This window comes from Brienomyrus brachyistius, unplaced genomic scaffold (assembly GCF_023856365.1).
Source record: "Brienomyrus brachyistius isolate T26 unplaced genomic scaffold, BBRACH_0.4 scaffold97, whole genome shotgun sequence".
Classification (NCBI taxonomy): domain Eukaryota; kingdom Metazoa; phylum Chordata; class Actinopteri; order Osteoglossiformes; family Mormyridae; genus Brienomyrus; species Brienomyrus brachyistius.
The window spans coordinates 229,941-518,298 of record NW_026042372.1 but is presented as its reverse complement, the minus strand read 5'-3'; the positions used below and the strand labels follow the sequence as shown (position 1 = coordinate 518,298).

At 42.8% G+C, this 288,358-nt stretch overlaps 6 protein-coding genes and 6 long non-coding RNA genes across 31 annotated transcripts in view; 6 read left to right on the top strand and 6 right to left on the bottom strand.

Moving 5' to 3' along the window:
• The window catches only part of LOC125727422 (E3 ubiquitin-protein ligase rnf213-alpha-like), a 10,288-nt gene extending 9,530 nt beyond the window's left edge, over positions 1–758 (bottom strand). The window contains exons 1-2 of the mRNA XM_049004103.1: positions 667–758; positions 153–248 (exon numbers count right to left, since the gene is read on the bottom strand). Of these exons, the coding sequence (XP_048860060.1) occupies positions 153–200 (48 nt within the window). The 5' untranslated portion in view covers positions 201–248; positions 667–758. The remainder of the gene's footprint in view (positions 1–152; positions 249–666) is intronic.
• A 2,557-nt stretch (positions 759–3,315) lies between these two features.
• LOC125727440 (uncharacterized) lies at positions 3,316–4,578 on the bottom strand. Its single transcript, XR_007388756.1, has 4 exons — positions 4,411–4,578; positions 4,071–4,251; positions 3,593–3,651; positions 3,316–3,471 (listed from the first exon to the last, which is right to left on the bottom strand). It is a non-coding gene; the product is annotated as an uncharacterized LOC125727440 (long non-coding RNA).
• A 6,365-nt stretch (positions 4,579–10,943) lies between these two features.
• Positions 10,944–13,331, bottom strand: LOC125727439 (uncharacterized). Its single transcript, XR_007388755.1, has 3 exons — positions 13,243–13,331; positions 11,123–11,241; positions 10,944–11,033 (listed from the first exon to the last, which is right to left on the bottom strand). It is a non-coding gene; the product is annotated as an uncharacterized LOC125727439 (long non-coding RNA).
• Positions 13,332–28,177: 14,846 nt separating this feature from the next.
• Positions 28,178–32,595, top strand: LOC125727421 (stonustoxin subunit beta-like). The gene is made up of 6 exons (XM_049004101.1): positions 28,178–28,183; positions 28,828–28,895; positions 30,743–30,916; positions 31,046–31,219; positions 31,334–31,380; positions 31,848–32,595. Exons 1-6 carry the CDS (start codon positions 28,178–28,180, stop codon positions 32,378–32,380), a joined length of 1,002 nt encoding a protein of 333 aa, XP_048860058.1. The 3' UTR covers positions 32,381–32,595.
• Positions 32,596–53,914: 21,319 nt separating this feature from the next.
• On the top strand, positions 53,915–206,214 carry LOC125727429 (NACHT, LRR and PYD domains-containing protein 3-like). 16 transcript variants are annotated; one of them, XM_049004131.1, is made up of 15 exons: positions 55,434–55,458; positions 56,938–57,122; positions 58,903–59,016; positions 59,546–59,659; positions 63,405–63,468; positions 63,652–63,880; positions 64,502–66,212; positions 75,081–75,254; positions 75,631–75,804; positions 76,026–76,199; positions 77,633–77,806; positions 92,707–92,880; positions 92,995–93,041; positions 94,614–94,684; positions 191,611–191,649. In XM_049004131.1, the coding sequence occupies exons 3-15, from the start codon at positions 58,943–58,945 to the stop codon at positions 191,620–191,622; spliced, it is 3,192 nt and encodes a 1,063-aa protein (XP_048860088.1). In that variant the 5' UTR covers positions 55,434–55,458; positions 56,938–57,122; positions 58,903–58,942; the 3' UTR covers positions 191,623–191,649. The 16 variants fall into 16 exon arrangements, with proteins under 16 accessions (XP_048860077.1, XP_048860078.1, XP_048860088.1 ...); XM_049004132.1 differs by lacking the exon at positions 191,611–191,649 and adding an exon at positions 181,497–181,535; XM_049004120.1 differs by lacking the exons at positions 55,434–55,458; positions 191,611–191,649 and adding an exon at positions 53,915–54,006 and having other exon boundaries at positions 94,614–95,155.
• On the bottom strand, positions 95,207–109,928 carry LOC125727443 (uncharacterized). The gene is made up of 2 exons (XR_007388759.1): positions 109,865–109,928; positions 95,207–95,325 (listed from the first exon to the last, which is right to left on the bottom strand). It is a non-coding gene; the product is annotated as an uncharacterized LOC125727443 (long non-coding RNA).
• Positions 105,860–107,885, top strand: LOC125727442 (uncharacterized). Its single transcript, XR_007388758.1, has 5 exons — positions 105,860–105,916; positions 106,968–107,020; positions 107,289–107,393; positions 107,602–107,650; positions 107,736–107,885. It is a non-coding gene; the product is annotated as an uncharacterized LOC125727442 (long non-coding RNA).
• On the bottom strand, positions 118,525–119,152 carry LOC125727438 (uncharacterized). Its single transcript, XR_007388754.1, has 3 exons — positions 119,074–119,152; positions 118,758–118,823; positions 118,525–118,601 (listed from the first exon to the last, which is right to left on the bottom strand). It is a non-coding gene; the product is annotated as an uncharacterized LOC125727438 (long non-coding RNA).
• LOC125727432 (uncharacterized protein K02A2.6-like) lies at positions 144,341–149,014 on the bottom strand. 3 transcript variants are annotated; one of them, XM_049004142.1, is made up of 3 exons: positions 148,638–148,726; positions 147,178–148,530; positions 144,341–145,321 (listed from the first exon to the last, which is right to left on the bottom strand). In XM_049004142.1, the coding sequence occupies exons 2-3, from the start codon at positions 148,325–148,327 to the stop codon at positions 145,227–145,229; spliced, it is 1,245 nt and encodes a 414-aa protein (XP_048860099.1). In that variant the 5' UTR covers positions 148,328–148,530; positions 148,638–148,726; the 3' UTR covers positions 144,341–145,226. The 3 variants fall into 3 exon arrangements, with proteins under 3 accessions (XP_048860099.1, XP_048860098.1, XP_048860100.1); XM_049004141.1 differs by having other exon boundaries at positions 147,178–149,014; XM_049004143.1 differs by having other exon boundaries at positions 148,126–149,014.
• Positions 157,822–160,360, top strand: LOC125727436 (uncharacterized). The gene is made up of 7 exons (XM_049004146.1): positions 157,822–158,035; positions 158,143–158,208; positions 158,542–158,630; positions 158,719–158,824; positions 159,047–159,152; positions 159,274–159,332; positions 160,077–160,360. The coding sequence occupies exons 1-7, from the start codon at positions 157,964–157,966 to the stop codon at positions 160,167–160,169; spliced, it is 591 nt and encodes a 196-aa protein (XP_048860103.1). The 5' UTR covers positions 157,822–157,963; the 3' UTR covers positions 160,170–160,360.
• On the top strand, positions 192,285–192,940 carry LOC125727444 (uncharacterized). The gene is made up of 3 exons (XR_007388760.1): positions 192,285–192,504; positions 192,707–192,737; positions 192,911–192,940. It is a non-coding gene; the product is annotated as an uncharacterized LOC125727444 (long non-coding RNA).
• Positions 206,215–227,815: 21,601 nt separating the features above from the next.
• On the top strand, positions 227,816–231,055 carry LOC125727433 (uncharacterized). Of its 3 annotated transcripts, none has more exons than XR_007388753.1 (3): positions 227,816–227,971; positions 229,251–230,498; positions 230,849–231,055. XR_007388753.1 is itself a non-coding variant. In XM_049004144.1 (2 exons), exons 1-2 carry the CDS (start codon positions 227,860–227,862, stop codon positions 229,994–229,996), a joined length of 858 nt encoding a protein of 285 aa, XP_048860101.1. In that variant the 5' UTR covers positions 227,816–227,859; the 3' UTR covers positions 229,997–231,055. The 3 variants fall into 3 exon arrangements, 1 of the variants encoding a protein (XP_048860101.1); XR_007388752.1 differs by having other exon boundaries at positions 229,251–230,731; XM_049004144.1 differs by having other exon boundaries at positions 229,251–231,055.
• Positions 231,056–288,358: the final 57,303 nt, after the last annotated feature.

The window sequence follows — 288,358 nt, the reverse complement described above, 5'->3', positions numbered from 1 at the left end:
TTATGGATGCATATATGATTAATATGGTCTGTCAACAAATCATTTTCACTTAAACATGACATCTGCCTTGCAATCCATGCAACAATATTCTCTACAACCCTGCATGTTGTGTTCTAGCCACATACAATATAGGAAGCATTTTCACCAGATACCTGTCGAACCCTCTTCATGAAAAGTTCCTTCAGGGTCTCCACCCACATTCGTTGCCAATGATCAGGGAGGGGAAGGTCAAAAATTTGCCTCCAGTCCTACATAAAAATAAAATAAACACAAAAAAAGAATTTTCGGTAATAGATAATTGATTAATTACGGCATTGTACTTTATGTTCTAAACATTATTTTCAACATTTTTCTTTTAATGTTGTAATACATTAAATATTACTAAACCAGCATAAAATACGTCTGACAGAATGTTAGCGTAAAGACGTTAATTTCCACATGCATGAATTATGCTATAAATAATGCATCACAAAATTATGTAATAAAACATTTCTCTTATACTTAACACAAAAGCATCTCTAGTAATTAGAAGTCTTTGGTTTGGCTATATAATATGCACCAATTAAAATCTATTTCGATATCATATGAAGCAAAGCTGTATATGTGTATAATTATATCATTATGCCATACTTCCAACTGAAAAGAGAACTAAAAGATTAAACTTACTTTAAGATGGACGTGTTTTTCTGACCATCTGCTAATGCATGCCGCCAAACCATTTTGAAGTTCTTGAAATGTGCTTTGGGTGAGATGATTAAACTCCTGGAATAGCAAAAGTAATGAGGACTTTCATGTGAAAGATGTGCATTGATTTACACTTGTGACTTTGCGGACCATTACATTTCACCCAGTTTCATGTCTCATGCCTGTGCATCACACCTTGAAGTAGAGCTGTTGCACATATTCATTGAGTAACATTCAGTGCATCGTTTTCGGTTCAGTGCACACCGTGAAATGAATGAACACATTTATTGACACGAGGACACCAGCAGATGTTCAACCTAGAAAGCATTTCTACAGGCATAACCCTAATCCCAAACATGACAACTTTAACATAACCCAGCCCTAAACTTAACCATACAAAATACATGATTTTTATTATGTTTGGTTTTTGATTGCATTCACATATTTTTATGAATTTGAGTTTCCCCTTCTGGTGACCAGAAAAATGTCCCCACAAAGTCAAAATAACAGGTTTCTATCACATTGTGGGGGAAATTTGATCCCCACCACGTGACATATACATGCCCACACTCAGCGCGGGTATTGGCTGAGGAAGACGACAAAAATGTTAACATATTTTAGGAGAGTGACATCCATGTTCATTTATAATTACACCATTCAAAGTGAAAATGTATAGAATAAATGGACCAACAACTAAAACTTTATAAGATGTCAAGTAAAATGTGGTGTAGCAGTGCACTACAGAGGCACTCCACTTGATTTTCAGATTATGTACAATATTTATCTTTAATAATCTTTAATAATAATTCCACTGTGTCCGTTCACCACCAGTTATTTAACATGAATTGCACATTCGAACATTCAAATATTACTTCAAATTTATCCAGAAAGGAATCTGGAAAACCAAGTGGTGTGTAAGTGTCACAATCACAACTCTCAATGCTGAACTAATATCTCATTACACCTCAGATTGCTTCTTTATATAAATATTAACAAGATTTAGCGTAAATAGCGAACGGGCTGGAAGTGCAAAAATGATAGCTGTGCATCTCTGCTGGTAGACATTAGTCTGTGATTAAAATCTGCCTCACTTGCTCGTTGAAAGATATTACATCTCAAGACCTGAAGATAAAAACTTTCTTAAATTTAACATTTGAGTTGAATGAAAGTCATTCAGATGGTTTAATTAGATATGAGAAAATGTAGTGAGATTGACTCAACTATGTTCTGTTCTCAGAACACAAAGTGAATGCATGAACTTAAATAGAATGTTTCATTTTTGGAATGTTCATTCTTGGTGTTTGGAATCACTGTCCATGATTCAACTGAATTCATTCAAAGAATTATGCATGATAAATAATAATTTACATTGCATCAACATAATTTATTAAGTAAAACCAATAAGTCAACTTGGTCAGACATAATATCATGTGTGCTCTGTTACTTGTCCTCAAAGTTATCTGGCCAAACAAGGAATCTGGCTTTGTGATACAGGCCACAGGACACTAGTAACATATGTACAAAAAGGTTATATATATATATATATATATATATATATATATATATATATATATATATATATATATATATATATATATATATATATATATATATATATATATATATATATAAAACACCTATAAACATTACTTATAAAAGTAAGCATTAGACCATTACAATACAATCCAAAAAATGTGATTTATATTGTATATTTTGATTATCACCAAAAATATTTTGATTTGACATTTTGGTCATCGCCAAAATAAATATGTTTACATTTCATAACCATGAAAGTTATACGAACATGTAAACCCAATTTGAAGGTGCCAGAGTCTGGCTTGTGAAGCTTAATCTACAGATGTTTGTAACAACACCCCAGATCATTTACAGTCAGGTTTTATTCATCCATCCATCTTCCAAACTGCTTAACCTTCTGGGTTGCAGGGGGTCCGGAGCCTGTCCCGGAAGCAATGGGCACGAGGCAGGGAGCAACCCAGGATGGGGGGAAAACCCCACGATGACATGGGGAGAACATGGAAACTCCACATACATGGAACCCAGACCCCAGAGGTGTGAGGCAGCAGTGCTAACCACTGCACCACCATGCTTCCCATGTTTCATTCATTATATGTATAGTCAGGGCCGTGATGGACACACAACTAATGTGCTCTGAGTGGAACAGGCAGACAGAATTTTATGCTTTTCGACAGCGTTACGTTTTAAGCCACAGATCTCCCATTACCCAGATGGATACTGTTGCATAGGTGGCTTAATGCACTCCAAGCCGTGCATTATCCCTAAATTGTGGTAAAGTTGTCAGTAACACAATTGCCTTGTGACACCCTGTACTAAATAAAAAGCAATAAATAATGTGTATTTATGGTCCCTATAATACTTACAAAAGTAATTTGACACAGCAGCCTTTAAAGGATACATCCGAATGAGGTAAAAAGCATTATAGTTCATTCCTACTGTGATCTTTGTTACAATATAGTTACATGATTAGTATAAAGAACAACATAATAATGATGCCTAATAAAGATTCCAGTTCTTTCTTGCTGAAGCAAATGTTTGGAGGTTGAATATGGAAAAAGCTACAACTTTCTTACCTCAGTTTGCTGTTGGGGCTCCATGTGTCCAGTGAAGGCATTGAGGAGAGCCAGTGATGATACAGTGTTCTGTATGTCGCTCTTAAACTCACGTTCTTTCATTGAATTGCAAATGACACTTATTGCAGAACTGAAAGCAATCATGATTTCTGGTTCTGAAGTGCCGCTCTCCTCATGCCTTAGAAATAATTGTAAAATACAAATAATTTTCATATCCTCCAAGTCATACATAAGTCATATAAATAATTATATGTCATGCTGCATATTTTATTAAATTTTATTGAAAGTAACAGCATTACCTCTTTGTCAAGCAATTCTTGGTTAAATCAGCAATAATCCGTACTGTTGAAGGAAATATCTGTTTAAAAAAGCAAGAACAAACTAAATAATGAATCACAAATGAACAAGTACTACGAAATAAACATTAGGAGCTTTAGTTGTTTTGATAATAATATGCAGTTATGTACGGAGTTATAAGATAGAAAATTATGAACCAATACTTTCATGATACATTAGCAAGGAAACATTAACTTCCTACTTCCAAGAATTGTTTGTAGTTTCTATAATGGATACCCTATTTATTTAAAAATAGATATGCATGTATGTTTACCCTCTGTATGCTTCTACAGACAGTGTTTAAGGTTTATAGAGAATCTCTCACTCATGTATTATATTGTAGTTGTGTCAATGGGGTAATGTAATTACCCAATAGCGAGAGTTCGAAACCGAATAGCAAGTAAATGAAATGTAATATTGATTCTGCAAGTCATCCCTTACCTTTAATGAGAAACGGTCTTGCCATTTCACTAGGTAAGGGAAGAGTTCAACTGGAGATATGTCTAAGCTGCTTAAGAGCCTGGGATTTCCATCTTTCACAGAGAACATGTCCAAAATGTGAAACACGAATGTTTTATGCTTAATTTTCTTGCCATAGATATCCAGAATGTTCAAGATTTCCCTGTAAAATATTTAAAACTTAATGGTGAAACAAAATCAAATTCATTTTTAACGAATGCCCTTATATACATCCATCCATCTTTCAGCAGCTTTATCACAGGGTGTATTAGATACAGTTTAAATGACATCATGACAATGTAAGAAGCAATAGTTTACTCACTTTTGTGCTTCTGGGTCGCGTGATATCCATTGTAGGCTGGGAGTTTGTTCATGCCTGGCATCCTCATCAGCTGGCAGTAATACATAAAGCATGGGCAGGAACCATATGGCTGCAGTTGCTTTCATCTTCACACAGGCAACTTGGAGCAACTTCATAACAGCACGATAAATCTCACTGGAAGTATAAAAAAACATATTAGGTAATCCCTATTGGGAAATAAATTATAGAATGATTCTTTTGTTTAGATAATACAAATTCTGATTCTGATACACTGTGACAAATAGAACACGATTTTAAATCATTTTTGTAAATATAGAAGCACTTTCAGCCACAACATTCCAAACTGGCTTTAGGCCTAAATTCATAGCAAGTTATATATAAGACAAACATTCACTAACTTTTTGACTGGGGGGTCGAGGTCTTGCAGAGCCATTACAGGATCACCAGAGTTATTACACACAATTCTGCAAAGTTTGTCCAGTGAAGCTCCATTCAGAGATACATGCCAGATTTCCACAAGCATTGCTGTTGTCAAAACACACTCAAGTGGTTCCTTTTCTCGGAAATCCTTAATTGTTTCATTTAATGCATTTTCAAAATTCATGTTAACCTAGCACGAATACACAAAACATGTTTTAATACACTGTATTTATGAATGTAATTTCTGTTGGAATAAATGCATCAGTATTTGCATATTAATGAGGTACCATTTTAATAGGCATTTAGTTTATTCATATATTTCTAAAGTAAACATATTTAAAAACTACCATGTTTTATTAAGACAACAAAATTATTCTTACATATTACATATTGATTTATGGTCATAGAAGAAATCCAGTTAACCATTTACAAAAACCGTCAGGCTATAAACAGCACTGCGTTTCAGATTTCAGTGTTTAAAGCCCGTTGATGTTACCTTTTCATTTTTTATGTTGACTTCCTCCCTCATCTTTGAGACATATATTTTTTTCATTTGAATGCTGATGAAAAGATTTTTTGCTTTCTCTGTCATGTTTCTTAGGTCCTCTTCAGTGCATTTTAATATATTAATATTAGAATGTTTTAATATTTGATGAAATACCACTTGAAGGAACTTTGGACGTATTCCGTTAATCTCAGTTTTTTTATTAAAAACCCAACGTGCATCTGATTTCATGCAGATGTCATCAAACTGCTGATGAACTGAACCTAGAGAAATGAATTATGAAGGAGGAATTGAAGTATAAAATCAATGCATTAGAACATACTTAGTGTATAAAACATTATGGATGTTTAATCCTCTTGAGAGGGAAGGAGACAGTACAAAGGGTTCTTTAAGGCTAGAGAATGAATGAATTCTTTGAGCAGAGATTTATAGTGGGAGCTGGGCAAGTTGGATTAAGTCTGTCAGTAACTGCAAAGCTCAGCATTGTCCTGTGTTGTATCTGGAATGTTCCTCCACCACCTTCAGGAAAGGAATCTAACCAACTGAATACAGCTGGAATTACTGGAGTCCGTTTGGACCAGCATCCTTAAGGAGCATGTTCAGCAGGTCCTAGGGATCCCTGATGTTTTGTTTAATGTATTTATAAAAAACTGATTATGTAGAATGCTTGAAGTACTATACCAGTATTATTTCCTATAACATTTAGCATTCTCCGGTTGTCTTTATCTTTTGTGACGCATTCTTCTTGAATTGGGTCCAAGGACTTACTACAAAGACAGTATTTGTATGTGAAACTGCTAATTTCCGATCTCGGCAAATTAAAGGTACAAGAGAACAATGATCCCATATTGTTATCCTGTGGACAACTGAAAAAGAAAAATGGAGACTGTTAATATATTTACAGTGTTCTAAATGCAGTCATACTCTATTTCACTGACAACAGCATATTCTAAAACACAAGTTATGACATTTACTTTATCTCAAATTTATAGCTGCATGTTAGTAGGGGAGTTTGAGTTATCGCATGTTTTACATTAGAGAACAATCTACAAGTAGGAAAAAGAAAGCCTGGGTGAGACAATGATGACATAGTAGCACATAATCTAAAGGGCTTAAATGGGAAGCAATTGGACTTCGTTTTTTCAATTTCTTGAAAACGTGTCACCTCTCACCCAAAAGGCTTCTTCAGTTCTAAAGGTCTGCTGGGGAGTTTTAGATATTTATCTTCCTTTTGGGTGAGAGATGAAACGTTTTCAAGAAATTGAAAAAACGAAGTCCAGTTGCCTTCGATTCAAGCCCTTAAGAATATCATGCGCTGGACGACTGAAACCTACACATACATAGTAGCACATGACTTCTTTCGCATATTACACCCGTTCATTCATCATCATCACATATTTACTGATACTACTATGTGTTACACTAAGAGAGCCTTAGAACAAAATCTCATCTTGTTGTTGGGCACAATGACAAAGCTAACTTTGGATTTTAACGAATCAAGGTGTTAGTGTGCAGTGGCATAAATCATATTTAATCGTACCAGTCCATCTCAGCCGCTTCGTATTTCTCATTACTGATTACCATCTTATATCCTTGTTTGAACTTAACATCCTTTCGAAGAACTGCGTAAAACTGAATTTCAATGGTGTCTTCATTTGCGGTTCCAGTATGTATCTCTGCAGGGGGGCTAATAACAAAAAAGCAGTTTTGCCATAGATCCATGGTCCCAAAAGTCATTAAAGTCATTCCTTAACTAAATACCCCAATTACTACATTTAACTCCCAAATAACAGCCCATGAATATGAAGTCAGGAGATTATACATACATGCATGCGCCCTGAGGTTCTGTAGGTTGGAAACCTGTGAGCACATGAACATTCCAAATACAATGAATATTACATGCTTTGAAACAGAAAAATCTGAATCAGTTTGGACCAGTCAAAACTAAGCATTTCAAACTGAAAGGTCTGATATCTAACATTAGTTTTATTAGCCTTAGCAATCATTTGGTGTTATTTCTTTACATCAAAACCACTTCACACCATCCCTGATATCACCACTCATTGGAAAGAATCCTTCCGGATTCCGTGGCTGTTACACACAAAAGTATTGCCACAGTACAAAAGGCGAAGAGCCAATTGGCCCACACCAACTTGTTCAAGAAACCCAAAGAACTCTGAAAGAAACAATGAAATGTGGTATAGACTAAGGCCCTGTTCAGACCTGCTATTAACGTGCGATTTGGGTGATCCGATCTCAAGTGGACAGCCCCAAATACAGGTGTGAACTCACCCAAAATGATGCCAGGCACACCACGATCCTTTTGCTTAAATCACATTGGGACGTGGTCTGGGACGCATATGACCACATTCTTATAGCAGTGTGAGATTACATTAGGGGCAAAACATGCATCTCACGGTCAATGCGTGAGACTTGAGAGCCCATTCGCATGGAGTCCTTGTCAAAAATGTGCATTATTAATATTCTGCGCTAATTGGGGGGAAATAAATTGTGTAAGAAGAAATTTGTTAGAGATGTTTTGGAATTTGCACAGATCATATTTAATGCGTACTTTGATGAAGCTTCCTCGTTTATGTCAAAGCTGCTCTATGCTTTATTAATATTGGTGAACCGAGCCGGTAAAACTTACATTAACGTAAAATGAAAGTGTATAGGTAAGAATGTGCCTTCAATAGCCTAGATGATGGATTTCTAAATAGAAACACATAATAATAGTATAGTTGTTTATATAGTTTTATAGTGAACTGTCCGGGGGCTTGAACTCCTGCTTAGAAATTCAGTCCCAATCCCATAAAACAATGTACCTCTTCATGGAAATTTCATTGGTAATAATTAAAAGCCAAAATATTATTATATGGAAACTAATATAATGCATTACAGACTGACCCCTTTGCCCTTGAACAGAAAAGTATTAGTCTGCCCGAGGTGTATCATACTACTGAAAGATCTTCTTAAAACGTATGTTTATACTCTGTTGACACAGTATAAAAAGGCCCTTATAATTGAAAATGAAATTGATATGGTAAATGGGTTTAATGATTATTTTTCACGGGTGTTCACAGTAGAGAACATCACTAACTTACTACCATTTAGTACAAGTACAGCATCGTCTTGACCAATATATGTATAACTGAGGATGATGTGGTACAAACTAGCTAAGCTCAAAATAAATAAATCGCAGGGCCCTGATGGCATCTTACCCATAGTTTTAAAATAGATGAGGGATATTATTAGCCAACTTCACTGTTTCCGAAACCCTTATTTGCACATGTGGTACCTTATGATTGGAAGTATGCTAATATAACGCCCATATTCAAAAAAGGGCATAGATGTAATCCAGAAAACTACAGGCCAATTACTTTAACTTGCATTACTGGACAAACAATTGAAGCTATAATCAAAGTGAAAATGGTAGATTACCTGGATACAAATAACATTCTGAGGGATAGCCAACCTGGATTTAGGAGAAGTAGATCTAAACTAATCTACTTGAGTTCTTTGAGGAAGATACAAGAGAAATTGATCATAAAAAGGCCTATGATGTATATACTTAGATTTGCAGAAGGCCTTTGATGTTGTCCCCCACAAACAGCTCTTGCTTAAGCTCAAAGCTGCAGGGATTTTAGGAACTGTAGCAACTTGGATTGAAAACTGGTTAACAGACAGGAAGCAGCAAGTAGTTATTAGAGGCACAAAGTGGGTCTGCGTTCATAGTGGGGTACCGCAGGGTTCAATTTTAGGACCACTATTGTTCCTAATTTACATTAATGATATTGACACCAATACATACAGTAAACTAGTTAAATTTGCAGATGTAGTCAGAGTATGGAATAGCCTTCCTGATAATGTAGTGCAAGCTGAATCCTTGGGTTCCTTTAAATCAGAGCTAGATAAGATTTTAACGACTCTGAGCTATTAGTTTAGTTCTCCCCAAGCGAGCTTGATGGGCCGAATGGCCTCCTCTCGTTTGTATAGTAAAAAAAAAAAATGACACCAAGGTGGATGATGTAGCAGATACTGATCTAGCAGCGGAGAGGCTACAATGGGATCTTGATTTAATTAGCGACTGGGCTGATACCTGGCAGATTAAATTTAATGTAGATAAATGTAAGGTAATCCATGCAGGGAGCAGAAATATAAAGTACAGATATTTTATGGGTTCCACTGAAATAAAGGTAGCTGATTATGAGAAAGACCTCGGTGTGTATGTTGATGCTTCCATGTCCCACTCTCACCAGTGTGGGGTAGCAATTAAAAAGGCCAATAGGATGTTAGGTTACATCTCTAGGTGTGTGGAGTTTAAGTCAAAGGAGGTGATGCTACGATTATATAATTCCTTGGTGAGACCCCACCTAGAATATTGTGTGCAGGTTTGGTCACCGTACCTTAAGAAGGACATTGCTGCCTTGGAAAAGGTGCAATGTAGGGCTTCAAGAATGATTCCTGGTCTTAGAGGAATGTCTTATGAGGAGAGGTTAGCTGAGCTGAATCTGTTTAGCCTCGAGCAAAGGAGACTAAGGGGGGACATGATCCAGGTATATAAGATTCTAATAGGTCTGGATGCTGTTCAGCCAAATGGCTGCTTCAATATTAGTTTAAATATTAGAACTCGTGGAAATTAAGTGGAAATTAGCGGGAGAACATTTTAAACTGAATTTGAGAAAACACTTCTTTACACAACGTGTAGTTAGAGTATGGAATAGTCTTCCTACTAGTGTAGCACAAGCTAAAACCCTGGGTTCCTTTAAATTAGAGCTAGATAAGATTTTAACAACTCTGAGCTATTAGTTAAGTTCTCTCCAAACGAGCTTGATGGGCTGAATGGCCTCCTCTTGTTTGTAAATTTCTTTTGTTCTTATATCTACAACGCAGAAGGTTTTTGAAATATAGGTTGAATTTTTTTTTTGCATAATTACATTTGCATTTTGGGAAATAATACTTTATACTAATGACTGTTCAATGAAAATCACAACATTATTACCAAATACAATTTAAATATTATACGTAGGAAAGAAGCATTATGAAACCTGCTAAATTATATTATGCAGTCCAACAAACTTTATAGTCTCTGTCAAAAAGCATTGCTTTGATTAGATTTTTTTTATATTTCAAATTAGTTTTTCAACTATTTTTTATGTGGCAGAAACAAGAGCTTTGATAACTTTCAGATCGATGTATCACAAAGCATTTTTACAGCTCTAGTTTTAATAATACTCTATAAGAGGTAGTGCATATAAGGTAGTTTTTCCATGAAGGCTTCTCTTGTAAAATATTAGTGCAATATTACATTATTACCAAGAGATTAAACTATCAGTTTAAATTTACTCCAAAAATGTGAGTAGAAATTCTTACCTCATTTCAATAAATTATATAATCAATTTTTATAGTGCAATATTGATTTACTATTATTTCAAAATAGGTTCTTAATGATTTTTTATCATATATTTCAAATTAGTTTTTCAACTATTTTTTTATATGGCGGAAACAGGACTTTGGTAAGTTTCAGATCGACGTATCACAGACCATTTTTTACAGCTCTAATTTTAATAATACACAACTGAAGTGTTAAAGCAGACTGAGCCGCTTTACCATATGCTGCAGTCTCCCCTTGTGCAGTGGGATCATTCTTACTCTCTGTCACGGTTTCTCTGTGTTCTTCATTAACAGCACTGGCTTCCTGCAAGGCAAACCAATTCCAAGGAGCATGGTTGTTACAATATCTTCTAGAATTCCTTGTAAAAACATTTCTCTTTGGTATTTTCTTACCAACTGAGCCTTTGGGGAAGTGGGACGTGTTTCAGGTCTGGCCTTGGCAGCTGCAGGCTGCCCTGTCAGTCCTGCGTCGCCCTCTTTACATGTCTGTGAGCTGGCTTGGATTCCATCAGCTACGAGACAACAGACATGTCAGTCTCCCTTAAGAACATAAGAACATAAGAACTATACAAACGAGAGGAGGCCATTCGGCCCATCAAGCTCGCTTGGGGAGAACTAAACTAATAGCTCAGAGTCGTTAAAATCTTATCTAGCTCTGATTTAAAGGAACCCAAGGATTCAGCTTGCACTACGTTATCAGGAAGGCTATTCCATACTCTGACTACACGCTGCGTAAAGAAGTGCTTCCTTAAATCCAGCTTGAAATGTTCTTCCGCTAATTTCCACCTATGGCCACGAGTTTGTGTATTTGAACTAATGCTGAAGTAACTACTTGGTTGAACAGCATCCAAACCTGTTAGAATCTTATATACCTGGACCATGTCCCCCCTCAGTCTCCTTTGCTTGAGACTGAACAGATTTAGTTCAAGTAACCTTTCTTTCAAGTTTCCTTTGCAGCAATAACTGACGTTAGTGTTACAACACATAAGACCCTGGCATTTGACTCTCAGCTTAGAAACAAATACATAATTTCTATCCTTGCCAGCAGAAAAAGTCACTGCCATTAATGATGAATGGTGCAGAAAACAAGTTCTATATGAGGCATGTCCAGCAAAAAATGATCTTTCTAAGATTCAGCTCCTTTCTAAGCAGAGACACACATAAAGACACAAGTATCAATCATTTACTTGCAATACCTTAAAATTGAACGTTCATGTTTGAAATCTTTAATGTAATAAATCCATTCATGAATTAGTAAGAATATCTCTAGAAAAACCATTAAAGCATAACTGGTGTCATTACAGATCACTTTTCTTGTCTATACTTTGGAACTAGAACATAATGTGGCAGCTTTCCCTGAAATGTCAGACTATGAACCACTAGATGGCAGTAATACTATGCTTCAAGATTCAAACTGCACATACAGAACAGGAAGGGGATTCATACCCAAAACCCTGGGAGTGTAAGGCGACGATACCACCCCCACACCATTGTGCTTCCCCAGGGAATTATGTATTTTATGTGATAAGCTTTATCTCTAAATGATAAAATTATTCATTAAAGTTCAGTAATATTACATAAATTGCATTTAGTTATATTTATATTCTTCGGAATAAAAATTAACTTAATTATGAAATAAACCTTCATGCGATATGACTGGCTTCATGTTTATGTTTTATGTGTCCTTTTCTTAATGCAAATGTACTTTACCACAAGATTATTACGCTGCGTCTGTGTTGTACCTGTCAGCTTGGCAGGCTGTTTGCTGTCGCCATGTGTAATTACTCAGAAATTCATGTCAAAAAGTGAATCTGTACGAAAAGACATGTTTACATGCATCTGTGTGGGTTTCCATCAGCAATTCAACGTAAAGCAGCTAAGCGAACTGGTGCCTCTAAGTTGCCAAAATGTGTGACTGTGTTGTGGATGGTTACTGATGAAGCCCCCACCCCTCCGCTCCATTCCTGCCCTTTTTACCCCCTCTGACTCATTTCTAACATCTCCTTTTGGAAAAGGTATTATTGCCTTTTTAACACTGATATCATCTTACATTACAGGTCACATCAACACAACGACAATTAGTGTACGCTTGAAAAGGCATGATTATTATTAATGTCACTAGACTGTTTTCCTCGGTACTTGTGTGCATGTGAGAGATATCTTGCTTGATTGCTTAAAGGTAGTTTTTCCATGAAGGCTTCTCTTATAAGCTAACTGGGGGGCAGTGTGTGGCTCAGTGGGCGAAGCTTGTGTGTCGGTAATGAGAAGGTCGCCAGTTGAAACCCAGCCTCAGTCTGCCTGTGGGTCCTTGGGCAAGATTTAGTATTGAAATTACACTACAAAAAATTGCTTATAGAATTTTTTTATATTTCAAATTAGTTTTTTAACTATTTTTTTATATGGCGGAAACAGGACTTTGGTAAGTTTCAGATCAATGTATCACAGACCATTTTTTACAGCTCTAATTTCAATAATACATAACTAAAGTGTTAAAGCAGACTGAGCCGCTTTACCATGTGCTGCAGTCTCCCCTTGTGCAGTGGGATCATTCTCACTCTCTGTTGTGGTTTCTCTGTGTTCTTCATTAACAGCACTGGCTTCCTGCAAGGCAAACCAATTCCAAGGAGCTTGGTTATTACAATATCTTCTAGAATTCCTTGTAAAAACATTTCTCTTTGGTATTTTCTTACCAGCTGAGCCTTTGAGGAAGTGGGACGTGTTTCAGGTCTGGTGTTGGCAGCTGCAGGCTGCCCTGTCAGTCCTGCGTCGCCCTCTTTACATGTCTGTGAGCTGGCTGGGATTCCATCAGCTACAAGACAACAGACATGTCAGTCTCCCTTGCAGCAATAACTGACGTTAGTGTTACAACACATAAGACCCTGGCATTCGACTCTCAGCTTAGAAACAAATACATAATTTCTATCTTTTCCAGCAGAAAAAGTCACTGCCATTAATGATGAATGGTGCAGTGAACAAGTTCTATATGCAGTATGTGCAGCTAAAACTGATCTTTCTAAGATTCAGCTCCTTTCTAAGCAGAGATACAGACAAAGACACAAGTATCAATCATTTACTTTGAATACCTTAAAATTGAACGTGCAAGTTTGAAATTTTTAATGTAATAAATCCATTCCTGAATTAGTAAGAATATCTCTATAAAAACAATTAAAGCGTAACTGGTGTCATAACTGGTCACTTTTCTTGTCTATACTTTGGAACTAGAACAAAATGTGGCAGCTTTCCTTGAAGTTCCAGGGAAATTTATGCTTGCGCTTAACATTTGGTATCGATGTTGACATAGTGAAATGTGCTGATGGGAAATGAAAAATCTTTCAGAAAACAATACTAAATGACATTTCAGAGGACATGCTTTAGTCTTACCGTTCTGTGTGGAATCTATGCAGGCACAATCTTTTCTCTCAAAGTCAGCAGTACAATAAGGGCGTGGCATTATGTACCCTTCGTGGAAAAAAACAGGGAATCAAAGCTTGGATCACAGACAACATTGTCAGTAACCACTTACAAGAATAGCGAAGTTCATCCATCCATCCATTTTCCAAACCGCTTATCCTACTGGGTTGCGGGGGGTCCGGAGCCTATCCCGGAAGCAATGGGCACGAGGCAGGGAACAACCCAGGATGGGGGGCCAGCCCATCGCAGGGCACACTCACACACCATTCACTCACACATGCATACCTATGGGCAATTTAGCAACTCCAATCAGCCTCAGCATGTCTTTGGACTGTGGGGGGAAACCGGAGTACCCGGAGGAAACCCCACGACGACATGGGGAAAACATGCAAACTCCGCACGCATGTGACCCAGGCGGAGACTTGAACCCGGGTCCCAGAGGTGTGAGGCGACAGCGCTAACCACTGCACCACCATGCCGCCCTAGCGAAGTTCAATTAAAAGAAAAATGCAACAATGAATACTGGTTTCTAACTCTTGACTGATCTAGATTAAGCAAGACTGGTATATTTCAACATAGCACACAAGAGACAGTTAAACCCTGGACATTACTCAGGTACTCAGCATCATCACAGAATTCAGACTGGCTACAGACAAGTACAGTGTCTCTAAGTTGCCCAAAATATGTGACTGTGTGTCTTGTAAAATATTATTGCAATAATTACACTGTATGTTAACAGAATATTAAGATTGTTACTACTGAATGTCATTCTAGTCTATAAAACAAATAACATATAAGCATTTGAGACACAGAGTTGAGAGCATAATGAATAATACCTGTGAGTACGACATCTAGCTGCTTCTCTGGTATCCGGGACGTGCTGGATTGTGGATAATTGTAAGTTTTGCATTTATACTTTTCTCAGACTGTTCCATTTGAATCCTTCATAGGGGTATTCACTGCATCTGAGAATTCATTGCTTGCACCAGGTATTTTATTTTGTTATGTCATAGTAATGCTCTCAACAGTTTATGGTGCAAGAACTAATTTTCATTATCCTATGGCTATTAATATTATAATTTTGTGCAAAATGTTGCTTTTATTCTTTACAGTTTCACTTTCACATATTTATATCCTTGGCCATTGGTTTAGACTTTGACCAACAGTCACTTTTACTGTCACTTTCTGGGAACAAATGTGATTTCCCAGAAACTAGTCACTTGTTTTGTTCACATTGTCATCATAATGTTAAATCACAGGAACACCACCTCATCCCAAATTGCAAGCCCATTAAAATCCTATATGGGTGACACACAACCCATATCTGACCCATATTAATGTGCACAGAAAAGACATAAGAGGATCATTAGAGCCGCCCCAGATTTACCCACCACCATGACAAAGACTCTCACCAAAATGGGCTTCGCAGTCTTTTCTTGTTTCACGTTGAAGCTTTGTCAGCTCAGTTCTCACTGTTCTTGAAAAACAACCAAGCCTCGTTCTTGTTGGCTTTCTTTCCTTTTACATGTGAAATTATGTTGACATTAAGTCAGACAGAGACTCTTGGAGATGTAGAAGTGAGAGGGTTTAGCCTCTATGGTTTAACTAGAGAAATGTTACAGAAGACCAACCATTTTGTTTCTCTTCCAAGCCCAGACTCTCTCTGTGAAAAACATCAGGATCAGACACACCACAATAATAATTAAATTATGTAAATTTTTTGGAGATACACATATATAAGAACCACTACACTACTCAGACCAATTAGCATACACAGGTAACCCAGAAAAACTAATAACATAACGTGGTAGAGACTAATATCAGTGCCATACCATCCTCGGTGGTGGTGAGTTTCTAAAAATGAAGCTTAATGAAAATCTGAATAATAAATAAGCAAAGTGATTTGTTATTCTATCCCAAGTTGTGGTCTGAAGGCAATAAGACCACCACCTATTATATCTGCTTTAGCTGCACTCCTTCAGCCATTAAGATAGCTTTCAACTTTTCTCAGCCCTGCTAAATAATTAAGTTATGCAGTCTAACCGTCAGGATCGCAGGTGATCGGACGGGCAAGCGGGCAGGAAGGAACAGGCAGGCAGGCGGAATACGGGGAAAACTGGGATTTAATAAGGGGAAGGATAGAACGGGGAAAAACAATAGCACTGACATCCAATAACATCAATGACGAACGAAAAACCGGGGCAAGACGTGGACTGAAATAGGAAAAACATGACAAAACAACAGGGTACAGCTGGGTACAATTAGGGAAGCACACGTGGATAATCGGGGGGGGCGTGGCACACACGAGGATCGTACGAGCCGGGCATGACACTAACACAGTCTAGCTTCATAATCTGTGTTTGGTGACTGGTGCCATGCGTTTCACTCACTTTTATACCACAGGTGGTTCTCAGGAGGGCTTGACTGGTTCTTTCTTATCCTGAGTGAAGTTCTTATTCATGCTTAAATAAATACATTTATAATGAAAGCTTTCAATGTTCTTACTCTAATTCAATCTCAATGCCCAAGCAAGTTTGTTTACATGAACTTAATTCTTTGATCATCAGACACTAAATTAATCAAAAATTTACATAAGAGAAAAAGCCATGTTTTAGATGCAGATCTTTTGGTCCACAGGTAAGGCTGAACATTTGATAACAAATGTATCATGCATAAATGCATCAAAATGTATGTTTACAGTTACCCTAACATTAAGCAATATTTTTTCTCTAACATGTTCAGCATTACCTGTGGACCAAAAGATCTGCATCTTTACCCAGGTTGCAGTATGGCTATCAAGTATTAATTTCACACAAAGACATCATAGAAACATTGTCCTTTCTCAAAGCTTCAACGTAGAACAGCCAGGCATTCTGGCAAAAAAATGGTGAAATGCATACAAGCACTGAATTAGGAATGGTGGACCCTCCCGGCAGACTTGCTGGTCATGGGTGTTTAAGCATGGCAAATATTTATCAAGTCTGAAGTTTTTCAACTTAAACATTCTTCAAATCATAGAGTTCAATAAACAAACATAAATGAGTGACATATTGAAAACTATGAAATTAAGGCAAATACTTCTTTAACATGAATAATAAAAACTTGGTGACTTCAAATACTATTAAACTGATGATTATTAATGTTAGGAATTTTAACTATGTAAGGACATAAAACTTATAGGCCCCGCAGGCCCCAACTCTGATAAGCCTGCATCAGTCTATTTCAGAGTCTAAGAAAAGGATCCGTGACCCTGACCAGACTGGACTCCACTCATCAGACCTCCCCTTTTAAGGAAGGCAAAGGCCTGCCAGCTCCTGAGGGACTGGATAGGGATAACTGGAGCAACACAGGAAAAGCAAGACCTTTCACCCCCGGAGTGACCAGAGCCCTACAGTTAATCCACAGCAACAACAGCTGTCAGCCTCCAGACACAGACACCTTTTCCACTTTAAACAGGATAACTCACCACACATAGATGTTAGGGACAAATACACGCATGTTTGGTCTCGTTTGAATGGGCATGAGATGGCGAATATTACCTCTGAGGTCAACACAAGCTGATGAAAGGTACCGGTCTACCCCCTGAGGGACGTACAAACTATGTTCCTAGGCACCGGGCATAGTCCCTGAGACATTCACAAGGTAGATACCGGGTAGCATCGGCGGAGTCCCTGAGACGAGCCCAAAGTAAGCCTCGTACAAACTACCGCTACGAAACGTGCGCCTTCACTGCCGCTGAGGTTGACACAAGTTATGATATGGGCTGCCCCCGGCTGAGCCCATGAGGTGGACGTACGTGTGGTTCGGGTAAACATCGGCTTAATCTCAGAGGCACCCACATGCTCAGTAATTGGCAGACACTGAGCCTTTGGGTAATTATATAGGTCGAGGAACCCGAATAATCAGAGGCTGACATTGTCTTAAATGGTGGCGATTTCCGTACCTCTAAGACAAACCCTGTGGAACAAGCCCGCGGATCGCCCTGTCGACCGAGGCGAATCTGGCGGACTCCTCCGTCAGGGGTAAATTAGAGTTGGTAATATAAAGGAGAGTCCCGAAGTAATACGAACAACATAAACATCATAACTACAATATACTGAAATAAGGTCTTTAATAAAATGGAGTCAGATATGTGTCTAATAGAATACTTTATATACACTGAACAAAAATATAAACGCAACACTTTTGTTTTTGCTCCCATTTTTCATGAGATGGACTTAAAGATCTACAATTCATTCCAGATACACAATATTACCATTTCTCTCAAACATTTCTCACAAATCAGTCTAAATGTGTGATAGTGAGCACTTCTGCTTTGCTGAGATAATCCATCCCACCTCACAGGTGTGCCACATCAAGATGCTGATCTGACATCATGTGTAGTGCACAGGTGTACCTTATACTGCCCACAATAAAAGGCCACCCTGGAATGTGCAGTTTTTTGCTTTATTGGGGGTCTGGGTTACTATCGATACTACTCTGCAGTAGGTCTTGGGACGTATCCCCCGCAGATACAGTACTGCTGTATTTAACATTCGACAGCTTGCTAACGTTGATATCAGCACAGGGTTGCCAGTTTTGGTCAGCTAGCTGGAGTGAAATTTTCAATTTGAGACAAGTATTCACACACATGCACACATGCACTGGAGCCCGCAGGCGACCGACAAGGAGCCAGAGAAGGGAGTGAGTCAAGGCGAGGAGGCTGTGGAGGGGGACCCGCAGGCAACAGCCAACCCGGAGGGCCAGGACCTGCAGGCGCCGACCAAGCCCCAGCGCAGGCGAGGGACGGCGAGCCAGGGGGTAGGGTGGGAGGGACTCCAGCCCTGCGTTTGTGTCCTCTCCCTTTGTGGGACATGGACATATGGACCCGTGGTGGGGTTCGAGCTTGCCGGGGCGAGAGCAGAGGAGTCACAAGGGAGGTCCCCGAGGGGTCCCACTCAAGCTCCTCCACCTCTAAGTAGGGAGGAGCGGTGGTCAGATTGTCCAGGACCTCCTCGGGGACTGGAGCTGAAGGGACAGGAGACACCGGGGATGAAGTCACTGGGGTAGGTGGAGGGAGCGCCTCAGGAGTGGGCGCGGGAGCTGCAGGCAGAGGGAGCGCCTGCTCAGGAGCTGCAGGCAGAAGGAGCGCCTGCTCGGGAGCTGCAGGCATAGCGCCTGCAGGGACTGTAGCAGGTGACGGAGGCGAAGGGAATGCCTCGGGAGGCCCTGTACCTGCTGCTGAGGAGGCCTGCCCCTTCCTCCATTGGAGCAGTCTCCTCAGACTCTCCTCAGCGACCAAGCTCTGGAGTGGAGACTCCGGGGTGACTGAGGCAAACTCCCTCTGCAATTGCTCCAGGAGCTCTGCCGCCTCGGGGGAGTCTCTGAAGGCCGGCTCCCCCCTCACATGCCAAAACAGATCCTGGAGGGCAAAGAACCTGTTAGCCAGGATCATGGCCGCGGACTGGGTCGGAGCCGATAGCGTGGCGGCTGCCGCAGACAGAGGTAAGGGGAGCGCCTCGGATTGAGCGGCAGCAGCCGGCGGCTGGAATGTCAGGTCCCGTGCTGGTGAAGCGTGTGTGGTCCCTTTAAGAACCCGGGGTACCCGCGGGATAGCGTCCCGTATTGCGCCGGCCCCCTTGTTGGCCAGATGCGCTGGTCGGTAAAAATACCGCTCGAGGGGAGGCAGTAGCTCCGGCTCACGGAGTAGGAGGAGTTCCTCTTCCTCGTCGCTCCCAGAAGGAAGCCAAAGCCTGGCGAGAGAGCACACACCTAGGCGGATCGTTGGCTCCTCGGATCTCCTCCTTCTCCTCTGCTTTCTCCCTTTGTTTTGGCCCGTCATTCTGTCACGATTCGCCGTGATCGCTGGAGAGCGGGTGATCACTCGGGCAAGAAGACGGGCAGAAAAGCAAGCAGGCAGGCAGGCAGGATCAGGAAAAAACGAGGGTTTAATTGGGAAACTAGGTGCGGGAAACATCAGACACTGACTAACATCAATGACGGACAAGGAACCAACGCAAGACACGGACTGAAATACACAAGACTGGGCAAACATAATCAGATACAGCTGGGTACGATCAGGGAAGCACATGTGGATAATCAAGGGGCGCGGCACACTAGAATCGTACGAGCTGGGCGTGACAGTGTTCAATGTACAACCTGTTAAGACAATGTGTCTCCACCTCTTCCCAGATTACAAGCCCATATGGGTGGTACACAGGTATAAAATAGGTGGCCCATATCTGCCTATTTTAATGTCTCATTTAAACTCATTTAGGCATTTAGGCACTCAGCTGCTGTGTTTTACTAACCCACCATAATAGGAAAGACTAAGACCAACATAGCCATTTCTCATTTAAGCATGAATAAGATTCTTCAATCATAGTTACAAAGAACCAGTTAAGCTCACCTGAAAACCGCCTGTCATATAAAAGTGAGTGAAATGTGTAACACCTGTTGCTAAATGCAGATTGTGAAGTTAGACTGTCGGATATAATTATTTAGCAGGGCTGAAAAAAGGTGAGAGCTGTCTTAACGGTTTAAGGAGAGCATATAGCGAACATAATGGGTGGTGGCCTTATTGCTTTTTGGGATAGAACAAAAAAGTCTAATCACTTTGTTCATTTAATATTCAGATTTTCATTCATTCATTTTTAGAAACCCACCATGATTGAGGAAGGTATGGCACTGATATTAGTTTTGATCACATTCTGTTGCTGGTTCTTCTGGGTTGCTGCATGCTAATTGGTCTGAGCAGTGTGGTTCATCCCTAATGAAATCTCTATTACAGAGGTACATACAGAATAAGCAAAATAAAATTGGTTAATCTTGCCTAGTCACTGACTAGCACACGAGACGTTTCTGAGGTTTTTGTTCTCTTGTCCTATTCATCACAATCTCGGTGGATTAAAAAAAACTTAAAAACAGTACTGTGTCACGTTATGCAAATATACATCCAACAGCATTGGTCTACAGGGCAGTGGGCGGTACCAGGAACTACAACAAAATCGGTATCACCACTGTCCTAACACCGTTCCACATATGTTAATCACCCAAGGGCAGGGCTGACACTCAAATACATCCCCAAACCATTAAAATATGTACCACTCTGGAGAGGTGTCTCATATGTCTCAGAGTTTTTCTCTGACCACATAGCAGGAAAAAAACCGTATCACACTAATTGTCAAGTTCAGTCAGAACTAACCCATCAAAACTTCGATATAAAACAAGAAAAAGCTGTAAGGTCCTTTTTGGTCAGAGTCTTTCTCATGATGGTGGGTAAATGTGGGACGGCTCTTCTGATCCTCATGACTTCTTGTGCGCATATTAAAATAGGCCAGATGTGTGGAGGTGGAGACTCAGTGACTTAACACTCTATGGTGTAAATTGAACACTATTAGAGTTAATAAAGATTAACACTGTAAAAAAAAACACCCACTGTACACTGTAAAGTGTTAAAGGTAACATTCAATGGCGTGGATCCATATAAACACCATGTAGTGTTAATTTAACACTGGTACATTTGCTGTGTAAGGTTTAAGGCAATGAACTTTCTTTAAATGAACTGAGTAGCCACAACTAGGTTAAAAGTTAGAATGTACTAATAAATCTTAAAGGAAGAAAAGTGAGTAAGTAAAACTTAAATGGTAGCATTTGCATAAGGAGGATGCATTTAAGTTATTGTTACTCAAGTCATTTAAATCAAACTAATGAATGCAGCTGATGCTCTTAACTTGTTTTAACTAAATTGCTTAAATTATGAAAACTTAAGTTACTTTTACTCAATACAAAAAGTATTTTTACTTTAACTGTTTGAGTTAAATATTAAAATATGGGTTATTCTCTCAAATTTAAGAATCATTCAAAAAATGTTATGGTGAAGTACAGTGTTTGCCTTTTGTGTTGAGCAATAGGCATCACCTTAGGTATATTAAATTTAAGTTATTTGTACCTCTGATTTCCTGATTTTTTAGCAATGTGTGTGTTTATGTGTGTGTGTGTGTGTGTGAGAGAGAGAGAGAGAGAGAGAGAGAGAGATCAATTTTTAACATGATAGATAAGAGAAGATTATAAAGAACAACACATAGATTATATCTAAAATCTTGATCCTCCTGGGATCCCAAACACAATCTTCCTCCAAGCCGCTAGGAACCATTCCGCAGTTGGGTGGCACTGGCAGGGCGCATGTCCCAGAATGCCCTGTATACAACTGTAAATCGCCCTTGATGTTGTTGTGAATGTTAATAGCTGCATTTCCCTATTGTCGTGCGTGTATTTTCCCGTGTCTTGTGTGCACCCTGTCCGATGTATTTAGCTTGTGTAAATCTCCCACTGTGTTTGCATCTTACTTCTGACAACCTTGTATTTCCCGTCTGTGTATTTAGCTTGTGTGAATCTCCCACTGTGTTTGCATCTTACAGTTCCGCGTCTGACAACCTTGTGTTTCGCGTCTGTGTATTTAGCTTGTGTGAATCTCCCACTGTGTTTGCATCTTACAGTTCCGCGTCTGACAGCCTTGTGTTTCGCGTCTGTGTATTTAGTTTAGTGCTTGTTGGATGCCTGCTATAGTTCTTCTAAAGACCAATAAAAAAGCGTGTTTCCTCGCTCTACTCAGCTCCCGTAATGCCTCAGTCCACCCGGCGCCTCAATACTTTTCTTTAATACAAATAATAATTTTTATTCCAAATACAATCCACATTATTACTTTGATTGTGGCATCACTTACTTTTCAATGATTTCACGTAAACATTATTTCTGTTATACAAATATGATGAAACCAGTTGGGGTCATTTTGACCCCAATATCAATCAATTGAAATAAACACACACGCATCCAAACTTCAACACCTTTAAATTTTATTTTGTCTTTCAGTACAAAGCTACAACACCAAATCTGGCCAATTTTGATCTGCTTGCCATTTTGCCTAAATTTGCCCACCAAATGCTGGTGTTATCAATAACTACATTATATCGTTGTATATATTTTAGATTTATTACAGCCAAAGACATCTTGGAGCTGTGAGAAACCTCCTTCTCCTTACATATCCCTCCTTCCCACCCTCCGGTTTTCAAACATGTCGCGAACATAAACATAAAACAGTATAAATAAATGCATCCATAACCCATAAATAGCTCCATACTTTATAACTTTTATACTTTTATATCCCACAGCAAACATGATCTATTTATGATAACTGCGCAGGCAGAATTGGGCACTTTTGACTGGGGTTACCTGGGACCCCAAAACATTTGTGTTTTTAAAAAGCACCAATCAAAGCAGAAATATAAAACAATGATGTGACATCATTAGGAAGAAATTGATTGACAGTCATAAAACGTAATTATTTAAAGAAAAAAATGTGAGGTATGAGAACAATATACCTCTGGGATGTGCAGGGACCCTGTCGGTAGGATGAGGGGTCACATCCCTAATTAAATTACAATGCCTCCTCTCTTCTGTTATTGACATCTTTTCATGAAGCCTTTTTGAAAGCATTGAAATGAAACGTTTTGTTGGAAATAAATTAACTGTACAAGTTTAAATTTAAACAATTTAACAAATATTAAAATATACGTCGTTCTCACTAATTTAAGAATCTTTTGAAAAAATGTTATGGTGAAATAGTTTCAGTTTTATTAAAATTATGTTATTTGTTCCTCTGATGGGGCGGCATGGTGATGCAGTGGTTAGCACTGTTGCCTCACACCTCTGGGACCCGGGTTCGAGTCTCCGCCTGGGTCACATGTGTGTGGAGTTTGCATGTTCTCCCCATTTCGTCGTGGGGTTTCCTCCAGGTACTCCGGTTTCCCCCTACAGTCCAAAAACATGCTGAGGCTAATTGGACTTGCTAAATTGCCCGTAGGAATGCATGTGAGAGTGCATGGTGTGTGAGTGTGCCCTGCGATGGGCTGGCCCCCTATCCTGGGTTGTTCCCTGCCTCGTGCCCATTGCTTCTGGGATAGGCTCCGGACCCCCCGCGACCCAGTAGGATAAGCGGTTTGGAAAATGGATGGATGGATGGATGTTCCTCTGATTTCATGATGTTTTAGCAATATATGTGTGTTTATATGTGTCTGTGTGTAAGATGAGAGATTAATTTTTAACATGATAGGTAAGAGATTATAAAAAACTACATATAGATTATATTTAGATCTTTCGATTTCTTCATTCACTTTCTGTCCTTCCCTTTTCCTTCCCTGTTTCTCTCTCTAATTATTTTTTATGGATCAAAACACAACCCTGTATAGCGCTCTGGGTAAATTATATCTACAACTTCGATCCTGCTGGGATCCCAAACACAATCTTCCTCCAAGCCGCTAGGAACCATTCCGCAGTTGGGGGGCACCCAGGCTGTGTCATATCCATTCTCATGCCAGGTTTTTTGGAGGGGGTGTCCCTGCCGGTCGATCTTCTTTACTTTTCCTACTCGAACCCTCAGCTTGAGTACAGCTCGCTGCTCGTTGACATAAAATTCCCTGTGAGAGGAAGGATAGACATGTAACTTTGTCATTTCAGGTGAGGAAAATGAGCCACATGAAACAGGATGGGATGAAGGTTGTTTTACTGGGGTTACAATGATCACAAACATTGAATTGGATGTAACTTTGTGTGGCTACTTGTCAGATATGGAAGAGCATTCTCAAGTTAGAATATAAGAATATTGTGCCTTATTACAAAGATTTGCATGAATAAATTTATTGCCACAAATCCCTAGTATTCATGCACACAAACTCATTCCCGCAGCATCTTAATTACGGAGCCCTGGTAGTGTCTCAGACAGGGTGTTTTCATACTATATCAGACGCACAATTTAGTTCAATATGCCCATAAAATACTACATTGAGCTCACAAAATCCCTAAAATATGCACACAGTTTACTTTCCCGCACTGTTCATGGCCCCTACAGGCTCTGCAGCATCTAGTTACCTGAACTGCTATTCTGTAAATGACTGATTAAATACAGAGCCCAGCCTGGGATTTACAACATTTATCTTTCGGTCACAGGTACAGAGTCCTGGCCCACTGAGTCACACAGGAGTTATTTCCAACCTTTTCTTTTTGATTATTATGAACATGCGATACAGCTTCAAAATACTATATATTATATTCCCCTAATGTTGCATAATTGTGCTTAAGTCATTAAATATCATTCTATACAACCATGTTAATTCACTTAACATTTGACAAAATATTCTAAAGCATTTACTCTATGCAACTAGTTACAGTGTTTAATTATGTTAAATGTCTAATTATGCTTAGAAGTATTAAACCCCAGTATGTGTGATAAACAGGGGTGGATTTAAGGGACGGCCACCCCACATCTAAATAATAGAAAATGCAATATGGATTATCTACTTTTAGAAGCTGAAGCATAGAACAGACTCGGCAGGGTGCGGCCGCCCCCATAAATGTAACTGAGCCCTGAGGGCAACCCAAAGCAAAATGTTTCTGCTGACGTCACAGGTTAAACATTCTCATTTTATCAGTTACATCTGTTGACTTTAGTCATGCCTTGCAATGGTAATATCTTTAAATCATTCCGGAATCTTATTTGTGTTTCTTGCTGAAATGGCGACTCTGGCTTTAAATTTCTTTCACTTTCATTTACAGACAGGGAATGATCAGCTTCCTCCCAAATGCGGAAGCGGTCTGTGGCCCGGTGTGGGATATTTGGGTACATTATCCATTATCCATCTCCTGCCGCCAAATAATTCGGTCACAGCTCCAGGACTGTGCAGAGACCTTTAGAGGGGCAGGTGCTCAGATTTAAAGAGGAACGCATGGATGAAGATCTCAGAACATCAGCTACAGCGTAACCTGCTGAACCACAGCAACCGACATTCAAAAAGAAGATAAATCCTATAACAAACCGCATCATACTTTATCGTTACACCTTAGCAGAGTTTTATCAAAGTCTCATTGTAATTATTATTTGAGCCCTTATTCTCAGAGTTGCAGATTACTGTCAGGCGGTTAGAGGACATGGTCAGCTGGTGCACCTGGACATTGCTGTTTATCAGTGTCTGCTAGGGCTGTCAGCAGACAGGAATTTATACCAGAGAGCCCTGCTGTACACAGAGCAGTCCCAGATAAGTTAGGGAAGGCTGTCAATGCCTAAGGCTGTTGACTTATGAATCAGTACCGTATATAATACTTAATGATAGAAATACGAAACAAAATGTAATTTATTACACAAAACAACAAAGTCATGCTTATAACCAATAACACCAGTTTGTAATCTACAGCACTACAATCTACAGCATCTACAGTCAGCCCTGTCCCAGTGCCTTCCTACATGGACACACAGGAAGAGACAGCATCTTATAATGACTACTGAGGGTTCAGTGCTGCTGAATAACTGCCCAGCCGAAACAGTCACACAAGCAATGTAACTGTGTGTTAACAAATGATGTTCAATAGATGCATAACAGAGCAGACAGACGTACCGATCTGTAGATCCTGGTCATATTTAAGGCAGAATCTCCTTTTCGCCACGTCCTGAAAAAGGTCTGTTGTGGTTGATTGAAACATCTTTCTCAATCAGGTCTCCGCTGACTGAACCTCACTGTTTTCCAGCTGTTACGTCTCTTGTCTTCCTGCTCCTTTAAAAGGGGCGGCAGCTGAAACAAACATGGCATCAGCACTGGGAGAATATGCCAGTCCTGGGTGTCTCTCATAGCAGTGCTTTCGAAATGACCGCCCTCCTTCATTCACTGGAAATGCCAGCACTGCTTAGCAGTGTCCAACATTATTGCACGTTTGGATGAAGCCCCATCATGCTTTATGCTGCATTTTAACAGATGAGCAGGATCAGTTGGGTATTGTAGGTTGGCTAGATTAGGGAATAACCCCAGTCTGGCTTTATTCTCAGTATCCTGAGCCTCTGTTCCCTGCACACTTTCTCTCAGTCTCCTCATTCACCATATTATCATGGCACAGGCAGGGGAATAAGGTGATTATTTACAATACAGCTCCAAGGCAATAAGTGTTTAATGTAATCAAAACAAAACATTAAGAAAAAAGCATAAAAATAAAGGACTACAAAGGGTCAGAACTAAACAGGGTTAAACACTACTTACAGAACCATAAATGACCTACAGTACAAAGGGAAACCAGTAACAAAGGGAAACCAGTAATGAAGGGAACAGAGTAACACACACATCTCACACACAAGAACATGAACAATGGCCTGCTAAAGAAATGAATAAAGGCAGGCACTTAAATACACTGATAACAATGATATATTTAAACCCTTACGTGGGCGTGAGACACCTATCAGAACTGTACGCACTAAAGGGGTGGCAGGTATCGGGAAAACAGTCTCTGTGCAGAAATTCATTCTCGACTGGGCAGAAGGAAAAGCAAACAAGGATGTTCACTTCATATTTGCTCTTCCATTCCGGGACCTGAATTTGATTAAGGATGAATACAGTCTGATTGACCTGCTTCACCACTTTGTCCCAGATCTGAAATCAGTTGAATCTGCTAAGCTGTTTAGGTACAAAGTCTTGTTCATCTTTGATGGTCTGGATGAGTGTCGCCTTCCTCTGGATTTTCAGAACAATGAGAGCTGGTTTGATGTAACAGAGAAAACGTCCCTGGATGTGCTGTTGACTAACCTCATTAAGAGGAATCTGCTCCCATCCGCTCTCCTCTGGATAACCTCCCGGCCAGCAGCAGCCAATCAGATACCTCCTGAGTGTGTCCACCAGGTGACAGAGATACAAGGGTTCAGTGATGCCCAGAAGGAGGAGTATTTCAGGTGGAGATTCAGTGATGAGAGCCTGGCCAGCAGGATTATCACACATGTGAAATCATCAAGGAGCCTCTTCATCATGTGCCACATACCTGTGTTCTGCTGGATTTCAGCCACTGTCCTTGAGAGGCTTTTTAGCGAGACTGACAGGGGAGAAATTCCAAGGACTCTGACTGAAATGTACACACACTTCCTGATCTTTCAGACAAGTTTAAAAAATGACAAATATAGGCTACCGACCTCCGCAACCCTGAGTTGGACAAGTTGGTACAGGAAAATGGTGGTGAGATGGATGAAAAACCATGAAAGTGAGTTTAATAAATCTGGAAAGGAGTTCCTTTTAAAACTTGGTAAACTGGCTTTTGACAACCTTGAGAAAAGCAATCTCATATTTTATGAGCATGATCTGTCAGAGAATGGCATTGATGTCACTGAAACTTCAGTTTACTCTGGAGTGTGCACAGAAGTCTTTAAAGAGGAGTATGGGTTGTACCAGGAGAAGGTGTACTGCTTTGTGCATCTGAGCATCCAGGAGTATCTCGCTGCTTTATACGTATTTCTGTCAAACTCATCAGCTGACCTGCTGAAGACAGTGGATCAGGCATTAGAGAGCAAGAATAGACACTTGGACCTCTTCCTCCTGGGCCTCTCAACAGACTCCAGTAAGACTCTGTTACAAAGGCTACTGGGGCCGACAAAAATCAGCTCACATACCATTAAGGAAACAGCCCAATATATCAAGGAGAAAATACAGGAGAATTTATCTCCAGAAAGGACCATCAACCTGTTCCACTGTCTGACTGAACTGGGTGACAATTCTCTAGTAGAGCAAGTACAAAGATACCTGAATTCAGGAAACATTTCAGCAGATGACCTGTCACCTGCACAGTACTCAGCTCTGGCCTTTGTGATGCTGATGTCAGATGAAGAGCTGGATGTGTTTGATCTGAAGAAATTCATTAGATCAGATAAGGAGCATTGGAGGCTGCTACCTGTGGTCAAGACATCTAGGACAGCACTGTAAGTGAAGATGTGAAAATGTATCTTGCCTGGCACTTATGCATTAAGATTTTAAACAGTTTAAAATAAGTGAAATATACAGTATATTCCTCCTCATGGGTTAAAAACCAGGCTTGATAATCTGGAACCCAGACTTTAGAATGATTGAGGGTAGTAACAAAAAGTTTCAATTTGCATTACCATCCATTATGCATCCTAACCTGTTATAGAAACAAAGAGGACTGTTTATCTGTAGGGTTTGTAAATGAAATGATCCTTTATTTGCACAAGAACAGGTGCATTGGAATGCTTCTCTTCTCATTCTCCATGAGAGACACAGTTACAGGTGAGAGCAAGCTTAGGGGTCACAGCACAGGGTCACCTGGCATCCAGCAGCCTTGGAACTGGGAGTTATGGGCCTTGCTCAAGGGCCCACAGACATGTGACTGTTCTGCTGAGCCTCAAACCAGCGATCGTCTGACCACAGGCACAGAGGCTTAGCCTATTGAGCCACACACCAGCCCCACAAACATGGTGTGTGAGTGTTACTGTCAGCAGGTGTGTCCATGTGATGGACCCCAGAGCTGAGAGCTTCCAAAAGGCTGCTGTCTCTGGCTGCTCACTGGCGCCCTCTGCTGGCCTCAGGTGCCCCTGGCTTTGGATGTGACAACAGATCTAGTCTGGCAGTAATAGATTAACACTGTTTTAACTAAATAATGAAACTATATAAATATAACATTAATTTCCACCTCTTGGATTAATAACCAGGCTGGATTTATTTGGATCCCAGATCTTATATAGACTGAAGGTATCGATGTCATTAAAAAATGCAGATTTTCCATGACCATTCTTTGTGGAATGAACCACAAAGCCAGAATGTTCTAGTTTGCCTTAATACTGGGAAAACTACTCAGAAATTGAAATCATCCTTAGGCCCTTAATGCCAGTCACTGCAGGAGCGCTGGATGCTGGCTGACCCTGTGCCGTAACCTCACACTTCCTCTCACCTGCCTTTGTCTTTTATGAAGAACGAGATGGGATAGGCAAAAAGACAATTCCATGAGAATGAATGAAGTATTACTATTTATAAATATTTCTTTTAAACAAATATGAAATCTGAAAGGATTGGTATTTCTGCGACTAGTGTTTAAACTTGGGGTATCCTGAAATCAAAGAACGGGGCCTGTGTCACACAGCTGGATTTCTTACTTAGCTGAATATCACTGATTCCATGAAGTGGCAGACCATGTAAAGTAACAGAGCAGGGTTGCTGAGTGCCGAGGCACATAGTGCATGAAAGTCACCAGTACTCTGCTGAATCAATAACTGCAGAGCTACAGACTTCCTCTGGAGCAAAGACTGTGCACCGTGAGCTTCATGCAATGGGCTTCCATGGCCGAGTAGCTGCATGCAAGCCTCACATCACTAAGCATAATGCCAAGCACTGGATGGACAGCTGTAAAGCACGCTGCCACTAGACTCTGAAGCAGTGCGAATGTGTTCTGTGGAGTGACGGCAGTCTGGTGCATGAGTCTGGGTTTGGCAGATGCCAGAAGGATGCTTCCTGTCTGACTGCACTGTGCCGGAGATTATGAGCCAGGCCTTCACATCCAGCGTCAGTGCCAGACCTCATAAATGCTCTTCTGAATGAACGGGCAAAGTCCCACAGATACTCCAGAATCTTGTGAGAAAGACTTTCCTGAAAAGTGGCAGCTGCACAGGGGGGACTAACTCCATATTGATGCCTCTGGATTTAGAAGGGGATGTCATAAAAGCTCCTGTAGGTGTAATGACCAGGTGTCCCAATACTTTTGTCCATGTAATATATTCTGGTCTGTGTGTGAATAATAACTCGGCTCCTGTTTCAGGCTGAACAGCTGTAATCTCACAGAGAAATGCTGTGAGTCACTGGCTTCAGCTCTCAGATTAAACTCCTCACCCCTGAGAGAGCTGGACCTGAGTGACAATGACCTGCAGGATTCAGGAGTGAAGCTGCTCTCTGCTGGACTGGGGGATTTGCACTGTAAACTGGAGACTCTGAGGTCAGTATTATTGGGTATTCCACACTGTAAACTGTAATTACTGGAAGAAGTTGCATTTATATTAAAACTTATACTTGTAATGGTGAGGTGATCTTATTTATCAGAGTGTTTTTGTCTGTCTCTCTGCAGGCTGTCAGGCTGTAGAGTCACAGAAGAAGGCTGTTCTTCCCTGGTTTCAGCTCTAAGGTCAAACCCCTCACACCTGAGAGAGCTGGACCTGAGCTACAATCACCCAGGAGACTCAGGAGTGAAGCTGTTCTCTGCTGTACTGGAGGATAACAGCTGTAAACTGGAGAAGCTGAAGTGAGTACAGAGTGTTTGTCTGACACGCTACAGATACTTATGCATGTATGTGAAGAAGAGGCACCAATAAATAAATGGATACAGCAGTACTATGTCATTCTGCTTCTCCTGTAGTGTGGATCACGGTGGAGAGTGCAGGACCAGACCAGGCCTACAGAAATGTAAGTGTCTTTGCATGTTTTTATTAATAATACCATGAATACTATGTTATGGTTGTATTCACACAGTTGTTGTGATGAGTGTGGCTTTTTGCACTGTGTGTAGATGGATTTCCATGTTTGTGTTTAGGTGAGTTTATGTGTGTCATTTAGAACAACATTCAAAAGATAAAAACAAAACAAACATCACCAAAAACACTTAAAAAAACAAAAAAACAAACTTCCACTCAATGTTTTCACAAGTTTCACAAAGTAGCGTATGCATTTTTGACACAAGACGCTGTACGGCAGTCTGTTGGTAAGTATGAGCTGTCCATCAGTCGGGCATTGTTAACTCTGGGGCTGTCTGGACCTGAATTCCCGTTTCCTCAGGGGAAGCTGTGCTGTTTTTGTGTTGTACAGAAAAATAAAGTACAGACTAAAACACTGCTCTGCCTGATGGTATTAGTGGCTCTTCCTCCTGCCTACAGACTCCTGCCAGCTGATACTGGACCTCAGGACAGCACACAGACGCCTGTCTCTGTCAGAGGGGAACAGGAAGGCGACATGGGGGACAAAGGAGCCATATCCTGATCATCCAGAGAGATTTGACCGCTGTTACCAAGTTCTGTGCAGAGAGAGTCTGACTGGTCGGTGCTATTGGGAGGCTGAGTGGGGTGGAGCTGGAGCCTGGATAGGAGTGACTTATAAAGGGATCAGGAGGAAAGGACAGAGTACTGACTGTGCACTTGGAGCCAATGACAAGTCATGGATTCTGATCTGTGATCCTCACAGTTACTCTGTCCTGCACAATAATAAACAGACTGTCATAACCATAGAGCCTTCAGGCTCCCACAGAGTAGGAGTGTATCTGGACTGGGAGGCTGATGCTCTGTCCTTCTACAGAGTCTCCTCTGATGGACTGACCCTCCTGCACAGATTCACCTCCTCATTCACTGAACCCCTCTGTCCAGGGTTTGGGCTTTATATAAACTGCTCAGTATCACTGTGCATGCTGGGATAGCTTACTGTGTGCTGGAGAAATCATTTTTACTGTATCACGCATGTTGCTGGTTCTTCATGGTAACTCTGCTTTTTAACTTGTATAATCCTTTTTTACTCTGAAATATATGTTAGACAAATAATAATAATAATAACGGGGTTCAGCAAGGTGAACAAACATGCAAAATGACAGGTTTTCTGTCTGACTAAAATGAACCAGTAAAGTGTAATCCTGATGCGTGGGGGGTGTTTTATGATGAGCTTTTAAATAAAACAGACGACCATGGGTTCTATACAGCCTTTACTGTGCACTGGGGTTCTTCCATTAACACGTTTTTACCGGGACTCATTTCCATACCACAATACCCTTCGACATGCGGATTAATCTAATTATTCTAATATCATGACATCCCCCTTCTTTTAGAAAAAACTAAGTCTACTAAGTCTTACTATCTTCATTAACCATCCAACAGGTATATTAAACCACTCAAAAGCAAACAACATATTCATGTTTTAAACCAACATTAGAGCATTACCAGTGTCTAATTTCTACTTTTTTTAACTTTTTTTTTTTTTTTTTTCTTTTTCCTTTCTTTGAACAGGATTAACTAGTAGTACACAACCTCCCTACACATTGTACCAAACATAAGAACGTGAAGTATGTACTGGTTACTGAGGCTACTCCTCAATAAGCCTCCTTGGTTTCACAATGACACGTCCGCTCGCTGTCTTGACTGGATGCGGTTCTGGTCCTGTTGGACTTACACTCCTTTCTGGTGTGCTGTTTTGAATGTCCTGTTCCTTGGGTGTGCAGGAACTGTCACAATCTTCCTGATGTGGCATTTGCTTACTGTCAGTAAAGTCCAGTAGAGCCATGTTTTCTTGTTGCTTGGTATTCCTCAGAAACTTTCTGTTTCTCCTGAACACATGTCCATCCGGTGTTTGTACCACATAAGATCTGGGGTGCTGATCAAGTGCTGTAACCCGTGCCTTATTCCACATGCCAGCCTGCCAAAGTCTTACGTGGTCTCCAACCTGAAGCTGTGGTAGCAATTTGGACCCTTTATCAAAGTATTGCTTCTGCTTCCTTTGCCTGGCTTCTAACAAACTTTTCACTGGACTGTATGGTATGCGAGGCTTTAGCAGTTTTTTAGAAATTGGAAGTCTGGTTCTTATCCGCCTGCCCATTAACAGCTGTGCTGGTGATGCTCCAATGTCTTCCATCGGGGTACTTCTCCAGTTTAGCAGAGCGAGGTAAGGATCTCTTCCTGCAGCCTTAGCCTTTTTCAGCATGCCTTTGACTGTTTGCACTCCTCTCTCAGCCATGCCATTAGACTGAGGATGGTGGGGGCTAGAGGTCTTGTGACAAAACTCCCACTCTTTTGCAAAGTTCTGGAACTCCTTAGAACTAAATTGTGGACCATTATCAGAAATAACAGTTTCAGGGATTCCATACCTGGAAAACTGCGACTTCAGATGGGTTATGATGTTAATACTTCTTGTGTCTCTCTTCAGCCACTCAATTTCGATGAATTTGGAGTAATAATCCACCAAAATCAAATAGTCTTGCTGGTCAAATGTGAATAAATCAACATCTATCTTTTGCCACGGCCTATCTGGTGCAGTATGTGGACACAGTGGCTCCTTGCTTTGAAACTTTTGGAATGTGAGACACACATCACAATTGCTCACCATATCAGTAATGCTCTTAGACATTCCAGGCCAGAAAAGCACATCTCTTGCTCTTCTCCTGCAACTCTCTATGCCTAGGTGACCTTCATGAATTAGTTCCAACATCTCACCTCTCATGGTTTCTGGAACAATAATCCTCTCTCCTTTGAAGAGAATGCCTTCCATGATCGAAATTTCCTCTCTGTAATTCCAGTACTCTTGTATTTCTTTAGCAACGTGACATCTTCTTTCAGGCCATCCACTATGCACAACATCAGTTAGCTTCCTCATTGTCCCATCCTTACTTGTTTCTTCTCTGAACTTGACCAATTTCTGTTTTGTCACAGGTAAGTGTGCCATAACCAGGTGAACCTGAGCTTCAATCTCTTTGTCAGTCATATCAGTCTTTGGTAAGTATGCTCTGGATAAAGCATCTGCAACATATATTTCTTTTCCCGGTTTGTATTGCACACTGATCTGATACTTCTGTAACCTCAGCAACAATCTCTGAATTCTGGCTGGTGCTGTATTCAAGGGTTTTTTCATGATTGCTTCCAGAGGCTTGTGGTCAGACCATACTTTGACATCTCTGCCATACACAAACTGATGGAAACGCTCAACTCCAAATACTATGGCTAACATCTCTTTCTCAATTTGTGCGTAGCGTTGTTCCGTCTCAGTCAGTGCACGTGAAGCATATGCCACTGGTTTGTCGTCTTGCAGCAATACAGCTCCCAATCCACTTTTGGACGCATCAACGGAGACTGTCACTGGTTCATGAACATCGAAGTATCTGAGTACAGGCGTTTTAGTAAGCAGACTTTTTAGCTTTGTGAATGCTTGCTGATGCTTTTCTTGCCATTGCCATGTACTGTCATCTCTGGTGAGTTGACGTAACTGCTCAGTGTGTCGTGACATGTTAGGAATAAACTTGGCAAGGTATGTGACCATTCCAAGGAATCGTTCCACGTCTTTTTTGCACTCTGGGCTGGGCATTTCTCTAATGGCCTCAATTTTACTGGGGTCAGGCTTCAAACCATCTCGTGAGAGAATATGACCAAGATATTTGATTTCCTCAACTCCAATTTTGCATTTTTCTTTATTCAGTCGAAAATTCTTAGCTCTGGCTCTCTCCAACACTTGTCTTAACCTTTGGTCATGCAGTTCTTTTGTCTCCGCCCAGACAAGAATGTCATCAATATACGTTTCAACACCTTCAATCCCTTCAAACAGCTGTTTCACCGTTCTGTGGAACACTTCAGGTGCTGAGTTGATCCCAAAGGGAAGACGAAGAAACCTATAGCGACCAAAAGGGGTGTTAAATGTACAAAGACGAGAGCTGGCGTCATCTAATTTAAGTTGCCAAAATCCTGAGCTGGCATCCAGAACTGAGAAGTATTGAGCTTTTGCCAGTTGACTTGTTATTTCTTCCACTGTCGGTAGCTGATAATGTTCTCTCATTACAGCTGTGTTGAGCTCCCGAGGGTCCAGACAGATCCTCAAGCTGCCATTAGGTTTTTCTACCATCACAAAAGGGTTGACCCACTGTGTTGGTTCGTCAATCCTTTTAATCACCTCCATCTTTTCCATTCTGTGCAATTCTGTTCTAAGTTTTTCCCTCAATGCAACTGGAACCTTTCTGGGTGGGTGGACTTTTGGAGCTACTCTCTCATCTATCTGGATTCTGTGTTCACCCTCAAGGCAACCTACTCCTTCAAACACATCAGAATATTCAGTGAAAATATCATTTGTGCTCAATGTCATCACCCTCTGAATAAGTTTCATTTTTTCACAAGTTTGAATTCCCAGTAAGGGTTTTGCCTCATTTTTTACCACTACAAATTCCACAATATATGTGTCATTCTTGTAGCACACTTCCAGGTTACATGTTCCCATTACAGGTATTTTTTCTCCTGTGTAAGTAGACAAGTTTACAGTGCAGGTTCTCAGTACAGGCTTCTGGTCCAGTCTGTGCAGCAGACTACAAGGAATTACATTTGCCTGTGCTCCAGAATCTAATTTGAAACTAATGTATTGACGTCCTATTTTTAAGTCAACTCTCCATTCGTCTGATGGTGGTTGTGTCTGCACAACACCCACAAACAAAGTTTTACATTCTTTAGAGTCTTCTTCATCATCAACCACATGTATTTTTTTCGATCTGCACATTTTAGCAAAATGATTCATTTTTTCACAGTTCTTGCACTGTTTACCAAAAGCTGGACAACTTTGCAGTGCATGCTTGGTACCACATCTTTTACAATGAAATGTGTATTTCGTTTCCTTTTCACTTTTATTTTTATGCATTGGAACTTTTCGGCGCATCTGCTTGTGCTTCACGGCATCAATATGCCTGCCATCACGTGGAGATGCTTGCGCTGTCCTATCCTCCTCTTGCATTTGCTGTATTTGTGCCTTAGTAGTCTCCGACGCGACACATATCTGTACAGCTTTTTCGAGAGTAATGTCCGCCTGCCTTAACAGTCGTTCCCTTAAAGCATCAGAGGAAATGCCACAGACTACACGGTCCCTAATGAGTGAGTCAAATAAATCACCGAACTCGCATGACTGTACCCTTCGTTTTAGCTCTGTAACATATTGGGTAATAGACATATCCCCTTGCAAACAGGTGAAAAACTTGTAACGTTCGTACGTTATATTTTTTTTCGGGTTGCAGTACTCTTCGAATTTATCCATGACAATTTCCAAGCTATACTTGTCATCAGCATTGTGAAACGCGAAGGTATTATACACTTCCACTGCATCTTCACCAGCCACATGAAGAAAGAGCGAGGACTGTACCTTAGCAGGTTTGTTAGCGCCTCCAGTAGCAGCTAGATACAATTCAAACCGCTGCCGAAATCTTCTCCAATTTTCGGAAACGTTGCCAGTGCGTAAATCAAGTCCTGACGGCGGCTTTAACCCTTCCATTATTTTTTTTTTTCTTCAGTAAGTTGTTTATTTTGTTCTATTATTTTAACAACCAACTTCTGACACCATGTTTTATGATGAGCTTTTAAATAAAACAGACGACCATGGGTTCTATACAGCCTTTACTGTGCACTGGGGTTCTTCCATTAACACGTTTTTACCGGGTCTCATTTCCATAACACAATACCCTTCGACATGCGGATTAATCTAATTATTCTAATATCATGACAGGGGGGCTTTTCCCTTCCCCAGTATATGCCCATTTTATATATTTATGTCTATATATTGTAATTCCTACCAGGATAAAGGCTTTTTATTGTATCTGATTGATGTCCCGGTTTAGCAGTGCCAAAAGCATAACTGAGTGACATAATTAAACTGCATTCTCTGGTAAATTAAAATAATATATTCACTTTACTACTTACAATTGAATATAATTAATGTAAACATATATAATAATCATTTAACAGGACACATAGCTGTGAAACCAAAAAACGAATATGCAGAGATGTAAACAAACCAAAGCACTTTGGTAGCACACATTAGAATGAAATGTACCTGAAATGTACTTGAAACGGACAGGCTAATTAGCCCACGGCAACCGTCTATCTTTAACTTTAACTTAACTTTACTTCATTTATAACCCAGGCCACTTGTAGCGCTGTTGTAGAGCTTCTGATATTGAAGAGAAAATAATCTGTCATTAAAGATTTAACAAAGCTAAAAATTTACAGTTAATTTATCAACAGTACACAGCTGAACTGTTTGATCTACAGTTACAAAAATCACTGTAAATACAAATTAAAACTAGTAACTGCAGGCAGTGACTGAAGGGTCCAAAGCGTAAGACGTTCGGACAGGTAGGACAATAGAGGAAGAACGGCAGAGAGCAGGAGGACTGACTGACACGAGCAGCGAGGATAGTAAAGAGTCAGACAGAACTGCATAGTCTCGTAACAGGATGGAGATTGTTAATTGTAGGTCTGACAGGTCAGTAGATGTAGGACAAAACAGGACTGGTTTGGGTGAGATAGTCTGAGTAGTAGGTAGAAATTAGGATGGAGATGGTTTTAGTGTAGGCGTAACAGGTCAGTAGATGTCGGACAGAATGCAGAACCCTCTGGTGGAGTGCCTGAGCCCAAAAGAATGTGTGGCTTCTGTCAGATGTAGTAGTATGTAGAAATTGGCACCTGCCTACCTAACGTGGTAAGTGTAGATCTTGCAGGTTTAGCTTAGTTTATAGTACCTGTGTGAATATAAGCTGTCTTAAATATTCATAACAACTGCTTATTTGAGGGAATACTGCTTACACCAGCAGTAATATCATGCTTTTCTTTTTTGTAAGCTGATCTATAAGACATGAGAAGGCCTGAAAAGGTGGAATAGCATTTATGAAACAGTGTACTGAAATCTGCAGTACACACTGCCTATGTTATAAAAGAAGTCTGATGATAATGATAATAATGATAATGAGTGAAATGGCAGGAAAGTGACAGGCAATTAAAAATCTGGATTCAGATGAAGGGAAAGGTAACAATTTTTTGAAGGTTTTATATATCTTGATTTGGGATGACTCACAGAACTTGCAGTACAAAGGATTTTGACCAGTATTATGTCACAGAAATGAGATAAATGTCAGTTTCACTGGTTTTGCAGGTTTGAGACACATGTTACATTGCTGTAGCGCCCCCGTTTGACCTATCGGCACCAAATTTGGAGGGCCCTTTCCCACTACCGTCCTACAGGACATATTGAAGTTTGGTGATGATTGGCTCAGGCAGGCCTGAGATACAGCTGTCTGATTGAAGTGGGCGTGGCACCTGTACGCTCTGGGCATGGCTGGTGGCCGTACCTTACAGAAAGTTTAGCATTTTTTGGATAATTATTTATCAGTACTGCCTAGTTTGTTATCATACAAGAGCAGGGCTGGTACTCAAAAACACCCCCAAACCACTAAAATATACACCACTTTGGAGAAGTGTCCTGTACACCTCCAAGAGTTGAATTGTTATTAAAGAGTTTATGTCATAAAACTGCATATCAAGAAAAAAACCACAGCTCCCTACTCATCAAGATCAGTCAGAACTAAGCCATCGAAACGTCAATGCAAACTACGAAAAAACTCTAAGGTCCTCTTTGGAGTCTTTCTCATGATGGTGGGTTAATGTGGGACGGCTCTTCTGATCCTCATGACTTCTTGTGCGCATATTAAAATGGGGCAGATATGTGGAGGTAGAGACTCATTGACTTACCCTTTTGTGTAAATCGAACACTATATGAGTTAATATCCATCCATCCATCCATTTTCCAAACCGCTTATCCTACTGGGTTGCGGGGGGTCCAGAGCCTATCCCGGAATCAATGGGCACGAGGCAGGGAACAACCCAGGATGGGGGGGGCAGCCCATCGCAGGGCACACTCACACACCATTCACTCATACATGCACTCCTACGGGCAATTTAGCAAGTCCAATTAGCCTCAGCATGTTTTTGGACTGTGGGGGGAAACCGGAGTACCTGGAGGAAACCCCACGACGACATGGGGAGAACATGCAAACTCCACACACGTGACCCAGGTGGAGACTCGAACCCGGGTCCCAGAGGTGTGAGGCAACACTGCTGACCACTGCACCACCATGCCACCCCCTAAGTTAATATTAACGGTGTAAAAACAACACTCACTACACACTGTAAAGTGTTACAGGTAACACTGAATGGTGTGAACCCATATAAACACCATGCAGTGTTAATTTAACACTGGCATATTTGCCATGTACAGAAAGCATATGTGCAGACTTAAATTAACACTGCAGTGTTTATATGGTCCACACCAATCAGTGTTAAATTTAACACTCTACAAAGTACAGTGATTGTTTTTGTACAGTGTTAAAATTTATTAACTCTTTTAGTGTTCAATTTACACCATAAACTGTTACATCACTGTGACTACACCTTGTTACAGGTTGCTAGCCGATATGGATGACACACAGGTACAAAATGGGTTGCCCCTATCTGTCCCATGGCACCACCCAATAAGTAAACCTTAGTGATCCACCAATCCCCACATAGGTTACCCCTCAGGAAGCCAAAGCCTCTCAACCAACCATTGACCAGGACACAGGAGCAGATGTCACCAAGATGACCCGCCAAGCTAAGGGCATTACAGCTCTCCTAACACCTTTCTGCACATATTACTCATCACCCATGGCCACAAGGCCAGGACTGGTAATCAGTTGGCCTTACATCAACAAAGGTGATGCTACAAGTTGAGTTTAATTCAAATTTAATTGAAATGAATTAGTTCATATAACATATAATTGAACTATGAACTTAGAATTTGTACCTATTCTTAGATAAATGAATTTTGTGTAACCACTTGTCTTAATAAAATTAATTACATCATTAATATTTTTTTTTGTTTAAGTAGGTAGATTAATATAAATAAATACATTTAATTACAAATAACAATATGTTTATGTAACGTAAAATTCCAGACCTTAAAAATTTAGGTTTAATTTGATTAATTAAAATTTTATTTGATACATACAACAAAGTAAATGTTATTCAAGAGCAGAGAGGATTTCTTAAATTTAGCACGTGATTTGCATACTTGAGTTTACTGTTTCATTTTTGCTTTTCTGTGTTGCCGAACCTGTCCCTATCCTCCACACTGCGACGGTTTTGCTTGTTTTATACGTCAATGCAAGAATAATGACAACACTGGAGCAAAGGATCTAAAGGAGAGAATCCCCAAGCTTTTATTTTTGTAACTAGTACCGAGCATGTAAATTGGAACAATTTTATGCCCAACACCCACGTCCCCCATTGGCTTAAAACTTGCCCCAAGGCATACAAACAACACGGCATTTCACCGACGGTAACCGTCACACCTTAAATGAAACTAACTGAAATTATCTCCTACACATTCCCCATAGCACGAAACACAAGAACTTTAACTAATTTAACCCCTAAAACAGACCCAAAACAACCCGAACAAAACTCGGCAGGGGCAGTGCATACTGGAAGTCACCCCCCGTCTCAACTCCGTTACACTGCCCCCACCTCAGCTGTGGATGTCCCCAGACACTTAATCCAACACAAAGCCTGTGAGGTGCCGAGGCCGACGTTACCACCTCCGTGGCAACAGCAACAGCAGGAGAACAAACAGGAGGCTGGGGCTGGGGCTCGTCCTCACCCCGCACCCCCACCTGAATCACACCCATAGACCGGTAAGGCGCAAGACGGTCCCGGTGTAGAACCACCAACCTCGCCCTTCTGCTCAGCCGCACCAGATAAGTCACCTATGAAAGTTTTTCCAGGACAGTGCAGGGTCCTTCCCAGTGGGACATGAGCTTAGGAGACAGCCCCCTCTTTCTCACAGGACTGTACACCCAAACCATCTCCCCAACCCCAAAGTCCCTGCCCTGGGCACGCACATCATACGCCCGCCGCTGTTTGGAACCAGCCTCTGCCAGCGCCTGGTGGGTGAGCCTATACACCACCCGCAGCCTCTCACGCAGGTGATATAGGTACTCCAAACCCGGCTTACCAGGCACCTCTGGCTCAGGCGGGGAACTGAACACCAAGTCCACAGGCGTCCTCAGCTCTCTCCCGAACATCAGTGCCGCCGGGGTAGATCGTGTTGATTCCTGGACCGCGGTACGGTACGACCACAGCACCAGCGGCAGGTGGCGATCCCAGTCCCTCTGGTGTTGGCTGGTCAACATGGTGAGCTGCGTGGCAAGGGTCCGGTTGTGCTCCACCAGGCCGTCACTCTGCGGGTGCAGAGGGGTGGTGTGGTTCTTCCACACCCTCAAACGGGCACAGACCTCTCCAAACACTTCTGCTTCAAAATCTCGGCCCTGGTCACTGTGCAATTCCTCCGGGACTCCGAAACGGGAAAACATCTCGTCCACCAGAAGGGTAGCCATAGTCACCGCGCTCTGATCAGGCACCGCATATGCCTCTGGCCACTTGGTAAAATAATCCATGGCCACCAACACATAACAGTTCCCCTTGTCCATCACGGAAAAGGGCCCTAACATGTCTACAGTGACCCACTCCATCGGAGCCCCCACCTGATAATCCTGCAACGGTGCTCTGGAACGCTTCTCCCACGAGAAAAGGGTGTTCAAGCGCAATAGTGTCTATGGTTATGCGCACCGCTTTCCTGCCTGACATGGCTACCTTCTGTCCCGTGACCGTAGTAATCCTCCACTCGGAAGTCCCTTGGTCTGAGGCACTCACAGAGTCCGCGTCAGACAGTAATCCTTCACAGATTAACGAAATTGTGGACCCGTGTCCACCAATGCACGGCACGACACACCATTCAGTGTACAGTAAACGTATAACCCATTCTGTCCCAAATGCGCACTTAGCCCAACATATGGGAAAGAAAACACCGAGGTGGGCAGCAGGTTCCCCTCCTTGCTGCCCCACCTCAGTTTAACTGCTGCTGGGGTATGTAGTCCACTGGCGTAGAAGCTGGGCCGTAGCGTGCGACGACAATCAGATTCAAGCATTCAACGGTCCCGTAGTATAATACAAAGTAATGTTTAGTACAGCAGACTGTGTGTGTGTGTGTGTGTGTGTGTGTGTGTGTGTGTGTGTGAGCGGTATATCTATCCTTATGGGGACACAATGTCCCAATAACGTGATAAATGTCAGTTTTTTTCCCCTATGGGGACCAGGAAACCGGTCCCCATAAGGGAAAACTCTATTTTATAAAAATCAGTGACTGCTATGAAACTTAAATTGTAAAAACTCTTGTATTTTGCTTGGTTACTTATGGTTATGGTTAGGGCAGGGTGGGGGTTAAGGTTGTCATAGTTAGCATTAGCATTTTTCCCATAGAAGTGAATGACCGGGCCCCATAAGGATAGGTATACTCTACATGTGTGTGTGTGTGTGTGTGTGTGTGTGTTAAAAAAAAATGGGTGGCATGGTGGCACAGTGGTTAGCACTGCTGGGTTATAAATTTGTCCAAATTTCTTGAACAAAGATTTTATGTAAATCAAATCATGACTTGAAAAAACAGTTAAATCTTAATGTCACACAGAGTGAGCTTAATGTTATTACTTTATAGTGTGGATTTTTCAGTCCATCAGAAGGCAGTTCTACTCCAGAATCATGAATTTTATTGTCACTCAGGTGCAGTTCTCTCAACTTGGGGGTGAGAAGGTGAGGTGAAAGATGAGGCCAGCGCTTCACAGCATCTCACTGTCAGTTTACAGTTGTTCAACCTTTAAAGGATATAATATTGAAACCCACTAAATCTCACTTCAAATCAGCTTCAGTCTCTGTATTATCAATATGAAAAAACAAACGTATACAGATGTAGCCACTTGAATTTTCCCCAGTTTCCATGATGGGACCTTGGCTGGTCCTTGGCTGGTCCTTGGCTGGCCCCTGCTGGGTTCTGGGTGGGACCTTGACTGTAATGAGATCCCCCACGATGATGTAATGAACAAGGGGACCGGCATGATCCATGTATTTTGTGAAGTGCACCAGTCCCTCCTACAGCATAGCAACATGATGCTGCCACCTCCATACTTCATAGTTGGGATGGTTTTATGAGGCTTGCAAGCTTCACCATTTTTTCCTCCAAATATACCATTATGGCCAAACAGTTCAATTTTCAGTTCCATGAGACCACAGGACATATCTCCAAAAATTAATATCTGTGTCCTGATGTGCAGTTACAAACTGTAGTCTGACATTTTATGGTGGTTTTGAAGCAATGGCTTCCTCCTTACCGAGTGGCCTTTCAGGTCATGTTATTGCAGGACTCATTTTACTGTGGATATTGATGCTATCTTACCAGTGTCAGCTAGCACCTTCACAAGGTCTTTTGATGTTGTCCTGAGGTTGATTTGTACATTTCACACCAAAACACGTTCATTTTTGGGACTTGGAATCCATCTCCCTCTTGATCAGTATGACGGCTGCATACTGTCATGGTTTTTTATACTTGCATATTATTGTTTGGACTTAATAAAGATTAACACTGTCAAACAACACTCACTGCACACTGTAAAGTGTTAAAGGTAACATTCAATGGTGTGGAACCATATAAACACCATGTAGTGTTAATTTAACACTGGTACATTTGCTGTGCAGGTGAACCCATCACTGTACCCTGAATTTGCAGAAAGTATTCGTCCTGGAACATCAAATATTTTTGGTAAGGACACCTGGAATAAAAGAAAACAAAAAGGCTGAATGTGGCACATTAGATTTTTGTAAATTATAATGCAGTCCATTTAAACCAGCTTGATGAGGAATATTTGTATGAAGACTAGTAACATCTATTGTACATAAAACCTCCACAGAATTCACCTCATTGAATTCATCCAATTTTTGTGAAAGATCAGACGTGTCTTTGAATAAAAAAGGGCAGGTGATAAATCTTTGATATGATAATCAAGAAACTGGGACAGTGACTCAGTCATGCACTCATTGCCAGATATAATATGACGGCCAGGTGGATTAACCAAGCTTTAGTGAATTTAGGCAGAGTATAAATAACTGGTCTGACCAGATGTTTCTGGAACAGATAGTTATACTCATTATCGTCAATGCGGCCATCTCAACAAGCTATTTTTAATTGGATTTTATCTCATCAAGAAATTTGAAGGTTGGATCAGAGGACAGGAACTTGTATGTAGTGTCATCTCCATGCTGTCTCTCTCAGTTCTGCCCTGCCCAGTTCGAGGAACTGTTGGAGAAGTGTGAGACCACCCTGCAGGTCTACAAGATGGTAAGTCAGCAGAAAAAAATGGAAAAATACCAGACACTGGATTACCAGACCGACAAGCTGGATTACTCTCTCAAGTTAAACCTTAGTTCACTTTTTAAATTTAATCACTTGCTTTTGGCATTCATTTATGCATTCATTTATGGTAGTTTGCATTCAATTATCCTTTCCCCATGTTTTAGTAGAGGTGAGAAAGATCAAAGCCATTTGCTAATTAGCTTGTCGGTTTTCAGGTATGAAAGTTCACTGGATTAGCTGGGATAGTTTTATTCCTGCTTTTTGTATTTTAGTCATTGAATGTAATGTGTGCTACTAATGTGATATTTTTCATTTGTTTCCAACTCTACAGTTTTTTTTTTTTTTGCTTTCACAACAATGTCTCCTGCTAAATGGTCATTATGTATGGTGATTTAATGTAATTAGCTGTGTTCAGTTGTAAGAAGTAAAGTGATTTTAATGTAATTCACCAGAATGCCTTTTAATTATGATACTCAGGCACTGGTAATGTCAAGCAGGACATTAATAGGATAGAACAGAAAGACTTTATTGTCATTATACAGTTAGTAAATATAATATATAGACATAAATATATATAATGTACATTACATTTTAGTCAGAGTGAAAAACAGTTATTTTGCATGTTTGTTCAACTCCCTGAACCCCGTCATTTATTTCTGTCAAACATACATTTCAGAGTAAAAAGGTTTATACAGGTTAAAAATCAGAGATTTACAGTGGAGAAGCAGTAACATAGCGCACAGTGGAACAGTAAAAATGATTCCTCTTCATGCAGTGAGCTATCCCAGCATCAGCGACACTGTGCAATCTGCATAATAAACCCCAAACCCTGGATAGAGGGACTCAGTGAATGAGGAGGTGAATCTGTGCAGGGGGGTCAGTCCATCAGAGGAGACTCTGTAGAAGGACAGAGCACCAGCCCCCCAGTCCAGATACACTCCTACTCTGCGGGAGCCTGAGGACTCTATGGGTATGAGAGTCTGTTTATTATTGTGCCAGACAGAGTATCTGTCAGTATAACAGTACAGACTCCATGACTTGTCAGTGTCTCCAAGCAGACAGTCATAATTCCCTCCTTTCCTCTCGATCCCTTTATAAGTCACTCCTATCCAGGCTACAACTCCATCCCACTCAGCCTCCCAGTAACAGCGGCCAGTCAGACTCTCTCTGCACAGAACTTGGTCCCACCAGTCAGATCTCTCTGGATGATCAGGATATGGCTGCTCCTCAGCCCCCCACTCATGTGTCACCTTCCTGTTCCCCTCTGACAGAGACAGACGTCTGTGTGCTGTGTTGGGGTCCAGCGTCAGCTGGCAGAAGTCTGTAGGCAGGAGGAAAAGCCACTAATACTGTCAGGCAGAGCAGCACTTTAGCCGGTACTTTATTCTTCTGTACAACACATATACAATGGTATGTAATAACGAAAACACGAGCTACTTTGTGACGTGGTTCGTCAGCTCGAGGTACAGTACAGTACCATATTTACTTTTATTTTTATTGCATAATAATTATTATTACTCATTATCATTATTATGTGCCGCATTTATTTTTCCGATTTACCTACAAGCTCGATCTAAAGACAGACATCGGGAATGGATCTCATCCGTAACCTGCGACCTGCCTGTATGTGAAATACCTCAGAAAATGTCGGCCGCCAGCGAGAAGAGCCGCAAAAACGCTGCACGTGCTAAACTAACGGCATGTACAGATGAAAATTACAAAATAACCTCATCATCACATGTACTCACCACAAACATATTTACAACAATTATGGGAATGCAGTCATAAAGTAATAAGAATGGTATTTTGGTGATGTCTGTTTTGAATCTTATCTAAAATAATATATATATATATATATATATATATATATATATATATATATATATATATATATATATATATATAGAAACTCACCAAAACACAAACATGGAAATGTATCTGCATACAGTGCAAAACACACACTCAGCACAATGACTGTATGAATACATTTATACTGTAGTATTATTTAGTAGTAATAATAGTAGTATAGTAGTATTAATAGTAGTAATTACTAATAAAAACATGCAAAGACACTTACATTTCTGTAAGCCTGGTCTGGTCCTGCACTCTCCACCGTGATCCACACTATAGGAGAAGCAGAATGACATAGTACTGCTGTATCCATTTATTTGTTGGTGCCTCTTCTTCACATACATGCATAAGTATCTGTAGCGTGTCAGACACACACTCTGTACTCACTTCAGCTTCTCCAGTTTACAGCTGGGATCCTCCAGTACAGCAGAGAGCAGCTTCACTCCTGAGTCTCCTGGGTGATTGTAGCTCAGATCCAGCTCTCTCAGGTGTGAGGGTGTGGAATTAAAATTGGACATCGGTAGGCCCGGGAGGTTGGCATATAGGGTCTGTGTGTGTCTTTAGGCCTTAGGCAAGAAGAGATTGTTTTGAATACTGTGTGACCTCGCTTCGAGATGCCTGCAGTAAGTTCCGCAGACCCTGAGGAAAGCTCGGGCCTTGGAGAGTCAGACAGCGGAACAAAGGGGGGGGAGAAACCACCTGCAGGGAGAGATTCGAAGCTGCCCCAACTGGTGCACAGCGAGTTATAGCTTTATAGAATAGTTGTGGCAAACAATATATAGCAAGCTATGCGGTAGTGCAAATCCATCCATCCATCCATTTTCCAAACCGCTTATCCTACTGGGTCGCGGGGGGTCCGGAGCCTATCCCGGAAGCAATGGGCACGAGGCAGGGAACGACCCAGGATGGGGGGCCAGCCCATCGCAGGGCACACTCACACACCATTCACTCACACATGCACACCTACGGGCAATTTAGCAACTCCAATTAGCCACAGCATGTTTTTGAACTGTGGGGGGAAACCAGAGTACCCGGAGGAAACCCCACGACGACATGGGGAGAACATGCAGACTATACACACATGTGACCCAGGCAGAGACTCGAACCCGGGTCCCAGAGGTGTGAGGCAACAGTGCTAACCACTGCACCACCATGCCGCCCCGGTAGTGCAAATGTATAAGTAATTGTTAATCATACTAATCATATGTTAACCATGTATTAGCAGTGATTCAATGACAATACGTCAATACGTTAATCATTAATCAAAGGACAACTGAGTATTTACAGTGATTCAATGTCATGTAATCAATATCTATATTCATATCTCCAGTAGGAGCCTAGCAGTTGAGACATGTTCTGGTAGACTGAGCAGAATGGGTGGACTTTACCTTGCCACCAAGGTGAACCAATAGAATTCGAGAATTGTGTTTGTTATACGTTTAAGCTTGGTTCATTGGTGTGTTGTGACCAATCAGGATTTAGACACCCTTACTGTGAAGTGGGAGTTATGGTATATCAACTGGTTGCTCGGAGAGCTCAAAAAGATCTTGGTACCGAATGCCAGAGTGTGATGAGAGCGCTTTGCTGAGATTGCTGAAATAAAAGAGATTTTCCTTTACCTCATCAAACTGAGAGGTCCGACTTTTATTCTAAGTGTTATATTCTAAATTTTTCTACCACAAGGGGTTTGACCTCAGAGCTGAAGCCAGGGAAGAACAGCCTTCTTCTGTGACTCTACAGCCTGCAGAGAGACGGACAAAAACACTCTGATAAATAAGATCACCTCAACAATACAAGTATTAGTTTTAAGTAAATGTGACTACTTTCGTGTACTGTGACTCCTTTCAATAATTACAGTTTACAATCTTGAATACCCAGTAATACTTACCTCAGTATCTCTAGTTTACAGTGTGAATCCCCCAGTCCAGCAGAGAGCAGCTTCACTCCTGAGTCCTGCAGGTCATTGTTACTCAGGTCCAGCTCTCTCAGGGGTCAGGAGTTTGATCTGAGAGCTGAAGACAGCATCTCACGGCATTTCTCTGTGAGTTTACAGCCGTTCAGCCTGAAAAAGGAACTGAGTTATTATTCACACACAGACAGCATCTCACAGCATTTCTCTGTGAGTTTACAGCCGTTCAGCCATTCACTGAGTTTTTAGGAATTACCATTTCTTTCACAAATGATTGTAAATTTGACTGCATGGCTAGGTGCTTGATTTTATACACCACTGGCGATGGGTATGAATGAAACACCTGAATTCAAGGATTAAGAGGTGTCTCCAAATAATTTTGTCCGGATTGTGCATATTGTCACGATCGGGGCAGAACCTTGCGGCGATCGTGCGTGCAGGCGTGCACAGATCAGGCGAGACAGGCAAAAATCGGGGAAAATAGCGGGTTTAATAAGGGACTCAAGTACGGGGAACATCTACGGCGGACAACACACCAAATCCACAGCAACAACAATGACGGACAGGGGGAACAGGTCAGACCAGGACTTAAATAAGACAGGACTAATCAAAGTAAGTAGACAAAGCTGGAGACGATCAGGGAAGCACACGTGGGTAATCAGGGGGCGTGGCACACACAAAGAGCAGATGAGCCGGGCATGACACATATTCTACACATCAGTGATTGCAGTGATACAAAATTAAAAATTTTTTCCAGCATAATTAGATGGCACAGTGCATAGTTCGAAATTAATTATTGCAAATCTACACAGCAAATTTGCCATTGTTAAGTTAACACTGCATTGTGTTTATATAATTCTCACCAAACTAGTGTTACATTTGACACTTTACAGAGTGCAATGAGTGTTGTTGTATAGTGTTAAATTGTAACACTATAAATGGGTAAGCAGGGGGCGTGGCACACATGAGGAGCCGACGAGCAGGTCATGACAGAACCCCCCCAAAGGCGCGCTTCACCGGGCGCGCCAGGGAGGAGGCGACAGACGGGACACGGGAACCGGGACCTGGAGCAAAAAAAAAAAAAAAAAAAACAGAACCATCAACGAGAGACGGAAAACAGGACCGATGCACAAAACAGGGCAAGCGACAGGACGCGAGACAGGAGCTGACAAAGGACAGGGAAGGCAGAAAGACAAAGCAGGAAAGGGGACATAGCGGGAACAGGAGGAACAAAAAGGAGCGGGAGTGACGGGAGGGAACATCGGGAAACCAGGAGCGGCTGCACTGGAGCTGGAGGCAGCGCCTCCTGCTGTGCTTGGACAGCAGGCAGCGGAGGCGGCAGCTCGGGCTCTGGAGCCGCAGGCAGGGACGGCTGTACAGGAGCTGGAGCTGGAGGCAGAGGCGGCGGCTGCGCGGGCTGCGCAGGCGGCAGCTGCGTGGGCTGCGCAGGCGGCAGTGGCGGCGGCTGCGTGGGCTCTGCAGACACAGGCATGGGCGACTGCGCAGGCTGCAGCAGCGGCTGCGCGGGGTGCGCAGGCTGCAGCGGCGGCTGTGCCGGTGCTGGATCTGCCGGCAGGGGTGACTGCTCTGGCGCGGGGTCCGCAGGCGGTAGCAGCAGGGGAAGCTCCTCGAGTGCTGCAGTCGCAGAGAGCAGCGGTGTCAGCTGCTCAAGCCGCCCCGCGGCCCGGTGTGCTCTCCGGACGAGCTGGGGAGGCAGCTTAGCAGAGCTGGGGGCCATCTGGGTGATCGGGGAGCTCTCCCGATCCTTTTCCGGGAGGGATGCAGGGATGAGGGCACATGCCCCCAATGGCGATCGTCGGTCCCCTCTTTCTCCTCCTCCGGCTCTTGGCAGCGGCGGGAGGTGGAGCCACGTCCGCAAACACGGACGGCGGAAGAATGGACCCCTGTTCGCTGGGAGCGATGGAGCGCTCGGTCCAGAGCTGGGCTATATGACGGAGACTCTTGTACAGCTCCTCGGCCAAGTGTGCGTCCAGGTCGAGGGCTAGCTCTTCGAGGGTCTCCTCACTCCAGCGGACGAGGCTCCACACGGGAAGATCCTCCGTGATGCCGGCTTGGGATCGCCAGAACACTACCTGTTCTCTGAGGCAGAAGTACTCCTCCTCGGAGATGTTTTCTGCCTTGTTTAGTGGGTCTGTCATTCTGTCACGATTCGCCTAAATCGGATCTCGCACGGACGGGTAGGCAGGCAAGGATCACGCAGGCAGGCAGAGTACAGGTCAAAACTAGGGGTTTTAATTCGGGGTAGGAGACATCTGACGACAACTAACATCAATGACAGACAAAGGACTCAGGTAAGACACGGACTGAAATACACAGGACTGATTGAAAATAATCCGACACAGCTGGGTACGATCGGGAAAGAGCACGTGGGTAAGCAGGGGGCGTGGCACACATGAGGAGCCGACGAGCAGGTCATGACACACTAGAATAAGAGAAAACCAATTGAGCCCTCTCGCAATCACCTGTGGTATGAGTAAATAAAATGTATGGTACCAATCCACTGTGTAACAGCACTGTGCAAATTCTCATGTGTTCCTCATGATAAGGCCAAAGTAATCAAACTAGCCTCTCAGCAGGAGTGTTAGTGTAAAAGCAGTGCTTATTGGCACAGATAATAAAGCTTGTTAGAATGCATAACATAATTATTAGCAGGGCTCAGAGAAGGTGAGAGCTCGCCTAGTGGCTACAGGAGTGCATTTTCCCCAAAGCAGGTATAATGGATGGTGGTCTTATTGCTTTTAGACCACAACTTGGGTTAGAAGGACAAATCATATTATTTTGCTTATTTAATATTCAGATTTTTATTGGGCTTAAATTTTAGAACACAGTGTGTTCTAGGATGGTATGTCATGGATATTAGTCTCTATCATATTTAAAAGCTCTGAAATCTGGGCTTTTTCCCCCTGCTTGAATTGATGTATGTCGGGTGGTCTGAGTAGTATTGGTGGGTGCGTGGTCCTAAAAGAATCTGCATTGATTATATCCACGTGACAAATACATACAATGCTGAGGGAAAATAGTTTCGCTCAGATTTGTTGTTCCTTAACCTTTGCCTTGCTATGGCATCTCTCTCCAGCTCTTAAAAGCTTCCACAGAAAGCATGAATCATTCATTAGCCTACAAAAGCAAATCCCAGCAAAATCCATTTCTGGGACTACAGTGATCCCCCGCTATATCACAGTTTATATACAGTGTTACGCTATAACACTGTTTAGCTATAGCAACCCTGGTATATCACAATTCAGCTATTGCGCCCCCTCTATATCACAATTCAGCTATCGCACCCCCGCTATAACACTGTTCAGCTAACGCGCCCCCTCTATATCACAGTTCAGCTATCGTGCCCCCTTTATATCACAGTTCAGCTATCGCGCCCCCGCTATAACACTGTTTAGCTATAGCAACCCTGGTATATCACAGTTCAGCTATCGCGCCCCCTCTATATCACAATTCAGCTATCGCGCCCCCTCTATATCACAATTCAGCTATCGCACCCCCGCTATAACACTGTTCAGCTAACGCGCCCCCTCTATATCACAGTTCAGCTATCGTGCCCCCTTTATATCACAGTTCAGCTATCGCGCCCCCGCTATAACACTGTTTAGCTATAGCAACCCTGGTATATCAAAGTTCAGCTATCACGCCCCCGCTATAACACTGTTTAGCTATAGCAACCCTGGTATATCACAGTTCAGCTATCGTGCCCCCTCTATATCACAATTCAGCTATCGCGCCCCCTCTATATCACAGTTCAGCTATCGTGCCCCCGCTATAACACAGTTCAGCTATCGCAACCCCGGTATATCACAATTCAGCTATTGCGCCCCCGCTATATTGCAGATTTTTCCCCGACGCCTCACAGTTCTCTGCGTATCGCGTACCTTGCTTGCGGTCTGATTGTTTTTGTTTTGTTCTAAGCCCTACGATGGCTCCCAAGCATCCTGCATGTTCTAAGCCCTCTGATAGTAGTGAGCCTAAGCACCAGCGCCATTCAGGGGAAGGTAAAGTTCCTGGATACATACACACACACACACACACACATCTCTCTCTCTCTGTACGTAATGGAATATATAAAAATATGTAGCATATATATATCCTTGCTTCCATCCTTTTTCCAAACCGCTTATCCTACTGGGTCGTGGGGGGTCCGGAGCCTATCCCGGAAGCAATGGGCACGAGGCAGGGAGCAACCCAGGATGGGGGGCCAGTCCATCGCAGGGCACACTCACACACCACTCACTCACACATGAACTCCTACGGCCAATTTAGCAAGTTCAATTAGCCTCAGCATGTCTTTGGACTGTGGGGGGAAACTGGAGTACCCAGAGGAAACCCCACGACGACATGGGGAGAATATGCACACTCCACACACATGTGACCCAAGTGGAGACTCGAACCTGGGTCCAAGAGGTGTGTGTGCTAACCACTGCACCACCATGCCGCCCTTGAAATTAGTCCTTTATCTTACATTTTCTTAGAAAGTCCGTGTTTTTCTCCATTCACTCGCGGCATGACTGGGAATCACCCCACTGATTGTTTGGTATCACCGTGAAGTGAGGCTCGCCTACTTTCTAATAATTTGCATAGAATTTCCAATGGCATCACTCTGAACCAATAGAACTTGATTTTATAAAGCCCTGTTGATGTAAACAACTTCTAACGGATGTAACTCGGTCATTTTTTGTCCGATTCCAACAAACCATGCATCATTTTGAAGGTTTTAAGAAGGAGAATATAAAAATAATAATAACTACAACTGCATGTATAATTTTAACCACAAAAATATTTGTTGATGCATTATGGGAAAATTATGGGAGTTAAAGCCTGTTAAATTTTTAGCTAAACTAAAATAAATAAACTAACACAGATTTCAAAGTACCTTTTCTTGAATATCGTTAAGTTAATGTTAAGCAAATTGTGTATTGGTAATAGTTTGGGACCTTGCCTTTTAAAGGGTATAAGGCTTGTTCATACACTATGGGAAAATTCTGAAATGTATCCTGTCAAACTTGGCTCATATAAGCAAATTCACGTAGAACCATAGTTTTCAAAGTGCAATCACTAGAAAATGGTACAATTTTGTCTGGAAATTGCCTCGGACTTTGCCTCTCTATCGCTTGTTTTTTGCATTATGGGAAAACAAGAACTTCATTTTATTTTAGTGCATCCTGCACTTCATAGATATGACAGTAAATACTGAGCCATTTTCTTCTTATTATTATTATTATTAGTATTATTTGCCATTTGATATCGTAATGTTACGTTAAGCGCGCGTGATTTGACCGTAGTCGTTAAGATGTAACTACTTGTATGCATAAATTAGGATATATAACAACAACTGCACTGTAACCCTGAAATGAGAATTGCCGCAGTATTATATATTCATGAACTAAGGTGCGGCCACCATTACCTGTGCGACTATATAAAATGCTCCTACTTTCATTTCCGCATATGACTGTAAAACTGCAGCTTTCGAGGGTCGTTCGGAAAAGGTGAGCTTGTTAAAGAAATTGACTTATACACCGTATAAACTGTAGGTTAGTAAACCCCATAACTCGTTAATTTTGTCATTCTGTAATTTTTTCTCAAATTTTTTAAGTTCTCGCGGAACTGTCAGTGATGTTCTCTAATCATTTTATATCTAAGGAACTTATGTAGATGTGTAGGATTTCAAAATCTGCATTAATAATAGAACCTATTTTAGCAATTGTATAATAATATTGTTAAATTCCAAATGTACTTATATTTTACCTTTAACCTCCGTTATCCGTGTGACTGTAAAATGCTTTTGAACTTTTACTTCCACAACTGTTTGTAAAAACTACGGCGGTCGAATGTGGTTTGGAGAGGCCGAGTTTTTTATACAGATATTTGTATATTTCAGTAGCGTGCAAAATGTAAGAAATCCAATATAACTCGTTCATTTAGTAGTTTTGTGTCCAGTTGATCCATGTTTTGTTGAAACGTCTTTGTATTTTACAGTCACACGGATAACGGAGGTTAAAGGTAAAATATAAGTACATTTGGAATTTAACAATATTATTATACAATTGCTAAAATAGGTTCTATTATTAATGCAGATTTTGAAATCCTACGCATCTACATAAGTTCCTTAGATATAAAATGATTAGAGAACATCACATTCCTGGGGAATTCATAAAGATGTGTAAAAAGATATCAACATCTGTATTAATAATAGCAGTTATTTTAGTAATTGTATAATAATATTGTTAAATTCCAGATGTACTTATATTTTACCTTTAACCTTCGTTATCCGTGTGACTATGTAAAATGCTTTTGAACTATTACTTCCTCAACTCTGTAAAAACTACGGCGGACGAATGTGGTTTGGGGAAGCCGAGTTTTTTATACAAATATTTGTATATTTCAGTAGCGTGCAAAATGTAAGAAATCCAATATAACTCGTTTATTTAGTGGTTTTGTGTCCAGCTGATCCATGTTTTGTTGAAACGTCTTTGGCTGGAATTGGTCTTTACTCTTGTTCACCGACCGCGACATTCCTGCGGAATTCATAAAGATGAGTAAAAAGATTTCAACATCTGTATTAATATATGAACTCTTTCTAGCATTTTTTCATTGTAAAGTAGGAAAACAGACGTTTGAATTACATCCATTACCCCGGAGCCCTGTTATAATTCACGCAAATCAGTTTATTTTAAAAGATCACATACAAAATAGAAGAATGTATTTGACTGTAGTTTTACTTTTAAGCGATGTAATTGTTTTATGTCTATATTAGGCTATAGCACAGCATTTTAAGTCAATAACTGTACGGTAACCCTGAAATGAGAATTGCTGCGATATTAAATATTCATGAACAGTTGTGTGGCTATCATTACCTGTGCGACTATATAAAATGCTTTGAACTCCTTTCATTTTCGCAGTTGTCTGTAAAACTAGCTTTCGAGGGTCGTTTGGAAAAGGTGAATTTCTTAAACAAATAGACCTATATACCGTGCAAACTGTAGCTAGTAAACCCCATATTTCGTATTCTTTCCTTTTTTTTTTTTAATTTTTGAGGCTTTTTTTGCGGAACTGTTTGATTCCGTTGTTGAATCACGTTATACCCACGGAACTCATTTAAAAGGATTTCGAAACCTTTAATATAAGACCTTATTACAGTAATTATACAACTAGTAAATCCCAAACGTACTTAAAATTTACGTTTTACTTCCGTGATCTGTGTAGTTATATGAAATGCTTTTTAAATTCTTTCACTTTCATAATCGTCTATAAAAATGGAGGCGGTCGAAGGTAGTTTGTCCAACAAATATATGTAAGCTACATCTCAATAGCGTGCAAAATGTAACACACCCCAATAACTGGTTAATTTATTGGTTTTGTGAGAAGTCCTACTAAACAAAGTTTTTTGACACGCATTTGGCTGGAACAGTTTCCAGCAATTTAAAGATCCGGGGATATAGGTGAAGTTTACCTGTGGTTGATTTTTTCAAGGAACATTGGCATCGGGGTGTAAATATTCGGCTTGGGGTTCTCATGTACAGTAAATGTGCAGACGGATTTCAGCATCCATATTCATATAATAACTTATAGGTCCTATTCTAGAAATGAGTTAACTATTAAATATCAACCATATTTATATTTTTCTTTGTAAATATGCAAAACTGACGTTGTGAAAATCCATTACCCCAGAGCGCAATTATAATGAACACAAATCAGTTTATTTTAATATACAATATATAAAAACAGAATAGTCCATTTTACCTGCCTTTTACTCTAAGCCAACTCCAAAGACAGTGTAAAAGATACTGCGTGTTGTAACCACAGTAATCTGCATGACTATCCGAAAGATATCTTAATTCCTACAGTCACTTTCATAATAGCCTGTAAAACTGCAGCTTACCCGGTCAGTTGGGAAAAAAGAGTTTAACAATATATTTCTTGAGCAGTGTGGGTCACGGAGCCATGCTGCTTATTAATGAGACTGAGATAATTCTGGTCTCAACCACAAGATATCCTTTATTGCACCCATGTCAGTCGTACTCACAACGCACTCATACTGCCCACTGTGCTCGTTGATGCACATACTCCTAACACGTATGGTGGGCACACACACACACACATACACACACCGATTAATATTTAACACTATACTTGACATTGCAATGCATGCGGCCATGGAGAACTATTTACAAGGCTAGCATCAGTCCAACCTGCTGCGCTGCCTGCCGGTACCTCAGCGCTACACTGCACTCCATCTCTGGGGTTAACTGTCCCAGAACCCCCACAAAGTCCCTGAAACGCAGGGTTCTCTGCTATTTTGTCTAGCTCACGTGGTGGTGAAGTTGGGGCGAATGCTGCATACCCCCCCTTGAAGCTGTGTGTACAACTGGGCAGCCTCTGGGGAGTCATTCACTGTTAAAACCTCCATCACCTTCCAGAAAAGGCCTTGGAGGGTGAAGAACGTCCCAGCCAGAGACTTAGCGGCAGGCAGCTGAGCCTCCAGCTTCCTCTAGGGGGCAGCGGCAGCAAAGCGAACTCCGGGGATACTCAGAGGTGGCTTCGGATGATCACATGAGGGGGAGTGGCTCACAAGAGGATCGTACGATCAGGTCATAACACAGAGGTTAGTAATAGTAAGCAATCACTCACGGCACCTCCACACCCGCGCACTGCACTCATTCAGTGCTAAATGATAAGCAGTCACACTCAGGATATTCAGTTCCCCCATGTTCTCTCGTCAAGTGCTGATTCGAAATCATGACGTCATCCGCTACTTTATATTTAGACGGTTTCTAACTAGACCCAGTTATCGCGAGTACTTGCTTGCTAGGACTGAATCACACTTTTTATTTTAGTCCTGAAATGGATTGTAACAAGATTGTAACAGGCACCCTACGAGCAACACCACTAAATATACAAAACGGAAACACAAGGTGGTCAGATGCCAAACTGAAAGGTGACTTACGGCGGGGGAGTTATACAAACTAAGAACATGTGAGGATCGGGCAGGGTACACACAAGATACGGGAAAACATACCACGATCGAAAAGGCAACTACTGTATAGCCATATCAACAACAGCAACAACACAAGGGCTATTTACAATTACACAGACACAGGGTTATATACACGAGTGCTTGCGAGACATGCCGGGAATTACAGATCTCACCAAAGTACATGGCATGCGTGATGATCAATGTGATATTGCTTAATCTAATTATAAATTCATTGTAGCAACTTACTTCTTACATTTATGAACTACTGCTGACAACAAAGTCTTTGTGAGCATTCAGACATAATCCAGTTCTATTAAAACATTGTGATGCATGGTTTTCTATGTTAACACACAGATACAGAAATCAATTTTTCAGTCATCAAAAATACATTTGTGCATGTATTCGAAGAGGGAACATTATCATAAGCCTAAAATATAGGTTCCCCCTGCTAAAAGACACAGAGAGACTCTGGACCTCAGTACAAATAACAGTAGTTTATTCATATGTCATTTATTTATCTGAATGGCTTTCTGCCATCTCACATACTTCTCTGACCAAATATGAGGGGGAAAAATTTCCTGAAATGCAGGATATTTGGTGCCCCTTCCTAAAACAGGGCTATCAGGTACCACGCATCGACCGTGAGACACACGCATTTCAACCAGTTCTCACGCTGAGAAGTAAGGATTAACCCCCCACCACGGCATCCCCTTATATAGGATTAACGGACTAGGCGCAGCCAATCGGAGTTTTCCGCCGAGTTCAAAGCTGTCCAGAGTTATACAGAGTTAATAGCCACCTACCAGCCAATCAGAAAATAGCATCTGTTTTTTCAGAGTAAATTTAAAAATAAGTTACACGTGATCGCTGCAAGAACATTATTACATAGATGCGCACATGGAGTGCAGACAAGGTGGGAATGGAAGAGCAGGATCCGATGTTCTGACGCGTTGTGCTCACTTGTCGATACGTGCCACTGTAACGCACACCGACGGTTGCGTGGTTCGACCGAACACTGGGAAAAATTAAATTTGGCAATGCAATGTGGAAAGTTGTTCTTTATTGAGCAGTACAGTTAGAATTATTCAAGTGGTCCCATTTGCATTATGTGACATATCATTTCATAATAATGACTAATGAGAATCTAATCGGAGGCTAATTGGAGTTGCTGAATTGCCCATAGGAGTGCGTGTGAGAATGAATGATGTATGAGTGTGCCCTGCGATGGGCTGGCCCCCCATCCTGGGTTGTTCCCTGCCTCGTGCCCATTGCCATGGGCTCCGGACCCCCCGTGACCCAGTAGGATAAGCGGTTTGGAAAATGGATGGATGGAGAATCACAATGGTATTATGAAATACAATTTAAAGATTATATGTAGGACGTATCTGTTAACCCTTCATGTTCACAGAGGCCCCAGCAGGAATCAACTGGTCTGGATCGGCACAATAATGGACAAGAAGAGAGGAAAAAGAAGAGCTGAAATGTGTCCCCCTGTGGGGTGTAACAGAAAGAGCCCTGAGAGGTAACAGTGTTACAGCCCACTAGCATGCATGTCTCTCTGGGTCTATAGTCAGACCATAACATAAAAGTAAACTGGGCTCCTAGCTAGGGCTGGTCAGTGGGCAGCACTTTAATATGTGTAGCTTAATAAAAAGACCTCGCCATCTTCTGTCTTCATCGTCTTCTTCCACAATCAGCCAGTTCTTTTATACTAGAGGCGAGCAACAGACCATCCCTCCTATACAAAATCGCCCCATAACAAAACTAAACAAACAAACAAAAACATATATAAACAGGTAAAAAGGAACATCAGTCAAGTCTAGTTGTGGAGGTTTTTAATGGTGATTGTAAAAGTTTCATATAATATCTAAATTTTAGATGAGACAATTTACTTAAAAGCTGACTGTAAATAAGTCTGTTTACATGAAGAGCTTCACAGCATATCAAAGTACATGAAGGCAGAGCAGAAGGCTAAACAGCAGTGTGATGTCGTCCCCATTGTATGAATTATATTTATACCGTGAGGGTTTGTTTCCTCTCGCTGCCCACAGTGTCCTGATGAAGAGAGCAGGCTCACCTGTACCCAGCTGTGTTTCCATGAAGAGTGACTGGTCAGTGAAGCAACGAATCAGATTCTTTGAGGGATCTTTTCCTACAGATCAAAGGTAAATGTGCATTTAAACAAACACTGTTAATGACATTCAGACTCTCAGTCAAATGGCACAGAGACACATACAAGCTATGAGGAAATAACATATTTACAATGAATACACCAATTTTTAACTTTGACAGATTCCATCACCTTGAGAATTTCAACAAAAGTTTTGTCTGTATTCTATATAAATAACATCTGAGGTAAATGGATGAGGATTACTGTAAAACCTGACTTTCTGCGAGCTGGAATTGGAAGTTATTTAATTGCAAAGTGGATTTTAAATATCGGTCTGCAGCACAGAGCTGGAAAAAACTGGTTTGCCTGTTTCCCCCTGCATGTCCATTAAAGAATAACTCAACAATAGATTGTCGTCTCATGAGACGGATGTTTCTGTTTTGATAACAAATAATTTCACTCTCATGAATTCATTAGATCGTACTCAGACGAAGGCTTCAGTTTAACATGTTTAATCAAACTGTGTGGTTTAAACAATAAACTACTATCATCAGACAAAAAAGAGAAAGACTATTGGTTTCTTTGCCAAAGGTGACGTTTAAATACTTGCTGATTCAGATCATAATTAATGTGACACTGCAGTGGTTCTCATCCCCAGAATATAAAATAAGATGATTTGTTGATCCCAGGGTTAAATTCTCTTGCGTTCAGCAGCAAAGTGCACAGATACAAACATACAATGTAAAACAAAGACAACGTGCAAAGACAGCAGATATAGAGCAAGTGAGTAAACATTTATAGAAGTAAACAAAATTTCTGCAGGATATCAAGTTTAAGAAATACACAGTGAATAATGAAAAAATCCTTGAAAATACAATATTGTTCAAGAAATAAATATAAATAGAAATGTATGTTATTTATATGATTAAAAACAGAGAGCAGCTTTTACCACATTAAAAATGGGACGTTAAGGCTGGCTGTGGGGGCTGCACATCGACAGCAGGCATTGTGGTGTCTAACGGCAGCAGGCAGGAAAGATCCCCAGTAGCGCTTCTTAGCTCACGGTGGGGGAATGAGCCGGTGGCTGAAGGTGCTCCAAGACAGCGCCCCCTGGAGCCTCAGCTGGGTTATGGACCGGGCCAGTGGGGTCAGTGCTCTGGGGGCCTCAGGACATTAGAAGCTGTGTGACACGACATTTATAGTGCAAGCCATGAAATGTACCCCCCTGTGGGGTGTAACAGAAAGAGCCCTGAGAGGTAACAGTGTTACAGCCCACTAGCATGCATGTCTCTCTGGGTCTGACCATAACATAAAAGTAAACTGGGCTCCTAGCTGGGTCTGGCTCAGTAGATGCACAAAAGCTAGGAGACCGAGTTCCCTGGTAAAACAGCCACACGCAACCGAAAAGTGCCAGAACTGAAAAGTCAGTCAGCGGCACAGCAGTCAGTTTTTACCAGCTGCATCTTCCCAGTTCCAACGGCCCCACTAAGGTGGAGAAGTACATTTATTTACACTTTTTCAATTTGGAGAATTACCTGGATTTGTCTGGATTTGCTGTGTGCATGTTAACTATGCAGAAAGGCAATGATAGAGTAAAAGAGTAATAGCTGTGGCTCCCTGTTTGAACTGGTAGATCTCGGTACATTAGTCGCTTGAAAAGTAGATCTTGAGTTAAAAAAGGTTGGGCTCCCTGCAGTAGGACATTCTAGAGGAAGTGGCGCACGCTGATTACATCAATCAGATTATGTCCACTGGGATGGAGAATAGGTGCACGATGATGACACGTTTAATGTCTCGCATTTTTAGCCAGCAGTATCGCCCCGGCTACTGGGAGCCCGGGGAACAGCTGGTACAGAAGCGGGGGGGCAGGGATGCGGGCAACAAGCTGATAGGCTGAAATTTACTCTGCTAATCAAGTGAATGACTCTAAATGTCACTGGGTACAAAGGGCTGCATAGAAAACTGTCCTTCCTGCCTGCTGTGTCTCTGTGTGCTGGAGCCTGATGTCACTGGTTCTCTTCTGCTGTCATGAGAGAATCAGGAAGCCGCCCCAGTGAATAAAGCTTAACATGGCAGATACATCTTTCCAAACTACAACCCCAATTCCAAAAATGTTGGGTCGTTCTGCAAATTGTAAATAAAAACAGAATCCAATGATATGGAAATCTCATAAACCTATATTTTATTCATAACAGAACACAGAAAACATATCAAATGTTCAAATTGAGAAAATGCATAATTTTAAGGAAAAAATATGTTAATTTTGAATGTCGCAGCAGCAACACGTCTCAAAAAAGTTGGGACAAGACCATGTTTACCACTGTGTGGCATCTCCTCTTCTTTTACCAACAGTTTGTAAATGTCTGGGGACTGAGGAGATCAGTTGTTTGAGTTTTGGGAGTGGAATGTTGTCCCATTCTTGTCTGATACAGGATTCTAGTTGCTCAACTGTCCTAGATCTTCTGTGTCATATTTTTCATTTTATGATGCACCAAATGTTCTCAGTAGCTGGAAGATCTGGACCGCTGGTAGGCCAGTTCAGTACCCGGACCCTTCTTCTACGAATCCTTCATGTTGTAATTGATGCAGTGTGTGGTTTGGCATCGTCATGTTGGAAAATGCAAGGTCTTCACTGAAAGAGACGTCGTCTGGATGGGAGCATCTGTTGCTCTAGAACCTGGATATACCTTTCAAGCACTGATGGTGCCTTTACAGATATGCTGGCTGCCCCTGCCATATGTACTAATGCACCCCCACACCATCAGAGATGCTGGCTTTTGAACTGAGTGCTGATAACACGCTGGGTGGTCCTTCTCCTCTTTAGTCCGGATGACATGGTGTCCCGGGTTTCCAAAGAGAATTTCAAATTTAGATCCGACTGACCACAGAACAGTTTTTCACTCAGCCGCAGTCCATTTTAAATGAGCTTTGGCCCAGAGACGACGTCGTGATTCTGGATCATGTTCATATACGGCTTCTTCTTTGGATGATAGAGTTTTAACTGGCATCTGTGCATGGCAGCGCGAATTGTGTTCACTGACAATGTTTTTGGGAAATATTTCTGAGCCTATTTAGTGATTCCATTACAGAATCATGCCTGTTTGTGATGCAGTGCTGCCTAAGGGCCAAAATATCACAGGCATCTAGTCTGGTTTTTCACAGAGATTTCTCCAGATTCTCAGATTCTTTTGATTACATTATGTGCTGTAAATGACGAAATATTCAACCTCTTTGCAGTTTTATACTGAGGAACTTCTTTCTGAAATTGCTCCACTATTTGTCAGTGCAGTATTAGGGGGATTGTGACCCTCTGCCCATCTTTACTTCAGAGAGACACTGCAGCTCTAAGATGCTCTTTTTATACCCAGTCATGTTATTCACCTGTTGCTAATTGACCTAATTATTTGCAAATTCTTCCTCCAGCTGTTGGGTTTTTGTACCACTAACTTTTCCAGCCTCCTATTGCCCCCATCGCAACTTTTTTGAGACGTGTTGCTGTCATGAAATTCAAAATGAGCCAATATTTTTCATGAAATAGCAAAATGTCTCAGTTTAAACATCTGATATGTTTTCTATACTTTGTTATGAATATAATACACGTTTATGAGATTTCCATATCATTACATTCTGTTTTTATTTACAATTTGCACAATGTCCCAACGTTTTGGAATTGGTGTTGTAATATACCACAGTGTTATTCTTTATCTGCAGTAACAGAAGTTTTAATGGGGAACTTTTCAGTCTTTCTGTTACATTTGTGTAGATGAATTGAGGACTTTATGTTTCTGCCTAATTCACAGAGACCAAATGGAAGATTGCAGTTCAGATCTACATGATAAATCGGGTTTATCATCCATATTGAAGGTTTGTATTTATTGCTGATATATGTTTTCTTGGCTGTTATGTCAATTAGTTTATATTTTATACAGCTGTATAATAATAAATTCATCATCTTAAAGAAAATATGTTTTAAACTATGATTCACAAGTAAAACTCTGAAAAGGTTTGGTGTAAGTAGCAATAATTAACTCTGACTGTTTATTTTAGTCACTAGAGGAAAAAGCCATGAAGTTCCTAAAGGAGGAACTGGAGACGTTTGTGAGGCACCTAGATAATAATTACCCAGAATGCTCTGAGCCTCAGCTAGAGGAGGACAATGACCTGGACTGTGATGGTCAGATGCAGAAGACCAGTGTTAGAGAGGTAGCTCTGAAGATCACACTGTACATCCTGAGGACCATGAAGCAAAATGATCTTGCTGACATGCTGGACAAGAGTAAGAACTTTATAATATTATGTACATGTACAATATTGTGTAAAATTGTGTAAAACCAAAGGAAAGGATGTTTAAATGGTCTTCATGTTGGTGTAGAACTACTATAATATGTATGTCAAAGTGTGTTTGCCAATTCAGAACCTCTCCCAAAATCACCCTAATATTTGCAGAAATCGTGCAGTATATCCACGTATTTTTTTACTTGACCACTAACACACCTGATGTGGCTGATCAATATCTCATTGAGCTTTTAAACTAATTAAATTAATTCATGAAGTGAGCTGGTGGTGAAATTTAACAAATACATGGACTGGCTGTGGTGCCCCTGAGGAGAGGTTTGGGAAATGAAAAGGGGTTTTGTGTTTTTTTGGTTCTGAGCAGATATACACTTACTACCCAGATAAATCGCTTTAAACATTTCCTTTGGCTGCCTAAGGCTTATTCACGGTCCTGTATGCGGTGTTCCAGTAAAATACACATGATAAAACTTTCAGTTTCACACTCACAGTGACAGGGAAATATCTGGATATGTATGTGTGAAGAAGTGTGTTTTTGGAAAATATTCATTACTGGTCAGGATCACGATGATAATTAGTACATTTTCCTCTCATTTCTTTTCAGGACAGCTCATGCTGCAGGAAATCAAATGTAAACTTAAGAAGCAATTTGAGTGTGTATTTGAAGGGAAAGCTAAGGAAGGACAGCCAACACTTCTCAGTGAGATTTACACAGAACTCTACATAACTGAAGGTGGGACTGGAGCAGTCAATGATGAACATGAAGTGAGACAGATTGAAACAGCATCCAAGAAAAGGCGAACAGAAGATACTACAGTCAAGTGCAATGATATATTTAAACCCTTATGTGGGCGTGAGACACCTATCAGAACTGTACTCACTAAAGGGGTGGCAGGTATTGGGAAAACAGTCTCTGTGCAGAAATTTATTCTCGACTGGGCAGAAGGAAAAGCAAACCAGGATGTTCACTTCATATTTGCTCTTCCTTTCCGGGACCTGAATTTGATTAAGGGTGAATACAGTCTGATTGAACTGCTTCACCACTTTGTCCCAGAACTGAAATCATTTCAATCCACTGACCTGTTTAGCTCCAAAGTCTTGTTCATCTTTGATGGTCTGGATGAGTGTCGCCTTCCTCTGGATTTTCAGAACAATGAGAGCTGGTTTGATGTAACAGAGAAAACGTCCCTGGATGTGCTATTGACTAACCTCATTAAGGGGAATCTGCTCCCATCCGCTCTCCTCTGGATAACCTCCCGGCCAGCAGCAGCCAATCAGATACCTGCTAAGTGTGTCCACCAGGTGACAGAGATACGAGGGTTCAGTGATGCCCAGAAGGAGGAGTATTTCAAGAAGAGATTTGATGATCAGAGCCTGGCCAGCAGGATTATCACACATGTGAAATCATCAAGGAGCCTCTTCATCATGTGCCACATACCTGTGTTCTGCTGGATTTCAGCCACTGTGCTTAAGAGGCTTTTTAGTGAGATTGACAGGGGAGAAATTCCAAGGACTCTGGCTGAAATGTACACACACTTCCTGATCTTTCAGACAAGTGTAAAAAATGACAAGTATATGAAAAACCATGAAACTAAGCTTAAAGAATACAGCAAGGAATTCCTTTTGACACTTGGTGAACTTGCTTTTGACAACCTTGAGAAAGGCAATCTCATATTTTATGAGCAAGATCTGACAGAGAATGGCATTGATGTCAGTGAAGCTTCAGTTTACTCTGGAGTGTGCACAGAAGTCTTTAAAGAGGAGTATGGGTTGTACCAGGAGAAGGTGTACTGCTTTGTGCATCTGAGCATCCAGGAGTATCTCGCTGCTTTATATGTGTTTCTGTCAAACTTATCAGCTGACCTGCTGAAGACTGCAGTGGATCAGGCATTAGAGAGCAAGAATGGACACTTGGACCTCTACCTCCGCTTCCTCCTGGGCCTCTCAACAGACTCCAGTAAGACTCTGTTACAAAGGCTACTGGGGCCGACAAGAATCACCTCACATATCATTAAGGATACAGCCCAGTACATCAAGGGGAAAATAAAGGAGAATTTATCTCCAGAAAGGACCATCAATCTGTTCCACTGTCTGACTGAATTGGGTGACAATTCTCTAGTAGAGGAAGTACAAAGATACCTGAATTCAGGAAACATTTCAGCAGATGACCTCTCACCTGCACAGTACTCAGCTCTGGCCTTTGTGATGCTGATGTCAGATGAGGAGCTGGATGTGTTTGACCTGAAGAAATACATCAGATCAGATGAAGAGCACTGCAGGCTGCTGCCTGTGGTCAAGAACTCCAGGACGGCTCTGTAAGTGACGTGGGGATGGGAAATCATGTCTGGTCTGGTAGTAATACATGAATATTGTTTGAAATGTGTAATATATATTATATATTTCTCCTCATGGATTAATATGTGAGTTTTATTTTGATAATCACAGCTATAGCTGTTTGTATAGCAGTAGCTAATCTTGACCACAGACATTATAATGACTGAAGGTAGTGATGTCACTTTTTGTTTGTTACTACGTTTCCATTCCCATCCAGTCTGCCTCCTGATCACGGCACAGCATCCTAACCTGCTATAGAAACAGTGAGGGCTCTTTATCCACAGGGTGTATAAGTGGTATGTGAGTGTTATTGTCAGCAGGCGTGTTCATGTGATGGAGCCCAGAGCTGGGAGCTTCCGGATGACTGCTGTCATTTAAAAACTGATGTTTTTAAGTCTGTTGGTTCTTGTCTTTGGGAGAAGCAACCTGTCACAGAACAGACTCCTCTGGTTGTTTATGGCCGTGTGCAGAGGATGCCCAGCATTGTCCATAATGTCCAGCAATTTTTTTTGTGTCCTTTTCTCTGCCACTGTCGCCATAGTGTCCAGCTTCGTGCCGACCACAGAGCTAGCCTTCCTGATCAGTTTTTCCAGCCTGGATGAGTCCTTCTTTGCTGTGCTGCTCCCCCAACACACCACAGCATAGAAAAGTACTCCAGCAACCACTGACTGGTAAAACATCCTCAGGAGCTTCCTGCAGAGATAAAAGACCTCAGTCTCCTGAGGAAGTACAGTCGGCTTTGGGCTTTTTTATACAGGTGCTCTGTGTTGCATTACCAGTCCAGTTTGTTGTCCACCCACAGCCCGAGATACTTGTATTTGTTAACCACCTCCACCTCCTCCCCCTCTATCTGAACCGGCAGTGGACCTTCTCTGGACCTCCCGAATCCACAACCAGTTCCTTGGTCTTTGAGGTGTTGAGTTGCAGGTGGTTTGTGTGACTCCATATAACGAAGTTCCTCAGTATCTAGCCTGGAAGTTATAAAGGTGTTAGTGTTTCCGCTTCATGAAAGGAGAGCATCTTCCGAAGCTTGGCGAGGTTCCGTACATGACAGAACACAGCTTTAGTGATGCTTTTTATGTGAGCATCGAAACATAAATCTGAATCAACCAGAACACCAAGATCTCCGACCACTGTGTCAAGTTGGGTAGGAAGACCACCAAGCTTGAGGTTGTCAAACTTATTTCGAACCGCCTTCAGACCAGTTAACAGTACTTCTGTTTTTCTGTGTTTAACATAAAGAAATTATTTGCCTTCCAGCACCAGATATCTAGTCGACAGTTTTCTAACCGAGAGCTGTGATGCATCAGATATATATAACTGTGTATCATCAGCAAAACAATGAAACCCAACACCATGATTTCTGATAATGTGACCAATATATACAGTGTACAGTAGTGGGCCCAGCACTGATCCCTGAGGGACACCATTGTAGGAATATTTAGCTCAGGTAAATTTTAATATCTCCACCAATATGTTTTGAAATTAATTACATTTGAATTAATCATTATTTAATGATGTTTATTCCTTAATTGTTATGCTGAATGGTTGGTTCCTCCAAACTCAATTGCAAATCCCCGTGAGTCAGTGAATGTGAGACTTACATGGGATTCACTAGTTACCAGTATCGCTTAGTAACCTGGGTTTGAAGGCTCGTCCAGCGAGCTGCGTCACCAGGTAATGTAAACGATCGGTAGCGAAGCTCCCCTCACGGCTGATGAGAGAGAGTCTCACAATATTTCAGTCGAGTTTGAGGTTTTAGAGCTTAGTAGCCAAATCGCACAGAGGCAGAGACTATTGTGAGCACTCAATGAACAGAGGCTGAAGTGGTGTAAAACTGGAGTGATTTTCCATCGGTTTGATACCAAACATGCCATACCAGCCTAGCGGTTCACACCGAATACCATCTGTAATGATTAATTAATGATTACTTATATTATGTTATAATGTTATATTACTCACACCAGTCCCTGGTCTAAGTGGTCTAGGTTGCACCTCAATCAGAGGTTACCCTTTATACAGACATTACATGACATATTCTCATTTCAACAGCACATCTTACCCTTACATAGGCATGGTAGAATACAAAGATCAGATAAGGGCTGCTGAGGAATGTGGAAAAGAAAAAGGGGGGAAGGTTAGTCAGCCAAAGAAAAAGAATATTTGAAAGTTAGGACACATTACAAACATAACCTATCTGTATATTGAGACTAGTAGTTATGGGTAAATAAATATACAGATATACAACAGCCAAACTTAAAAGAAACTTTCTTTAGGGTGTTCGGTGAGTGGTATGTAAGGCAGGATGTCTGGGGAGGGGGTTGTGTGCCAAGTCAAGGGACCCCTGTCCTTGGGGCCCACTCTGCTGTCTGTAGGTCGTTAAAACTTTGAGCAATTAAAGTTGGAGTGCTGGCCTCCCTTGTTGTCTGTGTGTATTTAAGTGTGTCTGTGTGTGTGGGGTCACTAACCCCCCTTTGAGGCCTAGGCCAATGTGTGCCTTCTCGTACCAGGCCACCTGGAATTTAAACTTTGTGATATGTGCATGTGTGATCCTACACAGCCAAATGGACCTCCACTTCGTATCTGGCCTCCCTTTCAGGTCATGAAAGAAAAAAGACTTAACAGCAACATGGTACAGGAGTTTCCTCCCTGCCAGGGAGAACCGGATATTCAGCAAGTACCGGAAGGAAAGTATGTGACCAGTGTCACTGTGATCAACAGCCACCAACGGGGTAACACACAGTTCTGGGAAGGAAGGGCAGGTCGCACCTCGACCCGGAACCCACTGTAAATATTCCTGAAAGGTTGGAGGGAAAAGAACCTTCAAGTGTATGTAAAGGTTCCCAAGCAGCCTCACAGACCGGAACCCCACTTGGGCAGCAAGTGAGTCAGGTGACAAAAAGTGTCCAGACTCAGCATTTAAAATATGTTTTACCCTTGTGACCCCCAACTCCACAAGTATCGACTGAATTTGTAAGTGTCAGCCGCGAGGAAACAAAGGAATTATTAAACAATGGTTCCTCAAGGCCATAGTGGTCATTCTCCATCCGTGCCACCCGGAACAAGCGCCAAGCGTTCAGCACCGCAGCATAAAAACCACTCACTCCAATAAGCTGAAGTGCATCTCCAGAAAGTAAAAACATTTGTTTATCATATGCAAGGCCTCCGCAGCTGCGGAGCAGGGCGAGGGCCACATGCATCCACGGCAGGTGTTCGGTGCTGTAAAGCAGTGTCTGTGCCCACTGGAGCCTCATCCCCCTGACCTCGCTCAGCAGATGAACCAGGCCCTGCCCTCCCTCAGACACTGGCAAATGAAGAATCCCTGAAGGAGCCAGTGGTGCCCATTCCAGAAGAAATCAATGAACCCCTTCTGGACCTGATGCAGCAGGTCCATCAGAGGATCCGGCACCATGAGTCGGTGCCACATCATGGAGGCAGCCAAACTGTTAATCACCAGCACTCTCCCTCGATATGAGCGCTGGGGCGAAATCCACCTCCAACACTGAAGTCGTCCAGTAATCCTGTCAACCAATCCGCTCCAATTCTTTTCCATGAAGCGCTCAGTTCCCAGGTAAAGACCCAGTATTCTGATGCCATCCTTGCCCCATACACATTGCTGTGGCAGCTGAGGAGGGTCCCGCCCAGACCACTGGCCCAGCAGGTACGTGGCCCTTTTGCTCCAGTTGACGCGAGCGGAAGAGGCACGCTGGAAATCGCCAAGAAGTGCTGTAAGCACCTCCATATCCGTGTTGGACCTGATAAAAACAGTGACGTCATCTGCATAAGCAGTAAGTGTAACAGTCACTCCTCCCCCAAGGCTGATGCCAGGTACCGGTGCTCCCTGGAGACGCCTTCGAAAAGCCTGAAGCAGCGGCTCCACCGCCAGTGAGTACAGCAGCCCAGACAACCCACAGCCCTGCCGTATCCCCCTGGTGACAGGAAAAGGCCTGGTGAGAGAGCCATTAATGTTCAGGAGGCTCCACACATTGGTGTACAAGAGTCTAATATAGGAAACAATCTTTGGACCAAAACCAAAAGCTTGAAGGGTCTTAAACAGAAAGGTGTGGTCCACTCTGTCAAATGCACAGTACGACCCAAATCCCAGTGAATGATCGTTGAAACACATGTTTTCAGCCGGTTAGTCAGAGCTTTGGACAAGATCTTATAATCCACACCGAGAAGCGAGACCGGCCGCCAGTTCTTCAGAAGTCCCAGATCCCCCTTCTTGGGCAGCAGCGTTAGAACAGCCCTCCGGCAGCTGGATGGAAGAAGGCCCATATCAACACTTTCTTGAAAAACACAGAACAAGTCCTCACCAATCAGGGGCCAGAAACATTTATAAAATTCCGCGGTCAGTCCGTCCAGGCCTGGCGCTTTCCCGACTGACTGCTCGTGGACAGCAGCAGTAAGTTCTGTCAGAGTCAAAGGCTCTTCCAGCTCATCTCTGTCTGCGACTGAAAGACTTGGTAAGTCCCAAAGAAACTGATCAGCCACTGTCTGATCACAGGCCTCAGCACAGAACAGGGTCTCATAAAAGGCTATTGAGTGTCGTAAAATCTCATGCTTGTCAAACGTAGTACGCCCATCGGGGAGGATCAAGTGGCGAAAGGTCTTTCTCTCTTCCCTGTGCTTCTCCAATCCAAAAATACGTGGTGGGGCGTCCATATCAGTCTCCTTCGTATAGCGGCCCGGGCCAACGCTCCAGCCCCTCTCTCCACCAGAAGGTCTTTCAACAGGAGTCGGTTCCTCTGCAGGGCCTCAGCATATCCCACCCTGCCAGGCTCTGCTCCTGTGCACAGCCGCAAGATCTCATCCTCCAGTCTTTTAAACCGGTTTTGTAGTTCAGTCTGGAAATATGCAGCATAGTTCTAGCAGAGCTTAATTTGCACTTTTCCGACATCCCACCATTGACTGAGGGACTTGAATTGTGATTTTTTCTCCCTCCACACCTCCCAGAAGGAGAAAGATCGTACAAAGTTGTGGTCCTGAACTAATTTATTACTAAAACGCCAGTAACAATGTTACGAGGAGAAATCAGTGCAAGAGAAAGTGACAGAAACAAACTGATGATCGGAGAGAGGGAAGGGAGCGATGCCACAGCTTAAAAATCGGCCCTTATTTCGATAGTTTGTATAAAAGCTGTCCAGCCGAGCAGCAGACACCATGTTAGAGTTCACCTTCACCCAGGTATACTGTCTGCACTTTGGGAAATGGTCTCTCCACACATCAGTTAGACCATGGTAGTCAATAACAGATCGCAGAACAGAAGCTGAACCAGGGTGAGGCTCCTCGTGATTCCTGTCGAGCACGTGCTCCAGAGTAGAATTAAAATCACCAGCCAGAACAACAACGCTCTCCTGTGACAGTGTCTCTAAGAACGTGTGTAAATCTGTAAAAAAGGCCACCCGTCCTGAGCCTACATTTGGTTCATACACAACAGGTCATGCAGGTAAAACTGAACACGCAGGAGCCTCCCAGGTACAACTTCTGTAACCACCGGTCGCAGGACTGGGACCCTCTCTGAGAACAGCAGAGCGACCCCAGCACTGACAGAAGAGCCATGACTAAAAACAACCTGGCCGTCCCAGTCAGCCCGCCACTGAGCCTGGGTCCCCTCATCACTGTGAGTCTCTTGTAAAAGCACAAAAATCAACGAAGCCATAAAACTGGTAAAAAAAAACTGATAAAGGACAAGAAACATAGAAGATAAACCCTCGGTACTGCTAGCGGTGGCATAACACACTCCTAACAGTGCTCATCAGCTTCTTTAATCTGCACCGCTTCTGTTTATCAAGCTCGTCCAAAGTACATTTCCTCATCGCCATCGTACATGAAGCTAAAAACAGGTTCAAATCAGGGAAATAGGACTCTATCTTAGGTTTTCTCTGACCTTTAGTGCTGTCCAGAAAGAAACAGATCTGCTCAAAAGAGTAAACCTTGGTCCTACCTACAGGGCTGCTGGAGTCCATGGAGGCTTTTGAGTCTTCCAAGTCATCAGCCAAACTTTCTACGTCCTCATGATCTTTATCAGAATCCAGTAAGTGCAGGTCCAGCTCAGGCTCGGGATGTTCCGCTGCGGTGTGTCTACAGGTGGGTCAGCGCCGGTCTCAGCGGGAGCGGAGTCACTCACCGCGCTGCCGCCAGCAGGCCCTGCTGCGTCTGGGCCGGGCTCCTCTGCCAGCCCGCCATCTCAGCGGGAGCGGAGTCACTCACCGCGCCGCCCCCAGCGGGCCCTGCTGCGTCCGGGCCGGGCTCCTCTGTCAGCCCGCTGTCTCAGCGGGAGCGGAGTCACTCACCGCGCTGCCCCCAGCAGGCCCTGCTGCGTCCGGGCCGGGCTCCTCTGTCAGCCCGCTGTCTCAGCGGGAGCGGAGTCACTCACCGCGCCGCCCCCAGCGGGCCCTGCTGCGTCCGGGCCGGGCTCCTCTGTCAGCCCGCTGTCTCAGCGGGAGCGGAGTCACTCACCGCGCTGCCCCCAGCGGGCCCTGCTGCGTCCGGGCCGGGCTCCTCTGCCAGCCCGCCGTCTCAGGGGGAGCGGAGTCACTCACCGCGCCGCCCCCAGCGGGCCCTGCTGCGTCCGGGCCGGGCTCCTCTGTCAGCCCGCCGTCTCAGCGGGAGCGGAGTCACTCACCGCGCCGCCGCCAGCAGGCCCTGCTGCGTCCGGGCCGGGCTCCTCTGTCAGCCCGCCGTCTCAGCGGGAGCGGAGTCACTCACCGCGCTGCCCCCAGCAGGCCCTGCTGCGTCCGGGCCGGGCTCCTCTGTCAGCCCGCTGTCTCAGCGGGAGCGGAGTCACTCACCGCGCCGCCGCCAGCAGGCCCTGCTGCGTCCGGGCCGGGCTCCTCTGTCAGCCCGCTGTCTCAGGGGGAGCGGAGTCACTCACCGCGCCGCCGCCAGCAGGCCCTGCTGCGTCCGGGCCGGGCTCCTCTGTCAGCCCGCTGTCTCAGGGGGAGCGGAGTCACTCACCGCCCTGCCGCCAGCAGGCCCTGCTGCGTCTGGGCCGGGCTCCTCTGCCAGCCCGCCATCTCAGCGGGAGCGGAGTCACTCACCGCGCCGCCGCCAGCAGGCCCTGCTGCGTCCGGGCCGGGCTCCTCTGTCAGCCCGCTGTCTCAGGGGGAGCGGAGTCACTCACCGCGCTGCTGCCAGCGGGCCCTGCTGCGTCCGGGCCGGGCTCCTCTGCCAACCCGCCGTCTCAGCGGGAGCGGAGTCACTCACCGCGCCGCCGCCAGCAGGCCCTGCTGCGTCCGGGCCGGGCTCCTCTGTCAGCCCGCCGTCCCAGTGCGGCTCGGGAGCGGGGGGCAGTGACTACGAGCGGGGGAGGTTCGTCCTCCCGGTCCCCACGGTCTGAGTCCAAGTCTGTTACTACAGTATCGGCGCCCCCGCGGTGCTCGGTGCCCCGCACCAGCGCCGGGGCCTCACACCCCTTCTCGCGCTCCCCCGGGGAGAGCTCCCCTCGCGGGCAGGCCTGCCGCACATGCCCAAAACCACCGCACGCAAAATACTTCACACTCTCGGAGCTGATAAAAATCATATAAACTTTCCCCTCCACTGTGATCTTAACACACGTTCAGGACCTCCTGCAGCGCATTAAGAATCATAAATGTTTGCCACCTAAAAGACAGGAATCATCCTAATCGGGCTCACCAACTTCCCGTAGTGCCCCAGAATGTTGGACAGTAGTTCATTTCTAATAAATGGGGGAACACTGGATAAAACAACTTTTTTGACGGGCTTGATAAAGGCAATATCTGTAGGAATTCATCTTTAATGTTGAGACCACTTTCTATGAGGTCATCAACCATGGAAACGTCTTTTAAAAAGATCACAATAGCTTTGTTCATTCGGGAAGCTGAAACAACATTAGCGGCTCCAACTACTTCACCGACCGCGAGCAGACAGTCCTCCACCGAGACGGCGGGTCAGGGACACACTTAAAGCCGTGCCTGAGACTCAGACACGAAAAACTGAGTTGGGAAGCTCAAAATTCCCATCAGAAAGCTGCACTTGAATGACTGACATTCTGGCTGCTGACTCAGAGATAGAAGTTGGTGATGTGACAATACTGAACTTACAAGAATGGCGAACGCATGGTTACTGCAAGGGACAATGCTTGTGAAATTCTGCGCAATGTTTCTTTTTAACTGCTTCAGAATCTGGCTAGAAAGCTGAACTGAAAGCAAATCATGAATCCTTCTGTTATCTTTCTTTGTATGTAGCCTAAGCGCGTTTCTCCAGCAAAGACGATAATCGCCGGTTAGTCACTGTCAGATATCGACACCGGGATACTTGTCTGATTACGCTCATTACCGATAATATCGTCATATCACCCAGACGTAATTGGTGATTTGACATGTTCCCAGGTATAACAATACAGGGAGAAAAAGGATTTTACTCATGGGATCAGGAATCCAAGTGCCAATTGCTGCTGCATTAGCTGCTGGGAATGTTCACATCTCCTCCTTTCAGTGATACGTGTCAAGTGTAGGGACACCTGGCAGAAAGATGGCTAAGGACTGCACTGGAAGCACTGGTCTGACTGTTATGGGAGGGTTCACGTCCATCTTGCTGTTGACGTGTTTCTATATATTCCTGTATATTCTGTGATTTTTGGCTGTAGCTTGAACTTAATGTTTTTACCTCTAGTTTTGAGGAAAGATGCACTGACTCACAATTAGTGATCATATGACTGCAGCAGATTGTCAGGACGCACAGAACACTCTGCAGACTATAATTCATTTTGAAGTGTAAGCTGTGCTGCTAATTATACTGAAAACAAATGCTTATTGTAATGCTTTGTATTTTACTAATGTGTAGGATGTGTATATGTCTGTGTCTTAAAGTGTTTTCTGTTTCAGGCTGAACAGCTGTGATCTCATAGATAAACACTGTGAAGTGCTGTCTTCAGCTCTAAGATCAAACTCTTCCCCACTGAGAGAGCTGGACCTGAGTGACAATAACCTGAAGGATTCAGGAGTGAAGCTGCTCTCTACTGCACTAGGGGATTTACACTGTAAACTGGAGCTATTGAGGTCATTATTACTGGGTATTCTACACTCTAAACTGGAGATACTGAGGCCAGTATTGCTGTGTATTCCACACTGTAAACTAGAGATACTGAGGTCAGTACTACTAGGTATTCCACACTGTAAACTGGGGATACTGAGGCCAGTATTGTGGGGTATTCCACACCGCAAACTGGAGATACTGAGGTAAGTATTACAGTGTATTCCATACTATAAAGAGGAGACAGTGAGCAATTAGCTAAGGGAAAGAGAGGAGGGGTCCTGCCTTGTCTTAGACACTAAACTGTAATTCTTGAATTATTTATTAGAGCATCACATATATTTAATAACTATAATGGTGAGGTGATATTATTTATTGGGGAGTTTCTGTCTTTCTCTGCAGGCTGTCAGGCTGTAGAGTCACAGAAGAAGGCTGTTCTTCCCTGGCTTCAGCTCTGAAGTTAAACCCCTCACACCTGAGAGTCCTGGATCTGAGCTACAATCACCCAGGAGATTCAGGAGTGAAGCTGCTCTCTGCTGTACTGGAGGATCTCAGCTGTAAACTGGAGAAGCTGCAGTGAGTACAGAATATGCATTTTGCACAAAAGTAACTGGACAGCAAGAAAACCCACAATGCCTTTCAGCAGTTACATAATAAACAAACACAAACAGCTTCTGTTTTCTTCTTCTACTTCCTTATATCCCACAATCTTATCAGCCCTCGATCCATGCATATATTTAATAACTATAATGGTGAGGTGATATTATTTATTGGGGAGTTTCTGTCTTTCTCTGCAGGCTGTCAGGCTGTAGAGTCACAGAAGAAGGCTGTTCTTCCCTGGCTTCAGCTCTGAAGTTAAACCCCTCACACCTGAGAGACCTGGATCTGAGCTACAATCACCCAGGAGATTCAGGAGTGAAGCTGCTCTCTGCTGTACTGGAGGATCTCAGCTGTAAACTGGAGAAGCTGCAGTGAGTACAGAATATGCATTTTGCACAAAAGTAACGGGACACCAAGAAAACCCACAATGCCTTTCAGCAGTTACATAATAAACAAACACAAACAGGTTCTGTTTTCTTCTCCTACTTCCTTATATCCCACAATCTTATCAGCCCTCGATCCATGTTAGAAATAATTAAGCAGTGAAGCAGGAAACATCCATTCAACCATATACTGTAATCCATGTGTAACCGGTGATCGCTAGGGATGACGTCATCCGCGGATCCCGTATCCGGCGGTATGTATGAGACGCTGATTAGGTAAATGGGGGCGGTTCATGATGGCGTCTTAATTGGGTCAAAACAGCGGTACACCCAATGAATTGGGATCAGCGTGGATAAAAGCGGTGGGAAGCCGCTAGTGGGGGAGGTTCGATTGCTGCCGCGATACTTCTGCGAGCGACGGAAATGGTGGTGAGCGGTTGGTTCCGTGTCCCGGCTGCGGCATAAGGCTGGGTTCGGGGTGACAAGTGTGTCCGGGTCCATGCTGATGCTCAGGAGCTGGTCACTGCTGTTTTGCCTGTTTTTGATTTCGTTTTGTAAGATTATGTGCGTTGTACCGGCATTGTTGTGAATAAGGGGGGGGTGTGGTTATCGGGGCTAACTGGGTGCTGGCTGGTATAGTAGGAGGTCTGGAGGGTAGTTTAGTCTCTTCCCCATTTACAGCGGAGAGCCAGTGAATGTGGTGCTGGAGTTTGGGGGTTGGAGGTTGTATTCTTGCACTGCATGGAGTGAATGTGGGGTGAGTGAGAAGTATTAACTCCAGGATGTGGTTTGCTGTGATTTTGATATTAACTCCCACTTGGATGTGTGTGCCCTTGGGGGGTATGTGTGTGGTGTCTCCCCTTCCTTCTTTTCCTTCTTCCAGGTAAGCACCTTCCCTGGCTGGCTAAGGGGTTAAGGCGTGATTATAGTATTGGACCACCAGCACCTGAGTTTTGCTCTTAACCCCGTGTGTGTGTTTTAGTGGTGTCATATGCTGGTAATTGTTTACTGATTGAGTGGGTTAATTTTTAAATTATTGTTAATAAACTGTTTTAATCCTGGGATATGCGTCTCTGTGTGTTCATGCAAAGGGAAGTCGTGGGGTTAATTTGAAGTCCTGAGGGGCAGGGCCTCTGGTGGCGTAGTCGGGGTTACGTAACCTTGCAGCCCAAGGTTACACATGCAAAACATTTGTGTTGGTTAGCAAAGTTAACAGCACTGTTACAGATAAACATGTTGACTTTAACGTGTTATGGACAAAAAAATAATGGACACCAAACAGAATCGGAATGATTGTTAAAATGATTTTTAATAATTTAATTGTTTTCTGAAAATCCATTATGTCATGGCCCTTATTCTCCTCATTTGAATACAGTGCTGCAGTGTAAAAAGTGGATTTAAAAGTGTTTAATTTTTTTAAGGGTGGGCCGGTGTGAACTCACAGAGAAATGCTGTGAGGCACTGGCTTCAGCTCTCAGATCAAACTCCTCACCCCTGAGAGAGCTGGACCTGAGTGACAATGACCTGCAGGACTCAGGAGTGAAGCTGCTCTCTGCTGGACTGGGGGACTTACACTGTAAACTGGAGATACTGAGGTCAGTCTGACTGGGTATTCCACACTGTAAACTGGAGTTACTGAGGTCAGTCTGACTGGGTATTCCACGCTGTAAACCGGAGATACTGAGGTCAGTCTGACTGGGTATTCCACACTGTAAACTGGAGATACTGAGGTCAGTCTGACTGGGTATTCCACACTGTAAACTGGAGTTACTGAGGTCAGTCTTACTGGGTATTCCACACTGTAAACTGGAGTTACTGAGGTCAGTCTTACTGGGTATTCCACACTGTAAACTGGAGTTACTGAGGTCAGTCTTACTGGGTATTCCACACTGTAAACTGTGGGTAGTGAGGTGAGTATTACTGGGTATTTCACACTGTACGCTGGACATAATAAGGTGGAACATAGCTAGTGATTTCAAAATAAAGCAGGAGTATCTAAGTCTAGGGGTTGACTTAAAAAATAACATTAGACTCGCTACAGTAAGTGGAATGTCGAAAGGAAGATTGCATTGGAGGTTAAGGATGACATTAAAAGTTTCTTCCAATATTTTAACTCCAAAAGAGCTCTAAAAGCTGAAATCACACATCTGCAGGATAGTAAGGGCCTTATAATTGAAAATGAAAACTGATATAGTAAATGAGTCTAATGATTATTTTACACGGGTGTTCACAGTAGAGGACATGATTAACTTACCACCATTTAGTACAAATACAGTGTCGTATATAAACAATATACAGTCCCTCCACAATTATTGGCCCCCTTGAAAAGATTTGAAAAAAGTGTTAGACAAAAATCCACCTTTTGGCGAAGCAGCTTCATCTTACACTGAAAAAATGAGAAAAATCCAACCTTTCATTGAAATAAATTTATTCAAAGAAAAATAAATCCTTCATCAAGAAATAATTATTTTCAACAAAAACACATGTGCCACGATTATTGGCAGCCCTGCTTTTAATACTCTGTACAACCTCCCTTTGCCAGTATAACAGCACTGAGTCTCCTATAACATTTTATAAGGTTGGAGAATACAGAGCAGGGCATCTGAGACCATTCCTCTTTACAGAATCTCTCCAGATCACCCAGGGTCCTCGGCCCTCTCTTGTGCACTCTCCTCTTCAGCTCAGCCCACAGGTTTTCAGTGGGGTTCAGGTCAGGGGATTGAGATGGCCATGGCAGAAGCTTGATTCTGCGGTCAGCTGACCATTTTAATGTTTATTTGGACATGTGCTTAGGATCACCGTCCTGCTGGAAGATCCAATGAAGGCCCAGTTTTTGTTTCCTGGCAGCAGCAGCCAAATTTTGATATAAAATGTCCTGGTATTTCATGGACCCCTTAGTGCCATGTACCCTAACAAGGTTTCCAGGGTTTTTGGAGGAAAATCAGCTCCACAACATCACAGAACCTCCACCATATCTTACAGTTGGGATAAGGTTCATTTCATTATAACCATCCTTATTTTTAAGCTAAACCCACCTTGAATGTTTATTACCAAAAAGCTCCATCTTTGTTTCATCAGTCAGTTGAATTTGATTCCAGTCAAAGTTGTATAATGTTTTGCAAACTCCTGGCTCTAACATTTTAAGTAACTGACAAAAAAAGCTTCTTTCTGTCATAACTGTCAAAATGTCTCTTAGCATGAAGGGGGCATCTGATGGTTTTTTGGAGACGTGGTAACCCCAAGATTTTACTTTGACTGTTAGTCAATTACCAGACATTCTTGGGGATTTTTTGTCTCTCTTACGATCCTCCTCACTGTATGTGGGGGCAAAATAAACTTGGGTCCTCTTTCAGGCAGATTTCTAACAGTTGCAGTTGATGTCCACTTTTTAATTATTGCCCTAACAGTAGAAATGGGCATTTTAAGGCGAGTAGCTATTTTTTAATCCCCATCCCCTGACTTATGAAGGTCAGTACACTTCTCCCTCATTTGGTCTGTGTGTCTCTTATCTTTCCCATGTTGACGGATGACTAAGGGAATTTGGCCTCTGTGTCTCCTCATGTTTGTACCCCAGTTACTCAGGAAGTCATGGATTACAGCTTGAAGGTTCCTATTCACTCCAATCAACTCAAATATGTATAATTTACATGGGAAACATGCTTCAGTTACATTGTGTTCACTATAATTTGCAGGGCTGCCAATAATCGTGGCTCATGTGTTTTTGTTAAAAATAATTATTTCTTGATGAAGAATTAGATTTTTCTTCAAATAAATTTATTTTAAGTAAAGGTTGGATTTTTCTAATTTTTTCCATGTGAGATGAAGCACCTTCACCAGAAAGTGGATTTTTTCTTACCCCTTGTACAAAGGGCTGCCAATAATTGCAGAGGGCATGTATGTATAACTGAGGCTGATGTGGTACAAAGCCTGGCTAAGATCAAAATAAATAAATCACAGGGTCCTGATGGCATCTTACCTATAGTTTTAAAATAAATGAGGGTTATTATTAGCCAACCTTTAACTTTACTGTTTCCGAAATCCTTATTTGCACATGTGGTACCTTATGATTGGAAGTATGCTAATATAACACCCATATTCAAAAAAGGGGATAAATGTAATCCAGCAAACTATAGGCCAATTACTTTAACTTGCATAACTGGAAAAGTTATGGATACAAATAACCTGGATACAAATAACATTCTGAGGGGTAGCCAACATGGATTTAGGAGAAGTAGATCCTGTTCAAGTAAGTTCTAGCCCCTAGTTTGGGGGAGTGGTTCTTTTCTCCTGTGCCTCTGGTTGGGGCAGGTCACCTAATGCACAGGGGGTGGGGTACTGTAAGACAGACACTCTCACACACACGTACCCTGCCGCAGACACTCTTCTGAGTTCTTTGAGGAAGCAAAAAGAGAAATTGATCACATAAAGTACTTAGATTTGGAGAAGGCCTTTGATGTTGTCCCCCTCAAACAGCTGTTGCTTAAGCTCAAAGCTGCAGGGATTTTAGGAACTGTGGCAACTTGGATTGAAAACTGGTTAACAGACAGGAAACAGCAGGTAGTTATTAGAGGCACAATGTCACAGTGGGCCTGCGTTCATAGTGGGGTACCGCAGGGTTCAATTTTAGGACCACTATTGTTCCTATTTTACATTAATGATACTGACACCAATACATACAGTAAACTAGTTAAATTTGCAGACGACACCAAGGTGGATGATGTAGCAAATACTGATCTAGCAGCGGAGAGGCTACAGCGGGATCTTGATTTAATTAGCGACTGGGCTGATACCTGGCAGATTAAATTTAATGTAGATAAATGTAAGGTAATCCATGCAGGGAGCAGAAATATAAAGTACAGATTTTTTTATGGGTTCCACTGAAATAAAGGTAACTAATTATGAAAAAGAACTCGGTGTGTATGTTGATGCTTCCATGTCCCACTCTCACCAGTGTGGGGAAGCAATTAAAAAGGCCAATAGGATGTTGGGTTGCATCTCTAGGTGTGTGGAGTTTAATTTAAATGAGGTGATGCTAATATTATACAATTCCTTGGTAAGACCCCACCTAGAATATTGTTTTAATGTTAGAGGGGGATATAGGGCTGTCGAAGGAACAATCAGGTTCACTTTGGTCCGTTCAGAAATATTTCTTAAAATATACACAAAATTATGAAAAATTTCATAAGCATTGATAGGTAATCGGGGGCAGCATGGTGGTGCAGTGATTAGCACTGTTACCTTACACCTCTGGGACCCGGGTTCGAGTCTCCGCCTGGGTCACATGTGTGTGGAGTTTGCATGTTCTCCCCATGTCGTCGTGGGGTTTCCTCTGGGTACTCCGGTTTCCCCCCACAGTCCAAAAACATGCTGAGGCTAATTGGACTTGCTAAATTGCCCATAGGAATGCGTGTGTGAGTGCATGATGTGTGAGTGTGCCCTGCGATGGGCTGGCCCCCCATCCTGGGTTGTTCCCTGCCTCGTGCCCATTGCTTCCAGGATAGGCTCCGGACCCCCCGCGACCCAGTAGGATAAGTGGTTTGGAAAATGGATGGATGGATGGATGGATGATAGGTAATCCCACTAATTAATAAAATGAAAAAGTAGCCACAAGCCATCTACACTCAGATGTGCTATAATCACCCACCTTCACACACGGACCGGGGAGCCCCTTTCAGTCCTGGGAGGAGACCAACACGTGATTTCTGAGAAATGCCGGGCGATGCGCGCTCTATTCCACGGCTGATCTCCGGTCAGTACTGAGCTCTCCCCCTTTCTTTATACTAAATCTGGAGTGGTACGCGTGCGGGGAGGGGGCGAGCTGGCCAGGGTCACCCTTCCCCTCAGGGACTCTCTTTATTCTCTTTATTCTCCAATTCCTGTCCAGGTGAGGCTGTTTTGCGCTTGCGGTTATGAAGCATTTTGGGCAAGGCTTTCCCTTTTCCCCTGGGAGAGAAAAGATAAGCCTCCCTTTCCGCTGGGAAAGGCAAGATAGGTGTTCTAGCTCTTTCTGTGAGAAACAAGTTATATAAGTGATCAGTGAAAAAACATGTTTGCGCAGTTCACCTGTGGCACAACAATAATGTGGGTGAATCACGGTGGAAGATGTATTTGAATCCCGGGGTGTTTAGTCCAAACACGATCAGAATCAATCCATACCTCAATCCCCTCATAGGTATGTCTGCTAGGTGGAGTTGAAGGTGCAGTATAATCCCGTTATAATGGAATATCTGCAGCAGGGTACGTGTGTGTGAGAGTGTCTGTGACAGTGTGCAGTGGCAGGACTGGGGGGCGAGTGAAGTCAGTATTTAATGTGAGTCGTAGAGGGGAGAGGAAAAGAAAAGGAGAAAAACGCAAAGAAGGAAAAAAACAAAGACAGGATTGTATTTATATATGATGGTTGTGGATGATAGGAGCCGTAATTGTCAAAAAGAAATTAGTAAATAAAAAATTATCACACATATACACTCCTCAAAAAAAATTAAAGGAACACTTTGTCACGATAACGCTAGCGATCGCGGGTAGAGCGGCGATCGTGCGAGGCGAACGGGCAAAAAGGATGCAGGCAGGCGGAAATCGGGGATTAACGAGGGTTTAATATACGAACTGGGAGCAGGAGACATGTAACGCCGACTAACATCAATGACAGACAAAGCAAACAGGGGAGACCAGGACTTAAATACACCAGACTGAATGACAGCAAACGGAAACAGCTGGGTACAATTCGGGAAACACACGTGGGTAATCAGGGGGCGTGGCACACACGAGGAGCGGACGAGCCGGGCATGACAGAACCCCCCCCCAAAGGCGCGCTACTCCGGGCGCGCCAAGGAAGGGGGCGACGGACGGGACGAGGCAAAACAGGACCTGAAAAACAAGAACAGAATCAACGCAGGACAGGGAACAGGACCGAGGCACAAAACAGAGCGAGGGACAAGACAAAAGACAAAACCTGACAGAGGGTCGGGAAGGCAGACAGGCAAACCAGGAAGGGAGACACAGAAGGAACGGGTGGAACAAAGGGGCCAGGAGTGCAAGGCGGGTACACCGGGGCACAAGGAACAGAGACGGGCGGAACGAAAGGGCGAGCAGAAAACAGAGGGGCAGAGACAGGCGGGACAAAGGCAGGGGCGTAGGGAGACAAGGAGGGGGAACTAGGGGAAGCCCGAGGGAGACCCAGCGGGCGACGGGAGGCAGCCGGAGGGGCCGCAGGCGGCCGGGAGGCCGGAGCCGGAGGGGACCCCGGAGGGGCCGAGGAGACAGGGCGAGGGACCCGCGGAGGGGCCAGGGAGGGAGCAGGAGGGAGCACCAGGGAAGGGGACGAGGGAGCTGGAAGGGGCCAGGGCGAAGGTCCGGAGGAGGGGGGAGCCGCAGCAGGCAGCGACGTCCGGAGGAGGGCCGGAGGTAGGGGCCCCGCAGGCAACCGAGGAGCCGCCGTCGGGGAACCCCCAAGCGACCGACCAGGCACCGGAGGGGGGAGCGAGGCAGGGCGACGAGGCATCGGAGAGGGACCCGCAGGCGACAGCCGACCCGGAGGGCCAGGACCCGCAGGCGCCAACCGAGCCCCAGCGCAGGCGAGGCAGGGCGAGCCAGGGGGCAGGGCGGGCGGGACCCCAGCCCTGCGTCTGTGTCCCCTCCCTTTACGGGACACAGACATGATGACCCCCGGTCGGGGTCGAGTTCGCCGGGACGAGGGAGAAAAAGTCACTGGGGGAGAAGGGACAGGAGCTGGAGCTGCAGCAGGCGGAGGGGGCGCCTCTGCAGGAACTGGAGGTGGCTGCAGTGGGGGCGCCGGCCCGGGAGCTGCAGCAGGCGGCTGCAGAGGGGGCGCCTGCCCGGGAGCTGCAGCAGGCGGCTGCAGAGGGGGCGCCTGCCCGGGAGCTGCAGCAGGCGGCTGCAGAGGGGGCGCCTCTGCAGGAACTGGAGCGCGGTCAGGAACTAGAGCGCGGTCAGGAACTAGAGCACGGTCAGGAACTAGAGCACGGTCAGGAACTAGAGCACGGTCAGGAACAGGAGGTGGCTGCAGTGGGGGCGCCGGCCCGGGAGCTGCAGCAGGCGGCTGCAGAGGGGGCGCCTCTGCTGGAACTGGAGCGCGGTCAGGAACTGGAGCGCGGTCAGGAACTGGAGCGCGGTCAGGAACTGGAGCGCGGTCAGGAACTGGAGCGCGGTCAGGAACTGGAGCTGCAGCAGGCGGCTGCAGAGGGGGCGCCTCTGCAGGAACAGGAGCGCGGTCAGGAACAGGAGCACTGACGGGAGCTGCAGCAGGCGGCTGCAGAGGGGGCGCCGGCCCGGGAGCTGCAGCAGGCGGCTGCAGAGGGGGCGCCTCTGCAGGAACAGGAGCGCGGTCAGGAACAGGAGCGCGGTCAGGAACAGGAGCGCGGTCAGGAACAGGAGCGCGGTCAGGAACAGGAGCTGGCTGCAGAGGGGGCGCCTGCCCGGGAGCTGCAGCAGGCGGCTGCAGAGGGGGCGCCTCTGCAGGAACAGGAGCGCGGTCAGGAACAGGAGCTGGCTGCAGAGGGGGCGCCTGCCCGGGAGCTGCAGCAGGCGGCTGCAGAGGGGGCGCCTCTGCAGGAACAGGAGCGCGGTCAGGAACAGGAGCGCGGTCAGGAACAGGAGCTGGCTGCAGAGGGGGCGCCGGCCCGGGAGCTGCAGCAGGCGGCTGCAGAGGGGGCGCCGGCCCGGGAGCTGCAGCAGGCGGCTGCAGAGGGGGCGCCGGCCCGGGAGCTGCAGGCGTTCTCCGGAGTTGGATTAGCCTCCGGAGGTCCTCAGCCATTTTCTCCAGATCTGAAAAAGGGGATTCTGGAGTAAAGGAGTCGAAGTCCTGCCCCAGCTGTGCGGCGAGTCTTTCCCCCTCCAGGGGGGCCTGTGGGGCCGGTTCTCCCATCACCCTCCAATAAAGCCCCTGGAGGGTGAAGTATCGGTCAGCTAGGACCGCGGGTGGCGGCGGCAGCGAAGGCGGCTGCGCAGGCGGCGGCGGCAGCTGCACGGGAGCGGGGTCCGCCGGCAGCGGCGGCCGCACGGGAGCGGGGTCCGCCGGCAGCGGCGGCCGCACGGGAGCGGGGTCCGCCGGCAGCGGCGGCCGCACGGGAGCGGGGTCCGCCGGCAGGGACGGAGGGAGGTCCTCCGTACTGGCGATCGCCGTTCTCCTCCGTCTCCCTCGCTGGCGCCTGGCGGTTGCGGGAGGCGGCGCGATGTCCGTGAAAACGGACGGTGGAAGATAGGCTTCTGGCTCCGGGTAGTGGAAGGGCTCCTCGTCCTCGTCCTCACTAGAGAGCCAGTACTTCCACGCAGGATCGGGGACGCGTGTGGTCGGCCCCCGGGCTGGAGGTAGGGCAGGTACCTCCCTCTCGTCCTCCGCCGGAAGCCAAAGCCTGGAGAGCGAGCAGGCGCCGAGAGAGATCGGCTCTTGAGGGAGCCTCTTCCTCCCTCTCCGCTTCTTTTTGTGGTCTGTCATTCTGTCACGGGAACGCTCGGCGATCGCGGGTAGAGCGGCGATCGTGCGAGGCGAACGGGCAAAAAGGATGCAGGCAGGCGGAAATCGGGGATTAACGAGGGTTTAATATACGAACTGGGAGCAGGAGACATGTAACGCCGACTAACATCAATGACAGACAAAGCAAACAGGGGAGACCAGGACTTAAATACACCAGACTGAATGACAGCAAACGGAAACAGCTGGGTACAATTCGGGAAACACACGTGGGTAATCAGGGGGCGTGGCACACACGAGGAGCGGACGAGCCGGGCATGACACACTTTGAAAACACATCAGATATCAATGGGGAAAAAAATCATGCTGGATATCTATACTGATGTAGGCTGGGTAATGTGTTAGGAAGGAAAGGATGCCACATCGTTTGATGGAAATGAAATTATCAACCTACAGAGGGCTGAATTCAAAGACACCCCGAAAATCAAAGTGAAAAATGATGTGGCAGGCTAGTCCATTTTGCTGAAATTTCATTACAGTAACAGAATCATACTCAGTAGTTTGTATGGCCCCCACATGGTTGTATGCATGCCTGACAATGTCGGGGCATCGTCCTAATGAGACCACGGATGATGTCCTGGGGGATCTCCTCTCAGATCTGGACCAGGGTATCACTGAGCTTCTGGACAGCCTGAGGTGCAACCTGATGGCATCGGATGGACGAAACATAATGTCCCACAGGTGTTCTATTGGATCTAGGTCAGGCGAGTGTGGGGGGCAGTCAATGGTATCAATTCCTTCATCCTCCAGGAACTGCCTACATGGTCTTTCCACATGAGGTCAGGCATTGTCGTGCACCAGGAGGAACCCAGGACCCACTGCACCAGCAAAGGGTCTGACAGTGGGTTCAAGGATTTCATCCTGATACCTAATGGCAGTCAAGGTGCCGTTGTCTAGCCTGTAGAGGACTGTGTGTCCCTCCATGGATAAGCCTCCCCAGACCATCACTGACCCACCACCCAACCGGTCATGCTGAACAATGCTGCAGGCAGCATAATGTTCTCCATGGCTTCTCCAGACCCTTTCACGTCTGTCACATGTGCTCAGGGTGAACCTGCTCTCATCTGTGAAAAGCACAGGGTGCCAGTGGCAGACCTGCAAATTCTGGTATTCTATGGCTGTTGGGGAAAGCGCCCGGCGTTTCCACCCCAACTCCACATTTACGAGACACACACTTTATAGTTTTTACTTGCAAGGGTACCCACACTCTCTGCAATGCAAACTACAGCAGAATGTGTTACAAAGGGTGGTTCCCCTTGACTCCTTTATTTATAGTCAGTGGGAGGCGCAAGAGTCATGCAGAATAGGGAGGTGAGAGAAAGTTCTGGTTTTGCTAAGGTGGGAATGCTATTATTAATATAATCTAAAGTATGAGGCTAGGGGAAAACAAAATAATGTATATACATATTTACATTCATTGCTGATCATACAGGAGTGATAACAAAATGATTAATAAAAGTTTCTTCAACCTAACAATGGCAAATGCCAATCGAGCTCCATGGTGCTGGGCAGTGAGCACAGGACCCACTAGAGGACGTTGGGCCCTCAAGCCAACCTCATGAAGTCTGTCTCTGACCAAACAATCAGAAACATTCACACCAGTGGCCTGCTGGAGGTCATTTTGTAGGGCTCCAGCAGTGTTCATCCTGTTCCTCCTTGCACAAAGGAGCAGATACCGGTCCTGCTGATGGGTTAAGGACCTTCTATGGCCCTGTTCAGCTCTCCTTGAATAACTGCCTGTCTCCTGGAATCTCCTCCATGCCCTTGAGACTGTGCTGGGAGACACAGCAAACCTTCTGGCAATGGCACGTATTGATGCGCCATCCTGGAGGAGTTGGACTACCTGTGCAACCTCTGTAGGCTCCAGGTATCGCCTCACGCTACCAGTAGTGACACTGACCGTCGCCAAATGCAAAACTAGTGAAAAAACTCTCAGAAAAGATGAGGAGGGAAAAATGCCAGTGGCCCCCACCTGTTAAACCATTCCTGGTTTGGGGGTCGTCTCATTGTTGCCCCTCTAGTTCACCTGTTGATAATTTCATTAACACCAAAGCAGCTGAAACTGATTAACAACCCCCTCCGCTACTTAACTGACCTGATCAATATCCCAGAAGTTTAATAGACTTGATGCTATACTCTGATTAAAAAGTGTTCCTTCAATTTTTTTGAGCAGTGTATATTAATACATAGATATGAATGTCCATACATACACAGACACACTTTCATACATATCTGTAATGATTGAAACATACAATACATGAAACAAACAGTAATAATAATAATTAATAAAAATAACAGCAAAAAAGTAAGGGGGGGGGGGGGGGGCGGGCGTTGAGGTATCTTTTATCCACAAAATAGTTTGCTGCAAACATCAGCAAACATACATCCATCCATCCATTTTCCAAACCGCTTATCCTACTGGGTCGCAGGGGGTCCGGAGCCTATCCCGGAAGCAATAGGCAAAAGGTAGGGAATAACCCAGGATGGGGGGCAGCCCATCGCAGGGCACATTCATGCACCAATCACTCACACATGTACACCTATGGGCAATTTAGCAACTCCAATTAGTCTCAGCATGTTTTTGGACTGTGGGGGGAAACCAGAGTACCTGGAGGAAACCTCATGACAACATGGGGAGAACATGCAAACTCCACACACATGTGACCCAGGCGGAGACTCGAACCCGGGTCCCAGAGGTGTGAGGCAACAGTGCTAACTACTGCACCACCATGCCGCCCCCAGCAAACATACAAACAACCAGAATTCCAGAAAGGTTCTTTAAACTTGAATGAAATAACAAATAAAACACTTTCAAATCACATGAGCCTATATTTTATTCACAACAGAACATAGATAATATAACAAATGTTCAAACTGGGAAATTGTACACCTTTATCCAGTAAATGAGCTCATTTCAAATTTGATGCCTGCTACATGTCCCAAAAAAGTCGGTACAGGGACAACAAATGGTTGAAAAAGCAAGAAAGTTTAAAAAGATTCAGCTGGGAGAACATCTAGCAACTAATTAAGTTAATTGATATCAGGTCTGTAACCTGATTATCATTAAAAGGGATGTCAGAGAGGCAGAGTCTCTCAGAAGTAAAGATGGGCAGAGGCTCTCCAATCTGTGTACGAGTGAATAAAAAGATTGTGGGATACTTTAAAAACAATGTTCCTCAACGTGAAATTGCAAAGGATTTATCTATCAAAAAAATTGAGAAAAACTGGAGATATCTCTGTGCGTAAGGGACAAGGCCGAAGACCTGTATTGGATGCCCGTGGTCTTTGGGCCCTCAGACGACTCTGCATCAGTCATCGGCATGATTGTGTCAATGACATGACTAAATGGGCCCAGGAATACTTCCAGAAAGCACAGTCGGTAAACACAATCCGCCGTGCCATCTGCAGATGCCAGCTAAAGCTCTATCATGCAAAAAGGAAGCCATATCTGAACATGGTCCAGAAGCGCCGTCGTGTCCTGTGGGCCAAGACTCATTTGAAATGGACTGTTTCAAAGTGGGAAAGTGTTCTATGGTCAGACGAGTCCAAATGTGACATTCTTGTTGGTAATCAAGGGCGCCGTGTCCTCCGGGCTAAAGAGGAGGGAGACCTTCCAGCGTGTTATCAGCGTTCAGTTCAGAAGCCAGCATCTCTGATGGTATGGGGGTGCATAAGTACATACGGTATGGGCAGCTTGCATGTTTTGGAAGGAACTATGAATGCTGAAAGGAATATAAAGGTTTTAGAGCAACACATGCTCCCCTCCAGAGGACGTCTGTTTCAGGGAAGGCCTTGTGTATTTCAGCAGGACAATGCAAAACCACATACTGCAGATATTACAACCACATGGCTTCGTCGGAGAAGAGTCTGGGTGCTGAATTGGCCTGTCTGCAGTCCAGATCTTTCACCTATAGAGAACATACAGTAATTTCCTGTGGCACCCATGGTGCACTGTGAGCAGGTATACAGGCCAACAGAGCATGCAGATAATTATCTGTGACACCCCTTGTACACTGTGAGCAGGTATCATTACTGACCACTTTTTATATTGAGTCATATGTTTTATGTGAATTACTTTGTACTGAACTGAAGGCCAGTATTTGTCACTGTGAATATGTTGTTGCAGACGTCCATCCAGAAATCAGAGCTGGGGGAAAAGATAAGGTCCTTATTCCAGTTAATTTTTGGTACAAATATCAATGTGTCTGTTGCAGATGGAGGATTATATATTCTAGAGGTTTCTTTTTATTTTTAAGTTGCAGAATGTTGTCTCATCTGAGGAGGATTCAGTGTATTATGTGTGAGGTCCATTTTGGTTTTGATGCTGGATTCAGTTAGTAAATATTAGAAAAATTGCATATTCTCAACCCGTATTTATGGATTAAATCTTCGAATGTCATGAAATGACTGTTACTGAAAAGGAGGTGGAGATGTGTAATCCCTTTCTGTCCCCGTGAGTGATAGTGAATGGTGATATTGTGAAGTAGGAAGTCCAGATTATTCCAGATTGGCGTGTATTTGCAGGGTATGAGAGTACAGTTAGTGATTTTAATGGCTTTCCACTGGGCTGTCAGTGCTGTGGAAATGGCAGCACTGTGTTGATAAAGCAGTTTTGTTTCTTTAATGACATTTTGAGTAAGTCTGCATGTCTGAGATTTTTACAGTACAGCTGCTCCTGCTGTAACCATGAGCTGCTGTTACTACTGCAGTGTGACCATTTAGTTAAGTCTTGCAGTTGATTTGCTAAGTAATAATTAAGAAAAATGAGCTTGTAATCCACCTTGAGATTTACTTTTCTGTAATGTGGAATGTTTGATTTTGTGTTTTTGTGTTTCCAGCAAAAATGTGACATTAATGAGTTTGAAAGAATTTTTCTGAAATTATTCTGGACGAGTAATTTTATTTTTATTGATTCAAGTGGGAGACTCATCTATTGTTTTGAATAAGGGGGTGTAGTTGAGGGTAACCAAGTCTGACAGCCTGTGGGAGATGTAGATACCCAAGTACCGGATATTTCCAGTGTGAAATGGACCATCCTGATCGGCCGAATCCCAGGCATCTTCAGACAGTGAGAATATTATGGGCTTTTTTCCAGTTTATTGTGTAGTTTGATATATTTTGAAAAGGTATTAATAAAATTGAAATTTCATGTATTGAGGGTTTCATAAAAACAGCAACATATCATCTGCATAGAGATTAATTTTGTGTTGACTTATTAGTATGAATTCCATTTATTTCACTGTTCTGTCGTATTGCTGCCACAATTGTTTCTATGAAGATGGCAAACGCTGAAGGAGAGAGTGGGCATGCAGGCCGTCTTCCCCGTCGGAGTGTGAATGCAGGTGATGTCATCCCATCTGTGACACTGTAGCTTTGGGTGAGGTGTACAGTATTTTAACCCAGTGGGTGAACGATTCTCCGAAGCCAAATCTATGCAGTGTATTAAAGAGGAATGTCCAACTGACTGTCAGATGCAGTTTCTGCATCTAATGATGTAATCATGGTTTTAGTGTGGGTATGCTGAGCAGTATTGACTAAATTTAAATAATCTATGGATGTTGTCCGAGCCATGTCTTGTCTTGATGAAATCTGTCTGATCAGGATGGAATGACTGACTGTAACTGAGTGGCAAGAGCTTTTGGAATGATTTTCAAGTTTGTATTCATTAGTGAGAGTGGCGGGTAACTAGAGGGTTGTGTTGGGTCTTTATCAAGTCTCAATAACACTGTAATGGCCCGGTAACTAGAGGGTTGTGTTTGGACTTTATCAGGTTTCGATAATGCTGTAATGGCCGGTAACTGGAGGGTTGTGTTGGGTCTTTATCAGGTCTCAATAACACTGTAATGGCCGGTAACTGGAGGGCTGTGTTGGGTCTTTATCAGGTCTCAATAACACTGTAATGGCCGGTAACTGGAGGGTTGTGTTTGGTCTTTATCAGGTCTCAATAACACTGTAATGGCCGGTAACTGGAGGGTTGTGTTTGGTCTTTATCAGGTCTCAATAACACTGTAATGGCCGGTAACTGGAGGGTTGTGTTTGGTCTTTATCAGGTCTCAATAACACTGTAATGGCCGGTAACTGGAGGGTTGTGTTGGGTCTTTATCAGGTCTCAATAACACTGTAATGGCCGGTAACTGGAGGGTTGTGTTTGGTCTTTATCAGGTCTCAATAACACTGTAATGGCCGGTAACTGGAGGGTTGTGTTGGGTCTTTATCAGGTCTCAATAACACTGTAATGGCCGGTAACTGGAGGGTTGTGTTTGGTCTTTATCAGGTCTCAATAACACTGTAATGGCCGGTAACTGGAGGGTTGTGTTGGGTCTTTATCAGGTCTCAATAACACTGTAATGGCCGGTAACTGGAGGGTGGTGTTGGGTCTTTATCAGGTTTCAATAACACTGTAATGGTTGCTGCGCTCATATTTGATGGGATTTGTGATGCATGTTTAATTTCTCTTACCAGTCTATTGAAGAGTGGAGATAATATGCCCCCAAAATGTGTATAGATTTCTGCAGGGTAACCATCCGGTCTGGCGATTGGTTGTTAGGCATTTGGTTGAGGACCTTATGGAGTTCTTCTGATGTTAATGGTGCATCAAGCTGAGGTGGAGATTTCAGGTCCAGGGAGTACAAATCCAGACCAAGGTTTTGATTCAACAAACCAGTTGAGTCTCTGTGACTGTGACTCTTTATATTCATCTGGTTGGTTGAAACAAAATCTTGGTCTGGATTTGTACTCTCTGGACCTGAAATCTCCACCTCTGGCATCAAGGGCATCTGCTGTTTCATTGTTTAATATGGGTAAGTCTAGATTATTTTTAAATGATTCTATATCAACTGGATCTGGTTCTTGTTCTGAGAAGTATAGGTTCTTATTAAATGTTCAAAAGATGTTAATTTTGCATGATTATTGAAATATTTATTAGAAGAGTCACTCTTGCTTAAAAGTAATTCTTGTAATGGTGAGGTGATCTTATTTACTGGGGAGTTTTTGTCTGTCTCTCTGCAGGTTGTCAGGCTGTAGAGTCACAGAAGAAGGCTGTTCTTCCCTGGCTTCAGCTCTGAGGTCAAACCCCTCACACCTGAGAGAGCTGGACCTGAGCTACAATCACCCAGGAGACTCAGGAGTGAAGCTGCTTTCTGCTGTACTGGAGGATCCCAGCTGTAAACTGGAGAAGCTGCAGTGAGTACAGAGTGTGTGTCTGACACGCTACAGATACTTATGCATGTATGTGAAGAAGAAGCACCAATAAATAAATGGATACAGCAGTACTATGTCATTCTGCTTCTCCTGTAGTGTGGATCATGGTGGAGAGTGCAGGACCAGACCAGGCGTACAGAAATGTAAGTGTCTTTGCATGTTTTTATTAATAATACCATGAATACTATGTAATGGTTGTATTCACACAATTGTTGTGATGAGTGTGGCTTTTTGCACTGTGTGTAGATGGATTTCCATGTTTGTGTTTAGGTGAGTTTCATGTCATTTTAGACAAACATCCAAACGAGAAACAAAATATCAAAATCATCACCAAAAACACTATCAATTCATTTAATCATATAAATTTTTTTTTTTTTTTTTTTTTTACAAATTAGTTATACATCTTTAATTTCACAAAAAAAGAATCCTTTGCATTTGTTCTTTTTGCGGATGCCGTGAGTGTATGTGTTTTCTGTGTGAGATTCGTTAGTATTGTCCTAAGGAGGCACCTGTAGGCAGTGAGACTCTCTCCTCAAGTGCAAAATGTGAATTTGCATTTTTACAGGGTGGTTCTGGAACATCCTTAATATTCATGAGAGAATATTACTGATTGGTCACTGAATGCCTTAAACCAGGGGAGCCCAAATCCAGTCCTGGAGGGCCAGAGTCCTGCACATTTTTGGGTTTCCCCTCACTTAACACACCTGATTCATCTCCTTGTGCTAATAACCACACAGCTCTTGAGCTGAATTATTTATGGTGGAACAGGGAAAGAACTTTGCTACACAGGGCACCGGCCCCCCGGGACTGGATTTGGACACCCCTGCTTTAGGTAGAAGAAACAGGCAGCACAAGTCGATGTTAACTGGCCAATGAGGTAGTGCCCCTCTCATAAATATTAATCAGCCAGCCAATCGTGTAGGGCTTCGCTCATGAATATTAAAAAGTTCTCCACGTTAGAAAGTATCCAAGGTGCTAAAAGAAACTAGCGCCCGGGACGCACTGGATGTGCGGCGGAAAATATCAAATTTCATTTCGGCGCCCATGTTAACAGATTAGAGCGGTCGCCTGCGTGCGCGAGATGCGGGGCTCACGCCTCGCGGCAGCGGCGCAGCGTCTACAGTCACGCGCGCGGTAAGCGGTTCTCTGTGGAAGCGTATTGCATTCATCTGGGAAAAATTTATTCTGTTTTTCCGAATTAATGAGATAAATATTGCTCTGAAAAACGGGATTATTTTCTGAATTAATGAAAACCTTCCTGTTTTTTATGATGCACGATCTGTGCCGGAATCATCATTTATATCAGAATCCAGGTCCAAATGTTTATTAAATATCACTTTAAACATGTAATAATATTACTTAAATATTCTGTTATTGATGGCCATTTTCAAGCCGCACGCGCCGGAATTAGCGATTAGAAGGAAAGACACTGACTTTAGTGTTGATCTCTGGTGCCGTTTTGTGGTAAATATGCTTGTGATGAATATGTCTGAGGAATGTCGCTGCTTTGTAATTTTTTTATTAAATTAATTAAGCTGTTAGTTTAGCTCACGCCCCATTTTGCCGGCTCTTCCCGCCGCCATCGCGCGCCCTCCTTATGTTTCATAAACTTCAGTTCTTGCTTCGTTAGGGGAAGCTGTGCTGTTTTTATATCGTACAGAAACATAAAGTACAGGCGGCCTGATGGGATTAATAATTCTTCCTCCTGCCTACAGACTCCTGCCAGCTGACGCTGGACCCCAACACAGCAAACAGACGCCTGTCTCTGTCAGGGGGGAACAGGAAGGTGACATGGGGGGCAGAGCAGCAGCCATATCCTGATCATACAGAGAGATTTGACAGCATGCAGCAAGTTCTGTGCAGAGAGAGTCTGACTGGCCGCTGTTACTGGGAGGCTGAGTGGGATGGAGATGGAGCTGTGATAGGAGTGACTTATAAAGGGATCAGGAGGGAAGCAGGGAGGGGCTGTGGGCTTGGATTCAATGACAAGTCATGGAGTCTGTGCTGTAATACTAACAGTTACTCTGTCCGGCACAATAATAAACAGACTCTCATACCCATAAAGCCCTCAGGCTCCCGCAGAGTAGGAGTGTATCTGGACTGGGGGGCTGGTGCTCTGTCCTTCTACAGAGTCTCCTCTGATGGACTGACCCCCCTGCACAGATTCAGCTCCTCATTCACTGAGTCCCTCTTTCCAGGGTTTTGGGTTTATAACTCCTCAGTGTCACTGTGACGTGTTGCTGGTTCTCCTGGCAAAGAGGTCAAATCTTTGCTTTTTAACCTTTATAATCCTTTTTACTCTGAAATGTACAGAACTGTGCAAAAGTCTTAGGCAGGCAAAGAAAATGATGTTTAGATTATCCTCCTGTTGGTGTAAAACTATGATATGATGCCTGTCAAAGTGTGTCAGCTTCGCCATTTCAGAACCTCTGCTAAAATCATCCTAGTATTTGCAGTGACCGTCCAGTGCAGCCATGTATTTTTTGACTTGGCCACTAACACACCTCATACAGCTAGTCAATCTCTCACTGACTTTTTAAACCAATATATTTAATTATTTAATTCAGTTGTTGGTGAAATTTAACAAAACCATGGAACGGCTGAGGTGCCCCTGAAGAGAAGTTTGGGAACTGAAGCGGTGTTCATCTAGCCATCCAACTAGATATCAGTAACTTTTTAGAAAACAGAAGAAATTATTACTAGTTTTTATTGTGTTACTCTTAATTTGCACACGTTCTAATGTTAAATTGTTTTTTGTTCTAAGCCTTTTGTTCACTTTCAAGAATTGCTTTTTTTTTAATTGTCTACTGCAATATGTCTGAAACGGCGATGTACACTGGTGTTTGCTGCTATAGTGCTGTTAATATATTTTTATGCATATTCTATGTTAATTCCGCTTTTTATATTTTTTTTATACACTCTACTGGGCCGATGATGAGTCAATGCAACGTAATTTTGCTCTGATGTGCACTAACCAGCCAGTTTATGTTCTGAATGACAATGAAGTAGCTATTCTATTCTATTCTATTCTATTCTATTCTATTCTATTTCTGGATAAGTATGGGCTGGAATACAGAGAGAAGCTGGTGGCCAAAGCAGTGAAGGTCATGAGTGGCAGATGCTCTGGGGTCCAAACAGGAGTTAGAGAGGTTGCCAGATATGCATTTTATGTTCACTGCAGCCCACACTGTTTGCATTTGTCATTGTTGACTGTGTGAAAAATGTCCCTGTAGCTGCATGTTTTCTTCTCTTTGCTGGAAAGACTGTGTGTGATCATGTCAGGCTCATATATTCACAAGAAATGGCTGGATGTTCAGAAATAAATGTTCAGTGGGGCCCAGGGGAACTGCAAAGGCTCAGTGAGACTAGATGGGCCTGCTGCCGTGCTGCGTGTAGAAACCTTATGGAGAGGCTGAGTGCTGTACTAAGGCTGCCAGGTGAGATTTTAGATGATGCCGATCCCCAGAGAGCTGCAGAGGCAAGAGGACTGCAGTCTCAGATTGACTTGAATTTTGTAGGGCTCCTTGTAGTGTTCAGAAAGGTGCTCGGTCAAGCAAAGTTTCTGCCAGACAAGCTGCATTCACCTAAGGCTGATCTTAGCAAAGCAGCCGACCTCACTGACACCCTCAGACAGACCTTTGGAGAACATCGCAAAGAGGACAGCTTTACTGAGCTGTGGGGTACAGTGACTGAAACATGCAGTGATCGCCGCATTTCTGCCACTGTCAAACCAAAAAGAACCAAACACACCTCAAGCACACCACATGATAGTCTTGTCACATCTACACCTGGACAGCAAAGACATGCTAACAGCAAAGACGCCTTCAGAAAAGGAGCGTTTATTCCCACCATGGAGTCCATGATGAGGGAGATGGACAGGTGCTTCTCAAACTCCAGCTGTAACATAATGAGCAGCATACAAGCACTAAGCCATCAGACAGCGACTCTAAAAGGAGCAGCTGCTTTTGTTAGTGGCTCAGGCAGGTGGCTCTGATCTGCAAGGCTTGGAAAGTGAGATACAGCAGATATAAAGACTGGAAAGAAACAGAGCAGATAGTAAAGTGAAGCCATCCAGCCTGACAGAGTTAGTGAGGATCCTGGCTCCTTTAAGGACGTCTTCTTTGGACTTTATCCTCTGTGTCAGATTGCTGTTGTTTTCCCAGTGAGGACTGCAGGCTGTGAGCGCAGCTTTTCAGCATTGAAACTTGTAAAAAATCACCAGCGATCAGCCGTAGCAGATGAGCGTCTGTGGAATCTAGCTGATCTCAGCACTGAGAACCAGGCTGTAAAAGCACTTAATTTAGATGTTTATGAAACGTTCTGCTGCTCAGCACAACAACCGTCGCCTTAAGGCGTCTTAAGAAAAATGTGGTCACTGTAAAAGTTAGTGCACCACCTTTTACACGGTGGAGACTGAATACATCATTACTAGAGTTATTTTTAGAAGTTATTAAAAAAGATTGGACAACATTTATTGAAACAAATGACCTGCCTGGTATCTCTGCTTACAGACTCTGGGAGACGTCAAAGGCTGTAACTGGAGGTAGAATAATTTCATATTCAGCAGACAAAAGGAAAAAGGGAAAAGCTCTCGAGACAGAACTAGAACAGAAAATTAAAACTTTGGAATCAGCACATGTTTCCTCCCAAGAAAAACACTGAGCTGAGAAAATCCATCCATCCATCCATTTTCCAAACCGCTTATCCTATTGGGTCGCGGGGGGTCCGGAGCCTATCCCGGAATCAATGGGCACGAGGCAGGGAACAACCCAGGATGGGGGGCCAGCCCATCGCAGGGCACACTCACACACCATTCACTCACACATGCACACCTACGGGCAATTCAGCAACTCCAATTAGCCTCAGCATGTTTTTGGACTGTGGGGGGAAACCGGAGTACCCGGAGGAAACCCCACAACGACACGGGGAGAACATGCAAACTCCGCACACATGTGACCCAGGCGGAGACTCGAACCCGGGTCCCAGAGGTGTGAGGCGACAGTGCTAACCACTGCACCACCATGCCGCCCCGAGCTGAGAAAATGTGAAATGGAATTGCAAGAATTAAGAGACAAAAAAACTCTTTCTGTCACAGGTATGTGCTCCATGACATGATCGATATGGACTCCACACTCTCCCTTCCCAGTGTGTCACTCTCCCTTTCCAGTGTGTCACTCTCCCTTGTGTTTTCGGATCCGAGTGGAGCTTGTGGTTACACACCAGCTGCCACCTGTTGTTATCCTGTAACATGAATGATTCTGTATTTGAATCTCTTCGTCCCCAATCTGAGTCTCGGATCCGAGTGGAGCTTGTGGTTACACACCAGCTGCCACCTGTTGTTATCCTGTAACATGAATGATTCTGTATTTGAATCTCTTCGTCCCCAATCTGAGTCTCAGTTCCTCGAGGAAAGTCATCAAGTGGTCAAGAACCTATGAAGGAGATCAGGGGTTTGTGGTCTATATGCACCGTGACGTCCAATCCCAAGAGACATATGATCATTCACTTACAGGCCCGTGTCACACCAAGGGCCTCTTTTTTGATCAGTGCATATCGGGTTTCACTGGGAGTCAGACTCCTACACAGACATGTACATCACTGGTCTGTATTCTCCATCTGGCTGCCTCTGCATTAGCCCTCCTCCAAGGCTGTATGACGATGCATCTGCTGACACAGGAGTTTCTCTTTTCTGATCAGTGCGTATCGGGTTTCACTGGGAGTCAGACTCCTACACAGACATGTACATCACTGGGCTGTATTCTCCATCTGGCTGGGGGCAGGCAGGGAGAAAACCTGCCAATGTAGTTCACCATCCCCACAATGCGTCTCACTCCTTCAGTACTCTGAGGTTTGGGCATGTTGATAACGGCTTTAATGTTGTCGGGATTCACCTCAGTCCCTTTAGCGCTTATTTTATGTCCCAGGAACTTCACTTCATTCACTCTGAACTCACAGTGTTCATTTAGAGAGAGGTCTGCATTCTCAAACTTCTGGGGAACTTTGCATAGCCTATCGTCATGCTCCCTCTGGTCTTTGACAAATTACCAAAATGTCATCAGTATAGCACATTGTTCTAGGTGTGCCTGAAACAATCTGAGAGATTCTCAGCTGGAAGTGCTCAAGTGCCGAGGTGATCCCAAAAGGCAGTCTGTTTAAATGGTACCCGCTGAAGAAGAGTAATGAAGGTCATCAAGGGCTCGGAGTCTTTATATGAGGGTATCTGCCAGAATCCCGATCAGGCATCCCGTTTGGAGAACGCTACTGCCCCGTCCAGTTTGGCAAGTGTGTCATCCACAGCTGGGAGTATGTGCCTCTTTCAGCAGACACTTCCATTGAGTCTTGTTAGGTCCACACAGATCCTAATATGTGGCAGAGCGGGCTAAGCCTCGGAAGGTCGGAAGGTTGCTCGATCAAGCCTGGCTTTGGCAGAACAGCCACATGTCTCTGGGCCCTTGAGCAGAGCCCTTAACTCCCAGCTCCATAGGTGCCACTGCAGGTGGCTGCCCTTTGCTGCCAAGCTGACTCTCACCTCCATGTGTACAGAGCTCCATGTCCAGGGGCTGACAGTGCATATGGTGATGCCACCTCAGCTAACGCTATATTATAATACAACTTACTGCTGATTCACCTGCCTGTTGATTTCGGCTGTTAAAATTTGCTCTCTCATATATTATAATGTGTTTAATAATAAAATACTCAGCCAGGGCTTTTGGTTTTGGATACGTCCATTTCTTTCCACTCAGGCTACCCAGATACTCGTCCAGTCCCTCGTCATCTCACGCCTGGACTACTGCAACTCGCTTCTAGCGGGTTTACCACTGCGTGCCATCTGTCCCCTCCAACTGCTTCAGAATGCAGCTGCTCGACTTGTTTTCAACCTTCCAAAGTTCCCACACCACTCCTTTGCTACGCTCTCTCCACTGGCTTCCTGTAGCTGCCCGCATCAAATTCAAAACACTGATGCTCACATACAAAGCCAAAAATGGTCTGGCACCATCCTACCTAAAAGACCTCATCACACCCCGTACTGCACCCCGATCTCTCCGATCCTCCAGCACTGTTAGACTGGTCCCACCACCCCTCAAGGCACAAGGACGACACACATCTCGGCTCTTCTCTGTCCTGGCGCCTAGTTGGTGGAATGAACTCCCCCTTGATGTCCGAACAGCGGAAACGCTGGCTGTCTTCAACCGACAACTCAAAGCTTTCCTTTTTCAGAAATACCTGAAGTAGTACTCTGTATTCTTACTCAGCTCTTTTCCGTGTGTGTGTATGTGTACAAAAAAAAAAAAAAATTATTGTTGCACTTTCTCAACAGTGTTCAGATAGATGGTATTCATAGCCTGGGTCCTTATTGAGCTAGTATCGGAAAAATTCATCGCAGCGTCTTAAAGCACTTATGTAAGTCGCTCTGGCTAAGGGCGTCTGCCAAATACTGTAAATGTAAATGTAAATGTCTCTGCAAACTATTTCTGTTCGTCAGACAAAACCAGCGTGTCATTGCTTTTCTCCCCAGTCATGTACAGCAGCGAGTTGAATGGTCTTCCTCAGTCTTTTTAGATATTCCTGAAGCTCCTCGAAATCACTCAGATCATCGTAGGCACTAAGTCCAGCTGCTTGGCCTGTCAAAATTGAAGCTTCCTGGAGGTTCTACTGAAAATATCTGCTCCACCTCTCATGTTATTTTCTTTGCTCCCCTCTTGGAAACGCATCTGTAAGCTGGCCAGCTCCCTCACTTACTGTAGCAGGCCCTAGTATTGCCAGATTCTCAGTATTTCCTCTGACCTTCAAACTAATGTTGGTTTTCTACTCACGGGCTCCTGCTGCCGATCTTCTGACCCCATGTAAAATATTCTGCTGTGAATCTTAGAATTTCCAACAGACCACGACCACAGATGCATTCAGACTCAGCCTTTTACTTCTGTATCCTCTGCTTTTCCTGTATCTCCCCTTACCCAATGCTTTAGTGCCCCCTAGTGTCCTGACATGGTTCTGTTATAAGAGTTGGTGGTGGTTATAATCAAACCCAACCCCCCGGCCGGCAACAGAATAATTCAGCCCTGTCATTTTTATGTCTTCTGTAAATATAAAACTTACCAAAGAATAGTGTCAGAATGGCAGGATGCACCTGTGTGTATGCAGACAAGTGTCCATGTTTTATACAGTCGATGGGTCAAAGTATATTCACAGACAAAAGAGGCTCACACTGAAACATAACAGAAAAGAGTTATAACTTTCTGTTTAAATTTCTCAAAGCAAAAGAAAGCTTAATTTATCATTAAATTTTGGAAATATACAGTAATATTCTAAATGTCCCAGACTGTTTAATATCTCGATCACTTTAAATTTGTATTTCTGATGCACGTCACACCCAGGGTGAACCCCTGCCCTGTGCTGGCTGGGATGGGCCCAGGCTCCCCTGCAACAATGACCCACATGTGGATGGATGGACACTGTATGTACATTAGTCAGCCACATATGCTGTATGGCTTTGTTTTCCGGACAGTCTGGGCTACTCAGATATGTCATAATCTGATGTGTAAATGCTGACAGTCTTGATATCCTTATCAGGAAAAACTACTTGTGCATATAGATATTTCTCAATTTTTAGTCTCATCTAATATAAAAATTGGGCAATAAAAAGCTTATTTTAGTTTATGGTCCACTGGATAAACACAGACATTACAGACGGTTTTAGAGTCTAATGCTGAATGTTGTTTGCTGTCATTTTTCTGCCTGCATATGCTGTGACTGGTGCAGTGAAATTTGAGAATGTGTTTGTGGTCAGTATCATAGCCTCAGACAACAAACCAACGCTGTACCGCGTCACTGTGTTTACATGTGGGAGGGGTACCAGTTACATAATGGGCTCGATCTAATTCAACTGTTTTCAACTGTTTTCATAAACTTTTTTAGACACATAATGCAAAAATATGAAGGAATTATCTTCTTAATAAACAGCATATTGCATTTTTTGAGTGAATTTCCATTCCTTAATTTATAGGCTTATAATGATATAATTAATAAAATTAGGGCAAACATGCCATTTTTGTTCAAAAGTCCATGAAACATTGAAAATTGTTTTACTCTGTCGTTGGTATGTATAAAAAGTCGCTAATCTGTTTGGAATAAATGTTTGTTTCCAGTAAAATTCTCTGGCTTCTTTTCCGAAAAGTGGCTCTTCTCAATTCGGTTGCCGACCCCTGAGCCAGACTGACATCCACTGAGCTGGACAGAAGCATCTGTCGTGAAATTGCTAAGAGTGGCTGCATATCTAAGCTTTTCTGTCAGTGTTCAGGTAAACAAACTATGTATAGAAATGAGGTTTTCCTTTGGATAAGCAGACAGATGACATATCTGTGTTCAGTAATAAAATGAGTTGAATAAGTACCTCTGACTGTCAGTCTCTTTCCCATGCGCTCATGCTTTGTGTGGCTCTGCACTGCCATCTGCTGACAGAATAAAGTAGCTGCACCCAAGACATGCTAAAGTCATACTGGAGAATTTCCACAGCAATATGACATGTTCATGTTCATTATAACCACATTCACGGTGCCTCCTGCTGACAGGCTTGATCGTAGCACATTGCTATGAGTCTTCAGTCAAACTGACACAAATCTATAACATTCATGGTAACTGATATCGTGTTTCTCTCCCAAAGCACCTTCTGAAGTAAGAATTGTACCCTGAAACACACAGGTGTCCTCTTCACACATGCTGATGAGCTTAAAGAAAACCAAACCATTGAGGAATATGTGAAGGAGAACAAGGATCTGAAGGAACTTGTTGATAAGTGTGGAGGCCGAGTCCATGTCATTCACTCTAAGCACTGGAACAGAAAAGATAAAAATGCTCAGTCTGCAGATCTCATGGAACAACTACAGCAAGTGATGATAGAGAGGAGAGAAGCTGGGGAATCACAGGCTGTTCAGACACTGGAAGAACTGGCTGTTAGAACAAAGATCATCACACCTGATCAGGAACCAGGCCAAGAGTCAGGAAGACCTTCAAGCTCTGATGGAAACCTGGATGAATCAGAGTGCAGGAGTAACAGCCTTCAGATTAAACAGCTGCTGACAGCTATAGAGAACATGGTGACAAACAATGGCAGCAGTCATTACGGAAATAAATCACTGCAGGTCATAGCAGAAATGGAGGTGAAAACGACAAAAGAAGAGATGGATGAGAGAGGAGAGGAAGCAGGGGAGTCTGAGATCAGGAGAAGAGCAAGAGAGAGAGTGAGCTGGGGCATTAGGGGCAGCAGGAGCTGCTGATGCTGGGGCAGTTGGGCATTAGGGGCAGGAGCAGTAGTAGGAATAGTGGGTGTAACTGCGGGGGGTTTGGCTGCAGCAGGAGCCATAGGAGGGGGGGGGGGGGGGGCTGAAAGAGGCAGAGCTGCAGCCAGAGCAGACAGTGCAGGAGAGACTGCAGACAATGCAGCTGAAGCTGTGGCAGAGATGGCAGGAAAAACTGCGAAAGAAACTGGGGAATCGGGGCAGAGACTGAGAACAGCAAAGGAAACACCTTATAAAACACTGTAGTGGGTCACATGCAGGGAAGCAGCCGCCTGAGTGATAGATGCAAGTAAATAGCTGCTGCATTAATTATATGCAAGGAAAGAGCCGCTTCATTGGTTAAGCTGCAGGCAGGCAGGACTGTCTACTGTGACAGAAGTGTGGGGAGCCACACAAAAGCCAGTGAGACCTGGAGAATAAGCTCACACACAGCTTCAGCAGGACTCTGCTAAGACGGGATGACTCTGCCCAGCATGAATGGGGTCAACTGTGATCAAATGCTGCACGTGAATCGGGGGGTTTAACCGGCATCCTACCCACATATTTTACATACATGGGCACCGACTGGGGGCATCAAGAATAATTTACTGTAAGAAGCAATGGTAATAGAAAATAATAATAACAAAACATTTCTTCTCAAAGTATTATTAGGTATGTAATTAATGTCATTTAAAGATGAATGTCACTAATATTATTATTGCATTTAATTTGCATATTTTGTCAAATGAAAATCTATACTTTTCTTCAACACAACATGCAGCTTCTATCCCAAGCACAATCCACATTATTACTTAAAAGCTTATTGACACCCTGATTCTGGTATCACTTACTTTTCAGTAATTTCAAGTAAACATTATCTGTGCTGTATTTGTATGATGAAACCAATCCTTGAGCCCAATATAAAATAACTGAAATAAACACACAGTCATTCAAACTCCAGCACTTTTAAATTTTGTTTTGTCTTTCAATAAAAGCTGCAGCATCAAATCTGGCCAGTTTTGATCTGCTTGCCATTTTTGCCTAAAAATAAATGCTGGTGTTATCAAAAACTATGTCATATAGCTATATTCCAGATTTATTACAGCCAAACACATCTCGGAGCTCCGAGGAACCTACTTCTCCCTACATTTCCCTCCTTCTCACTCTTCCCTCAAATACTGTTACATTTTTCCACACTCACACCCTGTCTTGATCATGCTCTGACTGCATGGCATCCTTATGCAGGGCAAACTATTTTCAGTCTTATCTTGTATAATATGACATAAATATTGAATTTGATAGTCATCTTCTATTTTCACATCCGAACACAACGCACGAACATGAAGGGATCGTTTGCATTTGCAACGTACACCCCCCAGCGGAATACTGGCCTCGGACCGGGGTGGGAATCCCCAAGCTGCAAGACTGTACTGCGTCACGTTAACATTAGCTAGTTAGTTAGCATGGATACAGAGTGCACCGGACTACAACTATAAAGGACGTAAGGTGCGTGATATAGTAAAACATTTATTAACTGGTAATGCACGTTAGCATTACGTTAAATGACAACTTTACCTGTTACTTACCAGAATAGCCTCCTATACGTTCGCTGAATGAGGCGCAGAGGGCGGCGCGTTTTTCAGAAACACACCAGAGTTAAACTTACGCCGCGTTATTTACCGGCACTTCTAACACCAACATTTGCAGCCATTAACTCATAGGTGATAGTAACACTGAAATGTTTTTTTTCTGCGTCAAAATAAGATAACACTGTAATTTTGATAATTTATTGTTTTTCTTTACTTAACCGTACCTTCCTCCGTCTCTGCTTATTGACGTTGAGGAGAGTGTCGAATATAAATTAAAGATCCAAAATTATCAAAGACAGACACAACACTGAAGAGATTACAAAGACACAGTTTAAAAAATAAGTATATGTTTTATTGTAAATCTCCTATCTTAACTTAGCCTATCATATTTTAACTTAGCCTATCTAATGATATTTTAACTTAGCTTATCTTATCATATGTTAACTTAGCCTATCTTAACATATTTCATCTAAGCCTCTTATCCTATCTTATCTTATCCTATCTTATATATATAATAATACTTAAACAATGTCTCTATTATCCCTCCGTCCCCGGCCATAACCCACAAGTCCGTCACCAATAATGTCTCTGTCAGTCCTCTGTTTCCGTCCATAACCCATGAATCCGTGCATTCGTTGTAGGAGTTGCTGCTCGGCGGAATGCTGACGCTGTCCCTGGCCTCTCTCTGGTTGTAGATCGCAGGAGCCGTTGCTGTCCGGACGACGGAGGAACTTCAGCTGTGGCCTCTTCCTCGTCGCTCCTTCTTCCTCCAGCGTGGGTAGCCTGTCCCTCCCGCTCCACGGACGAACCCTCTGGCCACGGTCGTTTTCTTCTCTTCCAGTCTGGGATAGCCAGTTGTTAAAACAAGGAAAGGTTATTGATATGACACATTTTATGCTCTAATTAAAGTGTTCTAATAAAGTCACTTAAGCCAGGGCTTTACCTTCGGCATGTCAGACACCCTCCGTGTCGATTGGGGCTGCTTGTCCGTGTCATCCATCTTCTTAATCACGCCTTCATTCATTGTTATTTTAACCTTGATTGTTATTTTAATTTTGATCTTAACAACGTTGATTTCTTTGTTCTCCATTTTTTTAGACGTCAAGTCCCTTCAAAATGCAACCAGTCGTTCAGATGCTCAAAAAGTTTGAGAAGGTAAGTACATGTGATTCAAAAGTAACCAAGCTGTTGTCACGGACGCCTATTCGTACCATAACAGAAGATGCGATCCTCTGCAGCTCGTCGGTGACTTTCGGCCGCGTTCGGCTCCGACTGACCGGTCGTAGGTCCGATTCGGCTGTAAGCAGGTTGCCAACTCTGACGCATCTGGCGCGAGACTCGGGCTTTCAGACTCAAACGCACACAGCAATAAATCTTATGGAGAATCTCTATTAATCCATTTAAAACCTAAAACTGGCTACATCAAAAGTGTTTGGGCAGTTTGCAAATCCTGAAGACTATTTACAAGGTAATAAAACCGTTATATAAATGTGAATACGTGTGTAGACTTGTCTCGAATTGAAAATCTCGCGCCAATCAGCTGACCAAAGTTGGCAACCCTGCGTAAGTCTGCCCTTTATTTTATATGCAAAAATGATCATATGCAGGGGGCACATAACTGGTATGAAAGTACTTATTCGCCGTTTAAACCGATACGCGCGGTAATGTCTTGTAGCAGCGTAAATACGTGTTTATTTTATGTGCATTCGCGCTGTTAGGACAAGAAATCATTCTGTATTTTAGCCTTCATGTCGCTGAAGTAGTACAAATTAGCCACATAAATGTTAAGATGCACGGTAATTTCTTGTCATAGCGTGAATGCACATAAAATATATACGCATTTGCGCTGCTACAACAAGGAATTGCCACGCGTGTACGGGGAATGCGTACTTGCGCACCATGCAGTTATGTGCGCTCCTGATCATATGTATAGTATATTGTACAATAAATGGTATAACATTAAAGTCGTATTGTTAGGTCTTTTTTAATCATAAATTTCTAAGTTCATTCCTGCCGACAGTTGGGGCAGAGACTGTCATACGCTCTGGGTCACACTCACAGCCAGACGCAGCGCAACAGTGAAAGATTTACAAATGTGACAAAAGGTCTTCTGTGTGTCAATTAATTCCTACATAGAGCTTTAATCCCGTTTACATGGAAAGCTGTAGTTATTGTGCCCCTGACAATTCCAAATTTCTATTTGCAGCAAACTGACAAACAGAATAAGTCCAGGACACTGGAAAATACTTGAAAAACATGGTAAAGTGGATTTCAGCATTTTCTGTCGTTACATTTGTATTAGAATTGTAACAAATGTCTTCGTTAGTACTATATTGTATTTCGCAGGATGTTCCTTGACAGATTGGTTCTGTGGACTGTGGTGTGTTCATGTTGATTGTTGTCACGTCACGAATCGGGGAAACAAAGGATTTATTGGGGAAACCAGCTAGGAACACGGGACAATAGAAGTAGCGACTTAAATGACATGATTGGGGAAACATATTTTGAAGCGGAGTTAAATACATAGGACTAATGAAAACAACTGGAAACAGCGAATGACATCGGGATTCCACACGAGGTTAACGAGGGGGCGTGGCACACGGGAGGAGCGGACAAGCGGCGCATGACAATTGTAAGACAGCCCACCTTGAATTGTTCAACTTCAGATACAGAGAATGTATTGAAGTTTTTCCCCTCCCCTCCCTTTTATCAGTATGCACTCTGCATGGCCTTGGTGTGTCTTGAGTATTACAAAATGCACCATGAACTGTCTATATTATATGTCTATATTATATTTTTATTTATGTCATAATATGTGAATTTGATCTGTTGTTTTTCAGTGAGTTGCAGGGATTTGACAAAAACATCCTTTTAGAAATGCGTGAGGAAGTAAGTCCTTTTCTTTTTGACAAGTAGTGTATCTGTCAGGTTTGTGATGCAACAGAGAAATTAAATATTTTATTTCACTCCTCAGGGTCAAGACTCTGGTCTCCAGCTCACCGCTCTCTGTTATATTTCCATAGCCATGTTGTCCGATAGTAACATTGAATTTTTCTATGCTATAGTTTTTTATGTTTAATCATTGCATGCTATATAAATTATTATAAATAATAGTTTATTTTCCTTGTGACGTGTCTGTGCTTAATAGTATTAAATAAGAGTTAAAATAACCGCAGTTTCCTCAACTAATGTATTTCATGAACTGATATTTTCCCAACAAAACCCATGTTTGCATTCAAGTCTCTGTCATATTTTTTACATAATATTTGCAACAACCGTTATGAAAATTTTTGCAGAATACGTACTACAAGCCTCTCTAGTTGCAGCCACACCCATATCCAAACTGACATATAAGGTATATTTGTTTATGTGTGTTTCCAAGGTACCAGCATTCCTACAGAGCCATGTTGCATAATATATCCACATATAGGCAATTTCAGTGTGAGTCCTGATGCATTATGCATACTGCTTTCAAATCTGTGATCAAAGCACTGACTGCAAAAAACATGGAGACCATAACGTCTCTAAAAGGTGAAAACGCAACATGTCAAGCGCCCCCTACTGGCTGGCTGCAGTACTATTATTAGCACCACCTATGTGCTAATACCCCCAATGTGTTTCAGTGGTAAGAGGCGATTTTCCACATTACTTTCATGTCTTTCTATCTACACAATAACAAAACATTTCTTCTCAATGTATTATTAGTTATGTAATTAATGTCATCTAAAAATGAACGTCACTAATATTATTATTACAATTAACTTGAATATTTTGTAAAATGAAAATCTGTACTTTTCTTCAACACAACATGCAGCTTCTATCCCAAGCACAATCCACATTATTACTTAAAAGCTTATTGACACCCTGATTCTGGTATCACTTACTTTTCAGTAATTTCAAGTAAACATTATCTGTGCTGTATTTGTATGATGAAACCAATCCTTGAGCCCAATATAAAATAACTGAAATAAACACACAGTCCTGGAGAATAATCTCACAGACAGCTTCAGCAGGACTCTGCTAAGACGGGATGACTCTGCCCAGCATGAATGGGGTCAACTGTGATCAAATGCTGCACGTGAATCGGGGGGTTTAACCGGCATCCTACCCACATATTTTACATACTGTACATGGGCGACCGACTGGGGGCATCAAGAATAATTTACTGTAAGAAGCAATGATAATAGAAAATAATAATGACAAAACATTTCTTCTCAAAGTATTATTAGGTATGTAATTAATGTCATTTAAAGATGAATGTCACTAATATTATTATTGCATTTAATTTGCATATTTTGTCAAATGAAAATCTATACTTTTCTTCAACACAACATGCAGCTTCTATCCCAAGCACAATCCACATTATTACTTAAAAGCTTATTGACCCCCTGATCCTGGTATCACTTTTCAGTCATTTCAAGTAAACATCATGTGTGTTGTATTTGTATGAGGAAACCAATCTTATCAACATCAACAACTGGAATAAACTCACAATCATTCAAACTTCAGCACTTTTAAATTTTGTTTTGTCTTTCATTAAAAGCTGCAACATCAAATCTGGCCAGTTCTGATCTGCCTGCCATTTTTGCCTAAAAAATAAATGCTGGTGTTATCAAAAACTATGTCATATAGCTATATTACAGATTTATTACAGCCAAACACATCTCGGAGCTCCGAGGAACCTCCTTCTCCTTACATTTGGGGAAGATGGTGGCGCAGGAGGTAGTGCTATCGTTTAGCAACCAGAGAGTTGCAGGTTCGAGCCCTGGTTTCTACTGACCCCATCAAAGTGTCCTTCAGCAAGATACTGAACCCCAAATTGCTCCCGGCGTGCAGCTTGGCGCCTTGCATGGCAGCCTCCCCCCCGGTGTGTGGATGGGTGAATGTGAGGCATGAATTGTAAAGTGCTTTCAGTTCTCGTAAGAGTAGAAAAACACATTTACCATGTGTGTTTTGGATTTGGATTGTATTAGTGTGTAGTTAATCGCCTGTGTCACAGTAACATTTTCACAGGAATTTGGGAGATTGAAGTGTTATCCTCCTGTTGGTGTAAAACTATGATATGATGCCTGTCAAAGTGTGTCAGCTTCGCCATTTCAGAACCTCTGCTAAAATCATCCTAGTATTTGCAGCGACCGTCCAGTGCAGCCATGTATTTTTTGACTTGGCCACTAACAGACCTCATACAGCTAGTCAATCTCTCACTGACTTTTTAAACCAATATATTTAATTATTTAATTGATAATGGTGAAATTTAACAAAATCATGGAACGGCTTACTAGTTTTTTATTGTGTTACTCTTAATTTGCAGACATTCTAATGTTAAATTGTGTTTTTTGTTCTAAGCCAAAATACACTTGCTACCCAGATAAACAGCTTCAAACATTTCTTTGGACTGCCTAAGACTTTTGCACAGTACTGTATATATACACACACGCAGTTATACAGATGTATAGAGAACATGCTTGAGCAATTATGACGACCATTTTGCATGTAATGACTTATACAATGAACTAACACCAGATGTTTTGGGGGATCAGACTTTTCAAAAGAGAACCAGTATAATATGTGACCCATCACCACGAAATGAGTCTTATTCCCCACCCATAAGAGTCACCCATAAGACTCATTTCATGGTGATGAGTCACATATATTTTGACCAACATGTCATGAACAATTGAAAATGTAGGAATCAGCAGATGATTGTACATAATTATTCGCACTACTGAGCCAAAGCATTTGCAATTTGACCAAAAGAATGAGACTTTGCATGTATGATGTGCAAAAGGGACTCGATGATGTGGAGGTTGTACAAGTAGTTATGAGAACTTCATTTCTGATCTGAGAAATGTACCAAAGCGACCGAGAAAACCTTGTTCTGCTGTACACTAGAGTAAATGCATGGGCTGGACTATTCACAGTCCCATAGAAGAAGCAAAATCACATTTCCTCAAGTGGAATTACATCAAATAAAATACTCTGTTATTTTAGAAATCTGCTGCATGGCCACAATTCTGTGTCACATCAGCCACCTGTCAGCTATGAGAGATGAATCTCTCCTATAACCAGCTCTCACTGTACTGTACAGATCTGTATGGACCACAGGCTTTAAAATGTTCATGTGCTAAGGGCTCTCAAACAGAATTTCAGAAAATACTGTTCCATCCATAAAGTTTTTTGCAATTAACTTCTTTATCTTTATAATTTGCATAATTTAAAGCCTGACAGGCCAGCAGTAGTTGCTGGGGATGTTCACATCTCCTTCTTTCAGAGTTAATAGTCAGGGATGGTGTCAACCGAGCTCTCGCAGGGAAGCACAGACCCAGAGGTGCAGAACCAATTGATCTTTATTAGATCACTCAGGCAACGGACTTTCAAGGGGCGAGACGGATAGGATGGTCGTGGTCGGAAAAGGAGGTCAGCAGCCGGGGTGGTCAGTCCTACGGGCAGGCATGGGACACGAAGACACAGGGAAGGGGAGATGAGAGATCCTGGGACTGGTAGGGAAGGCAGGGCAGGAGGTTCAGGGTCGAGGGCTGGTCTGGCGAAGGAAGGTAAACAGGGTAAGGTGCACACAATGGGCAGACGGAAGCAGTAGGAAACGAGGGAAAGACAACGGACAAGAAATCGCTCTGTACTGCTATAGAACATAGGCAAATACTTCGCAACCCAAATTGCGTGTGTCACGCTTATGTAGTCTCCCGTTTTGGACTCTAATTGGACCTCTCCATCGGTCTACACCCGGGAGGCGTGACAGATGGCTTTCCCAAAGGCGAATTAGCGAATAATAAACAAAATAAACAATTTAAGTAACGAATGAGTGTGGTCTATGTGTGTTTCCCAAAAGCCTTCATTATTCCAGAATTAACAGACAAACTTTAAGTAGCACTTTGTTGGCTCTTCCCAGCCTCCACGTGAGAAAAGCACAAACTGTCAATAAGAGGAAAATCGATTCCAAGTATGTCAATAGCAAAATGCGAGTCAAATCATTGCTACATGATGCATGTAAACATGAACAATATAACATATAATCCAAATCTAAACGTCTGAAAACGCACAGACTGAATACCAAATTAAATTATCAGTTACCAATAGGTTGAAAACGTGATGGGGCTCTTTGTACAAAGAAACCATGGACAGCAGCCAGAGAAAGAGGAAACATCAGCTCTGCAAGGCGGCGATACAACTAATGGAGGAGGTGGGGGAACAATGGGGGGAATCACTGCCAGGATGAAAGGCTACTGTGGCCAGCAGTGATCTGGGATTGAAGTCTGCAGGAAATGGCAGGACTTCTCCAGCCTCGCAAAGTGATAACTGGGGATAAATGGGGATTGGGGATCATGCTGACTGGGCAGGGGGTCAGGAGCTGCGTCACACACACAGGACAACACAGAGGGAGCTGCAAGCACTCGGGAAAGAAAAGGGTCATTTTTCATAGAGACAATTCCTCACTACGGCTTGTGGGGACTGAGCGTCTTCATATACAGTCAGAGGATGAGGGACCCGGTCACAGCGATGGCTGGCAGCTCTTAGCCCTCCAGACGCGTTGATTGGTACACAGGGCAGTTGTTGTGCCAGGGAATGCAGTTGATTGCAGTTCTTCCTTTGCAGTACAAGGCGAATTTGATCAGTGAAATCATTCATTGTATTCATATTGCCAACAGGTATGGAATGTACTGTGAGACCTTTTGGGCTGGGTGAATGTTAAGTGGGACAAAGGTGAACTGGGACACTCATATGTCTGATACTCTGTATGGGTCTTATATCAGCAGCATTGTTACATTGCCCAAAAAAGAGCATCAGTGTGTTTTGGCCAAACTCTGTGTCTCTGTGACACGACAGCAGGCAAAAATTCAAAGGAAGAAGGATGTAGAAAATAAGGAGTGGGGGGGAGAACTGGTTACTCTACCAGCATTACCCACTGATCTAATACCAACCGCCTCCTGTTGGCATTCCTCACTTCCTCACGGGTGGTTCTCTGCTCGACCGTGGGCATCTTGCGGTTTCTATGATGTCACACCATTTGATCTTGATGTCAGTCCAGGGTCTCATCCTCTCTGTCCTCAGTGCTCTTCTTCTGGCAGGACTGGGGGTGAGAGAGTCAAGTTGTTTGATGCAGTGGGTCGCTCTCACTGGATGGTCTAATTTAGAAGCTGATCATTTATGTCTGTTATTACAGTCAGTGGCGCTAAAAGGTGAGCTTCAGTGAACAGTGTGTGGCAGCTGCAGGAACAGAGGCACTCAGGCAAACCCAAGTGCAGAATATTACCCCCGAATGGCAGCTTTTTATCAGCAACAGGGAGATCTGGGATGGGGGAAGGGGGGGGGGGGGGGGGGGGTGCTGAAGGGCTGTTTGCTCTGGTGGGTCCAGGCCAGTCACTGGCAACTTCAGCACTGGTGATTTGACAGGTCGCTGCTGCCTGTATTTTGTCTGAAATTTTGTGGTTTCCTTTCAATGGGCTGTCAGGCTGTAGAGTCACAGAGAGGCTGTTCTTCCCTGACTTCAGCTCTGAAGTCAAACCTCAGAAAGCTGGATCTGAGCTACAATCACCCAGGAGACTCAGGAGCGAAGCTGCTCTCTGCTGTACCGGAGGATCCCAGCTGTAAACTGGAGAAGCTGAAGTGAGTAGAGAATGAATATTTTATGTTGGTTTAAGTCAAGTTTATTTATATAGCACATCTTCATACAAGAAGGTCATTCAAAGTGCTTTCCAGAAAAGATAAGAAATAAAATTCTTAATGCACAAAGTAAAATCATACGACTAAATATGACAATAAAAAATTAAATTAGAAGAACATGAAACATTTAAGGACAGATATTAAAAGTGACAAATTGCCAGTCCCATCAGACGGCCATCGGTCATCGACCTGCGGCCCAGGGTGCTCCGGTGACAGGAGCACTTATGTTCCACCATGCTGTTCGTTATGGACACAATGTGGGCAGCACAGGGATTCAGATCGGCCAGGCCGTTCCTCCCAATCACACCCTTCCAGGTTTCACTGTCGCTACGCACATCAGCGTTAATGTCGCCCAGCAGTGCAATGCAGTCCCTACGGGGGGCACCTCCCAGCCCCCCTCCCAGGTCTCCAAGCAGGCCAGGTACTCTTAGCTGGTGTTCGGTGCATACGCATAAACAGTCAGACCCCCTCCCCCAACTCGAAGGGGAAGGGAGGTAACCCTCTCGCTCACTGGGGTGAACTCCAACGTTCTGGCACTGAATTGGGGGGGGCTATTAGCTCATTTCACAGAGGTCACCATTTTCAAAATGAAAACGAGGCTGAGGTGGGATGAATTCCACAAAATTTGTTGATGCTAGTATGGCATATTCTTGTGAACCAGGATGTACATCTTATCAAAGACGAGAATGTGATCAAGGTTTACCTTTCTCTTGATTTCCTTGTAACCGGGACACTTAGAAGCCAAGTTCAAATTTAGAAAACACACTTTTGCAGAATCATGGATTTACAGTAGTGAGGATGTTTCATATAACCAAGCTGCCTCCTGCTATAATTCCTCACAGTGGGGCTGAAGATTTTTATTTTCTATGTGAAAACCCATGATCCATTTGAGGTGAAGTACTTGACTCTGCTTGGACCTAAAATGTATTCATACCCCATTGATTAACTCTGTAATGTACCATATATGTTTAGTAATATGTATCCAGCATTTTCAGCCTATCTCAGTATAATGCTTCTGCTTGTTGCCTCCTCTGCCTCGCTTTACATTCAAAATGGCGGCCGTGTGAAATCAGCACATAAGTAGACCCACACCTGCCCAGCACCTCTCACCAAGGGCAAGTCAAGAGTGGAATAGAGGGGAGTCCAGCCCCTCTCACCAGGGGCAAGTCAAGAGTGGAATAAAGGGGAGACCAGCCCCTCTCAAGCCCAACCTGTGCATATATTTAGTCGGTATCTCTCTACCTCCCCAACCAGCTCAGGTTCCTTTCCCACCAGAGAGGTTACATTCCATGTTCCTAGAACCAGAACTGGTAGCCGATGATCGGTCCGCCTAGGCCCCTGCATACACTGCCACCTGATCCACATTGCACCCAACCCCCACGGCTCGCCCTGCAGATGGTGGATACACAGGAGGGGGGGCCCATGTAAATTAGGCGCTCACCTGCCCCAGGGAAGGGTCCCGGTCTCCCCAATGTGGGCAGGGTCACATGATCCTTATTGTAAGTAACTCACACTTTCTCTGGCCGCTCACCCAGGAACAATTTGCCTTGGGAGACCCAAACAGGGGCAGCTCCCCCGACAACATAGCTGCTAACCTCACAGAGGGACACGAACCCTTCCAGCACAATAGTGTCAATACATGGAAGGGCCCAAACGTCACCCCCGATCTACCAACATGCTGTCCTGGCTGACCTCCCTCAAGAGTTACCCACTGATCTAATACCATACTGACATAGATTACCTCCCTCAAGCGTTACCTACTGATCTAATACCATACTGACAAGGATAACCTCCCTCAAGCGTTACCCACTGATCTAATACCATACTGTCATAGATAACCTCCATCGAGCGTTACCCACTGATCTAATACCATACTGACATGGATAACCTCACTCAAATGTTACCCACTGATCCAATACCATACTGTCATAGATAACCTCACTCAAATGTTACCCACTGATCCAATACCACACTATCAAGGATAACCTCCCTCAAGTATTACCCACTGATCTAATACCATACTGTCATGGATAACCTCCCTCAAGTGTTACCCACTGATCTAATACCATACTGTCATGGATAACCTCCATAGAGCGTTACCCACTGATCTAATACCATACAGTCATGTATAACCTCTGTCAACTGTTACCCACTGATTTAATACCATACTGTCATGGATATCCTCCATCACGTGACCCACTGATCTAATACCATACTGTCCTGGCTGACCTCCCTCAAGCGTTACCCACTGATCTAATACCATACTGTTATGGATAACCTCGCACAAGCATTACCCACTGATCCAATACCATACTGTTATGGATAACCTCGCACAAGCATTACCCACTGATCTAATACCATACTGTCATGGATAACCTCACTCAGGCGTTACCCACTGATCCAATACCATACTGTCATGGATAACCTCCCACAAGCATTACCCACTGATCTAATACCATACAGTCATGGATAACCTCACTCAGGCGTTACACATTGATCTAATACTATACTGACATGGATAACCTCACTCATGCGTTACCCACTACTCCAATACCATACTGTCATGGATAACCTCCCTCAAGCATTACCCACTGATCTAATACCATACTGACATGGATAACCTCACTCAGGCGTTACCCGCTGATCTTACACCAAACTGTCATGGTTAGCACTGTGTTGGTTAGCAGCTAATAGACAAAGAAAAGTGATGGTTGTGTTGCAATTTTAAGTATGCTGAGTTTAACAAAATATAATGTTCCAGTCAAAACTGAGATGAGTGTTAATGTGCCACTTAAAAGCTGTACAATAAATTCATTGTTTAAAAGAATCTCTTGTGATGAATGTAACGGCTCACTGTGATGTAATATACAGTGCACCAATGCAAAAAGTGGTTTTAAAATTTAATTATTCTAATGTTGCACAGTCAAAAGAGCGGTTCAGGATACATTTCACTGGATGTTGTACCTGTATAACTACGCATGTCACAAATAAAGAATCTTGAATCTTAAAAGTCTTTCATTTTCCTAAAGGTGAACCGGTGTGAACTCACAGAGGAATGCTGTGAGGCGCTGGCTTCAGCTCTCAGATCAAACCACTCACATCGGAGAGCTGGACCTGAGTGACAATGACCTACAGGATTCAGGAGTGAAGCTGCTCTCTGCTGGACTGGGTATTCCACATTGTAAACAGGGGATACTGAGGTCAGTATTACTGGGTTTTCCTTCCACACAGTAAACTGTATTTACTGAAAGGAAACACATTGTCAATAGGAAAGTAGTTACATTTACTTAAAAATAATACTTGTATTGGTGATGTGATCTTATTTATCAGAGTGTTTTTGTCCGTCTCTCTGCAGGCTGTAGAGTCACAGAAGAAGGCTGTTCTTCCCTGGCTTCAGCTCTAAGGTCAAACCCCTCACACCTGAGAGAGCTGGACCTGAGCTACAATCACCCAGGAGACTCAGGAGTGAAGCTGCTCTTATGGAATATTATTTAGCACTATATAACGTAGAATACAAGTATTATGATATTATTAAAATGTATGCCAAATATCCATGATGTAATCATTACAATGTAAACATAATGTAATCAACACAATGTAATTGTAAGAGAGGATCACTTTTCCCCAATGATGCAGGTTAATAACTCGACTATACTGAGCACCAGGCATAAGAAACAGCTCACAACAAAAGTCTAGTAATAAGCCTTTATTACCAGGATTCCACAATTCAGTGTCGCTGCCTCAATAAGTGAATGGAGCACCCAGGCAGCACCGCAAGCCCCCCACAATGATCTCAGCACAGCAATCTCTAAAACACTTCACACCCAGCTAAAACACCCGGCTAAAGTTCACACGTGGACAATAAAAAGGCCGGGGCAGCTCACATCAACACAAGGGCCATGAACACCAAAATCACGTGCGGTTCCTCCTAAACACAAATACACAAGGAAAAAAAATCAATTTATATCAAACAATATTATTTAAAGTAACTAGTCGGGGGAAGACAGCCCAATCCCCCGAAAACAAAACCCACAACACAAACAATAATCCAACTCCTAGAAGGAACCACAAACCTTTCCTGTGGCGCCTGTGTTACACACGTTACGACAAAAGCATTTGGCTGGGGTGTAACAGGTCGGCTTTTATTCTGTAATCACAGAAAATAATAATCAAACATAAAGGCTGCGCCGTGCTGACTGCTGAACGTAGCTCGCGCACGATCTGAGCTGCTTCTACTATACAAACGATCTAAAAGTATAATCGAAACCAACAAAAAATAGTCATTAAACTTACAAATATTACCAAGAACACGTTCGATTTAATGCTTGTGCACTTAACTCACCTGTAATCACAGAAAATAATAATCAAACATAAAGGCTGCGCCGTGCTGACTGCTGAACGTAGCTCGCGCTCGATCTGAGCTGCTTCTACGGTTCGCAGTCAGTCTCTCTGTCTCCCAGGCGCCATTACTGCCCCCTCTGGCGCAAAAAGGGTATAGCACCAGAGGTTACTGTTCATGCAAGCCAGTGTGAGGGTGTGCCACACAGCAAAAACAATGAAAACACAAAATACAACAAAATAATTAACTGAACCGTTGTTGGAGGTCTGCCTTTCTATAAAGAAATACTCCTGGGTGCCACATGTACATAATTGCACAATTAGTTTAGTTCATGTGGAGGATTAAAAGCTAAGTGCAGCAGGGGGCTGTTTGAGAAGTTGTTATAGCAGTCTAAGGAACCAGCAGTTAGCACAAATAATTACAATTACTACATAATTGTTTAAATAAAACTACAAAAAGTTTTATTTCGTGCTTGGAATGAGACACTGCTGCCCACAATATTTGTTGGTAATGATGTCACACATCATGAATCATGTACATATCATGTTTTATATGGAGCAAGCAAGCATTGCAGAAATCAAATATAATCCAGCCTAGTAATCAGGTCAAAGAACGTGACCTGTTTTTGGGAACTTACATGCAGAAAATGACCAGTAGAACGTGGTCATATTAATGATCCTGGAACTGGACCAAGGAACTTAAACTCCTTTAAACTCAAGCTTTAACATCAACAGTTCCATGTACTGGACAGCAGAAAATCCAAATTTTTTTATGGTACATGGAGTCAAGGAAAAATATCTCTCTCTGTGTCGGCTTCAAAACCTACACAAAGACATTCAGTAGGAGCTTAGACTGAATACATCAATTAATACTGAAAGACCCAGCAATTACAAAAATTATTCCCAATCTAGTGAAGAATAGTTAATGTTAACATAAACAATATTAATATCTTGTTTTGACTGGAGATATTTTACTTACACAAAGTACAAAATGCCCAGGAATCCAGATGGGAATGAAAAGTATGTCCTTGGTACCAGAATCCCTCTAAGAAAAGTTTCACAAAGGTTTAATACAGGTGGAGAAGATAAATATAGTTTAATTTTCATTTATAAATGTTAGACTGGAATCTCGTATTAATCCTATCCTTTTCAAGTATTTTGTAAAGGATAACTAACTGTATTTGATTTGTCTATTGTAATAGCTGTTCTACGTCTGTAATAATAGTTTGTGATCTTCAAACTATACTAGTGCAGACCAACAGGATCCTACACCACACACAGAAAAATAGACTTACAGGTAAGGAGGCCATTGGGTCACAGCTTGTGGGAGGCAGCCATGTTGGGACAACATAGGAATCAACAATAAAAATATCCATCCATCCATCCATTTTCCAAACCGCTTATCCGACTGGGTCGCGGGGGGTCCGGAGCCTATTCCGGAAGCAATGGGCACGAGGCAGGGAACAACCCAGGATGGGGGGCCAGCCCATCGCAGGGCACACTCACACACCATTCACTCACACATGCACACCTACGGTGCACACATGCACAACTCCAATTAGCCTCGGCATGTTTTTGGACTGTGGGGGGAAACCGGAGAACCCGGAGGAAACCCCACGACGACATGGGGAGAACATGCAAACTCTGCACACATGTGACCCAGGCGGAGACTCGAACCCGGGTCCCAGAGGCGTGAGGCTACAGTGCTAACCACTGCACCACCATGCCGCCCCCAATAAAAATATCCTTTCCCTAAATAAAGACATATGAATTAAAACGTTAATACTCAACAACTATTTTAAAGACAGTAATTCTATGTTGCAAACAAAGTGTATCTTGGCTCCTGCTATTCCTTCAATCAAATCAAAGCATCCATTTGCAATCTAGAAATAAAAAGCTTGTTATGCCTTTATAATAAATTACATTATAATTCTGAGTACAGTAAATAGTTACTTACGGTTGATTCAATTTCTCTGTCTAGGCCCAAGGTTAAGAAGTCAGCCCGGCTCAGACACGCTCTTGCAGTTCTAACAATCAACTCTTGTTGAGGTCTTTCAATGTCCAAGACATAATCAAGCTGAGGAACATGTTGGAATGGTTAAAATTAGGGCTGTCAAATGATTAAAATTTTTAATCAAATTAATCAAAGCCTAAAAATTAATTAATTGTGATTAATCGCAACTCTAAATATATCATGTGTGTAAAAATCGGGACAGATAGTGGTTTTTAACACACTTGTTTGTTTTATTTATTATTAATTGTGAGTACAAGCAGTACAAGCAGAACAGGGCTTCAAATAATTGTGAGGGATTGTTACTGAATGTTTTCCACCCGTTTGAATCTAGCCTACACTAGGCACATTGTTTTATCCATATACATTTTCAAGTTCACAGAACATAGGCCTACTTCAACAGGCAAACAGAAAAAAACTCCAATCATCCTTTTGGGTAAGGTAGATTAGTGCAAAAAAATATGAACAACGGTGTTTTATTGTTTAAATCACATTCAACCATAGAACAAGCTCTAAACACACGGTCCTCTGGTCTACTCATCCTTCAGCCAGTTGCTGAGACAAACCAACTTGTCCACGTTCTCTGAGTGCAGAGCAGACCTCTTCTTGTTCACAATGTGCCCTGCTACAGAGAACAGCCTCTCACAGGGCACTGTGGAGGCAGGAGTGGCCAGGTATCTGCGAGCAAGGCGGGCCAGCTGGCTGTGGGCTCCTGCATGAGCTGCCCACCACTGTAAGGGACAGTCCTCTAAGGCAGTGCAGGGCTCTGCTCTGTAGCGCTGTATGGCTCTGTCCTGCTGTACCTCCTCCTCTGACTCAGAGTCAGAGTCCATCTGCAGCAGGCTCAGCCTCTTCTTGGCTGGACCTTCTTCTGCAGTGTGTGATCCTCTAGGAGAGTCTTCATGTAGCATGCCTGCCAGTGTGGTCCACACTGCTTCTCTGTCAGTCTTGGGCACACTGCGCAGGTCTTTAAAACGTGGGTCCAGTGCAGTTGCAATCTGGAGCCATGCATAGTTGGTATGTGCCTGGCGGGAAGCGAGGTCTTCCTTAAACTTCTCTTTAAACCTCACCACATATGCAAGGTCCTCATCAGTTACTTCCATGACACGCCGCAGGTGGCAGAAGGCAGGTAGAACTACAGAGCAGGAGACGTAGGCCTCTCCTCCCAGCAGTTCAGTCACATATCTGCAGTGGAATACACACACACACACACACACACACACACACACACACAGATAAGACAGCAAATTTAAAAAGCTTATTTTAATACTAGGTAATATTAATAAAATATTTGATTTCATTTATTTTTTAAATAAGACGTTTTCATAATAACAAAACTGATTTAAGATGCATGTTTGATACATTTAATCTAAGCCTACAATAATGGTCACAATGACAGGCTCACCTGCAGGGCTCTAGAAGTGTCTCCAGTCTCTGGAGTTTGTCCCACTCTGGAGGCGTCAGGAGGACAAGTTTATGCTTCTGTTTATCCAGAGTCGCGGTTACTGCAGTTTGGTTGCGGATCAAGCGCTTCACCATCTCCAGCGTGGAGTTCCAGCGCGTAGGCACGTCCTGGGCCAGCGGCTCCTGCTTGCGCCCCAGTGACACCTGCTCTGCGTTCAGCTCTGCTGTGTTTGCTGGACTGTGCTTGAAATGGCCAACAATTTTGCGGCATTTGGCCAGTGCAGTGACAAAGCTGTCTGTGAGGCTCACTGTGATGCATCTCTGTAGAATGTGCGCGGTACACGGCATGTGATTGAATGGCATGATGCGAGCCGCGGCGATCATATAGCGCGCACTGTCCGTGCCTACTGTTGTCACCTTCTCCTCAATGCTCCAATTGCGAGCAACAGTCTGGAACTGCTCTGCACAAGCCTCCGCAAAGTGACGCTCTTCCGTTTTCATTATAGTCAGCGCAAAGGATGTCAGACCCCAGGCTTCAGTGATTAAATGCACAGTAACTCCCATGTAATTGTCATTACTCACTGTTGTCCAGTGGTCTCCTGTCAGAGCCACGCATTCCGTGTGAACTAAAGCCTCTTCTTTTTTCTTTTTCTCTGTTTCATACAGTTCGTGGATTCGAATAGTTATTGTGCTTCTCGCTGGGGGCTTGTAGGACGCGTCCTGATATGCAACCTTTAAAACATCCGCGAAACCCTTGTCCTCCACAATGCTTAGCGGTCTACAGTCCTTTGCTATCCATTTAGCTATATTGTCGGTCAGTTTGTCCAAAGAAGACTTACTGAGTGGCCTGCGTTCACTCAGAGTGGTCTGATGCAGGCCGGGTGAAGCTGCTGCCCCGACAAACGCGTGTTTGGCATTAAGGTGGTATTTTAAGCTCAAATATGAACGGTGAAATTGAAACTCTTTACTGCAGTGAGTGCAAATTACAACGTGTTTGTTTATTGTCCCGTCTGTGTTCTTCTTGTATTTAAATTCCCCATCCAGAAGGCCATCCTGTTCCTGCTTCTCCATTTTCAGTGGCGCGGTAAACAAAACAATTGGAATTATGGGAGCGACTCATCTGCGCTTATAGTTAAATATTCTAACGTAATTAATTCCAAAATTTAATTATCGCAATTAACGCGTTAATTTCGACAGCCCTAGTTTATATCAAACACATTAAAGCCAAACAAATGCAAAAAGTCCATGTATCGTTTGTCCTTGGGTTTTCCAGTCCAAAACGAAATCAGGAAAACTAAACAACAGCAGCGTTTTTTGGTTTTTCTGTCAGAAGGGAAAAAGCGAAAAGCAGAAAACAAAAAAAATCAGGCTTCATATTTTATCCTAAAATGTAGAAAATATTACAAAAATACACCATTCTAAGGGTGGGTGTTTCCAAGCTTATGACTGGGACTGTTAATGTTGTAAGATTAAGATAAAGTTCACATTAGGCTGTATCTTACATCTCCGGTATCTGTTAGATCTGAAGTTACTCATAGAAAAGAAACAAAAGAAGGTGATTTTACGGTTTTCCCATTTGGTTTTAAAACAGAAAAATAACAAATTTATTTTTGTATGACGCGTTATCCCAACAATACATTGTCTCAAAGCGCTTTACAGCATCCCCACCCAAAGCCCCCAGTGAGTAAGACATAGGTGACAGTGGCAAGGAAAAACTCTCTAGAAGGAAGAAACCTTGGGAGGGACCAGACTCAAAGGGGGAGCCCAACCTCCAGGGGCCGGCAGGGAGAGTCGAATAGAAGAGATGGCTAAGTGCCAAGTCACATTGTCCAAATCATAGGATTTGAGGCACAACCGGGGAGCAGGGAGGTGATGACAAGCCCGTGCCGACTCTCCTTCCAATCGCCAGGCAACCAGAAGTAATTAGGCAGCGGGTCATACATGGAAGATGGCACAGGCAGAACGCGAGCTGGATGCAAGGACGTCATGGGTACATGTCACATGTAGCAGGGTGTGCTGAAAATCATGATAGATTGAGGTCTCCAGGCAGCACACCCCAGGAGGAGTTGGGGAAATAAAATGTGCAATTAGTCAAAGTATAGGGGAGACTATAGGCAGTGCAAACAGTTAGGTGAGTGCAATATAAAGTGCAAAGTGCAAACTCCGGCAGATATGGCAATGGCAGCATAAGTAGGAGGGAGAGGCAAGTGGGAATGCAGGCATGGGGAGTCCCTGAATGTCAGCACTCCAGTTCCACAAGGGATGGTGAAGCTAGAGTGACAGCGCTGACAGTTCAGTTTATCTAAAGCCAATGGCATCGAACGCCACCCAGCTCTACACCTCACACTGTAGGTCTGACTGGTGGCAGCGGTGGGATCATTTCTTTCCTTTGTGGTTTTTCTGTTTAGAAACCTAGAATTAGCTTTAACATATCGGAGGCGGAGGACAGTGTACAATCTCCTAATTATGAGGGCGCTGATTGTCCTGTTATACGTGTAGAGAGTGTTTTCTCAATCTCCCGGTGGCCCCCCCTGCTCACCCAATATTTATACCGGAAACTATTAATGGTGTGGGGCGTGAGTGGTCTGACTGGTCGGAACAATTTTATCTGGTGATTTTCGGGTTAGCCTGTGTAGTGCCAAGCCTAATACGCTGGAAGATGTCATTGAACTTGCTTCTGAAATGGAGTTGCTGAGAAGTTTGGAGCAGACTTCTTTGCCACCTGACGTTAAAGTGAGGGGAGTGGTGGAGCATAAATTAGAAAGGGATGAACAAATGGAGGTGTTGTTGGGGGTGGTAGAGGAGTTAAGGCAGGAGGTAAAATCGCTTCGTACCACGGTGTCTAAGATGCAAGAGGGGATGAAAATCTTTCTAAGTAAATATGGGGTGGTGTTGGATTTTGGTAGGAAGGAGTGTCGGGTTATGGGTCAATTATTACCTCTCCTTGTGCCAGCAGATGTGGACAAGCCTCGGGGCGTCATGGTTCCAGAAGATACTGTAATCCCCCCCCCTCGAAGTGAGGCAATCATTGCTGGTAAGGTGGAGAATACAGGTGGGGCTGCTTTTGAGGGTATGTTTGAGCCTTTGGATTCGGCATCTAGCCAGTGTAATATAATGATGGGGGGATGAGGGTAGGTACCTTGCATACGGGTATTGAGGTGAGTCGGACCAACCAGGAAGGGAGACACAGAAGGAACGGGCGGAACAAAGGGGCCAGGAGTGCAAGGCGGGTACACCGGGGCACAAGGAACAGAGACGGGCAGAACGAAAGGGCGAGCAGAAAACAGAGGGGCAGAGACAGGCGGGACAATGGCAGGGGCGTAGGGAGACAAGGAGGGGGAACTAGGGGAAGCCCGAGGGAGACCCAGCGGGCGACGGGAGGTAGCCGGAGGGGCCGCAGGCGGCCGGGAGGCCGGAGCAGGAGGGGACCGTGGAGGGGCCAGGGAGGGAGCAGGAGGGAGCACCGGGGAAGGGGACGAGGGAGCTGGAGGGGGCCAGGGCGAAGGTAAGGTGAGGGGGGGTCCCGCAGGTAGGGCCGAAGGTAGGGGCCCCGCAGGCGACCGAGGAGCCGCCGTCGGGGAACCCCCAGGCGACCGACCAGGCACCGGAGGGGGGAGCGAGGCAGGGCGACGAGGCACCGGAGAGGGACCCGCAGGCGACAGCCGACCCGGAGGGCCAGGACCCGCAGGCGCCAACCGAGCCCCAGCGCAGGCGAGGCAGGGCGAGCCAGGGGGCAGGGTGGGCGGGACCCCAGCCCTGCGTCTGTGTCCCCTTCCCCTGCGGGACACAGACAGGCCGACCCTAGGTCGGGGTCGACGCTGCCGGGGCGAGGGACAAGGGGTCGCAGGAGCGGGGCCAGGGACAGGAGCGGGGCCAGGGACAGGAGCGGGGCCAGGGACAGGAGCGGGGCCAGGGACTGGAGCGGGGCCAGGGACTGGAGCGGGGCCAGGGACTGGAGCTGCTGCAGGCGGAGGGGGCGCCTCGGGAGGAACTGGAGCGCGGTCAGGAACTGGAGGTTGTGGGGGCGCCTGCCCTGGAGCTGCAGGCTGCTGCAGTGGGGGCGCCTGCCCTGGAGCTGCAGGCTGCTGCAGTGGGGGCGCCTGCCCTGGAGCTGCAGGCTGCTGCAGTGGGGGCGCCTGCCCTGGAGCTGCAGGCTGCTGCAGTGGGGGCGCCTGCCCTGGAGCTGCAGGCTGCTGCAGTGGGGGCGCCTGCCCGGGAGCTGCAGGCAGGGGGAGCTGCGCAGGCGGCTGCGCAGGCAGCGCCGGCCGCACAGGAGAGGGGTCCGCGGGCAGCAGGGGCTGCGGCTCGGAAGTCGCAGCCGCGGCTCTCCGGAGTTTGATCAGCCTCCGGAGGTCCTCAGCAATTTTCTCCAGATCTGAGAAAGGGGAGTCTGGAGTGAAGGAGGCGAAGTCCTGCCCCAGCTGTGCGGCGAGTCTTTCCCCCTCCAGGGGGGCCTGTGGGGCCGGTTCTCCCATCACCCTCCAATAAAGCCCCTGGAGGGTGAAGTATCGGTCAGCTAGGACCGCGGGTGGCGGCGGCAGCGAAGGCGGCTGCGCAGGCGGCGGCGGCCGCACGGGAGCGGGGTCCTCGGGCGGCGGCGGCAGCGAAGGCGGCTGCGCAGGCGGCGGCGGCCGCACGGGAGCGGGGTCCGCAGGCAGAGGCGGCTGTGCTGGCGGCTGCGCGAGATGCGCAGGCGGCCAGAGCGGAGGGAGCCCCTCTGACCTGGCGATTGCAGCGAGCAGCGGAGGTAGCTGCTCAAGCTGCTCAGTGGCCAGGCGTGTTCTCCGGAAAGGGGAAGCTGCCCTGGGAGACAGCTTCGCAGCGCTGGGGACTTCCGGGGTGATCGGGATACACTCCCGATCATCTCCAGGAAGAGAAGCAGGGACGACGGAACACGCCCCCAGGACGATCGTCGGGGCGATTGCCGGTCTTTTCTTCCTCCTCCGGCGCCCGGTGGTGGCGGGAGGTGGCGCTACGCCCGCAAAAACGGACGGCGCAAGGATAGTCCCCGGTTCGCTGGGAGCGACATATCGCTCTCTCCGGAGCTCGGCTACCCTCCGGAAGTTCTCGCGCACCTCCCTCGCTAGGTGCGCGTCCTCCTCTAGGGATAACCGTTCTAGGATATCCCGGTTCCGGCATACGAGGTTCCATGCGGGGGAGTCCTTCTGGATGCCAGGCCGGGAGATCCAAAAGAGCACCTGCTCGCCGTAACTGCAGTACTCCTCCTCAGTTACGGCAGGTGCCTTCTTCCGTGGGTCTGTCATTCTGTCACGGGAACGCTCGCGATCGCGGGCAGAGCGGCGATCGTGCGAGGCGAACGGGCAGAAAGCAGGCGGAAGTCGGGGTAAACTGGGGTTTATTAAACTGACTGGGAGCAGGAAACATGAAACGCCGACTTACATCAATGACAGACAAGGCAAACAGGTAAGACCAGGACTTAAATACACAAGACTGATTGAAAGCAAACGGACACAGCTGGGTACAATCCGGGAAACACACGTGGGTAATCAGGGGGCGTGGCACACACGAGGAGCGGACGAGCCGGGCATGACACTTAGGTTAATTGCTATCAGTTTATATAAAGATTTATAGAAATTTCAGTCAGAGACTAGCTTCTGATATAGAAAGAATGTTTACATTTTTTTTGGCCGTGGAATAGTTTTTCAGTGCTGCATGTAGTTTCTCTTTATTGTTTGAATAGGGCACACTTACACATCAACAAGTGCAGTGGCAGTTGTGATGTTCTCGCATATGAGAAAATACAAGGACAACTTTTATTAAACAAAACGAAAGGCTTTACTCTCCATACTCCAGTCAATTGCATGCATAGGCCTACTGCCGCGTCTCACTTTGCCAACTTCCGCTTCCGTGCGCCTCAGGAGGATCTGGCTGCAGAACACTGGAAAGGGGTCCACAGCTCAAGGGGACCACCAGAGGACAGATGGAGTGGAACCGGGAACCAAGGGATTTGCCAGTGACTGGCACTCACTGTTGTTTTCGACTACAATAAAAACAGCTGTACTGGCTAAATAATGAGCATACAAAAAGAAAAAAAGGCATGGATAGGAATAAAAAGGTAATTAAAAATAGAAAAACAACCGAAGAGTCATTCACACTGAACACGCGTCTCTGCTCTGAGGACGATGATCCTGCCAACTGCGCCAGACTGTGACAGACCGAACTACAAAACTGTAGACTCAGTGGACAGCTGACTACGCCACCCTAGGAATTTCATCCAGCTTTCCATTGAGACTACAGTTTTGCAGTCTGTTCTGCCAAACAATGTATTAAAAAGTGCAGTGTTATACATGACACTGTAATTAGTTCAATTCAAGAGATGTACTATCAAGTTATAATAGTGTGATTATCATAATCACACAAATATATGAATTCCTCTGATACTGAATTAAACAACCCTTTATGCTGTCCCTTATGTGAATTAGTAAAAATTTCCACACCTCTTTCACCATAGACAACCATTCTCTCCATAGTCATATGCAATTCCAATTCCCCCTTTTATTTATTTTATGGCAGACAGACAGCAGTGTATTATTATATTATAATTATATTATATTTATTATAATTATATAATTATATTATATTATAATTATTATATATATCATTATATTAGGGTGCCCCTCGCAGAAGGTAAATTTAATCTTATTTAATTACATTTTCTATATAGCGTCAGATGACAGCAGACGTCATTTACTGTAAGGTTACCTTTACTATATAAGATATAACAGCTCCCAAAGTTCTTCATCTGGTACAGAAAACATACGCCTGACAGATGTTGAAGTTTATTCCGTCTTTATTCTTCTAGACACCGTGAAAAACTATAAAATAAACATATTATTAAATTCCTGCATTACATTTAATCTTACAAGACATTCTAAAAGATCCATGATATTACCGCTAAACAGCGGCTCATACATCACCGCAATTCCACTTTTCAATACAAGACAACAAGTAAATACAATAAATATAAATTACCGTGTGCGCCTTCTGACCAAATGCTTAGGAGTTATTACAGATCCTGCCGTGACAAGCCGACAAACCACAAGTTGACTCCATGAATCTCCCAGCATGCATTTATTCGTACCCTATTCCGTCACCTGACCATGTATTCAAGGGTTAACACGGATCAATTAAATAGTCAGCAGAGGGCACTGGCATACATTTCACAGTATACATTCTATATTAAATCAAACCAGCAAAAGGTGATTATAAAATAACCGTCTTAGCGACAGTTACAGAGTGGCGTAGTCACCCTTTCGCTCTATAGCGCCCCCTACCCCTACTACGTTTATAATTATAATAATTGCCTCATGTGCAGTTACGCTGGTTAAATTACCTGGAAATGTTATTAACTCACATTCTCCTAGAAACTAACAACGGTGCTCACTCAGGTATATTTATAATGGTCAGAAAGCTGATGTAAAGTCTGATATAGTGCTGAATGTGTTATTTTGTAGACAGTAATAGGTTTAATTAATTTTATATTCCATTACTGTAGAAAGCTATACTTGCTTACTTAAGGTATTTTACGTTATTAATGTGTGATTTAAATGCAGGTAGTTTTATTACAGTCAGCTTTTATTCACAGTGAGTAGCTTGTCATCATGAAGAGGAAGTGTGACAATCGTGAGGTTTTGGGCAACCACAGAAAAGCAGGAAAGTAAGTAGAGACAGTGAGATAATTAGTGCCAGTCAGATGATAGATGTATACAGTATGTGAGTCAAAGGTTCTTCATATATTAATCATCCCATTCAGGTAACAAATCCTTAGAAATCCATTCCTGAGCATCATGCCAAGAAACACCACTTGTTTACTGATAACTGCTTTCATGTAAACTCTGCTGTGCTGAGAGTAAAGATGAAGAGGGAGAGACAGCAAGAGGCTGCTGCCGGCAGAGAATGCAGGCGACATGGAGGGGAGTGAGAAAAGGAGCAAATATTGATGGTTAAGAGTGAATAATGACGTCACAGCAGCCTGATCCTGATGTTAGTTTAATATGCTTCTTAGTTTGGCCTGTGGTGTGTATTTCAGATACAGCATTTAATCAGGGAGACTGAGTGTGAGTCAATGGCAGAGAGAGAGAGAGAGAGCAGACAGGCAGGTGAAGATGAAGGTGTATTAGGGAGGAGGGGGGAGGAGCTTGGGCCTTCACCAAATCAGCCAAATGTAAATGTCACGTCTATCAAACAGGAGACCCTGCTTTCAGGAGAAATGGTTTAAAGATCACACTGGGCTCCCTTACAGCCCCCCCTCGTCTTAAGGGGGGTTCTTTGTTTCTACTGTATAATTTGTAACACAAATGTCTAAACTGGCATGAAAGACACATTCAGCTCTTGTGAAGACTGGCATGCGAAACTGGAAAAGGCACTGGGGAAATTCAGTGCACATAAAGACAGGCAGTGCCACAGATTAGCACTGATGACATGGATTCAGAAGATCAATCCTGTTAATATTCAACCTTCAGATGAGCTGGAAAGAGCAGCAGCAAGTGAGGAAAAATCTTCTGAAGTTAAGTACTTGGCACGGCAAGGCCTGGCTTTTCGAGGTGTTGGTAAGGAGAGTGGGAATTTCAAGCAGCTTCTAATGCAAACAGCAGAGGGCGATGCAGAGCTGACCATGTGGCTGAAAGGTCACTTTGATTTCACCAGTGCTGTTTAACTGTAACGCCTGTTCCTGGGTTGCCCTCAGTCCTTGTTATTGGTTATGATTCTCACTGTCCTGCATTGTGTCTTGTTAGCTGTGTATTTAAGTGCCTGTTCTGCTTCTGTTCTTTGATGCTTCATTATAGCTGTATGTTGTATGTATGTATGTATGTATATAGTTCTCTAGTTGTGTTTATTCCATCATTTAGTTCATTCCTGGTCATTTGCAGTTTATTTTGGATCCATCCTGATCCTTTTGGTTTTGATGTGTGTGTTGTAATAAACCCTATTTTTCCAGCCGTGTCATGCACTGCCGCAACCAGAAGAGGGCAGAAGATATGGCACAAAAACAAAGGAAGAAGCCTAACTTTAAAAAGAACAAAAAACATCAAGACTCATCCAGCATGGGATGGTGGGTTAACGAATAACACAAACAATCAAAGAATAAGCAAACAAAAGAGTGAAAAGATGCAGAGATGACTGAGAAGCAGGGGATGACTGGAGAAGAGACGACAGGACCAGAAGACAGGAGGGATACAGGGAGAGCGGAGAAGACAGTATAACTGAAGAATGGGAGAAGAGGAGAGACTGCAGAGGAAGGAGAACATAGATGACTGGAGGGGAGGGAATATAGGAGCAACACAGAGAAGGAGGAAGGGCTGCGGAGGAGAAGACAGGATAAGAGGGCAAAATGTGAGCAGAGAAGGACAAACACCCCCACTGCCCAGCAAAGTGCACTTGTAAGTAAACCACAATTTTAGCCTTGGGCTCAATATCTGGACTTGTCTCTGTGTAGCAATGCATAGAATCCTTGACACTGGTTATGACTGTACTGTATTAGTCCTAAACCTGCCATTATAGTGTAAGGAGAAAATATATTTTTTTAAATAAATCATTTTAAAAAAAAGGTAGAGCGATGTAGCCGCCGGAGAAGTCCCCCCCCCCCCCCCCCCCCCAAAAGCCCAGTTTGTTCCCTTCTAGCTACCAGATGAAACTCACAATGCACTAACTTCTCTTCCACATGATGCACCTTATTTACCCTTTGACTCCTGTCCATTATTGAGCGTTCTTCTATCCATTTGATTATAAGCTTATTACACTGTATGTACATTAGTCAGCCACATATGCTGTACGGCTTTGTTTTCCGGACAGTCTGGGCTACTCAGATATGTCATAATTCGATTTGTAAATGCTGACAGTCTTGATATTATCCTTCTTATCAGGAAAAACTACTTCTGCATATAGATATTTCTCAATTTTTAGTCTCATCTAATATAAAAATTGGCAGGTAGTACAAATATAATCTTATAAATGCTGAGATTAGAGTATCTGTGATGCAGGAATGCAGGGGTTTCATTGGGGCCCTTTCTATGGCTTAGTACTGTGAAGGAGTACATGGTTAGTGCCAGGCGCAAATGAATATCTTTGATTTTGCATCCATGTGGTAACTTGTTGAAGTTGTCTGATAATTAAACCATGTATTACTGACTATTATGATTGTTTATTTATTACTTTATAACATCTAAAAGAAACTGAAATAGGAAAGCTTATTTTAATTTATATTAATTTAATTTACACAGACATTACAGACGGTTTTAGAGTCTAATGCTGAATGTTTTTTGCGATCATTTTTCTGCCTGCATATGCTGTGATTGGTGCAGTGAAATTTGAGAATGTGTTTGTGGTCAGTATCATATCCTCAGACAACAAACCAACGCTGTAGCGTGTCACTGTGTTTACATGTGAGAGGGGTTCCAGTTACATAATGAACTCGTTCTAATTGTTTTGACGGAGCTCGACAAACCTAAAAAATAAATGCTGGTGTTATCAAAAACTATGTCATCTATATTCCAGATTTATTACAGCCAAACACATCTCGGAGCTCCGAGGAACCTCCTTCTCCTTACATTTCCCTCCATCCCACTCTTCTCATCCCTCCATCCCTCAAATACTGTTACATTTGTCTTTTTTCCACACTCACACCCTATCTTGATCATACTCTGACTGCATGGCATCCATTTGCAGGGCAAACTATTTTACAGTCTTATCTAGTATAATAGGACATAAACATTGAATTTGATAGTTATCTTTTATTTACACATTAGAACACAACGCATGAACATGAAGGGAACGTTTGTATTTGCAACCAACACCTCCGCAAACCCCCCTGCGGAATACTGGCCGCGGACAGGGGTGGGAATCCCCAAGCTGGAAGACTGTACTGCGTCATGTTAACATTAGCTAGCTAGTTAGCATGGATACAGAGTGCACCGGACTAAAACTATAAAGGACGAAAGGTGCGTGATGACGTTAGCATTACGTTAAATGACAACTTTGCCAGCTACTTACCAGAATCCTCTCCTATACGGTCGCCGAATGATAGCGTTTTTCAGAAACACACCGGAGTTAAACTTACGCTGCGTTATTTACCAGCACTTCTAACACCAACATTTGCAGCCATTAACGCATAGGTGGCAGTAACACATGAAATTACTTTTTCTGCGTCAAAACAAGGCAACACTGTGATTTTGATATTTTATCATTTATACTTAACTGTACCTTCCTCCCATTCCTCCGTCTCTGCTTATTGACATTTAGGAGAGTGTCAGATATAAATTAACAATTCAAAATTATCAAACAAAGACAGACACAACACTGAAAAGATGACAAAGACACAGTTTGAAAAGTAAATATGTTTTATTGCAAATCTCTTATCTTAACATAGCCTACCTTATCATATGTTAACTTAACCCATCTTATATTTTAACTTAGCCTATCTTATAATATTTTAACTTAGCCTATCTTATCATGTGTTAACTTAGCCTATCATATTTTATCTTAGCCTATCTTGTCATATCTTAACTTAACCTATCTTATTATATTTTAACTTAGCCTATCTTATCATATAACTTAACCTATCTTATCTTATTATATTTCAACTTAGCTTATATTAATATATTTCGTCTTAGCCTATCTTATATTTTAACTTAGCATATCTTATCCTATCGTATCTTATAGCTACATTAACACTTAAACAGTATCACTTTCCGTTGGGTCCCGCGGGATCCCAGTCCCAATGCAGGGCTCTAACACGGGTATTCTAAGAAAAAGAAAATAAACACTTTACTTAACTTTACTTAAAGCAGTCATATAACTGCATTATACATACCCAATTAATGCCTTATAAATCATTTATAAAAGTATTAAAAACACGGCTGTAAATACTTATACAAAGGCATAACACATTATAGCTATCTTGATAATGCATTATGAATGCTCTGATCTATATATACACAATAAATATCTTCATAATACATTATATCGGCCATTAATCCATAATAAACATGGCTATAATGTGTTATGCTTTTTTTTCTTCAATATTTATACCCATGTCTATAATATATTTATGGATGCATTACAGTGCATTGTGAAGGTGTCAATAATGCAGTTATATTACTGCTTTAAGTCATTTGTAAACCTGAATTCACAACCTTATAATTACTGCCTCTTGCTACTTCTTCTGAAGGGCAGGGGACAGCAGAAGAAGCACCACTTCATCTTCTTCTTCTTCTTCTTGTGGCTCTTCTCAGTATCATCTTCAGAAAGATCTTCGGCATTCACATGGAATGATACTTCTTCTTCACTGTAGATCTTCTCGGCAGCATCAGCATCTTCTTTTGTTTTATCTGTCTTCATCACTTCAGTCTCGTCCTCTTCCTCAGGTCCTTCTTCTGGTATAGTCAGTAGCTGTGATCTGTCTTCAGATGCCACCATACACTGAAACCTGACCAGTGTGGTAGCATCAGCATCTTCTGCCTGCTGGAATACCACATCAGCTTCTTCATTTTCCTCAGGTCCATCTTCCTGTAAAGTCTGCAGCCATATTCTGGCTACATATGCCGCCATGCACTGCCAACTGTCCACTGTGGCAGCATCAGTGTCTTCTGCTTCCTGAAGCTCCTCATCTGTTTCTTCATCTTCCTCAAGGTCTTCCTCCTGGATGGGTTCTAGCCAAGTTCTGCCTCTTTGTGACACTACATACTCCACAGCATTCCCTGTACTTTTCCCTCCTCCTCCCTTAACCTCCTCCACATTCACTCCCACCTCACATCCACTCTCCTCACCTCCATTTAGCATATCCATCATACTAATACCAGCCTCTGTCCCCTCCATCACAACCCTGGAGGCCTTCCCCTCAAATGTTCCCCACTCTGGTACCTCCACATATTCCTCACTACTCTGCCCCCTTACCTCACCTTCCCCCCGGCTTGTCCGGTCCTTCCTGACTTTCTTTTTTTTGTTTAGGTAGCAAGTTTTATAAATTTCCCAGTCTTCAGATGAAAGGCCGTAATTACTCTGAAGACTTTGAGATGAAATACTAGTGCTGGCTAGCAGTCCATCCTTTTCCACACTCTCCCCTCCCTTACCAAAATCAGTAGACCCCCCCAATCCCCCTTTAACCCCCCCAACCTGGACAGTGGGGAGTGTCACTGGTGAGAACTCCTCCACACCTTCTCCCCAGTTGATCACTTCATCCCACAGGTTCCAGGCTTCCCAGTGTTGGGTGTTGGTCCATCGATCAGCTCTCTCAATTCGCTCTCTGGGGAATAAATGAGAGATTAACCAGCACTTAACAGAGATAATAAAATAAATAAAGAGCTGGAAATTCTTCAACCATACAGAAAATACAATTGTTAGAATTATTATAATAAATAATTACAGGGTTCACATATATAAAAAAGAAAGAATAAAAGAAACAGCGAGCAAGATTGCAAAAAAATCTACTGTAAAATGCACGATACTGTAAGTGCAATATCATATTAAACAGTAATGTCACCAAATTATAACTAGAATCAAATACGAAACAACTGTGCTCCACATCAAATGAATACCCAGATGAATACTACCAAGAACTGAGTTAACACTAACCAAGCTAAGAATATTTGAAAGTGTTAATCCTGTGTAACAATGTAAATAGATGTAATGATAAACTTAGAAGCATCTAGCCTACTCCGAAAGTAATGCCACAATTTTTTTTAACAATTTACCTACCACCCTGTACAGTAGGGGGTCCCAACTTCCGGTCGGTGTTCCGGTACCGTCCGCGCGGAGTATTGCACCGGGCGGCAGACAACCGGGGGTAGAGGAGCCAGCCGTCCCGTTTATTAGGGGATCGCGCCATTTTGGAAAGAAAGCTGCCCGTATTGATGTACGGAAATACGCCATTAGCCCCGCATGTCCGTATACATCGTCAATCTCCCGCCGCTCGGCGTGGGAACCCCCAAATTATACCGCCGTCTTACCCATCCGTGACACTTTTCTACGACGGAAACCGATCCGCGGACATCGAAAGGTTGGGAAGCCCTACTAAACTAGCATGTTTGAGATGAATTTACTAACCAAATAGTCTGTCATTATTTAAATATTAGCAACCACAGTAGCAATAAAAACCACTGCACTTTAAATGACGTTAAAAAATATGTAATATTAAAAAAAATTTAATGTTTTTTTATTGTATTATAGACATTTACTATGTCATTATAGTATAAAAGGCTAAATAATCAAAGTAGCACAACATCAGTTGAAGAATTCAAAGACATTTTGGAGAGCTAACAAGCTACTCACCTCTGCGCCATTTTCACTCAGAGTTTGTTGTGCTTCAAACGGTAAAGTTTGTTTACGTTGTTTCTATGGAAACTGCTCTGACTCTCCGCTTGACCGTAATATAAAGGCATGTATGCAGTAATTTTCTGATTGCAGATTTGATCCCTATGCAGTAATTGACCACTGACCTCTTGGACCCTCTGGGCTGCCTTCACCTGCATTGAGGCAGCTGTTACGTTTGCTGTCATTACATTCAGCCCAAAATATCAAAGTACAGGATTTAAGATTTGAATTAGTAACAGGACCGTGGGAAACAAAACATATATGTTATTGATCCCTCGAAGAAAGTTTTCAATTTTCTCCTTCTTTCAGTTCTTAAATAACGTGTCAGTTTTTGCTCTGTTTGGTTGGGATTTACCATTTTAACATTGTAGCAGTTCCTAGGCAATACACAGACAAATTCTTTATTTTAGGATGGAATTGTTATGCTGTAAACGATTACCTTCACGTTTCAACAAAGGTACTTGCTTTTGATATATAATTTTTTGTACATGTGTACTCTGGTCATACCCCTTGTACATATGGATGGCATGGAAGAACAGTCACTGCTGTCACCTATACTGTCCCTGTCTGCTTTTCTCATTTAAGTGTTGATACGGCAAAAGAAGATGGACCTTTTGTAGAAATTTCCAGCCAGAGACTTGGTTCCTATATGAAGAGAATATTTTATTTTAATTCAGGCTAAGAAACTACAGAAAACCAGCTCTGCATGTGATCTCCCCTTTACTGCACAAGGAGGGCACACACATCAACAATTAGCAATGCAGCAAAATACAGATGAACAATTTCTCACAGTTTCAGAATAAATCAGATTTCTCTGTAATTCAGAGATTGTCTAAGACTTCTGCTAGATCATTTTCTGCACTTGAACCTAATTTCAAGATAAATGACACCTGGGTCTATTAAAAGAAGGTGATGCTGCCTGACCCACCAACCAAGGCTGGGAGGAAAGGGAGGAATACTAGTCAAAGGAAGGAAGAAAAGCAGCCCACCCTATCTCATGGTCATGGATACAAAAGTCAGGGAGTGTTACGAAGAAGACACCACACTTAAGACCATTGGTTTTATGCACTGAATTACACCAGATAGAGTTTTTGCATTCTAGCTGTGTTACGTAACATTCCTCAGCCTTCATTTGTTTCCACAGAATGCAGGACATAATTTAGGGTGCCAAACAAGACAGCGGAACTGCAGTATAGCCAATTATTTGTTTCAGTAGTTTTATAACACCTCGAACATAAAATGTTTGTTTTTCTTAGATAAAAGTCCAGTTGAAACAGACTTTATTTTTAAAAGTTAGATTGGATTTAAGAGATGGAACATGTTGCTTGTGTTAATACTGCTTTGATTTTGAGGATGAAGTCTGAAGTGTAGGTGACGTGTAACAGGTTGTTATTTTACTTTTAATTTATAATTATACAAGATTCTGTTTTCCTTCTTCTGTCTAACCTGATGGGTACAATATCCTTTAAACTTTCCCATGATGCTTTTGTCCTGCATCGCCCCTCCCTCTGTCTTTTCCCCTTTATAAGGGTCCCGACCTCATTTCCTCTTCCCTTTGGTGTATTGCACACGCGGGAAGAGGTGAGGATCTAGTGGCAGGGTCCCCCGAGTTAGTAAATCAATTGTATAATTATGACACATATATTATATATTATATTTGATTTATTATTCATCATAAGCAGGGGATAGAAAACACATCTATACATAAGTATATACATTGTTTTACTTTGAGCAGAGAGAGCAAGAGGGCCAGAGCATATGAAGTTTACCCCTTTCCTTATTGTTCCCAACAGATTCAATAAAATCCGGGAACGACAACGACATCTGTAATATCCCTTCCTCCTGCACCCCACACACACCTGATAACACCCCAAAACACAATGCAGAGTATAGGCAGGGAATGACCGGTTACATAGGTACACTAGTGAGGCTTGTAAATATGCCCTTAATTTATGCCTGAATATCCCTCCCATATAGTGGCTGACCACATATCATGTGAAAGACCTGGAGAGAGTGAGTGTATATATATATATATATGTATGATGTGCATGTGAGAGACACCATCGGAAGTCCGGTTCAGTTCCTCAGAGGCACTACTATGGAGGCGCTTACAGTAATAAACTTGCTGACCGCAAAAACTGGCACTATGATGGAAGTTATGCAGAAGTGCAGAGTAGATGGAATAATTTTTGTACCTCAATAAGATTGTATGCCTTTTGCCTGTGTCTCCAGCCAGTGCCAGGGGTGAAACGCGCCTGCAATTATCAGCGGGATAACATTATCGTTTTTTTTATTCTGTGGAAAATGAAAGACCGATTTGCTGGCCAGATTTATTTATGAATCATAAACATGTTGTGGGCTATATAAGTAAAGTCAAGGCTCTCAAGTCTTATGCATTGACTGTGAGACACTTGCATTTCAACCAGTTCACATGTTCACACACCGCACCTTATGTTTGTCAAGCTGAGAAGTAAGGGTTAGGGTTATAATTATCAATAAATAATGTACTTCCCTGTGAAACAATGATGCTGGATGTTTATTTGCATATCATGATATGGTGCAGCCTTTTAATAGGTTTCTGTTTTTCTGTTAATCCATTCATGGTGTTGAATAAGTCAGCAAGCATAAGTGTAAGGCTAGTGAGTGACTGGTGTTTTCGGGGGAGACTCCCTAGAGCTGGAGAGAAATACCTTAAGGCACGGGATGAAAAATCCCAAATCTTCCAGGAAAAATGTCAGCATTATATGTATTTGCCACACAGAACAGAACAAAAAATTCCTTAGGGAATCACTCGCCTACCATAGTCACTATACTACTCAGAACGCCTGGCAGCCACCAAATCAAACATAGGAAAAGGTCCGGATTTATAGCGTTAGAATGTGGTAGAGACTAATATCCATAACGTACCATCCTAGAACACACTGTGCTCTAAAATTTAAGCCCAATTAAAATCTGAATATTAAATGAGGAAAATAATTTGATTTGTTCTTCTATCCCAAGTTGTGGTCTAAAAGCAATAAGACCACCATCCATTATATCTGCTTTGGGGAAAATGCACTCCTGTAGCCACTAGGGGAGCTCTCACCTCTTCTGGGCCCAGCTAAATAATTATGTTACGCATTCTAACAAGCTTTATTATCTGTGTCAATAAGCCCTGCTTTTACACTAACACTCCTGCTGAGAGGATAGTTTGATTACCAGTCTTGCCCTTGTCATTAGGAACACATGAGAATTTGCGCAGTGCTGTTTCACAGTGGATTCTCACTGGTTTTCCCCAAGACTGGTACGATACATTTTATTCAGTTTCATACCACAGGTTATTGCAAGAGGGATCAATTGGTTTACTTTCATACTGGTGCAAGGAAACTATTATTATGATGGTGGGTTATCAAACACAGTAGCTGGCTACCTCAGACATAAGACGCCCATTACGTACCTGTGTATCACCTATATGGGCTTGGAATCTGTATATCAATTGAAATAATTATTCATAGCCCAGATAGCATCATGTTATTGTTTCAGCGTTGAAGTATAGTTAAATCCATTGAATTATGGTCAGTGATAAATTATCAGCATTGAAACTGAATTGATTTTTGGTCAGATGTTTAATATTGAAAAATTAATGGTGGCGAAACCTTGATATAAAGTGACTTTTTCAACATTGAAAATAAGATGCTGAGTTAACATCAGTATTATTGAAAATAAAAATGGAAAAATGAATTTATGGGGGGCGGCATGATGGTGCAGTGGTTAGCACTGTTGCCTCACACCTCTGGGACCCGGGTTTGAGTCTCTGCCTGGGTCACATGTGTGGAGTTTGCATGTTCTCCCCATGTCATCGTGAGGTTTCCTCCGGGTACTCTGGTTTCCCCCCACAGTCCAAAAACATGCTAAGGCTAATTGCAGTTGCTAAATTGCCCGTAGGTGTGTGTGTGTGAGAGTCACTGGTGTGTGAGCGTGCCCTGCAATGGGCTGGCCCCCCATCCTGGGTTGTTCCCTGCCTCGTGCCCATTGCTTCCAGGATAGGCTCTGGACCCCCCCGCGACCCAGTAGGATAAGCGGTTTGGAAAATGGATGGATGGATGGATGGATGTGCACCAAAGCACACACGTTTTTTACTGGTGGCTTAAACACATTTTTGTAACTACTGGCTATTTTGCAAAAACTCTGCACACAAATAAAAAAACCACCAAATCAGCAAAACATTGTAGGTCTCTTGCAAAAGCTAATAAATCGTGCTTAACTCTTCAAACCTTTGGAAAAATTGTATTTTTGTACCAATCAGTTAACACAAACCATCATCTTAATAAGCACACAAATGCCAACTACACACTTATGGTAGGAATGGAAAACACATCTGGCTTTTGCTTTCTCTGTGCACGAGGTATGTCAATTTGAGGTCATACTTTTGTCATAAATAGTTCTGTAAACACAATTCAAGATTCAAATTTCAAGTATGAATGTTTATTCACATGCATCAAAAGAAACATAAGACAACATACAATTTCATCCATCCATCCATCCATTTTCCAAACCGCTTATCCTATTGGGTCGCGGGGGGTCCGGAGCCTATCCCGGAATCAATGGGCACGAGGCAGGGAACAACCCAGGATGGGGGGCCAGCCCATCGCAGGGCACACTCACACACCAGTCACTCACGCATACACACCTACGGGCAATTCAGCAACTCCAATTAGCCTCAGCATGTTTTTGGACTGTGGGGGGAAACCGGAGTACCCGGAGGAAACCCCACGACGACACGGGGAGAACATGCAAACTCCGCACACATGTGACCCAGGCGGAGACTCGAACCCGGGTCCCAGAGGTGTGAGGCGACAGTGCTAACCACTGCACCACCATGCCGCCCGTACATACAATTTCACTGAGAGAGAAAAAAAAAATCATTCTTGTCGTCTCTTTGGGTCCGGCCACAGAATTTCATCAACATCACATGCAATGCTTTCTAGTCCAAGGCACCGGGGAAACTCTCCTGGAGTGCCTCATCCAGGCCTGACATGATGCCTGGTCAATATTCTCGCATGCCTCCTCCATTGCCTGTAAAAGAGCCATGCGTTGATGGGGATAACGATCATAGACCTTCCAGCACCAGGCAGAGAAGAATTCTTCAATCGGATTCAAGAATGGAGAGTAAGGCGGGAGGTTGAGTACAGTGAAGAGTGGGCGACTGTAAACCAGTCCTATGGAAACTAATATTGTCCCATATGATGACATAACTGGTCTGTGAACATTAGTGAGCATATGATGTAGACTGTCCAGGAATGTAATAATGTGTGCAGTGTTACATGGGCCCAGGGTTGCATGATGGTGAACAGCACCGTTCTGACTTATAGCTGCACACATAGTTATGTTACCACCACGCTGTCCTGGGACATTGGTTATGGCACCGTGTCCAGTAATGTTCCTGCCATGCCAACGCGTTCACTGTTTCGTTCAAAAGGGACTCTGTAAATGTGCTTCATCCTGATTCTGTTGCATGCCAGTACACGAGATAATGCAGAGATGCTCACATTGTTCATGTTTTGGGAGGTGGTGTCATCCTCTATTATACGCTGCTGTATTTCTCGTAGCCTAATGGAATTATTTGTGATCACCATATTAACTATATGGGTCTCTCGTTCTTCAGTGAACATTCTTCCTCTGCCCCCAGATTCTGGATGTCTAGCAGGTCTGTAGAGTAACCATTTCAGTTTTTACCTGTACAGCATTGTTGTGTTTCTCATTAGAGTATAGTACTATTACAAAACGTACTGTGAAGTAACTGTACTAACCGATTCTCATTACAGTATGGTACCACTACAAAACGTACTGTGAAGTAACTGTACTAACCGATTCTCATTTGGAACCGTCCTTATGATGCCTGCTACAGCGTAGCGGCTCAGGTCAGGCTGAACCCATTGGCCAGCTTCCCTCAGGGTCATTCCATGGTTGATTACATGATCCACTGTTGTAGCTCTGATGACATCAGTTATTCTATTTCTTCTTACCCTTCCTCCTTCCTCTTCACCTCTTCATCCTCTAAATTCACCTCCTAGTCTTCATTAGTGGTGCAACGGATCACAAAACTAACGGTTCGGATCATATCATGGATTTTGAGTCACGGATCGGATCAATTTTCGGATCAGCAAAAAGGGGAGGAGTCAAATGTAATTTGCTTCTCATTTATTACAAGAACAGTATGGCAAGGAACTTTTGGTTTTATCAAAAATAACTAAAATAAATTACAAAAATAAAACCAAGAAATAACTGAAAAAGCTGAATAAATACAATTTTTAAATAAAATTCTCAATACTTGAATACTTCAATGCAACAATTGAAAAACAACCTGAGAACTGAAAACAGGCCAAACCTTATAATGACAATTTTTTTTTCAAAAAGATGAGGATGTCTACATTCTCTGGGGAGAGAGTAGACCTCTTAGCTGTCACTATGTCACCTGCTGTGGAGAATACCCTCTCACTAGGAACTGAAGTGCCAGGCACAGCAAGGTAGTGTCTTGCCATTTTTGCAATGTGAGGGTATTTACACTCATTGTGTTTCCACCACGCCAGCGGATTACCACCATCCACTGGCAAACTGCTTGCTGCCCTGTATGATGCTACCTCCTCTTTGATTGTGTTGTAAAAAGTTTTCTCTGTGTCTGACTCTTTCACAAATGTATCCCCAAAAAGCTCTTCTATGGCAGACTTCTTTTGTGGAGGAGATGCATTTGGCCCTGTGTCTTCTTCAGAGGGTGTTGGCTCTGTGGCTTGACCCTGCAGAAAAAATTACTGAGTTATTTAACTATATTTCTTGTTATATATTTCATAGGCAATCAATAACATATGCTGGTAATTTTCAAAATTAAGATCAAATATTCACATAAATAATAGTTAAAATATTTTATAACTTAATTATATTAATATTAAATAATATGAATAACTGTATTATTTTTTACCTCTTCAGTAGCCACAATCTCAGTTGTGAGATCAGTGTATGTCTTCTCACGTAGGGCTGGTTCTATGTGAGTCAGGGACTTGAACCTTGGATCAAGTGCAGTAGATCTGTGAAGATAATCTTGTATTTCAGGGGGGTTGGTGTATCTGGAAATCAGGTCCCCTCTTATGGCAGCCTTAACATCTCTGGTAATGCTGGTGTCTTCCTCATTTGCACACATGGATTGTATAATTCTGGTTTTCAGAGGTAGGATCATGGACACAGATGGTGCATTTTCGGTACTCAATAGGGTTGTGACTGTTTTGAGAGGTTTGAGGAGCTGAAGGACCTCCTCTGCTACTTTCACATCATCATCAGACAAGGTGACAATGTCTCTGATATTTTTTTTCAGTGTCTTTTCTGTCAGTGCAGAGTATACTGCTGCCTGCTGCTCAAGATAGCGCTCCAACATGTCATATGTGGAATTCCATCTTGTAGTGACGTCGTGTATGAGCTTGTGGGCTGGTAGCTGTAGCATTTCTTGCTTTGTTTTAAGGACATGAGCTGCTGTTGTACTTCTGTGGAAAAAAGAAACCACCTTCCTAATCCTCCCAAGAAGGCGATCCATCTGGTTAACTGAGATTCCTCTTTGGCATGCTAAATTTATCACATGTGCAAAGCAAGATATCTGTGGCCCTAGTCCAGCTTCTGTCACTGCATTTACTTGGTTTCTGGCATTATCTGTGGTGACTGGGATATTGCTACATGCATTGTGTCTCTTTAACTTCCACTCAGCTACTGCTTCTATCAGGATTTGCGCTAGATTTGTGCTTGTGTGAGTCTCATAGAGGGGGCGTGTCTGTAGCACCGGACTTTGCATCTCCCATCCCGCTGTTATATAATGGGCAGTCACAGTCACGTAGCTTTCGGTAGCCCTTGATGTCCACCCGTCTGTGGTGATCGAAATAGAGGATGCATCTGATAAGTCTGCGACGATTTTGCTTTTTTCCTGTTCGTAAAGTTCAGGCATGACCTTCATGCTGAAATGTGTGCGCGAGGGTATTTCGTACCGTGGCTCAAGCACTTTTAGGAGGTTTTTAAAACCCTTGTTTTCAACAACAGAGTATGGCCTCATGTCTGCCGCGATAAACATCCCGATAGATTTGGTAATAGCTTTAGCCCGCTCTGATTCTGGTGCAAAGTGCTGCTTAAATGCAGCGGTGAGCAGCTGTTGCTGTGGTTGCTTCGGTTTGCATCCTGTCTGCACACCGGGGTGATGTCGCTTCAGATGCGTGGCCATACTCGATGTATTGCCACTTTCATACGGCTTTCTCGTGCCACAGTGTCTACACACTGTAACTGTTTTGTCCACCACCCTTCTTCCGTCATCATTATATTTTACAGGAAAGCCAAAATGCTCCCATACAAAAGATTTGAATGACGCGGGAGGCTTTTCGAGTTCCTCTGTTCCGCCGCTAGCCATCGTTGTTGACTGAGTCACATGTTCCGCTGACGTAAACACGACTTCTGTGTAATTAATTATTTATTATTTAAGCAATATCAGCAGAAAACACTGTTTTATCTGCGGTTATTTTTTTTTTATTTATCTAAAAGTTTAAAAAACGAGTTAATCCGCGGATCACGTGCGTTCCGAACCGTGGGTTGTAATCCGTACGGATCACGGATCAACCCCGATCCGTTGCACCCCTAGCTATTTTGTTTTGCAAGTGTGTGTTGGACTCTGTTTATTTGGTCAGGGAGTGAGGTGGAGTGTTTGTCTTTTGGTTTCCTTTTCTTTTGCACTTAGGTGAGATTAGCTGTGGGTCGCACTTGATAGTTGGGGATTGTGGTAACTTTACTTAATAAATAAGCACCTGACCACGAAACGTGTTTAAGAACACTTTATATGCACGCATTTGTACACTTACACAAACGGATGGCAGGAGCTACATAACATGTGCCTTCTAGCATCGTAACCAAAACTTATTGAAAATAATCTAGACACCTGACCGGAAACTCTGTTAACATTTGCTGTACAAAAACTATACAGTTTTCCCACTAGGTGGCAACATTGACCCATACATACATTACAGATTTAGATTACAACATCCCTCCCCCTTTAAGTTTACAACTGCTTCACATTTTCCAGGTTACTTGTTTTCTCTAAATACATAGAAACCATATTAACAATGTTAAATCTCTTGCATTAACTAACTATATCTTCTTCCAGAACTTAGGTGCATTATAACTGCACCTCTTTCTTAAAGGTTTAATCTATTAGGAGGTTTGCGAGGACGCTGTGATCTGCGCACAACTCTTGGTGAAACTTCGGTTATAATTAGTTCAGCGGTTTTGGAAGAATCTACTGGTATGGGTCCAACATTAATTGGTGTCTCCACTTCTGCAAGGGACACAGACATCTCGGTGTGCGAAGCTCTCTCTGGCTCCGTCTCAGGATCATTTTCACTTCCTGGGAAATGACTTAGAGATGGCAAGTTTGTATCACAGAGATTTTCAGTACTCGCATCGTAATCATGTTGTGTCCTCACGTGATCCACATGTCTGCGTACTACACGTCCATCCGCTAGCTGCACAACATATGAGACCGGACCACTTGGTTTTAATACAGTCCCTGATAACCATTTCTGACTGCTTGTTTTACTGAAATCCCTCACATAGACTTTATCCTCTGGTTTAAATTCTCTCTTATGTGCTTGCTGGTTGAATTTCTCCTTTTGCTTTTCTTGTTTTCTCTCCACCCTTGCTTCCATGTTAGGGCGCAGCAAATCCAACCTTGATTTGGGCCTGCGTCCCATGAGCATCTCGGCTGGTGAGCGTGCTGTAGTGGATTGTGGCGTGAGACGATACTGAAACAAGAAACGTGAGAGACGAGTACTCAGTGAACCTCCTGTCATCTTTTTCAGACCTTCTTTCACTGTTTGTACTGCTCGCTCTGCCAACCCATTTGAGGCAGGATGAAAAGGTGCTGTACGGATATGATGAACTCCATTTTGCTTCATAAACTCTTGGAACAGTTCACTTGTGAATGTGGTACCATTATCTGTGACAAGCTTGTCGAGGAATCCATGCACTGCAAAAATCTGCCGTAGTTTCTCTATTGTTACAGCTGCCGTGATGTTGTGCATTATGTGTGCCTCTATCCATTTAGAGTGTGCATCCACCATAATCAAAAACATTTGTCCCAAAAATGGTCCCGCAAAATCTAAGTGCAACCTAGACCAAGGTCTAGCAGGCCACTCCCATGGATGTAAAAGTGCAGGTGCAGGGGAGTTCTGATTCAGCTGGCATTGTCTACAGGACTTCACTTTGTTCTCCAAATCCTGATCCATTTTTGGCCACCATACATAGGATCTCGCTAAACTTTTCATTCGTGACACCCCTGGGTGTGCCTCATGTACTTCCTCTATGATCTGTGAACGGCCAGGGGGTGGTACAACAACTCTTGCACCCCAAAAAATGCAGCCTCCTTGCAGGCTTAATTCTAGCTTCCGTTTTGCATAATGTCTCATCTCCTCCCCCTCCAAAATACTTGGCCATCCATGCAACAGATACATCTTAACTTTCGACAACAACGGGTCCCGCTCAGTCCATTGACTAATTTGTTTAGCCTGCAGTGGTATGTCAGCTAACCATTCCAATGAAAACACAGTTTCTGGAGGTACAGGTGCAACAGCCGCAAGTTCAGGTAACGGCAACCGACTCAGGGCATCAGCATTTGCATTATCCACACCCATTCTGTACACCAGTTTGTACTGATAAGCTGACAATGTGAGTGCCCATCGCTGTACTCTAGGCGAGGCCTGTGGTGAAATGCCTTTCTTCTCTCCCAACAGACTTAACAGAGGTTTGTGGTCAGTGAAAACTGTGAATGTCCGACCATAGAGATACTGATGAAAACGTTTCACAGCAAAAACCACAGCCAGACCTTCCTTGTCCAATTGTGAGTATCCCTTTTCTGCTGTACTCAAAGTACGCGAAGCAAATGCAATAGGCCTTTCTGACCTATCGTCCATTTTGTGAGCAAGGACTGCCCCTACTCCATACGGGGATGCGTCACAGGACAATATGATCTCTTTGTCAGGATTGAAATGGACCAACAGTCTGTCTGAGTGTAACAGCTCTTTCACAGCCTTGAAAGCCTGCTCTTGCTCCTTTTTCCAATGCCATGCAGTGTCACCCCTCAGTAGCTTGTACAAAGGGGACATCACAGTTGAAAGGTCAGGTAGAAACTTACCATAGTAATTTACCATTCCTAAAAATGATCTAAGTTCAGTGATGCCTTTAGGGCTTGGAGCATCTTTTATAGCCCTGACTTTTCCTTCCACTGGCTTAAGTCCTTCCGATGTAATTTCATGACCCAAGTAAGTCACGCTTGGTGCCAGGAATACACACTTATCCCGCTTCAGCCTTAACCCAGCTCTTAAAAGTCTTTCTAAAACCTTTTCCAAGTTTGCTAAATGTTCTCCCTCAGTGGCTCCTGTGATCAATATATCATCCAGATATACAGCCACTTGCTGAATGCCTTGCAACACTATGTCCATAGTTCTTTGAAAAATCGCTGGACTGGATGCAACACCAAAAACCAGGCGGTTGTATTTAAATAACCCTTTGTGAGTGTTAATGGTTACATATTCCTTAGATTCATCCTCTAGCATCAGCTGTTGATAAGCCTGACTCATGTCCAGTTTTGTGAAGAATTTACCTCCAGCCAGGGTAGCAAACAGGTCTTCCACTCTTGGCAGTGGGTATTCATCCAAGGTTGAGACTTGATTTACAGTGAGTTTATAATCCCCACATATTCTCACAGTTTTGTCTGGTTTTAAAACTGGAACAATAGGTGCTGCCCACTTGGAAAATTGTACCGTTTCTATAATGCCCAGTCTCTGCAACCTCTCTAGCTCTTCTTCCACTTTGCTTTTCATTGCATAGGGCACTGACCTTGGTTTGAAAAATCGTGGGGTGGCATTTGGGTCAACATGCAATTTTACTGTCACCCCTTTTAAAGTACCCAGCTCATCTCGGAAAACATCAGAGTATTTCTGCAGAATGTCCTCTACAGTGCGTACAAATTTAATTTCTTGCCAATTTAACTGAAGTTTTCTAAGCACATCACGTCCCAAAAGGCTAGGACCGCTACCTTTAGCTACCACCAATCTAACAGCAGCTCTCTGACCTCCAGTACACATGTGTACGTGCAACTCCCCCAGATGTGGAATGGATTGCCCTGTATATGTCCTGAGGTTCAAATTTGTAGGTCTAAGTGTGGGAGGGTCTGACCTCCAAGTGCTTTTGTAGGTATCTTCACTAATGACTGATGTAGAAGCCCCTGAATCAATCTCGAAAGTAATGTCTTGTCCGTTTACGTCCAAAGTGGCGTAATAAGGTACAGGAGGAAAATCACCACTTCGTATTCCATACATATTGTAGGCACATGCCGATTCCTCAGCTTGATTCTCCAAATGATTCGTTGCTGCCCTAAACTGTTTTGCACTTTTCTGTCCAGGGTTGCGTTTAAACTTAGAAGTCTTACATTGTTTAGCTAAATGTCCAACTTTTTTGCAGGAATGACAAACACTCTCCTTGAATTTGCACTCGTTTGCATAATGCTTCCCCCCACAGCGAAAACATTCAACGATTTTAGGCTGTTTACCAGTCTCTTTCCGGACCTGATGCACCGTTGCTGCCTGTGAAACCGCATGTCCCCTCTGAATGTCTTTTGCATTACTGTCAGCCATTTCCATACCCTGAGAAATATCAAAAGCCTTCTTGAAGGTTAATGGCGGTGTCTCTCCCAGCAACCGTCTTTGAATAGCCTCATTATTAATACCGCAAACAAGTCTGTCCCGAAGCATGTCATCCAACACTGCTCCGAAATCACAGTGCTCCGACAACTGCCTTAGCTCCGCCACGAAGTTAGCCACAGACTGACCTTGCTTCCTGAAGTGACTGTGGAACTTGAAACGCTGGACTATCACAGATGGTTTCGGATTGTGGTGATTCGCCACGAGTTGGACGAGGTCGTCGTAAGGAATCTCTCCCGGTTTCCGCGGCGTGGCTAAATTCCGTATTAGCTTGTAAGTTTTAGCACCGCACGCACTCAAGAGAATGGAGCGCTTTCTGTCTCCATCAGAAATTCCATTTGCAGAGAAAAAGTGTCCTAACCTTTCTTCGTACTCTGTCCAATCCTCGGTTCCCTCCACGAATTCACCCACAGTCCCGAAAGTAGTCATCTTGCCAGCACTCCCTCCGCGCGAAAAAAAAAATTCACCTCGTCGCCAAAATATGTGGTAACTTTACTTAATAAATAAGCACCTGACCACGAAACGTGTTTAAGAACACTTTATATGCACGCATTTGTACACTTACACAAACGGATGGCAGGAGCTACATAACATGTGCCTTCTAGCATCGTAACCAAAACTTATTGAAAATAATCTAGACACCTGACCGGAAACTCTGTTAACATTTGCTGTACAAAAACTATACAGTTTTCCCACTAGGTGGCAACATTGACCCATACATACATTACAGATTTAGATTACAACAGGGATTTTGTTTGTTATTTAGGCTGTGGTCACTCCCAAAGTCTTTTGCACAGGGTTATTTGTTCAGTGTCAGTATTATACATGAAAAAAAATGAAAATACAAAAAATATCCCTTTGTCCACTGGTGTTCCCTTCTTGCCCTCACCCCGTTTGTCCCTTTATCCCATTCCCCTTTCCCGTGAATACTGTTACACTCCAACCCTAGACAGGATATCAAAACAGCATCTTACCTATAGTTTTAAAAGAGATGAGGGATATTAATCATTGACCTTTACCTTTGCTATTTCAGAAATCCGTATCTGCTACCTTGTGACTGGAAGTATACACTGTAAAAAAAGGCAAAATTTGTCACAGTTTTAAACGATTTTATATCAGCCAATTTGACTACAGTATAATTATTTTTTTCCTCTTATGTTAAATGACAGAAAAGTTTTATCAAAACTACATTGCATAACTGGCATCGTAGTACTGATCAGCACCGATTCAGACATCCCGATGAACAAATATGAAGTTCATTTAAACTGTGGTACCTTAAATCCGTCAAGTTACCTCGATAAGCCAGTAACCCTGATTCGTAGTATAGGCCACTGATCACAAGCACTCTGTGTAAACGTATTGTTTAACCGGCGCTGCTGCATTACTAGGGTGAGAGGTTGACTTGCTGGTTAGCTATAAAAACAGATGTTAGTGCAACTCCACGTTAATGGTGCGGTCATCATGGCTTATAAATGCTTATTATCGTTCATCATTGTTTGTGTCAGTAACGATAACATAAACAAGGGTAGGCACCAGGAGAACATCATTGGCTCTTGCATCGATTACTTTTCCCGTAACACCCTTTAGATTGTTTCCCTGAAGGGCAGCAAACCGACAATTTCGGTGTGATTGAGCTGATCACGTGTGCATGGGGAGGGAATGCGGACCACATGACCTTCCCGGCGAGCTCAGCGCATCCAGCATCGCTTCGCAAATACAATCGAAATGTTTTATCTTTATTCACACTTTCTATCTTTATTCATTATCTCTACGATCTCACTGCTGGACGAATGCCTGGCATTCAGAGCATTCTTTATTAGCCATTTGCCTTTGGATGCAGTTTATTTGCATGCCCCAAAGCTTCCAGGCATCAGTAATTGCTTCCCACGTTACTCCGGTCCTGGGGTCTTCTGTAACTGCCCTTTGGGATTACATATATTCAGCATATGCTTTTGTCCGAAGTGATGAGAGTTTGGGGTCAGAGCACTTGGGTCTAAGGGACTTGCTCAAGGGCTTAACAATGTTACGATTACTCTGCCATGGGAGTTGAACCAACAACCAAACTGGCAGAGATGGCCAACCTGCTGAGCTCCACACCCGCTGACGATCTCCTTTTCCTGTCTGCTGCAGTCTCCATGGACCTGAGTCCAGAGAAGCACTCTGAACTTGAGGACATCCGGCTGAGGAAAGGAGCCCTTCTGCTGGAGATCCAGAGGCTGCGGGAGGCGCTGAGAGAGGCCCTCATGGAAGTGGAGGGCCTTGAATCCAGCACCAAACGCAGCCAAATCTTAGAAAAGAATAGGCATGTCGCCATGGGAAGAAAGAAATTCAACATGGACCCTAAGAAGGGTATCCTGTTCATGGTACAAAACAATCTTCTCCGGCACACGTCTGAGGACATCGCCCAGCTCCTATACAAGGGAGAGGGGCTGAACAAAACAGCCATTGGGGATTACCTGGGTGAGAGAGACGACTTCAATATCCAAGTCCTCCAAACATTTCTTGGGCTTCATGAATTCGCAGGGTTCAACCTGGTACAGGCTCTCAGGCAGTTCCTCTGGAGTTTCCGTCTGCCAGGAGAAGCACAAAAGATTGACAGGATGATGGAGGCCTTTGTGCAGAGGTACTGTCAATGTAATCCTGGAGTCTTCCAAAACATTGACACCTGCTATGTACTTTCATTTTCCATAATCATGCTAAACACTAGCCTTCATAATCCAAATGTGAGAGACAAGCCCAGTGTGGACAGGTTCATCTCCATGAATCGAGGAATCAATGATGGAGGCAACCTGCCAGATGAACTCCTCCGAAATCTTTATAAGAGCATAAAGAATGAGCCATTCAAGATTCCTGAAGGCAATGGGAACAATGCCTTCTTCAGCCCTGACAGAGAGGGTTGGCTCTTCAAACTGGGAGGAGGACGGGTGAAAACATGGAAAAGGCGGTGGTTCATCCTGATGGATAACTGCCTTTATTACTTCAAACATACTACGGATAAGAAACCCAGGGTGATCATTCCGCTGGAGAATCTGAGCATCCGTGAGGTGAAGGATCTCAGGAAGCCTAACTGCTTTGAACTGTACATCCCTAACAACAGCAGACAGCTGATGAAAGCCTGCAAAACGGAGGCGGACGGCCGCCTGGTAGAGGGCAATCATGTGGTGTACCGCATCTCGGCGCCAACCCCTGAGGAGAAGGACAAGTGGATACAGAGCATCACTGCTGCTGTGAGCACTGACCCTTTTTATGAGATGCTGGCAGTAAGAAAAAAACGGCTGAATAAATAAATAACGATAAAGACTGTGTGAATATGGTTGGATGTGCTATTGCAGAAAGTATTTATTTCAGAACAAGGAACTTTGCACAAAGTAATGTTTAACCTTAAGGTAGCATGACCGAATTCCAGGTTTTGTTTTGATGCGACTTATTGTTCACTACAGATTTTATCATCGAAATGCCCTGTCCTTTTTTTGTATAAATGTGAAATTAAATGTTATTTGCACTGTATTGCTGATCTTTATGTCAGAGTACCTTTTTTTCTGAGAATCCACACTGCTGTAAATTTGCATTAACATGATTAGGATTGGGATGGAAAAATTATTTTCCATCTTAACCCATATTCTAAGCATATTGATTTCTGTTGTAAATTTCACTTTTACAGCAGTATGATTTAAGACACTAACAGCAATTTTTCAACCAGTAATTGTTAATGGGATAGGAATTGCATTCAACAGCAAATGCGTTCAACTTAACCAAATGTATAAATCTTACATATTCTGATGATTTGACATTCCCCCGACGTCTGTGTGATGTATTTCAGCAACAACACGCAGTTAATGAGATCACTATGCGGAATTTAGCCGACTGTTATTTTACTGATTAGGATATATCACCCAAGATTGGGGTATACTATATATCAAGGGTCAGCAACCTTTTTGAAACTGAGAGCTACTTCACGGGTACTGAGCCATACAAAGGCTACCAGAACAGACTTTACCTAAACTTATCTAAACTTCATGTAGAATAAACACGTTTTAAATGCTTTTTTGGATATTGTCATTTTCAAATCTATATAAATACAAATGTGATTAAAGAAGAATAGCAACAAGATAAAATGAAATTTTAGTTGCTGCCCACTGGTGAGTTGTGGTATTTTTATAACAGGTCCGTGGGTGACTGATGTGGTCCTTGGGGGCATCCTGGTGCCAGTGGGCACCATGTTGGTGACCCCTGTTCTAAATGGTATGTAGGGTTTGCAAACTACACCAACGCTTCTGATGTAGCTACATTTAGGCTTATAGTGGAATAATATAGTGGAAGATTCCTTGCGTGAGTGTCTGAGAGCGTGAAAGTCATGCCAGATGCATGGTAGTCGGCAGCCCTGCTTTCCGTGTGCATCTGTCTCTTACTTTAGGTGGCTAGAGATCCAGCATTACTCAGGATTAGGAGCCACTTGCACTGATAATAATTAGTTTCTTTTTCCCCTTGCAGTCTGCTGCTGTATAACATTATGAAATCAGCCCAAAAATCCGCAACCCATGACCTCCTAATATTTACCCGAAACTATGTTTTCAAAATAGCACAATTGGGCATGAACACTGCGGACCTGGAAACTCTGCTGAGCATTGAGAATCAGCGTGCAAAGGCTCTTAATTTGGATATGTTTGTGAAACGTTCTGCTGCATAGCACAACAAAGAAAAACAACTGGTCAGTGATAATGAAAAGTACAATCAGCATTGTTTTAACCATGAGAGTCCAAATGCTTAGATAAATTGTCACTTTTTCAGTGTAAGTATGCTCCTGAGCTCCACGATTCTGAATGATAGTCGGTTTCTCACTGAACCTCCATGCCACTCTGTTAAAATCTCTTGCCACCCCATGTAAAATTTTCTAGATCCACCACTGTGCCAGAGCTAAGACTTAAGAATCTTGAGTATTATTTCAACATAAACTTTGCTTGGGTGCTTCATACTTTAAATTAAATATAAATTATGGCAACGTGCAAAACTATTAAGGAAAATACAGTGTATTTGTTTTTCATTTACGTAATTATATATGTTGATTATGATTCTTTTTAGTTCCACAGTACATGCAGATACTACAATCCAAGCATGCACTCTTAGGTTAATTGCTATCAGTTTATATAAAGATTTATAGAAATTTCAGTCAGAGACTAGCTTCTGATATAGAAAGAATGTTTACATTTTTTTTGGCCGTGGAATAGTTTTTCAGTGCTGCATGTAGTTTCTCTTTATTGTTTGAATAGGGCACACTTACACATCAACAAGTGCAGTGGCAGTTGTGATGTTCTCGCATATGAGAAAATACACGGATAACTTTTATTAAACAAAACGAAAGGCTTTACTCTCCATACTCCAGTCAATTGCATGCATAGGCCTACTGCCGCGTCTCACTTTGCCAACTTCCGCTTCCGTGCGGCTCAGGAGGATCTGGCTGCAGAACACTGGAAAGGGGTCCACAGCTCAAGGGGACCACCAGAGGACAGATGGAGTGGAACCGGGAACCAAGGGATTTGCCAGTGACTGGCACTCACTGTTGTTTTCGACTACAATAAAAACAGCTGTACTGGCTAAATAATGAGCATACAAAAAGAAAAAAAGACATGGATAGGAATAAAAAGGTAATTAAAAGTAGAAAAACAACCGAAGAGTCATTCACACTGAACACGCGTCTCTGCTCTCAGGACGATGATCCTGCCAACTGCGCCAGACTGTGACAGACCGAACTACAAAACTGTAGACTCAGTGGACAGCTGACTACGCCACCCTAGGAATTTCATCCAGCTTTCCATTGAGACTAGTTTTGCAGTCTGTTCTGCCAAACAATGTATTAAAAAGTGCAGTGTTATACATGACACTGTAATTAGTTCAATTCAAGAGATGTACTATGTAAGGAATAATTGACGACGGGCCGTTGAATTATTAGAAAATAATGCACACCCGAGGTGGTAATGCGGCCACGACGCAAGGAATAATTGACGACGGGCCGTTGAATTATTAGAAAATAATGCACACCCGAGGTGGTAATGCGGCCACGACGCGAAGCGGAGTGGCCGTTACACCTCGGGTGTGCATTATTTTCTAATAATTCAACGGTCCGGAGTCAATTATTCCGCTTATACTACGGTTGCCACACCTCAAGACATCGATCAGATGATATATTTCAAGGGATTCGTCCGATTTTTCTACTTAAATCGCTATTGTGAGTGGGACTATTTCTTCCGCATCTCATCCAACGACTCTTTTTGCTAGTTCCAAAACGTCATTTTAAAGCTGGCAATGGAGGCTTGAGCCGTTGATAGCAGACCAATGCAGTTAATAATGAAGTTATTAGAAAGAGAGCGAGAGAAACAGAGACACAGAGAAAGAGAAACAGAGAGAGAGAGCCTGTATGAATTAGGCTACCTCTGTGTGTCCCTCAACAGTGTTCTGAAGCACCGTCTCTAAACTGTAAGTCTGCTTTAAGATGCAGCGCTGTTATTACATCGCTAGTGAGAAATGTCATGTGTAGCCTTTAAGTTGCTACACTAGGCTAACTGATAAAATCGTCAGGGCAGCGCTGATAACACGTTTTTGTGTGAGTGTGTAACCGTAGTGCGCGTGTGCAAGGACGTGTGATTGCAGTAATGAGATAGAAGAGTTCGTTGCATTTTTCTATTTATTGCAATAATAAATGAAACACAAAAGTCCTGAGGCATAGGCTATCAATATTATTTGTTGTACCTGCAATAATAACGGGGGGGAAAATCATGCAGCAGGCCTACCAGCTGTATTATGTTTAATTTTCGATTCATGCTACAACTTAATTTATCTAAACCTATATGTTTTATTTATTGAAATTAAACTGCACGTTTCCGTTAATTGTAAAATTAGACATCGAAAACGGCAGATCAAGCGCAGGGGGCTGTGTGTTAGCAGAGACTATCTTTTCCTGTTGGTCCCGTGCTTGACTTTCTGTGGCGTTTGAAGTTGTGTTTGCTGAGAGGATCTGGCTCCATTGTTTTCTTTCTTCTGCCGAAGGTGCCCAGTAGCTTCTCAGGCTTGTTTCACACTTGTGCCCTGTAACAGTCATGATTTGCCTGCTCTCCAGCCCTGCTTCAGACAGGATTTGAACTGCGGTGCTTCTCAGTGAATGGTTGGTGTATCTTTTGGATAAACCGACTGACTCGCAGATGCGAGGAAGCATATTTCCGAGGTAGTTCACACCCATGGGTTCGCGGGAATACCAGAACTCTCGCCTGTCAAGATCCTCCTGTGGCGCTTTCAGAGGATGAAGATAGAAGGATGTGGCATCAGGTGGGCATTTAGTGAGGTACTTTCTGAAACTTTTAACTGGGCAAAGGGGGTCACTTGTGTTGGCAAACATGAATCCTCGGTAGCAGTCTTTGTTGGGATCGGTGGGCTTTTTGTGGTTTTTTGTTTCTGCATTATAAGACAAGCAAACAAATTCACCTCCATTTTCATCTTTTTTAATAACGAATGAATGCTGTCTTAAATCTCGATTTCCTTCACGCCCCCTCCTCGCCAGGTTCAGCTGAATGTCAAACCAGACCTTACGAACCAGTCCGGCTGCTGTGTCTGGTGACAGATACGGAGAGTGACGAATGCGCTGTATTTCAGCAGTGGAGATGGGAGGATGATGAGTACTGACGTCTTTCCCAGTCTTTCGAAACTTTTTGAGGACGGCCCTGAATACATCGTTTGATGACTTAAATTCCGATTGACCAATGATGTTATACTTGGATATGTAGCGGTTCAGTCCAGCTCTTAGGGAAAGAAAACTTGACACTGAATACTCTGCGCCGGATGCGTTTCGGACAGTGGCATAGAAAGCTCGCAGCTGGGTATTTAAAGTGTCTGCCCCCTCTCTCTCTACCTCATCTAGAGACGTATTTTTGGCTTTAAGCCAGTCGTTAAACACATTAACTGCCCAAGCTGTTGTTTTTTTGGTGTTTTCTTCGTGTTTTTCTCCCTCGAGTAAGTCTAGCTGTTCTTCACTGATCGTTTTATGTCTTTTGTTGTTGCAGGTGTTATGCCGAAAAAGGCATCCCTGCCGTAGAATGCATGCCTGTCTCGGGAGCGCGCACCGCTGAAAACAGCGAAACGAAAGCTCTTTTTTATAATGCGTAGAAATGATCGTTCCTGTTTACTTAAACTCATAAAACTCACGTAACACATCACATGACGTTGTATTTTGTTAAAATACAGATATATAACACAAAACAAATAAAATAGATCGCTGATCTGAAAACGCTTTGTTACTTAATGGGCTGTCACTGTTGATATCGATTCAAAAGTTCAAACCAGCAGACATTAACGTGGCAATATAAAGCTTGTTACATTATAAGTGTGTATCAGATGCACTGCAACACTGTTTTTTCACGAAAAAAAAATTGTTACTCAATCTTTTTAAAATGTCTGGGTCTCGTTTTAATTAATGGCTAAAATAGTGTTGCACCATGTAGCTCAGATGACACTGACCTGTCTCTAAATTGTATTAGTTAGACGTGCATGGGGTTAGTGCAAATATAATGATGAAGTTGGTGAGGGGCTATATTTTTTTCTGTGTGGGGGGGGGGGGCAGCGTGTGGCTTGATTGGCTAAGCCTGTATCCATGTAATCAGAAGGTCACTAGTTCAAACGCAGCCTCAGCATGTCTGCAGGTTCTTCAGCAAGGCTCTTAGCCCTCAGCTTTCTGGGTGTCCCACCAGATGGCTGCCCTTTGCAAACAACTTACTCTATAAATAGGGAGGTGTAAAGACAATTTCTCCATGAGTATCAATGAATTATCTATTATTATTATTATTATTATTGTTGTTGTTGTTGTTGTTGTTATATACTTGATGATGGGAGCTACACAAATCCAAAATCCAAGGGGATGCCTTTTTCGGCAAGCACCTGCCGGAAAAGGCATCCCCCCCGTTAAAACTGGCTGTACTGCAGCTATGCAGCTGAAATTTGCACAGGTAACTTAAAACTCTCTAAAATAAAAAGTCCCAAAGGCACTTGATGATTGGAGCTGCACAAGTGCAAAATCCAAGGGGATGCCTTTTTCGGCAAGCACCTGCCGGAAAAGGCATCCCCCCTGTTAAAAATGGATCTACTGCACCTACACTGCTGAAACTTGCACAGGTAACTTAAAACTCTCTCAAATACAAAGCCCTAAAGGCACTTGATATTGGGAGCTGCAGAAATCCAAAATCCAAGAGGATGCCTTTTTCGGCAAGCACCTGCCGGAAAAGGTATCCCCCTGTTAAAACTGTTACGTAACAGCTCAGATCTCCACGATGCTTGGGCAGGCAAAGATGTGCATGTACTGTTGTCCAAAATTGGACCATACAAGATATTCTACTGGGACATAAAGAAGACTGGTCCTCACCAGCAGCTTGAGAGCGTCTTTACATTTTTTCTATGTATAAAATTATTCACATTTTGGGTATAAATTGTTCTTATCTACATCGGTCAATGAATGATTATTATTATTATTATTATTATTATTGTTAATAATAATAATAATAATAATAATAGTGATAGTAATTATAAACAAAATAAATTACAGAATCTGGTAATGATCAATTCTTTATGCATTCATAATAATATTCTATGTTATTTTAGGTAATTAATGCTTTCTTAAGGTTGCTGGTCATTGAGAACAATAAGGTCAACATGAGTAAGGCAGTCATGATTGACTCTTATGAAATGACAGCAATCTGGATGGGGAGGACATCCAAAGTTAAAGTAAGTATAATATTGTTAAATGTAATCCCTGTTTTATACTCAATTCTATTCAGATGTTACAATGTAAAATATTTCAAATATTTTAAATGTAATCAATATCTTTTCAGATGAGTCCAATGGATTTCCAAACAGTTTTGGGCATTGTTAATGTGCATTACCACTGGATGCTGATGGTAAGGCTTGAAGTATAATGTCAAGCATGTGAATGTAATTGGAATTGAAATAAGCCTTTTACCCTAGATAACTTTAAGTATGACAAGTACATGTGAAAGAAGGTCTTAGGAAGAGTAAAACACTATCAAATATTGCTATACATACTGCATGTGTCACATAAAATATTTAGAGTCTCTGACAAACATCAGGGTTTTTGACCCTTTTTTAAAATAAAACAATCACCCAGGTTTCTCTATAGATCATTTTGATCCTGCATATTCTGAATGGAATGTTAGCATTTCAAACTGCTCAACCCCAAACATACAATGCACATCTTATGGCTGACATTGCAGGTGATCTCTCCGCATGAGAAAAAGTGTGTTTTCCTGGACCCAATGGGAGAGACTTCAGGAAATATAAAGAGATGCTCAGAAGCAACAAGGTAAATTCAGTCGTGACTATAACAATAACACCAGATACGTGTTATTTTGTAAACAAAGGTTTTTTGTAACAATCTTTTAATTCTGAAGGGCTTTCATGCGGAAAAAGGGGTGTAATGTGTCCAGATGGCCCTGCAGTGCTCTGCCACATGCACGTCAGCGAGACGGTTCATCATGTGGCATTCTTACTTTAAAAGTAAGTGTACAAGGGACTTCTGTTGTGTTATCAGCATTAACATCAGTGAAATTAAATAGAAATAGTAAATGACCGTTAACTCTTTTAAAAGTTTGAAGGTAGTTTTTAAAGTATCATATGATATATAAAACAAGATTTACATTTTGTTTATCATGAGGGTAACATTTACAGTGTATTTTTAATGCTCCCTTATCCTGATGAAATACTCACAATGCCCTTAAGTTTGCTGAGTGCATCTTGAAGGGAGTGCCAATCAACATCCTGACCACAGAGGAGGCTGTGAACCAGATGAGGTGGGATGTTGCAATGAAACTTCTTGAAGAATCAGGTGTGCTAGACTTAGTGATGTTCTGAAATGTGTGTATTCGGTGGTGATGTTGATATTACCATGCACAAATTTTCTTCTGAAATGCATATTGTTAATGTTTATGTATGTATTATCTTCACAGACAATCTCAGCAACCTGTGTCATTATTGTGGGTTGGATGAAAATGAAGACCCAAATTGGGTAATTTCTACAGTATAATGACAATCAGATGTTGATTGACATTGTAACAGCTGCTCATTGTCAAGTCGTCAATATAATAATACAAAATTTAATAATATATTATATTTTGTATAATAATAATTCAAAATTTAGTTATGTTTTTAGGTACTCGGTAAGGATGAATAATGCGAAATATGTAATCTGAACATCTTAGGATAATGTCCATAGACTTAAGGTTTAGTTTTTTTTGAGGATGGAAAGGGGCAGGTTGAGGTGTATGATGCATGCACCCCCTGTATTGTAGTGCCTACTGAGAACCTACATCATTACTTTCATATAGTGGGCCTAATATGTGAACTAAAGCTTCCTATATGTAAATTCTAATTACCCAGATGGATAAAGATAATTTATTTGTGCCAGACTAGCAATGTAATGTTTAGTGTATTACATTAGTTATAAAGGAGATAGCTTCTGTAAAACAAAATATGGCACTCAGCAGTAGAAGTGGTGATTTAAGGGCATTGGTGACCCTTTAGTTAGGGAAGTGTGCTTGTGACTGGAAGGTTTCAGGTTCAAATCCCAAGTCAGGAAAGTACCACCAAAATATCCTGAGCAAGCTACTATACCCACACACTGCTCCCCAGGCACTAAATAATAGCTGCACACTGCTATGTTATGATGTCACATATGGGCTGAACATGTAGGGCACATTGTTGTGTGCTGTGCTGTGTCATCAATGATAATCACTTCACTTTATTTTTTCAGATCTGCTGTGATAATTGTGGGAGGTGGTACCACCATGAGTGCGTACAGAGGCCGCCACTGCACAAGAACTACCTGTGCCCTGCATGTAAATAAATGTTCAGTTCTTGCTTTTTTTTGTTAATTGTTATTTGCATTTATTTTTTTATGTTCTTGTTCATTTAATTTGGAAAAATTCGTTATTTATTGATTAATTATTCATTCTTGTTCTTTTAATTTGGAGCAATTTGTTATTTTTTTGTTTATTTGTTCATGTTCTTGTAATTTTATTTTGTACAAATAATAATTATTTATTATTATTTATTATTATTATTGTTATTCAAATTATTGTATTAATATTTTGTTTGGAACTATTTATCAATGTTATTTATTTTATTTATTTTTTTATTGTTTGTGAAATTTGAATAATTTGAGTATTGTTTTTGTCTTGTAATTTTAAAACAAAATTAAACTTTTCTACTTCTTCACCATATACTGCCCTCAAAACCACATAACTTCTTTTAAACATAAAATACGATGTTATTAGCATGATTACTAAGCCAACAATGTTATGGCAAACTGTAATACAGAGAAAGGTGTCCTATCATCATTTTAATCCTACTGTAAAATTACTCCATTTAGATTTCATTGTGATTGTGAAAAAAATGTAATACAATGTAAGAGTAAATGGACTGTAGTTATGAGTACATATACAAGTACAGTATGCTTTATTTTGATCAGTTTATTTTACCTGTGCATGTATCACATGTGTAGTTACAGTACAGCCAGATTAACCAGAAGCCAGGGTCCAAAAAAGTTTTACATTTCTGTTACTCCCATTATCAAGTGCTTTGTATAAGATGTAGTTACAACATGGTATGATATAGGGTAGTGCACAGCACACCTTAGAAACAAGGGGACTTAATTATAATAGAAACTCAAAAGGAAAAAGTAACAAGGACAATGATGGGTCAAAATAAAGGCAGGCAGGTGAAACAAGAGCTAACAAGAGCCAAACTAAACGCAAAGAAAGACTATGGAAACAAAGCCAAGAAATGCAAGTCGAAAAAGGCATCCCCTTGGATTTTGGATTTCTGCAGCTCCCATCATCAAGTGCATTTAGGATTTTGTATTTGAGAGAGTGTTAAGTTACCTGTGCAAGTTTCAGCAGTGTAGGTGCAGTAGATCCATTTTTAACAGGGGGGATGCCTTTTCCGGCAGGTGCTTGCCGAAAAAGGCATCCCCTTGGATTTTGCATTTTTGCAGCTCCCATCATCAAGTGCTTTTGGGACTTTTTATTTTAGAGAGTGTTAAGTTACCTGTGCAAGTTTCAGCTGCATAGCTGCAGTACAGCCAGTTTTAACAGGGGGATGCCTTTTTCGGCAGGTGCTTGCCGAAAAAGGCATCCCCTTGGATTTTGGATTTGTGTAGCTCCCAATATCAAGTGCCTTTAGGGCTTTGTATTTGAGTGAGTTTTAAGTCACCTGTGCAAGTTTCAGCAGTGTAGGTGCAGTAGATCCATTTTTAACAGGGGGGATGCCTTTTCCGGCAGGTGCTTGCCGAAAAAGGCATCCCCTTGGATTTTGCACTTGTGCAGCTCCAATCATCAAGTGCCTTTGGGACTTTTTATTTTAGAGAGTTTTAAGTTACCTGTGCAAATTTCAGCTGCATAGCTGCAGTACAGCCAGTTTTAACGGGGGGGATGCCTTTTCCGGCAGGTGCTTGCCGAAAAAGGCATCCCCTTGGATTTTGGATTTGTGTAGCTCCCATCATCAAGTATATAACAACAACAACAACAACAACAATAATAATAATAATAATAATAGATAATTCATTGATACTCATGGAGAAATTGTCTTTACACCTCCCTATTTATAGAGTAAGTTGTTTGCAAAGGGCAGCCATCTGGTGGGACACCCAGAAAGCTGAGGGCTAAGAGCCTTGCTGAAGAACCTGCAGCCAATAAAGCCACACGCCCCCCCCGCAGAAAAAGTTCATCAAGAACCAACTTCATCATTATATTTGCACTAACCCCATGCACGTCTAACTAATACAATTTAGAGACAGGTCAGTGTCATCTGAGCTACACGGTGCAACACTATTTTAGCCATTAATTAAAACGAGACCCAGACATTTTAAAAAGATTGAGTAACAATTTTTTTTTTCGTGAAAAAACAGTGTTGCTGTGCATCTGATACACACTTATAATGTAACAAGCTTTATATTGCCACGTTAATGTCTGCTGGTTTGAACTTTTGAATCGATATCAACAGTGACAGCCCATTAAGTAACAAAGCGTTTTCAGATCAGCGATCTATTTTATTTGTTTTGTGTTATATATCTGTATTTTAACAAAATACAACGTCATGTGATGCGTTACGTGCGTTTTATGAGTTTAAGTAAACAGGAACGATCATTTCTACGCATTACAAAAAAGAGCTTTCGTTTCGCTGTTTTCAGCGGTGCGCGCTCCCGAGACAGGCATGCATTCTACGGCAGGGATGCCTTTTTCGGCATAACACCGGCTGCCTTTGATGTCCGCTTCCGTTTATGTTGTTTTTCATCTGGACTGTCTAATACTGCTGCAGCCCAGTTGTTGAAAGTTTTATGTTCACCGTAAATATTAAAATTTACTTTCGGAAAAAAATCGTCTGTCATGTTTTTGTTAGTACTGTGTGCTGTATAGTTAACTATGCTAATTTCCGTTATTACAGTTAACTATGCGAAGTGATATGGAACTGTAATGCGGTCAAGAGAGCTGCCTGGAACTACGTTCGCCGTGCGGTTATCTGAAAATAATTGCACACCTCAGAACGTTCGTCAGCCAATCAGATTCAAGCATTCAACGGTCCCGTAGTATAAAATAAATATAAATTACCGTGTGCGCCTTCTGACCAAATGCTTAGGAGTTATTACAGATCCTGCCGTGACAAGCCGACAAACCACAAGTTGACTCCATGAATCTCCCAGCATGCATTTATTCGTACCCTATTCCGTCACCTGACCATGTATTCAAGGGTTAACACGGATCAATTAAATAGTCAGCAGAGGGCACTGGCATACATTTCACAGTATACATTCTATATTAAATCAAACCAGCAAAAGGTGATTATAAAATAACCGTCTTAGCGACAGTTACAGAGTGGCGTAGTCACCCTTTCGCTCTATAGCGCCCCCTACCCCTACTACGTTTATAATTATAATAATTGCCTCATGTGCAGTTACGCTGGTTAAATTACCTGGAAATGTTATTAACTCACATTCTCCTAGAAACTAACAACGGTGCTCACTCAGGTATATTTATAATGGTCAGAAAGCTGATGTAAAGTCTGATATAGTGCTGAATGTGTTATTTTGTAGACAGTAATAGGTTTAATTAATTTTATATTCCATTACTGTAGAAAGCTATACTTGCTTACTTAAGGTATTTTACGTTATTAATGTGTGATTTAAATGCAGGTAGTTTTATTACAGTCAGCTTTTATTCACAGTGAGTAGCTTGTCATCATGAAGAGGAAGTGTGACAATCGTGAGGTTTTGGGCAACCACAGAAAAGCAGGAAAGTAAGTAGAGACAGTGAGATAATTAGTGCCAGTCAGATGATAGATGTATACAGTATGTGAGTCAAAGGTTCTTCACATATTAATCATCCCATTCAGGTAACAAATCCTTAGAAATCCATTCCTGAGCATCATGCCAAGAAACACCACTTGTTTACTGATAACTGCTTTCATGTAAACTCTGCTGTGCTGAGAGTAAAGATGAAGAGGGAGAGACAGCAAGAGGCTGCTGCCAGCAGAGAATGCAGGCGACATGGAGGGGAGTGAGAAAAGGAGCAAATATTGATGGTTAAGAGTGAATAATGACGTCACAGCAGCCTGGTCCTGATGTTAGTTTAATATGCTTCTTAGTTTGGCCTGTGGTGTGTATTTCAGATACATCATTTAATCAGGGAGACTGAGTGTGAGTCAATGGCAGAGAGAGAGAGAGAGAGAGAGCAGACAGGCAGGTGAAGATGAAGGTGTATTAGGGAGGAGGGGGGAGGAGCTTGGACCTTCACCAAATCAGCCAAATGTAAATGTCACGTCTATCAAACAGGAGACCCTGCTTTCAGGAGAAATGGTTTAAAGATCACACTGGGCTCCCTTACAGCCCCCCTCATCTTAAGGGGGGTTCTTTGTTTCTACTGTGCAAAATAATTTGTAACACAAATGTCTAAACTGGCATGAAAGACACATTCAGCTCTTGTGAAGACTGGCATGTGAAACTGGAAAAGGCACTGGGGAAATTCAGTGCACATAAAGACAGGCAGTGCCACAGATTAGCACTGATGACATGGATTCAGAAGATCAATCCTGTTAATATTCAACCTTCAGATGAGCTGGAAAGAGCAGCAGCAAGTGAGGAAAAATCTTCTGAAGTTAAGTACTTGGCACAGCAAGGCCTGGCTTTTCGAGGTGTTGTTGGTAAGGAGAGTGGGAATTTCAAGCAGCTTCTAATGCAAACAGCAGAGGGCGCTGCAGAGCTGACCATGTGGCTGAAAGGTCATTTTGATTACACCAGTGCTGTTTAACTGTAACACCTGTTCCTGGGTTGCCCTCAGTCCTTGTTATTGGTTATGATTCTCACTGTCCTGCATTGTGTCTTGTTAGCTGTGTATTTAAGTGCCTGTTCTGCTTCTGTTGTTTGATGGTTCATTATAGCTGTATGTTGTATGTATGTATATAGTTCTCTAGTTGTATTTATTCCATCATTTAGTTCATTCCTGGTCATTTGCAGTTTATTTTGGATCCATCCTGATCCTTTTGGTTTTGATGTGTGTGTTGTAATAAACCCTATTTTTCCACCCGTGTCATGCACTGCCGCAACCAGAAGAGGGCAGAAGATATGGCACAAAAACAAAGGAAGAAGCCTAACTTTAAAAAGAACAAAAAACATCAAGACTCATCCAGCATGGGGTGGTGGGTTAACGAATAACACAAACAATCAAAGAATAAGCAAACAAATGAGAGAAAAGATGCAGAGATGACTGAGAAGCAGGGGATGACTGGAGAAGAGATGACAGGACCAGAAGACAGGAGGGATACAGGGAAAGCGGAGAAGACAGTATAACTGAAGAATGGGAGAAGAGGAGAGACCGCAGAGGAAGGAGAACATAGATGACTGGAGGGGAGGGAATATAGGAGCAACAGAGAGAAGGAGGAAGGGCTGCGGAGGAGAAGACAGGATAAGAGGGGAAAATGTGAGCAGAGAAGGACAAACACCCCCACTGCCCAGCAAAGTGCACTTGTAAGTAAACCACAATTTTAGCCTTGGGCTCAATATCTGGACTTGTCTCTGTGTAGCGATGCATAGAATCCTTGACACTGGTTATGACTGTACTGTATTAGTCCTAAACCTGCCATTATAGTGTAAGGAGAAAAGATTTTTTTTTAAATAAATCATTTAAAAAAAAAAGGTAGAACGATGTAGCCGCCGGAGAAGTCCACCCCCCGAAAGCCCTGCTTGTTCCCTTCTAGCTACCAGATGAAACTCACAATGCACTAACTTCTCTTCCACATGATGCACCTTATTTACCCTTTGACTCCTGTCCATTATTGAGCGTTCTTCTATCCATTTGATTATAAGCTTATTACACTGTATGTACATTAGTCAGCCACATATGCTGTACGGCTTTGTTTTCCGGACAGTCTGGGCTACTCAGATATGTCATAATTCGATTTGTAAATGCTGACAGTCTTGATATTATCCTTCTTATCAGGAAAAACTACTTCTGCATATAGATATTTCTCAATTTTTAGTCTCATCTAATATAAAAATTGGCAGGTAGTACAAATATAATCTTATAAATGCTGAGATTAGAGTATCTGCGATGCAGGAATGCAGGGGTTTCATTGGGGCCCTTTCTATGGCTTAGTACTGTGAAGGAGTACATGGTTAGTGCCAGGCGCAAATGAATATCTTTGATTTTGCATCCATGTGGTAACTTGTTGAAGTTGTCTGATAATTAAACCATGTATTACTGACTATTATGATTGTTTATTTATTACTTTATAACATCTAAAAGAAACTGAAATAGGAAAGCTTATTTTAATTTATATTAATTTAATTTACACAGACATTACAGACGGTTTTAGAGTCTAATGCTGAATGTTTTTTGCGATCATTTTTCTGCCTGCATATGCTGTGATTGGTGCAGTGAAATTTGAGAATGTGTTTGTGGTCAGTATCATATCCTCAGACAACAAACCAACGCTGTAGCGTGTCACTGTGTTTACATGTGAGAGGGGTTCCAGTTACATAATGAACTCGTTCTAATTGTTTTGACGGAGCTCGACAAACCTAAAAAATAAATGCTGGTGTTATCAAAAACTATGTCATATAGCTATATTCCAGATTTATTACAGCCAAACACATCTCGGAGCTCCGAGGAACCTCCTTCTCCTTACATTTCCCTCCATCCCACTCTTCTCATCCCTCCATCCCTCAAATACTGTTACATTTGTCTTTTTTCCACACTCACACCCTATCTTGATCATACTCTGACTGCATGGCATCCATTTGCAGGGCAAACTATTTTACAGTCTTATCTAGTATAATAGGACATAAACATTGAATTTGATAGTTATCTTTTATTTACACATTAGAACACAACGCATGAACATGAAGGGATCGTTTGTATTTGCAACCAACACCTCCGCAAACCCCCCTGCGGAATACTGGCCGCGGACAGGGGTGGGAATCCCCAAGCTGGAAGACTGTACTGCGTCATGTTAACATTAGCTATCTAGTTAGCATGGATACAGAGTGCACCGGACTAAAACTATAAAGGACGAAAGGTGCGTGATGACGTTAGCATTACGTTAAATGACAACTTTGCCAGCTACTTACCAGAATCCTCTCCTATACGGTCGCCGAATGATAGCGTTTTTCAGAAACACACCGGAGTTAAACTTACGCTGCGTTATTTACCAGCACTTCTAACACCAACATTTGCAGCCATTAACGCATAGGTGGCAGTAACACATGAAATTACTTTTTCTGCGTCAAAATAAGGCAACACTGTGATTTTGATACTTTATCATTTATACTTAACTGTACCTTCCTCCCATTCCTCCGTCTCTGCTTATTGACATTTAGGAGAGTGTCAGATATAAATTAACAATTCAAAATTATCAAACAAAGACAGACACAACACTGAAAAGATGACAAAGACACAGTTTGAAAAGTAAATATGTTTTATTGCAAATCTCTTATCTTAACATAGCCTACCTTATCATATGTTAACTTAACCCATCTTATATTTTAACTTAGCCTATCTTATAATATTTTAACTTAGCCTATCTTATCATGTGTTAACTTAGCCTATCATATTTTATCTTAGCCTATCTTGTCATATCTTAACTTAACCTGTCTTATTATATTTTAACTTAGCCTATCTTATCATATAACTTAACCTATCTTATCTTATTATATTTCAACTTGTCTTATAATAATGTATTTCGTCTTAGCCTATCTTATATTTTAACTTAGCATATCTTATCCTATCGTATCTTATAGCTACATTAACACTTAAACAGTATCACTTTCCGTTGGGTCCCGCGGGATCCCAGTCCCAATGCAGGGCTCTAACACGGGTATTCTAAGAAAAAGAAAATAAACACTTTACTTAACTTTACTTAAAGCAGTCATATAACTGCATTATACATACCCAATTAATGCCTTATAAATCATTTATAAAAGTATTAAAAACACGGCTGTAAATACTTATACAAAGGCATAACACATTATAGCTATCTTGATAATGCATTATGAATGCTCTGATCTATATATACACAATAAATATCTTCATAATACATTATATCGGCCATTAATCCATAATAAACATGGCTATAATGTGTTATGCTTTTTTTTCTTCAATATTTATACCCATGTCTATAATATATTTATGGATGCATTACAGTGCATTGTGAAGGTGTCAATAATATAGTTATATTACTGCTTTAAGTCATTTGTAAACCTGAATTCACAGCCTTATAATTACTGCCTCTTGCTACTTCTTCTGAAAGGCTGGGGACAGCAGAAGAAGCACCACTTCATCTTATTCTTCTTCTTCTTGTGGCTCTTCTCAGTATCATCTTCAGAAAGATCTTCGGCATTCACATGGAATGATACTTCTTCTTCACTGTAGATCTTCTCGGCAGCATCAGCATCTTCTTTTGTTTCATCTGTCTTCATCACTTCAGTTTCGTCCTCTTCCTCAGGTCCTTCTTCTGGTATAGTCAGTAGCTGTGATCTGTCTTCAGATGCCACCATACACTGAAACCTGACCAGTGTGGTAGCATCAGCATCTTCTGCCTGCTGGAATACCACATCAGCTTCTTCATTTTCCTCAGGTCCATCTTCCTGTAAAGTCTGCAGCCATATTCTGGCTACATATGCCGCCATGCACTGCCAACTGTCCACTGTGGCAGCATCAGTGTCTTCTGCTTCCTGAAGCTCCTCATCTGTTTCTTCATCTTCCTCAAGGTCTTCCTCCTGGATGGGTTCTAGCCAAGTTCTGCCTCTTTGTGACACTACATACTCCACAGCATTCCCTGTACTTTTCCCTCCTCCTCCCTTAACCTCCTCCACATTCACTCCCACCTCACATCCACTCTCCTCACCTCCATTTAGCATATCCATCATACTAATACCAGCCTCTGTCCCCTCCATCACAACCCTGGAGGCCTTCCCCTCAAATGTTCCCCACTCTGGTACCTCCACATATTCCTCACTACTCTGCCCCCTTACCTCACCTTCCCCCCGGCTTGTCCGGTCCTTCCTGACTTTCTTTTTTTTGTTTAGGTAGCAAGTTTTATAAATTTCCCAGTCTTCAGATGAAAGGCCGTAATTACTCTGAAGACTTTGAGATGAAATACTAGTGCTGGCTAGCAGTCCATCCTTTTCCACACTCTCCCCTCCCTTACCCAAATCAGTAGACCCCCCCAATCCCCATTTAACCCCCCCAACCTGGACAGTGGGGAGTGTCACTGGTGAGAACTCCTCCACACCTTCTCCCCAGTTGATCACTTCATCCCACAGGTTCCAGGCTTCCCAGTGTTGGGTGTTGGTCCATCGATCAGCTCTCTCAATTCGCTCTCTGGGGAATAAATGAGAGATTAACCAGCACTTAAGAGAGATAATAAAATAAAGAGCTGGAAATTCTTCAACCATACAGAAAATACAATTGTTAGAATTATTATAATAAATAATTACAGGGTTCACATATATAAAAAAGAAAGAATAAAAGAAACAGCGAGCAAGATTGCAAAAAAAATCTACTGTAAAATGCACGATACTGTAAGTGCAATAGCATATTAAACAGTAATGTCACCAAATTATAACTAGAATCAAATACGAAACAACTGTGCTCCACATCAAATGAATACCCAGATGAATACTACCAAGAACTGAGTTAACACTAACCAAGCTAAGAATATTTGAAAGTGTTAATCCTGTGTAACAATGTAAATAGATGTAATGATAAACTTAGAAGCATCTAGCCTACTCTGAAAGTAATGCCCCAATTTTTTTTTTACAATTTACCTACCACCCTGTACAGTAGGGGGTCCCAACTTCCGGTCGGTGTTCCGGTACCGTCCGCGCGGAGTATTGCACCGGGCGGCAGACAACCGGGGGTAGAGGAGCCAGCCGTCCCGTTTATTAGGGGATCGCGCCGTTTTGGAAAGAAAGCTGCCCGTATTGATGTACGGAAATACGCCATTAGCCCCGCATGTCCGTATACACCGTCAATCTCCCGCCGCTCGGCGAGGGAACCCCCAAATTATACCGCCGTCTTACCCATCCGTGACACTTTTCTACGACGGAAACCGATCCGCGGACATCGAAAGGTTGGGAAGCCCTACTAAACTAGCATGTTTGAGATGAATTTACTAACCAAATAGTCTGTCATTATTTAAATATTAGCAACCACAGTAGCAATAAAAACCACTGCACTTTAAATGACGTTAAAAAATATGTAATATTAAAAAAATATGTAATGTTTTTTATTGTATTATAGACATTTACTATGTCATTATAGTATAAAAGGCTAAATAATCAAAGTAGCACAACATCAGTTGAAGAATTCAAAGACATTTTGGAGAGCTAACAAGCTACTCACCTCTGCGCCATTTTCACTCAGAGTTTGTTGTGCTTCAAACGGTAAAGTTTGTTTACGTTGTTTCTATGGAAACTGCTCTGACTCTCCGCTTGACCGTAATATAAAGGCATGTATGCAGTAATTTTCTGATTGCAGATTTGATCCCTATGCAGTAATTGACCACTGACCTCTTGGACCCTCTGGGCTGCCTTCACCTGCATTGAGGCAGCTGTTACGTTTGCTGTCATTACATTCAGCCCAAAATATCAAAGTACAGGATTTAAGATTTGAATTAGTAACAGGACCGTGGGAAACAAAACATATATGTTATTGATCCCTCGAAGAAAGTTTTCAATTTTCTCCTTCTTTCAGTTCTTAAATAACGTGTCAGTTTTTGCTCTGTTTGGTTGGGATTTACCATTTTAACATTGTAGCAGTTCCTAGGCAATACACAGACAAATTCTTTTTTTTAGGATGGAATTGTTATGCTGTAAACGATTACCTTCACATTTCAACAAAGGTACTTGCTTTTGATATATAATTTTTTGTACATGTGTACTCTGGTCATACCCCTTGTACATATGGATGGCATGGAAGGACAGTCACTGCTGTCACCTATACTGTCCCTGTCTGCTTTTCTCATTTAAGTGTTGATACGGCAAAAGAAGATGGACCTTTTGTAGAAATTTCCAGCCAGAGACTTGGTTCCTATATGAAGAGAATATTTTATTTTAATTCAGGCTTGCATGTGATCTCCCCTTTACTGCACAAGGAGGGCACACACATCAACAATTAGCAATGCAGCAAAATACAGATGAACAATTTCTCACAGTTTCAGAATAAATCAGATTTCTCTGTAATTCAGAGATTGTCTAAGACTTCTGCTAGATCATTTTCTGCACTTGAACCTAATTTCAAGATAAATGACACCTGGGTCTATTAAAAGAAGGTGATGCTGCCTGACCCACCAACCAAGGCTGGGAAGAAAGGGAGGAATACTAGTCAAAGGAAGGAAGAAAAGCAGCCCACCCTATCTCATGGTCATGAATACAAAAGTCAGGGAGTGTTACGAAGAAGACACCACACTTAAGACCATTGGTTTTATGCACTGAATTACACCAGGTAGAGTTTTTGCATTCTAGCTGTGTTACGTAACATTCCTCAGCCTTCATTTGTTTCCACAGAATGCAGGACATAATTTAGGGTGCCAAACAAGACAGCGGAACTGCAGTATAGCCAATTATTTGTTTCAGTAGTTTTATAACAACTCGAACATAAAATGTTTGTTTTTCTTAGATAAAAGTCCAGTTGAAACAGACTTTATTTTTAAATGTTAGATTGGATTTAAGAGATGGAACATGTTGCTTGTGTTAATACTGCTTTGATTTTGAGGATGAAGTCTGAAGTGTAGGTGACGTGTAACAGGTTGTTATTTTACTTTTAATTTATAATTATACAAGATTCTGTTTTCCTTCTTCTGTCTAACCTGATGGGTACAATATCCTTTAAACTTTCCCATGATGCTTTTGTCCTGCATCGCCCCTCCCTCTGTCTTTTCCCCTTCATAAGGGTCCCGACCTCATTTCCTCTTCCCTTTGGTGTATTGCACACGTGGGAAGAGGTGAGGATCTAGTGGCAGGGTCCCCCGAGTTAGTAAATCAATTGTATAATTATGACCCATATATATAATATTTGATTTATTATTCATCATAAGCAGGGGATAGAAAACACGTCTATACATAAGTATATACATTGTTTTACTTTGTGCAGAGAGAGCGAGAGGGCCAGAGCATATGAAGTTTACCCCTTTCCTTATTGTTCCCAACAGTTTCAATAAAATCCAGGAACGACAACGGCGTCTGTAATATCCCTTCCTCCTGCACCCCACACACACCTGATAACACCCCAAAACACAATGCAGAGTATAGGCAGGGAATGACCGGTTACATAGGTACACTAGTGCGGCTTGTAAATATGCCCTTAATTTATGCCTGAATATCCCTCCCATATAGTGGCTGACCACATATCATGTGAAAAACCCGGAGAGAGTGAGTGTATATATATATATATATATATGTATGATGTACATGTGAGAGACACCATCGGAAGTCCGGTTCAGTTCCTCAGAGGCACTACTATGGAGGCGCTTACAGTAATAAACTTGCTGACCGCAAAAACTGGCACTATGATGGAAGTTATGCAGAAGTGCAGAGTAGATGGAATAATTTTTGTACCTCAATAAGATTGTATGCCTTTTGCCTGTGTCTCCAGCCAGTGCCAGGGGTGAAACGCGCCTGCAATTATCAGCGGGATAACATTATCATTCTTTTTATTCTGTGGAAAATGAAAGACCGATTTGCTGGCCAGATTTATTCATGAATCATAAACATGTTGTGGGCTATATAAGTAAAGTCAGGGCTCTCAAGTCTTATGCATTGACTGTGAGACACTTGCATTTCAACCAGTTCACATGCTCACGCGCCACACCTTATGTTTGTCAAGCTGAGAAGTAAGGGTTAGGGTTATAATTATCAATAAATAATGTACTTCCCTGTGAAACAATGATGCTGGATGTTTATTTGCATATCATGATATGGTGCAGCCTTTTAATAGGTTTCTGTTTTTCTGTTAATCCATTCATGGTGTTGAATAAGTCAGCAAGCATAAGTGTAAGGCTAGTGAGTGACTGGTGTTTTCGGGGGAGACTCCCTAGAGCTGGAGAGAAATACCTTAAGGCACGGGATGAAAAATCCCAAATCTTCCAGGAAAAATGTCAGCATTATATGTATTTGCCACACAGAACAGAACAAAAAATTCCTTAGGGAATCACACGCCTACCATAGTCACTATACTACTCAGAACGCCTGGCAGCCACCAAATCAAACATAGGAAAAGGTCCGGATTTATAGCGTTAGAATGTGGTAGAGACTAATATCCATAACGTACCATCCTAGAACACACTGTGCTCTAAAATTTAAGCCCAATTAAAATCTGAATATTAAATGAGGAAAATAATTTGATTTGTTCTTCTATCCCAAGTTGTGGTCTAAAAGCAATAAGACCACCATCCATTATACCTGCTTTGGGGAAAATGCACTCCTGTAGCCACTAGGGGAGCTCTCACCTCTTCTGGGCCCAGCTAAATAATTATGTTACGCATTCTAACAAGCTTTATTATCTGTGTCAATAAGCCCTGCTTTTACACTAACACTCCTGCTGAGAGGCTAGTTTGATTACCAGTCTTGCCCTTGTCATTAGGAACACATGAGAATTTGCGCAGTGCTGTTTCACAGTGGATTCTCACTGGTTTTCCCCAAGACTGGTACGATACATTTTATTCAGTTTCATACCACAGGTTATTGCAAGAGGGATCAATTGGTTTACTTTTATACTGGTGCAAGGAAACTATTATTATGATGGTGGGTTATCAAACACAGTAGCTGGCTACCTCAGACATAAGACGCCCATTACGTACCTGTGTATCACCTATATGGGCTTGGAATCTGTATATCAATTGAAATAATTATTCATAGCCCAGATAGCATCATGTTATTGTTTCAGCGTTGAAGTATAGTTAAATGCATTGAATTATGGTCAGTGTTAAATTATCAGCATTGAAACTGAATTGATTTTTGGTCATTTTTTCAATATTGAAAAATTAATGGTGGCGAAACCTTGATATAAAGTGACTTTTTCAACATTGAAAATAAGATGCTGAGTTAACATCAGTATTATTGAAAATAAAAATGGAAAAATGAATTTATGGGGGGCGGCATGATGGTGCAGTGGTTAGCACTGTTGCCTCACACCTCTGGGACCCGGGTTTGAGTCTCTGCCTGGGTCACGTGTGTGGAGTTTGCATGTTCTCCCCATGTCGTCGTGAGGTTTCCTCCGGGTACTCTGGTTTCCCCCCACAGTCCAAAAACACGGTGAGGCTAATTGGAGTTGCTAAATTGCCCGTAGGTGTGTGTGTGAGAGTGACTAGTGTGTGAGTGTGCCCTGCAATGGGCTGGCCCCCCATCCTGGGTTGTTCCCTGCCTCATGCCCATTGCTTCCGGGATAGGCTCCGGACCACCCGCGACCCAGTAGGATAAGCGGTTTGGAAAATGGATGGATGGATGATGACATAACTGGTCTGTGAACATTAGTGAGCATATGATGTAGGCTGTCCAGGAATGTAATAATGTGTGCAGTGTTACATGGGCCCAGGGTTGCATGATGGTGAACATCACCGTTCTGGCTTATAGCTGCGCACATAGTTATGTTACCACCACGCTGTCCTGGGACATTGATTATGGCACCGTGTACAATAATGTTCCTGCCATGCTAACGCGTTCACTGTTTCTTTCAAAAGGGACTCTGTAAATGTGCTTCATCCTGATTCTGTTGCATGCCAGTACACGAGATAATGCAGAGATGCTCACATTGTTCATGTTTTGGGAGATGGTGTCATCCTCTGTTATACGCTGCTGTATTTCTCGTAGCCTAATGGTATTATTTGTGATCACCATATTAACTATATGGGTCTCTCGTTCTTCAGTGAACATTCTTCCTCTGCCCCCAGATTCTGGATGTCTAGCAGGTCTGTAGAGTACCCTTTTCAGTTTTTACCTGTACAGCATTGTTGTGTTTCTCATTAGAGTATAGTACTATTACAAAACGTACTGTGAAGTAACTGTACTAACCGATTCTCATTTGGAACCGTCCTTATGATGCCTGCTACAGCGTAGCGGCTCAGGTCAGACTGAACCCATTGGCCAGCTTCCCTCAGGGTCATTCCATGGTTGATCACATGATCCACTGTTGTAGCTCTGATGACATCAGTTATTCTATTTCTTCTTACCCTTCCTCCTTCCTCTTCACCTCCTCATCCTCTAAATTCACCTCCTAGTCTTCATCCTCTTCCTCGCACTTCTCTAATTCTCACTCTTCTCAGTCTTCCTTCTCCCTCCATTGTTCTCCACACTGAAAGCTTACTGTACCTGTGGCTTATTTATAGCGCTCCTGCTGATTGCAAAGTGAACTAATTATCTAAAATCGTTTTCACATCTGACAGTGTGGCCAGACAGCTGGCAAAGTAGTGTAATCAATAGCTATAAATGTGTATAGTTTTACTAGGAGTGTGTTGATCATTTAGAAATTGTGTGTAAAACAGTGAGTTGTGTTTACAGTTCCGTAAAAAGAGTGCTGTGCAGTGGATTGTATTTACACATTTGCAAATTGTGTGTTACAAAAGTGCAAACTGAGTGCAAAACAGTGAGTAATTTTGCTATAACTATTAATAGTTTTATAAGAATCATTGTTAGTGTTTAAGTATTCAGAAAAACTGTAAAAAAATTAAACGGGGGTGACTGTCCATTAAGCTAATCTGCAATCCTATTACACATAGCATGACACAGTACTGTTTTTGACTTTTTCTTTAAATCCACCGCGATTGTGATGAATGGGGCAAGAGAACAAAAACCACAGAAATGGCTCTTTGCATGCTATCCAGTGACTACGCGAGATGGTATAGTCTCTATGGTTTAACTAGAGAAGGCTTGGAGGAAAATGCTATGGAAAACTGATTATTTTGTGTCTCATGCCTGGGCTCTCTAGGAAAAGCATAGAGACCGTATGTATCTCTACAATTGTGGAGATTTCTGTGGTGTGCACATATATAGTATATATCAAATTTATATTATATAGATTATATCTAAGCATCATTCATACTCAAGTGAGAAGACAGTTATAAATCCATGTTAAGAAAAGGTTTCTGTGTCGGAAAGGTACAGAAAGAGCCTAACGCAGGTTTACAGGAAACAATCATGTGGTGTAGAACACAAGGACATGGACAGAGAAAGGCAATGGCACAACCCCTCAATATGATCAATTCATCTACTCTGTGTCTTCCTCCCAGCTGTCAAAGTAATTGTCAGCAAATGATGTACTTGACACGTACATTATTTACGTGTCAAGCCGTTCGGACGTTTTAACACGTCATGTCCAGTTACGTGTACTTTACTGTTTACAGTAACTGGCAGTCATTGGACATAGTGCAATTATTATTATCATCATTATTTGTTATTATTATTATCCATCCATTTTCCAAACCGCTTATCCTACTGGGTCCTGGGGGGTCCGGAGCCTATCCCGGAAGCAATGGGCACGAGGCAGGGAACAACCCAGGATGTGGGACCAGCCCATCGCAGGGCACACTCACACACCATGCATTCACACATGCACACCTACAGGCAATTTAGCAAGTCCAATTAGGCTCAGCATGTATTTGGACTGTGGGGGGAAACCGGAGTACCCGGAGGAATCCCCATGACGACATGGGGAGAACATGCAAACTCTGCACACATGTGACCCAGGCGGAGACTCGAACCCGGGTTCCAAAGGTGTGAGGCAACACTGCACCACCATGCCGCCCCACTCTCAAGACCACATCATCTAATATAATCTCAATATGTGACTGTGTATATTTCTCACACAAGGATAACTGAGAGGTTATCTGATAATGCTCCAGTCCAGTGTCCATAATATACACTTCTTCATTACGCTAATCGTTATCAATCGCATTTTCAGATGCAGAACTATGGGGACAGAAGCAAAAAAGTTACTCATTGATGCCTTTAGTATAACTGAGCTACAAAAAATTACATCTGCTCAATTTTTGCTCCACTTCTCTTTTCCTGCATTTCCATGAAACTTTCAAGTTGGCGCTGGGGCTTGTGGTCAACCAATAGGAAAAGTTTATCACTATAAGCCCCACCCAGTAAGTCTTGGTCGAGAAAAAAGTATGTTCTTTTTGGAACTAAAAAATGGTTCAGGAACTACCTCCTAAGACCTTCAATTGGGCCAAGTTCGTGCAGTAGGAAATCGCCTTATGACCTGCACCCACAATGGCTTGTTTAGAGACACCGGTTCAGCTGCCTGTATGCTTTTTCACCTGCGGCAGAAACAGCAGGCAAACCAGCACAAACAAGGTACGAACATGCAGTAATGGGGGTTCAAATACCCAGACAGCGCCACCCACTGGGCCACATAGCATTTAATTTATCTGCAAATGTATATTTAAACCTTTGAGGTCCATCTCAGGCTCTTTGCAAGCAGAGATCAGGTCACTGAAATCTGAAGCAGTGTGTTACTAATCTTACTAAAGCATGACAGAAGTGCTCACTTCTTTAACATTTATTCTGTGATCAAAGCATTGACTGCAAAAAACAAGGAGACCATAACATCTCTAAAAGGTGAAAACACCAAATGTCAAGCGCCCCCCCCCCCCTTAAAGGGGGTTCTTTGTTTCTACTATGCAAAATAAGTAAGTAAACTTTAAGGTATTTTGTGTCATTAATGTATGATTTAAATGCAGGTAGTTTTTTTACAGTCAGGATCCTTATGGAGAATCTCTATTAATCCATTTAAAACCTAAAACTGGCTAGATCAAAAGTGTTTGGGCAGTTTGCAAATCCTAAAGATTATTTACAAGGTAATAAAACGGTTATATAAATGTGAATACGTGTGTAGACTTGTCTCGAAATGAAAATCTCACGCCAACCAGCTGACCAAAGTTGGCAACCCTGCGTAAGTCGGCCCTTTATTTTATATGCAAACATGATCATATGCAGGGGGCACATAACTGGTATGAAAGTACTCATTCGCCGTTTAAACCGATACGCGCGGTAATGTCTTGTAGCAGCGCAAATACGTGTTTATTTTATGTACATTCGCAATGTTATGACAAGAAATCATTGTGCATTTTAGCCTTCATGCCGCAGACGAAGTACAAATTAGCCACATAAATGTTAAGATGCAGGGTAATTTCTTTTCATAACAGCGTGAATGCACATAAAATAAATGGTACGCATTTGCGCTGCTACAACAAGGAGTTGCCGCGAGTGTACAGGGAATGCGTACTTGCGCAGTTATGTGATCCTGATCATATGTATAGTATATTGTACAATAAATGCTATGACATTTAAGTTGTATTGTTGGATCTTTTTTAATCATAATTTTCTTCGTTCATTCCTGCCGACAGTTGGGGCAGAGACTGTCATATGCTCTGGGTAACACTCACAGCCAGACGCGGCCTAACAGTAAAACATTTCGAAATGTGACAAAAGGTCTTCTGTTTGTCCATTTATTCCTACATAGAGTTTTAATCCCGTTTACATGAAAAGCTGTACTTTTTGTGTCCCTGACAATTCCAAATTTCTTTTTGCAGCAAACTGACAAACAGAATAAGTCCAGGACACTGGAAAATACTTGAAAAACATGGTAAAGTGGATTTCAGCATTTTCTGTCGTCACATTTGTATTAGAATTGTAACAAATGTCTTCGTTAGTACTATATTGTATTTCGCAGGATGTTCCTTGACAGATTGGTTCTGTGGACTGTGGTGTGTTCATGTTGATTGTTGTCACGTCACGGATCGGGGAAGCAGGAGCAGGAAGACGGAGAGTCGGGAAACAAAGGATTTATTGGGGAAACCAGCTAGGAACACGGGGCAATAGAAGTAGCGACTTAAATGACATGATTGGGGAAACATATTTTGAAGCGGAGTTAAATACATAGGACTAATGAAAACAACTGGAAACAGCGAATGACATCGGGATTCCACACGAGGTTAACGAGGGGGCGTGGCACACGGGAGGAGCGGACAAGCGGCGCATGACACCTGTAAGACGGACCACCTTGAATTGTTGGACTTGTAATACAGAGAATGTATTGAAGTATTCCCCCCTCCCCTCCCTTTTATCAGTATGCACTCTGCATGGCCTTGGTGTGTCTTGAGTATTACAAAATGCACCATGAACTGTCTATATTATATGTCTATATTATATTTTTATTTTAAGTCATAATATGTGAATTTGATCTGTTGTTTTTCAGTGAGTTGCAGGGATTTGACAAAAACATCCTTTTAGAAATGCGTGAGGAAGTAAGTTCTTTTCTTTTTGACAAGTAGTGTATCTGTCAGGTTTGTGACACAACAGAGAAATTAAATATTTTATTTCACTCCTCAGGGTCAAGACTCTGGTCTCCAGCTCACCGCTCTCTCTTACATTTCCATGGCCATTTTGTCCGATAGTATTATTGGATTTTTCTATGCTATATATATATTTTTTATGTTTAGTTATTCTGTGCTCCATAATTATAAATAATAGTTTATTTTCCTTGTGACGTGTCTGTGCTTAATAGTATTAAATAAGAGTTTAAACAACTACAGTTTCCTCAGTAATGTATTTCATGAACTGATACTTCCCCAACAAAACCCATGCATGCATTCAAGTCTCTGTCATGGTTTGTACATAATATTTCCAACAACCATTATGAAATTTTTGCAGAATATGTACTACAAGCCTCTCCAGTTGCAGCCACACCCATATCCAAACTCACATATAAGGTATATTTGTATATGTGTGTTTCCAAGGTACCAACATTCCTACAGAACCATGTTACATAATATATCCAAATATAGGGAATTTCAGCGTGAGCCCTGATGCATTATGCATACTGCTTTCAAATCTGTGATCAAAGCACTGACTGCAAAAACATGGAGACCATAATGTCTCTAAAAGGTGAAAACTCTACATGTCAAGCGCCCCCTACTGGCTGGCTGCAGTACCATTATTAGCACCACGCATTCCCATGTGTTTCAGTGGTAAGAGGCGATTTTCCACATCACTTTCATGTCTTTCCATCCACATAATGACAAACCATTTCTTCTCAATGTATTATTAGCTATGTATTGAATGTAATCTGAAAATGAACGTCACTAATATTATTACAATTAATTTGCATATTTTCAAAATCTATACTTTTCTTCAAAACAAAGTGCAGCTTTGCACTATCGTTTAGCAACCAGAGAGTTGCAGGTTCGAGCCCTGGTTTCTCGTGACCCCATCAAAGTGTCCTTGAGCAAGACACTGAACCCCAAATTGCTCCCGGCATGCAGGTTGGCGCCTTGCATGGCAGCCTCCGCCACCGGTGTGTGGATGGGTGAATGTGAGGCATGAACTGTAAAGCGCTTTCAGTTCTCATAAAAGTAGAAAAGCACATTTATCATGTGTGTTTTGGATTTGGATTGTATTAGTGTGTAGTCAATCGCTCATGTACATGCTCAATCGCAGTAACATTTTCACAGGAATTTGGGAGGTTGAAGTGCTAATTCTATGGGGGTGTATTCAGTGGGAAAGGTGTGTATGTAGGGCATGTCCCCCCCCCCCCCCCCTTCGTGGTATTAGATATTCTGTTTCCCCCCCCCCGTGTGTTAAGTACTGGGTTTGCTCTTGCGTGTTTAATAAAAGATTGTACTACACTGCTTGTCCTGGCATATTGCCTGTGGTTTGAGGGGAGGTTAATCTGTGTGTGTGACCGTGAGTGACGCGACATGTGTGCTACAGTATACATCCAGTATGTAACTGTATAAAGTAAAACTCACTGTGTAATATAAAATGCAAATGGATACTGTAATATGAAGCATTGCAGTAAGAGGACAATATTACAGTACAGGGCACATTGTTGGGTTACATACCTGTTGGCTCTATGAAATGTTTGAATGGTTGAGGACATGGTTGTTCTCCCATCATTCGGCCGACCACCCTCATCCATTGTAAGGCCATGATTGAGGGCCTAAATATATATATACAGTACTGTGCAAAAGTCTTAGGCAGGCAAAGAAGGCAGGTACCTCATACAGCTAGTCAATCTCTCACTGACTTTTTGAACCAATATATTTAATTATTTAATTGAGCTGTTGGTGAAATTTAACAAAATCGTGGAACGGCTGATGTGCCCCTGAAGACAAGTTTGGGAACTGAAGCGGTGTTCATCTAGCCATCCAACTAGATATCAGTAACTTTTTAGAAAACAGAAGAAATTATTACTAGTTTTTATTGTGTTACTCTTAATTTGCACACATTCTAATATTAAATTGTATTTTTTGTTCTAAGCCAAAGTGCACTTGCTACCCAGATAAACAGCTTTAAACATTTCTTTGGACTGCCTAAGACTTTTGCACAGTACTGTACTGTATATGGTAATGCTAAATTGATAACTCCTATCAGTGTTGTGTTTATGGGAAATATGCTAAATTTGCTGATGCAGTCTTCTCAGTTGCCCCTTTATCCACCTTACTTACTGTTGCTATGCCTGCTATGTGCTCACTCTGCGTGCCTTAATTATATTATGGGGTTTTATTATTAATTTATTCATAATCATTGTTATTTTTTCAACCTCTGTGTGGCCATAATATTTTGGGTTTTATAGTTACAGTCATGTGGATTAATCTATTTTCTCTGTGTTTAACCATGAAGAACAAGGTGTGACAGGGGATGATTTTGTGGACATTGGGGAGCAAGATGTTTACCTTTTGTTCCCCAAAAACTTCAGACTGAGGAAATCCCTAATTTCCATTTTAAAACTAAAGGCAAGTAAACTGTCTGTTTGATAGCAAGCTCTGTGTTTTTTGTGGTTTCACAGACATACTGCTGTCAGGTCATGGTTACAGAATATATCATATTTAGTTTCATGGTCTTTCCTTCAAGCAGTCTGGAGTGGAAGCAGAAGACTTCCTAAAAAATAAGCAGGGAAATCAGCGGCAACACCTGAACAAAAGAGATTCAGTGTAAGTATCACACAGTCCTGGAAATAGAAACTAAAGTGGACAGAGCTGTTAGAACACAGACAGTGCAGGTGGAAGTAGAATCAACAGAATAAGTGGTTATGACATCAGAAATACTGCTACCATTCATTCTGCTCATTCTACGTCTACCTGCACTCCTCTGTATTCTAACGTTTTTGGTGCAAAACTGATATCTTTCTTTTTTCTACACGTCTCCACCAGGCTGTTGTAAGATCATCCCTGGGTGCATCAAAAATGTGGACCACTGCCTGCAAGGGAGCAGAAATTGACTGGAACCCTGTCATAAGCAAAGTCTGTACCTCATAAAATTGTTTAAAATCAATATTTCTAATCAAATAGTTTAATTTCTCTATTTTACTTTTTTACCACATAAAGCCCAATGAGGGCTTAAATTTTCAATCACCAAATAAAGTGTTTTAACAGAATATTTCATGTAATTTCAAGGTCACAGCAGAGTTGCCCTGCAGCCTCATCGGCAAAGAGCAGGAAATTCTGAAAAAAGCCTTAAAAATGCCCCGAAACAGGAGGGAGGACCTCCGAAGGTCAGGAAAGGTAATACATACTGTACATAGGGAACCTGCAAGCAAGTTTAAATTATTCAAGCCCCCTGCAGTCAAATTAAATCATGAATGTAATATCCGGAATACAGACCTAGCCAGCCAAGGCTGAATAATGTTCCTGTTCATGTTCTGCTTCACTTTCCTGGCTTCTCATGTCGTGGCAAAACTTAATTTCTACTGATTCCATTGTCTAGAAGAGAGAAGGACTTCAGCTTCACTCCAACGGTATGTAGCTTTTCTGTATTTATACCTTATCATTGTGTAATATAAATAGTAATACGTTTCATAATTTAGCTTCTAAAATATTGTGCAATCAACGGGCGGCATGGTGGTGCAGTGGTTAGCACTGCTGCCTCACACCTCTGGGACCCGGGTTCGAGTCTCCGCCTGGGTCACATGTGTGTGGCGTTTGCATGTTCTCCCCGTGTCGTCGTGGGGTTTCCTCCGGGTACTCCGGTTTCCCCCCACAGTCCAAAAACATGCTGAGGCTAATTGGCGTCGCTGAATTGCCCATAGGTGTGCATGTGTGAGTGACTGGTGTGTGAGTGTGCCCTGCGATGGGCTGGCCCCCCATCCTGGGTTGTTCCCTGCCTCGTGCCCATTGCTTCCGGGATAGGCTCCAGACCCCCTGCGACCCAATAGGATAAGCGGTTTGGAAAATGGATGGATGGATGAATATTGTGCAATCACCAGCCCAATTGATATTTTTGCCATCTTAATCCTCTCAGGATCAGTACAGTATATGTGCAAACATATTTTATGTCTTTACAGACGTGTAAGACTGCTGAAAAAAGGTTGGAGAACAGTGGCCCTTGGAGGTAAAATGTGTTTTTACATTTTTCCAGTGCAGCTGCATGATTCACTGTACTGCAGTGTCAGGTTTCCCATTGCTCAGCACACCTAATTTGGCTAAAGAACTTGATGATGTTACAATGATCAGTGTGTTGGCCAGTGAAACTGACAATGTGCTGAATTTTGGGAAATTTTGAAATGTATTATAAACACAGCATATTAATCTGCACAATGTAGCAAAACAGTCTGAAACGTAACTGAGATGCAGAGGTTATACACTGATCAGCCATAACATGTGAAGCGAATAACATTGATTATTTGGTTACAGTGGCATCTGGCTGTGGGGGGGTTATATTAGGCAGCAGGTGGATGCTTTGTCCTTGAAGCTGACTTGTTAGAAGCAGAAACAATGTGCAAGTGTGAGGATGGGAGTGACTTTGACATGGGCCATTTGGTGATGGCTAGAGAGCTGGATCATAACCCCCAGCTCTTGTGAGATGGTCCTGCAGTGGTCAGCAGGTTCATGGTGGGGCCCAGGCTCACCTTTGCCGCCAAAATAGCCATGACTCATCAGGGCGTGGATTCCTCTAGACCTCTGAAGGTTTGCTGTACTATCTGACATGTAATGAGCCTCCGTCACCCGTTCATGTATTTCCCTACAGTTTTGGAGATGCTGTGACCGAATCATCAAGCCATCACAACTTGGCCCTTGTCACTCAAATCTTTAGGCTTGTCCACTTTTCTGCATCCCAGTATATCCTACACATTGTTTATTTGCTGCCTAATAGGTCCCACCTACTAGCAGGTGCCACTATTACCAGGTAATCAATATTATTCACCTGTTAGTGGGCGCAGTGTTTGACAAATACAGTTTAAAATATCAGTCATTTAACCTAATTCTGAAATATTAAATGTGGACTGGAAATAATGGAAGCTATTGCTTGTGTGGAGTGAACTGAACTTAATTTTGAACAATGTTTCAAATTGCTACATACCTGAAATGTTTGTGGTTTCTTGTAGAAAGAACAGAAGCACTTGAGGTTTGCCTCCAGGACATCACACCTCCTATTAAGCACCGTTACAAAGTAATTTCCTTGAAATATCATCAAAATATTTTTTTTCTGTACAGCTCTAAGACTGGGTTTCCGTGGGACATTATTAGGATTAGAAGTAATTAAACCAATTTGGTCTTACATAGCATTAAAAATGGTTTAATTGACAAACAACGCCTTAAATGGCTTTAAAAAGCATGACACTTTATTGTCATGTACATTAAACATTTAATATACACACAGGACCAGTTGGCTAAATTCTCCAACCTGTGATTGGCTGGTTTGTGATGCTTGTGGATATCACTGTGCTCTCAGAATGGAGTCACAAATATACCAGTGTAAAATATACGGTGTTAAGGGGGAATTTGCTTCTGGGTTAATTAGTGACAATTGCAAATGTTTTGTGTTGATTCTTCAGCTTCATATACAGATTCGCAGATTCATAATTACCACAGAAGGGGAAGTAAAGTCTGTTCTATTTAAAAGCCAGACATGTTAAATTACTGCAGGGCACATTAACCTGTCCACAGTGCCTGTTGTATGAGAGCATCATGATTATTAATAATATACACTGTATTTCAAAAGGACCTGTGGGATTAAAACTGAGGGTTATTAAGACACACCTTGCTTATACCTCTATACCACTGTGAGTCCAAGTCCTCACCCAGCATTTACTGACACAGGTTAATGTAAAGAAACATCAGCACATTTTAACATGGCCACGATTCCATCTTTAGTAAATACCTTATATATATAACATAACATGGATTTGCACACACCCTCAAAAACCCTGTAATAACAAGAATAAGGCTATATAAACTCTTTCACTGGCTGGTTTGTTTTTTATCTCATACATCTTACTGACTGATCCGAATGTCAATACATTTTGATGTACAAGTTGTAGTAATTGCATGGTTGAAGAAGCTCCATCCTCCTAATATTTTTTTCTTCTTTACCATCATAGGCAGGAGAAAGAGTGAAATGGAGGAAAAAATACATAGATGGGTCAAGTAAGCAGCAGGAGCAAAGAGCAGAAGAGGAAATAGGAAAGAAGAAGGGAGAGGAAAAGAGAGAGAGAGGAGAGAAGACAGATGAGGAGGGAAAAGCAGTGGAAGAAGGAAGCAACAAATGTAAAGGAGGAAGAGGCTATGAAGACGGAACTTATAGCCCAGCGAAGGCTTTCCAAGCCCAAGGGGACAAGCGGCCGGTAAAAGGAAGGAAGCAACAAACGTAAAGGAGGAAGAGGCTATGAAGACGGAGCTTATAGCCCAGCGAAGGCTTTCCAAGCCCAAGGGGACAAGCGGCCGGTAAAAGGAAGGAAGCTTTTCTCATTGTAATTCATTCATGCATGATAATAAAACAATACGTTTGTCATACTGGTTTGTGATTTATTATGCTTTATTTTTACATAAACATTTGAGCACACAATTAAAATTAAGTGGCGATATAAGGATATTTTAAGTGCTTAAGAACTTAAAACAGTCTTAAATAATCACTTAATTAATAAAAATTAATAGGTGAAATAAAGAATTTTAATGGTTTGTGGACCCCTATAATAATATTAAACTCCCTTTATTAGAATTGAGGACAGATGTAAGTAATTTTAAGTAGTAATGGAACCTTGCAATACTCTTAAACTGCCCCTTAATTAATCAGAATTAAAGGGCAATGTTATGTAATTACAGACCTTGAAACAATCTTAAATTGCCCCTTAATTTATAAAAAAGGGGTGAAATAAGGATTTTTTGAGAGTAAATTTAAGAGGCAAATTTGAAAAAGTAAGGAGGAAATTCAGTAGTTTTACCCCTTAATTGGCCTTAATCATTGCACCTTTTCCCTTAATTTCACATATAGCAATAATTAAGGACAAAATTAACGTAATTTTAATTTTAAAAATTAAGGGGTTTGATTTCGTAGTGTAAGTACGTGTAAGTACGTAGTGTAAGATATAGTAAAACACTTACTAACTGGTAATGCACGTTAGCATTACGTTAAATGACCACTTTACCTGCTACTTACCAGTTTTGTCACTTACCGTTTTTCAGAAGCACACCGGAGTTAAACTTACGCCGCGTTATTTACCGGCACTTCTAACACCATTTGCGGCCACTAACTCATAGGTGGCAGTAACACTGAAATGACTCTTTCTGCGTCAAAATAAGGTAATACTGTGATTTTGATACTTTATCATTTCCTTTAACTTAACCGTATCTTTTCCTCCGTCTCTGCTTATTGATATTTAGGAGAGTATCAGATATAAATTAACGATGCAAAATTATCAAACCACAGACACGACACTGAAGAGATGACAAAGACACAGTTTGAAAAGTAAGTATATGTTTTATTGTAAAGCTCTTATCTTATTTTAACTTAGCCTATCATATGATATTTTAACTTATTGTCTATCTTATTGTATTTTAACTTATCATATGTTAACTTAGCCTATCTCATCCTATCCTATCTGACATCTATAATAATACTTAAACAGTATCTCTATTATCCTTCCTACCCCGGCCATAACCCACAAGTCCGTCAGGAACAATGTCTCTGTCCTTCCTCCGTCCCTGGCCATAACCCATAAGTCCATGTATTCTTGTCTGGAGTTGCTGCTCCACCGATGGCTGACGCTGCCCCTGGCCTCTCTCTGCTCGCAGGGCGCAGGAGCCGTTGCTGTCTGTCCGATGGAGGAACTTTAGCTGGGGCCTCTTCCTGGTCGCTCCTGCTTCCTCCAGGGGGGGTGGCCTGTCCCTCGCGCTCCATGGACGACTCCTCTGGCCACGGAAACTTTCTTCGGTTCCAGTCTGGGACAGCCGGTTGTTAAAACAAGGAAAGATGATTGATATAACACATTTTAAGCTCGAATTAAAGTGTTCTAATAAGGTCTCTTAAGCCAGTGCTTTACCTTCGGTATGTAAGACACCCTCCATGTCGATCCGGGCTTGTCCGTGTCATCCTTCTTAATGATCTTCACCATGTCCACCCTCTCGCCGATGTTCTTCTCCAGTGCCTCATTTTTTGGGGAAAAAGTTCCCCCTTCCTTAGGTGTTATTTTAACTTTGATTTTAATTTTAATTTTAATCTTAACAACTTTAATTTCTTGCTTGTCCATTTTTTAAAATGCTGTGAGTTTTCCAAATGCAAACTGTCTCTCAGATGATCGTAAGAAGTTTGAGAAGATAAGTACATGTGATTCAAAAGTAACCAAGCTGTTGTCACGGACGCCTATTCGTACCATAACAGACGATGCGATCCTCTGCAGCTCGTCGGTGACTTTCGGCCGCGTTCGGCTCCGACTGACCGGTCGTAGGTCCGATTCGGCTGTAAGCAGGTTGCCAACTCTGACGCATCTGGCGCGAGACTCGGGCTTTCAGACTCAAACGCACACAGCAATAAATCTTATGGAGAATCTCTATTAATCCATTTAAAACCTAAAACTGGCTACATCAAAAGTGTTTGGGCAGTTTGCAAATCCTGAAGACTATTTACAAGGTAATAAAACCGTTTTATAAATGTGAATACGTGTGTAGACTTGTCTCGAATTGCACGGTAATTTCTTGTCATAGCGTGAATGCACATAAAATAAATACGCATTTGCGCTGCTACAACAAGGAATTGCCACGCGTGTACGGGGAATGCGTACTTGCGTACCATGCAGTTATGTGATCCTGATCATATGTATAGTATATTGTACAATAAATGCTATAACATTTAAGTCGTATTGTTAGGTCTTTTTTAATCATAAATTTCTTAGTTCATTCCTGCCGACAGTTGGGGCAGAGACTGTCATATGCTCTGGGTCATACTCACAGCCAAACGCGGCGCAACAGTGAAAGATTTACAAATGTGACAAAAGGTCTTCTGTGTGTCAATTAATTCCTACATAGAGCTTTTATCCCGTTTACATGAAAAGCTGTAGTTATGTTGCCCCTGACAATTCCAAATTTCTATTTGCAGCAAACTGACAAACCGAATAAGCCCAGGACACTGGAAAATACTTGAAAAACATGGTAAAGTGGATTTCAGCATTTTCTGTCGTTACATTTGTATTAGAATTGTAACAAATGTCTTCGTTAATACTATATTGTATTTCGCAGGATGTTCCTCATCAGATTGGTTCTGTGGACTGTGGTGTGTTCATGTTGATTGTTGTCACGTCACGAATCGGGGAAACAAAGGATTTATTGGGGAAACCAGCTAGGAACACGGGACAATAGAAGTAGCGACTTAAATGACATGATTGGGGAAACATATTTTGAAGCGGAGTTAAATACATAGGACTAATGAAAACAACTGGAATCAGCGAATGACATCGGGATTCCACACGAGGTTAACGAGGGGGCGTGGCACACGGGAGGGGCGGACAAGCGGCGCATGACAATTGTAAGACAGACCACCTTGAATTGTTCAACTTCAGATACAGAGAATGTATTGAAGTTTTCCCCCCTCCCCTCCCTTTTATCAGTATGCACTCTGCATGGCCTTGGTGTGTCTTGAGTATTACAAAATGCACCATGAACTGTCTATATTATATGTCTGTATTATATTTTTATTTATGTCATAATATGTGAATTTGATCTGTTGTTTTTCAGTGAGTTGGAGGGATTTGACAAAAACATCCTTTTAGAAATGTGTGAGGAAGTAAGTTCTTTTCTTTTTGACAAGTAGTGTATCTGTCACGTTTGCGATGCAACAGAGAAATTAAATATTTTATTTCACTCCTCAGGGTCAAGACTCTGGTCTCCAGCTCACCGCTCTCTGTTATATTTCCATAGCCATGTTGTCCGATAGTAACATTGAATTTTTCTATGCTATAGTTTTTTATGTTTAATCATTGCATGCTATATAAATTATTATAAATAATAGTTTATTTTCTTTGTGACGTGTCTGTGCTTAATAGTATTAAATAAGAGTTAAAACAACGGCAGTTTCCTCAGTATTGTATTTCATGAACTGATACTTCCCCAACAAAACCCATGTTTGCGTTCAAGCCTCTGTCATGGTTTGTGCATAATATTTGCAACAACCATTATGAAATTTTTGCAGAATATGTACTACAAGCCTCTCCAGTTGCAGCCACACCCATATCCAAATTCACATATAAGGTATATTTGTATATTTGTGTTTCCAAGGTACCAACATTCCTACAGAACCATGTTACATAATATATCCAAATATAGGGAATTTCAGTGTGAGCCCTGATGCATTATGCATACTGCTTTCAAATATGTGATCAAAGCACTGACTTCAAAAAACACGTAGACCATTACGTCTCTAAAAGGTGAAAACACTGCATGTCAAGCGCCCCCTACTGGCTAGCTGCAGTACCATTATTAGCACCACGCATTCCCATGTGTTTCAGTGGTAAGAGGCGATTTTCCACATCACTTTCATGTCTTTCCAACCACATAATGACAAACCATTTCTTCTCAATGTATTATTAGTTATGTAATTAATGTAATCTAAAAATGAACGTCACTAATACTTTTATTACAATTAATTTGCATATTTTGAAAATCTATACTTTTCTTCAAGACAATAGTGCAGCTTCTATCCCAAGCACAATCCACATTATTACTTAAAAGCTTATTGACCCCCTGATTCTGGTATCAGTTACTTTTCAGTATTTTCAAGTAAACATTATCTGTGCTGTATTTGTATGATGAAACCAATCCTTGAGTCCAATATAAAATAACTGAAATAAACACACAGTGATTCAAACTTCTGCATTTTTTAATTTTGTTTTGTCTTTCAATAAAAGCTGAAAAGGCTAAAAAGTAAATGCTGGTGCTGTCAAAAACTATGTCATATAACTATATTCCAGATTTATTACAGCCAAACACATCTCGGAGCTCCGAGGAACCTCCTTCTCCTTACATTTGGGGAAGATGGTGGCGCAGGAGGTAGTGCTATCGTTTAGCAACCAGAGAGTTGCAGGTTCGAGCCCTGGTTTCTCGTGACCCCATCAAAGTGTCCTTGAGCAAGACACTGAACCCTAAATTGCTCCCGGCATGCAGGTTGGCGCCTTGCATGGCAGCCTCCGCCCCCGGTGTGTGGATGGGTGAATGTGAGGCATGAATTGTAAAGCGCTTTCAGTTCTCATAAAAGTAGAAAAGCACATTTATCATGTGTGTTTTGGATTTGGATTGTATTGGTGTGTAGTTAATCGCTCATGTACATGCTCAATCGCAGTAACATTTTCACAGGAATTTGGGAGGTTGAAGTGCTAATTCCATGGGGGTGTATTCAGTGGGAAAGGTGTGTATGTAGGGCATGTCCCCCCCCCCCCCCCCCCCTTCGTGGTATTAGATATTCTGTTTCCCCCCCCCCCCCGTGTGTTAAGTACTGGGTTTGCTCTTGCGTGTTTAATAAAAGATTGTACTACACTGCTTGTCCTGGCATATTGCCTGTGGTTTGAGGGGAGGTTAATCTGTGTGTGTGACCGTGAGTGACGCGACATGTGTGCTACAGTATACATCCAGTATGTAACTGTATAAAGTAAAACTCACTGTGTAATATAAAATGTAAATGGATACTGTAATATGAAGCATTGCAGTAAGAGGACAATATTACAGTACAGGGCACATTGTTGGATTACATACCTGTTGGCTCTATGAAATGTTTGAATGGTTGAGGACATGGTTGTTCTCCCATCATTCGGCCAACCAGCCTCAGCCATTGTAAGGCCATGATTGAGGACCTAAATATATATATACAGTACTGTGCAAAAGTCTTAGGCAGGCAAAGAAGGCAGGCACCTCATACAGCTAGTCAGTCTCTCACTGACTTTTTAAACCAATATATTTAATTATTTAATTGAGCTGTTGGTGAAATTTAACAAAATCATCGAACGGCTGATGTGCCCCTGAAGACAAGTTTGGGAACTGAAGCGGTGTTCATCTAGCCATCCAACTAGATATCAGTAACTTTTTAGAAAACAGAAGAAATTATTACTAGTTTTTATTGTGTTACTCTTAATTTGCACACATTCTAATGTTAAATTGTATTTTTTTGTTCTAAGCCAAAGTACACTTGCTACCCAGATAAACAGCTTTAAACATTTCCTTGGACTGCCTAAGACTTTTGCACAGTACTGTACTGTATATGGTAATGCTAAATTGATAACTCCTATCAGTGTTGTGTTTATGGGAAATATGCAAAATTTGCTGATGCAGTCTTCTCAGTTGCCCCTTTATCCGCCTTACTTACTGTTGCTATGCCTGCTATGTGATCACTCTGCGTGCCTTAATTATATTATGGGGTTTTATTATTAATTTATTCATAATCATTGTTATTTTTTCAACCTCTGTGTTGCCATAATATTTTGGGTTTTATAGTTACAGTCATGTGGATTAATCTATTTTCTCTGTGTTTTACCATGAAGAACAAGGTGTGACAGGGGATGATTTTGTGGACATTGGGGAGCAAGATGTTTACCTTTTGTTCCCCAAAAACTTCAGACTGGGGAAATCCCTGATTTCCATTTTAAAACTAAAGGCAAGTAAACTGTCTGTTTGTTAGCAAGCTCTGTGTTTTTTGTGGTTTCACAGACATACTGCTGTCAAGTCATGCTTACTGAATATATCATATTTAGTTTCATGATCTTTCCCTCAATCAGTCTGGAGTGGAAGCAGAAGACTTCCTAAAAAATAAGCAGGGAAATCAGCGGCAACACCTGAACAAAAGAGATTCAGTGTAAGTATCACACAGTCCTGGAAATAGAAACTAAAGTGGACAGAGCTGTTAGAACACAGACAGTGCAGGTGGAAGTAGAATCAGCAGAATAAGTGGTTCTCACATCAGAAATACTGCTACCATTCATTCTGCTCATTCTATGTCCACCTGCACTCCTCTCTATTCTAACGTTTTTGGTGCAAAACTGATATCTTTCTTTTCTCTACACGTCTCCACCAGGCTGCTGTAAGATCATCCCTGGGTGCATCAAAAATGTGGACCACTGCCTGCAAGGGAGCGGAAATTGACTGGAACCCTGTCATAAGCAAAAGCTGTACCTCATAAAATTGTTTAAAATCAATATTTCTAATCAAATACTTTAATTTTTCTATTTTACCTTTTTACCACATAAAGAACAATTAGGGCTTAAAATTTCAATTCACAAGGTAAAACACCAAATAAAGTGTTTTAACAGAATATTTCATGTAATTTCAAGGTCACAGCAGAGTTGCCCTGTAGCCTCGTCGGCAAAGAGCAGGAAATTCTGAAAAAAGCCTTAAAAATGCTCCGAAACAGGAGGGAGGACCTCCGAAGGTCAGGAAAGGTAATACATACTGTACATAGGGAACCTGCAAGCAAGTTAAAATTATTCAAGCCCCCTGCAGTCAAATTAAATCATGAATGTAATGTCCGGAATACAGACCTAGTCAGCCAAGGCTGAATAATGTTCCTGTTCATGTTCTGCTTCACTTTCCTGGCTTCTCATGTCGTGGCAAAACTTCATTTCTACTGATTCCATTGTCTAGAAGAGAGAAGGACTTCAGCTTCACTCCAACGGTATGTAGCTTTTCTGTATTTATACCTTATCATTGTGTAATATATATAGTCATACATTTCATAATTTAGCTTCTAAAATATTGTGCAATCACCAGCCCAATTGATTTTTTTGCCATCTTAATCCTCTCAGGATCAGTACAGTATATGTGCAAACATATTTTATGTGTTTACAGACGTGTAAGACTAATGAAAAAAGGTGGGAGAACAGTGGCCCTTGGAGGTAAAATGTGTTTTTACATTTTCCCAGTCCTGCTGCATGATTCACTGTACTGCAGTCTCAGGTTTCCCATTGCTCAGCACACATAATTTGGCTAAAGAACTTGATGATGTTACGATGATCAGTGTGTTGGCCAGTGAAACTGACAATGTGCTGAATTTTGGGAAATTTTGAAATGTATTATAAACACAGTATATTAATCTGCACAATGTAGCAAAACAGTCTGAAACGTAACTGAGATACAGAGGTTATACACTGATCAGCCATAACATGTGAAGCGAATAACATTGATTATTTGGTTACAGTGGCTTCTGACTGTGGGGGGGTTATATTAGGCAGCAGGTGGATGCTTTGTCCTTGAAGCTGATGTGTTGGAAGCAGAAACAATGTGCAAGTGTAAGGATGGGAGTGACTTTGATATGGGCCATTTGGTGATGGCTAGAGAGCTGGATCATAACCCCCAGCTCTTGTGAGATGGTCCTGCAGTGGTCAGCAGGTTCATGGTGGGGCCCAGGCTCACCTTTGCCGCCAAAATAGCCATGACTCATCAGGGCGTGGATTCCTCTAGACCTCTGAAGGTTTGCTGTACTATCTGACATGTAATGAGCCTCCGTCACCCGTTCATGTATTTCCCTACAGTTTTGGAGATGCTGTGACCGAATCATCAAGCCATCACAACTTGGCCCTTGTCACTCAAATCTTTAGGCTTGTCCACTTTTCTGCATCCCAGTATATCCTACACATTGTTTATTTGCTGCCTAATAGGTCCCACCTACTAGCAGGTGCCACTATTACCAGGTAATCAATATTATTCACCTGTTAGTGGGCGCAGTGTTTGACAAATACAGTTTAAAATATCAGTCATTTAACCTAATTCTGAAATATTAAATGTGGACTGGAAATAATGGAAGCTATTGCTTGTGTGGAGTGAACTGAACTTAATTTTGAACAATGTTTCAAATGGCTACATACCTGAAATGTTTGTGGTTTCTTGTAGAAAGAACAGAAGCACTTGAGGTTTGCCTCCAGGACATCACACCTCCTATTAAGCGCCTTTACAAAGTAAGTAATTTCCTTGAAATATCATCAAAATATTTTTTTTCTGGACAGCTCTAAGACTGGGTTTCCGTGGGACATTATTAGGATTAGAAGTAATTAAACCAATTTGGTCTTACATAGCATTAAAAATGGTTTAATTGACAAACAACGCCTTAAATGGCTTTAAAAAGCATGACGTTTTATTGTCATGTACATTAAACATTTAATATACAAACAGGACCAGTTGGCTAAATTCTCCAACCTGTGATTGGCTGGTTTGTGATGCTTGTGGATATCACTGTGCTCTCAGAATGGAGCAGTGTTGTGCAAGTTCACACTTTTCATGATCTAGTTCAAAGTTCAGTTCATACATGCTCAAAGTGAACTGTTCACATTCATAGCTCACAATTTAAATTTTTGAACTAGTTCAAAGTTCAGTTCATTTTATTTTTAGGTGCAATATATAGTCTAAATCAAAATTTATTTTGTTTTAACATACATCTATAACCAACCTACATTCTTGCATATATGGACATGTATAGACAAAGGACACAAAATATGATTCTTATTTATGGTTTATTTATCTCTTGCCCCAATACTAGACAAGGGAAGGAAAAGAAAAGTACTGTAAACACATATCGGCATCATATCCATCTCAAATGAAAACTAGACAGAACAGAATATTTATTATTCAGCAAAATATCTCTTTAGTTTTATTTAAAAAAAAAAAAAAAAAAACTCTCACGCTTCTTGAAGGTGTGTGGCACCATCTCACTGAACTATTAAAAATAAAAACTTTCACATACAGAAGCCATTGTTGTAGTAAGTAATGAACACTCCACAGACCATGCCTACGGCTTCAGTCCAAACTGTTTTTTGTTCACGTTTAACAGCAGTTGCTTTTCAAAGTTGGCATCTCCCAATCGGTTTCTCCTGGGCCTAAATATCTGGCCACCAGTATTGAAGAGTCTCTCCACTGGAGCACTTGATGGGATTGCTGTGTTATATTTGATGAAGAGCTTCTTCAGTTTGGGCAGCAGCATGTATTCAGTAAACTCGTCAGTGGTTGGGGCGTCCAGATAGATGTCCACCTCAGACTTATTGACAGCTGATGGGCTTTGCTTGAACTTAAAAAAGGATGAAGCACTCGTTTTCCCCTCAAGGTCATCAGGGGGTTAAAATAAAGGTTTGGATGAGGGGGCGGCATGCCGTCAGACCTGGTGTAGCTGTAGGCTTTGAACTCTCATCCAACAGACCATCCAAATCATTTTTCAATTGCACAATGGTAGGAGCCAGGTAGCCGAGGAATGTGTTTTTTTCCCCCTGAAGGATGTTCAGAGCACATGCCAAGGGACCCATCACACTCACAAACTTGTTGATGAAGTCTATTTCCTCTGGAGTGAATCGACGAAGCCCAAACTCATCACAGATGGTGTGCAGAAGGAGTCTGTCATACTCAGGAGTGGCATCCAATGGCACTGTTAGATTGCTGGTCTGGGGAGTCAAGGTGGCTATGTGAGCCAGGCGCTGCATTGAGAGGAACATAGAATTCCAACGTGTGTCGTTCGGAGTGACAAAGCCAATCTTTAGCTTTTACTCAACAAAATCTGAGGCTTTCGCACTCCTTTTCACCCTATTCCACAGAGCAGATGCCTTGGAAAATACAGGCCTCGCTAATTTGTTGTACAGCCTATCCGTTACATTCTTTGCATCTGTGGCAACAAGATTTAAAGTATGGGCCATGCACCTTCTATGAGGTGGGAGGCAGGGATCCTCTAACTCTGACAGAGGTGCAGGCTCAAGACCATCGTCCTCATCATCGGAGCTCTCAGCAGGGGTAGATCCTGTGTCACTGCCTTCAGTCACCTCATCAGCTGCTCTAATAACAACACTGTCTCCAAAACAGCTGAATGCTTTGACGAAATTGGAAGCATTGTCAGTCACTGTGCACACAATTTTGTTTTGAATTTTAAATTCCTTGTACACATCCGTCAGCACTTTAGCCAAGACATCATATGTGTGTGACCCTCTGACACGACGACATGCAAGGGCTGCTGATCTCCTGAGTGACACATCATTTTTATCAAGCCAATGAATTGTGATGCCCATGAATCCTTTGTTGACAGCTGACCAGCAGTCAGCTGTTGTGCATACAAAGTCAAGCTCAGCAAGTTCAGCTTTTAAATTACTGATAACCTCAATTCCTTATTCATTAGTCCCTGCACCTGTCTTCTTGAGGGCACATGTCTGCCTGGTTGCAAACCAGTTACTAGTTTTATGAAGGAGGGTTTTTCAACCTTACTCAGTGGCTGTAAATCTCCAACAATGTAGTCTATTATTAATCTGTCTACCTGTTGCTGGGAGATTATACCCCTGAAGGCAGCAGGCAGTGTGACTTGAGTCGTTTGGGGACTTTGGCTGGGGGTTTTGCCCTTCCCTCTATGACCTTGAAGGGCTTGCATATATGCTTTCACGCTGGACGAATGCTTCAACTCAACGTGTCTTTTCAAATTGGAAAATGAGGTCATTGATGTTCTAACTTGTTTTTTCAGCGCAGGTGGACAAAGCTTGCACAGAAAGGTTAGGTTTTTACCGTCAGAGTCTCTGTGAAACAGTGTGTAAAATGCCCGTAAATTGTCAAAGTTACAGCCAGCATCATCCGTGTTTTCTGTGCCAGCTCCACTGGTGGTTGAGCTTTCCTCCTCTGCGCTTGCCATGGTTACTGCTGCAGCAGTTCGCTTCGCGCTCATGCGTTGCCAAGGCTGTGCCCTTTGAGAAGTGTGTGTGTGCATTATGGGAAACGTAGTGTGAAGCTAAAGACATTAGATTCGACTGTCCTTGGCTTTACACTACGTTACCCAAGATGCACTGCACACAAGCACTGAGCGAGAGTCAGGCTGAGCATTTTATTTTTCGAGCGGAGGAGCCCTTCGCTAGTGCTTGAGTGACAACACAACATGCTGTTTAAATGTGTGAGCCGACCTTGTCACTCGACTCATCAGGTGAAAATAAATCCCGATGTTTAATTGCATTCCAACAGTGAACGACGTCTACGCCGTTCATCACACATAAAATTCACGTTCAAGTTCTTGATTTACTAATAAGTTCAAAGTTCACTGAAATATGAACGTGTTCAATGAACGCGTTCTTTTGAACTCGTTCATGCACAATACTGGCTGGTTGTCACTTGATACCTTTTCAGAACCTGCCTGTGTTTCCACCAGTTTAGAAAATGAACATAGGTGACAGTGACAGTAAAGGTTCATATTGTCACGTTCAAAGCCGGACGGAACGGCGATCGTGCGAGGCGAACGGGCAGGAAGCAGGCGGACAGGCGGAAGTCGGGGTAAACCAGGGATTTAATAAATAAACAGGGAGCAGGAGACATGAAACGCCAACTAACATCAATGACAGACAAAGGACTCAGGTAAGACACGGACTGAAATACACAGGACTGATTGAAAATAATCGGACACAGCTGGGTACAATCATGAAAGAACACGTGGGTAATCAGGGGGCGTAGCACACACGAGGAGCGGACGGGCCGGGCATCACACATATGTATTCCGTTTTGTTGGATTTATTCTTTTCTGTTCCAGAATAAGTTTTATAAGCTGCCAACTGTCCTTTTAACAGTCGCACTATTAAAGATGCCAATAACTGAACTTTGCAATCTGCCTCATGATCTCTTCGCCACTCTAGTGCCATAATATTTTATTTATCAGACCTGTGGCATGGTTTTCATTTACAATGCAAAGTTACTCCGATAATAAGCTGGCTAGTTGTTTTACTGCTGGCACCGGAAATATTAGACAAAACTATATTGGTGATTGACTGAATTATCCAGGTATGCGGATGGTTTGGACACGATGGCCCCTCCCACTTGCACTGATGTTATGAGAACTATTTTTTTTTTGTGGTGGCCTACAGCCTTGTGCCTTTGACCGAATCACAGCCATGATATACCGGAGTATCTTCTTATACATTATGTTATTGCTTAATTATACTGCACTCATAAAGCATTATAAACACAGTTATAAATATTTATAAAAAAGCATAACACATTATATCCACCATTATAACGCTTTATGAATGCTTTATGACACACTCAACTATAAGGCACTATAGATACCTTCATAATGCAATACAAAGCATCCTTAATGCTTATACCGATCATTATAATGCATTATGAAGGTATTTATAGTGCACTAAAGAGAGATTCATACATCATTCATTATGCATAATAAGCATGCCTATAATGTGTTATGCCTTTTGATAAATATTTAAAGCCATGATTACAATGCATAACAATGGATTGTTATTTGTTGTGATTTTTTTTTTAATTACTAACAACATGGCCTTAAGTGTTCCAGAGATTTTATAGTGTTCCGTAATCTGAGCAAATGGAAACATGTAGATGTTGAACAAAGAGGCTCAGTGAGGATTATAATTCTAATTGGTGATCAGTGTTGACACACCACAGCACACAGTGTACAACACCGAAATGTGTCCTCTGCTTTTAACCCATATGTGACATCGTGACATAGCAAGGGGCAGCTAATTCAGCACCCTGAGAGCAGTGTTTTGCTTAGGGTCCCTCAGCGGTGCCTTGCTGGTCGGGGATTCAATCCAACAACCATTAAGCCACCACTGCCCACTGCCAATAACGGACCCTTGAGGAACTCCACATGTAATTTCTGTTCATTCAGATTCATAATTACCCTTCTGACAGAAAGTAGTGCCTGACTTGTAAAAATAATTCAAACCCATTAAATAAGGCGGCTGCTCCACCTCCTTCCCTAAGTGCTCTAGTCTCACTGATAAAGGGCAGGTAGGAGTAGCTGGTTTGATCAGGGCTGCTGCATAGTTTTCATGTGACCCCATTTCAGTTTAACGCATAAAAATCAAGGTTTATCCTGATAATACAATCAGTCATTAATAAAGATTTTCCAACCAAAGGCTTGATATTCAGTAAAGATCAGTTTAATGTATAAAACACATTGTCTGACCCAGTGTGTAGGTGACACACAACTGGAGTCAGATGAGAGAGAGAGTAGCTGTGGGCTTTGATGCACTTTGTTCCCCCTGAAGTCCTTCCCTCACATTTGCCCTTTTTGTGCATTCGCTGACTGTACTTTTTTTCAGATTCATTAATATTGTCCTAAGACGGCACCTGCAGTCTTACCCAATCTGGCTGTGACACTGAACATCTCCTAAGTCTGTGCTTTAGGGCCATGACTTCACACGACACGACTACACTTGCGTGCGTAGTTTACATCTATCTGGAGGATTGAAGGTCATGTCCACCAGGGGGCAGTGCGAGAAAACCATCTTGGTCGGTTCCTTCATTTCCAGTCTCACTTGTGAGCATGTGGTTGTGGCATTAAATGTAGAAGGAGAAGGGAGTCAAGATGGCACTCTATCATACACTGTTTGATTAGAGCTGCAAGCCGACTTGTTTTGTTTACCATGTACTGTGAACTATATGCAGATTTACTACTGTCTGGATTTATCATCCAGTGACGGCAATAACTATACATAGTCATGATGACAGGCTCTGAAAAAAGAAAAAATGATGGAAGAGATTAAACAAGAGATTTTCCAACCAAATGTGTTGGACCTTTTCAAATCAGTCACAGACTGATTTTTGGCTTATTTCTAATGAATTAGGAAATATTTAAACAAACATTATAGCTTCACCATTTTCTGACCACCGAGCCATTGACATCCATATATCCATATTGTCATCGTCTATCCATCTATCCATCCATTTTCCAAACCGCTTGGGTCGCGGGGGGTCCGGAGCCTATCCCAGAAGTGATGGGCACGAGGCAGGGAACAACCCAGGATGGGGGGCCAGCCCATCGCAGGGCACACTCACACACCATTCACTCACACATGCACACCTATGGGCAATTTAGCAACTCTAATTAGGCTCAGCATGTCTTTGGACTGTGGGGGCAAACTGGAGTACCCGGAGGAAACCCCACGACGACATGGGGAGAACATGCAATCTTTGTCATCGTCTACTGGATATAAAATATCTTCAAACGGGATATTAAACAGTTCAATCTTGAGAAATAAAGTAGCTATTTTAAATATAGAATAATTAACTGACTTACACTGGAACAGACCCAATACAGAAAAAAGTATTGCAATAATAACATGATGTAGCAAAATTTGTCAGAAGGTTTAGTAGTGACTTGGCTCGAATCGGAAGAGATGAAGAAAAGAAAATTATAAATGAGATTTACTGCTTTAACCTGCAAACCAGTCAATCGTCTTACTGATACAGAAAATAATGTAGGAGGTGACTTACAGAATAAATTGTATGATTATATATAAACATAAGGCAGAAGGAGCCTTTGTTAGATTGTGGCAAAAATGGCTTGAACAAGGTGAGCAGAACTCAGCCTATTTCTTTAGGCTGGAAAGTCAGCAAGTCAGGAACAACTGCATTATGCGGGTGAGGATTTATGGAAATGCTGCAGATGACATCAAGAAAATAGCCAAATTCTGCACTGAGTTCTTTAATAATTTGTATGTCAGGAGTCTTGATCCAAAATTTTTGATTTCTTCTCAAACATCACGGGAATAACTGATGTGGATCGTGAACTTTGTGACGTCCCAGTTGGTTTAACTGAGATGTGTGCAGCAATAAATTGCTTAAAAAATAATAAATCGCTGGGAACAGACAGTCTAATCCAGAGTCTTTTTTCATCATTGCTGGAGATTTCAATCAGGCAAATCTGAAGCCAGTTTTCCCCAAATTCTTCCAATATATGAACATCCCAGCTAGAGGGAGAATCTGTCTGGACAATGTTTACACAAACGTTTGTGAGGCCTACAAGGCCCCCCCCCCCCCCACCTCGGCTACTCAGACCATGTCACTGTGTTCATGGTTCCTGTGTATAAATCCCTGCTGAAGCACAACAAACCAGTCAGTCAGAGTGTGGCCAGCTGGTGCCGTCTCAGCTCTCCAAGGCTGCTTTGGATCTACTGACTGGGACATTTTTAAGGAGGCTGCTATAAATGGTGACGCCATCAACCTGGAGGAGTATATAAACTCTGTGATCGATGACCACGAGAGCCGACCAAAGGCCCTGGATGATGAGGGAAGTGCTCACATAGCTAAGAATCAGAAATGCAGCTTTCAGATCTAAAGACAAGGCTGCCCTCAGGACGCCCACAGACAACCTGTCCCGAGCTATGAGGATAGCCAATCAGGCACATGCACAGACGATCAATGTACATTTTAAATGCACCAAAGACACACGCCGTATATGGCAGGGAATTCAGCCAATCACGATCTACGAGCCCATCCTACACATCAATGGCGGTGATGTCTCCCTTCCAGATGAGCTAAACAACTGTTTTGTACAGAATAAGCCGACACCCCCCCCCACCCCCCAAGTGAGAAGCTGCTTTGTCTGACCACAGCTGATGTGAGAAGTACTCTATCCAGAGTCAACCCACGCAAGGCAGCAGGAGCTGACAACATACTTGGCTGAGTGCTGAGAGAATGCACTGACCACATGGCTGGGGTCCTCACAGAATGCACCTCTTTAAGCCAGTGGTCTGTCCCAGCATGCTTCAAATTAACCGCCATCATCCCAGTGCTGTAGAAGCCATCAGTGACAGGCCTGAATGACTACTGCCCAGTAGCACTCATGTCAATCATCATGAAGTGCTTGGAAAGGCTGGTCATGGCAGTAATACATAAAGACTAATCTTCCCACCTCTCTAGACCCTCTCTGATCTGCATACCGGTCCAACAGGTCTACTGAGGACACCGTAGCCTCTGCCCATCACCTTTCCCTGACACATCTGGGTAAGAGAGTCACAGATGTCAGGATGTTATTCATAGACTTCAGCTCTACCTTCAACATGTCCCTCAAAAACTGAGGGGGTTAAGCTTGAACACCACTCTCTGCAGCTGGATCTTGGATTTCCTGACAGAGACGCCCCAGTCAGTATGCATGGGCTGCAACACGTCCAACACCATCATCATCAAGTTTGTGGATGATACAACTGTGGTGGGACTGATAAATAGAGAAGATGAATCAGCATACAGAGAAGAGGTGGAAAGTCTGTCCACAAGGTGCAGAGACTACAATCTATCTGTCAACGCTGACAAGGCAAAAGAGATGATTGTGGACTTCAGAAGGACACGTCCTGCCCACACCCCACTCAGCATCAACGGTACTGCTGTGGAGATTGTAAGGAGAACCAAGTTCCTCGGTGTGGACATAACTGAGGAATTTACATGGACAAATAACACCAGCTCCTTATTCAAGAAAGTCCAGCAAAGACTAAACTTCCTGAGGTGGCTGAAATAAGCAAACCTTCCCCTCCCATCCTCACCATGTTCTATAGAGGCACCATCGGCAGTGTTCTGACTAACTGCAGTACCATCTGTTATGGCAGCTGCAACAAATCTGACCACAAGTGCCTGCAGAGAGTAGTGAAGACAGCAGAGAACATTATGGGATGCCTCTCCCTTCCCTACAAGCCGCTTTTTGCAAACGCAGTGTCCGCAAGGCCTGCAGCATTGTGCAGGACCCATCACATCCCTCACATGGTCATTCCACACTCCAGCCACCTGAGAGAAGATACTGCAGCATCAGAGCCGGGTCTGCCAGGCTGCGTGGCAGTTTTTACCCCCAGGCTGTCAGGCTCCTCAACACCATGCTGCCTCCCAGGATCCCTCACTCTGCCTCCTCACTGCCTCAACCCCCCCGTAACCCACAACTAAAGGCCACAGACTGACCCTTAAGCACTGCACTGCACTTAACACTTTGTCACTCTGACATGGGGGCAATAATAAGAATCCCCATTATTCTCTGTCTGCCCCATTATTCTGCTTCTATTCCTATTTTCAGCTGTTAGAAATGTTAGACGTGTTACTGCTGTTACTACTATTATCATACACTGTTTACACTGTGAACTCAGGTTGTTACAGCGTACATGATGGTGAATTCAGGTCTAACTGACTGCAGAAATACATCATATATTTAATATAGTTCTAACAATATTGCACATTGTCCAGTATTGCACATTACTGTATATTGCATAATCTACTCCTCTTCCTCAGTTGCACTGTCCTGTAAGTCCTTTGCACATTGTCTTGTCTTGTTCTCTATATTGGACTAAGTTTATGCTTACACTGTGGGCCCTGAGCTTCGCCATTTCATCTCTCTCTATACTTATATATGGTGCAGATGACAATAAAGTTCAATTTGGCTTTGATCTTGGGGGTTTGTTCACGGTGCAGCAATTTGGAAAAAGAGGGAACTGAGCTGGAAGGTGAAGCTTTTAATTTACCAGTTGATCTACGTTCCTACCCTCACTTATGGTTATGAGCTCTGGGTGATGACCGAATAAATGAGATTGTGAATACTGTATAAGCAGCAGAAATGAGTTTCCTCAGCAGGGTGTCTGGGCTCAGCCTTAGAGAGGGTGAGGAGCTCAGACATCCGGGCTCAAAGTAGAGTCGCTGCTTCTCCGCATTGAAAGGAGTCAGTTGATGGTTCTAGGATACCTCTTGGACGGCGCCCTGGGGAGGTGTTTCAAGGCATGTCCAACCAGGAGGAGGCCTGGGGGCAGACCCAGAGATTATATATTATATATAACCTGAGAGATTATATATAATATATACTACATTATATACCAGCCTAGATGCATCTACGTTGGGAGCGTCGCATTGGCGCGCTGCTGGAGAGAGGTGTGTGTCCAAAGTGGATTAAAAGACGTTCATATAGTGATCTAAAGACAAACTCACTTTTATTAATAGCTGTTGTAGAATCAATATTAAACTCACTATTTTATTTGTGTCCATTGCTTGGTCAAAATATCAGGCGGATCATTGTGAGCAGCAATAAGTAATAAACATAACAATCTCAAATAATGATAGACATTAATTAGCTTTGCACATTAGTTAATTTTGCACATTGCTTACTGAGCAAAATTAGCACAATACGATCATTAATAACATAATCAGTTTACTGAATGTGTCTGGCAGGCTATGGGGTGGACTCTCTATAAAACAAAACAGGTGTTTAGTACCAAATTAGGACCCAATAAACTCATTTTTAATTCTTAATTAAAAATTAAGGATGGCATGGTGGTGCAGTGGTTAGCACTGTTGCCTCACACCGCTGGGACCTGGGTTCAAGTCTCCGCCTGGGTTACATGTGTGTGGAGTTTGCGTGTTCTCCCCATGTCGTCGTGGGGTTTCCTCTGGGTACTCCGGTTTCCCCCCCAGTCCAAAGACATGCTGAGGCTAATTGGACTTGCTAAATTGCCCATTCAGTAGGTGTGCATGTGAGTGTGCCCTGTGATGGGCTGGCCCCCCGTCCTGGGTTGTTCCCTGCCTCGTGCCCATTGCTTCTGGGATAGGCTCCAGACTCCCCGCGACCCAGTAGGATAAGCGGTTTGGAAAATGAATGGATGGATATATATATATATATATACACACACACAAATAGAATATATGTTATATATTAGATAAGTGACAGAAAAATCGATGGATGGATGGAACTGCATGAAAAATAATGCTGCTTATGAAAGTAGGCAAGTAAGAATTTCAGGTTAGAATTTTATTGTACCTTGTACGCATGACACTGCTTTCTAAGAAACTTATACTGCCATTAAATTTTGAAGACACTGTACAAAGAAGGACACAATTGTGTTCGGAATATTTTTTTCTTGTCTGTGAAAATATACAGCTCTTCTGGACACTCATTCTTAAAAAAATCAGATGCTACTTTAATACTATCTGTACCGCTAGTAAAGACAATGTTCCGTGACAAAACGTGACCATACTGCCACGCCAATTTCTGGTAGCACTGCACGTCGCGCATGCGTCTTGTTATCCTCATGTAAGTGCGCAGACGAAGCCGGAATCAACACAGAAAACACATGGCGGCCAGACTGGTACCTCTCCGCGCGCGTATAAGCGGACGTGTTTGTATAGACTTTTATGATGCATTTTACTCCTCCGCGGACGACCGCCTGCCGCACTCCAAATTTGTCTTTAAACGCCAACATAGATGATTTTGATGAGGATTGGGGTAGTTTGCAAACCCTACAGCCAATTTGCAAGGTAATAAAACTGTTACATACATATAAATGCGTATGCATATGTGTGCAGACTTGTCCCAAATTGAAAATCTCACGCCAGCCAGTTGATCAAAGTTGGCAGCCCCGTGAACTGCCGCTCTGAATTTGTAAAACGTAGGGAAACATACACAGACCTCGCGGCTGTGGTACGTGTGCAGGGAATATCAGAATTACTACTAATACTTAAATAGGACACGTGCGCATGTGTAAAGTACACAGCTTGACCAGAGAAATATGAACGTTTCCATGTACGCATACGCGGTGTAATACGCGAGTGCTGCGCTTTGCGGAGAACCAGCCTAGATGCGTCCGCGTTGGGAGCATCGTGTCGGCGCGCTGCTGGAGAGAGGTGTGTGTCCAAAGTGGATTAAAAGTTCATATTGTGACCTAAAGACAAACTCACTTTTAGTGGTAATCTTTGTTGTGTACTTTTATGGTTAATATGTTTGATGAATGCTGTTTGTAATTTTATTTACCTGTAATTAAGCCTATTAGTTTAACACGCGCGTCATTTCGGCGCGTCTTCCCGCCGGCGTCGCGCGGGCGACCAACATTTCCTGAGGTATTTCACATATTTGACTTTTTATATTTTATGTATCGTACAGAATAATAGAGCGCAGGCTAAAGTGCAGTTCGGCCCCAGCGAGTCTCTCAGCGCGGCGTGTCTCACAGCGCAGGGGGCAGCCGGAGCGCCGCAGACTCGGGCGGCTACATGAGTATATTGGGAATAAAATGTGTGTATTGGAGCGAGTTCTGTGTGAGTGAGTGTGTGAGGTGTGACAGTGATAATGATGGAGATGCTGGGCTTCGTCATGGGATTAATGGCTCTTCCTCTTGCCTACAGACTCCTGCCAGCTGACGCTGGACCCCAACACTGCAAACAGAGAAGTGTCTCTGTCAGGGGGGGACAGGAAGGTGACAGGGGGGGGGCAAACTCCCCCGTGTCGCTGTGCATGCTGGGATAGCTCACTGTGTGCTGGAGGAATCATTTTTACCGTATCAGAGTCTCACATGTCGCTGCTTCTCCACGGCAAAAAGGTAAAATCTCTGCTTTATAACCAGTATAACCCTTTTTACTCTGTCTGAAGTGTGATGTATGTTAATAAAACAAGTAATTGGGTTCTGTAAGCTGAACAAACATACAAAATGACTGTTTTGCTCTGACTTATGTTCTATGTTGTCTGTAAATGCACCAAACCTGCCTAAACAAATTCATAGTACATGCAGTTGTACCAATGGAGTGAATTCTGATTCTGAATAAAATAAAATGTAATGAAATCTAAGCCTGATGAGTGGGGGGAGCTTTTCCCCTCCCCTCTATATGTATATTTTATATTTCTGTCTATATATTGTATTTGCTACCTGTACACTGACAATAAAGGCTTCCTATTCTATCCCATTAATGTCCCGGTTCCGCGCTGCCCAGAACGTAACTGAGTAACAGACTTAATCCGCGCTCTCTGCTCACTGAGCGCAGCAGCCTGATATCGCAGCGGCGACGCTTTGGCCAGCAGGGGGCGGCAGACGGCAGACAGTTTATTAACTCAAAACCTACAGCGGTCCTGAGGTAACTTAGTAAAGATAATAACATAATCAAATTAATCATATATTAACTAAGTAAACATAAATAACATAAAATCTTAATAAGTCACGTTAGTACAACAACAACAGAAAGGCACCTGATCATCAATGAAATAGTGTAGGTGATTACCAATTACCAGAAAAAAAACACATAAATCCTGTTTCATTAGGAATCCTGAGATATATACAGTACTGTGCAAAAGTCTTAGGGAGTCATAGGAAATGTTTAAAGCTATTTATCTGGGTAGCAAATTTATATTTTCTCAGTATGAAAAATAAAATTTAATATTAGAACATGTGCAAATTATGAGTAAAACAAAAAAAAAACTAAAAGGAATTTCTTATGTTCTCCAAAAAGTTACTGATATCTTGTTGGATGGCTAGATGAACACCAATATGGTTCCTAAACCTCTCCTCAGGTTCACCTCGGCCATTTCATGTATTTGTTAAATTTCACCATCAGCTCAATTAATTCATGAAACTAGTTTTGAAAAATCACTGAGGTATTGATTAGCTACACACGTGGACAAAATTGTTGGTACCCTTCAGTCAATGAAAGAAAAACTCACAATGGTCACAGAAATAACTTTAATCTGACAAAAGTAATAATAAATAAAAATTCTATGAAATTTAACTAATAAAAGTCAGACATTGATTTTTAACCATGCTTCAACAGAATTAATAAAAAAAAAAACTCATGAGTGTTGCTTGTTGCCCCTCGTTAGTCTTTGCATTTAAGTATCTATTTGTCTCGGCCATTGATGTTAAACCTTCCTGCTGCCTGTGACCTTCCCGGTTGCCAGTCCTCCCATTTGTGATCCCTCACGATCCTCTTTGTTTCCAGTCTCAGCCCATCTAGTTCAGCAAACCCCCTTTTTGTTTTGCTACCAAGGATACAGAGATGAGAGTCTTTTACCAAGCATACAGTGTCCAGAGTGGATGAGCATGACCACAGTGAGAAGAGGATCTGATGGATGGAGGACCTAAGTACCATAATCTTAGTAACGCATGAGCAGAATTGGACCATAAGAGGAACTGGCCGGCTCCATCTCACACATGGTACGTGGGTGTAGAAGTTACTCAAAACCATATGGCTGAAATCCTCCACATGTGCATTTTGAATGTATTGGGCATCATGTCCTGTTTTAACCATGAGAATCCTGTGCGGGGCGGCTCAGTGGGTAACAGGGCTGCCTTGCAGCTGCAGTGTTGAATGTTTCCATCCTTCTCCTACGCTGTCTGTGTGGCGTTTGTTTGCTCTCTTTATCCCACATGGGTTTCTTCCTGCAGCGACTCTGACAGGCATCTGTAAATTGTCCGGACTCCATAACTGTGAGTGTTCCTTGTGATTAAATGGTATTGTATCCATGGTGGACCCCAGCTTTTTGCCCTGCGTTTCCTGTAATTGGCTCTGGGATACCCTTGTGATAAGTGTTTGGAAGATGGATGCGTCTAATCTTAGTACTTACGTGATCTATCCCGTCTCCTCCCAATTGGGCCAGCAGAGCTCACTGCTGACACTCCGTAACTCTCCTAATTCTCCCCAGCTGTATCCCATCGTTGACGTTCTCCACCCTGATCTGTTATCCTCCTACACCCATCTCCCGTCGCTGATTACTGTGTATAAATGTTCCTGCTCTCATGGTTCCTCAGCTCCGTCATCATTCTTCCAAGTGTTGTTTGCTGTATTCCCTTAATAAAGCCTGTGTCTTTCCCAGAGCTACTGCATCTGAGTCGTCCTTAACCCAGATTATATTACTCATCACATAGAATATCCATTTACATTTAACCCCATGGACACTAAGCTTTTCTCCCAGGGGTCTAAGGTGAGTGAGACCAATTGGACCAATTCGTCCAGATAAATACATTTGTAAAAGAAGTAGTGAATACGTTTCCAATCAATTCCTATTACACATTGACGTTATAATCAGAAGCCACATTATGAAATGGAATATATCCAAACAGCATTTTAATCTGACCAGTAGGGCATGCTGTTGTACCACTTGTAGAAACACTTTTGCATTTACCAGACTTGTTTATCCAAAGTGACTTACAGCAGTGGGAAGGGTTATGTTTTATGCATATTCTTGGGGGATTTGAACCCATGACCAATGCATCATAAATGCAACACTCTACTTGTTCAGCTAGAGAATCTCTATGAAAAAAGTCCTAATGACTTGAAGTAATCAGCTCCTAATGCCAGGTAGCTGAAAACACAATGAGGTTCTTCCTCAATGTGATGCTGCCCAACCCAGCAGACGGGAATCTGATGAATCAGACACGCTTGCCAGTGTCCAGTTTAACCTTTTGGGGTCCGTGGACTCGACGGCCAATCAGAGATGGCAGACAGCTGTCCACATGGCCCCGATTGAGCGGTACGTTTGCGTAACCTGCTGGCTGTAAAAGGAGACCATGTGTTTGAATGCTGCATCGCAGGCCTGACACATGAGAAAGACCAGATGCCAGCCACCTCAGACATGTGGATTTTATCTGTGTTCCACAGGCACTTTCATATAAGTGATTTACAGGAACAGCCAGTCTAGTGCAGAGCAGCGCAAACACCCTCATGCATATACTGGTTTTAGCACAGCTTCATTGTAAAGCATATCAGATGGCCTCAGAATCCTGCTCCCTGCTTAATACAAGGTGAATAGGGAGTAGGAACTAGGGGACTAAGGACTATGGGATTAGGGGCCACAGGACTAGGAGACTATGGGACTAAGGGAATAGGGAACCAGGGGAAAAGGGGCTACAGTGTTAGGGACCATGGGACTAAGAAACAAGGAGACTAGGGACTTGTGGATCATGGAAGTGGGGCAAAGGGGAATTGGGCACTATGGACTATGAGACTAAGGTATAGAGGGACCACAAAATTTGAGCACTTAAGACTAGAGGACTGTGGGACTGCAATGCAGCATCTCCGGAAACCTGTTTACTCCTGCTGGGCAGCTTTCATGTGGCACCCCCTGCTGGACAGTGGAGACACTACAGAGGCTGTGTATTGTGTTCAGTCACCTTTTACTGTAAATCACACATGGGTTCACGCTCATTTGTGTCTGCTCTGAATCCCCATGCGCCGAGGTGAAAACTCCATCCACTTTAGGTAATTCAGGGGCCTCTTGCCAAGTTATGTGAGCTTCGTGTCTGATTCTTTGGGCTTCCGTACTGGAAGCAGTCCAGGGTAATTCTGGGAAAGTGTGGAGCTTAGACAAACCAAACTACAGCGTAACATGCTGCCAAGGGGGATTTTAAGATTTTGGTATATTGTGTGGGCATCTTTCTGTTCTTGATATTGATTGATGTATGTAATTATGTAGTATTTTTAATATACGGATAGCGCACTATTGTATACAAAGCGACAAGCCAAGCTTGCAGTTTTGCAGTGTTCATGTGCTGCCACCTTCTGGGAAAACGAAGAACGGATTTTCAGATTAAGATCTAAAAAACTACACATTTACATTTTAGCCCATGTTACACTGGGCTTTTCTCCCAGTGCAGTAAGGTCAGAGAGACCTACCAGAGAGAAATCTACCATAGTTACTGTTGTATATACATTTATACTGACTTACATTTTACTTATTTATCAGAAGCTTTTATCAAAACGACATACAAATGAGGAAGCAGATTGACACTGTACGGTGCTGGGCGTCGCCCCGGTATGCAAAGTGCTTGGAAAGATTAAAAGCGACAAAACATTGTATCAAAGATCGAGTGCAAGTGCATCAATTATTAAAAATAATACTTAAGAATATCAGTAACAGAGCTCAGCACCAGCATGTATGGGCCCTCAGGACCTGTGATGATGAGCACAAAAACACCAACGCAAATCCCCAAACTGCACAATATTGTGTTTTGAGTGAAACCTCAATGAGTCTTTAGGTCCATGATACTGTAACAATTTCGAGGAACTTTGGCTACATGCAATTCCCAAAGCGCACCACTAGATGGCGGCTTCCTACCGTGAGCTGAAACAGCCGCCGTAGGAGTGATGCGCGGCAAGTTTCCCCAGCCGCCAACCGGCGTGCACCGGGGCTGCGTCTGGGTCAGGCTTTTGCCTGCCGCTTTCCTCCAGCTTATTTTCTTGTGTAACTTGGTGCTGGGCTCCTCGCCATATCAACAAACTCAGCCTAGCAAACATTAAGAAATCTGGATGCTATGAAAGGATCGTCTACCATACTCCCATATTCCACTCTGCTTTCATCCGATTGTCTTTGGTTTGTGCTGCTGGGAACCATTATGACTGTCCTTTTATTTTGCTGCAAACGTAATCCTATGATCACATTATATCGCGACGTCCCTTGTCCCCACCCACGTTTTGTTGAAACTGCATGAAGGTCAGACCCACTTTTGTACCGTTTAAAACACGTGTTGATAATTTTTTCTCCTGCAAAAAAGAGCATTTACTTTTATTTTGGAGATATTTTTTTGCAAAGCGACTTACAATTGAGAAAGTGGCGAGTTGAGCAGCAAACTTAGGGCGGTGTGACTAAGCAGGTTTGGACCCACGAAGCTCAAATTCCACAGTCAAACAATTTAAAATTGTTTCTTTGAGAAGGCAGACGCAGGCAGTCACTGGTTCGTTTGGGGTTAAGGGCCTTAGTCACACGAGCATAGTGATATAAGCCACTGAGCCAAACGCCAACCCACAGCACTGACCTCTGGCAGAATTCACCTTTACAAGCATGTTTGGCAAATGCCACTAAGTACAAAACTGATGCACTTTTACATAAATAATTGTACTTATCATCAGGGTTCAAATGTCAGAAGTGCTTCTGCTACTCTTTAGTAAGGTTGCAAATTCCATCTGTCCATCCATCCATCTTCTGTAGCCAGGTATACACACGCACACACACAGAGGCGCACACATGCACGCTAACACGCACACACACACAGAGGCGCACACATGCACGCTAACACGCGCACACACACACAGAGGCGCAAACATGCACGCTAACACGCGCACACACACACACACAGAGGCGCACACATGCACGCTAACACGCGCACACACACACAGACGCACACACACAGAGGCGCACACATGCACGCTAACACGCGCACACACACACACAGACGCACACACGCACGCTAACACGCGCACACACACACACAGACGCACACACGCACGTTAACACGCGCACACACACACAGACGCACACACGTACGCTAACACGCGCACACACACACAGAGGCGCACACATGCACGCTAACACGCGCACACACACACAGACGCACACACACAGAGGCGCACACATGCACACAGACGCACACACGCACGATAACACGCGCACACACACACAGACGCACACACGCACGCTAACACGCGCACACGCACACACGCACGCTAACACGCGCGCACACACACACACAGACGCACACACGCACGCTAACACACGCACACACACACAGAGGCGCACACATGCACGCTAACGTGCACACACACACAGAAGCACACACGCACGCTAACGCGCACACACACACAGACGCACACATACACACAGACGCACACACGCACGCTAACATGCGCACACACACACAGACTCACACACAGATGCTAACATGCACACACACACAGACGCACACACGCACACTAACGCACACACACACACACAGAGGCGCACACACGCACGCTAACGCGCACACACATAAACACACATGCGCACACAAACACGCACGCACACGCGCACGCACACAGAGGTCTGTAATTATATCTTTGTGGGGACTCTCCATTTGTTTCGATCGTGAAAACTCTAATCCCAACAATGACAGTCTACCCAGCCCCAACCTTAACCATAAGTAAGCAAACAAAATACAAGATTTTAGGTATTTTCAGTTTTGTGATTCTATTCACAGATTTTTTTATGAAATTGAGGTTATGTTTCTGGGGTGTGGGGAGTGAAAAATGTCCGTATATGGCAAAAGGTTTTTATCTCATCGTGGGGGACATTTGGTTCCCACAATGTAATACACTGTGTTCACAATTATTAGGCGAGTTGTGTTTTTGGGATTAATTTTAATAATAAACAAATATAGTGTCATCAGTCAGTCCAAAATGTTAATGAACCTGAAGCCTGAATGTTATGCAAAGGAAATGTGTCAACATTATCAGGGGAAAACACGTGTGTGCAGAATTGTTACACAACTATTATTGTGCAGAATTATTACACAACTATTAGTGTGCAGAATTATTACACAACTATTAGTGTGCACAATTATTACACAACTATTAGTGTGCAGAATTATTACACAACTATTAGTGTGCACAATTATTACACAACTGTTAGTGTGCACAATTATTATGCAACTAAATGAAAAACCTACATTTTCCCATCTGCCATGTTTATTATCATCTTTCAAAGTGCGAATAATAAAAAAACATCACATAATTTCCAAATAAACAATTCTGACATGAAATATCAATTAGTGAGCAATATAGCCACCTCCTTACGGACGCAGCAGGAAGTGTGAGTGTCCTGCAGGCTGGAGAGAGAGCTGCTGATGACGCGCTCAGCGGTCCGGACCCTTCAGAAGACTGTGCAGACCGCTGAGTGCATCATCGGCAGCTCCCTCCACAGCCTGCAGGACACTTACACTTCCCGCTGCATCCGTAAGGGCACCAGCATTGTGACTGACCGGTACCATCCAACCCACGAACTGTCTACTACCCCTCTTCCATCCGGAAGAAGATTCTGCAGCATCAGGAGCAGATCTGCACGACTGTGCAATAGCTTCTTCCCCCAAGCAGTCCGGCTGCTGAACAGCAATAAGTCTTCCATTCATGGAATCTGTTATTTTCTTGATCTGTTGACGATAAACTTTTTGTGCAGCAGCAACCACAGCCTCCCAGACACTGTTCAGAGAGCTGTACTGCTTTCCTTCACTGTAAATCTCCCATATAAGCAGGGCCCACAAGTTCTCAATAGGGATTATGTCAGGTGAGGAAGGGAGGCATGTCATTATTTTATCATCCTTAAGGCCTTTACTGGCTAGCCATGCAGTGGAGTACTTCAATGCATGCGATGGAGCATTGTCCTGCGTAAAAATCATGGTCCTCCTGAAAGATGCTGACTTTATCCTGTACCGCTGCTTGAAGAAAGTGTCTTCTAAAAACTGACAGTAGGTTTGGGAGTTGAATTTGAATCCATCTTGGCATTTTCTGGGAAAGTAGAGTGTACCCTTGGGGAGGTGGGCTCCGGCTGGGCTTAAGATACGGTTTCATTAATGAGACTCACATGGTCAGAAGGTTTGAGGTAAACGAGTCTCACTGGCTGTTTCTGAAGGTGGGACCCTCCCCCAATAAAAATCTCACATCTTCCCATTAAAATAATAATTGTAACTCTCCACTATGATTATTCATGTTACAAGGTCCAACTGACAGCACTACTTTGAGGAGAGTTCTTCATCTTCTACCTGTGTGTTGGTAGAATAGTGATTCAGAACATGGGCTTGTGATCTGAAGCAGGCGGGTGTTCGCCGTTGTACCTTTGAGGGAGGTTCCTCACTAAATTAGCCTAGTTGTGGGCATCTCCATCACTGCAGTTTGCGAGGGCTTGGTAATCTAGCCACTTGCAGTTGTTCCCGTTTTAAGGTTCCCTTTTAATAGCGCTTGTAATCAGTCAGTGGATGGCGATTTGGTGGAGTGTCCCGGACCGGCGTGAGCCAGGCAGCCGGCGGGATACTGAGCCACTACAATTGCTGCTGTTTTGTCCTGCTGTGTTTTCTGCTTTTGTTTCGTTTTTTATTTTGTTTTCGGGTTTCCTGTTTAATTAGTATTAAGTATTTATGTGTTTTGTTTAGTTTGTTGTACGTAAACCGTGGGGCGCCGTTGGGGAGGCTTGGTGTTGGGTGGTGAGGATCTGGTTTGGGGGGGGGGTAGGTCCTGGCGATATAGCGCTGTGTGGTCGCTCTGCCTTCTTAGCCCACCCCCCTGGTGTGTGTATCTACGCCATGTGATGTGGTGACCCTGTGGAGTACCTTCTGACAGTGTGTCCCCCCACCCCAAGGTAATAGCTGCCGGGTTTGGGTTTCTTTGTGTGATTGGAGTGTTATTCTAACATGATTTGATTTGTACCATTTGTGGGTAATTTTTAAAGTAATTGCTTTGCTGTTTGGTTTTTCCTTTGGAGTGTTAACTGAACGCAGAATAATAAAGGCAGTGTTCATGGTCTTCACGTCCCCCGGGCGGTGATTATGAATTTGTGTGCTTTTATATCGGAGTGGGCGTAGTCGGCAGGATTTCACCAGTACATGGTGCAGATGTGACTCCCTGATCGCTCCCTGAGGAGGTTAGGTGAGATTTTTTTTTGATTTTTAATTTTTTGGTGTTTAATTTGTCATAGTGGAAAGGCAAAGTAAAACAGCAGCATTAGTTTCCCAGGAGCCGCTACTATTTTGAGTAAATTTTGTTTGCCGGGCTTCGTTTGTGCCGTCTAGTTTTATTGTCCTATTGTCATTATGGACGACGAAGTGCAGCAGCTCAGGAATTTGTTGGGGCAGCTCCAGCCTGATAATGATCGTTTGCACCAGGAATGAGCAGAAGTTCCAGGTCCCTCTACTGCCACCCAATCCTCCCCCGCACCTCCACCTGTTTCGGTCGAGCCTCGTGTCTATACTGAACGTTTTACTTTTATTTCTAGAGACCGGAAGTGTCCAATGTTTGGGGGCAGGTCTGGTGTGAGCTTTGAGGAGTGGGAGGAAGAGGTGCGAGTTTGTATGCGGGCCTGGCTTCTGTCGTCTGCTGATCAAGCATTTTTTCTTTTTGACCATTTAGAAGCAGAAGCTAAGGAGGTGATTAAATATGGCCCTGCTGTTGAACGGGGTGACCCAAACAGGAGATACTGGCACATGGAGAGTCACGTCACCGGTTACAGGGTGGTCCCACACGCAACTACAACCGGATCTTATATACGCACGCTGGCCACAACAATTAATCTATCAATTCAACAAAATCACGATACCTGAAAAGATCGCACATGGAACTCATGTTTTTTTTCATTGGTACATGTCAGGGTCTTATGTTCACCAGAAATGGTTGTCAGTTCAACAAGACATGTATCAGGATGCACCAAGAGAGCTACAGAAAGTCAGTGATACCAGATGGGCATGCAGGTACTATGCATGTAAAAATCTCATGGACAGACTGCCATGAGTATTGCGTGTACTACATGAGATAGATGGAGAGAGCAGTGCGGAGAGATCAGTGGATGCACGGGGCCTGCTTTCACAAGTAGACCTTACCTTTATTGGAATTCTAGCAGTTCTTAGGAAGATTCTTGGGGAAGCCAAATATCTGTCAGACATGCTTCAAGCACCTTCCCTTGATCTAGCTAGAGCTGTGGACCTAATCCAGGCCCTACAGGACACTTTATGGGAGTACAGGGGTGAATCATGTTTTGATCAACCGTGACAAGATACTGTGTACAGCAAAAATGTATAATGTTGTAGTTGAGGCTGTTTTTTTTTTGTGATTATAATTTTATCATTCCGTCAATTTATCAGAAGGCACATACAGGACAGAGATACCACAAGAATAAATGACAAAAAAAGCAGCAAGAGAAAGGAGAAAAAAGAAAAGAAAAAAAGAAAAGGAAACACAGAACAACTTTTCACACTTGACATGTTGGCAGCAAACTCATATAAACTAGACCATTCAAAGAAGCTCTTTAAGAGCAGCAGCCATATTCCTCCAGGTATTTACAGTGATTGCTTTGCCTTGTTAATCTTTGCAGTGGTATACTCTAAATAGACAATGTAATGGAATGAGACAATCCAGAATTGCTTCAGGTTTGTATCAGGGTGTATCCATCGCTGTAGTGTGGTTTTCTTAGCAGCTGTAAAGCCTGCCTTTAACAGTTTTTTATCACGTAATGAGAACTGGTACATCAAGTCATCGTTAAGCAATAGTAAGCAAGGCTCCATGTCAAAGTATAGTCCAGTAAGATCACATTACACACGAGTGACAAGCTTCCATAAATGTTGGGTCACTGGACAGTCCCAGGACATGTAGAAACGTACCGGTAGTGTCAGTGTTGCAAATGCTGCAGTATGGATGGGGAGCAGGTTTGATGAGATACCGTTTGTAGGGTTACAATAGAAAGGATGGATAGTTTTAAAGTGAATACGTACATGACTAAGGTTTTTGGAAGTAAGGCAAAGATTCGACCGCACTGTTTCCCAAACCGGGTGGAATCCTAACCTAGAAAGTTCTAAATCCCATTTTGACAGAATCTTCAAAGGCTTATGAACGTTAAGGAGTAAATTGTTGTAAATGTTTATGACTGTGCCTTTAGATGCCTCGACAGGATCGATCCAGCTAAACATTGGGTGATCATCTAAGACAGAATTCCATGGCACAGCATAGGCCTTCATTGTGGATCGTAGCCTGAGGTCGAAGAAAAATGAGAAGCCAGGCAGACTGTATTCTTTTTGAATGTCCTGGAATGTGCGCACAACATTCGCATCAAACGTATTAGAAAATGTGAAAACCCCCTTGGATGACCAGGGGGGACAAACAAAAGCTTTATAGTCTGACAGAAAGTGGAAATTGTTCCATAAAGGAGATTGCTGACCTATTACTTTTTCGGCGTTGTACCATGCAGCTAAGGTGGATGAAAAGATACAACCAAGTTTGTGCCGTGATTTACGAAGACCTACCCCTGGGAAAGGTAAGTCCTGGAGTCCGTGGGGATGCACTATAGCCGATTCAATACCTCTCCACGACACTACACTGCCTGCGTCTGTCCAAGTGCGCATAGCCCTAATTTGAAATGCCCAATGCTAGAGCTTAAAATCAGGGAGGGCGAGGCCACCGTCTGATTTGGTGCGCTGTAAAACTGAGAAGCGTTTCCTGGGTTGTCTGCCGTTCCAAATAAATTTGGATACAATGGAATTCAAATCGGGGCGGCATGGTGGTGCAGTGGTTAGCACTGTTGCCTCACACCTCTGGGACCCGGGTTCGAGTCTCCGCCTGGGTCACATGTGTGTGGAGTTTGCATGTTCTCCCCATGTCGTCGTGGGGTTTCCTCCGGGTACTCCGGTTTCCCCCCACAGTCCAAAAACATGCTGAGGCTAATTGGAGTCGCTAAATTGCCCATAGGTGTGCATGTGTGAGTGAATGGTGTGTGAGTGTGCCCTGCGATGGGCTGGCCCCCCATCCTGGGTTGTTCCCTGCCTCGTGCCCATTGCTTCCGGGATAGGCTCCGGACCCCCCGCGACCCAATAGGATAAGCGGTTTGGAAAATGGATGGATGGATGGATGGAATTCAAATCTTCAAAATAATTTGGAGGTGGTACACATGGAATCATAAAAGACCAAAAGATCCATCCATCCATCCATTACTGTTTACAGTAACTGGCAGTCATTGGACATAGTGCAATTATTATTATCATCATTATTTGTTATTATTATTATCCATCCATTTTCCAAACCGCTTATCCTACTGGGTCCTGGGGGGTCCGGAGCCTATCCCGGAAGCAATGGGCACGAGGCAGGGAACAACCCAGGATGGGGGGCCAGCCCATCGCAGGGCACACTCACACACCATTCACTCACACATGCACACCTATGGGCAATTTAGCAACTCCAATTAGCCTCAGCATGTTTTTGGACCGTGGGGGGAAACCGGAGTACCCGGAGGAAACCCCACGACGACATGGGGAGAACATGCAAACTCCGCACACATGTGACCCAGGTGGAGACTCGAACCCGGGTCCCAGAGGTGGGAGGCGACAGTGCTAACCACTGCACCACCAGACCAAAAGATAAGTGAGTAAAATATTCATTTTGATTGAACGGCATCTTTAGCTAGATAAAGACGTGGAGACAAAAGGCTGGAGGAGATAAAGACAGCGCAGAAAGAAGACGACGTATGCAGACAAGTGACAAACCACTGTTTCACAGAATGGCCATAGAGATGTAAGTTAGATCCAGACATTAAACCATACTGGCAGCACAGAATGGATTTTCACCTTGCTCACGACCTTCTCATGAAGGGAGAAGGACTTGTGATACCTCCCCCCTTGAGAGCGGATGTTCTTCAGCGTCTGCATGAAGGCTATCAGGGAATTACAAAATGCCGAGCCAGAGCTACACTGTCAGTATGGTGACCCGGTATCACAGCACAGATTAGCCAGATGGTGGACAGCAGGATCCTAAATGGCCAGATCTGCAAGTTTTTCGCAAGCAGAATGAGGAGAGAAGGCGTCAGCAGGCAAAACACTACAACCGCAGACTCCGCTCCAGACCTCTCGCAGAACTGACATCTGGTCAGACAGTTTGGATTAGCACAGAAGGGACTGCTGGGAGTCGTCAGACCTGCAGATACTCCTAGACCATATGTGGTAGAGACTGATAAAGGTCATCTTTGGCCTACAGGGACTGTTACTAGGTCAAGTTGACTGGAAAACCACCTGACAGAATGGACTTGTGAACAAAGAGGGAACAAAGAGGGAAGTTCAGTAGAAGAGAGAGAGAGAGAGAGAAAGAGAGAGAGAGAGAGAGAGAAGGAGGTTGTTGATAGCAGTAACAGAAATTAATGTCAAAAGGTACACAGTACATTTGACTTAGCTAAAAGGAGGAGGTGTAATAATAGGACTACTGTTCCCATAATGCTCTATTCCCCACAGTGCTTTTGTGCCTTGTATGCGGTATTCCAGTTGTTGTATTAAACACGATCTAACCATGTAGAGACAGTCCTATCTGCTCATTATACAGTTTAGTTAGGGTGATGACAGTTAAGTTACTTTGGTTAGTCTTTATTTATTTATTATTTTTTTATTTTGGGTTATTTCTGTATGTTTTTCCCTTTTTTTAATTTTCTTTAATTACATTTGGTTGTTTGGAGCCTATTGACACTTGATAGAGGGATTTAATGGACAATAAAGAATGTGCATCCTATCCTATCCTGTAAGGCATTCAAGTTTGTCCATCAGCCCACAGGCCAGCAAGCAAAGGCAGTTTAAAGTTAATAAAAGTTTAGATGAATGCAAGTATTTTCTGGCTGATCATGTACACGGGACTGATTGCTTCCTAATCGTATAGTTTTTATTGTTTATCGTTTTATATGTTTTATCCTGATTAATTCTGCAAGGTATAATGACAGACAGACAATATGTAAATCAATTTTGAAATCAGCCTATGGCTGGGCAATATTGTACAACAGTAAAGTTTTTTTCATAGGAAATGATATTGATAATTATCACGATATAATTTTATTCTACATTTTTACTTAAAATTCACATAATTGCGTTTAAAAAGGCAACGTGAAAATTGAGAAACGTGGAAATTGAACTGACTGCAAACGTAAATCTAAATTTAATAAATCATATATATGATATTTGAATGATGTGAGAATGTGCCCTGCGATGGGCTGGCCCCCCACCTTGGGTTGTTCCCTGCCTCGTGCCCATTGCTTCCGGGATAGGCTCCGGAACCCCCGCAACCCAGTAGGATAAGCGATTTGGAAAATGGATGGATGGATATATATGATATTTGATGTATACACAGGCCTATAGAGGACTCAGACGTCAATCCCTCACACAGGCCTATAGAGGACTCAGACATCAGCCCCTCGCACAGGCCTATAGAGGACTCAGACATCAGCCCCTCGCACAGGCCTATAGAGGACTCAGACGTCAGCCCCTCACACAGGCCTATAGAGGACTCAGACATCAGCCCCTCGCACAGGCCTATAGAGGACTCGGACGTCAGCCCCTCACACAGGCCTATAGAGGACTCGGACGTCAGCCCCTCACACAGGCCTATAGAGGACTCGGACGTCAGCCCCTCACACAGGCCTATAGAGGACTCGGACGTCAGCCCCTCACACAGGCCTATAGAGGACTCGGACTTCAGCCCCTCACACAGGCCTATAGAGGACTTGGACGTCAGCCCCTCACACAGGCCTATAGAGGACTCAGACGTCAGCCCCTCACACAGGCTTATAGAGGACTCAGACGTCAGCCCCCCACACAGGCCTATAGAGGACTCAGACGTCAGCCCCTCACACAGGCCTATAGAGGACTCAGACATCAGCCCCTCGCACAGGCCTATAGAGGACTCAGACATCAGCCCCTCGCACAGGCCTATAGAGGACTCGGACGTCAGCCCCTCACACAGGCCTATAGAGGACTCGGACGTCAGCCCCTCACACAGGTCTATAGAGGACTCGGACGTCAGCCCCTCACACAGGCCTATAGAGGACTCAGACGTCAGCCCCCCACACAGGCCTATAGAGGACTCGGACGTCAGCCCCTCACACAGGTCTATAGAGGACTCGGACGTCAGCCCCTCACACGGGCCTATAGAGGACTCGGACGTCAGCCCCTCACACGGGCCTATAGAGGACTCAGACGTCAGCCCCTCACACAGGCCTATAGAGGACTCGGACGTCAGCCCCTCACACAGGCCTATAGAGGACTCGGACGTCAGCCCCTCACACGGGCCTATAGAGGACTCAGACGTCAGCCCCTCACACAGGCCTATAGAGGACTCGGACGTCAGCCCCTCACACGGGCCTATAGAGGACTCAGACGTCAGCCCCTCACACAGGCCTATAGAGGACTCGGACGTCAGCCCCTCACACGGGCCTATAGAGGACTCAGACGTCAGCCCCTCACACAGGTCTATAGAGCACTCAGACGTCAGCCCCTCACACAGGCCTATAGAGGACTCGGACGTCAGCCCCTCACACAGGTCTATAGAGCACTCAGACGTCAGCCCCTCACACAGGCCTATAGAGGACTCGGACGTCAGCCCCTCACACGGGCCTATAGAGGACTCAGACGTCAGCCCCTCACACAGGTCTATAGAGCACTCAGACGTCAGCCCCTCACACGGGCCTATAGAGGACTCGGACGTCAGCCCCTCACACAGGCCTATAGAGGACTCGGACGTCAGCCCCTCACACGGGCCTATAGAGGACTCGGACGTCAGCCCCTCACACAGGCCTATAGAGGACTCAGACGTCAGCCCCTCGCACAGGCCTATAGAGAACTCAGACGCCCCTCCCACGGGCCTATAGAGGACTCAGACTTCAGACCCTCACACAGGCCTATAGAGGACTCAGACGTCAGCCCCTCACAAAGGCCTATAGAGGACTCAGACGTCAGCCCCTCACACAGGCCTATAGAGGACTCGGACGTCAGCCCCTCACACAGGCCTATAGAGGACTCAGACGTCAGCCCCCCACACAGGCCTATAGAGGACTCAGACGTCAGCCCCTCGCACAGGCCTATAGAGAACTCAGACGCCCCTCCCACGGGCCTATAGAGGACTCAGACTTCAGACCCTCGCACAGGCCTATAGAGGACTCGGACGTCAGCCCCTCACACGGGCCTATAGAGGACTCAGACGTCAGCCCCTCACACAGGCCTATAGAGGACTCGGACGTCAGCCCCTCACACGGGCCTATAGAGGACTCAGACGTCAGCCCCTCACACAGGTCTATAGAGCACTCAGACGTCAGCCCCTCACACAGGCCTATAGAGGACTCGGACGTCAGCCCCTCACACAGGTCTATAGAGCACTCAGACGTCAGCCCCTCACACAGGCCTATAGAGGACTCGGACGTCAGCCCCTCACACGGGCCTATAGAGGACTCAGACGTCAGCCCCTCACACAGGCCTATAGAGGACTCAGACGTCAGCCCCTCACACGGGCCTATAGAGGACTCAGACGTCAGCCCCTCACACGGGCCTATAGAGGACTCAGACGTCAGCCCCTCACACAGACCTATAGAGGACTCGGACTTCAGCCCCTCACACAGACCTATAGAGGAATCACTGAAAGTATCCTTACCAGTGGCAGAGAGAGGAAATCTCTTCAAGGAGTTGTTGTAAAAACTGCATAAAGGATCATAGGCTCTGACCTCCCCTCTTTGGACACATTAAATACACAATGCCTTCGGAGGAAAACTCAGGACATACTCAGTGATCAACATCACCCAGCATTATGCCTGTTTAGGAGGAAGAATTTTAGGATACAACCTAAGACACCGCAGGCCAGAGAGCATGACCGCCTACAAAACACGATTCTACAACAGCTTTATCCCAGCCACAGTTAGACTGATGGCTAAGCACATTAAAGTGGGTATGAAATACAGGCCCCCCACTTCCCCCGTGGACATTACCTGGACAGTTACCACTCCAAAGAGGCAATCAGACACATCGGAGCACTACAGCCTCACTTTCATTCTTTCTCTTAGGTAGTCAAATAACTCTTTCAGTGCAATAGTCTAACAAACATGTGCAATATTCCACTTTTCTGTACATTATACTGTCTTGATATTATTTCTGTGAAATAATTCACTCACACACCCAGGCCATGCACTCTGTATCCTGTATCTGCATCTGTACACAGTGTGTATCCACTTACTACGTCCTGGAATTAGTGTGTTGGCTGCTTTTATTATTTACATTTTTTATATTATGTTATTTTATTTTTTAAAAAACTGTCTCTTCTCCTCTGTCTCTCTATTTTATAAAAATGACTCTGGGAGATACGCACAAGAATTCCAATGTACTTCTACTGACCTGTTCCTGTGCAAATGGCAATAAAGATATCTACTACTACGCTACCAATGATTTACCAGGCCCTTCAGGTCTGGGTGTGCAGCAGGTCCACAGGACAGAAGAGTTCAGGACAACTGACTTCACTGACTCGACCTGGTCCACTGATGCTGAATAACCTCTCAGGTGACAATGAGCGAAAGCGGAGAGATGTAGGTGGGAGCTATGGAAGTGAGAAGAGTGAGCAAACTGTAGGATATACCCAAGATGACGTAAACCAGGATGGGTTACCAAAACATAAGAGTGGAAATTGGTGGTATAAAAGGGCTGATACACCGCTGCTTCATTAGGGAGGAGGATTGTGTGGTGTGTGCGAGTGCAGAGCCTCCAGCTCAGGGGGTCCCGTTCCCGTACACTAATAACCAGTGTGGAGACTGGGGAATGGAGAGAGTTAGAAGAGTCTGGAAGGGTCTGTGTCAGGATGGTTTGATTCCCCTGATAAAGTATGCAAACTTAAATCTAGTCCGAAAGTGCGCATGCAGTACTGTCCATATTGGTGCCTGATATACCAGGGAAATATTAAATATGCTTATAGGGTGGACAGTTTAGGCCTTGGGAAGGGGGACAGCGATATATTATGGGGCAGAAATTGAGTTTTTTTCAAGGGACTTCCTTGTGAGTGTTTTAAGAATAATGGGACAGAGGAGGTAGGCATCTCCGGGGGTAACTGTGGAACTGTTTGGGATATGAAGGGCGACCAAATGCAGAATGGAGAAGTATCGAGCATTCCACTGGATGCATTAGAGAACCAGAGCGTACCTCTGGCAGATACGTGGTGGCTGTGTGGTCAGGAGGGAGGATTGAGGCCTCCTCTCCCCAATAATTGTGGAGGCCTCTGCACTAGGGGGATGTTAGCTAGCCAGGTGGATATTTACTCTGACAAACAGCCCTCTAGGTCCCACAGGTTTGTTACGAGCTGCGAAGATGATCCCAGTGTGTATATAGATGCCATATGCCAGCCGAGGGGCATTCCAGAGAAATATAAGGTGAGAAGTGAGATAGCTGCAGGGTTTGAATCAATATTAATTTGGCCTACTGTTAACAAAAATGTGGAATGGAAAAATTATTTGTACTATAATCAGCAGAGGTTTATCAACTATACTCAGGAGGCACTCGCATCTCTGGGGGAGCAGCTTCAGGCCACCAGTCTGATGGCATGACAGAACAGGATGGCCCTGGATTGGCTCCTGGCAGAAAAAGGGGGAGTGTGTGTGCTGTTCGGGGATCAGTGCTGTACATTTATTCCCAATAATACAGCCCTGGATGTTTCATTTACTGAGGGTATGAGAAAGTTACAGGGGTTACAGGATGAGATGGCGAGAAATTCGGGACAACATGACGGGTTGTTTGACTGGTGCTATAATATGTGGGGTAGTTGGCAGTAAGCCCTTATGAAAGCACTCTGTGTGCGTGCTGTGTTCATTCTTGCTTTGCTACTAATCTTTTGTTGTGTAGTTCCTCTTGTTCGCTCCCTAGTGGGAAGAGCGCTGTCTCAGCAGGCGACTATAGCTGCAATGTTTAGAGTGGTGGGAGGACCGTTTGGAGCGGCAACCTCCTGGACCAACACGGAAACGGATGGCGACATAGACACCTTGGATACGCTCCTGCCCATAGCTGAAGTTCGGCCGTACCGCCTGTGAATACTCCATGTTGGAAACGCTGCAGCCTGCCTGCCGCCCACGACACCTGGGACTTTCCTGCTCATGACAGAGTGCCTGTTATAGTAATCTACAGTGTTATCAGTTAACCTTTCAGTTATCTTTGCATTAGCCGTATATGTTTATGTAATGAGCTTGTGGTAGGTGATGTACTCCTGGTAGATTATGTATTCCTGATAATATATGCAATGTATCCTGGGGAGTTCATTGCTGTTGGTTGATTCTGAGTGTTGATAGTTTGTGAGCCATGTCAGCCATGGACCCCGAAGGGGGGCCGCGCCTGTGGCGGGCTGGGAGTGGAATTTCCCTAGATCTTAGGGTTTTAGCCCTCCCTCCTAGGCTGGATGGACAGAATTGTGTGTGGGACTCTTTAGAATCCCAAAGGGGGGAAATATATGGGATATTATTTAGCACTATACAATGTAGAATATAATCATTACGGTATTATTAAAAAGCATGCCAAATACCCGTGATGTAATCATTACAATGTAATCATTATAATGTAATCAACACAATGTAATCAATTGAGTATGTATTTGCACCTTGTATTAGCCTCAAACTTTCTGTTAGCTACTTTATGTTAGCCCTGAATGCATGAATATCCACCTTTATTAGTGTTATGCCTTATCATTATGTTGAATGACAAATATATTATCAACCCTCTAATTAGACAATGTGCAACAGGTTGAAGCTGCCAAGGTTTGCTACTGAAGGAAGGTATTCGCCCGAGTTCCCCAAAAGTTCACGACTGAGCATTTTTAAAAAACCAATTGGAGATGGTCGCACCACCATTATGTTCGGCTGAGGGACCAAACAGTAAAAGAAATGATGGACAAACTTATCACCTAGGGGTGTGGATTGATGTAAAAAACAATGATTGTGAATGGTTGAAGGAATGATGATGCTTAAGTGACGAGATATTGTTAAATGATAAGAACTTGTATAAAAATAGGTATAAAACAGTACTGGACACACTTTAAGTGTCCGGCCTTGGTTGTAACTTGTTTGCAATAAAGACTGAATTTGGATCTACACCAGCGGCTTCTGACTTCTGATTTAGCAGGGAATGAAAAACCACAAAACTAACATTTTGCCTTTTTCCCCATCTGTAACTGTTATTATGTTATTATCATTTAGAACTGAATATCCATACTCCCTTTTAATCTCATGCATCTTTTTTATCATTCCCCAGACTTTACTAATGTCAGTTTCCCATCCTACTGAATTACAGAAGGACCTCCAAAACTCCCTCTTTGCTCATTTAACTACCCTCCTTACGTTAGCCTGCAACTTTTTGTACTCAATCAAATTCTGAAAGTTGTGAGTACTTTTTAACATTGTAAAAGCTTTGTTCCGAGACTTAACTGCAGTATCACATTCCTTTGTTTACTATGAGATCTTTGGTTAGTCTGCTTTGCTGCCTCTAGAATTACTGCATCATGGTTAGATTTCTTTTGTCCGACATGAAGCCGGCCCTGCAAAACGTCACCTAACGTCACCAAGTCACATGGTACAAAAACCTACAAGACGATCGTGACAGATCGTGCAGCACGTGCAGAGAGCAAGAAAGATCGTGCAGCACCTTTCAGCCGGCATAACTGTAAATGTCACTACTATGTGCCCCTGGCTTATTTTGTAAATGTCTCGTAAATGTTCTTGTTTGTTTTGTTAATCTTAATGGTCACTGGTCAGCTATTACTTCTGTTGTAATTTAAAGCTTCAATAACAAAAATAATAAAAAAAACCTCTCAGCCGGCTGCACAAACTGGAACTGCCTCCGTGACACAACTTTGCCCTTATTAGCTGAACAATTTTAGCATGACGTTTGTATCTCTGGAAGTTCCGATGCGTTATCTGCTATTTCTCCCGAAAAGCCTGTAAAGAAGTAAAGTTTCAATAAATGCTCTAATAGTACACATAAGTTAATCGTTTATTTATTGTTAGTTACTGTAATGTTGCGCTGCTTTATGTGTTTAATCGTCTAGTCTGTGAAGAAGACATTCAAGTAAGAATTGCATTGTATTCTGTGCATGACAATAAAAACTTTGAATCCTTGAAATAAATGTATTTGATCTTTTTCCTGGCAGCTATCTTTTCACTGCTAGCAGTTTGGATCAGGAGTTGGTTATTGTAGAAGAAGTAATGTGCATGCAGGTGATATTTGTATAGATGTATCTACACCCTTCTGGCAGTGCGGCCATCTCAGTCAGGTCTCGCACTACGAGGAGTAGAAGTTGTCTAGTTTGGCTGCTGTCAGTTTATATTACAAGTTTATATTACAGTTTATATTATTATATTACACTCCTGCAGCCGCCGGCAGATGGCGCTCCCCCTCACGTCAGCTGCAGTCAGACCTAAGTGAAGTCGAACGCACCCAATGGCTCCTCCCCATTCCCAATAATCAAAAAACCCACTAATTGAATGGGTCGCGTAATTATCGCTATGAATTCTGGGAGCCTGTGCAACTTCAAGACCGCAGCTCTCGTGTTACTTATAACAAGGAAGGAATATTATTCTATATTTTTAATGGCGACCGAATGATTGATTGATATAATGTAGTGTTTCATTCTATATCCTGTTTTGATAAGATATCGACATTTCGTAAACATTCGATATACAGTTAAACCATAATTGGTCCGTCTTGTTTCTTTGTCACCCAGAAACTTCACAACTGTGTTGTGAGCGGATTTTCAGCGCTTATATGTTTTTAAACTTGTCTTAAAATTTTGTGGTACTTCTACGTTTCTGCGCTTTTGTAAATGTAGATCGTATGTTTTGTCATTTGATTAAAGCGTTTGAAGACTTTGCAGCGCGCTGACACCAATCGGCCACCGTAGCTTAGCAACCGAATCATAACAATTCTTTTCCGTTTAGAGTTTTCATTTGAACATTTAAAGCAGCTCAGACTTGCAGTTTATCAGCAAGAGAGAAGACGCGAAAGATGTCCATCGTGAAAACCACCGTGAATCTCCAGAGGATTGACTGGCTGCTGCCGAAAGGTGCAGTCAGTGTGCGGATCGCCCCGGAATACATCCCCGGTCCAGTTGGCCGAGGTAAGGATGGCAAAATGATGCCCAGACTAACTCAGCACTTAAAGAGTTAAAGTCAGAATATGCTTGACTATTCTTCTTGAATCTTCTGTTCTGTTATCTTGTTTTAGAAGTACATGTCTAAATAATAAAGTAGTTCACCTTTAGCTTTAATATACGGGAGTCTTTTTGCATGTCTACTGCATTATATAATGAAATCAGTAAAATCTGTGCCTGTGCTGTGTTTAAACATCAGAGAAAATCATCATGAAGTGGTAAAGTAACAGCTGAATATGTCCTAATATACGGTGTTTCCCCGAAAATAAGACAGGGTCTTATATTTATTTTTGCTCCAAATGACGCGTTACGGCTTATATTAAGGTAGTATTTTCCCAAGTATAACATGCTACAGTATATTTACCGGTATTCATGAAAAAGAATCCACATTTATTCAAACACAGACATCATGTCATCTTCTAACAGTATCTTTCCATGTAAACAATTTGACGGTGAATTTATTCATGAACAAAATTCTGCTGTATACTGTATATGTTTATTCAAATATAGTCGTCATGTCATGTTCTTCTGGAACATCATCGTAAATCTCCAAGTTCCAAATTCCGTCCTGAATATCTCGCAACTCAATTTCCTGTAGAACCAGTGTCCCCAATCTCTCATGTTTAGCAATAACTCTGTCCTTAAATGAGCGCCTCTTGTCCATGTAGCCTTCTCGTAGTATAACCGCATCTCATTCTAGTTACCGTACAATCCATGGGACAATAACTAGGGCTTATATTACGGGCTTCTTGAAAAATCATGTTAGGGCTTATTTGCGGGGAAACGCGGTAGTAATCAGAAAAAGCATAAATCTTAGTTTGGTACCTTGAGAGTGAATAAATAATGCAACTTATGGAAAGTGTAAGATATGTAAAGGATTTGACTTAATAGTCAGTTGTTGATGCCAACATTTAGATTGAGTGGGCTGCTATATTTGATGCACATGAACCTTTCCAGTGTTGTTTTTCGCTGTTGTTCTGCGTATCAGGGAATCTGTGCACAAACTGGCTTGTTTTTATAGGTCAGGTTCCCCTGCTGAAACGCAGACGGCCCAAGTCAAGACCAGCGCATAAGTTTCCCAAGCGTGTGTTTCCTGTATCCAATAAAGACTGCAGAATTTTTCTTAGTGTGCAATACCGACTGCCAAGTGTGATATCTGTGATGGTTGTGATGTAGTGTTGTTGTACAGTGACATAATGTTTCATTTAAATTAAATATGCTGTCCCCTGTCTTTATAATCCCAAAGGACAAACCAGTTCCAGTGATGCTGGCCGTCGGAAGAAGTGCCGCACCAGGCCGCCGGCAGCCAGCTCCCTGACCACGTCTGCCTCTCCTGGATCTGCTGCCATCCCGGTGGCAACCAGCAGGGGTCAGCAGGGCACAGGCCGCCGTAGAAATACGGCGGGAGGCCGGTCAGGGCGAAGAAGGAGGTATGACCAACAGAAGGGGTTAGAGCCTAAGCCCAGCTCATCAACCTTCTCCTCCTCTTCATTTTTATTTCCGTCTTCAGCCCCCTCCTCTTTTGTTTCATCCCCATTTCTTTTTATGGGCTCCTCTGTTTTATTGCCACACTTAGTCACACCTGTAAGCCCAGCTCCACATCCATTTTCAGCTCCAGGCATGGTTCATCTGACCCCTCTGCTTCAGGCTCCAGCACAGGCTGTAGCCGCCTCATCTCACCTGGAGAAATTCTATTGGTTGTATAACTATTATGTAACAAAGTACTCTAAAATGACCTATGACGCCAAGTGCTTTACTGAGTACTGGTGTCAGGAGTTTTGGAACAGACATTTAAATGAAATTAACTTAGCGAAACAGGGGAAGAATGAGGATAATGAGGGTACTCATTCAACCAAGAGGCGTAGGATTGATGAAGATGAGTTCATCTTTCCTATTGATGCACTGGAGCAGCTAAGTACCATGCCCAGGGCTCAGGAGATGGGTGTGGAGATGGGCTATCAGTCAGATGCACATAGCTACATTTCCCTGTAGATTCAGCACATAATTACACGAGAGTTGTCATACATACTTAGGATAAGATAAAATTAGGATATGTTACCATGTAGTTCTATAGCATAAGGTACTATAGGATAAGATTAAGATAGGATAAGGTTAAGATTGTATATAATAAGATAGGACAAGTTAAGATAGTCTTAACTTGTATGCCATTTTATGTTTTACAGACATGATAAATTACCATAAGTTTAGGATAAGATTATATAAGATAACATAGAATAAAATTAAGATAGGATAGGTTACGGTAAGCTTAAGATTGTATAACATAGGATTAGATTAATTATAAATAAAGCAGTCCTCCTTAGAGGGGGGGTGGTGGAGGGAATATTTAAAAAATAAAAATAGGGTTAGTTAACATAAGGTTAAGATAAGATTGTATAACATAGGATTAGATTAATTATAAATAAAGCAGTCCTCCTCAGAGGGGGGGTGGTGGAGGGAATATTTAAGAAATAAAAATAGGATCAGTTAACATAAGGTAAAGATAAGATTGTATAACATAGGATTAGATTAATTATAAATAAAGCAGTCCTCCTTAGAGGGGGGTGGTGGAGGGAATATTTAAGAAATAAAAATAGGGTTAGTTAACATAAGGTTAAGATAAGATTGTATAACATAGGATTAGATTAATTATAAATAAAGCAGTCCTCCTCAGAGGGGGGGTGGTGGAGGGAATATTTAAGAAATAAAAATAGGATCAGTTAACATAAGGTAAAGATAAGATTGTATAACATAGGATTAGATTAATTATAAATAAAGCAGTCCTCCTTAGAGGGGGGGTGGTGGAGGGAATATTTAAGAAATAAAAATAGGATTAATTAAGATAAGGTTAAGATAAGATTGTATAACATAGGATTAGATTAATTGTAAATAAAGCAGTCCTCCTTAGAGGGGGGTGGTGGAGGGAATATTTAAGAAATAAAAATAGGATTAATTCAGAAGGTTAAGATAAGATTGTATAACATCGGGCTACAGTGAAGAAATCAAAAATTTCAAGGCAGCATGAAGGTAACGCACAATCAGGGATGTGCAATTTCTGAGGCATGTATTCAAAAAAAGTATTTTAATTGTGTTTTATGATTCATATTTGACTTAGTTCATGAAATAAAATGTTTTTTTCTACAGATCAGTGTTTTTGTATTTTGTAAAATACGAGAAATACTGTATGCATGGTAATGTCAGGTGTGCAAAATGTTTGTGCTAACAAAGGACACAGAGCCCCTAGAAGGGCACAGAGCCAGGCTGAGCACCACAGCGCTATCCAGCCCATGGCTGCCGATGGTCACATTCCACCAGAACCCCCCAACACTAACTCCCCAGGGAACTTCCAAGCAGCAGAGCAGATTCCAACAACCGAGGATCAAAGGAAAAGAAAAGATACTGGCAGGAAGAAGATGATCTTGTGGCCAAAGGTTAAAAATGTAGAAGTTTGGAGAACAAATGTGTTACAAATGAAATATTATTTGAAATATGCTACAGCTTAATCATTCTATCATACATCTATCCATCCATTTTCCAAACCGCTAATCCTACTGGGTCGCGGGGGGTCCGGAGCCTATCCCGGAAGCAATGGGCACAAGGCAGGGAACAACCCAGGATGGGGGGGCCAGCCCATCGCAGGGCACACTCACACACCATTCACACCTACAGGCAATTTTTTAGCAACTCCAATTAGCCTCAGCATGTTTTTGGACTGTGGGGGGAAACCGGCGTACCCGGAGGAAACCCCACGACGACATGAGGAGAACATGCAATCTCCACACACATGTAACCCAGGTGGAGACTCGAACCCAGATCCCAGAGGTGTGAGGCAACAGTGCTAACCACTGCACCACCATGCCGGCCCAAAAATTTTAACAAATTCATTTTAAAAAACTTTAATCTCAGAGCCAATTGTCATGTGCCCACAAATATTTCAAGTATTATTGTTTATGATTATAAATGCCGAATACATTCCTGGAGCCTTCTATTTAGCATACACAGTGCCCTCTACAGGATTCTGTCGAAACAGCATCTCTCAACCTCGTTCACAAGATTTGTGTCTTTTTCACAAAACGTTTTTCTTTGTAAATCCCAAAATCTTCCTATAAATGTATGTATGAATGCTTCTCGTCTTTTTCAGTCACACAAAGCCTTTATAAATGAGCTCCCCGATTAATCTGTTTACATGAAAACATCTTAATTGCGTTAAGGCATGTAAACGTAGCCACCTAACGAAAGGTAACCACGTGACTTAGCAGACTGCATGTTCCTCATCTCCTCTGTATGGACCATAGAGCTGTGTGTCGGAGAGTCTGACAACACGCTACGTTTCAAGATACAGGCATTACAATTCAGTGCGCTGCTCTATTTTGCCAACACATGGCACATAGAGAGCACACCACCAAATGGATGAAATCTGAGTAAAAACATTTGATTTTTAACGCAATCAGAATAAAGGGGTCTGCATTTATCACTGTCCCTGTAACAATCCAGCATCGTAGCTCTACAGCTATTTCGGATTCAGCCAACGAATAACGTTGCTAGTCAGCAGCCTTGTGCAAGCTACTGAAAATTACTAATTACCAATTACTGCATATAAAAGTAATTATAATAAGGGTGGGATTCGACTGTGTGTCTGCCTGGGGGGTCGCCGGCCAGGATCGCCAGCAGTTTGGACGTGTGGTTGGTGCGGCAATGTGCTGCATCAGCGTCTGCTCCCTCTGCCTGACCTGTCCAGTATAATTACATAATCAAGGAAAATAACAGTGGGCTAAAGGTTGCATAGTGATCACATTAACATCACGTCGATGTTGAAATACATGGTGCAAACAAAAGTAGTGGAATTACACTGACGAGTTACTACCAACACTGCTAGGCAGCTAGGTTTGCTAATGCTAATGTTAGCAGCGCACCCATATGCTACTTCCTCTCGCAAGATAAGGCAGCGTTACTGTCACTGTGTAAATACAATGAGATCTCTTTGGAGCAAGCCTGTCGATACCATGTTAAGTGTAAAACCACAAGTAAAATACCTTAAAAATAATAGAAATATAGATGGTGCTGAACCATGGTGAACAGTGGAGTCATAACAGAGGCTGTGCGTTGTGTTCAGTCACCTTTCACTGTAAATCACACATGGGTTCACAATCTTTTGTGTCTGCTCTGAATCCCTCAGGGCTGGAGTGAAAACTCCATTCACACTAACATGGTGCCAAGGGGTATTGGGTAGTCATGATTCTATCCTTTTTGGAAGTAATTTGTTTTACTGATTTAAATAAGTTTTAAAAAATTTCAAAATGTAAGGATAGCTCATTGTATCCAAAGGGATGTGCCAAGCTTGCAGTGTTGATGTGCTGCCACCTTCTGGAAAAATGATGAACTGATTTTCAGATTAAGAACATGTATGTTTTTCTTTTATCTGGTGAGAACCGTTCATGCTGCGAACCTATGCTTATGGGTTAGGGTTAAGCTTGGGTCTAGAGCTCAGGGTACTTCCAGGCTTGGAGGCCAAGGGTAAGGTCTCTCTTTCCCCATGTAAGCATTTAATGATGATCCAGCACCAGGGCTTGGGTAAGTCACCACGAGTTGGGAGCCTCATTCCCCAGGTAAAGGATGAACGATGTCCATCCAGCCCGGGGATTCTGGTGAACCTCTCCTTATGCTGGAAGCCTCCTCCCTCAGGTAAGGGTTTAAGAATCTCGCGGTACTTCCATTGAGCCTTGGGGTTCTGGAGAAAAATCCCAGGGCCATCCAACTGTAGCAGTGTGGAATTTTGCGGGTAGGACTTGTTGATTATTTCTGGTAAGTGTGTGTGGGGACCCCTAGTGTGTGGAGGCGTCATTGGCGTTTCCCGGTCCGGTAACTCCCCTTCCGCACCGCGGTGGTCTGCCGTGGTACGCTGGCATGCTGGCTGAGGTTCACACTTATTCTGTGTCTTGGTGGGAGGTTTTGCTGTTTTAATTAGCGTTAATCCTCTGCTTGATTTAAATGGCTAATGGTAATATTTTATATTGCAGTGTTTCTCTGGTGTCTGTGTTGCAGCTCCAGTGGTTGAAAGTTATTCTGGTGACTAGGCCTATAGCTACTTGTCAGTTGCTTTACTTGATGTGTTTTAATTGTAGTTACGGTTGTTGCCAGGATTACAGTTTCAGTTGCTCGTCAGCTTCAGTTTATGCCTCTTCCAGCAGGTTTGTCAGACAATAATAGTTTGAACCTGCACTGTGGCTGCTGTGTTTCCTACGTCAGTTTTTCTTTTCCGTCTGTCTTGTCTTGTCCTCAGCTGGTCCGATGTTGCCCAACAACTGCTGCTTGAAGCTCCTGATCCTCGGTGGGACATCGGCGATGTGCTGGGAGCCTTGGAACGCGCTAAGGATCGTCGCACCTTTTCCTGCATTTGGAGCTGTTTCATTCCCTAGTTCTGCGACTTAACAGACTTTGGGCCGCCCTTTCTTTCTGTTTGGGACTGATACAGAGGGACAGCCTGTATTCTGCTACTCATTGTTTGCACTCTTCATAGTTTTCAACACTCAGATTCGTGGTTAGATTGGGGTATTTTCTGGGAGACTGTGAGCAGTGGCTGCCTTGATTGATCTGGCTGACTAAGATTTGATTGGTCTGGGGTGGTGGTGTTCACACTTTCACCTTGTGCAGTATATTTGTGTGGGGATCAGTGTGGTGGAGCACAGGTGTGTGTGTGCGTGTGTGTGTGTGTGTGTGTGTGTGTGTGTGTGTGCGTGCAAACTGACAGACTGAGAAAACGAATTCAGAAGTTTTGTCTTGCTAAAAGTAAATTCTTTTTTAGAGAAAATTAGTTACGAACGAAAACAAAAGAAACGGATGGATATTTCTCTCTTTTCTATTAAGAGAAGCAATAATAAAAGAAGACTTAGTTAGTTATTGAATTTATATAAAGAATAACAATCTGCCATTCTTTGCGGTCCCTTTTGCCAAGTTTAATGCCCTTTCTTGTCAATGACCATCATGAGCCTGCTATCAGTTCACACACACACATACACTCACAAGCAACTAGGACAACCTCCTAGATGCCGCTCTGAGAAGTGTAATGTTTGTGATCGTGATTAATCTTATGCTACATTAAGGCCCCATAGTTAACGATGGGGATTAAATCAGGCGATGAAGACAGACAGGTTACAATTTCATCACCTTCCAAGCTGGTTTTAAGGTGATGTCATGGTCTGTGCCTATTCTTGAAGTTTCAACTTGTGAGCCTTATGCATTGTATTAAGCTGATGTCATTGTCAAAGTACGCATGAAAGAAAATTAGACTATTTTACTGGGGAAAGACGATCATGACTACAGATTGTTGTGTCTAGTTGTAGTACCAACAGCAAGAAAATCCCAGATAGAACACTTTAAACCCAAACCTATGTTTGTTCTTAGGTCCTACAGGCTTGTTGGCTCTGCATGTCATATGCATATTCTGCTGCTTGTTTCCTTGTGCCTGTGTGTGTCTGTGTCTGTCAGTGACTCCTATGATGCACTGACCTTCTTGGCAGAATATTCCCCTTCCTTACAGTATGTCCTATTGTGACTCCCCTATGATCCTGTACTGAATAGATTATAGAATGCATGGACATAATCAAATGCTACATCTTCCTTAACTATTCATTTAACATTTTTTAAATGATTTATTTTTCCACTTTTACGTTTAGTGGTCACTCCATAAGAGCTGTCCTTTAATGTGCTGCGCAGTGTCCCTGGATGCTTTGCAGTCCACTGCAAGGCTTGGACTTGAGGAGTCGATTCATTATGAAATGACTCCCAGTCTGAGCTGTGAGCTAATGCACAATAACCAGAAGCCAGGTAGTGACTCTTGGTTGTTGTAGTTGTTCTCTTCTGACCAGGGAGGTGTTCCACTAAGCAGGATTTCTCAGTTAGCGGAATTAACTTAAGCTAGAAGTCATGATTGTTCAATAGGAATGCTCCTTATCTCTTATTGGACAATTATGAGTGAGCCAGTGTCTTGTTTAATAAGAGAAAATCTGTATCCATCTTCTGAATTATTCTGAATTATTCTACTTCCAAACAAACAGTTATCCTCAGAGGCAGCATAACATCCTGGCAGCTGCTCAATGCAGCATTGAAAAGCACTACAGAGAGTAATGAGCTCACAGATGTAATGAGCACAGAGCATCACCAGCACGCTGCTCTCAGCAGTTGAGGACATTAATTTTTCCCCACAGAATACTCTGCTTGTGTAGTGTTTGTACTTGGCCTGATACTGAAGGGGCATAAGTGATAATTAAGTGACATGATAATAAAGTGCATTGCTGGGTGTCTCTTTGCCAATCTCACATGAAACAGTACTGTGATGCAAGACAGGGAGCTCGCACTCCCTCATTCAGAGAAGGGCACAGAGTGCGGCTGTGGAAACCAGCGCATGTGCAAAAAGGGCATCAGAAATTCTCTGCACCCATCGAGACCCATCCTGGCTGACGGGAAAGCATGGCATGCTGCCCATTTGGCCTCAGTACCCAGTGGACTTCCAAAATTTCCAGCCCTGCCAAAGACTGGTCCTGAAAGAACAGTTGAGCTTGGAATGGCCTAAGGAACTGGAAGCTGTGCAGCCAGGGCACACAAACCATCATCGGCTCAAGGACTATGGAACTTCACAGAATTAAACAAAGAAATGAAATGCATGTTCTGAGCGTGATTTTCTGGTTAGAAAGAGATACCTTAAAGGAAAAGAGAGATTCAGTGTAAAATATATAACAGTTGTTCATAGATCCTCTTACTGTGGTCTTCAGTGAATGGAACATTTCTAATTGTAAATGATTTCTGTTGGAAGCAAAACAGGCAGTTCATAGTGAAAAGGTTGTGCACTTACAGGAAGGCACAAGCACAATGTTTTTTGTTGAACTTACATTATTGTTTTGTCTGGGGTGTAGTGACCTTAAAGGAAGAAATGTTACAGGTAAGGCGTGTCTTTTATAGAATACAGTGCTGCTGCAGGAAGAAGAATACATAAGTAAAGGGGGGATGTTGCGTTCAGTTAGTAATTGTTCTGTTTTCCATATTACTGTATGTCACAAGAGGGTGCTGTAAGGCTGTTTTATTCGACTTCAATTCCTATTCCAAGAGTCAAGAATGGATAGTTGATCCCAGGCAGCAGTTTTCCAGATTATCAACTTCAAAAACTTAAAAATATGATAGGAATAAAGTCTTTGTAAAGGAGGTCACGTGACGCTCGTCGCTAATGGCTGCCTAACTCTGCTCGTCCGCGCGTCCCATCCACCTATTTGCCCTTTAGTCAGTCCCCTTGCCACTTACCCGTTCGCAATTCTATACGAATTCGGCGCTCATTCTTTTATTTTTCCTGATGGCTGCTAATCAGCGCAGACCTCGCCCAGTTCTTTCCAGTCCGGAGAAGAAAGTGCCCCGCTCTGATGGCGGCGCTTCTGAAGAGGCCCTTTCCCCTCTCCTGGCACCTTTTCTTGAGGAAATGAAGAACTTCGTTTCCGAACAGGTGAACTCCTTAAATGGCACGCTCCAGCAACACCATTCGGAGCTCCGCGCTGACCTGAACTCGCTGAGGGCGGACTTTAAATCTATTCAAAAAGAAGTCGCCTCTGTGAAGTCTGTGACCGATCGACACTCCAGGGAGCTGGCTGATTTTAATAAGGGCCTACTTTCCCTGGATGTTAAAATCACTGAGATTGAGGACCGCAGCCGTCGCCTTAATCTTAAAGTAGTTGGGATTAAACTAGGGCGCGAAGGGGGCGATATGCGGTCTTTTCTTAACAGCCTCTGGCCAGCTATTTTCCCCCATCTCCCTAATTTCCAGCCAGCCATTGACCATGCCCACAGGCTGCATGGCCGGTCCGATACCTCTTCTCGTCCGCCTCCCATCCTCATGCACTTCATGGACTTCCGTGACCGGCAGGCTGTGGTACGTGAAGCCCGCAAAGTCCAGGACCTCAGTTTTGAAGGTGGGAGAATTTTCTTCTTTCAAGACTTTAGCGCCAAGACGGCTGCAGCCAGGAAGGCGATGAACGCGCCGATCCGGAGAGCGAAGGAGTTGGGTCTTTCTCCTTTCCTGATTTTCCCTGCACGCCTGAAGCTGTCTTTTGGAAGCCAGCAGGTCATGTCCGCTACTCCGGAGGACGCGAATACCGCCATGGATCATTTTCAGTCTCTTGGGACTCTTCCCGTATAATTATTTCGCTCCCCTTTGGGTTTGCCGTTTTCTTTTTTATATATTATTATTCATTTATTTTTACATTTATTATAATTTTTCTGCGATCGCTGTGGGTCCTGTATATTGTTTTGTTATGGGATGTTTTTGTTTTTGTTTTACTCTGCACTTTTCGCCTGCTTCTATTAGTTTATTAATTGGATGTCTGCTTTAGTGCTATTGCCTGACTACTCCCATTTGCCGTTTTTCCTGTTCGGTACACGGGGCAGCAGCAGTGGCACGGGGTCTGTTTTATCTGTGTCTCTGTTACTCAGAATGGGCTGGGGGACGTGTGCGCGGAGTTAGTCTGTTTTGCGGCTTAGCTTCGGGCGCCACATGCGCGCAGTTTCTGACTTCGGTCGGAGGGGGCGGGAGGGTGGTTGTTCTGGACCTGGCCGCAGTCCCGATTAGTTTTTTAATGTCTTCTATGTTACTGCTGCGTTGCCTGTCCGGAGCATGGGTCTGGGGGATTTTTGTGTCTGCTTGGGGGGGTGGGAAGGGGTTTTTCCCTGAGACTTACTTCTTGAAGTCACGGTTCATCGACCGGCACATTCAGCTTCTGGTTCATGTCTGGCATATTGAGAGTTTGTTCACTTGTTTTTTTTTCCTTGTTTACACCTTACTGTCTGTTTTGTTTTGATCATGGCCAATATAAATATAGCTTCCTGGAATGTTAGGGCTCTGAATACTCCCAAAAAACGGTCCAGTGTGACTGATTTTTTGAAGAGGCAGCACGTCGACCTTGCCTTTTTAATTGAGACCCACCTTCTCCAGCGAGATGCACTGCGGGCGGCCTCCAGGTTCTACAGGGTTATCTCCACTTCATCAGCTTCCTCACGTAGATGTGGAGTAGCCATATTAGTCAAGCGGTCCCTTCAGATTCATATTCTTAACTCTGGGGGGGATGCTGACGGCAGGTACTGTTACGCCCTCTCTGACCTGGGGGGTAGGAAGGTCTGCTTTGTTGCCGCATACGCTCCCACTCCCCCACGCGCCTCATTCTTTCGGGATCTCTCTGACCACCTTCTTAAATTTCAGGAATTTGACCTTGTTATTGGAACTGATGCTAACGCTGTCCACAACCCTGTCCTTGATAAATCTCCCTCTCTCGTGGGTAGCCGGGTGCCTCCCTCCACACGTTCCCTGTGTAAATTCGTGGAGGACTTGAATTTGGTCGATTCATTCCGCCTAATTAACCCCTCCGCCAGAGAATTTTCCTTCTTCTCACCTCGCTTCAAATCCCAGTCTCGCATAGACTATATCTTTGTTTCTCGCTCTCTTGCCTCTGCTGTTTCTAATGCTTCTCTGATTTCTTCCTCTTTGTCTGACCACAAGTGTGCTCTCCTCCACTTAGCTGTACCTACTCTTTCTCCTCGGGCCCCAAGATGGAGGCTCAACACTTCTTTGCTTCAAAACTCTAAATATATAGCCTATCTGACTCCTAGACTTGAAGAATTTATTTCAATTAATACAGGCTCAACTGATGACCCAGTCTACTGCTGGATGGCAATAAAGGGCTTTCTCCGCGATGCCACGGTTGCTTTTGCCAGTGGCCTGGCTCGCGAACGTCACCGGAAGATCTGTGATCTCGAAAGGCGGCTAGCTCACTTAGAGAGTGCTCGTCCTGTAGTGGTTGATCCGGATCATGAGACCCTCATTTTAAACACCAGGGCGGAGCTAAATGTCCTTCTGTCACACCGCGCTGAGTTTATGGTTCATCGCACTAGGTCACGATATTATGTCTCAGGTGCTAGGCCCAGTAAGTTGTTGGCTCTCAGGCTCCGGCAATGTGACTCTTTCTCCTCAATTTCTTCTGTTAGAACCAAGGACGGAGCTCTCACCACTGACCCACAGGAAATTAACAGTAGCTTTTTTCAATTTTACTCAGATCTATTCTCCTCTCCCACTGTCTTTCCACCCTCTGACCCTGATTCGTTTCTTGACTCTGTACCACTTCCTTGTCTCTCAGGCCCAGAAGCCTCTATGCTCGAGGCTCCCCTTTCAATGTCAGAACTTAAAGAGGCTCTGGACTCCATGAGCCCTGGGAAGTCTCCAGGGCCCGATGGCCTCCCTCCGGAACTCCTTTCTGCCTTCTGGAAGCAGCTCTCTACTCCGCTCTTCCACATGCTGAATTCTGCCATTTCTGCCTCCCATCTCCATCCTTCTCTTAATCAGTCCTTGATGACTTTGTTGCTCAAACAAGGTAAGGACCCTACAGATTGCTCCAGCTATCGCCCGTTGTCCCTTATGAATTCAGACATCAAACTGCTTGCCAAGGTGCTTGCCCGTCGACTGCAGGCGGTGATTTCCAAATTGATTCACCCAGACCAAACTGGTTTTATTAAATCCCGTCACGCGGCCGACAACATCCGTCGCCTCCTCCATGTACTTCACACTGCTCCTTCCTTTCCCTTCCCTGCTGCCCTTCTCTCTTTAGACGCAGAGAAGGCTTTCGATAGGATGAATTGGTCTTTTTTGTGGAGGGTCCTGCATAGAATGGGTTTTGGCTCTTATTTTACCAACCTAGTCCAGACCCTTTACTCCTCCCCCTCTTCTGTCCTTTTGACTAATGCCAACATTTCTCCTCCTTTTCGGCTTCTTCAGGGGGCCAGGCAGGGCTGTCCCCTCTCCCCCCTACTCTTTAATCTGTCGTTGGAGCCTCTGGCTGCCGCTCTCCGTCACTCAGATGTTATTTCCCCTATCCTAGTGAAAGGTGTCCCTCAGACAGTTTCTTTATATGCTGATGATCTGCTTCTTTACCTCGGCAATGCTCCTGTGGATCTCCCTCATGTCCTTAGCCTGTTTCAGTCATACGAATCCCTGTCTGGCTATAGGATTAACTGGGCAAAATCCTCTCTCCTTCCGTTGAATCCTGCCTGCCGCTCCTCTTCACTTCCTCCTTCTATTCCTCAGGCAGGGTCTTTCAGATACCTGGGGTTGGACATTTACCCATCAGTTGCAGAGCTCACAGCTGCTGGCTTCCGCCGCACTCTCGAGGGCATTAAAGCCTCGATCTCCTCGTGGTCTTCTCTTCCCCTCTCATTTCGGGCTAGGCTGGCTGTTATTAAGATGAACGTGCTCCCTAGAATTAATTTTATGAGTTCCATGCTTCCCCTCTCCCCTCCACCTGGGTACTGGGCTTCGGTTAAGTCTACTATTTCTACTTTTCTTTGGGATGGCAAGAGACCCTCCGTCAGACACTCTACCCTAATCCGTGACCGGTTGGATGGAGGCGTCTCTCTACCGGACTTCGAAATTTACCACCTTGCTTTTACTCTAAGGCCGGTTTGGAGCTGGATCAGTCCTCCCCAGCATCCCCCTGCCTGGCTTCCTATCGAAGCAGAATATGTTCTTCCCCCATCGTCTAGCCTTGCTCCCTTTCCTCCCTGTTAAATTCAAATCCATCTCTGCCTCAGTCGGTCCGATTATCTGTCAGGCCCTTCGCACATGGAGAAGGGTTGAGAAATTGTTGGGCCCCTTCCCAAAATGGCACCCCAGTGTTCCGTTGCTCCATAATCCTGTCCTGAACATTGGAGGCCGCCCCATCTCTTCCTCGCCCTGGTCTCAGTCAGGTATCTCCACCCTGGGTGATATTTTTGATAGCTCGGGTCTCAAATTGTTCCAGTCTCTTAAGGTCACATTTAATCTTCCCTCTTCTTCATATTTTTTCTACCTCCAGCTGAGGTCCATGCTTAGGGCCTGTAATATCTCCTTTTCCTCACCTCTTCCGTTTCACCCGCTGTGCAGATTTGCTCTGTCCCTTTCTCCTGTTTCTAGGCCCGTGTCCAGTCTCTATTCCCTCCTCCGCAAATCCTCTCATAAACCTCTCCCCATAATTTCTGTCTGGCAGGGGGAGCTCTCTCCCACCCCCGTCTTATCTTGGAGTGTTATTTTTCATAATATTAAAAATTGTTCTAAAAATCCCAATCACCAGCAAACACAATTTAAGTTTGTTCACAGATTATACCCCACTCCCAGGAAACGCCATCTCATGGGCTTAGAGCCTGACCCCTTGTGTCATCTTTGTCCCCTCCAGGTCCCTGGTACCTTTCTCCATATGTTCTGGGACTGTCCTCCAGTGGCTGCTCTTTGGGATTATGTGGCCAGATCTCTCTCTTCAGTTCTTTCCTCTCCCATCCCCCTGTCTCCCATGGTCCTTCTTCTCCTGGACTTCTCTTCTCTCTCTCTCTCTCGCTTCCAGCAGAGGCTTCTGATGTCTGCCTCCTTAGCGGCCAAGTTGTTATTAGCCTCTCGTTGGAAGTCTCCTGATCGTGCCATTCCTTCTGTCTGGAAGTCCACCTTTCTTGATCTGCTTCTGCTGGAACTCTCTGCAGCCCGGATTAACAACTCGTCTGGTTCTACAATCCAGAGCTGGGTCCATGACGTGCAGCTGGTCAAAGATTGGTTGCAGGTCATGTCCTGAGGCCATATTCCTTGTTTTTTGTTTTGATTTTACTTTCCTAATTCTAACATTTTTCAGTGGTATAAGTGTGTTATTTCTTTTATCCTCAATTTTTATCTGTGCTCTCCGTGGCTGAGTGTGCCGGTGACCTTTATTGGTTTTTTGTTTCTTTATATTTGAACTGCTGTCTCAGGGTGTATTGGGGGTGGGGTGGGGGTGGAGTATGTTCTGTTTTGTTCCATTTTGTTCTTTGTTATAAAAATCTCAAATAAAAATTTGGTCACAAAAAAAAAAAAAAAGTCTTTGTAAAATTAAGAAGTATATAATACTATGAATGACAAGGGGTCTTAATACTTTTCATTTAATTTTATTAACTCAATCTTTTGCTGGCAAGTATACCTTTTAAATTATATACATAACAGTACAACTGCATTATTTGTGTTTTGTATGCACACTCCATACAAAGTAAAAGGTTAGGGCGGCTACTTCATTAATAGTATTTCTTATTGATACTTTACATTTCCTTTCTACTGCCCAACTCCCAGAGGACCATACAGTTTTATTACAACATAGTAGTCTACAGAAATGTCGATACTAATCATACATTTGAGTGACATAACTAAATAGATATATGTTGACACACAGACATAGATAAAAACAATTAAACTCCCTCTATGTGAAAATGACATGAGACGCACGTCCTCAATGTTAAAATATCCATGATTGTAAAAAATGACCATAGTTGCCAATGTTATATCTCAGGTCTCAGATTACTTTGTTTAATGTCAATTTAACTGAAAAAAAAATCATAGAAAAAGGCAACCTTATTTGGCGACGTTTAGTAACGGACTAGCTGGTTAATGAGGACTATATCTGTACCTGACTTTCCTGTCAGCTCCTCGGGGATGGCTAATCTTCAAATTTTATTACAAATACTACAACTTTATTTTGTGCCTTGCTTAAAGTAAAATATCTCCAGACTACTAAATACCGCGTTAATGGTGACATTTTTAAACTGATTCGCTTCTTTCGCCTAACTCTTCTCTATGTGACGGGTGGGCGTGGTTGATCTAGCCGGCTCCCGATTGGCGGGTATTCGGTAGCTCCTCTGTCATGTGATGGGTAGTAGCGTAGGCGGCACCACCATAGATTTGAAAGCCTGGATGCCTCATTGGGTGATACGCCATATTGGCATGGTAATTGCGAAATAGAGGAGTCACAGATATGACTTAGTGAACCGACTATTTTCGAAACTGCAACAACATGAGGAATGTTAAAACTAGAAAACAGGGAATCACATTTCACAGGTAAAAAATCTGCGGTACGGTCAAATAAGATACATAACATGTTTACTAGCCTGTGACACTGACGGGATACTAGCATGATTAGTTTTCGTTGAGAATACTATCAGCAGTACTACATAAATTTGGGGGGGCAGTAGTGGTGGGCTTGTTTATTTATTCTACATAATTGTAAGATATAAATGCGTTAATTAGTAAAGAAGTTATGGCCAAAAGATCTTTCCATCTACACCCTGACATGTTGCTTGTTTATGCCTAATTACCGCTCCAAGATGGTGGCGCTGCTGACACGTTGTGGAAAAGCGAGATGAGGCATCTAGGCTTTCAAATTCATGAGCACCACCATGTACTTCGTTTAAATGGGAGGTTCATCCCAAAACTATAAAAAGATATTTTAGAGGGGTCTTAATGTTATCTATTCATCAAAGTTCTGCTGGGAGTTGTTCAGGTTTGGAAATATCAGCCGTAGAAATGTCGGGCTTCTATCGAAGTACACTACTCGTATCACTGCGCATTAGACACGAGCGCGAGCTCCCTGGCGATATCTGCTGCGCAGTGATACTGCAGGTGTGTGGAGTCGGGTAGAAGGAAATAGTTCGTATATTAAACTGCTCGCGACGAAGTCTGTGGATTTTCTTAACCTGTTCCTGATTTCTGGTAAGAGATATAGCTGTTGATTTTTTCAAATGCGTTGTTCTGGCGCTTTAAGTAGTGAAAGCTAAATTGAATCTTATTATATTGCTTATTCATTAATGAGTCGCTATATCATGTATACTGCTCAATGTTTTGATTTAATAAATATTTAAATTTAATAAATATTTCAAAAATACTTCAACATTTAAAATGGTTCATGATTTTCAGGAGCGGTGCAGTGGTTAGCACTGTTGCCTTACACTTGCCTGTCCCTCCATCCTGGGTTGATTGATGGATGATTTTCAGGTCACACCGCCCCCTCAGAGCCCACCAATCAGTGACTGTCTCAGAGTGTGATGTAATACGCAAAGTCCGCACCACCCACTTTTCAATGAGCAGTAAAAACACACCAGCTTGTCTCAGCGGACAGCGGCTTTTATCAGATAAGGGGAAAACGATGAGATATCAAAAGTAAAAATAAATATATCACGTTTGGTTAATATCAAATGAAAACAGCCCTGCAATAATATATTGGATTCTAGGATATCATCTATTAAAAGGGTGAATCTATTCTAGCAGACCATAAAAATCCAATTATGAACAGTGAAAATGGGCATAATAGGTCCCTACAAACGACAGGTTTCTGTCCATGGTGCTGAAAACCAGGATTGGCAGATTTCACATTACAGCGATTCCCCACTATATCGCGGATTTTCCTCCGACGCCTCACAATTCTCTGCGTATCCCGTACATTGTTTGTGGTCCGATTGTTTTCGTTTTGTTCTAAGCCCTACGATGGAAGACGTTGACCATTCAGGAGAAGGTAAAACTTCTGGATGTGCTTCGGGAAGGAAAGCGTTATGCGGACGGCGTTCGCCATTATGGTTTGAATGAATCAACAGTACGCTACATGAAGAAGGATGAAAAGAATGTGTAAGAGCCATATATGTTTTTATTTTTATATATTCCATTACATATATAGAGAGAAAGTTGTGTGTGTGTATATATATATTACATATCATTATTTCATTTTTATTATTATTATTATTATGTTACTCATATCCTTAGCCCGACAAACAGATATACGTGCTGTTTTAATGAGTTTACATGTGTTTAAAGCATGTGGGAGGGGTATTTTAAGGCTTAAACTTCAAAAAAAATGTATATGATCTTTCTGTATCGTGGATTTTCACCTATCGCTGATGGGTCTGGAACGCATCTTCCGCGATAGGCGGAGGATCAAATTTACCTTTTTAACCTGATTTAACTTCAACCCTCTTATTTTGTTAACAGAGTGTGCGGGTGGAATACAAAGGGTTACAGTGGGCAATAGGTGATTTATATTGACCTTAATTATCACCCAAGTGACTCTGGACAATCAGCTCAATAATGCTTCCCAAAAGCTTCTCTCTTTTTCACTAGTTACACTTCATTACACCGAAATCAAGGAAGAATCAAATGTACAAGCCCATTATACAAAATATGAGATGCAAACACATAAAAAATATTTTGTAAAAACATTAAAAACAGATTAATATATATTGTGCAATTTGAAACTTTACATTTAGACCTCACTTAGAAAACGCAGGTGATGACCAGCCCAACCAGCAGTTCCGTCTGGTTGTACAGAATACCTACTCAATTAAATTTTGAGGTCATGACTAAACTAAATTTCAGCTCTGCCTTTAACATCACCAGTTAGATGAAACTGATCATTGCACAGGGAAATACAGTGAAGCCATGAAACATACTAGATGTAAATATATTAATTTTCACATACACTTGAGCTCAGTGAATTCAAGCGCGTCATACACTGTAAAAAAAAAAAGAATCCACCAAAAAACGGTTTTAAGTTAATGGACTCTTCCTTCAATTTACAAATATTGTAAATTCAGTTTTCCACAGTTTCTTAAATGATAGTTTATTTTCATTTTTAATTCTTCATTCTGCCAATGCAGATTTGTTTCTTTAATAAATGGTGTTGTTCATAAAAGTACAACAAGTAATTTGAGAATATAGTGATTCACTACATTGATTATTTTTCATAACTCAATGGCCCATAAACATACAGTTATCCATCTGAAGCTGGATTTAAACCAGCAAACTTTGGATTACAAGCCCAAATACTTGAGCTACTGAGCCACACACTTACACTGACTCAGCTTAAGTTGCAGAGACACAGTGGACTTTCTGTTGAATGTCAGACAGAAGGGCAAAGGACCCCTCACTAACAGGAACCTAAAACACACAAACACTTGGGAACACTTCAAATGCGTGATCTGACTCTGCAAGGGGAGAACATGTTCATGTGGAGTCTTGGCTTTTCACAATGTTTCATTCCTGCTTATAGCTAAGGTTTTTTTTAGCCGTCGTCACTCTAAGGTTGCCCATTAATGGTTTGGAATTGGGAATGTGAAGCTGTTTTGTTAGCATGTCTGCCTTACTATTCCTTTACTGTAAGTCAAGGCCTGCTGGAGCTCAATTCTGCTTCATGGCGCTTGTATTTACTCTTTATTTTGTATTACATTATGTGTGAGACTAACCCCTTTCTCTACCTCTCCATTCCTCCTGTCGAGCTCCATACAGAACTAGTGGAGAAAAGGGGTGCTTGGAGGGGGGACGATATCTCTGGATGCCCACTTAAGAAATATCTGCGTTACGTTCCAATACACCTTCCAAACTTAAGTGGATTGAACATGGGTGCTGTTGAATTAATAAAAAAATGCACTGTATTAAAAATTATTTTGTTTATATAACATAAAATTGAACTATAAACATGAAATTTAAATCTGTCGTGCAAAAATAGTCATGCAAAGTCATTGATTTATTTTTAATACAATTGCACTGTGATACATTTAACATCATATTTTCAGTTCTGCCTAACAGAACTAACAATTTTACAGGCTTTTGTTGAAATTACCTTAAAAATTCATCTGGAATGTATCGATTTATGCTGTAATTAATGATGCAAATTAACGCAGATGGGGCCATTTTGACCCAAAACAGCTAGTTGGAGGGTAGCAATCCTCCAGATTGTAAAGGTCAAGATACTGGAGCAAAAAAGAAAAACAGTGAAAGCTGTCAGAAACAGGCAGGAAACTCTGCATGGATGTTTTTGAAGAGGTAGACGGGTCCAGTTGGCTGTATTAGTCAGAGTGCTAAGAAACATAGTGCCAACAAGCCCATGGCCCCTTTTCATGTAAAACTTCGTACAGGAGGCTGTTTGTGCAGTTTGGTGCCTTTGTTAGCCTCGGCTCCTGTAAATCATATAAGCACACCCACCACACCCCTAGGAGCATTCAGTGTGCCCCCACCTGCCAACCTGCCTGTCCCCCCAACCCACAGACCGTCTGTAGTTCTGAAATTTATCCACATGGCTGTTGACCAAGTCTAAGGTAAAATTCCATAAATGAAATTTTCAGTAAAATACAATTTTTTCCTCTAATCTGGGAGACAGTGCAGAATTATTGAAGTCGGTCCTAACTCTGTCTTGAATATGTACCCAGCAGGCACCTAGGACTCGTATCTCCCTCTGAGAATCTCTTCTAATGCGCTCAGCAGCAGAAATTCTCCATCCTAGATGAGCCTGCAAAGTTCTGTAGAAGTTAAATATACTTTAGTCAAATGAGAGACTAACCTGCTGTCAGGCTGGGGAAGCTTGAACAAGGCCTTCATTCATGACAGCTCCACTTGGCTTTTTGACGAGTCCCCATTTAGATGCAGCACGTCAGAGACTGAAGAGCAGGATGAAGGCTGTAAGTGCAGTTTGCTGTGGATTATGACTGTGTTTAAATCTAATAATGGATGAGACAATTTACTTAAAGCAAGATATAGTTCATATTGCTCTTCAGGCTTCGTGATAAAATATTAAAATTATGGAGTACAAAGTTGTACATGCAAAGAAAACAATGCAGAGCGGCAGGGCGCCTGGCCCAGAGGGTCTTCACATAGAATTCTACAAAGGCTATTTTTTCCTGTTAGATTTACAGCTTTGGTTGTCTTGCCCTTTAAAGAAATTCTCTCAAGAAAGAAGTTGCCTCTTACCATGTCACAAGCAATTAGTTTCACCCAAAAAGGAGGAGGACCCCTCTCTGCTCCCCGTGTTAGTAGGTTCTCCCCGACTCCTCCTGCTTATTCCTTCCTCCCTCCCTCCTATTTGCGCTCTCCTCCTCCTCTTGGGTTCTATTCATGTCTTTTGGTTCAGCAATAAAACCCACAAGGCTGCCCTTGGATTGTCCCTCTTCCCATCGTGACATATTATGTATTACATGATTATGAAGTGATTTGATTATTATACAATAGTCAATTAACCACTTTGTTTCTTCAACTTGTCTTTCTTCTGAATCATCAGATATATGTCGTAGCTGGTAATTTGTTACACTCTGCTGTCAGTGCCAGTGTAGCCTAGGTACAACCAGTCGTATGTTTCGGTCATGCTGATGTTTCAACATTTTTTGGGAACAGATTTTCATAATGTTTTCTCATATATGTGGTGTGATAATTGAGCATGACCCCACTGTTGCTGTGCTTGGTGCTCCTGTCATGATCTGTAATCTCTTATTTTTTCATGTCTCCTCCCACTCATGCCAGCAGAGGGCGCTGCTGGCCCTTTGTAACCCTCCTAATTCTCCTGTATCCCATTATAGTTCTCCATCCTAACCCTGTACCCCTGTTTTGTTGCTGATTAGTGTGCTGTGTATAAATATGCCTGCCCTCACTGCGTTCCCCAGCTCAGTCATTGCTGTTCCATGTGTAGTCTGTGTTTCCTTAAAGCCCACCGAGCTACACACTGCCCCTAAATTTAAATTTATATGTAACCTGTGTGTGTATGTGTTATCTAGATTTGCCCTGTATGTTTCTAACTAAATCTAATCCAGGCCTTGATCCTACACCTACTATAATTATAAGTACCTCACTATACCTATATCTAACACTGCTATTCATCACCAGTGTTACATGTCAGGGCTTCGCTGCAATAGATCCCTCAGTGCTGCAGGTTATTACTGTGACTTTGCACACACACACGTTGCTGCTTCCTCAGCCAGTGTCACATATACTTTATTACACACAGACCTCAGTAATCTCTGCTACACTCACACCTGCTCACTTTACATCCATGGTTAAATTCTCCTAATGGAATCTATCTTAATGTCTTTATTCTATTTTATTTTAATTGTTACCATATTATTCATTGTATTGTTCTTTCGATTTAATTTTTATTTTATTATTGCTAATACACCGGATCTGAGTGCCTCATTTTGTTCCCTTCATGTAGAACACGTTTTGTAATGACAATAAAACATCCTTATCCTCATCTAAATCACACTGTCTAACTACTAACCTGTTTAAATAATATAATTGGATTTCAAAGGTTAATAGTCACTCAATTACCCCCTCAGCCCAACAGTACCACAAACACCCAACATGCACGGAAATTTTCTCCTAAGTTGTTTTCCCTGCCTGGAACAATACCACAGCAGTCACATGGAGTAATGTTTCAAAACATTTCGGAAACCTTGCATTGAAACTTGAGGTCTTTAGGAGGGATCAGTCCTGGGTGGCAAAGTTGCCATCACAAAGGTTTTTGATTAAGGGATTCATGATGCCAGGTAGCCATCTTTCACAAGCTGGTGGGCTGTGCCACTGATGCGTTTGCTTTGGTTTTATATGTCTGTCCTGGTTTGTGTTCTTGCCACTTCAGGTTCCCTGGTTTTGGTCTACATTCCTCGGTCCTCTGCTGTGGAGTCTACCTTCTGCTTCACCTCATTCTGGAGCCGCCCATCCAGTCAGCGGCCCATGTCCCCCTGGTTCCCTGTTTCCAGAGGTTGGTCTGCTAGTCTCCGGGGCCAGGGGGCAGAAATCTGCCATGTTGGATGGGTGGCCCAGGTTGGGGTGCTCCATCATAGACTGGTACATGAAGGATTATAAATGGTTTTTAACCAGTATGTACCGAGTGTGCGTCGTGACGAAAAGAATGTCATGGGAACATTTAGGACTGACTGCAGTATTAGTTCAAAGCATGATTGTGTTTTTCTTAATTTTTATTGATTTATTTTTGAATTATTAATTTTTTAAAGTAATTTGATTCAGTTAAAAGGGGTTTGTCCATTTGCTTTAGCAGAAGTTCGTGTAAGTATGATGTTCACCTTCCCTTTTCATAGTCTAGTCTTTGCCAAGTTTTATGCTTATTTCCCCTGGTTAAGTTAATCTGACTTGTGTGTTTAGGAGGGTCATACAGGCTTTTTGTTTGTAATGGAAGCACAGGGTCTGTACTTGCAGCTTATTTGCCATGCTAATGGAAGCATTTTACCTTCCTCTCTAATCTCTTTTTTTCTTGGCTCTCACTGCAGTCTCCTCTATGCCAGGGTTTCTCAACCCAGTCCTTGGACCCCACTGCAAAGATCCACAGTTTTGCTCTGTCCAAGCTCTCAGCACAGCAGTAAAAGGTGACTGTTTGGTTCATGCATGCAGGGATCTGGGACAGAGCAAAAACGTGGAGCTGTCTGGTGGGCTGAGGAATGAGTTTATAAATGCTGCTGTATGAAGTATTAAACCATTTGACCGGTTGGATAAATGTTAAAATGTTTTCTCAAAATATAAAAAGAGATAATCTTCTGTTTTGCGTCTCATTACAAGCAAACTTGTTTTTTGTTTTTATGTCACTCTAGTATTTGATATGTAATTTTCAGTCTTCTGGCAATATAATCTGGTGAATGGGGAAAGACTTCCAGCAGGGGCTCCGGTTTCCTCCCACAGTCCAAAAGTGCGCAGGGTAGGTTAATTGGCAAATCTGAGTTGTGAGTGTTTGCGCCCTGCAGAGTGTTGACTCCTGCCCAGGGTTGGTTCCTGCCTACGCCTGTTGTTCCAAGGACAGGCTCCGGTCCCCCCCGCGACCTCAGTTTGGCTTGCTGTCTCCCCGCTTGGTTTTCTTTGGTTTACGTCTTCACTAGCCCCCTTGTTGCTTTGACTTGTGTGTATGTTATGTATGTGAGATTGTATTGCTGCATAGGGAGTGACTGCTATTTTTAGTGGTGCAACGGATCACAAAACTAACGGTTCGGATCATATCACGGATTTTGAGTCACGGATCGGATCAATTTTCGGATCAGCAAAAAGGGGAGGAGTCAAATGTAATTTGCTTCTCATTTATTACAAGAACAGTATGGCAAGGAACTTTTGGTTTTATCAAAAATAACTAAAATAAATTACAAAAATAAAACCAAGAAATAACTGAAAAAGCTGAATAAATACAATTTTTAAATAAAATTCTCAATACTTGAATACTTCAATGCAACAATTGAAAAACAACCTGAGAACTGAAAACAGGCCAAACCTTATAATGACAAATTTTTTTTCAAAAAGATGAGGATGTCTACATTCTCTGGGGAGAGAGTAGACCTCTTAGCTGTCACTATGTCACCTGCTGTGGAGAATACCCTCTCACTAGGAACTGAAGTGCCAGGCACAGCAAGGTAGTGTCTTGCCATTTTTGCAATGTGAGGGTATTTACACTCATTGTGTTTCCACCACGCCAGCGGATTACCACCATCCACTGGCAAACTGCTTGCTGCCCTGTATGATGCTACCTCCTCTTTGATTGTGTTGTAAAAAGTTTTCTCTGTGTCTGACTCTTTCACAAATGTATCCCCAAAAAGCTCTTCTATGGCAGACTTCTTTTGTGGAGGAGATGCATTTGGCCCTGTGTCTTCTTCAGAGGGTGTTGGCTCTGTGGCTTGACCCTGCAGAAAAAATTACTGAGTTATTTAACTATATTTCTTGTTATATATTTCATAGGCAATCAATAACATATGCTGGTAATTTTCAAAATTAAGATCAAATATTCACATAAATAATAGTTAAAATATTTTATAACTTAATTATATTAATATTAAATAATATGAATAACTGTATTATTTTTTACCTCTTCAGTAGCCACAATCTCAGTTGTGAGATCAGTGTATGTCTTCTCGCGTAGGGCTGGTTCTATGTGAGTCAGGGACTTGAACCTTGGATCAAGTGCAGTAGATCTGTGAAGATAATCTTGTATTTCAGGGGGGTTGGTGTATCTGGAAATCAGGTCCCCTCTTATGGCAGCCTTAACATCTCTGGTAATGCTGGTGTCTTCCTCATTTGCACACATGGATTGTATAATTCTGGTTTTCAGAGGTAGGATCATGGACACAGATGGTGCATTTTCAGTACTCAATAGGGTTGTGACTGTTTTGAGAGGTTTGAGGAGCTGAAGGACCTCCTCTGCTACTTTCACATCATCATCAGACAAGGTGACAATGTCTCTGATATTTTTTTTCAGTGTCTTTTCTGTCAGTGCAGAGTATACTGCTGCCTGCTGCTCAAGATAGCGCTCCAACATGTCATATGTGGAATTCCATCTTGTAGTGACGTCGTGTATGAGCTTGTGGGCTGGTAGCTGTAGCATTTCTTGCTTTGTTTTAAGGACATGAGCTGCTGTTGTACTTCTGTGGAAAAAAGAAACCACCTTCCTAATCCTCCCAAGAAGGCGATCCATCTGGTTAACTGAGATTCCTCTTTGGCATGCTAAATTTATCACATGTGCAAAGCAAGATATCTGTGGCCCTAGTCCAGCTTCTGTCACTGCATTTACTTGGTTTCTGGCATTATCTGTGCTGACTGGGATATTGCTACATGCATTGTGTCTCTTTAACTTCCACTCAGCTACTGCTTCTATCAGGATTTGCGCTAGATTTGTGCTTGTGTGAGTCTCATAGAGGGGGCGTGTCTGTAACACCGGACTTTGCATCTCCCATCCCGCTGTTATATAATGGGCAGTCACAGTCACGTAGCTTTCGGTAGCCCTTGATGTCCACCCGTCTGTGGTGATCGAAATAGAGGATGCATCTGATAAGTCTGCGACGATTTTGCTTTTTTCCTGTTCGTAAAGTTCAGGCATGACCTTCATGCTGAAATGTGTGCGCGAGGGTATTTCGTACCGTGGCTCAAGCACTTTTAGGAGGTTTTTAAAACCCTTGTTTTCAACAACAGAGTATGGCCTCATGTCTGCCGCGATAAACATCCCGATAGATTTGGTAATAGCTTTAGCCCGCTCTGATTCTGGTGCAAAGTGCTGCTTAAATGCAGCGGTGAGCAGCTGTTGCTGTGGTTGCTTCGGTTTGCATCCTGTCTGCACACCGGGGTGATGTCGCTTCAGATGCATGGCCATACTCGATGTATTGCCACTTTCATACGGCTTTCTCGTGCCACAGTGTCTACACACTGTAACTGTTTTGTCCACCACCCTTCTTCCGTCATCATTATATTTTACAGGAAAGCCAAAATGCTCCCATACAAAAGATTTGAATGACGCGGGAGGCTTTTCGAGTTCCTCTGTTCCGCCGCTAGCCATCGTTGTTGACTGAGTCACATGTTCCGCTGACGTAAACACGACTTCTGTGTAATTAATTATTTATTATTTAAGCAATATCAGCAGAAAACACTGTTTTATCTGCGGTTATTTTTTTTTTAATTTATCTAAAAGTTTAAAAAACGAGTTAATCCGCGGATCACGTACGTTCCGAACCGTGGGTCGTAATCCGTACGGATCACGGATCAACCGCGATCCGTTGCACCCCTAGTAGTTTCTTAGCCTGAATTAAAATAAAATATTCTCGTCATATAGGAACCAAGTCTCTGGCTGGAAATTTCTACAAAAGGTCCATCTTCTTTTGCCGTATCAACACTTAAATGAGAAAAGCAGACAGGGACAGTATAGGTGACAGCAGTGACTGTCCTTCCATGCCATCCATATGTACAAGGGGTATGACCAGAGTACACATGTACAAAAAATTATATATCAAAAGCAAGTACCTTTGTTGAAACGTGAAGGTAATCGTTTACAGCATAACAATTCCATCCTAAAAAAAGAATTTGTCTGTGTATTGCCTAGGAACTGCTACAATGTTAAAATGGTAAATCCCAACCAAACAGAGCAAAAACTGACACGTTATTTAAGAACTGAAAGAAGGAGAAAATTGAAAACTTTCTTCGAGGGATCAATAACATATATGTTTTGTTTCCCACGGTCCTGTTACTAATTCAAATCTTAAATCCTGTACTTTGATATTTTGGGCTGAATGTAATGACAGCAAACGTAACAGCTGCCTCAATGCAGGTGAAGGCAGCCCAGAGGGTCCAAGAGGTCAGTGGTCAATTACTGCATAGGGATCAAATCTGCAATCAGAAAATTACTGCATACATGCCTTTATATTACGGTCAAGCGGAGAGTCAGAGCAGTTTCCATAGAAACAACGTAAACAAACTTTACCGTTTGAAGCACAACAAACTCTGAGTGAAAATGGCGCAGAGGTGAGTAGTTTGTTAGCTCTCCAAAATGTCTTTGAATTCTTCAACTGATGTTGTGCTACTTTGATTATTTAGCCTTTTATACTATAATGACATAGTAAATGTCTATAATACAATAAAAAACATTACATTTTTTTATATTACATATTTTTTAACGTCATTTAAAGTGCAGTGGTTTTTATTGCTACTGTGGTTGCTAATATTTAAATAATGACAGACTATTTGGTTAGTAAATTCATCTCAAACATGCTAGTTTAGTAGGGCTTCCCAACCTTTCGATGTCCGCGGATCGGTTTCCGTCGTAGAAAAGTGTCACGGATGGGTAAGACGGCGGTATAATTTGGGGGTTCCCACGCCGAGCGGCGGGAGATTGACGGTGTATACGGACATGCGGGGCTAATGGCGTATTTCCGTACATCAATACGGGCAGCTTTCTTTCCAAAACGGCGCGATCCCCTAATAAACGGGACGGCTGGCTCCTCTACCCCCGGTTGTCTGCCGCCCGGTGCAATACTCCGCGCGGACGGTACCGGAACACCGACCGGAAGTTGGGACCCCCTACTGTACAGGGTGGTAGGTAAATTGTTAAAAAAAATTTGGGCCATTACTTTCGGAGTAGGCTAGATGCTTCTAAGTTTATCATTACATCTATTTACATTGTTACACAGGATTAACACTTTCAAATATTCTTAGCTTGGTTAGTGTTAACTCAGTTCTTGGTAGTATTCATCTGGGTATTCATTTGATGTGGAGCACAGTTGTTTCGTATTTGATTCTAGTTATAATTTGGTGACATTACTGTTTAATATGCTATTGCACTTACAGTATCGTGCATTTTACAGTAGATTTTTTTTGCAATCTTGCTCGCTGTTTCTTTTATTCTTTCTTTTTTATATATGTGAACCCTGTAATTATTTATTATAATAATTATAACAATTGTATTTTCTGTATGGTTGAAGAATTTCCAGCTCTTTATTTATTTTATTATCTCTCTTAAGTGCTGGTTAATCTCTCATTTATTCCCCAGAGAGCGAATTGAGAGAGCTGATCGATGGACAAACACCCAACACTGGGAAGCCTGGAACCTGTGGGATGAAGTGATCAACTGGGGAGAAGGTGTGGAGGAGTTCTCACCAGTGACACTCCCCACTGTCCAGGCTGGGGGGGTTAAGGGGGGATTGGGGGGGTCTACCGATTTGGGTAAGGGAGGGGAGAGTGTGGGAAAGGATGGACTGCTAGCCAGCACTAGTATTTCATCTCAAAGTCTTCAGAGTAATTACGGCCTTTCATCTGAAGACTGGGAAATTTATAAAACTTGCTACCTTAACAAAAAAAAGAAAGTCAGGAAGGACCGGACAAGCCGGGGGGAGGGTGAGGTAAGGGGGCAGAGTAGTGAGGAATATGTGGATGTACCAGAGTGGGGAACATTTGAGGGGAAGGCCTCCAGGGTTGTGATGGAGGGGACAGAGGCTGGTATTAGTATGATGGATATGCTAAATGGAGGTGAGGAGAATGTATGTGAGGTGGGAGTGAATGTGGAGGAGGTTAAGGGAGGAGGAGGGAAAAGTACAGGGAATGCTGTGGAATATGTGGTGTCACAAGTAGGCAGAACTTGGCTAGAACCCATCCAGGAGGAAGACCTTGAGGAAGATGAAGAAAGAGATGAGGAGCTTCAGGAAGCAGAAGACACTGATGCTGCCACAGTGTACAGTTGGCAGTGCATGGCGGCATATGTAGCCAGAATATGGCTGCAGACTTTACAGGAAGATGGACCTGAGGAAAATGAAGAAGCTGATGTGGTATTCCAGCAGGCAGAAGATGCTGATGCTACCACACTGGTCAGGTTTCAGTGTATGGTGGCATCTGAAGACAGATCACAGCTACTGACTATACCAGAAGAAGGACCTGAGGAAGAGGACGAGACTGAAGTGATGAAGACAGATAAAACAAAAGAAGATGCTGATGCTGCCGAGAAGATCTACAGTGAAGAAGTATCATTCCATGTGAATGCCGAAGATCTTTCTGAAGATGATACTGAGAAGAGCCACAAGAAGAAGAAGAAGAAGATGAAGTGGTGCTTCTTCTGCTGTCCCCTGCCCTTCAGAAGAAGTAGCAAGAGGCAGTAATTATAAGGTTGTGAATTCAGGTTTACAAATGACTTAAAGCAGTAATATAACTGCATTATTGACACCTTCACAATGCACTGTAATGCATCCATAAATATATTATAGACATGGGTATAAATATTGAAGAAAAAAAAGCATAACACATTATAGCCATGTTTATTATGGATTAATGGCCGATATAATGTATTATGAAGATATTTATTGTGTATATATAGATCAGAGCATTCATAATGCATTATCAAGATAGCTATAATGTGTTATGCCTTTGTATAAGTATTTACAGCCGTGTTTTTAATACTTTTATAAATGATTTATAAGGCATTAATTGGGTATTTATTTATTTATTTATTAGTTATATGACTGCTTTAAGTAAAGTGTTTATTTCCTTTTTCTTAGAATACCCATGTTAGAGCCCTGCATTGGGACTGGGATCCCGCGGGACCCAACGGAAAGAGATACTGTTTAAGTGTTAATGTAGATATAAGATACGACAGGATAAGATATGCTAAGTTAAAATATAAGATAGGCTAAGACGAAATATATTAATATAAGCTAAGTTGAAATATAATAAGATAAGATAGGTTAAGTTATATGATAAGATAGGCTAAGTTAAAATATAATAAGATAGGTTAAGTTAAGATATGACAAGATAGGCTAAGATAAAATATGATAGGCTAAGTTAACATATGATAAGATAGGCTATTTTAAGATAAGAGATTTGCAATAAAACATATTTACTTTTCAAACTGTGTCTTTGTCATCTTTTCAGTGTTGTGTCTGTCTTTGTTTGATAATTTCGAATCGTTAATTTATATCTGAGACTCTCCTAAATGTCAATAAGCAGAGACGGAGGAATAGGAGGAAGGTACGGTTAAGTATAAATGATAAAGTATCAAAATCACAGTGCTACCTTATTTTGACGCAGAGAAAGTAATTTCAGTGTTACTACCACATATGAGTTAATGGCTGCAAATGTTGGTGTTACAAGTGCCGGTAAATAACGCGGCGTAAGTTTAACTCCGGTGTGTTTCTGAAAAACGCACCGCCTTCTGCCTGCTGTCATTCGGCGAACGTGTAGGAGGCTATTCTGGTAAGTAACAGGTAAAGTTATCATTTAACGTAATGCTAACGTGCATTACCTGTTAGTAAGTGTTTTACTATATCACACACCTTACGTCCTTTATAGTTGTAGTCCGGTGCACTCTGTATCCATGCTAACTAGCTAGCTAATGTTAACATGACGCAGTACAGTCTTCCAGCTTGGGGATTCCCACCCCTGTCCGCGGCCAGTATTCCACAGGGGGTTTGCGGAGGTGTTGGTTGCAAATGCAAACGATCCCTTCATGTTCATGTGTTGTGTTCTAATGTGTAAATAAAAGATAACTATCAAATTCAATGTTTATGTCCTATTATACTAGATAAGACTGTAAAATAGTTTGCCCTGCATATGGATGCCATGCAGTCAGAGTATGATCAAGAAAGGGTGTGAGTGTGGAAAAAAGACAAATGTAACAGTATTTGAGGGAAGAGTGTGAAGGAGGGAAATGTAAGGAGAAGGAGGTTCCTCGGAGCTCCGAGATGTGTTTGGCTGTAATAAATCTGGAATATAGCTATATGACATAGTTTTTGATAACACCAGCATTTATTTTTTAGGTTTGTCGAGCTCCGTCAAAACAATTAGAACGAGTCCATTATGTAACTGGAACCCCTCTCACATGTAAACACAGTGACACGCTACAGCGTTGGTTTGTTGTCTGAGGCTATGATACTGACCACAAACACATTCTCAAATTTCACTGCACCAATCATAGCATACGCAGGCAGAAAAATTATAGCAAAAAACATTCAACATTAGAGTCTAAAACCGTCTGTGATGTCTGTGTTTATCCAGTGGACCATAAATTAAAATAAGCTTTCCTATTTCAGTTTCTTTCAGATGTTATAAAGTAGTAAATAAAGAATCATATTAATTAAACCATGTATTACTGACTATCAGACAACTTCAACAAGTTACCAAATGGATGCAAAATCAAAGATATTCATTTGCGCCTGGCACTAACCATGTATTCCTTCACAGTACTAAGCCATAGAAAGGGCCCCAATGAAACCCCTGCATTCGTGCATCGCAGATACTCTAATCTCAGCATTTATAAGATTACATTTGTACTACCTGCCAATTTTTATATTAGGTGAGACTAAAAATTGAGAAATATCTATATGCAGAAGTAGTTTTTCCTGATAAGAAGGATAATATCAAGACTGTCAGCATTTACAAATCGAATTATGACATATCTGAGTGGCCCAGACTGTCTGGAAAACAAAGCCGTACAGCATATGTGGCTGACTAATGTACATACAGTGTAATAAGCTGATAATCAAATGGATAGAAAAACGCTCAATAATGGACAGGATTCAAAGTGTAAATTAGGTGCATCATGTGGAAGAGAAGTTAGGTGGCGTTGGGGTGCATTGTGAGTTTCATCTGGTAGCTAGAAGGGAACAAACAGGGCTTGGGGGGGGGGGACTTCTCCGGGGGCTACATCGCTCTACCTTTTTTTAAAATTATTTATAAAAAAAAATAAATAAAATCTTTTCTTCTTACACTATAATGGCAGGTTTAGGACTAATACAGTACAGTCATAACCAGTGTCAGGGATTCTATGCATTGCTACACAGAGACAAGTCCAGATATTGAGCCCAAGGCTAAAATTGTGGTTTACTTACAAGTGCACTTTGCTGGGCAGTGGGGGTGTTTGTCCTTCTCTGCTCACATTTTCCCCTCTTATCCTGTCTTCTCCTCCGCAGCCCTTCCTCCTTCTCTCTGTTGCTCCTATATTCCCTCCCCTCCAGTCATCTATGTTCTCCTTCCTCTGCAGTCTCTCCTCTTCTCCCATTCTTCAGTTATACTGTCTTCTCCGCTCTCCCTGTATCCCTCCTGTCTTCTGGTCCTGTCGTCTTTTCTCCAGTCATCCCCTGCTTCTCAGTCATCTCTGCATCTTTTCTCTCATTTGTTTGCTTATTCTTTGATTGTTTGTGTTATTCGTTAACCCACCACCCCATGCTGGATGAGTCTTGATGTTTTTTGTTCTTTTTAAAGTTAGGCTTCTTCCTTTGTTTTTGTGCCATATCTTCTGCCCTCTTCTGGTTGCGGCAGTGCATGACACGGGTGGAAAATAGGGTTTATTACAACACACACATCAAAACCAAAAGGATCAGGATGGATCCAAAATAAACTGCAAATGACCAGGAATGAACTAAATGATGGAATAAACACAACTAGAGAACTATATACATATATACATACATACAGCATACAGCTATAATGAACCATGAAACAACAGAAGCAGAACAGGCACTTAAATACACAGCTAACAAGACACAATGCAGGACAGTGAGAATCATAACCAATAACAAGGACTGAGGGCAATCCAGGAACAGGTGTTACAGTTAAACAGCACTGGTGAAATCAAAGTGACCTTTCAGCCACATGGTCAGCTCTGCATCGCCCTCTGCTGTTTGCATTAGAAGCTGCTTGAAATTCCCACTCTCCTTACCAACACCTCGAAAAGCCAGGCCTTGCCGTGCCAAGTACTTAACTTCAGAAGATTTTTCCTCATTTGCTGCTGCTCTTTCCAGCTCATCTGAAGGTTGAATATTAACAGGATTGATCTTCTGAATCCATGTCATCAGTGCTAATCTGTGGCACTGCCTGTCTTTATGTGCACTGAATTTCCCCAGTGCCTTTTCCAGTTTCACATGCCAGTCTTCACAAGAGCTGAATGTGTCTTTCATGCCAGTTTAGACATTTGTGTTACAAATTATTTTGCACAGTAGAAACAAAGAACCCCCCTTAAGACGAGGGGGGGCTGTAATGGAGCCCAGTGTGATCTTTAAACCATTTCTCCTGAAAGCAGGGTCTCCTGTTTGATAGACGTGACATTTACATTTGGCTGATTTGGTGAAGGTCCAAGCTCCTCCCCCCTCCTCCCTAATACACCTTCATCTTCACCTGCCTGTCTGCTCTCTCTCTCTCTCTCTGTCATTGACTCACACTCAGTCTCCCTGATTAAATGCTGTATCTGAAATACACACCACAGGCCAAACTAAGAAGCATATTAAACTAACATCAGGATCAGGCTGCTGTGACGTCATTATTCACTCTTAACCATCAATATTTGCTCCTTTTCTCACCCCCCTCCATGTCGCCTGCATTCTCTGCCGTCAGCAGCCTCTTGCTGTCTCTCCCACTGTTGCCTCACACCTCTGGGACCCGGGTTCGAGTCTCCGCCTGGGTCACATGTGTGTGGCGTTTGCATGTTCTCCCCATGTCGTCGTGGGGTTTCCTCCGGGTACTCCGGTATCCCCCCACAGTCCAAAAACATGCTGAGGCTAACTGGAGTTGCTAAATTGCCCGTAGGTGTGCGTGTGAGAGTGAATGGTGTATGAGTGTGCCCTGCGATGGGCTGGCCCCCCATCCTGGGTTGATTGATGGATGATTTTCTGGTCACACCGCCCCCTCAGAGCCCACCAATCAGTGACTGTCTCAGAGTGTGATGTAATACACAATGTCCGCACCACCCACTTTTCAATGAGCAGTAAAAACACACCAGCTTGTCTCAGCGGACAGCGGCTCTTATCAGATAAGGGGAAAAGGACGAGATATCAAAAGTAAAAATAAATATATCACGTTTAGTTAACATCAAATGAAAATAGCCCTGCAATAATATATTGGATTCTAGGATATTACCTATTAAAAGGGTGAATCTATTCTAGCAGAAGATAAAAATCCAATTATGAACAGTGAAAATGGGCATAATAGGTCCCTATAAACGAAAGGTTTCTGTCCATGGTGCTGAAAACCAGGATTGGCAGATTTCACATTACAGCGATTCCCCACTATATCGCGGATTTTCCTCCGACGCCTCACAATTCTCTGTGTGTCCCGTACATTGTTTGTGGTCCGATTGTTTTCGTTTTGTTCTAAGCCCTACGATGGAAGACGTTGACCATTCAGGAGAAGGTAAAAGTTCTGGATGTGCTTCGGGAAGGAAAGCGTTATGCGGACGGCGTTCGCCATTATGGCTTGAATGAATCAACAGTACGGTACATGAAGAAGGATGAAAAGAATGTGTAAGAGCCATATATGTTTTTATTTTTATATATTCCATTACATATACAGAGAGAAAGTTGTGTGTGTGTGTATATATATATATATATATATATATATATATATATATATATATATATTACATATTATTATTTATTTTTATTATTATTATTATTATTATGTCACTCATATCCTTAGCCCGACATACAGATATATGTGTTGTTTTAATGAGTTTACATGTGTTTAAAGCATGTGGGAGGGGTATGTTAAGGCTTAAACCTAAAAAAAAAATGTATATGGTCTTTCTGTATCGTGGATTTTCACCTATCGCTGATGGGTCTGGAACGCATCTTCCGCGATAGGCGGAGGATCAAATTTACATTTTTAACCTGATTTGACTTCAACCCTCTTATTTTGTTAACAGAGTGTGCGGGGGAATACAAAGGATTACAGTGGGTAATAGGTGATTTATATTGACCTTAATTGTCACCCAAATGACTCTGGACAATAAGTTCAATAATGCTTCCCAAAAGCTTCTCTCTTTTTCACTAGTTACACTTCATTACACCGAAATCAAGGAAGAATCAAATGTACAAGCCCATTATACAAAATATAAGATGCAAACACATAAAAAATATTTTGTAAAAACATTAAAAACAGATTAATATATATTGTGCAATTTGAAACTTTACATTTAGACCTCACTTAGAAAATGCAGGTGATGACCAGCCCAACCAGCAGTTCCGTCTCTGGTTGTACAGAATACCTACTCAATTAAATTTTGAGGTCATGACTAAACTAAATTTCAGCTCTGCCTTTAACATCACCAGTTAGATGAAACTGATCATTGCACAGGGAAATACAGTGAAGCCATGAAACATACTAGATGTAAATATATTAATTTTCACATACACTTGAGCTCAGTGAATTCAAGCGTGTCATACACTGTAAAAAAAAAATCCACCAAAAAATGGAAAATGTACTGGCAGAAAATTACCAGCACATTTTCCGTTACGTTAATGGACTCTTCCTTCAATTTACAAATATTGTAAATTCAGTTTTCCACAGTTTCTTAAATGATAGTTTATTTTCATTTTTAATTCTTCATTCTGCCAATGCAGATTTGTTTGTTTAATAAACGGTGTTGTTCATAAAAGTACAAGAAGTAATTTGAGAATATAGTGATTCACTACATTGATTATTTTTCATAACTCAATGGCCCATAAACATACAGTTATCCATCTGAAGCTGGATTTAAACCAGCAAACTTTGGATTACAAGCCCAAATACTTGAGCTACTGAGCCACACACTTACACTGACTCAGCTTAAGTTGCAGAGACACAGTGGACTTTCTGTTGGATGTCAGACAGAACGGCAAAAGACCCCTCACTAACAGGAACCTAAAACACACAAACACTTGGGAACACTTCAAATGCGTGATCTGACTCTGCAAGGGGAGAATATGTTCATGTGGAGTCTTGGCTTTTCACAATGTTTCATTCCTGCTTATAGCTAAGGTTTTTTTTAGCCGTTGTCACTCTAAGGTTGCCCATTAATGGTTTGGAATTGGGAATGTAAAGCTGTTTTGTTAGCATGTCTGCCTTACAATTCCTTTACTGTAAGTCGAGGCCTGCTGGAGCTCAATTCTGCTTCATGGCACTTGTATTTACTCTTTATTTTTTATTACATTATGTGTGAGACTAACCCCTTTCTCTACCTCTCCATTCCTCCTGTCGAGCTCCATACAGAACTAGTGGAGAAAAGGGGTGCTTGGAGGGGGGACGATATCTCTGGATGCCCACTTAAGAAATATCTGCGTTACCTTCCAATACACATTCCAAACTTAAGTAGATTGAACATGGGTGCTGTTGAATTAATAAAAAAATGCACTGTATTAAAATTATTTTGTTTATATAACATAAAATTGAACTATAAACATGAAATTTAAATCTGTTTATATATTGACAAAATAATAATTCAGAATTTTGAACCCTCATTGAACAAAATTATACCTAATATGGACAAATGGAAAGCATTGAAATTATCCTCATGGGGGGAAAGTTAATGTTACTAAAATGGTTGTGGTGCCTCAAGTTAATTATCTCTCTATGATGCTTCCATTTAATATTCCGGAAAGGATATTTGAACAGTACGAGAGTATAGTAAAAGATTTTTGTAGGGAAAGAAAAAACCTATAGGATTAAAATTACTTCGCCCAGAGACAAGGGAGGTCTAGGATTGCCAGATGTTAGATTATATAGCATGTCATTTGAAATAGCCAAACACTACTATCACTGGAAGAATGTGAATTCTGATGTGGACTGGATAGCTATCGAGAGCAATTTGGCTTCACTATTTCAACCTCTGCACATTCTGTCACAATGGGGGGACAATATAAGAAACACAAACCCGATAATATCTTTTTTGAGGAATATATGGATCAAAATACATAAGAAGCTTAAAGTATCACATGACATGCAGCCATATTCCTCAATTTGGCACAATCCTGAAATACAAATAGGAAAAAGTATGGAAACAATGGCAAGAAGATGAATGGTCAAGAATACTTTCTAGAGTGGGGAAATATTATAGGGAAGTAAAAGGTACATTTATTCAGTATAAAATTATACACAGATAATACTGGACACTAGTTAGACTAAATAGAACTGGACTAATTAATACTGATCAGTGTTGGAATTTTATAAGGCAGGTGGGGGCTTATTTACACATGCTGTGGCAGTGCTCTCAGGTATATCCATTTTGGGGTAGAGTTCTTGGTCTCCTGGACAAATGGCTAGGCTTTACTTTACCCCACAAACCCGACTCTGTCTGCTAGGAGATAGAGTGGAATTGCCAAAGGTGAATAATAAACAGTTTAAGGCTGTGATGGTGGGACTCATAACTGCCATGAGGGTAATATTAAGGCATTTGAAATCCTCAATAATCCGCAATATATAGGAATGGACCGATGAGATGATTAAGGCAGCTTCATATGAAAAAATGTTGGACAGACTAAATGGGAAACAAGATATGATGAAAATGTGGGAACGTTTCTAGGGCCATGTTTTTGAAGGATAAATGGCTGGGAGGTTGAACTAGTGATTGGTCATATTGTTTTATAAATGTGAATGGCTGAAGTGCTGTAACTTTTTGGTTTGAAAAATAAGAAAAATTTGAATTACAAAATAAAATGCTCTTAGAAAGTAATTTCATGTAACTACTAGTCTTAAAATTAATTACATCCAACAGTACATTTTTTAGTGTAGGTAGGTAGATGGATCGATAAAATTAAATAATTATTACAAATCACAAATAACTATTACAGTCAAGGCCAAAAATATTGGCACCCCTGCACTTGTGTCAAAAACACACCCCTTCTCCTAGAAAATTGTTGCAATTACAGATGCTTTGGCATTGTCATTAATTTCTCTTGTTGGCACTTGAAGAAAACAAAAAGAGGAAGAAGGAAAAATTCCACGCAAAAGGGCACCTGCCCTTCTCATATTGTCTCAAAAACCCAAAGCCAGTCAGAGTGGTCTGGGGGTGGTTGTACACCCAAATAGGCCATTTGATCCATGTTGATCTTAGTCTTTCTCATGATGGTGGGTAAATCTGGGGTGGCTCTTGTGGTCCTCATATGAGGTCTTTGGTGCACATTAAGTGAAGCAGATACAGGCCACCCATTGTGTACCTCTGTGCCATTTAAATGGGCTTGCAATCTGAAGAGGTCTGAGGGCACAGTGATTTAACACTGGTCCACTTTTTCTTATGGCCTTGAGCCAGGTCATGACAATATCTTGTGTAGCACTAATGACGTAATGACATCTGCTCATGTTATCTCATAACTTGAAGCTGTTAGTGCAGCACAACCCACACGGCACCAACAAGACATTGAGAACAATCCCAGCAGCCCTCGGCTCTCTTACCCAATGCTGTTATAAGCGGACCAAACTTCTTTAAATTTCGCTTCCACAGTGGATTTTGAAAAAAATAAGCAAATCACGCAATGCTATTGAAATTATTAAAACATAGAGATTAACAGTCAGATATGTTTTATGATTTTAAATGAGGAAGTGATATATTGGATATAACATGAATGTATTTCTTATTTCTTTTTTTTGGGGTTTTCTGTGGTGAGAAATGAAAGCTACAGGCATGTAAATATTGCTTCCTGTAGTAACTTGTAAAATTTTCCTCATTGTTAACAGTCACATTACATGTGAAGGTGTCAGTCAGTGGAAACACATACTGAGATACGTTGGACAGCTTCATTTTAATGCCCTTCATCTTAATTTGACAGAAGATAACAATCATTCCAGAGAATAAAAGTCAGTATCTCTTATGGAAATTTCAAAGATTAGGCCTATTTGCCCTTTTTCATAAGCACCGATTCTAATGCTGTTACTACACCTGCATTGCAAACATACATGTAAGATTCTATATATATGAGTATCGTGAAGAGGTCAGTGAAACAAGAGTTAAACCCGTATTGGGTCTCTCTCACACAGCCGCTCTGACTTGAGAAGGTGTCAGTCAGTGGAATCAGACAGTGAGATACTTTGGTCAGTCGTCCTATTCGTTCAGCACCAGCCCATCAAGCAGAGGTTTCAGCACCACGGACAGTGACCTGTGTTAAACTGGCCTCAGGTTCCTACATTGGCTCTGTGGAATTTTCTGTAAATAATTAAATGCCTCCAACCCCCTACATGCGGAAATGTTTCCCCTCCCCCAGACCGTTTCATGTTGTATCCTCAGTATCTGTGTATTTGATACAATACGGCTGTATGAGATGTCAGTCAGTTTACTGCTGTATATATTAATCCTCAGTGGAACATTTGCTGCTCTATTGATGTGTCGCTGATGCTCCCTGTTTCCTAAGTCTAGTTTTCTCAGATGAAGCAGTTCACCCCTTAAGTTAGAAGACGTTTCCTGTTAATTGCTCTTGTTTGAACAGGGGTTCCCCGCATACAGAGGAGAAAAGCCCCCACTTACAAATCAGCATCCATTTTCTGCGAGTGACGTCCCTGCACAGGATCACCAGATGTTTTTCGTTAGCTCATCTCTTATCTTGCTGCCTCCCAAGGTCCCTGGTACAGAGCCCTCCAGTCCTGGTGGCAGCTTGGCTGCACAGGCTCCGGAACAAAAGCCCCGACCTGAGAAAAGGCTGAGATGCCATTACTGTACAAAGGTCTGCGAGACGACCAGGCTTTGTGCTACTTGTATATGTTATGTCAGCAAACCACACACATGTACATGTACAACACTAGTGCAGAGCATTTGCAATGTTTTTGATTGGTTATTGTTCAGTGTTCATTCATAGTTGGATTTTTGTGTTATTTGATTATTGTTTGATTTACTGATGTTTGTATTTTGCAGTTTTACCAGATTACAATCTGATTTTGCTGTTCTAATATGTAATTTGAATTGTTGTATCATCTTGTTTTCTTACTTTAACATTTGTATTGTTAAAACAAAGAAATGGATTGTTTACTTGTGTCTTTTATTCTACATCATAGATAATGCGAACCTTCATGTAAGTAAGAGGTAATATTTTGCTCAGTATCAGTTCAAGTTCAAATACTTCAGGTTTTTTATTTGACAAAACACATAAAATAGTCGTGCAAAGTCAGTGATTTATTTTTAAAACTATTGCGATATATAGTGATATATTTAACATCATATTTTCAGTTCTGCCAAATCTCATATTGACATCTTAGTGGTTTTCCAATGGCTTGTGGTGTCACATGGTGGTCGAAAATGATATTACAGGCTTTTGTTGAAATTACCTTAAAAATTCATCTGGAATGTATCAATTTATGTTGTAATTAATGATGCAAATTAACACAGATGGGGCCATTTTGACCCAAAACAGCTAGTTGGAGGGTAGCAATCCTCCAGATTGCAAAGGTCAAGGTACTAAAACCTGGAAAAGTGCAAAGGACTGGAGCAAAAGAATAACAGTGAAAGCTGTCAGAAACAGGCAGGAAACTCTGCATGGATGTTTTTGAAGAGGTAGATGGTCCAGTTGGCTGTATTAGTCAGTCTGCTGAGAAACATAGCGCCAACAAGCCCATGGCCTCTTTTCATGTAAAACTTCGTACAGGAGGCTGTTTGAGCAGTTTAGTGCCTTTGTTAGCCTCGGCTCCTGTAAATCATATAAGCACACCCACCACACCCCCAGGAGCATTCCGCGTGCCCCCACCTGCCAACCTGCCTGTCACCCCCAACCCACAGACCGTCTGTAGTTCTGAAATTTATCCACATGGCTGCTGACCAAGTCTAAGGTAAAATTCTATGAATGAAATTTTCAGTAAGATACAATTTTTTCCTCTAATCTGGTGCAGAATTATTGGCGTCGGTCCTAACTCTGTCTTGAATATGTACCCAGCAGGCACCTAGGACTCGTATCAGTCACGGGAGATCGCGGGCAGAGCGGCGATCGTGAGGGCAAGCGGGGAATCAGGAAGCAGGCAGGCCGGATTCGGGACGAACGGGGTTTATTTTCAGGAAATCAGGGGCAGGGAACACAGGACGGCAACAGACATCAATGACGGACGAAGGACTCAGGTAAGACACGGACTGAAATACACAGGACTGATTGAAAATAATCAGACACAGCTGGGTACAATCGGGAAAGAACACGTGGGTAATCCGGGGGCGTGGCACACACGAGGAGCCGATGAGCAGGGCATGACAGTATCTCCCTCTGAGAATCTTTTCTAACGCGCTCAGCAGCAGAAATTCTCCATCCTAGATGAGCCTACAAAGTTCTGTAGAAGTTAAATATACTTTAGTCAAATGAGAGACTAACCTGCTGTCAGGCAGGGGAAGCTTGAACAAGGCCTTCATTCATGACAGCTCCACTTGGCTTTTTGACGAGTCCCCATTTAGATGCAGCACCTCAGAGACTGAAGAGCAGGATGAAGGCTGTAAGTGCAGTTTGCTGTGGATTGTGTCTGTGTTTAAATCTAATAAAGGATGAGACAATTTACTTAAAACATGATACAGTTCATATTGCTCTTCAGGCTTCGTGATAAAATATAAAAATTATGGAGTACAAAGTTGTACATGCAAAGAAAACAATGCAGAGCGGCAGGGCGCCTGGCCCAGAGGGTCTTCACATAGAATTCTACAAAGGCTATTTTCAAATATCATATATATGATTTATTAAATTTAGATTTCAGTTTGCAGTCAATTCAATTTCCACGTTTCTCAATTTTCACGTTGCCTTTTTAAACGCAATTATGTGAATTTTAAGTAAAAATATGGAATAAAATTATATCGTAATAATTATTAATATCATTTCATATGAAAAAAAACTTTACTATTGTACAATATTGCCCAGCCCTAGGCTAATTTCAAAATTGATTTACATACAATTCTTTTACATATTGTCTGTCTGTCATTATACCTTGCAAATTAATCAGGATAAAACATATAAAACGATAAACAATAAAAACTATACGATTAGGAAGCAATCAGGCCCGTGTACATGATCAGCCAGAAAATACTTGCATTCATCTAAACTTTTATAAACTTTAAACTGCCTTTACTTGCTGGCCTGTGGGCCACCAGACAAACTTGAAGGCCTTACAGGATAGGATAGGATGCACATTCTTTATTGTCCATTAAATCCCTCTACCAAGTGTCAATAGGCTCCAAACAACCAAATGTAATTAAAGAAAATTTTAAAAAAGGGAAAAACATACAGAAATAACCCAAAATAAAAAAATAATAAATAAATAAAGACTAACCAAAGTAACTTAACTGTCCCCTCAGTTGCTGGGATTTAGTCCATCACCCTGACTAAACTGTATAATGAGCAGATGGGACTGTCAGTATATGGTTAGATCGTGTTTAATACAACAACGGAATACTGCATACAAGGCACAAAAGCAATGTGGGGAATAGAGCATTAAGGGAACAGTAGTCCTATTATTACACCTCCTTCTTTTAGCTTAAGTCAAATGTGCTGTGTACCTTTTGACATTAATTTCTATTACTGCTATCAACAACCTCCTTCTCTCTTTCTGTCTCTCTTCTACTGAACTTCCCTCTTTGTTCACAAGTCCATTCTGTCAGGTGGTTTTCCAGTCAACTTGACCTAGTAACAGTCCCTGTAGGCCAAAGATGAACTTTACAGTCTCTACAACATATGGTCTAGGAGTATCTGCAGGTCTGACGACTCCCAGCAGTCCCTTCTGTGCTAATCCAAACTGTCTGACCAGATGTCAGTTCTGCGAGAGGTCTGGAGCGGAGTCTGCGGTTGTAGTGTTTTGCCTGCTGATGCCTTCTCTCCTCATCCTGCTTGCGAAAAACTTGCAGATCTGGCCATTTAGGACCCAGCTGTCCACCATCTGGCTAATCTGTGCTGTGATACCGGGCCACCATACTGACTGTGTAGCTCTGGCTCGGCATTTTGTAATTCCCTGATAGCCTTCATGCAGACGCTGAAGAACATCCGCTCTCAAGGGGGGAGGTATCACAAGTCCTTCTCCCTTCATGAGAAGGTCGTGAACAAGGTGAAAATCCATTCTGCGCTGCCAGTATGGTTTAATGTCTGGATCTAACTTACATCTCTCTGGCCATTCTGTGAAACAGTGGTTTGTCACTTGTCTGCATACGTCATCTTCTTTCTGTGCTGTCTTTATCTCCTCCAGCCTTTTGTCTCCACGTCTTTCTCTAGCTGAAGATGCCGTTCAATCAAAATGAATATTTTACTCACTTATCTTTTGGTCTTTTATGATTCCATGTGTACCACCTCCAAATTATTTTGAAGATTTGAATTTCATTGTATCCAAATTAATTTGGAACGGCAGATGTTAGCAGAAATACATGCTACAGCAGTTATGGCGTGTAAAATGCTATACTAAACCGAATGTATACATCTTTATGGAGGACTGACACACACACGTTAAACTCCTGTCTCTTTACCGTCAAGAAGAAAAAAACTTTATTAACACTTTTACAACATCGGCTTAGCTCACAGCTGCCACCCATCGGTCATCAATACAAACTCTTTCACATATATACACTTCACAATTTGAGAGCACATTATTCATTTCTGTCAACACCCCCACTTGCTCTCACATTATCACCTTCAAAGAAAAATACAGTAGGTTCTATTTTCTCTTTACATCATATACACTCTCTTGTGTACATCTACTCTCCAAACATAAACTTTGCAAACTTAATCAACTTAAATGTTGTTGCAGGCTTTGTCATCACATCTGCTATCATTTGTTCAGTAGGGCAATAGATCAAACGTATTTTTCCATCATTCAACGATGACCTAACAAAATGGTATTTTATATCTACATGTTTGCATCTTTGTCTGCTTACCGGATTTTTCGCCAATGCAATCGCACCCTGATTATCTTCATATATCACAGGTGGTGCGTACTGATATCCATCAATACCTTCTAACAGCTGAACTAGGTACATGCATTCTTGTGTAGTTGCAGCTAAAGCCATATATTCTGCCTCACACGTAGACAGTGCCACAGTTGGTTGCTTTTTGGTTTTCCATGAAACCAAAGGACCGTTCACATTAAGGCTCACACAAAAACCTGTTGTGCTGCGTCTATCGGCTACATCGGCCGCCCAGTCCGCATCACTGTAAGCATAAATTCCCAGTTTGTCACTGTCACTTCTTCTGTAACACAACTCTTTTTCAGATGTGCCTTTTAGATATCTCAGTGTGTGTTTAACTGTACACCATTGCTCTTCTGTCGGTTCTGTAAAGTACTGAGACAGTTTACTAACAATAAAACTTAGATCTGGTCTTGTACATGTAGCTAGATAGATAAGGCTACCTACAACCTCTCTGTATTTCTTGACATGTTGCATCACTTCCGTATCACAATGGTAGCTCAAATTCTGTTCACAAGGAGTCATTCTTGGTTTACAATGTTGCATATCAAATCTTTCTAGAATTTTCTCCACATATCTCTTCTGCGACATTTTTACACATTCATGGTCTTGCTCAAAATCAATACCAAGAAAATGTTTCAGTCTGCCCATGTCTTTCATTTTAAATTTTCCAGTGAGCATTTCCTTCACAATCTTTAGTGCATTTTCGTCACTGGCAGCAATGATCAAGTCATCTACCCACACAACCATAATCACTTTCTCAGTTGTTGTTTCTTTAGTGTAAACACAATGATCCACCTGATTTTTTACAAATCCATTATCAATCAGAAATTCGTTTAACATTGTATTCCAGTTTCTTCCTGATTGTTTTAGACCATATAGTGATTTTTTCAGTTTACACACTAATTTCTTATTAGTTTTGCATTTGATCTCATAACCTTCTGGCTGTTCAATGTAGATCTCACAATCTATGGGTGCATGCAAGTAAGCAGTTTTCACATCCATCTGATGTAAGATCAGGTTATCCTGTACTGCTTTCTGCATTATTACCCTGATGCTAGTCATATTGGCAGTAGGAGAAAATGTTTCCTCATAGTCAATTCCCATTTTCTGATTGTATCCTTTGGCTACAAATCGTGCTTTGAATTTATCAGACCCATCAACATCTTTCTTAACTGCATATACCCATCTACCCCCCACTGCTTTCTTACCCTCAGGTAAGCTGGTTAAGGTAAATGTGTCGTTATCTTTCAATGACTGCATTTCTTCATCCATTGCTTTACACCACTCTTTTGAGTTTGGTGAATTAACAGCTTCCCTAAATGAGAGGGGTACATTACATATAACTTTGTAACAGAAATCTATGTTAGTCAGAATTTGGTCATCATTCTCTTTTCCCAATACATAATCACTTAAATAAGCAGGTTTCTGTCTCACTCGAGAGGGGTATCGCCTGGGTTTATCGGTCTCATCTACCTGTGGTTGAGCCGCCTGTGGCTGTGTTTTCTCAGGAGCATTTACTGGAACCTGGTCTTGTGTATGCCCTGAACTCACACTGGTATTTTGTTTAGTCTTACTAACTCCGTTCAACATTTCCAAATCGTCATCAATGTCCGTCTGTGTTTCCCGCTCTACTTTAGTCTTGGTCATGAATTTCACCAATCTGTGTTTCTGTACCTTCCCATTTTCAGGATAGTAAACCATATAAGCTGGGCTATTTTTATCATACCCAACAAAGATTCCTTTCTCACATTTTGGATCAAGCTTTCTTTTGTCCTGTTTATAGGCATAACACACTGACCCAAACTTCTGCATCCTAGAGAGATCAGGTCGCCTCCCTGTTAGTATTAAGTAAGGTGTCTGTCCTGTGCGTCTGTTATAGCATCTGTTTCTTATTACAGCTGCCGTCTGTACTGCATAGGTCCACAAATCTTTTGGCAATTCACTCTCTATCAACATGCACCGTGCCATATCAAACAATGTCCGCCAATTTCTCTCAGCAGTTCCGTTCTGATGAGGCGAGTATGGAGCTGAGGTCTCATGTCTAATCCTATTTTTGCTGAGTAGGGTTTGGTAATTCCTTCCTGTGAACTCTGTACCGTTATCTGACCTAATGCGTTTAATTGTCCCATATGGGGCAGTATCTGCAAGAAATTTTTCTGTTGCAGACGTTGTGTCACTCTTATTTTTCAAAAAGTACACAAAAATCGTACTGGAGTAATCATCAGTGAATGACAATGCAAATCTGTACCCATCTCTAGACTCCGGCTCTATTGGACCAGCCAAATCGGTGTGCACTAACTCAAGAGCTGTTTTGGCCCTTACATCTGGCTCCCTGTTACGCGTCTGAGCAAATTTTCCCTGGATACACACCTCACAGGGTAGTACTGGTTTGTCTGGTGTACCTTTGATTGTCATACCATCAACAACTCCCTGTAATTTCTGAATGTCATCATAATTACAGTGCCCCAAAATCTCATGCCATGTCTGTAGGTCATGACAACTCTTACAATGATCAACACACTCATCATTCAGTGTTTGTAAATAGTACAGTCTGTTCTGTTCATTAATTAGGAATGTTGTACCATCTCTATGTTGAAGGATGTCTTTCCCTTGTTTGAAGATAATAGTTGCTCCATTGGCTGTGGCTGCTTTTACAGAAAAGATGTCCTGTGGGTATGAGGGGATGTACAACGCCTGTCTCAACGTCGTGGTCTGGCGTTGTCCTTTGCTGTCAATCAAGCTGAGCTCTGCATCACCCCTGCGCTCTGCCACCCCATTGCATCTTGTGCCATCGGCCAGCTCTATACAGTGTGTCTCAGCGTGGAAGCTATTGTCAAACTTCTTGAACTTCGTTATATCCGTGATGATATGTGAGGTTGCCCCCGTATCTACCATCAGACCAGTCAGCTTTATGTCGCGCCTTGGTTGGACCTCTGCGTTTCCCTCGCTCATACGGAATGCGTATTCCTTGCTACTCATCTCCTCTGAGACTTGTCTTGCATTGTCGCTTCGCTGTTTCCGTCTGCAGTTCGCGTCGCGGTGCGTGGAGTTTTTACACCGGCTGCACCACTGTTTGCGTCGACATGCTTTTGCCATGTGTCCTTTTATACCGCATCTGAAGCACACTATATCGGTACTCTCGGTTCCCCGATCACTCGTACTCACCGAAGCAGGTTTTGCACTCGGCTGTATCCGCGCTTTCATCACGTTGTCGTCAGACGTTGCAACGCGCATTTTCTCTGTGTCTTCATAACTCCGTAATCTGGTTTTAAATTCAGCAAAAGGAATCGGTACTTCGCTTTGCGTGATATGTATCGCGAATGGTTTAAATGATTCAGGCAGTCCCTTTAGAATCATTGCTACTAATAGTCCATCACTCAGTGTTTCACCAGCGTTTCTCAGTGCCGTGATGGCCGACTCTGCCCGTATGATGTAGTCGATCACACTTTCGCTGCTTAACTTTCGGAGTGAAGTTAGTTCAGTATACAGACTAATTACACGCGGCTTCCCTTTGCCTGCATAGTAGTCCCGCAGTATTTGTAACGCTTTTCGTCCATCGTCTGTTGCTTCTCGCATCACCAACGATAAACTCTTATCATCCAGGAATTGGATTAATTCAGCATATGCCTCCGCATTTTTCTGCTCGTCCTCTTCCTCATCCTCGTCGTGGATGGGCCCTCTTAAAATGGTATCCTTCAGTCCTTGCAGCCGAAGATGGCCCAAAAATTTTGTCTCCCACAGTTCATAATTACGCTCATCTCCATTAAAGATTAGCCGGGACCAGCGACTACTTGACTCGGTTACCCGTCCGCTCATGGTTCTAGTATATCACGTAACGAAAACGCACTCGGTATGTTGCCACGGTTTACTTAGCGAGAAAAATAATCGTTGAAAACCTTTTCATTTGCTCTGGGCCCATAACCTGTTAGCAGAAATACATGCTACAGCAGTTATGGCGTGTAAAATGCTATACTAAACCGAATGTATACATCTTTATGGAGGACTGACACACACACGTTAAACTCCTGTCTCTTTACCGTCAAGAAGAAAAAAACTTTATTAACACTTTTACAACATCGGCTTAGCTCACAGCTGCCACCCATCGGTCATCAATACAAACTCTTTCACATATATACACTTCACAATTTGAGAGCACATTATTCATTTCTGTCAACAGCAGACAACCCAGGAAACGCTTCTCAGTTTTACAGCGCACCAAATCAGACGGTGGCCTCGCCCTCCCTGATTTTAAGCTCTAGCATTGGGCATTTCAAATTAGGGCTATGCGCACTTGGACAGACGCAGGCCGTGTAGTGTCGTGGAGAGGTATTGAATCGGATATAGTGCATCCCCACGGACTCCAGGACTTACCTTTCCCAGGGGTAGGTCTTCGTAAATCACGACACAAACTTGGTTGTATCTTTTCATCCACCTTAGCTGCATGGTACAACGCAGAAAAAGTAATAGGTCAACAATCTCCTTTATGGAACAATTTCCACTTTCTGTCAGACTATAAAGCTTTTGTTTGTCCCCCCTGGTCATCCAAGGGGGTTTTCACATTTTATAATACGTTTGATGCGAATGTTGTGCGCACATTCCAGGACATTCAAAAAGAATACAGTCTGCCTGGCTTCTCATTTTTCTTCGACCTCAGGCTACGATCCACAATGAAGACCTATGCTGTGCCATGGAATTCTGTCTTAGATGATCACCCAATGTTTAGCTGGATCGATCCTGTCGAGGCATCTAAAGGCACAGTCACAAACATTTACAACAATTTACTCCTTAACGTTCATAAGCCTTTGAAGATTCTGTCAAAATGGGATTTAGAACTTTCTAGGTTAGGATTCCACCCGGTTTGGGAAACAGTGCGGTCGAATCTTTGCCTTACTTCCAAAAACCTTAGTCATGTACGTATTCACTTTAAAACTATCCATCGTTTCTATTGTAACCCTACAAACGGTATCTCATCAAACCTGCTCCCCATCCATACTGCAGCATTTGCAACACTGACACTACCGGTACGTTTCTACGTGTTCTGGGACTGTCCAGTGACCCAACATTTATGGAAGCTTGTCACTCGTGTGTAATGTGATCTTACTGGACTATACTTTGACATGGAGCCTTGCTTACTATTGCTTAACGATGACTTGATGTACCAGTTCTCATTACGTGATAAAAAACTGTTAAAGGCAGGCTTTACAGCTGGTAAGAAAACCACACTACAGCGATGGATACACCCTGATACAAACCTGAAGCAATTCTGGATTGTCTCATTCCATTACATTGTCTATTTAGAGTATACCACTGCAAAGATTAACAAGGCAAAGCAATCACTGTAAATACCTGGAGGAATATGGCTGCTGCTCTTAAAGAGCTTCTTTGAATGGTCTAGTTTATATGAGTTTGCTGCCAACATGTCAAGTGTGAAAAGTTGTTCTGTGTTTCCTTTTCTTTTTTTCTTTTCTTTTTTCTCCTTTCTCTTGCTGCTTTTTTGTCATTTATTCTTGTGGTATCTCTGTCCTGTATGTGCCTTCTGATAAATTGACGGAATGACAATAAAATTATAATCACAAAAAAAACAGCCTCAACTACAACATTATACATTTTTGCTGTACACAGTATCTTGTCACGGTTGATCAAAACATGATTCACCCCTGTACTCCCATAAAGTGTCCTGTAGGGCCTGGATTAGGTCCACAGCTCTAGCTAGATCAAGGGAAGGTGCTTGAAGCATGTCTGACAGATATTTGGCTTCCCCAAGAATCTTCCTAAGAACTGCTAGAATTCCAATAAAGGTAAGGTCTACTTGTGAAAGCAGGCCCCGTGCATCCACTGATCTCTCCGCACTGCTCTCTCCATCTATCTCATGTAGTACACGCAATACAGCTGGCAGTCTGTCCATCAGATTTTTACATGCATAGTACCTGCATGCCCCTCTGGTATCACTGACTTTCTGTAGCTCTCTTGGTGCATCCTGATACATGTCTTGTTGAACTGACAACCATTTCTGGTGAACATAAGACCCTGACATGTACCAATGAAAAAAAACATGAGTTCCATGTGCGATCTTTTCAGGTATCGTGATTTTGTTGAATTGATAGATTAATTGTTGTGGCCAGTGTGCGTATATAAGATCCGGTTGTAGTTGCGTGTGGGACCACCCTGTAACCGGAGACGTGACTCTCCATGTGCCAGTATCTCCTTTTTGGGTCACCCCGTTCAACAGCAGGGCCATATTTAATCTCCTCCTTAGCTTCCGCTTCTAAATGGTCAAAAAGAAAAAATGCTTGATCAGCAGACGACAGAAGCCGGGCCCGCATACAAACTCGCACCTCTTCCTCCCACTCCTCAAAGCTCACACCAGACCTGCCCCCAAACATTGGACACTTCCGGTCTCTAGAAATAAAAGTAAAACGTTCATTATAGACACGAGGCTCGACCGAAACAGGTGGAGGTGCAGGGGAGGATTGGGTGGCAGTAGAGGGACCTGGAACTTCTGCTCGTTCCTGGTGCAAACGATCATTATCAGGCTGGAGCTGCCCCAACAAATTCCTGAGCTGCTGCACTTCGTCGTCCATAATGACAATAGGACAATAAAACTAGACGGCACAAACGAAGCCCGGCAAACAAAATTTACTCAAGATAGTAGCGGCTCCTGGGAAACTAATGCTGCTGTTTTGCTTTGCCTTTCCACTATGACAAATTAAACACCAAAAAATTAAAAATCAAAAAAAAATCTCACCTAACCTCCCCAGGGAGCGATCAGGGAGTCACATCTGCACCATGTACTGGTGAAATCCTGCCGACTACGCCCACTCCGATATAAAAGCACACAAATTCATAATCACCGCCTGGGGGACGTGAAGACCATGAACACTGCCTTTATTATTTTGCGTTCAGTTAACACTCCAAAGGAAAAACCAAACAGCAAAGCAATTACTTTAAAAATTACCCACAAATGGTACAAATCAGATCATGTTAGAATAACACTCCAATCACACAAAGAAACCCAAACCCGGCAGCTATTACCTTGGGGTGGGGGGGGGACACTGTCAGAAGGTACTCCACGGGGTCACCACATCACATGGCGTAGATACACACACCAGGGGGGTGGGCTAAGAAGGCAGAGCGACCACACAGCGCTATATCGCCAGGACCTACCCCCCCCCCCAAACCAGATCCTCACCACCCAACACCAAGCCTCCCCAACGGCGCCCCACGGTTTACGTACAACAAACTAAACAAAACACATAAATACTTAATACTAATTAAACAGGAAACCCGAAAACAAAATAAACGAAACAAAAGCAGAAAACAGCAGCACTTGTAGTGGCTCAGTATCCCGCCGGCTGCCTGGCTCACGCCGGTCCGGGAACACTCCACCAAATCGCCATCCACTGACTGATTACAAGCGCTATTAAAAGGGAACCTTAAAACGGGAACAACTGCAAGTGGCTAGGTTACCAAGCCCTCGCAAACTGCAGTGATGGAGATGCCCACAACTAGGCTAATTTAGTGAGGAACCTCCCTCAAAGGTACAACGGCGAACACCCGCCTGCTTCAGATCACAAGCCCATGTTCTGAATCACTATTCTACCAACACACAGGTAGAAGATGAAGAACTCTCCTCAAAGTAGTGCTGTCAGTTGGACCTTGTAACATGAATAATCATAGTGGAGAGTTACAATTATTATTTTAATTTGAAGACGTGAGATTTTTATTGGGGGAGGGTCCCACCTTCAGAAACAGCCAGTGAGACTCGTTTACCTCAAACCTTCTGACCATGTGAGTCTCATTAATGAAACCGTATCTTAAGCCCAGCCGGAGCCCACCTCCCCAAGGGTACACTCTACTTTCCCAGAAAATGCCAAGATGGATTCAAATTCAACTCCCAAACCTACTGTCAGTTTTTAGAAGACACTTTCTTCAAGCAGCGGTACAGGATAAAGTCAGCATCTTTCAGGAGGACCATGATTTTTATGCAGGACAATGCTCCATCGCATGCATTGAAGTACTCCACTGCATGGCTAGCCAGTAAAGGCCTTAAGGATGACAGAATAATGACATAATCACCTGACATAATCCCTATTGAGAACTTGTGGGCCCTGCTTATATGGGAGATTTACAGTGAAGGAAAGCAGTACAGCTCTCTGAACAGTGTCTGGGAGGCTGTGGTTGCTGCTGCACAAAAAGTTAATCGTCAACAGAACAAGAAAATACCAGATTCCATGAATGGAGGACTTATTGCTGTTCAGCAGCCGGACTGCTTGGGGGAAGAAGCTATTGCACAGTCGTGCAGACCTGCTCCTGATGCTGCAGAATCTTCTTCCGGATGGAAGAGGGGTAGTAGACAGTTGGTGGGTGGGATGGTACCGGTCAGTCACAATGCTGGTGCCCTTACGGATGCAGCGGGAAGTGTAAGTGTCCTGCAGGCTGGGGAGGGAGCTGCCGATGATGCACTCAGCGGTCTGCACAGTCTTCTGAAGGGTCCGGACCGCTGAGCGCGTCATCAGAAGCTCTCCAGCCTGCAGGACACTCGCACTTCCCACTACATCCGTAAGGAGGTGGCTATATTGCTCACTAATTGATATTTCATGTCAGAATTGTTTATTTGGAAATTATGTGATGTTTGTTTATTAATCACACTTTGAAAGATGATAATGAACAAGGGAGATGGGAAAATGTAGGTGTTCCATTTAGTTGCATAATAATTGTGCACACTAATAGTTGTGTAATAATTGTGCACACTAATAGTTGTGTAATAATTGTGCACACTAATAGTTGTGTAATAATTCTGCACACTAATAGTTGTGTAATAATTGTGCACAGACATGTATTCCCCTGATAATGTTCACACTCACATTTCTGGGAACATTGGGAGCAGCGTGTGGCTCTGTGGGCTAAGCCTGTGTGCTTGTAATCAGAAGGTCGCAGGTTCAAACCCAGCCTCAGCCTGTGGGTCCTTGAACAAGGCCCTTAACCCCCAGCTCCCTGGGCGCTGCTACAGGTGGCAGCCCTTCGCAGACAACTTCCTCTATGGAAAAAAAAAGAGCAAGTTGTGGGAGGCGTAAAGACAATTTCCCTACAGGGACAATAAAAGTGTCGATTATTATTATTATTTCCCTTGCATAACATTCAGGCTTCAGGTTCATTAACATTTTGGACTGACTGATGACACTATATTTGTTTATTATTAAAATTAATCCCAAAAACACAACTCGCCTAATAATTGTGAACACAGTGTATTACATTGTGGGAACCAAATGTCCCCCACGATGAGATAAAAACCTTTTGCCATGTAAGGATATTTTTCACTCCCCACACCCCACAAACATAACCTCAATTTCATAAAAAAATCTGTGAATAGAATCACAAAACTGGAAATACCTAAAATCTTGTATTTTGTTTGCTTACTTATGGTTAAGGTTGGGGCTGGGTAGACTGTCATTGTTGGGATTAGAGTTTTCACCATAGAAACAAATGGAGAGTCCCCACAAAGATATAATTACAAACCTCTGTGTGTGTGCGCGTGTGCGTGCGTGTTTGTGTGCGCATGTGCGTCTGTGTGTGTGTGCGCATTAGCGTGCATGTGTGCGCCTCTGTGTGTGTGCGTCTGTGTGTGTGTGCGTCTGTGTGTGTGCGTCTGTGTATACCTGGCTACAGAAGATGGATGGATGGACAGATGGAATTTGCAACCTTACTAAAGAGTAGCAGAAGCACTTCTGACACTTGAACCCTGATGATAAGTACAATTATTTATGTAAAAGTGCATCAGTTTTGTACTTAGTGGCATTTGCCAAACATGCTTGTAAAGGTGAATTCTGCCAGAGGTCAGTGCTGTGGGTTGGCGTTTGGCTCAGTGGCTTATATCACTATGCTCCTGTGACTAAGGCCCTTAACCCCAAACGCACCGGTGACTGCCTGCGTCTGCCTTCTCAAAGAAACTATTTTAAATTGTTTGACTGTGGAATTTGAGCTTCATGGGTCCAAACCTGCTTAGTCACACCGCCTTAAGTTTGCTGCTCAACTCGCCGCTTTCTCAATTGTAAGTCGCTTTGCAAAAAAATATCTCCAAAATAAAAGTAAATGCTCTTTTTTGCAGGAGAAAAAATGATCAACATGTGTTTCAAACGGTACAAAAGTGGGTCTGACCTTCATGCAGTTTCAACAAAACGTGGGTGGGGACAAGGGACGTCGCGATATAATGTGATCATATGATTACGTTTGCAGCAAAATAAAAGGACAGCGATAATGGTTCCCAGCAGCACAAACCAAAGACAATTGGATGAAAGCAGAGTGGAATATGGGAGTATGGTAGACGATCCTTTCATAGCATCCAGATTTCTTAATGTTTGCTAGGCTGAGTTTGTTTATATGGCGAGGAGCCCAGCACCAAGTTACACAAGAAAATAAGCTGGAGGAAAGCAGCAGACAAAAGCCTGACCCAGACGCAGCCCCGGTGCACGCCGGTTGGCGGCTGGGGAAACTTGCCGCGTATCGCCCCTACGGCGGCTGTTTCAGCTCACGGTAGGAAGCCGCCATCTAGTGGTGCGCTTTGGGAATTGCATGCAGCGATAAAGTTCCTCGAAATTATTACAGTATCATGGACCTAAAGACTCATTGAGGTTTCACTCAAAACACAATATTGTGCAGTTTGGGGATTTGCGTTGGTGTTTTTGTGCTCATCATCACAGGTCCTGAGGGCCCATACATGCTGGTGCTGAGCTCTGTTACTGATATTCTTAAGTATTATTTTTAATAATTGTTGCACTTGGACTCGATCTTTTATACAATGTTTTGTCGCTTTTAATCTTTCCAAGCACTTTGCATACCGGGGCGACGCCCAGCACCGTACAGTGTCAATCTGCTTCCTCATTTGTATGTCGTTTTGATAAAAGCTTCTGATAAATAACTAAAATGTAAGTCAGTATAAATGTATATACAACAGTAACTATGGTAGATTTCTCTCTGGTAGGTCTCTCTGACCTTACTGCACTGGGAGAAAAGCCCAGTGTAACATGGGCTAAAATGTAAATGTGTAGTTTTTTAGATCTTAATCTGAAAATCCGTTCTTCGTTTTCCCAGAAGGTGGCAGCACATGAACACTGCAAAACTGCAAGCTTGGCTTGTCGCTTTGTATACAATAGTGCGCTATCCGTATATTAAAAATACTACATAATTACATACATCAATCAATATCAAGAACAGAAAGATGCCCACACAATATACCAAAATCTTAAAATCCCCCTTGGCTGCATGTTACGCTGTAGTTTGGTTTGTCTAAGCTCCACACTTTCCCAGAATTACCCTGGACTGCTTCCAGTAAGGAAGCCCAAAGAATCAGACACGAAGCTCACATAACTTGGCAAGAGGCCCCTGAATTACCTAAAGTGGATGGAGTTTTCACCTCGGCGCATGGGGATTCAGAGCAGACACAAATGAGCGTGAACCCATGTGTGATTTACAGTAAAAGGTGACTGAACACAATACACAGCCTCTGTAGTGTCTCCACTGTCCAGCAGGGGGTGCCACATGAAAGCTGCCCAGCAGGAGTAAACAGGTTTCCGGAGATGATGCATTGCAGTCCCACAGTCCTCTAGTCTTAAGTGCTCAAATTTTGTGGTCCCTCTATACCTTAGTCTCATAGTCCATAGTGCCCAATTCCCCTTTGCCCCACTTCCATGATCCACAAGTCCCTAGTCTCCTTGTTTCTTAGTCCCATGGTCCCTAACACTGTAGCCCCTTTTCCCCTGGTTCCCTATTCCCTTAGTCCCATAGTCTCCTAGTCCTGTGGCCCCTAATCCCATAGTCCTTAGTCCCCTAGTTCCTACTCCCTATTCACCTTGTATTAAGCAGGGAGCAGGATTCTGAGGCCATCTGATATGCTTTACAATGAAGCTGTGCTAAAACCAGTATATGCATGAGGGTGTTTGCGCTGCCCTGCACTAGACTGGCTGTTCCTGTAAATCACTTATATGAAAGTGCCTGTGGAACACAGATAAAATCCACATGTCTGAGGTGGCTGGCATCTGGTCTTTCTCATGTGTCAGGCCTGCGATGCAGCATTCAAACACATGGTCTCCTTTTACAGCCAGCAGGTTACGCAAACGTACCGCTCAATCGGGGCCATGTGGACAGCTGTCTGCCATCTCTGATTGGCCGTCGAGTCCCCGGACCCCAAAGGTTAAACTGGACACTGGCAAGCGTGTCTGATTCATCAGATTCCCGTCTGCTGGGTTGGGCAGCATCACATTGAGGAAGAACCTCATTGTGTTTTCAGCTACCTGGCATTAGGAGCTGATTACTTCAAGTCATTAGGACTTTTTTCATAGAGATTCTCTAGCTGAACAAGTAGAGTGTTGCATTTATGATGCATTGGTCATGGGTTCAAATCCCCCAAGAATATGCATAAAACATAACCCTTCCCACTGCTGTAAGTCACTTTGGATAAACAAGTCTGGTAAATGCAAAAGTGTTTCTACAAGTGGTACAACAGCATGCCCTACTGGTCAGATTAAAATGCTGTTTGGATATATTCCATTTCATAATGTGGCTTCTGATTATAACGTCAATGTGTAATAGGAATTGATTGGAAACGTATTCACTACTTCTTTTACAAATGTATTTATCTGGACGAATTGGTCCAATTGGTCTCTCTTACCTTAGACCCCTGGGAGAAAAGCTTAGTGTCCATGGGGTTAAATGTAAATGGATATTCTATGTGATGAGTAATATAATCTGGGTTAAGGACGACTCAGATGCAGTAGCTCTGGGAAAGACAAAGGCTTTATTAAGGGAATACAGCAAACAGCACTTGGAAGAATGATGACGGAGCTGAGGAACCATGAGAGCAGGAACATTTATACACAGTAATCACCGACGGGAGAGAGGTGTAGGAGGATAACAGATCAGGGTGGAGAACTTCAACGATGGGATACAGCTGGGGAGAATTAGGAGAGTTACGGAGGGCCATTAGTGACCTCTGCTGGCTCAATTGGGAGGAGACGGGATAGATCACGTAAGTACTAAGATTAGACGCATCCATCTTCCAAACACTTATCACAAGGGTATCCCAGAGCCAATTACAGGAAACGCAGGGCAAAAAGCTGGGGTCCACCATGGATACAATGCCATTTAATCACAAGGAACACTCACAGTTATGGAGTCCGGACAATTTACAGATGCCTGTCAGAGTCGCTGCAGGAAGAAACCCATGTGGGATAAAGAGAGCAAACAAACGCCACACAGACAGCATAGGAGAAGGATGGAAACATTCAACACTGCAGCTGCAAGGCAGCCCTGTTACCCACTGAGCCGCCCCTCACTGGATTCTCATGGTTAAATCAGGACAACATGCCCAATACATTCAAAATGCACATGTGGAGGATTTCAGCCATATGGTTTTGAGTAACTTTTACACCCACGTACCATGTGTGAGATGGAGCCGGCCAGTTCCTCTTATGGTCCAATTCTGCTCATGCGTTACTAAGATTATGGTACTTAGGTCCTCCATCCATCAGATCCTCTTCTCACTGTGGTCATGCTCATCCACTCTGGACACTGTATGCTTGGTAAAAGACTCTCATCTCTGTATCCTTGGTAGCAAAACAAAAAGGGGGTTTGCTGAACTAGATGGGCTGAGACTGGAAACAAAGAGGATCGTGAGGGATCACAAATGGGAGGACTAGCAACCGGGAAGGTCACAGGCAGCAGGAAGGTCTAACATCAATGGCCGAGACAAATAGATACTTAAATGCAAAGACTAACGAGGGGCAACAAGCAACACTCATGAGTTTTTTTTTTTTATTAATTCTGTTGAAGCATGGTTAAAAATCAATGTCTGACTTTTATTAGTTAAATTTCATAGAATTTTTATTTATTATTACTTTTGTCAGATTAAAGTTATTTCTGTGACCATTGTGAGTTTTTCTTTCATTGACTGAAGGGTACCAACAATTTTGTCCACGTGTGTAGCTAATCAATACCTCAGTGACTTTTCAAAACTAGTTTCATGAATTAATTGAGCTGGTGGTGAAATTTAACAAATACATGAAATGGCCGAGGTGATCCTGAGGAGAGGTTTAGGAACCATATTGGTGTTCATCTAGCCATCCAACAAGATATCAGTAACTTTTTGGAGAACATAAGAAATTCCTTTTAGTTTTTTTTGTTTTACTCATAATTTGCACATGTTCTAATATAAAATTTTGTTTTTAATACTGAGAAAATATAAATTTACTACCCAGATAAATAGCTTTAAACATTTCCTATGACTCCCTAAGACTTTTGCACAGTACTGTATATATCTCAGGATTCCTAATGAAACAGGATTTATGTGTTTTTTTTCTGGTAATTGGTAATCACCTACACTACTTCATTGATGATCAGGTGCCTTTCTGTTGTTGTTGTACTAACGTGACTTATTAAGATTTTATGTTATTTATGTTTACTTAGTTAATATATGATTAATTTGATTATGTTATTATCTTTACTAAGTTACCTCAGGACCGCTGTAGGTTTTGAGTTAATAAACTGTCTGCCGTCTGCCGCCCCCTGCTGGCCAAAGCGTCGCCGCTGCGATATCAGGCTGCTGCGCTCAGTGAGCAGAGAGCGCGGATTAAGTCTGTTACTCAGTTACGTTCTGGGCAGCGCGGAACCAGGACATTAATGGGATAGAATAGGAAGCCTTTAATGTCAGTGTTCAGGTAGCAAATACAATATATAGACAGAAATATAAAATATACATATAGAGGGGAGGGGAAAAGCTCCCCCCACTCATCAGGCTTAGATTTCATTACATTTTATTTTATTCAGAATCAGAATTCACTCCATTGGTACAACTGCATGTACTATGAATTTGTTTAGGCAGGTTTGGTGCATTTACAGACAACATAGAACATAAGTCAGAGAAAAACAGTCATTCTACATGTTTGTTCAGCTTACAGAACCCAATTATTAACATACGTCACACTTCAGACAGAGTAAAAAGGGTTATACTGGTTATAAAGCAGAGATTTTACCTTTTTGCCGTGGAGAAGCAGCGACATGTGAGACTCTGATACGGTAAAAATAATTCCTCCAGCACACAGTGAGCTATCCCAGCATGCACAGCGACACGGGGGGGTTTGGATAAACCCCAAACCCTGGATAGAGGGACTCAGTGAATGAGGAGGTGAATCTGTGCAGGAGGGTCAGTCCATCAGAGGAGACTCTGTAGAAGGACAGAGCACCAGCCCCCCAGTCCAGATACACTCCTACTCTGCGGGAGCCTGAGGGCTCTATGGGTATGAGAGTCTGTTTATTATTGTGCCGGACAGAGTAACTGACAGTATTACAGCGCAGACCCCATGACTTGTTATTGGCTCCAAGCCGACAGTCCCACCCTCCTTTCCTCCTGATCCCTTTATAAGTCACTCCTATGCAGGCAGCATCTCCATCCCACTCAGCCTCCCAGTAACAGCGGCCAGTCAGACTCTCTCTGCACAGAACTTGGGGGCAGCTGTCAAATCTCTCTGGATGATCAGGATATGGCTGCTCTGCCCCCCCATGTCACCTTCCTGTCCCCCCCTGACAGAGACACTTCTCTGTTTGCTGTGTTGGGGTCCAGAGTCAGCTGGCAGGAGTCTGTAGGCAAGAGGAAGAGCGATTGATCCCATGACGAAGCCCAGCATCTCCATCATTATCACTGTCACACCTCACACACTCACTCACACAGAACTCGCTCCAATACACACATTTTATTCCCAATATACTCATGTAGCCGCCCGAGTCTGCGGCGCTCCGGCTGCCCACTGCGCTGTGAGACACGCCGCGCTGAGAGACTCGCTGGGGCCGAACTGCACTTTAGCCTGCGCTCTATTATTCTGTACGATACATAAAATATAAAAAGTCAAATATGTGAAATACCTCAGGAAATGTTGGTCGCCCGCGCGACGCCGGCGGGAAGACGCGCCGAAATGACGCGGGTGTTAAACTAATAGGCTTAATTACAGGTAAATAAAATTACAAACAGCATTCATCAAACATATTAACCATAAAATTACACAACAAAGATTACCACTAAAAGTGAGTTTGTCTTTAGGTCACAATATGAACGTCTTTTAATCCACTTTGGACACACACCTCTCTCCAGCAGCGCGCCGACGCGACGCTCCCAACGCGGACGCATCTAGGCTGGTTCTCCGCAAAGCGCAGCACTCGCGTATTACACCGCGTATGCGTACATGGAAACGTTCATATTTCTCTGGTCAAGCTGTGTACTTTGCACATGCGCACGTGTCCTATTTAAGTATTAGTAGTAATTCTGATATTCCCTGCACACGTACCACAGCCGCGAGGTCTGTGTATGTTTCCCTACGTTTTACAAATTCAGAGCGGCAGTTCACGGGGCTGCCAACTTTGATCAACTGGCTGGCGTGAGATTTTCAATTTGGGACAAGTCTGCACACATATGCATACGCATTTAAATGTATGCAACAGTTCTATTACCTTGAAAATTGGCTGTAGGGTTTGCAAACTACCCCAATCCTCATCAAAATCATCTATGTTGGCGTTTAAAGACAAATTTGTAGTGCGGCAGGCGGTCGTCCGCGGAGGAGTAAAATGCATCATAAACGCCCACACAAACACGTCCGCTTATACGCGCGCGGAGAGGTACCAGTCTGTCCGCCACGTTTTCTGTGTTGATTCCGGCTTCGTCTGCGCACTTACATGAGGATAACAAGACGCATGCGCGACGTGCAGTGCCACCAGAAATTGGCGTGGCAGTATGGTCACGTTTTGTCACGGAACATTGTCTTTACTAACGGTACAGATCGTATTAAAGTAGCATCTGATTTTTTTAAGAATGAGTGTCCAGAAGAGCTGTATATTTTCA

Bases quoted from the DNA above. Each gene is read 5' to 3' on its own strand.
- LOC125727421 (XM_049004101.1), top strand. The intron at 30,917-31,045 runs GTCAGTATTATT...GTCTCTCTGCAG, and splicing joins TGTAAACTGGAGACTCTGAG to GCTGTCAGGCTGTAGAGTCA. The intron at 31,220-31,333 runs GTGAGTACAGAG...CTTCTCCTGTAG, and splicing joins TGTAAACTGGAGAAGCTGAA to TGTGGATCACGGTGGAGAGT.
- LOC125727429 (XM_049004120.1), top strand. From the start codon at position 58,943: ATGGACAAGAAGAGAGGAAAAAGAAGAGCTGAAATGTGTCCCCCTGTG. The intron at 59,017-59,545 runs GTAACAGTGTTA...CGCTGCCCACAG, and splicing joins AACAGAAAGAGCCCTGAGAG to TGTCCTGATGAAGAGAGCAG. The intron at 93,042-94,613 runs GTAAGTGTCTTT...TCCTGCCTACAG, and splicing joins CAGACCAGGCGTACAGAAAT to ACTCCTGCCAGCTGACGCTG.
- LOC125727432 (XM_049004141.1), bottom strand. From the start codon at position 148,705: ATGACTACTTTCGGGACTGTGGGTGAATTCGTGGAGGGAACCGAGGAT. The intron at 145,322-147,177 runs GTAAATTCTTCA...TTCTTGTTTCAG, and splicing joins GTTTGCTACCCTGGCTGGAG to TATCGTCTCACGCCACAATC.
- LOC125727436 (XM_049004146.1), top strand. From the start codon at position 157,964: ATGAGTAAGGCAGTCATGATTGACTCTTATGAAATGACAGCAATCTGG. The intron at 159,153-159,273 runs GTGTGCTAGACT...TTATCTTCACAG, and splicing joins GAAACTTCTTGAAGAATCAG to ACAATCTCAGCAACCTGTGT. The intron at 159,333-160,076 runs GTAATTTCTACA...TTATTTTTTCAG, and splicing joins AAAATGAAGACCCAAATTGG to ATCTGCTGTGATAATTGTGG.
- LOC125727433 (XM_049004144.1), top strand. From the start codon at position 227,860: ATGTCCATCGTGAAAACCACCGTGAATCTCCAGAGGATTGACTGGCTG. The intron at 227,972-229,250 runs GTAAGGATGGCA...ATAATCCCAAAG, and splicing joins CCCCGGTCCAGTTGGCCGAG to GACAAACCAGTTCCAGTGAT.